General features: G+C 49.8%; 1 protein-coding gene across 1 annotated transcript; it reads right to left on the bottom strand.

Moving 5' to 3' along the window:
* Positions 1–30579: 30579 nt before the first annotated feature.
* On the bottom strand, positions 30580–216648 carry Med27 (mediator complex subunit 27). Its single transcript, XM_004849063.3, has 8 exons — positions 216389–216648; positions 214070–214214; positions 153254–153384; positions 87991–88084; positions 54054–54161; positions 43617–43658; positions 32118–32195; positions 30580–30971 (listed from the first exon to the last, which is right to left on the bottom strand). The coding sequence occupies exons 1-8, from the start codon at positions 216589–216591 to the stop codon at positions 30837–30839; spliced, it is 936 nt and encodes a 311-aa protein (XP_004849120.1). The 5' UTR covers positions 216592–216648; the 3' UTR covers positions 30580–30836.
* Positions 216649–216918: the final 270 nt, after the last annotated feature.

The following is a 216918-nucleotide window of genomic DNA, read 5'->3' as shown; positions in this document are numbered from 1 at the left end:
AGTGCCTGGCTGTCCCAGGAGGCAGCAAGCACAGCCCGGGTAACACTCGGGGGGACAGCACCCCACGCCTGGCGCAACGGAGCCCACCAACCTTCATTTATGCAGCACCTCATGTGTGCAAATGGCAGGGCCTTGGGGCTGAGACTGTTGCATGCCTGGCCTCTTAGCAGGATGTCTCCCTCGGGGCACCACTCAGGACCCAGGGGCACTCCTCCCTCCCGAAGTGTCCCCGTGCCACCTGCCCCAGGCCTTTTGCACCTGCTCAGCTCTCTGCCCTGAATGACTCCTACCACCTTTCCCATGTCAGTCCTCTGATCAAACATCACTTCCTCAAAGGTCTTTGCTGACTCCCAGCCATTTGTTGTCTTCTAAGGATGCTGTTGCAGATGACCACATGCTGGGTGGCTTAAGGCAACAACATTTGGTGGTATCTGAATCTCTGGCATTCTTTGGCTTTCAGCTTCATCCCACTGATCTCTGCCTCTGTCTTTTTAGTCTCTTAAAAGGACACTGAGCTGGGTGAGGTGGTGCATACCTGTAATCCCAGCATTCGGGAGGCTGAGACAGGAGGATTTCCACGAGTTTAATGCCAGCCTAAATTATGGAAAGACTGTCTCCAAAATCAAAACAAACGGGCTGGGGATGTAATAAAAAGGACATTTTCATGAGATGTAGGGCCAATCTAATCCGGGATCACCTCACTATTAGACCTTTCCCTTGATGATCACCTCAAAAAACCCTGAATTTAGGGCCGGGGATTTAGCTCAGTGGATCCACCAACTGCCTCACAAGTGCAGGGTCCCGAGTTTGATCCCCAGTACCAAAACAAAACAGAACAAACAAACCCTGATTTCAAATAAGGTCACATTCTGAGGTTCAGTGTGGACATAGACTGGGGGACACTCGCCAGCTGCTGTAGTTGCCCCCTTCGGTAGTCCGTAGCCCATTTGTGGGGATGCCGGGCACCAGGAGTGTTCAGTCCCGCATGTGACGTGGGACAGCTGTCTCTCTGGGAGTCAAGGCCTGGCCGGGTTGTTCCCTGCAGTGTCCACAGTGGGGCAGGGATGGCAAACTCTGCAGGCTGAGGACAGGGCTGCAGCCAGCGGAGCACCTGGCAGAGGGGCCAGGAAGCCTGCCCAGGGCCTCCCCTGCCCCGCCCTGCAGTTTTGGACCCAGTGAGTGGCTGCCAGCCCTGCACACAGCCAGAACCAGAAGGGCTCCTGGCTGCAGCCTAGCACCATGTGACTGGCAGGGACAACGCAGATCGGAGCCTGAGAGCCTGGCTAGAGGCACCGAGTGTCCGTCTTGCAGCCCCACTCTTCTGTCCCCTCCCAGTGGAGGACAGCATGGGGGACACAGGGCTGGGGCTGGGGTGCTGCCAGGGCAGTGCCTCCCGCCTGCTGGGCCATCACCGCCTCTCCTCCTGGCTTCAAAGGGCTTCAGAGTCCCTTCCAACTCCTCTTTCTGCTAATTACCTTGCAGCTGAACCTGGAGGGCCAGGCTGTGGTGCTGAGGTTGGATGGCAGGGAGGCGCTGCTGAGCACCAAACGTTTTGTTCCTTGGAAAACATCAGGGCAGGGCGGCCTGGCTGGGTTAGGGACCCAGGCCACCTGGACTAACACCGGCTGTCCATCCCAGTCCCTTCTGTGACGTCAGAATGACAGTGCCAACTGCCACAGGGATGTCAGGGTTATTGAGAGCACATCATAGCCCCAGGGAAGACTCAGCCGACGATCCTGACCATGCACCAGAGAGGTCAGGGGACTCAGCAATGGAGAGAGGTTCCAGCCCCCAGGGCCTGGCCTGAAAGGCTGCAGTCCGGTCTGCAGGGGCGGGGAGGCTACTGCAGCGGTCCCAGTGGCCAGCACGGGGTCCGGGCCACTGCTGGACTTCCGGAACACTGAGGATGGAACAGCGGAGGGCATGGGCCAGTGAATGGAGAATGCGGGCAGCAGTCTTGCTCCCCGGAGCTGTGGAGGCAGACGGGGCCTCTCCCACCCAGCTCTCCCGAGTCTCCATGTGCGTTTAGATCGTGGCTTTCCCAGAACTCTCCAGTCCTGACTGCCCAACCCTGCCGTGGCCCTGCCCCACCCTGCGACTCCGTCCTGACTAAGTCCCCTTCCCAAATGTCCTGTTGGGGCCACTCTCACCCTCACGCTGGGCCATCCGGGCCCCATCTACTCTCACGCCATCTGCGCTCTGCGACTCGCTCATTAGCTTCGGAGAGGGTCCAGCGGTCGGGCCGGTTCAGCTGGGCCGCCTCGGAGGGGAAGCTGTTCCTGGAAGCTGTTCCTGGCCCTCCCGAGCCGGAGGTCAAGGCTGGAGCCAGAGGCCAGAATCTGCTGGAGGAGGCAGGTACCTGGCAGGGAGGGGACTCTCCAAGGAGACAGATCAGGCGGAGCCCATGATGCAGGTAACCCTGGTGCACAGCCACCCTCCGACCCATGCAAATGACACTTCCGTCTGGAAGGACCCCCACCCACGCGGGAGGGACCGGAGTCAGAAACTCATGTTGGGCTGAGCATGGTGGCACAGCGTGGGGATTTTCCTGCCTCAGCCTCCCAGAGCGCTGGGATTACAGGTGTCCCTTGCTCTGCGCCCCAGCTGTTTGGGGCCCAGGTCCTGGCAGGGGTCGTGCCCTGGGCGCTGTCCGCAGTCCTGAACGCATGGGTGGTGCGGCCACTGTCCCCTGCCTAGGCCTGGCACCTTCTTCAGGAACCCCGAGCCCCAGGAGGAAGAGGCAGGGGACAGGGGCCGAGAGTGAGCCACAGCCAGCCAGGCCTGGGGGGCCGGGGCAGGGAAGCCTGTCCCTGCCTCCTACAGGAAGCCACTTTCAGCCACTCCCCTCTATCCTGCCTCCCTCCTCCAACCTCTGCGACCTCTGTGCTGGGCACAAACCTGAACCCTGAGCCCGGGCGGGGTCTGGGTCTTGCTGAGGACCCAGTCAGGCCGGGGAGCGGGTCCTGCAGTTGTCACTGATGGTTGAGCGGCCTGTCCAGAGTCACAGGTGAGTGGGAGCCTCAGTCCAGCTGCTGTGCCTCCCTTCCTCTCCTTCCTTCTTGGGTTGTACTGGGGACTGAACCCAGGGCCTTTGCACGGAGCTACAGCCCCAGCCCTTCTCAGATGTTGCTTTAAATTGATTTTGAGACGCAGCTTCGCCAAGTCACTCAGTTGCCCAGGCTGGGCTCAGACTTGCGACCCTCCTGCCCCAGCCTCCCAGACTGTGGGATTACAGGTGTGCAGCACCACACCCAGCTGGGTTCAGCTCTTGGGCACCTGTCCATCTAATTCATGGCAGTGACTTGTAACACATCCATCCTGATGTGTACTTATGGTGAGCTGTGACCTCAAAAAAACAGTGGCAGAAAGACTGGGGACAGCAAGGACTTTTACCGGGATGTAGCAGCGAGGGCTGCCTTCTCCCCTGCCTCTCCCAGCATTCTCGCGCCTGAGAAATCACACTGACGTCCACACACACTCAGTGAGCCCCCACTGGTTGCCTGGCACGGTGCATCTCGGTGGGACTGGATGGCTGCGAGCCTCACGCCGGGTACAGCCAGTCCGAGGTGGGGTTGTGCAGAGAGCCGGAAAAGCACCGGGAGGCCCTGCTCAGCCCGAGGGCCCAGCCAGAAGGGGGCGCCAGCTTCTACGCTTTCAGGGAGACGGATATTCATTTATTGATTGATGCAGCACATGTTTGCTGTCCACGACGATTTCATTCCTCGTGGGGAGTCGGTGCATGCACGGGACACATCTTCAGTCTTTTTACCTCCTCTGGAGTTTTCTGCAAATCGCAGGGAGTCCCCGAGAGACAAGAGGGGCATTTGGGGCTGGGCGCTGGGCCATTCAGGAGAGAGGAAGTCTTACACAGCTGACCCGGCGGCTGCTGAGAACCCCAGACACAGGGGCCAGGCCGGCCCATGAGCACGGGTGTGTGCGTGCGTGTGCAGGAGGGGTGCACACATCCACACTCTCCTGCGTTTCTTTTCAGTTAGAAACATCTCAAAGCTGACAAGGGACAGGAAATAGGAATACGAGGTACAGTAGCACGGGGAGGCTGAGTGAAAATCGATTCTCCCCGGCTCTGTGTGTGAGTGTGTGGGTCTCCGTGTGCATGTGTGTGCAGAACCAGCTGGGAGAAAATGCTGCTTCCGGTGAAAAACTGGGAGGGACCCCTGGTGGAGTGGGGTCCCCGGGCGGCTCTGGGGTCTCACGGCGGGTGAGCGGGGCTGGCGGAAGCTTGATGAGGGGCCCGGCCATGCTTCGCTTGCGCTGCCGGGGATGTCCTGGGTCTGGTCTGGCCCCACCATGGTGGGCATCGAGCTCAGCCTCCCTGGCCTGTGACCCCACTTGGCTCCCCTGCACCCTGCCTCCTTTTCCTGCAGGCTCCGGGGGCTGCCGTCCTGTCAGACAGTGAAAGAAGTGCTCTCTGCTCTCCCTTTGACTCTGCCCTGCTCCCCCAGCTCTGCCGAGAACAAAGGGCATGGATGAGTGGCATCGCACCTGGCTGCCCCGAGTCCAGGATCCGCTGCGGGGAGAATGAGGTGGAGTCAGGGCCCACGCGCTTCTCCCCGCTCACTGTCAGCCAGCAGGGGCCTCACACCCACTCCACCAACACTGGCCTCTACCGCAAGGTGCGATGGAAAAACGTGGGGAATACTTAAAATTATTACAGTCAAAGAGGCATTGCCACGAATCCCCTCAAAATCTGCCCCCTCACTTCAAGCACATGTGTGCCACCATCCCTGACACTTTCTGCAGCAGCTCCGGAGTCCTTCCTGAGTGTCTTTAGTTGCGCTGTCCTGACTGCCTTGACATCATGAATCAATTCAGAACATTTCCCTTTCATGGTCATTTTGACTCTGGGAAAGAGTCAGGAGTCCCACGGGGCCAGATCTGGTGGATTCGGTGGATGAGGACACAGCGTTGTGTTTCTACACCTGCCTTTCTGTTGCATGGGAATGGGCAAGAGCATTCACCTTTTTTCACCTTTTACTGGGGATCGAACTCAGGACCTTGAACTTGCGAGGCAGGCGCCAGAACCACTGAGCTAAATCCCCAGCCCTTTTTGATCACACCTTGTAAAGACACTCAGGTAAGAGGACTCCAGAGCTGCTGCAGAAAGTGGTGAGAACGATGGGATAAAAGTGTTTGAAGCAGGGTGAGTGTGTGGGGAGACTTCGAGGGGGGATTCATGACAGTGTATCTTTCACTGGAATGCATTTTTTAAACAGGTTATCAGTCGAATTGGAATACATTTTTTTTGTTGTTTTGGTACCGGGGATTGAACTCAGGACCTTGCACTTTCAAAGCGGGTGGCAGCACCACTGAACTAAATCCCTGGTCCTGGAATGGATTTTTTAAAAATGTAAACATTCACCACATTGTTCTGATCACCTCTTGTATGTGCTGGGTATTGTTAAGTTGAGAGAGGTGAACAGCTATCAAATTTTTAAACAGAAACTTGACCAGCATGGAGCTTGTGATCCAGTGACATGAAATAGTGAGAGAGATATAGGGGCAAACCTAAGCCCTGCCATTTACCACTGAAAAGCCTTGAACAAAGTACTTAACATCTCCCGGCCTCAGTATTTCCATCTTCAAAATGGAGAGACCCACAGTGTATCAGTTAGCTGTCTTGACATTAGTGCTGCATAACAAATAAACCCAGCCTCTTTTTTTTTTTGAGACAGGGTCTTGCTATGTAGTTCAGGCTGGCCTTGAACTCACTTTGTAACCCAGGCAGGCCTTGAAGTCATGGCAATTTTCTTGCCTCAGTCTCCCAAGTGCTGGGATTACAGGCTTGCACCACTACTCCCAGCCCTAAACCTAGTTTTTTTTTTTTTTTTTTTTTTGGTATCAGGGATAGAACTTGGGACCTTGCACTTTTGAGGCAGGCAGCACCATTGAGCTACATCCCCGGCTAAACCTAGCATTTTAGTGGGCAGTAACAAGAAGCACTTATTTCTCACACAGCTGGAGTCAGCTAGTGGGAGGGGCCGGGGGTCTTTCAGTTCTGCCAGCCTTGGCCAGGCTCACACAGGGGGCCAGCTGGGCATCTGCTGGGGTGGTGGTGCCACCTGACTCTTTCCTTCTCCAGAGGAGACTGGTGTGTTCTCACGGCAATGACAGAGGTGTGGAGGAAGATCTAACCTGTTCCATGGGGCTTTTGGTACTGGGGATTAAACCCAGGGGTACTGTGCCACTGTGTCCTAGTCCTTTTTATTTCTAGTTTGAGACAGTATCTCATTAAGGTGCTCAGGCTGGCCTTGAACTTGCAATCCTCCTGCCTCAGCTGCCCACATAGCTGGGACCACAGGTGCATGCAGCATCATGCCTGGCCCATGAAAGACTTTTGTGCCTCTGTATGCATTAGCTCCTAATGCCTGTCAGCCCAAGGGGGCATGGGTTTTCCTCCCAGGACTGCTGGGAGAGGACAGGAGAAGGTCAGAAGTCCTCGGCTCCTAGTGAGGGCTACAAAAGGCGCTAAAGCAGAAAGGATGGGGCTCTTGGGTGACCAGGACAGGGTCCAGGGAGAGGTTCCGAGGCTGTAAAGGCGGGGTCCGAAAATGAGGGTCCAGAGCCAGCTCTGTTCCACTGCCTGTCTTTGTAGATTATGCTGAGCCCGTTCCTCTCATGGGGCCTAGGCCGGCTGGTCTCCTGCCACAGGGGTGGGCGCGAGTCTTTGTCATAGTGAGGCCACAAAGCCTGTGTGGTTTCCTCTCTGGCTCTGTACACCAGAACCTTGGAGGGCCCTGGCCAGGGGGATGAGGGAGCCGAGCCCTGGAAGGCCGCCTGGCCCAGGGCCCTCCCTCTCCGACAGCCAGACTGTGACAAAGCAAGAGGGAGCTGTTTCTGCCTGGGGTGATGCTTGTCTAGCAGGCAGCCACCCTGGAGCCGCCACCCGCTGTCCCCCGCTGGGTCCTACACCCCCGGAAGTGGGCTTCTCTGCAGGGCAGGTGCAGGCAGCGACTGGCCCGGTATTCCCGGTGCCCAGACCTGGTGACCTCGAACGCCTTCTGGGTGATGTCACTTTCTCAGAGTGCTGGAGGCCCGGCTCTGCTCCTGGGAGGGTCCAGCCAGGACACCGCTTGGCTGAGGTGGCCCAGGTGCTGGTGCCAGCCTGCTGGCCTCGGAGGGGCCTGGGAACCCGAGCTCGAGGCATTGGCCATTATGGGCTGTGAGGTCCCCGGCAGTGTCCCCGCCCTGAGCTTCTGTGCGCCATCTGTGAAATGTGACTGCAGATGCCTGTCCCAGAGAGCTGGGGACAGCAGGCGGCCTCACAAAGAGCCCTTGGTGCCTCACATGTCCCCTCACCTCGGCTGTGGAGGGTCCCGCTCTGCCCCTCGGGCCCCACTGTGACCCTGGCACCGCGCCTGCACCTGGGATGGAGAGGTAAGCTGCAGACCACGGGACTGCAGCCTCAGAGATAAACTGAACAGATTCACATCGGACCCAGCCTAATTTTACCTGGAGGCGGCTACGGGCCGGTGTCTTGGACGGCGCAGTCCGGTGTTTGTTCCCTGGTCCCTGGGGCCTCCCCGCCTCGGATGCCAGGTGCCCTCTGGCCTACACAGCGCCCTCTCCTCCCACTGAGCTGGGGCTGGGGCGTGGGGTCCCCTGCAGCCTGGCACATCCGGGCTAACTCAGCCCTGAGTGGGTGCCTGGCCTGAGGGGACCAGCTTTGCCCGATGGCGAGACCCGGACCCCCGCTGCCCCCCACGTTTGCGCTGTGTGCATGGGACTCCGATAGCAGAGCCAGGTCCAGCGTTCCTTAACCAGCGCCATCTACCCTGCTCCCTCCTGGCCGGCTTGTCACTGCTTCCGGCCTGGCAGCTCCAGAGGTTGTAGGAGGAGCAAGTGGCCAGATGAGACTCGGCTTCCTCAGGCCCGGTTTGTGCACGGTTTGCGGGTGACCCTCGCTGTTGGGATGGGTGAGTGAGGCCCAGCAAAGGTCTTATGAGGAGGGGCTGTGGGGCTGGCGTGTTGCCCGGCACCGGCTGAGCCCAGAGATGGCAAGCAACTTGCTCCTGGTCACTCAGCTGCTTAGATACAAACACAGGGCAGGCGCAGCTGCGGACCCACAGGCCTCGAGCTCTGAAAAGGAAGGAGCCGCCAGCTAAACCAGTTCCGAAGCCGAGCATCCAAGACCGAAGGGGCAGCAGAGCCGGGGCGAGGAGGTGGGCACTGGGGGAAACTGAGGCCCCAGCCAGGACCTCGGGCAGAGCCCCTGGGGGCTGCTGGGAAGAGGATGTGAAGCCAGCAGGCTGTGTGGCCCCTGCCCCTGCTGAAGCGTCAGTGATCCCTCCCCGCCCAGGTCTGTAAAGTAGGCTGAGGACAGCAATGGGGTCCAGGGAGGATGTGGGGCATGCGGGAGCCCGAGCACAGAGCGGTGCTCAAGAAATAGCCCAGTAGGGCCAGAGGGGCCTCAGAGCGGGACCAGGCAGAGGCCCCTCCTGGCTCCGCAGAGCCAGGGCCGGCGGGAGGGAGAGGTCTCCGCCTCCATCCACCCAGACTCGCCCTGGGCTTCCCGGGCACCTTGAATTCATTAGCAGCTGCAGCTCTGAGCGCTGATTAAAAAGATGCCGTCTTTCCCCTTTCTTTCTCTGTCCCTGGTTCTTTCCTGGAGCAGTGATTTCAATTTGCGGGCTGCTCTCCCTGGGGGGCGGGGGGGGGTCTGGCGCAGGCCCCTCCCCCTCTCCCGCCCCCTCCCCAGCCGCTGGGACAGCACGCACCTGCCGTGCGCATTGATTGCCTGATCAGGAGAGATTGATTGGTCTCGGCTCTCATTAGCATATCGTTAGTGGTGACCCCGCTGCCTGGCCTGCGGCCTGCGCCGACCTGATGGCTCCGGAGTGGGGTGCCTTCCCAGGCAGGGCTGCAGGGGGGGCCTCATCCTCCACACCTGTCCTTGTCCCTGAGCTGCGGTCTGCAGCCTGGCCCAATCCTCCTCCACAGGGGAGAGAGAGGCCGGCTTCCTGGGGGCTCTGCCTCCACCCCCACCCCGTACACCCCAACATGGTCTTGTGCCTGCCCTTGTGGACAGAAGCCCCCCACCTGCCATCTGTACCCTGGATGGCACCCAGGGCCTTCCCCTGGGCCATATCCCCAGCTCTTTTCTATTATGAGATGGGTTGCTAAGTAAGTTGCTAAGTGGCTCTGGCTGGACTGGAACTTGGGGTCCTCCTGGCTCAGCCTCCCAGACTACTGGAATCACAGCTGTGCTTTAGGGTTCCTGGCAGATAGAAGCCCCTTGGCCTCTCAGCTTGGACAGGAAAGGACTGCACCTCCACCTTGTGGGGACTTGGGGTGTTTGACCAGTCCCTGAGGGCTGGGAGCCCACTTCACCCTCATCTATGGTCTGGACAAATGGGGACAGGGGTGCAGCAGATAGGGGGTCCCCTCCGTGTCCCCTCCCCAGGCCCCTGAGGAAGGTCACGGGGAAACTAGCTCTGTGCTTCCTGGGTAGCTGTGGAAGATGCAAAGCCAGAGTCCCTGGTGCCCGGGGAGGGGGACAGGGAGGTCCCCAGCTCACACCTGTCCCCCCTGCAGGTTGGGGCCGGCCGGTGGGGGGTTGGGCTTGCTCACAGCTGCAGGGTGAGGTCTGACTCCCCCTGGGTCCCGGAGCTGCGCCCCCTCTTTCCAGCTCAAAGCCTCTAGGCTCCTTCCCCCTCTCTGGATGGGGCGATGGCATGGATGCCCAGGGAGGGGACTGAGCCTTGCGATCTCTCTGGGAGCCATGGGCGCCTCTCGGGAGCCCCATGCAGGGTTGCAAGGACACTGTCGCCATGGGGACACCACTGCTTTGCCTGGCATCGCTGATGGCATTGGGCCCGCAGTCACTGGGGGTCCTTGTGGGGTCCCTCACAGAACGCCCGGCTCAGCCCCGGGCCTGGAGATGAAGGAGGAACGGAGCCACGCCCAGGCCACCCTGGCAGCTCAGAGGGGTGGGGACAGCGGCAGGGACTGGCAGGGGTGGCCATGCTGTCGCTCGGACAGAGACAGGGGTCCCCACCAGCCGCATGCTGGGGCCCTGGGAGGAGGTCAGGCCGCTTTGCACGCAGGAGACGTTGGCCACTGGGCCCCTCCTGCCTGCTCTGAACCCTGGGACCCCAGAAGCTGGGGCTGAGGGCCCCCAGCTGCGACCCCCGGGAAGGGGGACAGGGCGCTCTGGCAGGGTCAGGCAGTCCCAGCTGGCCGGGCCTGAGCAGGCTCCCTGTGAGGCTGAGGGCTGGGAAGTGCGGACCAAGAAGAGTTCTGCTCTCCTGGCGGTGCATGAGTCAGGAGCTCCATCGAGGAGCCCATCTGTCGCGCTGTCCCTGCCAGGCCGTTTCTAGGCCTCTGGCCAACGACAAACCCTAGCTCGCTTGGTGGGAATCTGCTCACCAGCTCGCTCTGGTGAGGGCCGTTTTCCCTCGGGGAGGAGGCCTGTTGGCTGCCCTCGGTCCGGCCGGACACAGTAGGATCCTGCAGGGAGCCCCGATGGGCTGGGAGGAGGACAGACGGAGGCCGGGCTGGAAGGGGCTGGACTGGCTAAGTATGGCTGCTTCTCAGGGTCTCGGGCCTCGAGGACCCAGGGCCCAGCACAGTGGGGAAGCTGAGCAGTACCCGGAGGGCGCTCACAGATGTGTCTCACTCCTCTCTCCTCGTCACCGTCACCGCGGGATCACCGAGGCTGAACCAGCGGCCTGAGGCAGAGGGAGGCCTCGGGCGCCCACATGCTGCTGGGCTTGGCTTCCTGGCTGGGACCTGCCTTCCCCTGGCAGGGGCGACGGTGCCACCGGCAGGCGGACTTCAGCAGGCAACAGCGTCGCAGCTGTTCACAGAGGACAGCAGATGTGGGGCCACGCATGTGGGGCCCAGTGTGGGGGAGACCCTTGCAGAACACATGATTATACTTCATTCCCTCATCCCCAGTGAATACCATGCTTTGCGGGTCAGTCCCCTCCCCTGGCCTGTCACCGCTGCCTGGCACTGCCCTGTCCACCACCTCAGGCCTCTCTGCCTCCCACGTTGCTGGCCTTGTTCCCTGAGCCCTCCATGTCCTCACCCCCATGACCACAGGACCTTTGCACATGAGGTTCCTTCTGCCTCTGTGCTCTCTCCTCCCCTCTCCCAGTTGCTGACCCTCGTCTATGGACACCTGTGTGGTCTATGTGAGCCCACACCTCCCTGGACACTCGGGGCACTTGGGGCTATACCTCACTTTCTGAAAGGCCCCCTGAGATTTCTGCCCTGCCTAGTGGCAGCTTCCAAGGGAATGAGGACGTCACCTCCTTGCTTTGTTATCGGTTCACCCCAAGCCCGGCACAAAGCTTGGCACACTGTGCATCTTTGTAAAACTGTTCTCAAGAGAGGGCAGCTGAGGTCAGGTGAAGACACTCGTCACAGAGACCAGTGCTGCTGACCGGGAGTGGCCAGAGGAGGGGCTTCCTGGGTTCCCGTGTTTCCAGAGCCAGCTTGGAGTTCGAATTTCCACTGTGCCCTTGCCTGGCTGTGGTGGCTCTGTGTGGTGGGAGTCACCTCTCTGACTGGGTGTCCTCACCTCTTCCTGCATGGAGCCCTGGGAGGGTGTCGGGAGGCGGCCCCGGGCCCGGGGCGGGAGGGTGGGGAGGACCTTTCCCTGCTGCCCACCGCCATCCAAGGGCAGAGGGGCCCTGCAGGGACCTGGAAGGAGTTCAGGCTGAGCTCCGGCCGGGTGACCTCTTTGGAGAGAGCTGCCCTTGCTCCGGGCTGGCCGCTCTGTGTGCCCAGCCAGTGGGGTCCGGGTCCCTGCAGGACACCCAGCACTCCCGGGGCCCAGCCCTGTCGGCTGCCTGGGGCCCCATGTCGCCCCTTCTCCCGCCTCAGGCTCTGATGAACTCCTAGCTGGCAGGAACCTGGCAGTGTGGTCTCCAGGAGCTGACTTCCCGCCTGGAGACTCAGCTTCCCCTCTCTACACTGGGTTTGACGCCCCACTGTGCTCTTCGAGAGGTTTATACAATGCCTGGTATGTTTTTGAGACAGGGTCTCACGATGTAGTCCAGGCTGGCCTTGAGCTCACTTTGTAGCCTAGGTTGGGTCTCTGACTTGCAGCGATCCTCCTGCCTCAGCCTCCAGAGTGCTGGAATTACAGCCGTTTGCCACCACGCCTGGTTTAAAACAGGCCTTAATGATGTCATCTCCCTTCTCCTGTCCCTGGGCTGTGCTGCCTCCCCGGATGCTTCTGTCCCCATCACCTCCAAGCCGGAGCAGACAGAGCCTGCTCCCTGCCGTCTACCCTCAGGAGTTACTCGCAGGCAGAGCAGCTCTTTCCACATCTCTCCCACAGACTCGAAGCCAGATGTGCTGCCAAGATTTCCCGTCATGGCGGCTGAAGGCTGGGTTCATCCAGCCCTGCACTGGGCAGGAAATGCTCTGCCCTTGGTGCCTCCCTGGACTAGCCCTGCTCAGCCCCTGGGACCCCTTCAATCAGTGGCATGGGTGCTGCGACCTCTGGTCCTCTGGGTTTTTGTTTTGTTTTGTTTTTCCCGGTACCAGGGATCAAACTCAGGTCCTTGTGCTTGTCAGGCAGGCGCAACGGCACTGAGCTCCATCCCCGGCCCCGAGCCTGCTCTTCTGGAAGAAAGCAGCAGCCGCTAGTTTTGGGTGCCGCGTGCCCAGCAGGGCCCAGGCTCTGTCTCTGCCATCTGCGTGCCCGCTGCCTCCAGCCTGCACCTGGACATGTCCGCTGCCTGCCCCCACTTCATGGTCACAGAGTGGGTGGCTCAGAGGGTTGGAAGAGGTCAGGGTCTCACGGGGAGCAGGGGGCGGCATGTGCCTGGGCTTCCGGGGCACCAGGGCGAGAGACCATTAATCAGTCTCTCCGCCCGGGTGTGGTGGTGCACGCCTGTGATCCCAGGATGGGGAGGCCGAGGCAGGAGGATCGCTGCAGTTCGAGTTCGAGGCCAGCCTGGACTACATAGCAAGACCCTGCCTCAATAAACAAACAAAGGTAATGGTTAGAAGAATCAGTCCTTCGGCCTGGTGCTGTGGCACGCCTGTAATCCCAGCACTGTGGGAGGCTGAGGCAGGAGAAGAATTACAAATTCGAGCTCAGGTTGGGCAATTTAGCAAGACTCTGTCTCAAAGTAACAAGGTAACAAGTAAAGAAAGGGTGGGGGGTGTAGCTCAGTGTGAAGGCTCTGCCTGGGCTCAGTCCTCAGTACCACACACGCGCACACGCAGACACACACGCGAGTCCGGCGCTGGCGTCAGACTCCAGGGCTCCTCCCACCCCGTGGGGGACACCAGGGGGGCGAGAGGAACGATCCGCCTGCACACGGAGGCTCTCCCATCAGCCTCAGCTCCTTTCCGGCAGGGGGCGCCTCCCCGCTCGTCCCTTCTTGTGCGGCAGGCTGGGCGGAGGGGAACAAGATCCAGGGCTCCAATCCTGCGGGGTCCCCAGCGTCACTGGCTGACGGGAAACAGGAAGCACCACTGGCCGAGCTCAGGAGGAGGGGTGGTGACGGTGTGAAACGCCCAGAAAGTCCCCGGTACTGAGGAGGGTGTGGAACCCGCCACCCTGCACTGCTGCTGGGAAACGGTTTGGGGTTCCTCGGATATATCACAGACTTCTCATCCGACCCAGCAATCCCACTTCCGGGCACACACCCCAAAGCAGGGACTTGAGAAGATATTTGCACCTCTGTCTTCCCAGCAGCCTCAGTCCCAGGAGCGCACAGGTGGACGCGGAACAGTTGTCCGGGGGTGAACGAGTGGGGGGTGAGACGTGGCCCATCCACACTGTGGAACATTATGCAGGCATGAAAAGGAAGGGAATGCTGGCATGGGCCACAATGCAGTGAGGTAAGCGTGTCAGGAACGGGCAAAGATGTCTGACTGCCTCCGAGAGGTCCCGAAACAGGCAAATTCACACACACAGATCGACTGAAGGGCGCTGTGGTGTGGACGTGCTTAATGCTGCCGAAACAGTGCACTTCAAATTAAGATGGAGCGGGCGTGGTGGCGCACAGCCTCCATTCCAGCGCTCAGAGGCTCTGGCTCTAGGGGCCCCGTGACACTCATTTGGACCCTGATCTTGAGTCTCCCCAGCTGATTTTGGGGGCCGCTCAGAGGATGTAGGTCTGGCGCCCTGGCCCTGGCAATGCCGCGCGCAGCCACCAGTCACCACGCAGGCGCGGAGCGGAGAGGCCGCGTTCACTTCCGGGCCTGCTGAGTCCGAGCTTCGCGTCCACGCCGCCCGCCCCTCATCCCCCTCCATCGGCTGCCGATGCAGGCGTCTTCCGTGGCCGATCACTCACTGCAGGGGTGGGTGGGTTTTCTTGGGGGGGGGGGTTCTTTTAATTTTCTGTCTCAGGTTTAATTAAACCTAGGTGTGCCTGACCCTGTCAAATCATATCCAAAGGGGCCGCTCTGGCGCAGGAGGAAAAACATCAGCATAAATTATTGATTAATCTTCGTGCAAACTAATCTATCAATGACTTTGTCCGGCTGGTGGGACCTCGGAGGCTCTTAGATGTTTCAATGCAAACAGTGACTGAAAACTCATTTCAAAGCCGTGTGCGACTCATTCGAAGGCCGCCAGCCGTTGCTGGGGTCCATCTGTCCCCCCTTCTGCGAGGCTGACAGCTCAGTGTCAGGAAAGGTGACAGAGACACGCACAGGGCATGCAGACACGTGGCAAGGCAGACATGGGGTCTCACTACGCAGCCCAGGCTGGCCTTGAACTCCTGGCGATCCTCCTGCCTCAGCCTCCGGAGTGCTGGGATCACAGGCATGTGCCTCCACGCCGCAGGGTACAGGTTTTTATAGAGAAGCAGATGCCTCTAATCACCCAGCATCTTCTGGTAAAGGCCTCAGGTTTAAGGGAATGAATGGAAAGAGATAGCAGGAAGTTCTTTATGCTGGGCAATTTGAAAATTAAATTGAATTTGAAAATTAAATGAAAAGGACTACGTATTTTAAAAACACAACCTACCAAAACTGTCACAAGGAAAAAAAAAAGGATGTCTATCAAGGAATTTGAGTCCAAGATTAGCAACTATGTGACAAAGAAAATTTCAGGACCATATGGCTTCCCTGGTGAATTCTGTCAAACATTTGAGGGAGAAATAACCCGAGATTCGCACCAAATCTCCCAGAGCTTGCAGAAAGAAGGGCCCGTCCCCAAGTCACCCTGGAAGGCTAGGGTGACGTCAGTCCCAAATCCTGACAGCAGCATTGCAACCAGGACATCTGAGTTCATTGTTTTCATGAAAATAGATGCAAAAATCCTTAGCAAAATATTAGCAAATAAAATAAAGCAATATGACAGCCAGGTGGGGTTGACTTTAGGAATGCAAGGTTGGTTTAACATCCAAAAACCAACCTACATGATAAGGAGAAAACCCATCTGATTCTTGCCACAGATACAGAAAACATACTTGGAAATTCGACATCATTCATGGGAGAAATACTCTTAGAAAACTAAAAAAGTGCCTGCAGATATAGGTCAATGGTAGAGCATTTGCTTAGCAAGTCTGAGGTTCTTTGTTAGATCCCCAGCATCAGAAAAACAAACGGAAATTTAGACTGAGTGTAGTGGAGGGTGCACACCTGTCATCCCAGCACTCAGGAGGCTGAGGCAGAGGATTGCTCCAAATTTGAGGCCAGCCTGAGATGCACAGTGAGTTAAAGACCAGCCTGAACTACATACCAAGACCCTGTCTCAAAAAACAGAAGAAATAAAGAAAACAGGAAAAGGTCTGAGGGTGTAGCTCATGGGAGACTGCTTGCTTAGCATGTGGGAGGGCTTTGGTTTTATACTTAGCACCACCACAACAAATAAACAACCAGAAATAGAAGGAGACTTCCTTAATTTGATAAGCAACATTGACTGAAAATTTACAGCAAAACCGTATTTAATAGCAAATTAAAGAAAACTCTTCCCAGTCCAAGCCCGGCAGTGAAACGAGGATTACTCTTACCATTGCTTTCAATTTACCAGCATTTTACCTGGCAAATGTACTATGAAAAAGAAAACTGAATTGAGAGGAAAAATAAAACTGCCACTACTCCTAGATGGTACAACTATGGACACTGAAAACCCAGCTGAGTCTGCAGGCTGCGAGAACAAGGAGGTGACAGCTGCTTGCTGGACACAGGCCCTGTCCACGCCAGCTTCCCTCTTCCTAATGCGAGCAAGGAGCGAAACAGAAAATGACATTGGCCACACATCAAAAAGTTGACCCCTAGGAACCCACTAACTGAAAGATGTGCAAAACTTGTACCAACCAGGTTCGGTGGTGGATGCCGGGCACCCCAGCACTCTGGGGCCTGAGCCAGGAGGGTGGCAAGTTTGAGTCCAGCCCAATCAATTTAGTGACTCAGTGAGACCCTGTCTCAAAAAAGTGAATAAATAAATAAATGAAAAAGGGCTGGGGGTGTAGCTCAGGACAAAGGCCTGTGTTCAGTCCCCAGTGCACCTCCACAAAGACTTGAATTAGTCAAGGTCGTTAGAGGAACAGAACCAACAGATACACAACACGTACACAATATACATACATATGCCAACATAAATCTATAAGGATACGAAATTGGTTTTTCTTTGGGTTTTTTTTGGCAGTACTGGGGATCGAACTCAGGACCTTGCACTTGCCAGGCAAGTGTGGTGCCACTGAGCCACATCCCCCGGCCCTTTTCTTTTTTGAGGCAGGGTCTCACTATGTAGCTCAGGATGGCCTCGAACTTTCAGTGATCCTCCTGCCTCAGTCTCCCAAATGCTGGGATGACAGGTGTGGCCACCACACCCAGCTGGGACCAAGCCTTTGACATGGGAGTTTTTCTGGGGACATCCCAGATTCAGGCCATAACAACAGGCATTTACCTAAGCACCACTGCTAGTCACGCCACCTATATACACCCTGACAGGGGTTGGGGAGTAGCTTGGGGTGCATGCATATGATAGAATACAAGGCAGTTACCCTAAAAGATGCAAGCATATGCCTATTACCGAGGAGATGCTTACAATATGCTGTTTATATGGCCAGTTACACGATGGGAGATATATATAGAGGGAGATGCATATATATATATATATATACACACACACACACACACACACACACACACATAGCTATATGGATATATAGCGATATATAGCAATATATATACACACAACTCTAGATATATAGGGAGATATATATCTATGTCCCTATTTTTATGTAAAACAAAATCTGTATCTATGCCTGGAAGGGCTTACATCAAAATAGCAATTGTACTTCTCTCTGGGTGTTGTGATTTTGAGAAATTTTTGTTTCTTCTTGATGTTATCCTTTATTTCTTGCCTTTAAAAATAGTGAGCATGTATTATTTATGCAATAATTTTTCAGAAAACCTTCTGAGAAGAACCTTATAGCGTGTTTTATTGCCCCGGGAATCTGCTGGGGGAAGCCACAAAGAGAAATCCCAAGTGGCTGGCTCTTCTTGGGGAGCTGACTGAAAGGGGATTGGAGCAGATGGAATTGCCCCGGGGGTCCAGGCTCCAGAATCGCAGGAGGTGGAGATGGGGTGGGGGGACCTTGGCTGGGCGGAAGAAGCCAGGCCACAGAGCAGGCTCCGGGGGACAGCACTGCCATTGCTGCTGGGCACCCACTGCCACGGTCACCAGCCCAACGCCAGCTGGGGCGGAGCCACCCTGGTGTGGTCACCACCTTGACCAGGCCAGGCCTGCTCCTGCCGCGGCCCCTGGTGGAGGCCAGAGGGCGCTGTGCCGCGGTTGGTCTGTTGCCCAGGAAAGGCTTGGGTGCTTGGTGACCATGGCCCACCGCACCTTGATGCCCGAGGCTGCTTTCCCACGGGATGGCGGGGTGCAGTGAGGCCTGGATCTTTGTCTCGGGACTCGGTGCAGAAAGTCTGTCATCCTGACAGGCCCAGGGGTGATTCCCTCTGGTCTCCACCAAGACCTGTTCACTGCACCTGGTTCACAGGCCCCTGGAAGCTAGGGCTCAGGACAGGATGGGAGTGGGGCAGAAGGTGTCACCCAAACCATGCCACTCTGATAGGGGATTATTTAGAGCTAAAGGCATGTAAAAAAACAACAGCAGGTGCGAGAACGGCCCTGCGATAGCCTCTTTCTCTTCCTCAAAGCAGATTTCGCCCCCTCCAGAAGGTGTTGAGCTCACACTTGTCCTCAGTGGTGGGGCCCTGAGGCCACCCGTGCACAGGGGACGGTCCCTCTGCAGCGGCGGGGGCTGGCAGGTACCTCCGTGCCCACACGAACTTCCCGGGATGCACCCAGGGTCCCATCCCCAGCGCCCCAGGGTGCCCGGCGGGGCCAGACGGAACACAGCAGAGCATCTTTCAGCTGGGGTCCCTGGGTCCTTCCGCGGCCGACCGTCCTCGTGAGAGCTGGGTTAAAGACGGCTGCAAAGGCTGCAGACACCTCCCCAGGACGGAGGAGTCCGTGTCCCTCTGCTGACATGGAGTGGGGGCTCCGTGGAAGAGACACCGCCCACCCTGGGCCACTTCTTCCTCCTGCGACCTGGAGCCCAGGGCCACCCTGTGGGGGTGACCAGGGCCTGCCTCGCAGTGCCAGCCTCTTGGTGCCCCCTGGGCATAGGGGACACAGGGCGGGTAGAGGTGAAAGGGAGGCAGACCGGTTGGACTGTCCCCGCTGGAAGCCACACGCCCGACTTCTGTCCCCCACCCCTGCTCTGACGCCGGTGCGCCTGGGCCCCTGAGCGGTGGCCGTCATCTGTCCCCTGGCTGCTTCTGCCCCCCTTGTCCTGCGAAGTCTTTGATTGCCTGTCGACATCCACTGCCCCGAGCTGCGGCAGGCCACGGCCGGCTGGGAAGGTGGCGCCCTCCCTCCCCAGAGCAATGATGAGAAAGAAGCCGGAGCAGGTATTTTTAGCTGGAAACTTCAGCAGCGTCAGGGCCCAAGGCTCTGCTGGGTGTCATCACTGCAACTGAGGTTCCCGGAAGGGCGGCTGGAGAAGCTTCCGAGGCCCGTGCCCCACCCACCCTGCACCCTTGGTGCCTGGTGCTGCAGCCGGGCTGGAGCTGGAGGTGGAGCTGTGAGCGAGACATCACCAGCAGGGGATCCACGCCCCGCCTTGGCACCTGGTGGGGTGTGAAGCTGCTCTCCGTCCAGTAGCTGGCGCCTGCCCAAGCCTCTAGGGTTGGGGCCTCCCTCACCCGCAGCCCCGGGGCCTGGCCCCTCCACAGGGCCTCTGACAGCTCGGGATCCTCCATGCCACGGTGCCAGCCGAGAGGCCCAGGCCCCAGGTACAAAGCAGGGCCTGGCGCCCTGCAGGGCTCTCGGCCTCCGGCTCCCCTTCTGGGAGCTGTGTGGGTGGCGAGGGCTGACAGCACCGGGATGCTGGGCACTCTGTGCTGCCCACCAGCTCCCATCAGAGCCCCCTTTCCGTCTGCCCAAGCTCACCTCAAAGGCCGCCACTTCCGGGAAGCCCTCCTTGAGGCCCAGGCGGGGCCCCGCCCCACGGTCAGCCTCGGTCTCCCTGCCAGGAAGAGGCCCGTTCCTGCGAAGGTGATGTGAGGTGACGCCCGGGTCCCCCCGAGTGCTGTGCGGTCAGGACCTGCCTGGCTCTGCGGTGGCCTGGCGGGGCCCGAGCCCTCCTCTCCGGATCCTGGCCCAGGTGCAGGACCCTTGCTGCCTCGTCAGTTCAGCCTGCGCCCGCCCAGGGTGGTGGAGGGGCGGCAGGAGCCCAGGGCTGTGGGGAGGAGGCTGGGGGCGGCCTCAGGGAGAGGACAGAAAACCATGCGCTGAGCTGGGCGTGGTGGCCCACCCCTGTGACCCCAGCCCTCTGGGAGGCTGCGGCAGGACCATCACAATTCCAGCCCAGCCTGGGCAACTAAGGGATTTAATGAGCCTTTGTCTCAAAACAAAAAAATAAAAAGGACAGGATGTAGCTCCCTGCAAAGGCCTGGGGTTCAATCCCCAGAATCGCCAAACAAAACATAAACAGGGCTGGCAGAGGACTGGGCGAGACTGGGAGGCTGCAGGTCTCCGGGCCAGCGGGTCGGGCCCGGGGTCCCCTCCCTTCAGCCCCAGAATCCGTCCTCAGGTCAGGCTGGGGGGGCTCTGCTCCTGCCCATCTGTCCCCAGCCTGCAGTTCTCACCTTGCTGTGAGACTCGGCTCTGCCTCTGGGCCGAGCGGCCTCTGCCTGTCCCGGAGCCTCAGTTTCCTCGTCTGTCAGATGGGCCAGCAGCAGGCCCACCCGAGAGGCTGGCGGGCAGGTGAGGGATGAACAACCAGGCCTTGATGGCCCCCGGGCCACAGGCTGAAGAACCAAACCTCCCTCCCGTGTCCAAAGCCAGCTCTCTGGAGGTCCCAAGGTCGAGGGCACCCCGCTCCCCTCTGACCAATGCTGCGTCTTCCTCCTGGAGCCCACGAGAGGAGCAGGGCTAACAATACGGATCGCAGCAGCGACAACTGAGGCCCAGGCTCTGACCCTACCCATTTGCTGAACCTCACAGGGAGGGAGAGAGGCCTCGCGGTCAGAGGCCCTCCCAGCCGCACTTGTTTGCCTCTTCTGGCAGGGAGCTCACTACTGTGCATGGCTGATCCTGGCATCTTCCAGGCTGCTGGCCAGTGCCTCGAGGCCTCTGCCCCAACACAGCCTGGGTGGAGCTGGCAGCTCACACGGCAAGGGATGCACACCGGGGGCCCCAGAACCGACAGGAGGAGCAGGGTGCCGGCATGGGGGCTGGTGGGGCAGCTGGAACCGCAGCCTTGTCTCCTCAGGAGCAGCGGGGCACCCCGGGCCGGCCCTGCAGCTGCTGGATGTGCACCCCACTGTCTGCTAGCTCTTGGGGCCCAGAGCCTGGCCCTGGCTGCAGGGGCTCGAGGCGAGAGGAGGCCAGAGGTGGGACCAGCTCCCCTTCCAGCGAGCTCAGGTGCCACCAATGCCACCGGGTCCCACACCCCGGGGCGGAGCTCGCTGTGGCCGGGCCACAGGGCCGCGCGTCAGACACCCCAGAAGCGCCGCTGCAGAGCGAGCCGGGAGAAGAGGAAAGCACAATCTTCAGAGCAGCAACAGGGAAACCACTCCCTGAAGAGGGCAGGAGTCTGCTCCCCTGGACGAGGGAGGCCAGAGAGAGGCTGAGCTCCACTGAGGGGTGGCCCAGGGTCCTGAGAACACGTCAGGGCAGAGCTCCTGCTGTGTGACTCCAGCCAGGTGACTCAGCCTCTCTGAGCTGAGCCATCTTGTCTCAGAACAACCTCGGCGGGCTTGTGAGCATCACGCCAGGTCACAAAGGCTGCTGGTGGTCAGGGACTTGCTCTGCCAGCCCGTGTCCCCCTCAGGAAGGACCTGCGCCCAGCTCACGTCCCTGAGCTCCCTGCTGGGCTGGCTGAGGTTCTCGGGGCCGGCCCTGCCTTCCAGCTGCTGATCCCCACAGCACTTCAAATCCTGCTGCAGCCGGATGCGTGCCTCCAAGTTCTGGGGTGCATTCGAGGGGCTGATCCCCAGCCAGGCAAGGTGGGTTGTGGCTGGGAAGGGGCTGAAAGAAGCTGGCACGGAGGGAGTGATGGGCTCTGTCACAGGCTGGCTGTGAACTCACGGAAATCCTCCTGCCTCAGCCTCCTGAGCGCTGGGATGACAGGTGTGCACCACCACGCTCCGCACTCTTTGTTGCTGTTACTACTAACAGCTTGTCCCAACTCAACTGTCAGGCTGGAGGGCCAGGAGGTGAATTTGAAATTGGGAGGAAATGAAAACCTCGGAGCCAGAACAGGCGAGGCCCGAAGTCCGGGTGCAGCAGCTGTCGCCAGGGGCCGGGGAGTTTGTCCCCAGATGGCTCAGCCCCTCGCAGCCCAGGAGCCCCGTGGGTGGCGAGAAACACGCAGCAGTGAGTGGGAGGTGGCCTCGCGGTCAGACTCGGCCTTGGAGCGGGCTAACGTGGGGCGGGGATATGTGCGGTGCCAGCTCCCTCCTGGGCTCAATCGCCAGCTCCTCAGCGGGCTCCCTCCTTGGTGTCACCGCCTGGGGGGGGTCTCGGAGTGGCGGGCGCACGAATGGGGCGGGGAGGGGGCGGAACGCGGGCTCAGCGCGAAGGACGCGGAGGGGCGGCGCTGGGCAGGGGGCCACGTGGTGGGCAGCTTCGCGGGGCTGCGCCTTTGGGTTTGGGGTTTGGGGCCTGGGGAGGGTGGGAGCACGCACAGCGCACGCGTGGCCTCTGTCCCGCGTCGTCTCTTCCTTAGGACAGCACTGGCTGTGGGGCTGGGGCAGAGTCGCCCCCCTTGCCGGCACCGCTGGTGGCAGGGCCTGGTGGCGCCTGGCCCGGTGTCCAGGCAGAGGCCTCGACCACCTCACTGGGCAGCGCGCTGCGGACAGAGCCTGAGTCCCTTCCTGCCCCAGGGCCCCAGGGTGGGGGACTTCCTTCCGGGGGCACTCAGTGAGGCCGGCTTGGGGACCTCTGGGCCCCACCGTGGCCCACCCAGGCCGGACCCTGGGGCCTCAAGACAGCACTGGGCGGCCGAGGACTTGCTGCCGATGACAAAGGGAGGAGGATGCCATGCGGCCAGGCAAGGGCCCCAGAGCCGCTGGCCCGGGGATGGGGCACGGGAAGCCTGCTGCTTAGGCTGCTGCCTTTGGGGTCATTTGCCAGGCAGCGGTAGAGAGCCTGCTGAGACACAGGTTCCCGGAAGAAGGGAGTCTCTGGCCGGGGGTCGAGGCGCACGCCTGTCATCCCAGCACCAGGGAGGCCGAGGCAGGAGGCGCACCGAGAGTTTGAGGCCAGCCTGGGCCACATGGCGAGGACCTGTCTCAAAACACCAAAAATACAAAATCAAAGAAGGGACTCTCTAGGAGTTTGAACAATCAAACCTTGGGAAGTTGAACTTAGACGGGCGGTGAAACGGCGTGGGAAGCAAGGAACCGCTGCAGTGTGGGGAGGGCCAGGGAGAGGGTGGGCAGAGGCCCAGGGTTAAAAATTACAGCTGTGTGCTGGGACTTGATGGCTTCATCAGCCAATCGATCCGCTCCAGACAGCAGGAGCTGCGGAGGGAGAGCGGTGTGTCGCGATGAAAATGCATGAGGGAGAGGAGGCCAGAGAATGAGAGAGCAGCTCCATTTGTCAGCCCCGGCCGAGGAACCAAGCAAGCCGGCAGAGCTGACCGGACGTAGAGTGTGGCGACCACGCAGCCACTTTCTGTCCATGAGGCCGAAGTATGCTCAGAAACTGTTCCTCCTGACTAAAGATGGGTTCCGTAGCCTTTGGCACTGAAACACCAGCGGAAACTGAACTCCTGCGGCTCTCGCAGGCTGGTGGAATTGGGGGTGGAGCCAGGGAGATGGAGTCGGAGGGGAGCCCCCCAGGGGCTGGGTCTTGGATGTGAGTGCCTTTCACGGAGACCCTCGGTTAGTTCTGCGGTGGGCGTGAGAGATGAAAACAACCTCAGACTGTGGTTTGTTTTAAAAGGCTGACTTCCATCGGGTGTCCTTGCGTCAGCTAGGACCCGATCAGCTGGGAGTGACCCCAAACCCAGGACAATGGTGGCTTAGCCAACACAGCTCCGTTCTCTCCCACACAACAGGAGACAAGGGATGGGAGTCAGTGCCCTCAGAGAAGCAGGCTCTCTCTGGCTTGTGGCTGGCTGTGTCATACTCGGAAATGGCTCCTACCTCAAGGTCCAGGATGGCTGCTTGAGCACCAGCCATCATGTGCACACTTTGAAGTGAGGAAGGGCAGAAAAGACCTCCCTCCTCCCACTGCCTACTAAGGGCACCTCCCAGAAGACCTGGCTCATGCCTCACGGCCACCCCTCATCGTAAGGGGGCTGGGATGGGAAGGAGGATGAGAGTGTATGTGCTTCTCCAAAAAGAAAAACAACAACAACAACAACAAAACCAAAGGAAGTGGCAGCATTCAGGAGGCTGAGGCAGGAGGGATGCTGTGAGCTCAAGGCCAGCCCAAACTACAGAGACCCTCTCCAAACAAACAGATCCCCCCAAACACAGAGGGGGCCTAACTTGCTGGGTTGGAAAAGAAAAAAAAACTGTCGCTATTCTCAGCCTCTCTAGGTGGCAAAAGAAATCTCACATTAGGCCAGGGGTTTGGCTCAGTGGTTCTGCCGCCTGCCTTGCAAGCGCAGGGTCCTGAGTTCGATCCTCAGTACCAGAAAAAAAAAGAAATCTCAAATTAAGAAGCGGCCCCTGGGCAGGAATCAAAGGGAGGTCACAGAGCCCGGGCCTCTGGGCCTTCTCTGCCCACTGCCGCGGGGACAGCGGTGTCACTGGGCACTGTGGGAAAGGGGTTTCTCTGCCCTGCCCTGTGGGCCAGCTCCTGCAGAGGGAGGGGCGGGGCCTGAGGCCAGGTGGGGCTTCCTTCCCTGGTGCACAGGGGCAGGGTTGGCTTTCACCAGTCTTGGCCAGGCAGTGGCCCAGAGGCTGGGGCTGGGGCCCTGTTCTTCCCAAGGCCTCTATGCTGCTGCTGCCATTCCCGTCACAGGTGGGCTCCCAGGGACCGTCACTTGCGGCCTGAGCTAGGATGGATTCCTGATGCAAGCTCTGCAGCCTCCAGTGGCCCCACAGCTGAGCAAGTCCTTGGGGGCCTGGTGGCACAGCCCTGGGTCCCCGCACTCCTGGATGCTGAGCCAGGAGAATCTGAAGGAGAGCCCGGCCTGGGCCATTGAGTGACTTAACAAGACCCTGTCTCACAAATAAAAACAGGCTAGGCATGTAGCTCGGTGTGAAGGCCCTGGGTTCGACCCCAGTACTGCAAACAAAACAAAACAAGAACAAAAAACAAAGATGATGCCCAAGTCTTCCCTGGTGGAACTTGTGAATGTGTTTGGTTCCATGGCAAAGCAGGAATATGAGTGCAGATGGAAAGAAGTTGCTCCCCAGCTGACTTTCATTTTTCTTTTGTTCTACTGAGACAGGGTCTTGCTGTGTAGCCCAGGCTGGAATTCATGGTGACTCTCCTGCCTCAGCCTCCTGAGTGTGGTGATTACATGCATGTGTCACTCCTGCTTGGCTATCAGCCCATTTAAACAGGAGATTTTCCTGGGTGGTTCGGCTGGGCCCGACATGACTTCCGGGTCCTTCCGGTGTAAGAAGGGTGCAGATGGGGTTGCAGAGACTGAGGGAGGAGGACTTGCCCTCCTTCCACAGTGCAGGAAGTGGCCATGAGCCAGAGAAGAGGCTGTGGGCTGACCCCGGGCTCCCAGAAGGCTCACAGCCTGCTGTCCCCCACCGTCCCTCCAAGGTAGCCAGCGAGGCCCGGGTCAGAGCCGTGTAGCACACGTGCGCTGCATGTCCCAGCGGTCCTGGGCGAGGGACACCCACACCTGCAGGGTGCGCCACCCCCCCCACTCCTCTTTCTGTCCCTGGGCTGAGAGCAGGCGGCCTCCAGCTGCATTGCCTCAGCCCGTCACGCAAGCCCACAAACCCCTTCTCCCCGGCAGCGAGGTCTCCTGCAGCTGTGCCCGGGGTGCCCCGGGGTGCCCACTCTGGCAGGAAGTGTGTGGGACCCTGGTTCGGGGCTCGGAAGGCCCGCGGTACCCAGCATGGGCGCTCCCAGCCAAGGGCACGCAGGGCAAGTGCATGAGGAGGAGTCAGCTGCCAGGCCCGGGGGACCGGTCAGCCAGGGTCACAAGGTGTCGTTCACAGTCATCAAGGTCACAGAAGGACACAGTGGGCAGGCAGCAGGGTGCATGCCTGGCTCTGGGTGTCTGTGGCCCCAGCCTCTCCCCGCAGTGGTCCTGTCGCTTTCCCTGCCTGCTGCTCATCCCCCTTCTATGCCTGGACGTCCCCTAAACTTTGCTGCTTTGCAAATGGGAAGCAATCGGAAAAGTGCAAATGAACCGTGGCCTTTTGGCGATCATTAACTTGACCCACTGGCCTTTGGAAAGGAAAGGCCAGCTGCTATTAGCTTTAGGGGTGTTGAGAGCAGCATCAAATATCAAAAGGCTATGGCCAAAGGAGGGCTGCGGAGGAGGTGGTGGGTTCACAGAAAAGTGGACGGGGACAAGGGACATGGGACACGGGACATGGGACACGGGACACTCGCCCTTTCTGGCTGTTCTGTTCGGTGCTGGGGATGGGAGCAGGGCCTTAGTGAGTGCTCGCCACCGTGCCATATCCTGGTACCCACACCTGTGCACAGTAGATGTGCAACAAACACTGGGTGTGCAGAGACCTGGTGAGGTCACTTCCAGGATGCTTGGGTGATGGGGCCGGGCCAAGGCCACTGTCAGGGGCAGAGCAGACCCCTGAGCCTGGCTCTACTGAGCCCTTCCTATATGCGAGGGCCCAGAGCAGAGCCCATGACAGCCAGCCCCTCCCTCAGAGCGGACAGTCTATGGGGCACAGATGACAGGCTGGGGAGACAGTGAGGCAGTCAGGAAGGGGATGCGCACTGTGTGGTGGGAGGCCCGGCCCAAGAGGCCCCGCTTCCGGCAGGAACGCAGAGCAAGCGGCTTCCCAGAGGAAGTGTGGTAGGAGGGGATCAGCAGCCAGAGGGCCTGGGAGGGGCCGGGGTGGCTGCTCTGCCCAGTGAGGCCTGGGCCCCTGCTCGCCACCCGCCCACTGGGGAGCAGGCTAGGCATCACCCTGAGAAGAATCAGGGTACACGGGCCTGGGGCTGACCGCAGAGGGCCTGCTTCCAGCCCTCGAGCTTTGCGCGTCTGCCAGTGAGCTGGGTCTGGGCCCTCCGATGCCCTGACTGTCACCTGCACAGCAGAACTGGAAGCTAAGGTGAGGAGGGACAGCAAGAGGGAGGAGGGAGGGACAGAGCCCTGGCAGAGCCCATGGCCCACCTAGAACCTGGCAGGCCACTCTCAGCACCCGCACAAGAGCCAGAAAGAGAAAATCGGGCAGTGGACCTTGGCCACCCTGAGCCCTGTTCGTCCCGTCAGCCACCGGCTACAGGAAAACATCTTCAAGTCACACACCCGACGAAAGGCTTGTTTGCAGAACATGTAAAGAATTCGCAAAGCCCAATGTCTAGAAAGGCAGAAACGGGGCTAAAGACATACAGGCGGGAAACGAGTGTACCAAGAGCTTCAGCAGCATCAGCCGGCAGAGAAAAGCAAATCGGATCCAGCGGTGCCGGCACACACCTGTCAGAGCGGCAGAAATGAGAGGCCAGGACAACGCCGAGTGCTGGTGCAGATGCAGAGAGACGGCCGCTCACAGGTGGCTGGGGACACATGGACATACGCAACAACTTGGAAGGACCTCAAGGCAATTACGAGGAGCGAAAGCAACGTCAGAAACCTGCATTCTGCGATTCTGAAATAATGCTAGGCGTGGGGGGAGGAGAGACAGCTGTGGGGGAAGGGTTTACAGTTACATCCTGATTGCAAAGCTGCATGTGTGACAGAACTGCACAGAGCTGCACTGTCTCTCTGTCTCTCTGTCTCTCACACACACACAAACACACACACACACACACACACACACACACGCTGAATAGCTTCTATGCCCTGCAGCAATGCCAACTTCTGTTTTGCACGATGTAAACAACAGGAGGCTGCAGGCAGGGTACAGGTTCTTGGGGCCGCTCTGTCAATGTCTTTAAAACTGCCTGTGATCCTAGACTTATTTCAAAATAAAAAGTTAAACATCCAGTAGGAGATTGCACAGATGATGGTCACCACCCAGTGGAAAGTCGGTAACATAAAACCCCACGGGGACACCTCACTGCGTCCACTCCCTGCACCACAGGACCCAGGCTGCCCAGGTGGACTGCGTTTCCCAGCAGCTCTTGCAGCTGGGCTGCCGGGGATGAAGCTTCTACAAAGTGCAGGAGGATGGCCGTGTGCCAGGGCTGGCAGGGATGCCAGTGTGTGCAGGCTGGGAAGGTCGTCATTCAGCTTCTGCCATGCGGGGCCCATCCGAAGAGGGCAGGAACAGGGTCCCAAGAGGAGGCACGGCGAGAACGGCCTGGCCCACCGGAGTGCGTAAGCGCAGTGGGTAAGAGTTCATGGCCTTTAAACCACCGCCCCTCTGCGCCCCTGTGTGCAGCAGCTTAGCCTCTGCCGAGTGGGAACAGTGCACAGCACGACTGCGTGTTCTGGTGAATGCGTTCATCACCACAGGAAGACTTGGGAGATGGAATCACCAAGGGCCCCAGCGATTACCTCCAGCTAGTGGGGTCAGGGGTGCGAGGTGCCTTGCTTCTTCACATTTCCCATTTCCTGCAAAAGGAACATATGGATGCCTTTAGTAATTAGGAGAGCCAGCCTAGGGCTGAGAGGAGCCAGGCAGCAGGGAGCCCCTGGGTACCCAGGCCCACCGGCTGGCGGGGAAGCAGCCTCCTCCTCTCCCCCTCAGTCCCCCATGCCGCTCTCCTCCCTACTTCCCGTCCCGTCTTTTCCTTTCCCTGGTCTACATTGAGCCCGGGAGAAGCAGCCACTCGTCCCCAGTGCACCAAGCCCCGGCTCAGGCCGCCCCGAGGAGTTGGTCTCCGGCTGGCATTTCACACTCAGTGGGCAGAGACAGGCTGGGGAGCTCATCTCCCCGCTGCCAGGGTGGCGCTGCACTGCGCTGTGCCGCGCCCAGGAACTTAGTGCTTCAAGCGTGAGTAGTAGGCAGCCACGAGCCTGCAACTTAAAATTCTGCTGGAGAGTGAGCCATGGAGGTCGCTTCTCCCCCAGGGAGCTGGGGTGCGGACGAGGGCCGGAGCCCGCCTAACCTAGAGCAAAGCCTGGTTATTCGCCGAGCAGACAGATGGCTCTGCACGGCCGCCAGGCCTGGCTTCTCCCCTGCACACACTGTGGGCCCGCACGCACCTGTGCATGGCAGGGCTGGGGGAGCGTCTCTGGGGTGCCCACAGGGACGACAGGCCAGGCGTCCTGTCCTGTCCTCCGCTGGACCTGACAGCTGGACGGAGCCTCCTGGCAGGGTCTCAGGGGGCTCATGACCATCCTGACGCCTGACGCTGCCTTTCCTTTCCCAGCTGGGGTGACCTTCAGAGCTGCTCGATTTAGCATCGGGCCCACTCTGACACCTAAATGCAAAGGCGAACTGGCGCATTAACACCGAGAGATCATCGCTTCGCGCCGGCCGTGGTGTGAAGTGTGAAAACATCACTCGATACCAAAAGGCCAATTCCCAATTTAGTTCAGATAAAGAAATCTGGACAAGCTCTCCTAAGCCTGCTCGTTGCATGCTGTCAGCTCCTCCTAATGGGGGCCTGGGTGGTCCTCGGTACCCTGGCCAGCAGAAAGCCCCTCTGCCCGGGAGGGAGCCCTGGCCCCCCAAGTCTGCAGCAACCTCAGTCAACACCTTCCCTCTGCAACAGACAGAGAGGCCCAAAGGAGCCCGGTCCTCCGCTTCCACCCGATTGAAATGCAAGAGCCGCCCTCCGCCCTGCCTGGCCAGTCAGCCATCCCCACCCGCCCAGGGTGTGCGGAGGAAGCTGCTCCACTGGGTTCCTCCTCGAGACACAGGAGGGAGGCTGAGTCAGGCCCTGCTGCTCCATGTGGCGCCTTCCTGTAATGGTCACTCGTCCCCCAAGGAGACCAACAGTGCATGGAAGCCCTTCGCAAACACCTTCACCTGCCACACAGAGGGCTGTCTCCAATGATGGTGAGGCGGAAACAGAAACTACGGCCACCAGCCTAAGCGGGAAGTGTGGCCGCCTCGGGTTCCGGCCCCAGCCACTGGCCCGGCGGGAAGGCTGAGTCTCCGGGCTCACGGGGTCAGGTGCCATTGCAGGGAGAGCCAGACTCCCCATGGCTTCCTCCTGAGAGCTGCCGGTGTTCCTCACATCCCAACGTCTCTGCGACAGTCCAGAGGCCCCCATCATTCTGTGCACGGCCACACGCAGGGTCTGAGGAGACCACCGAGAGGCGGTGCGGCATCAGGACGCGGTGTTATGGGCTCAGCACCAAGACTCGAGGCAGGACAGCGCCAGCCCCCGGAAGAGGCGGAAGACATTTCAGAGCAATGAAGGCCGGGATGAATGATTGCGTCTCACAGGGCCGTCCCTGAGGCCTGGGCCCTCACTGAACTGGCCGTGTGCGCGCTTTTCTCAGGGGCTCATGAGGCAAGGTCAGGGGCACGAGGTGATGAGCTCGGGAGCTTTCTCCCCGGCGCCCCTCTGTGGAACGGGCGTGGCCCCTCCTGCTTCTGCAGACCTAGTAAGGGACCTCAGCCACTTCCAGGGCAGAGGCCTTGAAGGACATGACGGGGTGGCCTGGGTGGACGGAGGATGTGTTTCGAAGCCCCCACGGCAGTCACGTTGCCGGGGCAGGGCCGTGTGCGGAACGGTACTGGCCTTGTCCCTCTTCGCTACCTCCCGCCACCCTCTGCTCCCTTCAGCCTGGGAATCGCGCTGCCCTCCTGGCTGCCTCCTTCATAGGCATGGCCTGGCTCTGTGGGCTGGGGTCAGGCACAGAACGAACCAGGCAGATCTGGCGGGAGTGGATTTGCAGGAACTAAATAACGGTCAGAACGGGAATGGAGGGCTGGACACACAGCGCCTCCCGAGGCTGCTCCCCCTCTGGGGTTCAGCACACAGAGGCCGGGTGCCTTGCCCTCCACCAGAACGACCCATTTCTCAAGGCGCTTGAACTGCCTTAAACAGACTGCTCGGCATTCAGGAGTGGAATGGAAAGGGGCCAAGAGAAGGGAGCCAAGGCCTTGTTCTGGGTACAAAAGGTTTATTGTTTATAAATATGTTACAAAACCAAAACAAAACAGCCCCGTGGCACAATGTACATGAGCGCAGGGGCGCAGGCCGGTGACAGCCATGAAGAGGATCAGGGCCTGCGTCCTGGCTCCTAGGAAGAGCATCGCATGCTGCCGACTGAGAGTCCCCTTGCCTGGGGGGGCAGCGGGACACAGCTGGGGTCGCGGCCGTCGCTGGGGTGCTGTCCTGCAGGCTGGGGGCTGGCAGGTCACTGGCGGCAGGTGTCGTGGAAGGCTTCGAGGGTCCGGAAGTCCCTCCAAGTTGGGGGAAGGCCGTCCTGCAGGAACTTCCCACAGCGCTGGCAGGGCGCCTGGAATAGCTTTATGTAGCTTCTTAACCAGGTCTACAAAGAGAAGCGACGGCAGAATGGGACTGGGTGCTTCCGCACACTCCCACCCAACAGCACCTCAAGCGATGCCCAGGGATCCCGCTGGAGCCGAGGCCACCTCACTGCTGCGCTCAGCCTCGGGCCCCTCCCCTGCGCACCAAGGAGCTCCTCATAGAAGCTGTGGCTCTGCAGGCCAGGGGCCCCTGAGTCTCCTGATATCCCACCCATCCCTTCTCCTTGCTCCCCACCCAGCTGCGGCTGAAGTCTCGGAATAGACGATGACGCTGCCTCCGGCTAATCTGATTTGAGAGGTCATCACTCGCTGTCACTGTGGCCTAACACACCGGGGGGGCGGTGGGAACAGCCCTGGTGCCACCAAGTACATAATAAGCAGCTCACGCGCTCGAGCAGTTCAGAGAGCAGTTGTTCCGGGCACCATCCATAAGGATGAGGGCCACGTAACTCAATTCTCCAGCTCAAGGAGATGCAGCGCGGACAGCCGCCCCAGGAGCCCGCCCCAGTGGCAGCGCTCCCTGCGAAGGGGGGCACGTGCACTGGTGTCGGAGCCTCCTGAAGCATGCTGGAGAAACCCCGTTGTGTGCAGATCCCCAAGTGCCATCCCAAGGCCTTCTGGCGGCAGAGTTCAGGTCTGGATGACAAACACAGCCTTCATGCTGAAGCCTTCTCTCAGCTGAACTGCGCTCTGCACAGATGCGCGCCCTCTGTGGTCCCCACGCCCTCCCCGAGCCACGAGGCCACCGCAGCTGGGCCCGTGTCTATGCTCAGGCTCCCTCGGAAGCTTAGGTTTGGGGCCCATGTGACAGGAGGCGCCAGGTGCGCAGTCTCCTGCCGGCCATCACCCTGCTGGACCTGCCCCTGGGCAGGGTGTGCATGGCGGGACTGTGTGTGGTGCCCAGACATGGGAGCAGGAGGCCATCAGCACAGGGCCCGGCACAGAGCTGGAGCCGATAAGCTCTAGGAAATCAGTGCGGACAGTTAGGGTCACTGCTGAGAATGCCACTTGTGCAGCGGGGCCTGAACCTCAGGAGCTGGCTGGGAGTGGCTTCTGTGCCTCTCTTCCCCGAGGAGGATGGCAGCCCCGAGGCCTGGTCTCCCCCGCAGGCCGGCTGTCCTCACCAAGGGAAGCCAGCTTGGACTCACCATGAAGGACCTGACCACGACGTCTGGCATCTGGGGCAGCTGGTAGTGCAGCAGGGCGGTGGTGGCGTGGTCTGTGACCTGGAAGTGAAGGACAGTGACGAGTCAGCAGCCACGGAAAGCCGGGGCAACAGACGTGTGCTGCTCTCCACACGTCCCTCAGGGGAAGGACATCTAAAATGCAATCCCAAATGGGAAGATGAGCCAGCAGAGTGGGCCGGGAGGAGGCAGGCGGAAGGGACGGGGGGTGCATCCCCCACCCGCCACTGCCTCCTCTCGGTGGGAAGAACCTCGCCACAGATGGTGCAAAGGTCCGTCCTGCTTCCAGGGCCACGGAGGCCCCAGATGGCCATGGAGGGGGCACTGGGGTGCAGCCCGGAGCTGTCCCCGATCCTGACCCAGTGACTCATCCCCGAGTCTCAGGCCTTTCTGCTGCGCCAAGATGCCCTGCAGTCCTGAAATGTGATGACACCACAAAACGCTAATGCCACCATCAATCAGCAAATTAATAGATTCTGCTAATTTGATAGCTGTGCTCAAACTAATGGTTTATTTGATTGTCCTCATTAGGGACTCCTGCCATTATAAATGTGGCTAAAGAACAAAACAAAAACTGCAGATAAAATCACTCTGCAAACAGGAATAAGCCAGGGGTGATTTGTGTGCTGGACAAGGTGATGCGCCCGGGCAGCAGCTAGGCACACAAGCAGGCGGCGACGGAGCTGGCCCGGCCGAGGGGGTGAGCCACCCAGGACCTGGAGTCAGGCCGGCCACCGTTCAGTCCTGCGGCAGGGCTGCACAGCACGCGTGAGGACAGCTTGCCGGCCCTGCAGGAACCCAGCCCGTCTCCCCAGACGAAGTGGGGGGTGCAGGGACATGGCCTCACCCGGCTGGGGACAGGCATAGGAAGCGCTGGGCCCACTGTCCGCTCTTCCTCCTTCCCAGGTGACTGTCCCCACAGCCTGGATATCTCGGGCGCACAGCGAGTGCTCAACATAGACTTGCTGGAGAAGGAAAGAAACCGAGGCTGCACGGCCTCCCTGCCAAGGCGCCGTGTTCGCGTGTCCCACACGGCTGAGGAGTTCTCACCCGGTGACTTTCAAGAGACTGTGCTCACTCCTCCACGTGCCAAGGCTGCATTTATTTTAGGCGCCTTGACAGACAGCTTTCTAAAATGAGCAATGCTTTTTGTTTTTTGAAACAGTAGTAATGAGAACTCTGAAAGTACTGGCGGAGACTGTCGGGGTGAAGCCAACGGATCTGAAGCCCAGTGGAGCAAACAGGGCCGTGGACCCGAGGTCCGGCATGGTCCTCGCCCCTCTGCCCCAGCTGGGAGCCCCCAGGGGCGGCACTATCGGGCTGTTTGAAGCTCCGCATGAAAGCGGCAGGGTCCTGGGGGGGCTCCTGACCTGGCACCACTCCGAACACCCCTGCGGCAGCAATGCGCAGGTGGCTCAGGCGTGTGCTCCCAGTCCTGGTTGTGACTCCTTCCCAGCAGCCCCAGGAGGCCACATCTGAGGCAGGGATGCTTTGCTTTTTATTGTGGGGGTCTCTTTCCCCACTCTTTGGGATACTGGGGTGGCAATGAAAAAACGGACCATGGGAAATTTCACACGGAGCCTGGGGAAGGTGGGGTTCCCTGGTCTAGGCTCACAGGGTGTTTACCAATTTGTAATAACTCCCCAAGACCCGAAGTGGGTGCTGGCCTTATCCCACATGACAGGCGGGAGGGTGGGGCAGCAGGTGAGCATCCCCTGGGGCCCCCCAGGGTGCAGGTGGAGGGGCTCTTCTGCCACCTCTCGGTGTGGCAGGCACACTGTAGGTCAGATCTGCACCTGTCCGCCCAAAAGAGCAGCTGCATGAGCCAGGAAGTGCCCTCCAGACCCGTCCCGAGCCTGACACGCAGGTGGCCTCTCATTAGTCCTTCTGGGACTGGTCAGGGACGTGGTCAAAGGCCTGGTATCAAGTATTCCCTTTCCCTGCAAATGGTGAGGGAGGCCTTGCCCTTCTACCACTAATGTGATCATCCAGCTGCCCACCACCAATCACAGCACTACTGTAACAAGGAAACAGCCAGCGGATTGCTACAGGTTCCTTTCTTCCTCCCTGGCCCTTCCTGAGGCCGCTGGGTCTCAGATTTCTGACGCTGAGCCCCTAGGTACTGGGGAAGACCCAAGTGTGGAACTCAGGGGAGATTCACCTACTATAATCTTGCTCATCAAAGCAGTCCACCTTCAATATGTTTTTGTTTCATACTTTTTAACAACAAAGTTGTTTTTTGTTCAACACTGAAGATGCAGAAAAAGCAGGCCTGGGGCAAAACAGATTTCTATTAACTAATTTAGTTGCAGCCCAGGTTGGGTCCCATTGTGCTGGAAGCTAATGAGAATCCGCTGGGAGACAAAAGCCGCCCTCGCCAGGAGGCCAGGGAGGGCACTAATGCTCCTGAGAGGGAGGATGGGCCACCAGTTCAGTGTGGAGCGTGTGGGATGGAAACAAAGCTTGTGGAAAGATCAAAGTGGATGGGGACCCAAGCGAGGGAGGGAGCAGACTGGAAAGTAACAGTAAGTGGGCAGGCAGGGACAGGCGAGGGGCAGCGAGGCTCGGCAGCGGGGGCTTCTGGCCAGTGTGGGGTTCTCGTCTGCATGGACTCCAGGAGGGTACAGGGCTCACGCTGCTCAGGTAGCTGCCTCTCGCTCCCGAGTGCAGGAGGGAGGGGCTCTTCCAAGAGGCTTTGGATCAGCTGCCAGCCCGCGCTGGCGAAGGGGCTCCCCAGGTCCTCTCCATACCGTGTGTCAGGAGCTCTGGCAGCCTGGCCCTGAGTCCGGGACCCTGCTATTTTAGCTGAACGCCGGCGGGGAGGAGGGTGGGGTCTGCCAATGGCACGAACCCCACAGAGCTGAGCCACCACAGGTCACCTCACTTGATCCCCACGATAGCCTGACGACGAGGGCCTGTCATTAGGCCACCAGGGGGTCGGGTGCCTGTCCACGTCAGGAAGCCCATGCCTGAGTGCCCGCACTAAGCCTCCAGCCGAGGCTCGGGCTCCAGGCCTTCTGCAGTGGACGGGAGCTGGGCATAAGTGGGTTCTCCTCCAGGGGAGGGAACCTCAGCTTCCGACTCACAGCCCAGCCCCTGCACTTAGACCCACCCCGCACTTGGCACCGTGAGCACCAACCCTGCCCGGCTAGGTCTGACCCGGGTGCCCCGACTCCAGGCCCCCCGAGCCTCCCCGTCGGGGCCGCAGAGGGGAAGTGGCCAGATGGCAGGCGGTGGCATCACCCAGGGAAACAACGCACAGTTCAAGGAAAGAGCAGGGACCGGGTGCGGGAGCCCAGACAGCCTGGGACTCGGTGGTGACAGAGGACCAGAGGCAGGAGGGGGACTCGGAAGCAGACATTAGTGCTCGGGAAGAAGGTCGGCTGGCGGCACTGCTGGGTGCCAGCCAGGGACGGGCACACAGCCCTGTCTGCAGCAGGGCCCTGCCTCTGCTTCAGGCTTCACCTTGCGCTTTCTTCCTCTATCAACTCGGGAATTGGATTTGATTTGAATGAAAATGCATTAATCCTCCCAGGGTTTCTTCAACAGAGGGCCTCGAGGCCCTAGGGCTATACCACTGTGCTGGGCACGGCACCCAACTGGGAGGTGGCAGCTGACCGTGGCCTCTGAGCAGCCCCAGGGAATGGCCACTGTGGGGCACTGCTGTTCCCACTGCCAGGGGCTAGGACCGGGCCAAGCTGGGTAACTCCTCCACACTCTTCCAGACTGAGGCATCCAGCTGCAGGGCCCGCTGCGTACAGCCCCAAAGCCTTTCTCCACTAAGCCAGGACAGCTAGGGCCTCTGACAGGTGATAGCATTCCCCGCAGGATTAATAAATAGGAAAGTTAAGTACCCAAGTGTTTAGAAGTTGCTCACTTAAAAAGAGCCCCAGGCTGGGGATTTAGCTCAGTGGTTTTGCCACCTGCTGCACAAGCGCAAGGACCCAAGCTCGATCCCTGGTACCTTCTGGCTTCCCTCCAGCCAACACCTGCTTGCAGGTGAAGAGCAGATTCTCTTGGACTCTGGGGACAGAAGAGCTCAAACCTGGGTCATTCTCACTGCCGGGAGACCTGGACCACACCCCACTGGCCCCAGTGACGGAGTGAGGCTGGGATCAGGGCTGAGTGGTCCTGCAGGCCAATGATGCCCCATCCGCAAGTCAAGTTCCGCATCCTGAAGGTAAACAGGGATGAGCTCAGCCCTCAGCCCCACCTTCTGCTCTTTTTAAAAGGCCAGCAGATCCCAGCGGGTAGCAGTGGTGCCTGCCTGCTGTCCTGTGAGCTGCCTTCATGAGGCACCCAGTCTCTGGGCCGGTGGGAAAGAGCAGGGCGAATAGCTCAGGAGCAGGGGCAGGAGGCCAGTGTTGCCTCGGCATGGTGCGGTGCTCCGGCTGGAAATCCCCCAGCTTAGCCGGTCTCACTGGCTCCGAGCACCATCCTGGGGCAGCGGGGTCGGACACGTGCTACTTGCATGTGACCACTGTCCCCACAAACCGAGAAGCAACGGTGACTGTCACCCACTGGAGATCAGCTCAGGAGTCGGCGTCTCTCTCCTAAGAGCCTGGCTCTCCCTCCAGGCCCGGGCTCTGGGAGCCTCTGGAAGCAGCACATTCCCTGTGGGTGCTGAGTACAGGCGTGAGCCTCCCTAGTGCAGTGTGCGGCCGGTCACATGCTCTGAGGATGTGCCCTGTGACAGGGAGAACAGTTAGGACATATCAGGAGTGCTTCTCCCACAAAGAGGGCTGCAGAGAGGCGTCTCCAGTGGGGATGGAGTGTGGAGGGGAAGCGGGGATCTGGCTGTGATTATGCACCCCAGACCCTAATCTGGGCCTGGACTTGTGCGCCACAGGCTCAGCAGGGTGGAGGCCCGAAGAGGAGGCGCCGAGGCCCACGGGGACAGGATTACCTAGACGGGATCAATACTCCCTCCTCCGCTGACAGAGGGACCATATGCATGGCTGCGCAGGGTTAGGGCTGTCACTGGCCGGGCTGTGCGGCCGCCAGGGCGGCAGAGGCAGGGGAGACCTCTTGCCCAATCCGGCTCCCACCCTGATCCAGCTCTGTCTGAGAAGGTGACACGCGGGATCAGCACTCAACAGTCTCTGGCACAACCAGGGCTTCCATCAACGAGTGTGTATTTGGATTTCGGGGGGCCAAACCCATCTTCTTTAGAGTCCCGGCCAAGAAGATGCCAGGGAAGCCCCTCCACACCCTGGCCCTGGGTGCAGAGGGGCTGCAGATGGCCTGTGCAGCTGGCTACAGGGTCCTGCAAAGGCCCCCGAGGACCTGGAGCCCAGCCGTGGCTGTCACCCCGACACCCTGCAACCCGGCTGCAAGGCTCCCTGGTGTGGGATAACCCGGGGCTGCACTGCGGCTGTCCTCGGGCCAAGTCCTGCTCAGCTCAGGCCTCAGCCAGGGCTTCCTGCCTCCCAGCACAGCCCTCTGAACACCGGCCAGACCTGTGGGCCGAGGCCACGCCCATCACGTTTTGTCCTCCCTGGGCCCCGTCAGAGCCTGGGGAGCAGCGTGGCTCCGCCCTGAGTGAATGGATTAGCGCAGGAGCCCGTTTACAGGGAGGCAGGGGCGGGGCGGGGCAGGGAGCTCTCCGGGGTCCTGATCGCCTTCCACTTCAGCTGGAGGCCTGGAGCAGCGTGAGGAGATACACAGAAGGGTCCTTGACATTTCTTGGGATTAAGGAATTAAGACTCTTCATTTAGAGGGAAAAAAAAGTACAGTGCTTTCCATTTGGTAAAATGCCAGGTTCTGCCACTGGCTTCCAGGAAAGCCCCAGCGCAGAGCACCTGAACTCTGCACCCACACAGTGGGCTGATTTCTGCAGGGACACCATGCAGTCAGAAAAACATCCCGAGATGACACAGACAGCGCTAACCGGAAGTCGGGGCAGTGCCTCCATCTCAGGCACCCTGGGATCCTGCCGGACATCAGGGCTGTGCACAGGGTGCTGCCGCGTCTGGAGTTGAGTCCCTCTTCAGCTGGCTTTCCTTTTGGGGAAGAGACACCAGCCCTGGACAGAGGCACACGGTGGGTCTGTCAATGGCGACTGGGTCTCGGTTTAGTTTACAGAAAGCCTAGCCAAGTGGGCTGCACATTTAGAGCTGCAGATTCTGAGTTCCGCGCCCCAGCCCAGTGACGCTTCCTCAGTGCCACAGTAAGTCCTCAACCCATGGAGCAGGTTCCACCTCCCCTCATGGGGAAGGGCCTGAGCTTCCAGGGGGCCGCGTGCCTGGCTCCAGCGAGTCCACGACCGAGCCAGATGCACATGAAGCAGGGGGCGGAGGGGCAGCCGAGGCCCAAGAAGGGGCACTCGTGGAGGCAAGGGCTCTCGGGGCAAACCTGGCCAAAGGGGAAGGAGGCCAGAGCGGGCACTGCAGAGGCTCTAGGTACTCTCCCATCCCTGCTTCGTGGATGTGCAAACCGAGACAGGTTCGCCACCCAGGGAAGACGTGGCGCTGGGGTCTGGTCACCAGCAGACGGCTCTCGGCCTCTCGGGATGGTCACAGAGGGGGGACAATGGGAGCTCAGCATAGGAGAGGTGACAGGCACAGCCCTGGCAGCCTGTGTCTGCAGTCACACACGCTGGGCTGGGGTGGAGGGGCCAGGTTCAGGTCAAAGGACAGGAGTACATATGCTTAGGTGACATGCCACACAGCCAGGCTCCTGTCCCCAGGACAGCGTCCCCCCAGGGACTTGGAATCAGGCACAGGTGACATCAGGGTACTCAACAGAGCCAACCTAATATCAGAGAATTGAGCCTTCCAGGGCTGACTCAGTCCCTTCTACTAAAACGTACCCAGTGGTCACTCAGGAAGAAGCTCTGATAAGGCTGTACCCAGACAGGGCCCAGAGTGTCACATCAAAGCCTGGCTGATGAATGAACACAGGACTGAGGAGTGTGGCGCCCCACTGCACACCCACCTGGCCAAGGCTGAGCCCCCCAGTGTGGAGCTAACAGCTCCCTCTGCTCCCTGCGACTGGCAGAGCAGTAACCGTGGACCAGGGCTGGGCCTCCGTGGCCCTGGCAGCTCCGCTTCATCCTCTGCTGCCAGTGCCAACACGGCAGAGCATGCTCGTCCCTCTGACCCCACCCTGGTCTCCATCTACCCTCCCAGGAGACCCACTCTGCACCTCTTTCCACAGCTGCCTTGGTGGGATTCAGCATAGAAGCATCTAGGCCTGGCTCTCACGGCTCCCAAGTTACTGCATGAAAATGAACACTGTTTTGAAATGAGGGGGTTAAAGATCAAAACAGTGACTGCCCCTGCAGAGTTTAAATGTCAGAAAAATATGAACACGCTTGAAACCTTTCTTGGCTCTTTGTGCTTCTGCCCTTTCAGAGGATCCCCTATTTCTAAGCCCCATTCTCTGAATCCACTCTGCTGGAGACTTGCTGGCTATGAAAAGCCACTTCGCCCTAGGATGGTGTGCAAGGTGCCTCCGGGGGAGCCTGGTAAATGACAGGCACCTGTTAGTGGCCATGGACCCGCAGCAAGCTGTTCCGGCCTGCCGCCACTTCCCCACGCTTGGGTACGGGGTCTAATGAGTAGGACAGCAAAGGGCTTGCTGACAGAGTCAATGCCTGCACACAAAGGGGAGGCCGAAGTCTGCCTCCCGTGGTGGGATTTGCTGCAAAGCCCTGGGGTCCAGGCTTTAACTCAGGGAGCAAGGCGGGGCCCCAGGAGAATCTGACTGTGTTACACTTCCCTCTCCCTGCTCCTGATGTCATTTTCAGCACCCGTCTCCATCTGCTTCCTGTGTCCACGGAGGGAAGACCCAAGGGCTCCCGCCTCCCAGCAGGCCCTTGTCCGAGCTGGCCACTGCTGCTGTTTGTGGGAAGGAAAATACATGCCAATCGCAGTAATTGCAACCACACAGTGAGTGCTAAAGAAAGGGCATCTGAAGTGCTGTGACCCAGAGCAGGGAGGGGGAGAAGCCCTCTCCAGTGATCCTATGACAGAAGTGGGCACAGTTGGGGCGTTGGCCATCCCCGTAGGATTTTGGGCGATCTGGGAACTGCTTCCTGACTGAGAGATCCCCTCTGTAATGAGCAGGGACCTCTGACGCATCCCATTGGCCCCCAGTGCTCTGACACACACCCGAGCTGGGCTGGCCACCCTGGCCAGTCTGCCTGGCTGGGCTGCGCATGCTTGACGGCCATGGGAACGGTGACCACTGTGCTTCCAAATGGCGTCTGTCAGGGAAGCACCACAAACAACATCCATCAGGACACCCTAATTTAAGTGGGTAGACAGGAAGAAAATAGGATTCTGAGAAACAGCTGACCCTAAAAGCAGCGTTTAGAAATACTGCCACCTAACCTTCCCTCTGGCCTAAAGTGTGACCCATCACCCCAGGGCTCAGCAGGCCTTCAGAGTCTGTGATGGGCACAGTGGCCGCGCTTCTGAAGGGCCCGGCCGGGGCACAGGAAGGACCACCGTGGCCGCTCGCCAGCCCAAGATGGACAGCAAGAGCCACACGGCATCCGTCCACCACCTTCCGCAAGCCAGGAACACAGACTTCCTGAGGAGATGCCACACCCGCCGCTCGAGACAGTGACTAGTCAAGCGCGTGACTGAGAAGGATTACGCTTAATCCTCTGTCCCATGTGACTTTCTAATACACGGCTCAGCCTGGCAGCAGACAGTGGTGTTCTAGTAGAGGGACTCCAGGCTACTAGTGCTCACCTGTCCCTGAAATTAGAAAGAAGATCTCAACACTATCTGTCTTCAGTTCTAATCGGAGCACTGCCACCTGTCCTCGGTCGCGGTTCTTTAATTTAGCACAGGTCAGGAGAAAAGGTCACATCCATTCGGTTAAAAATGGCGGTAGAGACGCCTCATCAGGAATCTCGCTAAGGGTTCTGTGCCAACAGACAACACGCCACTCTCCAGGTAAGATGACACCCCCATCCTTTAGTGCCTCACACGTGATGCATACACTGCAAGCAAGGGGGCACTTTCACGGCTTGCCAGCTAGTCTGATGCCAAGCTTTAAACAGCGCTCTATGTTTGTGGTGCTAAACACAAAGAGCCCTGAGCAGGTGGGACACACCCACAACACTGTCCCTCCGTGTCTCACCAAATCTGTGCTGCACGCACTCCCCAATTTCCCAGCAAACTTGCCTCTTGCATTCAAAAACACTCCATCCTACACAGAACACTAAAAGTTATTCAAAGTCCAGTGTATTCAAGCCGTCCCGCTAAGGGCATTGGGATGGAGACTGGACAATTGTCAGAGCCCAGGGTCTGGGCTGGAAGGCCTCAGCCTCGGCCTCGGCCTTGGGAGCGTCCGGGGCCTTCTGTGGGGCCGGGAGGAGGCAACTCATTGCTATATCACAGAGGATGCAGAGATAAGAGCCTGGCTGAAGGAAAACCAACTGTTTTAACGCTCCTCACTACTCCAGCAAAATAAGATACTGATAATGAGCAATGTTCTTTCTCCTTCGAATGTTTTTAGGCCAACAGCCGGGCAAAAAGTTACAAGAACAGTCAGCGTGAAGGAAGTTGGTGGTTGAGGCAGACACGCTTCCCATGCTGAGCAAGTAGATACTCAGGCATGGCGACCGAGCTAAGACTGCAAATGGCACTCCTGGCAGGAAAGCCCGGCCCGGGGAGGGTGCTCTTTCCCCAGTGTGTCTAGGGAGCTTCCCGGGGACGGGGTGTCAGGAGAGGCAGGACGATGGTTCTCTGTGACATGAACTTTTCATTTTGGCATGGTTTTAGATTTCTGGAACGTGGCATAGGGTGCAGACGGATCCCGTGGCCTTGCTGGCCTGACCACGCCAGGCCCCGGCCCCCAGGATCTCCCACTGCATGGAAGCTCACCCCAGGACGCCCATCCATAGTCAGGCTCCACTGCACTGTGGCTGTGCCTGGTGTTCCCGTTAGCATCCTCTGTTCAGGACCCCACCCTGGCAGCACCCTGCCTTCTGTGAGCAGACCATGAAGTGCTAGTGCTTAGTGTGCAAGGCTCCCCAAGTGTGTGTCTTCAGCCCAGATGGCGCCACGCCTTGGCTCTGCCCTCTGCTGAGGGGACAGAGGCAGCTGCGTCCCAGGAGGTGAGGGCTGTAGACCGTGCTGCCGGTGCTGCACATGCTGCATGTGTGGAGTGCCCAGGAAGCGTTCGCTTTAACGAGTCAATGTCTCCTTACTGGAGTTTCACTTCCTTGAAGGGAAAAAGCCCCACACTCCCTGGCACTTCTCAAAGGGGGAGCGACTGTGGCCCAGAGCCCCACATCCCACCCTCCTCTGTGGGGAGCTTCCCAGTGGCTGTTCACTGAACTGACGACGACAGAATCCGAATTCGGTGCCATGCTTAGCAGCCTCTGCTTGACCTGGGCCCGGGAGCAGCTCCCCTCCTCGGCACAGCGGCTCCATCACATGGTGTCAGAGGTACACGAGGTCCCCGCTCAGGAGGCCCCACCTCCTCTGGTGCCCTCATCTGAAGGCAGACCCTGGCCGGCCTGCACGGCCCCCATAGCAAACTGGCCTCCTCAGAGTCACATCCCTGTACTCCTAGCACCTGGCAAGGTGCCTGGCACACAGAGGGGCTGTCAGGAGCTGCAGCCGAGCTTGTTGAGGGAAGAGCAGAGCCAGCCCGGAGACATCGCTGGGGCCCTTCGGGGCGCTGGCTCACGTAATGGGAATGCGGGGTAGACCCACACAAGCCGCAGGGACTGAGCCGTCCGGAACAGGGACCCCTACCTGTGGAAGCGGGTACTCGAAGTGCTTTCTAACGTTCCCTTACAGTGTTCCCAAGGAAGTCTGGCAGGTGAACGAGCTGTCACCGCTGGGTGTAAAGTGGCGGCCGCATGGTGGGGGGCAGGCTTCCCCCTCAGGCCCCCACGCGGGTTACAAGGCTCTGAGACCCTCACTCACAAGTGAGCCTGCAGCAGCTCTGAAGCCTCTGGCTCTTTAACCCTTAACAGTTTACCCCAAGCATCACTTGGGCAGGTGTCATTTCAACCAGTCGATTCTTGCACTGAATAAATTTGATAAAATTGTCATTTTTATATTTCCTGTTATCTTACAAAAACTAATTTAAAAATGCAACTTTTGGTCACCCTGTGTTTAAATAACTGGACGGTGAATGGTTAAGCTACACAGTCAGACGCCCTTGGAGGGGCAGCTGTGCAAGTTGTGACAGACATGGACGCCGCGTAGCCCCACCATGATGCAGACCCAGAAGACCCTATCTCCCCAGCGGTCCCCATGGGCCTGTGGGGTCAACTCCCTGCCCCCACCCTGGGGAGCCACCAATCTGATTTCTCTCTCTAAGCCTTTGTTTGTTCCACAATGTCACGTAAACGAAACCCAGAAAACAAGCAGCTTTTTAGGTTGGGCTTTTTCTACTTTTAAAAAAGCCTCTAATTTGAGACCAATATTTATTCACCAAATTCTTGTCTTCCTAATGACTTATAAGTAAGAAACAGGAAGTAAGACCTACCTTTTGGAATACTTGATAGTTGGATTTGGACCATATGTCAAGCTGTGGGAAAGAGGTAGGAACCATTAGCAGCAGTTTCAGAATTCTGGACTTCAACATTGACACCGTAACTATTACTTTTTTTGTTTTTGGTTGTTTGAGACAAGGTCTCCCTTTGTAGTTCAGGCAGGCCTTGAACTCACTACATAGCCCAGGCAGGCTTTGAGCTTGTGGTGATCCTCCTGCCTCAGCCTCCTAAGTGCTGGGACTACAGGCATGTGCCACCATGTCCAGCTGTTACTCTTTTTTTTTTATTTTTGGTACCGGGGATTGAACTCAGGACCTTGCACTTTCGAGGCAGGTGGCAGAACTGAGCTAAATCCCTGGGCTCAAGATCCTATTCTGTATCCAGAATGTTTTCTCTTTCTCAAGTGTAATAAGAATAACAGCTGGGTAGGGCCAAGGATTTAGCTTAGTGGTTTCACTGCCTGCTGGGCAAGTGCAAGGACCCAAGTTCGATCCCCGGTACCAAAAGAAAAAAGAAAAAGAAGAAAGGGAAAAAAAGAAAAGCAGTCCAGAATAGGATCTTGAGGTTGAAAAGGATCTTAAATGTTTGGTTAAATTTTTTCTTTATCTATCTGCAGGTGTTCATGGAACAGAAGAAGTCACTTTGAGGCACGCATTCCTTCTAAGCCCTCTGGCCCTTTTCTAACATTGACCCTTACTGCCCCTCTCAATCGGCTTGCTGAGGCCAATGCTGCTGTAGGATCTCTGCATGTGTGGTGTTCTTTGTACTGTTTTTCTCACAGACCCCGGAGTGATTCCTCCTATACCTCCTGCAGGCTCAATGTCACCTTAGCAGAGAGTTATTTCCTATTTACCCATCTAAATATTATTCTCAATACCTGCTGTCTGCTCTTTACCTTTCAAAATTCACAAGGGTCTTCACAGGTAAAACTGCCTTACGTATGACTCGCTATTACCTGACGTGCCTGGAATGTGGGTCAGTGCATGCTGCCCCAAGCCCCAGCATGCACTCGCACACCTAACGGCCACAGCAGTTGTGGCGGCTGTCAGAGCAGCATGCTTTCCAGGTGGAGCCAAGGGCTCTGAGCCACCCCACGGCCCAAGGTCACTCCGAGGCTTCTCATGGTGGTCTCACCTGGTGGCGCTCCCTCCTGCCTGGTGTGAGAAGCACAGAGGGGAGGCTCCTTTTTGTTCTGTTATTTTTAAAATATGGATTCCTTGCTCCCTGCCCTGGCGTGTGAATGAGGTCTGGAGCGGGCCCACAGGCCTGTTCTTTTTGTTTTGTCTTCTGCTATGCTCCCAGGTACCTGTGACATCTGGTCGGTCCGAGATGAAAGGTGGGCAGGGGTTGGAGGAAACTCAGTCTAGTCCCCCTCCAGCCACACTTGGTCACACACAGGGTTTGTTGGCAGTTCATTCTCTTTTTTTCTAAGACAAGGTCTCGCTAGGTGATCCAGGCTGGCCTTGAACTCACTATGATGTACAGGCTGGCCTCAAACTCGAAGCAATCCTCCCGGCTCAGCCTCCCCAGTGGTGGGATTATAGGTGTGCCCCATCGCACCCACCCTTGTTGGCAGCTCATTCCAACCAAAAGCATTTTTGTTTCCTCATTTCCTAGATAACCCAAACCCCTGCCTTCTCACTGCTTCGAGAGCTCAGAGCCAATGATATTTGGCTAGAGCAGCATCACCTCAGGACAGTGCTGGGACACACCTCAGAATGTGACTAAACGAGGAGGCCCTCAGCGTGCCCCAGAGGCACTGAGAGTGGACCTCAATATACGAGGTCACGAGCTGAGCAAATTGAAACACTTGAGAATGGGTCCCCTGGAGCCGGCCTCTGGGGTTGGCCAGTGGTCAAGGCAGAGACCAGAAACGGCTGCTCAGGCCTGGATGCTGCGGTATTGATTTTGGTCGCAGGGAGCACGAGAAGCCAGTGCCAAAAGCCTCTTCTGAGAAGACAGGAAGTGAAGAGTGAAGAGCTGCGTTTGACCTGGGCTCTCTGGAGTTCTGCTTCTATTCTGGGGAAGATGCCAGCATGCGGCTTTCTGCAGAGACCTTGGAAACGAAGGCCAGGCCGTGCCCAGGCGCACACTCAGTTCTCTGGCTTCTTCTTGCTCAGTGGGGGTTTCATGTGAATCTCAGCGTGTGTGTGTGTGTGTGTGTGTGTGTGTGTGTGTGTGCGTGCGCGTGTGTGTGAGAGAGAGACAGAGAGAGAGAGAGAGGGGGCGAGAGAGGAGCCAACGTTCTTCCTACTTCCGCTAAAGTGCTCTCCAGAAAGGAGACATCGGCTCTCAGTCATTGTCCCACCCCTTCAACTAACAGGCAGGAATGAAAACAAAACCTCCAGGCATCAGGGTTTTTTTGGTACTGGGGATCAAACTCAGGACCTTGCACTTGCAAGACAGGCTCGGTGGCCACTGAGCTAAATCCCCAGCTCCATCAGGGTTTTAATTTGACAGGTTAACAATCTGTAGGAGGAGAAGTGACAACGATAACTCTGAAGGAAACCTCAAAAGGAATGTGTGAGATTCATTTCTTGCGCTGTCGATTCTGTTAGAGGAAACTACTGCTGGTGGCTGGTCATCCTGGGGAGAAAAGGCCAGGCCTGTGTCACTTTCCCAGTGCAGCAGTTCAGCCAGGGTTTAACAAATGCACCATTTACAGATTATTCAGGGAGTGCAGGGTGAATGAGAACGACTTGCCACATCTTTGAGTTCTTCCAGAATCACTGCCAAGATGACAGGGGGATGCCAAAGTTTCTAAATCTAAATGTTAGGAAGAGTAACATCAATGTCTCAACTTGGAACTGACATAGTTCTCCTTACATTTTAAGCCCACAGCTGTGTCTTGTGAAGTTCTCCACTGTTACCCTTCCTGTCTGTTCACATCACATGTGAGCAGACCAAGATACAAACACAGCCACAAAATGACAGCAAAGAAGAATCTCCAGACTCAAAAGTTATAGCTTTTACTTAAAAACCTTCAGTGTCTTTAAGATATTTTAATAAAAAAAACCATCCAGAGGGAAATATGCACAGGTTTAATTAAGAGATGGCTTCTCCAGCTGACTGGATTCACAGAATAGACCATGCTTATTCAAAGCCACGGAGCTGCTCTTTTTGGAAGGAGTTTTAGAATATTACTCAGGACCCCAGGGATGGCTCCACCATCTGGGATGAGGGCCGCTGGGCAATGCAGTCTATTTACCTGGTGCACAGGGCTGAAAAGGGTCTGATAACAATGGGCTCCCCTTCTGCTGGGAGCACACAGCAGGTGGTTTGTGCTTGGTTTTCTGCTAGATGTATGCCAAAGAAAGCCGTTTAAAAAGCATTCTGGAGTCAATGCCTGGCTTCTCCTTTGGGCCAGGAAGATCTTCAGATATTCATTTCAGGAAGCCGGGAAGGATCTGAGTGAATATTTATCAGCTCTAGCTCATTTGCTGCAAAAGTGGGCCTGGCTACCAATTTTTTTGCTGGCTGTGATAGTCAAACGAGGAGCATTCCGGGAGCTGCAGACCTCCCTGTGTTGGGAAGAGAAGTATCATTCCCCTCAGTATGCAGGGGACAAAGTCGTCCTGTGGGGACTCAGGAGATGGGAACAGGGATCTTAGGGTGGGAACTGGGTCTCTTCTCAGAGGGAGTGCAACAAACCCACAGACGACCAAGTGCCTTAGAGACTCATCTCTCTCAGGACAAACCCTACAATGTCAAAAGACCTCTCGATGCAACCAGCAAAAATAGTGGCAAGTCAAATTTACGCACTGCAGAGAACATTCAGGGTGGGCTGACATCAGCAGCAAGGTCATTCTCACCTCGCCGACAATCTCTGTCAAACTGGCCAGGGCAGATATCATTCACTGACAGCTGTTTCTGGCTTGCACTCCATCCGAGCATCCTGTTAAATCTCCCAGCATGAGGATGATGGCATCATTTCCACCACACTGATGAGGAAACTGAGGCCCAGAGAAATGAAGTAATGTGTCCAGTGTCACATAGTTAACTGGTGTGGAGAATTCGAAAGCCCAGGAGGAAGAGGCTGCTTTTGGAGGGCACAGGGCTCACAGAGCCCCCTGTGCCCCACTGGCTCGGCTCTTCGGGGGGCCCTGCAGAGTTCAGCACTACTGATCCACTCTGAGGTCTGCTGCTGTGATGATCACTGCTGCTAACATTCATTTAGCAGTATATGAACATGCTGGCAGCTTAGCAATTCTTTATTTCATTTTAAAAAGCCGAATGTATGATGACTTTTAAATGATCTAAAATGGACACTTCTACACAGGATTCATAGGCCACCAGCAGTTCCAACAGTCCCCAGGGGATGCCCGGGCAGTCCAGGTGGAGGCCACACCTGGGCGGCAGTGATAGTTCTCTCCATGGCTACCCGAGTTTGCTAAGCCATCCGACTTCTCAGTGGTCATCTTCTGTCTTCCGCAATCCCCGGAGAGAAAAAGTGTGAACAAGTTTCGCCAAGGAATGCAGTGTTATGGGTCTATTATTCTTCAACTTTTCACTTTCAATCAGGACATGCATTTGTTACTAAAAAACCGCTGAAAGCACAATTTCAGGGCATCCTCTGCATAGGAATTAAACTGGATTCCCTTTCCCTGCTTTCGCCCTTCTCCCCAGAAATAACAAGAAGCCATTTTTCTGAAGGTCGTCTGAACAATTTCAAAGGCTATAACAAATCAAAATGTTCCCTGCATCTAATATCAAACGGGGCTGATGCCAACACTTATTAGAGAAATCAGATTCAAGCTCCCCCAGCCCCCTCGACCCAAACACACACACACACATCCAGCTTTGAAGTGGGAAGAATGCAGGATCAGAAATTACCCTGGAGACAGCGCTGGCTGTCTTTGAAGGTCTCCTTTGATACCACCATTTCTTTTCCTCTCTTACGCTTGGAGGCTAAAAGCTGCCTTTTTTTATTGATATGGGGTAATTAATGAAGCTATAGCATTAACATAGCCTAAATCCCCTAATAAGATAAACTCAACCGAGACACTTGCATTTTTTCAGTTCAGCCTGCCTGGTATAAAACCAGGACAATGGCCAGGTGCTCCTCTAACCCTGCCTTTTAACATGCTGAGTCACAGCTCCGACTCCCCGACCACAATGAATAGCAGCCAGTAAGTCTGAACAGCATCTGTATTTTTCACTAGAGGAATCAGGCTGCTAGTGTTTGGTATCAAAAGTGTCTATCACAGGCAGAGGCATGGCATCCGAGCAGCAGTTTTTTTTTTTTTGGTACCGGGGCTCGAACTCAGAACCTTGCACTTGCGTGGCAGGCGCTGGAACCACTGAGCTAAATGCCTGGCCCCCAAGTAGCAGTTCTTACTGCAAAGCAACAGGCTTGCTGGGGACTCTGACCAGGAAAAGCCCTGCTGGTGTTGGAGAGGGTGGCACTGGGCTACTCCGGGAGCCACAGGGACAACGAACAAGTTGGCTGCCTAGGGTGTGGTGGTCAGACAGCTACACAGGCAGTGGCTGCGCCCCGGGAGAGCCAGTGCAAGGCTGAGTCTCCGCAAGAGCAAAACTGCAAAACTGGCCACATCTATTCTTGTAGGTCATGCCCAAGATCTACCAGGCACTACATCTATGTGGGCTTTGCCAGACACTTCACACACTGAGTGCACTGGTGCCTATGTGGATTTAAACACACAGACGTGCATGCACACAGCAATCTCAGCGTTCAGAGAAGAGGCTGGAGACATACCTGTGTCTTATTTTTATCACTGGTAAGGTACTCTGAACAAGAGGGACAAAGCAATGGGCCAGAGTGAGGGCTGGGAGGAGCACTCAGCTGACAGCCTCTACACCAAGTGTGGCCAACTCACCCTAAGATCACAGAGGGGCGGCCTCACAGCCTTGCCATTTCTAGGTCTGAGGTCCCTGTTTTTGATGTGGGTTTGTGTATGCAGCTGTAAAAGGGGACAAGAGGCTTCCTGTCCCCTCAAATAGCTCGCTTCCCAGTTCCTGGGACCAATATACCCGACACCCACAACTTAAAGGAGGACAGGCTTGATTTGGCTCATGGTTTCAGGAGATTCAGTTCATGGCTGGCTGACCCCAAAGCAGGAACATCATGGCAGAAGGGCATGGCAGAGCAAAGCTGCTTAGTTCATGGTAGCCAGGAAGCAGAGCAGGGGACCAGTGCCAGAGAAGCAAGAGCGGGGACCAGGTTTAGTACTCAAGATCACACTTCCATGAGCTGCCCTGACACACCCCAAGTGTGCTTTACTCATGTCCTAGGTGGCTCCCAAGCTAATCAAGCTGACAATCAAGCTTAAGGGGCACATCCACTGCATTTCTCATGTCATAATTGAATCTATGTTACCAAACATACCCATTTTTTTTCTGATGAGCAGAGAAATCATACTACTCTCTTATGAGGAGAGCATGTGCATGAGCTTGTGTGTGTCTCAAAGCACTTATTTATGACTTCAATGCTGGCTGCTTCTTTTGAATGGCCCTCTCCCCCACTCTATGCTAGAGATTGAACACTGGGGATTCATACCAAGCTACATCTCTAGCCCTGCCCCCTGACCCTTTTTAAAAAAGTCCTGAGACAGGGTCTCACCAAATTGCCCAGGCTGGGCTTGAACTTGCAATCCTCCCACCCCAGCCTTCCAGGGTGCTGGGATCACAGGCGTGAGCTGCCATGTTTGCCTTCCATTTTTCACTTCTGACTCTGTGTTCCAGTCCAGCTCTGTATTTTCACACCCAATTAGGCTATTTCTTCACCCCTTCCCCTATGGGATTGGGCACTAAAGCGTATCAGATCTTATGGACACAGCAGAGGCACAGGGTCTGTGCAGCTGGGGCAGATAGATACCTTACTCTCTAGCACTAAGTTTGCTCACCGTAAAGTGAGTCTAATAGCAGTACGCTGTCGTGATATGACACTGCTAGGACTCAATGACCACTGCAGGCAGAATGGATGGTGCAACGCCTCCCAGGCCCACGTGTTAGTACTTATATTAACCGTGAGATGGAGATGTAAATAACAGTCATGACGTACAAATTCTAGCACTGACCAGACACTTCCAAATCCCATAGCCGTGTCCGTACTGACGATGGCACTCAATGCTATGAGTGGCGGCAAACTGGGTCCGTCACCTCCAGAGCCCACGCACATCAGCACAGGGCTCCTGCTGGGAGGTCCAGGGAAGACTGGGAGGGTGGGAAGAGAGACAGTGGAGGTCGGGGAGAGGGGTGGATAGGCAAGCACCCAGGGGGAAGGGCTGACTGGGTGCGTGTGCAGGAGTGTGCCGCACCCTGGGAGCCCTGGGCGGCACCCGCGGCTGGACAGTGGGGTGAAATGCGTGTGAAGCTGAAGCGGATGAGGTCGGAAAGGAAGTCAGGAGGCATCTCCACGCCTTACAAAGGTGCTGGGGTTTTATTCTCTAAGCCAGAGCCCTCGGAGGTGTGTTCTACAAATTGGCAGTGTCATAGTATGCTCTAAGAATAAAGGAGAAAAGAAATGCAGTGGACTCTTGAGTTACGACCGACCTGACATATGAACAACTGGAATTTCAGTTTTAACTTAGGAACAAAGTCTTGAGTTACAACCCAAATGCCAGCTGCTTGTGCTTCCAGATGGTCTCAGAGACAGATCTAACCCTTAAAGAGTCTGGAAGGAACATGACAACAACCTTTCCCGTGTGGGGCTAAGTGAGAAATCCTGGGCCAGGGTCTCGCCAAGGACACTGGGATCTGCCTGTGTACAGGAGAGAGACTTTGATGGTTGTGAGAAGGAGCCCGAGCCTTCACTGACCAACTTGAGGTACAACCAGCCCTCAGGAACAGACTGAGTTCATGAATCAAGGGTACACTGTAAAAGAACTTAGGGACCAAACGAGTTAGAAAAGTACTGCATACTGTGTTCTTCTCAGACAGTCATAACACTGATAAGCAAACCACAGGTGCCAGGCGCATGGCAGAAGGGTTTGTGGAATGAGAAACGAAGGTGGGAGATTAAGAAAGACAGACAAAGAGACAGAGGAATAGGTGGGCCAGGTGGGGCTCTGACTCCTGATGGGAGGAAAAGACCCCAGGCAAATGCAGCGGGTTATTTATAGAGTAGAGGTAAGGGAAGCACTGGGGCAGGTAAAGGGGCTGGTCTGTAACGGGAGCCAGAAGAGCAGCCAAGGTCTGCAGGACCTCAGGCGTGATGGTTCTCTGGAGAACGGGTGGGGAGGAGGACAGTCCTGTTCTCCCCAGGCCTTGCTCGACCACGCCCTCTGTCAGCTGTTCTCCTCCCCTGGGGCCCTGCCTCATCCGCGGGAGGAGGCGAGTTAGGCCTGGCTGCAGGGATCCGCAGCACAGCGCTCCCAGCACAAAGGCTCTAAGCATTTTTACAGTAAAGAAACTGAACTTCTGGGTTTAATGGTGGAGTGGTTACCTAACACATTCGAGGTCTGATTCCTAGCACAGAAAGAGAGAGAGAGACTGGACTTTCTCTAATCCAGCACTTCTCCATCTTGCTGGGCCATGGACTGCTCAGTGCCAGCCTCTATTGAGGGCAGAAGGAGATGGAGAGCGGCAGGTGCGTGTTTTAGGGAGACTGCTGTGGAGGCTGAGGAGAGGGCACACAAGGGGGGTGGGCAGCAAGAGAGATGTGCCCGAGGAGGCCAGGGCGGTGCTCAGAGTAGAGATCAGGAGATCCTGGAAGTGGAGGATAGGAGGGCCAGTGGAAGAGAGATGAGGGGAGGATGACCCTGCAGATAGCAGATACGGGGTACGGTGGGAAGGAAGACGGGCACTTGGGTGTCAGGAGAGCATAGGGAAACTGAGTCAGGGGGCGAGCAACTGAGGGTGGGTCCAGGCAGGCTGAATGTGAGGAGTGTCCAGGAGTGTCCTGTGCGGGCGGCAGGGACAAGAAAGGTCAAGGGGGAGAGCAGAGGAGAGGAGGCCCCTGGGAACCTGCGGTCAAGGAGAAGATGGGACAGAAGCATCTGAAGGGGCCTGAAGCAGTCATCAGAGAAAGACGTCTGAAGGTGCACACATTTGGCTACTGTCCAATTGCTTTACATGAGGAGTAAACATCTCGCTTCACTCCGGTAGTCCTCATTTGAGTATTTACCAAGTGGCAGAGTGCTAGCACCTTCTATGTGTCATTCTGGACATGCTCAGTGAAGGGCAGTGGGACCAACGGTGTTCGGGGCATCACAGAGCAGGTGAGATCCGTTCCCCTTCATGCCTAAGATCGCGCGTGCTGTGCTGATGCCCTGACTGCATCCTCACTGTCTAAGCGCTTGTTCTTTATCCACCCGATTCTCTTCCACGCCCTTGCTGAGCCGGGCTGTCTCACACCAGGTGTAGCCTTGAAGAGAGCCAGAGGAACAGCGCTTGAGGTGCCTGCTGCCCCAGTGGCTTCCGCGGCCATCGGCAGTCTGAGCCCTCCTGGGCCGCACCGCAGCTGGGAACCACACGCAGGCCACACTCGCCTGACTGCACACTTCACTCTCCACACTTGCTCCACAGACAGCTTGGTTTCTCAGAGAAGAAAAAGGGAATCTCCCTCAGCAAATGACGGTGTCCCCGGAGCGAGTGTGGTCAACACCAAGGCGGGGCAGAGATGAGGCGACTTGTTGGACACGTACACCTCATCACATCACGGCTGCGCCTCTTGGACACACACGCGTGTGTGAAGCCGCATGTGTCACCTGTTCTGGAGAGCTCCATGTCCTCATGTGGCGTGGCCACCGGGGGTAAAGTTTTAAATGCTAAGGAGGCTTAGGCGGGGGCGGCAGGCTGGGCAGTGACGGAGAACAGGGTGGGTCTTGGGCAGGTCCTCATTACCTCAGGGAGCACACACAAATGAGGGCTGTCAGTTCCCATTAGCGTCCTCTGATGCACGCTGTGGTGCCAGGTGGAGCGTGTGAGGCCAGCGGAAATTAGAGAGCCATACTGCTGAACTTTCCACGAAGCAAATCACCCGTGGGAAGGGACCTGTCTGCTTGGAGTGCAGCATTCGGTGTTGCGCTGGCTGAGGGTACGCGACTTCCTGGGGCTGCCCGTCAGCCTCATGGAAAAAAGTGTCATCGGGTTGCTCAGATAAACTCAGTTTTCCTTATGGTTCTGGGAAAAGCGGAACACTGAACCCTGAGCTATGGATGTGCTGGTTGACTTGGAAAAAAATCCATTTCCTCAGAAGACATGTTTAATGAGGCAACTGGGGTCTAAGGTGATAAATTAGAAATTCAACTAAGGGCATCAGGCTGAGAGGAAAACGCAGAAGCTTGATGAAAAATGCAAGCAGAGAGAATGAATATTTTTTCGTAAAGTGTTCATCTTCGTACTGACAAATCTATGTTTGTAGATCATTTCACCTATGATTGCTGGTTTTTAATGTCATTCGTTGGGGACTCTATTTGTTTTGGGATAGAGGAAATAAAGAGGGAAGAGAGAGACTCCAGAAGGCTTACCTTGCCATCTTCTGTGTAGACGTTTTCATTGTAGCCCTTCACTATGGTTCGATCAATGAACAGGCTCCGCATGACGACAATCACTTTCAGTACCTTCCCCAAGGTCACCTGTCAGAACACGAGTGTGCAAACATGAATGCTCACACTTGAACATGCACTCCCCACCCCGCCGGGCAGGCCTGTGTGAAAGGCGGGCACTTTGCCCTCCGTGACCACTGTGGGCTCTGCGGGCCCCAGCTCAGCAAACCGCGGACTGCTTTACATTCCCGGCTCACGAGTTCTGGGCTGTTTCACACACATTTACTACCTGATGTACACGCGGCCGCCCGCTCTCTGCTGGCCTAGGATTAGTGAGCACACCTGTCTTCACACTCTGCCTGGCCCTACTCACACCCATGGACTATGCTGAGCAGGCACCGAATACCGCTGGTTGAACTAGCTATTTACAGGAGCCGGTACGAAGTGGAGAAGCAACACAAAAATAAAGTCTGAAGGTAAAAGGAAAGTAGCTAAATTTTAATTCCAGAAAAGAAACATGATCCCAGAAATACATTTAAGTGCTTTTACTCTTCTAGAACCTAAGTGCATATTATGGATTTAAAAGACAAACACCTAGAAACACGCAGTTTCTCACATGCCAGGGAGACAGGAGTGCTGTGCTACTGGGACAGGCACAGCACCGTCCTTCAGGGGCTCGGCAACTCTCCTGTACTCACTCCGGAAGCTGCTGCTTCTCAGTTCCCAGCTGAGAGCCCTGAGGCCAACCCGGCCCAAGACCAACAGCAAGGCTGTGGGGCCCAGCTGCCCCGACAGGGCTGGACATCATGGCCTGGCAGACAGAAAGCCCTCAGGTCCCTGCAAGACGGAAGCCTCAGCGCCCCATGGCACCCCAATCCTGGATGGCATATACCCATCCCACAGCTTTCCAACTGACTGTCCCACCAACAGCCTTCCCCCTTTCTGGACTAGTCCTGGGCACCAGTGAACGCCCAACATCTGGGGCCTTCAATGGTTTTAAGTGCTGGGTTGATGTCTCTAGTTTTGTATGCCTAAACCAGTACAGAATTTAAAAACCATTTAAAGGAAGGCTAAGCCAGAAGTGGTGGGATGCAACCTATAATTCCAACACTGAGGAGGCAGAGGCAGGAGGACTGCAAGTTCAAGTTCTACCTGGGCATTTTATTGAGACCCTGACTCAAAAGAAAAAAACCAAAAAGGGACAGGGATGTAGCTCAGTGACAGAGCACCCCTGGGTTCAGGCCCCAGGACCGGCACCATCACCACACACAAGAGCGGGGACAGGGGAGAATGTGCTAGTAAGTGTATCTTTATTTGTTTTTGGTACCGGGGATCGAACTTGGGTCCTTGCACTTGAGCATCAGGGGGCGAAACCACTGAGCTAAATCCCCGGCCCTAGTAAGTATATCTTTTGTTTTTTGTTTTTTTTTGGTACCAGGGATTGAACTTGGGACCTTGCGCTTGTGAGGCAGGCGCCAGAACCACTGAGCTAAACCCCCAGCCCCCTAGTAAGTACATCTTATCTTGGTACTGAATAGCGTCATACCAGTACCATTTAGTGGGTCCTTCTTTTGTAATTGAGAACACAGCTTAGGAATGCCAATAAAGCACAACGGCAGGATTGGCAACTCTGCCCCCAGCCAAAAGCAGCTTGTGGAAGGGAAAGCAGGACAGAGGGGGAGCGGCTGAGCCACTGTTCTGTTATTACAAGCATGGGCAGCAATTGCCTCTGCCCGCTGTAACTGTCTTTGCCTCGGAGCGCAGCACTAGCAGCTGTTTTCTGAAGACACCAAAATCTGGCTGACTTTAACTCATTAACTGCCTTACTAGTTCCTTAAAATTTCTTAAGATGGATTTCAGAAACACACTAAAGATAGCAGAAATTGTGTTTAAAATTTTTTGTTGTTGTTTTAGAAGTGGATTTTGGTATTTTAAAACTAACTAATACTTAAAAAGTTAAAAAATACGTGTTTATTATACAAAAATCAAAACTAGAGGAAAAAAGGAGTTAATATATTGAGTCTTTCCATCCATAGATAACCATTCACATTTTAGGCTATCTCCTTTAAATATTTTTATTATCCAATCTTTATCATTTTGGAATTTCTGACATGGTTGTAATTAAAACTATTCATACCTACATAACTTCAAATCAATTTTTTTACTTTAGGTTATGACAACCATTGTTCCATATTGCTACATAGTTGTCAAACAGCGGTAGACGCTGCATGGTATTTATTGTAAAGGGAGTGGGTTTACTGCAATTCCTTTAACCATTCTTCTACTGACAGGCATTTCAGCTGCTTCCACATTTCCCCTAATAAAAATGTGGCTGCAATGCATACTTTTGTGACAAAGCTTTCACTGCATTTGGGATTATTTACTATTTTAGGACAGAACTGCAGAAATATAATTATGGGTACAAACAGTATAGATATGCAAAGGCTTTTGATACAATCTACCAAACTTTTCCACAAGTGTTGTGCCAACCAGCAAGGGATGGACACAGCTACTGCTTGCTACCTCCTACCCCTGCACACACAGTGGAACACCAACTTAGTTTTTAAAAGGTTTCCATTAGGGAAGATTTAAAAGCAGACCAGTGAGGATGCCCTGTGCAGAGGAGGGCCATGTGCCCACCCCACTGCAGCCCTGCCCAGCTCTTCCCCGCTCCATGTTGCCTCCACCTCCTCCCTTCCTGTGCTATTCTGAAATCATTAACAGCCCTGGTGTCATTTCTCTGTACAGACCTCTATTTCAGTACAGGTCTCTAAAAGATCAGGGCTCTGAAAACCAAAGAGCCTACCTGTGACGTCATCCCAGGTCCGAACAATGGTGATCCTCCAACAGCATCCAACAGCCAGGTACAGAGCCTACCTTCCCACGTCCTAGTGCCACTCTTAAGACATGCACAGTATCAGGACGTGAATACAGCCCACATGTGTATTCTCCCAGCTGACATCTCTCCCAAGTCTAAGCTGAGGCATCTCCTCCCCCCTCGTTACTGGATGAAGTAACTGGGTCATTTTCTAACTTTCTAGAAGGTTCCACATCTACCTTTTGCAGATGGTGCCACCGTGGTGCACTTTACCATGTTCTTCCTTACCTGGTACTTCCTCCAAATTGGGAATAGGCGACTCACAGATTTGATTTTTTTGGCAAGATCGCATCTGGGGCTAGAGTGGTCTGTGGACCGTCAGTGCTGAGAGGTCTTGCCCTGGTTTCCTTTTACTGTTTTTCAAATACACGAGGCTCTGGGAAGTCTATCCATTCTCTTTTTACAAAGCCAGAAAGTGTGCTAGAGTTCATCCAAGCAGGAGAGGCACAGAATTATGCCTGAGTATTAACACACCCATGACACTCACTATACCTCCGATTTTGAAGGTGTTGGAATTGGCCCAGTCCCTATTTCTCTGAGTGGGAGTTTCTTCCGTGGATGTGGAGACAGTGCTGCCCATCTCAGAAGGACGGGAAGCCCATGAGGATGCTCAGGTCCTGGCACACACAGAGGAAATGCTGAGAGGAGCAGTTGTTACTTGCCCAAGCCCTTGTCTGCGCTTTGCCAAGGCAGCGCGATTCAACGCCAGTTAACATCAAGGCTGGAACTGGAACTGCCGCCACCTGCAGGCGGGTGAGCTTGTCACTCAGTCTCCTCTCCTGCTGCCCTACCAGGGGCTGCAGGGAGAGGGTGATAGTGTTGCTGAGCCCTGAAGGATGCACAGGCCTGAGGAATGGCTCCTGAGAGCCCGCTGCTTGCAGGCTGGGCTGTTCAGGGGAAGACGGAAGCCTCTGTGGGGCCGACAACAGGCCTTGTTGACCAGCGACGGCCACTCAGTGTGGGGCAAGGCCCGTGATCCTGCACAGGCTTCTGTCCCACAGGTGAGTCCAGGTGGTATGACTGGGCCCCTGTTTACTCAGCTGTGAGACACATACAGGGGGCTGGCGGGGGAAATTAAAAGAGGATTTGCACAGTGCTGTGCCCTACGGTGCGACTCACAAGGCCTCCGAGTGCAGTGTGACACAGTGGCACAACCCCCATGGGACAGAGCTCTGCCTTCAGTCTGCAGCATCCCTTCCAGCCCCAGCGTGCCTCCACAGTGAGTCAGAGCCTCCCTCTCCTGGCACCGAGGTTTCCCAGCCTATCTGTATGCCCCAGGCTGCAGTGGTCTTGAACTTCTGATACTGCTATGATAACACACTGTAGATGGGCCAGTGGACCTCTTCCCACGAAGTAGCTGGTGCTGCCAGGTCAGAAGCAAGACGCCCATGTGCGGGCTATGGGTCACTTTTCGGTGACTGCTATGGGATGCCACAGATAAAAGCTAATGCCATCTGTTAATGAGGCATGCTTGCTGTTGCCAAGGTAACACTTTTCCACACTGAACTTAGAGCTCACTCACCACTCTTCCCTTGGGGCTGGGCCTGGCAAGCGTTCATGAAGCTCGTAGTGAAGTCAGAGCAGCACCTGCTTCCGGAATAAGGCCCATGTGGCACTGGGAGAGGTGGCCAGGAGGCCTCCTCGTGTTGTACCCTTCTGGAAGCAGGTCTGGAAATGCTGCCCCTGCCAGGGTTACTGTGGTCTGGGCTCAGGTGGTCTGCCCTCCTGGTCTGGCAGTGCTTTCCTGTCAAGCTGGCTTTCTAGCTCACTGAGGCAAGGACACCCTAAGGGAGGGAATGAAGTGGTGGGAGAGCTGAAGGCAACAGAAAAGGCTCTGAGCCCAATCTACCACCACCAAGAACTAACATCCAGTGGCTGAAGTGCTGTCCCTACTGGCGGTTAGCAGGAGAGAAGCCAAATACTTAAACCAGTGGTGGCAAACCTGTGGCACACAGGCTCCAGCGGGCTGTTTGTATCACTGAAAGCTCTAAAAGGTTTGCCATCACTGACCTAAAACCCTGACTTCTCCAGGTTTGCACATGGCCAAAGCACTTAGAACCCCAGCAGTGCCTGTGCCTAGGGCACGGGGAGGCACAGGGACCAAATGCTGAGGAGCCCAGGCCTGATGGCATCCTGGGCTGGCACAAAGCAAGTGTGCGGGAGGTGAAGGAGTCAGCACAGGGTCCGTCATTCACACAGCTGGCTGTATGCCTGGGCCCCGTTTGGGCAAGGTTGCGTTATTAAAAAAAGACGCCAACTCGGGCTGGGGATTTAGCTCAGTGGTTTTGTCGCCTGCTGCGCAAATGCAAGGTCCCAAGTTCAATCCCCGGTACCAAAAAGAAAAAAAAAAGAAGCCAACTATTTACAGAAAGCCAGCCATGAATATTATTTCACACGAATAAACAAGGCAAAGGCCTGACATGAAAGAACCTTAAGGGGTCTGCTGTAACTTAATGTGTTTTGAAGAGAAGGAGGAGAGGAAAAGAAAAGAGGGAAGGGTTGGGGGAAGAAAAAAGGAAGAAGGAAATGAAGGGAGGGAGAGAGGAGAGGAAGACATAGAAGGGGGAAAGGGGAAGGGAAAAAGGCAGGCAGACCCACAGGGGTCTAAATGCTGTTCTGCTTCAGCAGTGTTCAGAGCCTTCCTCTCCACACCAGTTCTGAAGAACAGTAGGGAACATTAAATTATCCCAGTAAGAATTTATTGACCGAGGAAATAAGTATTTGTACTATGGTCACACTACCCTCGGACACTGATTCAGAAAATCACGTAACTGGACTGCCACGAAGGATTCAAACTCTTTTCTAACTCTCCTAAGGCCTAGGGAAATTAAGAAGTATCAAATATGGGTCCTAGCTTTAAGGAAATAAAACCTACCTATACCTCCATTCAACCCAGCTATTCCCCTTCCCAAGAGTTACAGGGATCACATTAGTGATACATGCACACCCATGTTTATAGCTGCACGATTTACAATAGCTACATCTTGGAAGCTGCCTCTGTGTCCACCAGCAGATGAATGGAAAAGGAAAATGTGGTGTTTACACACAATGGAGTGCTACTCTGCCATAAAGAAGGATAAACTTGAGTCCTTTGCAGGAAAATGGATGTACTTTGAGACCACAATGTTAAGTGAAATCAATCAGACACACAAGCTTAAATATCACGATTTGGGAGATGGCAGGATTGATTATGTCCAAAGCAGGCTATAAGCAGTGCAGGCTGTGAAGAGCTAACTCCACAACTGGCTTGTTTATAGAAGTGAGTCTGGCCGAAGCCTATGTGCCAAGGTCAGAGTAACTTGCATGCAAATTCTGTTCCCACAACTAAAACCTTCTGACTAGAAGGACAATATTCTAATTACAACCATAAATTTTGTCTATTCTGTTCTTAATTTGAGAATGCTTTGTCTTGTCTTTTATGAGCCTTGCTTACATTAATTTCCACAGAAACTGAATGACTTTGTGCATCCTTGCACATAGTCCTGCCCTGGCATGTAGCTTGCCCTTAGCCTGGTTGATCACTAATAAAAATCAGTGAGGGCTGGGGATTTAGCTCAGTGGTTTCGCTGCCTGCTGTGTAAGTGCAAGGACCCGAGTTCGATCCCCGGTACCAAAAAAAAAAAAAAAAATCAGTGGCTTGGACTGGCCAGCACCTTTGTTGGTTGCATTGGCATTGGTCGTCCTGGCACCTCGCTTTCTGTCTCTCTTAGTTCTGTCTTTTATCCCCAGCCTGCCAGGCCTGCATCGTACACTGGGCAGGAAACTGGAGCCTATTGCAGAAGTTTCTGGTAACATTTCAGGGGTTCCCAGTTCACATGGTTTCTCCTACATGAGAAACCTAAATTATAAATCAATGGAAGATCATGATAAAAGAGACAATAGGAAGGACCAGGGATTTAGCTCAGTGGTTTCACCGCCTGCTGCGCAAGCTCAAGGACCCGAGTTCGATCCCCGGTACCAAAAAAAAAAAGACAATAGTAAACAAGAAGATAGACTGCAAAAAGGAAGGGGACAAGAGATCGAGGAGGGGTAGGAGAAGAGGGGAAGGGGACGCAGCAGAAAGACTGTCACCCAGGAGGGATCCACAGTGTCCCTGGAAGTGCTTATCCCACGCAGGGTTTTAGTCGGCAGTTGCTATGGCTTCTTTTTTTTTTTTTTGTACCAGGGATCGAACTCAGGACCTTGCGCTTGCGAGGCAGGCAGCAGAACCACTGAGCTAAATCCCTGGCCCTAGCTATGCTTCTGATTAGATGTCCCCTCAAAGCCTCATGCTTTTTCATGGAGTGTGTGACTTATTCATGATCTGGCCAGGCCTGAGGGCACTAGGATTAAGGGCATGAGTGCTACTTGCCCCAAGCAGTCTGGATAACATAAAGGGGAAGAAGGACGCTGGAGAGGCCACTTGTTACTTTTTGCTGTCTTCCACCGCCATGAATTGCCTTGGAACCAGCAGATTATGGACTGCAACCTCTACAAACTAAGCCAAACAAATCCCTTCCCCTCTAACTTTGGCTATCAGGTATTTTGTCTCAGCAACAAGACAACCAAGACAGTGGTCCCTTGTGCGGCTTCTGCCCTCAGCCCCTTCACACGACAAAGGCAGCACGGGGTGGGGCCAGTGCCAGGGCCCAAGCTCATTTTCTCGGCTGCCACGTACAGAGTGGTGCCCCGGGAAAGCAACCCTTGGACCCCACTTCCTCATCAAGACGGCTCCTCTGTGAGGTCCGCACGGGGGTGCTACCCTCAGTGTCCAGCACACCACAGCGGCATACGTCAGGCGCTCACTGCCTGGTGGCAATTATTAGTATCACCGTTGTCATTATTTTTAATAATTATGAAACACCCTGTCCCCAAGTGGCTTATTCCACTGGACCCTTTTGCTTATAAGCCTCCGTCACTAGGAATCTGGGCATCCAAACTGCCCTGGTGTGGGGTCCTTCACCACAGGGAACCTGGCCACTTGCTGAATTTCATTAAAGGGTGTCCTAACAAGGAAGGCTTCGGAAATAGTGTTCCATTTTATATTACAGAAATAAAATTCTTCACATGCTTATCGTTCTTTGTCACCCCCACAACAGCACCAAAAATTCACATACAATGTAAACAAACAGCTGCAGGGTTGTGCTTCCTAATCTTGGTTCATGCTACCTCTGGGCTTCCCTCGTCATGCAAGAAAAATCCCTCCAGCTTCTCAAATTAGTTTGAGTCCATTTTAATTTATAAAGTATACACTCAAAATGTAAATGCAGCCCCCACCCCAAGGCAAGGCAGCAGCAGCTGGTCAACGTGGCACAGAAGCAGGCAGCCAAGGACGCGGATGAGGTGGGTCCAGATTGACAGAACACCAGAGGCGCCTGTTGGTTTCCTCACAGACTGAAAAGCCCGAGTCTCTCCTAACAGAGCTGAAGAGGAATCCTCAACAGCACACATCTTGCTCCGCTCCTGCACTGCAACCCAATAGCGATGAAGCCACTCACACAACATTCCTGTCACCCAGAAGGCCACTGCCTGCTGAGGGGGAACAGGCTGGACGAAGCAAGGGGACTGGGGCTACACGGTGGCCTGGTGTAGAAGGCTCTGCCCCCTCTGTGCTGTGGGTCAGGACAGCACATGGCCTCCTTCCAGGATTTGGAGAGCATGGCATGGAGTGGACAGGAAGCAAGAAATAACACCACCCCAAGAGGGGAGCCATTTAGGGGAGAGAGGTGTCTTAGTTACTTTTCTCATTGCTGAGACAAAATACCTAAAGTTAAAAGCTCATAGTTTTTGGAGGTTTCAATCCATAGTTGGCTGGCTCCAAGGCAGGGTGGCCTGACAGGGGCATCGCAGAGGAGAAACAGTCCATGGTGGGCAGAAGGCAGCAAGCAGCAAAGTAGAAACCAGCAAGCAAGAAGCAACTACAGTGGTCCTCTTTTGTCCTTTACATACTCTCCAGGCTGCATGCCTTTGGGATGGGTAGTACTCACACCCAGGGTGGACCTTCCCATTATCCACTCCCAGGACTATGCCCTAGCCAATCAGAAGACTGATTTAGTAATCACACACCCCTGATCCCAGCATCACACACTCTAGATCCAGCCACCTCCCAAAAGCCCCACCTAGGATAGCACGCGGCTTTTGGGGGGACAATTAGGCACATGGCATAACAGAAGAGGAGAAAAAAGGGATGGGGGAAGGTAGGATGGAGGGCCAGACAGACCTGGAATGGAAACCATTGCCCTTCTGGTTCCTTCTTTCTATCTACGTAACAAATACTTGTTGAAGACATATTACGTGCAGGGTAGGCCTTAGGGACCTAGAGAGAGAAATGAAACTGTCATACACAGAGCTCATAGTCTAGTGGAGGGACAGGCAACAGATGAGAATGTACATAAAGAAATATAACCTGTGGGGTTATGAAGGACATGAATGGAAGAGCGACAGTTTAGAGAGATTATTTAGGCAATACCCATGTGCAAAAGCGACATCTGAATCAGATCATTTGCGTGGCCACTTGTTCATTCATTCACTGAAATATGAAGCAGCCACCATGTGCCAAGTGTTGCTCTGAGGGGTGGAGATGGAGTCTTGGACATTCTTGGAGGGGGCAAAAGGTGGTAGCCAAAAAATATTTCCTCTGTATGGGGCTCTGAAGATAAAAAGCTGGACCAGGGGTGCTTCAAGTGTGCCTGAAACCTCCTGGGTAAGACCAAGGAGTTCTGGCCAAGGGTGGGGAAGGGTGGCCAGAGAGAGCAGCCGAGAGAGCAGCAAGGCCTGGGTGAGCGGGATAGAAAGGAGGCTGTAGGGATGTAGCTCAGCAGCGCTGTGTGGGCCTGGCAAGAGCAAGGTCCTGAGTTCAATCACAGTACCACACACACACACACACACACACACACACACACAAAGAAAGCAAGCAAGCCAGCAAAAGAAAGGAGGCTGGGCAGGTAGGAAGTGCCCTAGAGGCTCTGCTGAAGAGTTCAGTCTTCTGTGGGGACCAGGGAAGCCACAGGCAGGCGCAGCAGGGGAATGCACACCCTATGGGCGCTTTCAAAGAACGTCCCTTGCAGCCGTTGGGAGAGATCAAGAGAAGAGGGAGGGAGACAGGAGAGGAGTGTAAGAGGTGAGAAAAGAGGAGCCAAGGAAGCCTGCGGGTTTCTGGTTTGTGCACTAGATAAATGGGTTGCATTTATTGAGATGAGATGAGGAAGGAGAAAGGAAAAGAGGAGAATCACTTCCTTTTCACCACATTAGGAAAATTCCAAAGTAGCTAAGTGAAGAGATGTTAAGTGGGCAGTTCTGAGAGTAGGACCAAGGCCAAGGACCGGGCCCGAGACAGTTTCATCTTAGGAAAGCTGCAGCAACACGCCCTCCTTCTCAGAGTGGCCTGGTGGGGCGTTCGAACTCCCAGGCCAAGCAGCAGCAGGCTGGGCTCGGAGGCCTCAGGGATGCTCTTCTGGACTCAGGAAGGAGCAGTCCCTGTGGCAAGGCAGGTGCCAGTCCAGGCGTGGGCCCCACACAGGCCTGCGCCCGTCAGGACAGCCACACACTGCCCTCTGTGGCAAATGGGGCCCTGTTACAGCCCCGCATCTCCCGTCGATGGCCTGCTAGGCAGCACTTGGCTTTTTAATATTTCGTCTGTAGGGTGTGTGCCAGCTTGGCCTCGATGTAGAAAATTTTAATTCAAATCAATACATGGACAAGGTCACTTTAAAATCCAATTAATATGAATAGAAAAATATGCCCCACAGTTCTGTGAGCTGAAAATGGAATGGTTGCAAGTTAACAACTATAAAGGAGACATCCACACACACGGCCCTGTTGGGCTCTCCTGTGTTTGATAATGTGGCTATCTGTGTCCTTACATGCATGCAATTGTTAGAATACTGAAAAACTTTTTTTTTTTTTGCTTCTATTTAGGGTAGCTTAAAATTAAACTGGGTTTGTCTGAAGAAAAATATAAAATGTACTGAAAACTGTGAATGCCTAAAAGATGATTTTAAATAAATTAAGACCTGGACTTTAACTCACCCAGGAATTCCTAGAGAAACAGGCTTCTACTATGGCTCCGATAGTAGCAATTTGATTTATACAGAATTCATTTAGAACTGTTTGCACTGATAATGATATCAGGGGAAACTGAGGCACTGGCATTTTAGATTCTTGTTTGTTCACATAAGCATTACACAACCAGGACTCTAAGACGTCCCCTTCTCAGATTTTACCACTTCTAGCCATACATTCTACTCCTGGCTGAGAGAATTTTATTTTATCATTATTTCTTATTTTCTTATTATGACTTTTGGTCCTGGGGACTGATCCAGGGCTTTGCATGTGGTGGACATGTGCTCTACCACTGAGCTATACCCCCAGCCCTGGAAAATTTTATTTTATAGCAAGAATCCGAGAATTATGCAATAAATGATAAGAATGTATTATTATGACTGGATTCGGTGCTCTCTTTTCCCTCTGCTTATTGCTACCCCATTTGGAATATTAGCTTTTCTACCCTTAAATCAGGTTACAGTGGAATATAAATAATGAAGCCTCTACCTGAAAAAGACAAAATTGTTTTGTAACTTCAAGGAACTACTGAAAATTATATAAAATTGGAATGCAATATTAGGAGTGTCGGTGACATGCCCTAAACCCGTTGCTCTATTTCACATTTGGGTTTCTTTCCCTTAAGGCTGCTGGAGAGCCAGGAGCTTCGCTGTACGGGAAAGGGCTGACGCGTCCCGTCCTGTGCGGGGCACTGGCAGCACCCTCAGGAATCTCCCTGACAGGAAAAGCAGAGCTCCTGCAGTGCAGGGCTGCATGGAAGCGCCCGCCTAGGCGCCAGCTAAGGTTGCCAGATGACTCTGCCGTGTGTTCACCTCTAGATCACACTGCTGCAACAAATTCAAAGCAGCCCAAGTCCCTGTAGCCAGAGGACAAGCTGCTGCCTTGCATTATGTGGCCTGGGGAAGAGAACCAGCAGCCTCGCCCTCCATCCTGCCCCACTCAGTCCCCGTTATCTCATCTGCTGCTGTATTAATGCTCTTCACACACTCATTACTCTTTAATGATGCCTGTTTGTAAATAGCAAGATGGGATGCAATTAAACCATGCCAGGCTAAATAAACACACATTCTAATTAGGATCTTTACAAGAGATTTTTTTTTTCATGTATAGACTGGAATTTACCTTTCATTAATCTAACTTAATTGCAATAGTGCACCAATACAGAATCAACCCAAATTAAGTGCTCTAAATGATTTCCCCATATTTAGGGTGAGCAAGTGATTCTTCCTTTGGGCAGCAAGCACGGCTTGCAGGAGGAGGGGACGAGATGATCAGCAGCACCACTAGTGCTTGGAGGACTTGGGCAACAGGACAGGTGCGCACAGGCACCAGACTGAGGTCAAGGCCGTGGGTTGGACCCGCAGCCCGGGCCGCTTGAGTCAACCAGCTCTGCTCAGCCACAGCAACAGACGGCATTTGTCAGCTCTCTGTCACAGGCTTCCAGACAGACGGTATGGGTGTGGATCAATCGGTTCAAAGCCTTCCTGCTCTCCCAGAATAACAATGCCCAGGAACCGGTGCCCGTGACGAGGCAGCAGACACTGCTGCAGGACCAGGACATCTGTTACTGGGAGGAGAAGAAAGCCCTCCTGTTCTGGCCTTTGACTCCGGGGGTGTGAAGGATTCTTAACATTTGGCAACCAACCTGAGGAAGAGCACGCGGCGCCTCAACACCAGACAGCACTACAATTTGTTCCCGCCACAAATGCGGCCCCTCCTGGGTGGCAGTGCTGCACCCGCTGCCCTCAGGTCTCCCTCATCTTCCCCTCCTCTTCCTCTGCTATGTGCCGGCAGGCATAGGAGTGCAGAGCCCCGGCCTGAGCCGGGGGAGCACTGGCCCGGAAGTGGCAGTCCTGAGGAAGCCTGGTCCAGAAAGGTCTGGGGGGCCAGGATGGCTGAGCTGGCCTCTGCAGGGACGGAGCTGCTATGCTAAACTATAATCCAGAGAGCAGCCAGAGACTGGAGTTCTCGTCTTAAAGCACTGTAAGTGTCTGGGAAATTCTCCAGGACGCCACTTCTCAAAGTGGTCAAATACTTCTGGGAAACCGTGTGTCATAGCCTCTTCGTGGAGACCCACCGCACAGGCACATGAAAGGCTCTGGAAGGGACTGCAGCTGACTTTCGGGACCGCTGTGGGAAGCACTGTGCTTCAGTTTTAGGGGAGAAATAACTTGCCAGCTCAGCCAGTCTCCAGCAGCCTCAGTTGGATACTGCACCTGACCTCACTCATGGCCGCCTCACTGCTGCCTGCAGGTAGAGACCGAGGGCGGTGCGGCCCCCACACCCTAGGGTCTGCAACCCACTGAGCCTTCACTCCCTGAAACAGACCACTGAGGCTGCAAGACAGGAAATGGTTCCCTGACAGACTGTGGATACAAATCTTTCAACTCTAAGATGCTTAATTGCTCCCAGTTCCAGAACTTTCAAAAATCCACTCTCAAATCCATTTTTATGGCTATATTGGAAGTCTCTGAAAAACCTAGCCTTGTAACAGCACCACCAACAGCTCTCACTTAATCACTCTGTAGATCACATATAAAAACAAAACAGAGCTAAAAAAAATCCTTCCATGTTAGCGAGCAGATGTCGAGCCCATTTTCAATTAATACGACCCACTTCCATACAATCAGACTGCTTAAAATTCCTGGAACAAGATGTAAAAGTTAAGATGCAAATGTTCCGATTTTAATGAGAATGAATGGAAACTATAAAATCCCCTCTCCCTTTGAGGGTAGGTACAATCTACATAGGAAGTCCCAACTGCACACTAAATTTATCAACGAAACAATCATTTGATAAAGCTGTGTGCAAGAGGAAAACAGCACTGGGAAAGTCGGAAGTATTTTCTGAAGGCATTTTCTACCAAACTTAAATTTTATCAAAACCATGATTCTTTTAAAAAGCTTAAAAAATCCTTAAGCCATTCTGACGCATTTCTCCATCACCTGCATGTTCTAGGAGCCTTCTGTGTTTCTTTTAATCTATGTGACCTTTCCGAGGACAGCAACAGAAAGTGACAGAAAAGACTGGGCCTTGTTGCGTGGGTCCCATTCAGGGCCAGCTCTCCCACTTAGCATGCCTGGACCGCTCACGGGACCCTGCTGGCCTCAGTTTTCTCATCTACACAAAAGTGGTAACATTGCCTGTGGAGGCACTGGTGTGAAATCAAGTGAATAAACACACATTGAAGGGTCAGAGTTCCTTACACACCGTCCACATACAAAGTGGGGGCAATTACCAAAGAACCCTCAGGAGGCGGAGGACTTTCTAGGCCAAGCTCAGCATTCACTTTTCCTTCTCCCTGTCTAGAAAGGGCTTCTTTAGGTCTGCGAAGGTCCCCCCGCCCCATGGTGCTGTGTGGAGGTCTCCCTGGGGTCAGTATTTTCCAAGGGGCAGTGGGCCTCTCAAGGTGGGCTCTGGTTCAACTCCACCTGCAGGGGTGCCGCAACCCTCCGCCCCATTTGCTCTGGGGGAAATAGGGTTCTAGCCATACCCGGCCAGGGCTGGGGTGGACCTCAGGGGTTCAGCACCTACCTAGGACTTGTGAGGTCCACGGTTCCATCCCGAGTGCTGCAAAGAAGGAAAACAATCTACCCAGCACCCGGGGCCACCCCGGGGTCTCTGGATCTCCAGCCTGTGCCAGCGTGGGCAACACTCAGTCCCCTCAAATAACAACAGCCAGAGAAGAGCTTCTGTTCTGTGGGGTGGGGCTTGTCTCCTTTCACCCCTTCAGTGGCTCCTATCGGAGCGCCCCCAGTGCCAGCACAGTCCTAAGCCTCAGGGGTACGACAAGGAACAAAGAAGCCACAGATAACTTACACTTTTCTGGGGAGCTCCTGGTGGAGGGGAGCGCTCAAGGGTGAGAGCAGAAGAGCAAGGACCAGGTACAGACTCTCCTTTCATCTCTGTGACTGGCACAGCCCTGAGGAAAGCAGGGACTCAAACAGTATTGGACGACAGCGATGAGCAGCCGCAAGCTCAAGGCTTCAAGGCACAGTAGAACTCGGAGCCCTGGCCGCGCCCACACACCCAGAAGGGAAGGCCACGGAACACACGCACAGTCGGGCAGAGTGACCGGGCTAATGCTCAGCCTCACTCCTGATTTGCTGGTGCTAGGGCAAGCTCTCCGCCTCTGCACGACGGATGCTGAGACTTCTGTCCTGGGCACCCAGCAGTGCCAGGCACAGAGAACAGAACAGCGCGGCTTGCACAGAGCTCGTGTCTCAGTGGTGAGGACTGATGAGGCGGAGAGGGATGGAGCAGGTGGGCTGAAGAGATCATGGCAAAGACCTCCCTCAGTGCCATGGGGCCAGCGGCCTCTCTGGGCAGAAGAGCGACATTCACAAGAGCACTCGGCAGAGGCAGAGAGCCCAGTTGGCAGCAAGGTGCTACCATCATCTTTAGCAACGGCCTAGTGGAAACCATGTGGCCCCATTCCCAGGAACCCGCGCGATTCCTTGGCTCGCCTGAGGCCAACATGCTGCACACACACCTCGCAACTGGTCAGGAAGCCCTCGTGACAGACCACCACGATGGGCTGCGGTTAGCTCCACATCATAGAAGAGGAAATGACGTCAGAAAGTAAGTGAGGGCATAACATCATCTGGTCAGAAATGGCCGAGCAGGAATTCAAACCCAGGCACCTGACTCTCTAAAGCTTGTACACCCATTACCATATGCTTATGAGTGGAGTCGATTATGATGATGAGGAGAAAGATGACACACTATTCCCACAGCTACATATAGCCAAGTAGTTTAATTAATTTTAATCAAAATTCACTACGATACAAGTGGTATCATTAATAACACCACAGACCACCCTGGTGTAAACCTGCACTCATCTTTAAATCTAACTGCAAACAGAAAGGGACCGGGTGGGCCACTTCTATTAAAACCAAGTAACTTTTATCTCAATGCACAGACACAATGAAAAGATTAACTGGAGGAAAAATCAACCATGTAGATTGGCCCTAAGGAAAAAGGTAAAATACCAAGATAAACTGCTTTTAAAATTGGTTGAAGATTTAATATAGCTCTGGAAGGTCTCAATTATTTACATGCTTGGTCTATGCAGTATAAATCTGGGGTAATGAGATTCAATGGTTGTGTGTAAATCTGAATCAGGACAACCTGACTGTTTAAAAACAAAAGCAGCGTAGGCTTCTGTGTTAATAACTTTTCAAAACAAAGATTATGATTCAGGAAGAGTAACGTCACTTTTGCTGCTCATTATTGATTGCAGTGGGTGTGGGGAGAAATGGCCCCACTTGGTCAGATGCAAACCCTGAGACAAGTTGCATGGGATCCAAAGAGTAACGATCAATACCGTTGTTCAAAAACCAAGACCAACAATTTACATGGCCTCTTTGTCCTAGGGCAGTCACAAAGTCCCAAGAGATCCCTTCCTTGTGCAGTTCCCTGTGCTGAGCCGAGGGCTGTGCACTGCTGCATCCCAGGTGGGATGTGATGCAGTGTCAGGTGACTGGAGGGTCTTCACAGAGGCTCTGTGCAAGGCAGGGTACGAGTGCGCAGGTACTGTCAATGGCGCTTTAGACAAAGTGCTCCGTGCTGCACCAGCCACTTCTGTGTATGCTTGTCCACAGCACATCCCTTTGATGATGGCATCGGGGCCCAACGGGATGAGGAAGGGGTAGAGCCCAGTCTCCGGATCATACAGCAGCTTGGCCAGGAGGGGCGCGTGGAGAAGGGTGGCGTAGGCAGAGAGCAGTGGGTGTGCAAAGCACTGGAGCGGGCAGGGGTAGAGGTGGGGAATCTTGTGGCTCCTCAGGACCTCTGTACGTGAGTGCTTTCACTTGTCACAGTCGTGAGAGAGAGCTACTGGCGTTTAGCAGGCTGGAGCCAGAGATGGTAAAGCCCCAGCAACGCACTGGGTAGTTTTGTACAACGAGGAACTCTCCCATCTGAAAGGCCAGTGGTGCTGAGAACACAGAGGACACGGGAGGGGTGAGCCTGGAGTGGTGAGCTGAGGCCAGGTTCTGAAGACCTCATAAATGCCCCAGGAGGTGCCTTCCCTGCACACAACAGGGGACACCAGAGCAGGTGAAGGGTGTCTCTGATTTCGCTTCAGTGGAAGACAGAGAAGGGGCTGTATCTGAGAGCAAGTGTACGAAGAGACCTAGGGGAAGGCTAGGGTAAGAGTTCCGGTGCCGGGAGGCAGCAAGGGGCTGAGCAGCCAGCCCACGGGAGGGCTGACGGCACACAGGGAAGACGGTGTGTGGCCCCAGGACTGGCAACAGGAGGCTACTGCTGCAGGCATGACACTTGGGGCTCCCTCCATGTAGTTCTGACCAACAAGCACCTGTGAGGAGAATGAAGGGCAACACCGGGGCAGGAAGAGGCCAAACTGGGGCTAGAGAGAAAGTCAAGCAGTTTGGCCTGAAAGCAGACCCAACTTTTTTACCACTGAATAAAAACAAACAAGACGATCTAAGCGAATAAACACAAGGTACTTAAGGTAGCAGTGCTGCTGTGTATTCACTCAACTGCCTTTTCTGGATTTTGAACATGGGGCGTTTCATTCTGCCTCAAAAAGGCAAGTGCCGCCTGTTCCTACCAGACATTAATTTCATGTAATGTGTTCAAAATATTTAAAAAGTAAAATCCAATAAACCCCTTTGGAGTTGGAATTGCCTTCTCCCACCCTTAGAGCCCCACTGTCACCGCCAGCCTAACACAGTCGACTTAGGGTCAGCGGGATGAGCTCCCTGACGCTTGGGCCACTTGAACCTAACCGAAGTGTGTGGAAGGAGGCAAGAGATCAGCTCCAAAGGGCAGCGGCAGAAAGGACACAAGGCCGGCGACCACTGGCGTGCGCACATAGCAGGAAGGGGAGCACTCTGGGCCGCCTACCCGGCCTACTGTTCACTTAGATGAAACGTGTTGGGGCATTGTAGGGAAACTCAATTCCCACCGAGTCCTGCCACTGCACCACCACTGACACCAGTGCCTGCTGCGCCCCAGCAGAGGAGCCAAGCAAGCGGCACACACCTGGCGAGCAGCGTCTGGGGAAGCAAGAGAGCAAGCAAGAGCCGAAGGGACAACATACCCCTTGGAACGAGCTGTAAGAATAAATCACACCCCCAAATTTGACTGGAATGCCTCTGTCAGAAACAAACTCCAAGACTCCCAGTGTGGAAGCGGGGAGGAAGGTACTGCCCAGCATTCTCGGAACCTGCTGCACACTGGCACCTCAACACACCGACTCCACCTGCGTCCTGCACACGGCCACTGTCTCTAAGAACAGTGCCCCACACGTCCCAACCTGCAACCCACCTGGAAGTCCCCTGGGAATGAAGCATGAATGTTCAACCAGACCCCGCAACAGCAGAGGGAGAGAACAGGAGTGGTGTCAGCAGGGATGGAGCGCCTGACCAGAAAGGGCTCGGAGCGCTCACAGTTCTAACCCTGGGGATGAGCCTGCCCTGCCCTGCTCTTCTCTCCCCTCTCTGCCCCCTTCCTCCCCCGTCATTCATTCTGTGGTGCTGGGGATGCAACTCAGGGCCTTCACATTGAGCTATATTCCTAGATCTCTTTTCTTTTTTTTTTTTGGTCCTGGGAATTGAACCCAGGCCTTGAGCTTACGAGGCAGGCTGCGGCACCACTGAGCTAAATCCCCAGCCCTTTTATTTTCTATTTTAAGACACAAAAGTTTCTAAATTGCCCAGGCTGGGCTTGAATTTTTGATCCTCCTGCTTTACCCTCCCAGAGTACTGGGATAAGCACGCGCCACCATGCCTGGGTTAATACCTTTTCTAATGAAAGCCACCACCTGACTCCCTCCTGGAAGCAGGCTTGAGGATGCCTGCAAACACAGCTGCAGGTACTCAGGCTCCTGGCCCTGAGCCCTCACCTCCTGCAGCTCACAGACCCTCCGGTAAGAGCCCTGAGTTCAGGACACTAGTGATGGACTTCAGAGCACTAACGAGGACTGGGATAGTGAGTCCTGCATGGTAACTTGTGTAGTTTAACAGAATACAACGTCTGCACAGAACCTGAAGTCACTGTCTTCAAAAGATAAAGCCAAGCATGGCTGTGGTAGACAAATTTCCACAGACGCTCTCTGTATTTTGCACAAGAAACCTCAGAATCGCTTGGGTCCAGGAAACTCCCAAGATCATGGGCCCTCTCTCTGGCCTTCGCACAGCACCCTCAGCTTGGTCTGCTCAGTCGTGAGATCCTCTCTGGCCCGCGGAGGCCGGGTCTTCCCAGGATGGGGGTAGACGAGCAGCTTCCTGAGCCTGCTGAAGCCACATGCTGCACCATGGAAAGGAGAGAACTGATACCTGGCAGCCCCAAGTGATCTGCATGCATTCATTCATCCATCCATCCATCCATACATCCATCCATGAGACGGGGGTCTCACTATGTTGCCCAGGCTGGCCTCGAACTCCTAGGCTCAAGAGATTCTTCTGCCTCAGCCTCCTGAGTAGTTTGGGAATATGGGTAGATACCAATGCACCAGGCTCCAAGTGATTTGTTTTTAGAGGGGCAAAAGAGCTCCGCTGCTATGTGGCCTTGGGACTCTTCAGGCCTCAGCTTTCCTTTTGTGAGGCAGGCGGCAGCACCACTGAGCTAAATCCCCAGCCCCAGCTTTCCTTTTGGAAAGTGGGGATAATGCCACTTAGCTCGGGGGGTTCTGAGCAGGGCAGAGAGAGATGGTGCACGTGAGGGTCAAGCCCCGGAGAACACTCACACTGCACGAACGTCCTGGAGACATCTTCAGGACCAGGCCAGTGTTTCTGCACCTGATGAATTCAAACTTCAAAGGACAGCTTCTCCTTTATATGTTTTAATTCTTTTTTCCTTCCAGTACCAGGAATTAAACTGAGGACCTTGTGCTTGCCAGGCAGGCATGGTGCTGCTAAGCTACATCGCTGGCCCTATACATCTTAATTCTAGCATTAAGTAGAAGAACTAAGCCCTTCCGCACCCTGTGCAGTAACCACTACTCCTGCCCACCGGTGCGGAGCTGCCACTTCTGGATGGTACGTAGCTGCACCCCCAGCCAGCCTCCCTATGCAAGGTGCCATTCACTAAGCTCACCATGGGATTTTAAAGAAAAGATGTTAGTATTAGTTTCTTTATACATCCATGCACAAATATCAATTGCCTGTCTTCAAAACATAAAGGCAATTATTCAATGAATCATGACTGAGCACCTAGTATGCACCAGGCACTGTTCTAGGGTCTGGGGACACGTCAATGAACATGGCAAAGACACCTCCTGTGTGAGTTACAGTCCTTCTGAGAATGCAAAGAGCAACAAGCCAGACAGACAGGGAAATCACGCCGCACTGAGTGCTGGGGACTGATGACACAGGCTGCTGGACAAGGTGAGGGAGAAGTGCATCGGCTGGGCTCCGGAGAAGGAAGGGCCTAGAGGAGGAAGGGCCTGGGGAACGGGAACTGGAGGCCCAGCACCTGAGGACAGCAACAGCCCTGGTTGCAGGTCCTGAGGAGGCTGAGAGCAGAGGGACGGCGAGTGGGCGGGAGGCAGTGCTCACCCAGGGGAGGGCACAGAGGCTTAGGCCCTGTGGTGGCAGCCGAGGAGGTGGGGCCATGGTCAGAAGCTGGACTAAGCACAGACAATTTCACTGAATATGTGTATCTGAATAAGCAGCTGAAGAAGGTTTTTAAAGTGCTACTTTCATATTTTAAATAATTTTGAACAACTTCAGACTTACAGAAAAGTTGCAACAATGTGTCGGCATCAGCTACACGTGCTTGACTTGGGCATCCTGTAACCCACAGGATCACTATTTATTTTGGGGCCCAGGAGCCCGTGTTTAGCTAGTGCAGCCCCCTCACAATGCTTCTGTGTCCTCTGAAACCTCCCCATCCCTTACTTCCTGGGCCAACAAGATGCTCCAGCTCGCTTTGTACTTTCCCTGCCTCAGTTCTGGAAATCAGCCACTTCTCCAAAGTACCAGCGAGAGACAGTGACACTCACAAACTATGATGTGGACTGCAGATGCGCTCTGTGCTCCTGGGGTCCTACTGCTTCAGCACACAGGGCGGGGACTCCCAGGTGTGTGCCTGTGCACCCGTGTGTACAGACACATCTTCTTTACTTCTGTATCTCTGTACTAAAACAATTTGCTCAAATTGATATTCCCAACTACAATTCAACACCAAGGGTTTATTTTAGCATCCTTTCTACATTTGAAATTTCCTCTCCAAAAGCAAGAAACCTGACTCCCCTTATCTGCAATTTATTTCCATACACGCTCAAACCTAGAATACACATAAAGAGATTTTTAGAATTTCTAACTAAAACCACTGTGAAAAACCAGCCCACCAACTGGAGTTTACTATTCGTTCCCAGTCATCGCGGTCCTCCTAAGTCAAATGCCTTAGCCACGGGCGGGGACGCGTGCCTGTAGTCCCAGCACCTGGAAGGCTGAGGCAGGAAGATCGCAGGTTCACATCCTGCCCGGTCAACTTATCGAGACCCTGTCCCAAAATAAAAAAGTAAACAGAGCTAGGAATGCAGCTCAGTGTGAAGCGCCCCCCACAATCCCATTCTGGGGGTAGGTGGGTGGTGGCTTTGTTCAAAGGCTCCTCAGATTTGTTTTCCATCCCTGCCCCAAGGGTGTGGACACATTCTCTATCTGAAATATTGTTGGGTTCCTTTGCGTTTGTATTCTTTTCTGCAAAAACTCCATTTTGTCAATCTCATTGATTTTTAGTAGGTGAAGCACTGACATGTTTCTAAAAGAGCAGCACAGTAAACTGCACTCGGCCGCCTGCCCCGCCCACATGTGGCTTGGCCGCTCGGCGCTCGCCTACCCAGGCCCCATTTCCACTTTCAGCCTCCCCCGTCCTGTGTCCCCTCTCAGAGAGCAGATAATGGACATCTTACATCTCCTTTCTTACAAAAGAGGAAGCATATTAAGAGCACTCTTGCACTTTGCTTTTTTCTTTTAACAATGTATGGTGGAAATCACTTCACAGGAGTCATGAGAGGTCTTTCTCTTATCTTTAAAAAATAAAGCAGGGGGGCCGGGGATGTAGCTCAGCAGTGCTGTACCTGCCTCATGAGTTCAACGTCCTGAGTTCCATCCCTGGTACAAAAAAAAGAGCAGTAAGTGGTGTCACTCCATTGTGTGGCTGCTTCATCATTTATCCAGTCACCCTCCTGCCCAGGCACTGAGGCTCTTCCAGTGTTTTTCATTTACAAATATCTTCAATTAATAATGGTGCATGCACACCCTTGTATGGTCAGGGCGTCCTCCAGGGAAAAGTCCTAGATCAGCGCTGGTGAACCTACAGCACACGTGCGCAGCTGGGGAAAGCGCTAAAAGGTTCCCCCCACTGTCCTAGGAGTACTGCCGGTCAAAGGCAAGTGCAAGTGCGCACACGGTCTCACTAGACACTGTGAGTCCTTCCAGAGCAGGCGGGCCCATCTGCGGACCCATGAGCAAGACAGGGCGGGCCTGCTGCGTCACAGCCTTGCCAACAGAACGTGTTGCTATACTTTTCAATTTCTACCAATCTGGCAGGTGACAAAAGGCACCTCAGTGAAGTTTTAATTTGCATTTCTCTAATTATGGGTAAAGTGGAACATCTTTTCATCTATGTAAGGATCATTTATATGTATTTTACTGAACTGTCTCTCTCTTCATTTTCAATCCCAATTTTGATCCTTTTCCCTTTTAAGATTAAAATATTGATTTGACAGGGCCAGGAATTTAGCTCGGTGGTTTTGCCACCTGGCTCACAAACACAAGGTCCTGCGTTGGATCCCCGGTACCAAAAAAAAAAAAAAAAAAAAAGAAAGAAAAAATAATTGATTTGACAGTGATCAGTCCTGTATCTATAATATATTGTTGCAAATATTTTCTCCCAGCTTGTGAGCTGTCTTTTGATTTTCTCATGATGCCTCTGGTTATCCAAACATTTTCCTTTATATGACTGTGCCCTTACTGACTTGAGCTACTGTTTTTTTTAAGCAAAACATTTATTGGTATATTTTAGATACACATAATGATAACAAGCTACTAGTGTAGCTTCCTCGGGTCTCCTGGTTGACCTCACTCTCCTCCCCTGGCTGCCTGCCTATGGCCCATGCCACACCGTTCAAATCCTGGAGGCTCTGAGGATATTTTAACACCCAACAGGCTTCATTCATCTTTTTGCTGTATTCTTCTCTTTTCATGTATGCTACTTTCTCCACATGAACATTAACACCACACTTTAAAAATCTTTTAATATGAAGTTAATTCACATCTATTGATATGACTGATACATGTGCCCTCAGTTTGATCATAAAATTTCCTAGTTACATGTGTTATATTTTCAGTATTTCTGCAGAGATTACTATTATTATTATTTTTTGGTTACTGGGATCGAACTTGGGACCTTGTGCTTTCGAGGCAGGCGGCAGAACCACTGAGCTAAATCCCCGGCCCTATTTTCAGTATTTCTAAGTGATGGTTTCTTTGCTTGCCTGCTTGCTTGCGTATGTATGTATGTATGTATGTATGTATGTATGTATGTCTACATTTTTGCTCGAATGCTGACCTTCGTATGTATACACTGTAATACTCTCGGACCAGAGTTTTCTCATCTTCCACTTTAGCCTCTCCTTTCTCAATGTCTGATGACTCCCTGAAACTCGTGTGTGTCCCAAGACATATACACTTATTCTACTTGCATTTTTATGCATTTTCTTCTTCCACTTTTTGTTTAGGTTATTTCTCCAGTGTAGAAACAAGTAACATCTACATGCTTAACTTAGTCCTCCCCGCCACATCTCTACTGCTCCTATATCAACAATGAAGTGCAGCCCAAGCTTGGGACCGCCTGCAGGACAAGCTTTCCACCCACCCGCCAGTGAACTCCTCCTGCATTTCCCTAACTCACATTTTTTTGAAAATGTTGCTCCACTGTGGTCTTGCTTTACACACTGCTTTGAGCAGTCTGGCACCAGGTGGATTCTTTTGCCCTTGTAAGTTATTTGATTTTTTTGTTTGGAAGTCTTGAGACTCCTTATGTCTGATGCCTGACAGTATTCATAGAATATCACTTAGACTTGACTGTTCCTGGTTAATTATGTCAATATGCAGTGGGTACAGGGACTCAGACCTTTAATTTCTAGAAAGCTTTATTCACTTTGCATATCAGTTCTATTCCGTTATTTCGTTTTTTCTTTGTAGACTCTGACTATACATAAGTCATTCCTTCTTTGCCTGTGTTTCATTCCAGCCCGATTCCTTCTTTCATCTTATGCCCATTCTCTTAGTTATTTCCCTTTCCCCAATGTTAAGTTTCATTTTAATCTATTTTCCCTTGAGCATCTTAAAGTTTGTTTTAAATTTCTCTGATATTAACATTTCTTCTATTTTTTTAATATAATAAATGTTCATTTCTTCATGGTTCAGACTATTTCTGTTTTTACTTTTGAATATATAATTCAAAGATTTTTTTCACGTCTCTGAGTCCTGGAGAGGATATTAAAGTGAGTTTGGATGCTGTTTTACTCCCTGTTGCTCTGTGGTGTCCACTTCTCTTGAGGAAGAGGATTTCTTTGGTTGAGGTGTCTGGGGTGGTTTAGCTTAATTGTGTCAACTTGATTGGCTTGGGAGCCACCTAGGGGGTTAGTAAAGTACACTTCTGGGTGTGTCTGGGTGGGTCATGGAGGTGTGACCCTGGGGGTCTACATATATCTAAGTATATCTAATCTCTCCTCTATCTCTCTGTCACTGTTCAACTTGGCTGCTGGGACACCATGAATCACGCATCTTTGCTCAGCCAATCTCTTCTGCCATGATGTTCCTGCCTTGGAGCCAGCTGAACATGGACTGAATCCCCCGAAACTGTGAGCCAAATTAAATCTTAAACCTCTCCTCCTTTAAGTTGTGGGTGTTGGGTATTGTATCTTAGCTATGCGAATACGAATACAAAGGTACTCATTTTTCAAAATATTATGAAACATTTAAAACATTTATTATCTAAAAAGTTGAAAGAACTGTAGAGTGAACATTCATATTTTCATGAGCTATATTCTACCATCTCATTATGTTCTATTTGCTTAACCAAGTATATGCCCATCCATTTATCTACTAGACCCATTTTATGTTTTTCATGCATCTGAAAATTGCAGACACTAGTATACTACATCCCTAAAAATGTGGGCAGTGTATTAAGTAGAGTTCAGTGCTTACTTTTAAATTGGGGGGTTAAAATTTGTTTCCAATGAAATGTACAAATCTTGAATGTACCATTCTCTAAATTTTGACAAATGCGTACAGCCATGCTACATCACAACCAAAATACAAAACACTTTTACCACAAAATGCAGTGCCAATGGCTGCCCTTCCCTCCTCCAGGCCAGCACTGCCTCATTTTTACTCCCTGAGCCCTGGCCTACATGAGGCAGTCATAGAGATGAAAGCACCCAGTGTGTTCTCCTTTGTGTGAGGCATTTTTCACTCAGCAAAGGTTAACAGTGAGAGTGCAAGTGATAGCTCAATAAGATTTGATAGTATGCTTTATTTCCTATTTTCTAACTCACAAGTAATTTGGAGCATGGCTATTCTTGGTCTTCCGACTGTATTTATGGTGAGCTTTTTGTAGCTTTATTTGTTCTTGTTTTTCTGTAATGTTTGGGATTATGTGAAGAAACTTGGCTTTGGGGAGCCATCCATAATATTTCTGATTGCCAGCATTTTCAAATATAAAGAAATTGTTTAATAATCATGCAAATAAAAAATGAGCATGATTTTGCTATATCTGCTTTATCTACCCATTTTTCTTCCCTTTTGGGGGTGGTTATGGTAAAGTATTTTAAAGTAAAACTCACACATCAATGTCATCTCAGATCTACGTATTTCAGTATCTGACTATAGAAAATACAGACCTTTAGTTTCATAGCTTTGAGGCCATTATTGTACCTAAAAAACTAACAATTTGTTGGTATCATTTAAAATTTAGACCATGTTCAAATCCTTTGGATTGCTTAACAAGTTCTACAGCGGTTTGTTTGAATTAGAATTCAACAAGGTTTATACTTTACATATCACTCATTGTCAGGACTCTTAAGACTGCCTCTCCATTTTTCTACACATCACTGAGTTTGTTGAAGAAACACAGTCAGTCGTCCAGTAGAGTGTCCTATATTTTTTTGTCTTTTACTTTTTGACTTCTTTTTTCAACCTCAGGTTTTTTAGTCACTAGTACATTTCTAATCATGTTACTGCCACTGCAACAAATATTTTGGAATGACTTTATTGACATTTGGTCTGATATACTGTTTTGATTATTCTTTTCCTTTTTTCTCTTTGAGATGGGTTCTCAATATGCTGTTCAGGCTGGGCTCAGACTCCTGGGTTCAAGCGCTGCCTTCTGCCTCGCTTCCCATGTAGTTGGGACTACAGGTAGGCGCTGCTCAACCCAGCTGTTTTGAATACTTGTAATAGTTGAACATTTTTCTCCTTAAAGTAATTCTTAATTGTTTTAGTCTCTAGACCTCTCTATGCACTTGAACATTATTGAGGACCTAGATCTAAGAGCTCTTGTTTCTGTGGGGTACATCTATTGATATTTGCTGTATTAGAAATTAAAACCAAGAAATGCTTAAAACACAAGACTACACGTGCTCTTAGGGTCAGCATGATGGTGCCATCCATATACTATGCAGTTTCTGGACAATTCCACCATGAACCTGTGCATTAATGAGAATCAAAAGGGAAAGCAAAGCTTTACTACTGTCACAAAGTAGTTCTGGTTTCATGGATCCCTCAAGGGTCTCTGCAAGGCCCTGTCCTAAGACCACAAATTGAGAGCTATGCCTTTAAGAATGGAGTTTTGGAAACAAATGTCTTTGGAATCAGGTTTGGTAAGACCTATTTTGTATATCAAAAGTGGAGGATCATAAAAACCCATTTTTCTTATAAAGTTTGTAAAATGGTAGTTTTGAAAAAAAAAAGTATTGCACCAAGAATTTCAGTAATATTCTATGCAGTGACAAAAATGTTAAAAACCTGGGTGTGAATTCCTAAAGTGACTGCTGTTGTCACATCACAGAATTTTAGTGCTGTGCCTTCAAATTGCCTGAAGGACCACTCAAGTTACTGTCTAAGAATTTGTATGTTTGGGAAAAACTCTGTTTTTCTAAATTGCTGGTGGGTGTAAATTAGTGCAACTGCTTAGGAAAATATGCTGGCATTTCCTGGGAGATTGAACATTTGCATGCTGGAAGCCGGGCATCTCCGCCATGGCACTTCCATCTTGGGCTGGACTGCTCCTGGCAGGCAGAGGCACTCCTGGTCACTATCCTACACATAGTCACTGGCCTCTGCCCACTACATGCCAGCAGCTCTCTCCCTCTCGTGACAATGAACACCATCCCCAGGCATCGCACATGTCCCCCGGGAGACTGCATCAGCCCCGGTTAAGAACCACTGCCCTCGACCAAGCAACCCCCGTTTCTAGGAGCAGATCCCAGAGAACTCCAGCCCATGGGGATCAAGGAACACAAGGTTCTCAGCAGGGCTGGTCATAACACAAAAACCCACAAGCAAACCAACTGACCACTGACAGAACAGATAGCTGAATTAGAATATATTCAGACAATGGAACACTTCCTATTAGAAAAACGAACTATAGGTAAACCAAAACTGAATGAAATTTAGTTTAAAAAATGGAGCAAAAAAATTAGTTCATGAAAATAATGCACATTGCCTTTAAAATACACGGAGTTGTGGTGCTGCTGCCTGCTTCACAAGCGCAGGGTTCTGAGTTCGATCTCCGGTACAAAATAAATAAATAAATACATACATGGAGTTAAAACAGGAAAAATTAAAGATTTTATTTACGAATACATATATATGTGAAACCCCATCCCCCGGAGAGTGGTAAAGGGAGGGCTGACGGCCCCTCCCGGGGGAGTGGCAGGGTGCTCAGCTCACAGTGCTCCAGGGTGCACACAAGGCACTGGCTCTTGTGTAAGTGGCAAGTTCACAGCACTAACCAACTGTGAAAGGGATGTGTCTGGATCAGCAATGGCACTGCCTCAGTAAGGGCTACAGTTATTCCAAATTTGTATAACTAAACTTACAATGACACAACCCTCACCAAAGCCTGGCCCTGAGTGCCTCAGTGAGCCCAGCTCCTCCCTTCTGTCTGGTCCCCTGTGTCCATCCAGCCCAGCCTCTTGGTGGCGCTGAGCTTGCCAGCCACCCTGTGGGCAGCCCTCTTCTCTGCGGCTCCACCTGCTTCCCCAGGTCTCCACGGCCCACACTGCGGCACACCCGCCCTTCCCCAGGCCCCAGCGGCATCACCTCACAGCTGCACACAAGGCGGCTGGCCTCTGGTCTGCTTCCCGTGCCCTTGTCCAGCTCCGAGTGTGCAGGGCCAGTGTCTGGTCCCTGTGAGCGATGCCCACACCCATGCCCCCGGCCCAGTGCTGAGCGAGTGTTCACTGAATCAACATGCACACTTCAGCCCACGGCTCACGGGCCAGTCTGACACTAGAAGGGGGCCCTGCAAAAAGACAAGCTTTCCCCAGAAGGCCAAGGGCATGACGGGGTTCATAGCAGGCTTCCCGACGTGTTCCACAGGCTGCCCGGAAGGTGCAGCTGTTGGGCTCGACCCTAGGGCCACTGAACTGGGACTTCCGTGCAGCCAGCCAGGCCTGTGCCCTTGCCCACACCACACTGGTGGTTCTCAGGCCCTCCGAGTGTGAGAACGAGGGCTCAGTGCAGAAATCCAAGTCACGGACAGGTGAGCAGTTTAGCATTCAACAACCTCCTCCCCTCCCTGTAACAACTTGGGGCAGAGGAACGTGAGGTAATGTGTCCAAAGGCTTTAGGAAAAGATGTGTCATGCAAGCAAGGCATGGATGTGCTAAAAACTAAAGGTTAGTTAGAAAGTGCGTTCAGAAAGACCAAGAAATGAGCTTTACTTTTAGGGTTTTTTGTAAATCAAATAACAGCTAAATAAAGATTATAAAATAACAAGATATATTTTAAATATCATGACAGAACCTTTTCTTCTTTTCTTACACTTTTATACTTAGTGGCTCTGTCAAAATTGGAGATTAATATTTTAAATGCTGAGAGAAGCCAGCAGCTTGTTCCAGTCTCTGACTCAGTTAAGCTCTTACAATATTTTGACTGTTTGAAGAAAATTAATAATGGGATGTTAGGCGGTAGATGAACTGAAACTAAATATCAACATAGCTAGATTTATTTTTGGATGACTGAGCTCATCCCTTCAAAGAACAGAAGCAGGATTCATTAGATGATGAGTTATTAACTTACACAACACCAGAACGGCCCCCAAACGGAGCAGAGAGCCACAGCGCAGTTCAAGATTACATAAGCGGCTTGAAGTTGAGCTGTCACATTAGCCAGGATGTGGAGTGTGCAGGCCACAGCTGATTACCCAAGGCTCACAAAGACAGCACAAGCTAAGCCAATAACTGTCCTGTTGGTTTCAGGATCAAACTAGTTACCGATGTCTCACCCGGGCTCTACCGAGTAGCCTGAGAGCAGAGCCCCATTCCGGCCAACATGACAGGTGCTCTGCTTTCCGCCTAGAGTGTATGCATTCAGGAAACGTGTACAAGTGCCTGTCTTCCCTTCCCGCCTTTCCTCTATCTCATCTCTGATGTGTGCACATTCTGTAGGTCCCCGAGGTGAAGAAGATTTGAACTTGTCCTTCCGGGTCAACCACCACCCCGAGCTGGAAGGTGATGCTCCTGTTTCTGACGGTGCCTCCTGGCCAACAGTGAGAGGCTGGTTAGCCCGCAGATGAGCCAAACTGACCTCAACTTCCTAAAACAGAAGGCTCCCAAGTGTCAGTTCTGCGCTGCTCTCCGACCCCTTCTGCACTGCAGACTGATGGTGACAGCCCTGGGCCCTCGAGCTGCAGCTCACATCCTGTACCGCACAGGCTCTCAGCTGTCTGGCACCGGCAGCACAGCAAGGGAGGACACCGAACTGGCCTTTGTCTATGGTCTGGCTGGAGTTCAACGGCTTCTGCTGTTTTCCCATGCAGACAGATGCACGAGGAATTCGAGAACCCTCTACTCTCATTCACCAAAGTCAAAGAGATTCAGAAGAGCAGCAAAGTCCATGGAACACGCTGCTGGGGGACATGCCTGCTACCAGGAGCCACTTCGGGGGCCCATGAGGATAACTGGGCAGGGGCTAGTGTCACACTTCATAATGCGGTGACTCCTAGGAAGAAGGGTCCCCCACTGCTCTCTCCCGTCCCTGGCTTGGACCAAGGCTTGAGGCAGTGGGACTGCAAACTCAACCCCAGCCTACTGAGACCCTGTCTCACAATAAAACATTTTTAAAAGGGTGCAGGATCTAGCTCAGTACGCAGGTATGAGGTTCAATCCCTAGTACTTCAACAAACAAACAAAAATATCCTGGGTGTGTGTGTGTGTGTGTGTGTGTGTGTGTGTGTGTGTGTGTGTGTGTGTGTGTGTGTGTGTTGGAATGCTTATGACAATATTATTTAAGACCCTACACTGGAAAGATATCTCGACAAGAGAGAGAATAAAGTGGGGTACAGAATGGACTATTAGGCAACAATGAAGATGATCAAACTAACAGATGCCGCCGATCACAGGACCCACCTCAGATACAGTGCACGTAGCAGGTGCTATTTTTATAAAGCTCAGACTCAGGATACTTACAGATGCACACACATGACGCAAACTACACTGTGAGAGGGAGAAAGGGGGCGGCCCTAGGTTGGAGGTGACCTCAGGTGGAGAGGCAGGGGTCGGGGAGAGGCACACACTGGCTCTCTTCTGCTTCTCAAATTCACACCGTGAGCTCATGGGCTTATCTGTGCTTTATAATTGACATATACATTACATACATTTCTTTGTATCACTCAAATGACATAAAAATGTTTAAGGAAAAAAAAAAATCCCAAGCCTGAGGTCTGGCAGTGCAACTCTCACGCCCCCACACGAGCTGCGCTTGTGTCTGAGCTGGGCTGGGTCCCAGCTGCAGGAGCCAGAGCAGCGAGGCCAGCCTTCTCCGTCAGATGAAGACAGTCGGGACTACCAGAGGCTGCTGGGAGGACCCAGCGAGGCGAATGTGATGTTCACCTGTCACCGTGCGCAGACTGCTGCTCTCGCTTCCCCTCCCTCCGCTCGAAGGCCTCGATGACAAGTCATTTGGGCCCTTAGGCCCCCAAAGGACACTCTCTGGTTCCATGTCTGGAGCTACCCTGGTTTCCATCCCCCATGGCACAGCACCTCGCATTATGAAACCACAATGCAACAACAAAAGCCAGCCCTTTCCTTGCCTCCTTGAATTAGGCCAGGTTTCGGCCCTCTGAATGTAAGGAAGCCTGCTTCCGGGGGAAGGGCTACCCTTTTTACAAGGCACAAGCACCGCACTTCTTCAGCCTGAGGGGCAGGGTCCTGGGTAGAGACGGCTCCGTGCGTGCGTGCGTGCGTGTGTGTGTGTGTGTGTGTGTCTGGTCCGGTCCTGCTCTAGCAGCCTCCTAAGGGCCTTTCACACCAGTCTCGCTGGCTGCTCAAGCCACCCAGAATACACGGTGTTCCAGACTCATCTCCAGAAACACTTCCAACTCTTGCCCACACCTTCTGCCTTGCTGCTGTGCTGATGGCCCAGGTGCCCACTGACGTCTGGGCACGGGGACCAGCAGAGATTGTGGGGAGGTGGCAGCTGTCCGACCCGATTTCCCTCCAAGGTGAGGACGCCCTTCCACTCCCCTCACAGGACCTGGAGTGGCAGCTCAAACTGCTCAGAGACTCGAAACCTAAGAAAACACCACTTTCAAAAGCAGAAGCCAAATAAAGTGATTCTGTCCCATGTGTGACTACCCAGCTGGCCATGTGATCTGAGTCTAGTCACCCTTCCCTATAAACAGGCACTGCTGGCTGTGAGTGCCTGTATCCCTGAAGACAGATAAGAATCAGGCAGCCAGATGCACAGATCTGAACGAGCCACTGTGCATGAGCTACAAACGCAGGGGCCTGTTCCCTTGAACGGCGCCCCGGCCCCCATCAACCTACTGGAACCGAACCCCATGGAAAGCATTGTGAATCGGAAGCCTGCTCTCTCAGGCAGGAGTAACTAATGTCCCTGGCCTGTCTGCTGACAATACCCGCACTCCGCCAACCGCTTCACTGCAGATTCCTACCCTTATCGTGAGATGGAAGCCCAGTGACCCAGAAATAATTTGAACAAACCTATTTCACGAAGGACATGTTCGTTTTTATCTTCATTAACTCTCTTGTCCTGGGATCTAGAGGATGTGGTTTTTTTTTTTTGGTACCAAGGATCGAACTCAGGTCCTTGTGCTTGCGCAGCAGGCGGCAAAACCACTGAGCTAAATCCCTGGCCTAGAGGATGTTAACATGTAGGCAATTTATACATTTAACAGAAGCAGAAAATACTGCATGTTTTGTAGACAGATACCTTTATAGAAGGAAAATTCTTTTCTTTTTCTATCCAAAGAACACTGTTATCCCCTTTTCTATATTTTAACTGAAAGAATTTTATAGAAAAGTAGCACATTACCCAAATGAGCTTCACCCACTTTTTTCACAAGCGGAGACTGCACACTTAACAAGCTCACACCCTCCATTAGGAGAAAAGCGAGTGTGCACACACGCCAGCCAGGGCCTCCAGACGGATGGCTCGAGCGAACAGCAGCTGGTCTGGATGACTGCGTATGTGGAAGGATTCACACAAGTGAAATGCTAAAACTGGGGAGTGCCCACCAGCTCTAAGGTGGCAGCACTGATAAGGAGTGTTCAAAATGTACAGCAAATGTTTGAATTTTAAAAAGTATTACAGTAAAAGATACGCCACCATTAATCCCTTCAAAATCCACCCCCTTGCTCCAAACCCACTTATCTCATTGTTCTTGTCACTTTCTGAAGCAGTTCTTAAAGTCTTTTTTGTGTGTTTACCAGGTATGATCAAAAACAGGGTGAACGCTGCTGCTGAGTGTCATCCAATGGAAAGGCAGGCTCATAAAAACATGGTGTGTCCTTATTCTGCAGATGTGGCACTGTGCGTACCGGGGATCAAACTCAGGACCTTGCAGTTGCCAGGCAGGTGTGATGTCACTGAGCAAAATCCCTGGCCCTGAGGGGAAATGTTTTGAAAGAATTCAGGACATTAAGACACTCACGAAAGAGGACTTCCAGAACTACTTCAGAAGGTGGCAAGGATGATGGGATAAGTATGTTCAAAGTGACCAGGAGGATTTTGAGAGAGATTCATGGCAATGTACCTTCTGCTGCAATAATTTAGGGGAGAAAAAAATATTTACACATTCACTGTATTTTTTGATCACACCTTATAGCATGACCTACCATTTCTGGTCTACTGTATTTCCAAAACATACTGTCCTTGGTGAATTCATAAAAATACAAACATCAGTGGAGAGCTTGTGAGGCCAAGCTGCTCAGAACAAAACCAAATCAAAAAGAACAAAACCAGAGGTCATTGGTGACTCAGAAACTTTCTTCATTTATGTGATGTTCTTTTTTATTGTTTTGGTACCCAGGATGGAACTTAGGACCTTGCGCTTGCCAGGCAGGCGCAGCGCCATTGAGCTATATCCCGACCCTTACGTGATGTTCTTATAATTGACTTCCATGAAAGCTGCTTCTGTTTTAGAAGAGTGGTTTTTTTTAGCAGGATCTAGTAGCTGAGCATTACTTGTGTCTAATGCACCCCTTTGAAAACTATAAAACAGATTCACTGCGATGTTATCGGGTGGTGTGTTTGCTCATGAAGTGACTTAAAGTGACAGTGCAGTGTCTTTCCTCTCTGGTTAACTCTCACATGAGTCTGCAATTTTCTTCAAAAGTAAGGATTCAAAGTACAGAATTTTTAACCCACAGAACTCCAGTAAAGAAAATACACTATTCGCCATCACATGGGGACTTCATCTCCTGTCGATAGACCCTACCGAGCAGGGCCGGAGTTACTTGGAAGGCAAGTTTCCTTCCAAGCAGGGAGGTCTTACCAGAAGCATCGCTGATGTCCCATTGGGTCTGGACAGGTGGATGGACATTTCAGGGAACATCCTGTCGATGCGGCTGATCACATCGTCAACGTATCTAGTAGGGAAAAGAAACAAATGTGTGAACAGGAGCCCTACTCAAGGCTGCACTTCCAAGTACAATTTTTATCAATGTGATGCATTTTAATGAAAGCAAACAGTACTGTAAGGCTTCTTGTGAAAAAACATCACTCCTTTCTTCCTCACCTTGCCTTCTTGGACCTGACCATTTTTAGTGATTTCTTATGATACTTACTTCTGTATTCTAAATGAAGTGTTTTGAATTAAGCCGCGGCCCACTCTCTCCTACAGGAGACCAGAGTGCCGCTGAGTCCCCTTCCCTCCCTGCCCTCTGTCCGGGGCGCTTGGGGCTGGGCGTCCGGGCTGGGGCTCCCCTGCTGCTCCCCTCTCGGGGCCACCAGTCACTGAGTAACCAATTCCTTGGGATAAATTCCTCTGTCTTAAATGCCCAGAGTCATTCCTATTTTACCAGTCGATTCTAATTCAAATTATAGTATAGCACAACTTTTGCTGAAATCACTACTGTGCTTAGATTCCACGATCTCTGCTTTAAGTTTTAAAAACAGAACCACATAGGTGCTTATGACTAATTTATTTACTTATATAGCTTCCTATTTTCCTGAAGGTCTATTTTATGTTTTTATTTTATTAGTTTTTTACATAACTATTATTTTATTCCTAAATTTTGACTCTAAAATCTCTCTTACTACAGTGAAACCTATCAGGCAAGCTACCAAAATGGAGCCCTTCTGGCCCAAATGGTACCTGTATCCCATAAATCACTGAGACCACAGACATCAAGCACTTGGCGTGGTGTCCGGCACATATTAGGGACTCAGATTCTAAGCGCTCCTTTTTCTAGTTCTACCACACCAGGGACTATTCTGCAAAAGTGCTCCCTCTCAGCAAGACGAGTCCCCCCTGTGGTGGATGGCTCACTGTGAGCTGCCAGCCCCTCAGCACAAACACGTGTGTGTCTGCTCAGGCCCCTGGAGAATAAGATCACACTAGTGTGTGTGATCACCTAATCACACCGGGCACACGGGGGATGGAGAAGAATTGAGACGCAGAACTATCTATGAAGGGTTTTGCATTAGATTTTTATATCCATTGGATATGACAAATTAAATTACACATCCATTAAGTCAGGGGAGGGTAATTGCTCTCTCCGGGGGAAGGAAGAGATAAGCTCTTCGTGTGCAACATGAAGAGATTTCACTCCGAAACCCGTGGCTCATGAGAGACAGCAGACAACATAATGCCGTTTATCAGACAGTGAACACTAACACATCCACTCGGAGAGAGTCAGAAACTAAGCCTGCAGACCAGCTCACCAGGGTTTCCTCAGTGAGCGTTATGTGCAGCTTTAAGCTCACACTGAAGGGCACCTGGCATAAGGACAGCAGGCCGGTGGCGACTGAGGAGGGCAGAGCGCAGGGGGAGAGAGGCCCGAGGGCACTGCTTGCTCCTGGGCGGAGTGGGAGGCTCTGGTACCCACCCAGGCCACAGCAGGCCACAGCTTCTACAGACAGTACAGTGCCAACACCTGTCATCTTCCCTCTCTTGAAAGGACCACAACATGAAGGGGAGGCATCCAAAGGAGAACCTGCTTAGAAAGAGCAAGGGTGTTTCTTAAAGGAAGGCCTTGTTCTGTTGCTTCGGTAATGGTCTAGAGAACAATGTTCCCAGGCAGCTATGAGACAAGACCACACACACCCTCGTGCCTGGCCTCCTCCTAGTCACAGCTGCACTGTGTACAGCCTTGCATCTAAGCTTCAACGCTACCAAAAGTGAACGGTGAAGAAAGGAGGAAATCAGCTCACTTTTCACACCATCAATGGCTACTGAAACAGAGGGAGACACTTCACAAAACTTCATGCCACAAGTTTACACCAGGCCCCTGAAACACTTCTGCATTTATAAACTTCTGTCCTAACTCTGTGTGTCTTAAACCTAGTTTCTTCCAACTCAGCAGGAAGCAAAAATCCACTGTCCTGTGTGAATGGAGGTCACCGCTAAGTACATGCTAATGAGAGGGGCAGGCGATGTATTCTGAGCTGATCCTCAATCAATAGCCATCATAGCCCCGGACAGGAGAAAGCAAATGAATATGCAGCACTTCAGTGCAAAGGTAACATCATGGTTTGCTCTCCCTTGTACCTTTCACCTTGAAGCCTTGCAAATCCACTCTGGAAAACTAGTCTCTTCAGCAGGCTAGGAAAACAGGTCACACAAGAGCCAGAAACCAAGCACAGTGTGTGGGCTCCCAGAATTCCATAGCAACTACCTGACTGGAGGGCCAGCATCCTGTGTGGGCACATAACAGATTCCAGCCATTTCTAAGTCCTTATCTACCGGGCCTTTATTCAAAAGGGGAGGCAGCTGCAGAAGAAAAACAGAACCCAGGAAAAATATCTGCAGTTGGCAGGGGGAAGCAGAAAGGTCTGGGCTGGATCTTTTGTTTTTGTTGCTTCCCCAAGCAGTGATTTCAGATAAAGCTCAGCAGACTCAATTCAAAGATTTTATTAGGCAAAAGCACATTTTAAGAAGACTTTTTCATTCACATGCCTACACAAAGGCAATGCAAATTTCTTTGTTACAGGTGACATTAGGTATTTGCCAGAAAGAGAAGGAGAGAAAGTCAGCTGTAGCTTTAGCAGAAGAAAACAATGTCTAGATTCAAGAAGTAAAAATCAAAACACTTCCTTTTTAAAATAGACTCAGCCTTCGAGACAGAAACCAGCACAAGTGGCAAATGGAAAGTCTGGAGACAGAAGAGGCTTTCTTCCTGCTGAGGGTGGGGCCAGCAGGGGAGGAGGTCCTTGGCCGCACCCCAGGCCGTGATGCTCCAGCACAAAGCTCAGCTGCCCCAAGCAGGGCTGAGGACAGGTAGGAACAGCGTGCTCTCCTCCCACACTGCCACCATATGCCACATTCCATTCTGTGCAGAATCAAATCACTTTAATTTTTACCTTTGGAATATAGGCAAACAAGCAGTCACACAGCAGTGGTGACTAGTTTACACTTGAGCAGACGTGGCGCGGAAAGACATTAATTTGGTGCCAAATTGAGCAGTGAGTCACAATTTGCACATATCTGTCAACCTGTTAACAGGGTAATAACTTGGAAAGATTGCTGTTCCTATTTACATTACAGGAGCCTTTCGAGAATAGAGAGCTGCTTGTTTCTCCTTCTCCAAGCACTCAGCCTATGAGCTGGCTTGACGGCTCAAGGGCCAGGTGGGAACAAACTTCCAGAAATCACAGGTTCAGACCAAAGTGTGATTTGGACTTCAGGGTTTGCAGGCAGAATATGAACTTTTAAGCAACCAGAGAGTCCTGCTTTCCTTGCCCTGCTCCCTCATCATAGTCAGATGCTCCATGTTTCTGATTCCATCTTCTCCAAGGCAAACCAACCAGCTCTCTGGAAGTTCTTCATGGCTTCCTGGGACCCAGTTTCCATCTCCACAACCACAGCATCTCTGCTTCGTCAAGAAACAGGTACACCACTCTCAGATTCTAACACTAATTTCTGGAGCCTATCAGTCTGGTTTTCTTAATTTTCCTCAAGAAGCTCAGCTTGCTCCTTTACAGGTTCTTCACGGGAGAATCTGGGACTGGACAGTGTTCCAAGAGGCGAGCTGCGTGGCCTCCCCTCACATCACCCTACGGAGTCCTGGTCCTGCTGGACAGCCCGGTGGTCTCAGAGCTGCTGGACAGTGTCTCCTCCACCACTGTACCCCTGCACTCAGCCTGGTGCAAAGACACACAAATGTTCCCTCCCAAATCCAAGGCTTTCCACAAGTGTGTGGAAGACAACTGAGTTTTCCAGCTCATTTCAACAGTGGTTCTGACTGTTGTGTCACAGACCCCTTGGAGAAGGTACTGAAAACTGAAATACATGCCTGCACAGTATTTATGTAGTTCTGTCAGCTCACAGGCCCCCAAAGTTAAGCACCCTGTCTGGACCCTTTCCAGACTTGGAAGTCTCCAGTGTTCTTCGCTGCTTTCTGAGGGCTAAGTCTTTTCCAGGGCAGCTATTTCCGTGTGGCAGTGAGGCCCCAGCCCAGTGCAGATGGGAACACGAGGAAGGGGTACAGAGGCCCAACGGCTCCCTCCAATGGCTCAGGCAGCCCAGAATGGCTCTGTGATGGAGCCCTTAGGTTAGTGTTTACTTGTTTTTAATAAATGAGATTTGCATATATTTATTATGTGCATGTGTTTTGAAACAGTATTCATACATTGTGGAATAGCTAAATCAGGTGAACTGACACATGCAGCACCTCATGCACATTTTTTTGTCTGTGGTGAAAACAATTAAAATCTACCTCTCCACAATCTTCACAACACATTGTTATCAGCTGTAGTCATTTCTTGAGCTTATTCTTCCCAGCTGAAAATTTGTATCTTTCAGCCAGCATCCTCCATCTCCCATTCCGAGTTCTTAGTAACTACCATTTTACTGTTTCTATGAATTAACTTTTCTAGACCCACATAAAGTGAGACCATATGACATTTGTGTCTCTGTGACATGGTGACCTCCTGCTTCTCCCATGTTGCAAATGACAGGATTTCCTTGTTTTTAAAAAAGCTAAATAACATATGTACGTATTTTCTTTATTCACTGATTGGTTAATGAACACTGAGGTTGATTCTATATCGCAACTATTACAAACAATGCTACAACAAACGTGGGGGTGTGAAGTCTCTCCAAGACACTTCACTTCCTGTAAATTTACACCCAGCAGTGGGGCTGCTAATCATATGGTACTTCTAGTTTTAATTTCTGAGGAACCTCCATACTGTTTTCCATAACAGCCACACTAACTTATATTCCCACTATCAGTGAGCAAATGATCCCTTTCTCCACTTCTCAGTCAACACTTGTCATTCATTTGTGTGGATATTGAAACAGCGGTCTCTCGCTGTTAACGAATCCCTCCAACAAGATGAGGGACATGTGATCATGACCTCAGGGGTCATGTGACTATAGGTTAGCAGCCTGGCCCTCCCAGGCCCCATTCCCCGTGCCTTGCAGAGTGCCTCACTTGGCCACAGAAGGTGAGGCACAGTCAGAATCAATCTCTGGTGGCCAGGGGCCAAGAAGACCCTTCAGCTGAGCTGCTTCATGCCTGGGGGGCTCCCTGGGGGATTCTCAGTGTAACTACTCCTGCTCCCCAGTCCTGGTCATCATTCTTATGCTGCAAGACTCTGTGTTTCAGCTTAAACAATAGCACTCCCCTATCAATGTTCCCACTTCATATGGCTCTTGTAATTGCTCCAGTGCATTTGTCATTACACAATTTCTGAGTGATTGTTTCTTAGTCTAGCTTCCCTACAGGACTCTGGGATCAGGGGACTGCCTCGTCCATGGGGAGCCCCAGCACTGGGCCACAGTGCCTGGTACCCAGCAAGCGATGCTTAGAGGTCTGCTGAACAAGTGGATGGAACCTTAGGAGATAGCCACAGAGCCCCAGATTAGGCCATTAAGAAACCCACACAAGGCAAATTTCTCCTTAGCAGGTGAGGATCTGAGGTGTGGGAGAGTTCATTCTATAAGCTGCCAAGTCACCACCAACAGGAGCCAGAGAGCTCCACAAAACCAGCCTCAAAGAAAGCAGACACCCTTTCAAGTCCCTGGGCTTAATGTGCACCCACAGAATCCCTGCATCTGTTCTAGTAGGAGCTCGATGCCTCTTAGAAGCAAGAACCTTCTAAGGAAGGCTGCATTAACATGCCAGTTGAAAATGGTGCTTTTAATGAACTAATTAATTCTGCAAAACAGGAGTACAAAGATGTGTGCTACCAAGCTGGGATTACAATACCAAAATGATAACAACACAGAATGTGGAAGACATTTCTAAAGATATCAATTTTGTAAAACATGAATTTTCTATTCTATACTTTAAGCTGCATGGCAAACTATTGGTTATTAAAGCTTAAAATAATTTACTGGACAGATGGCTTAGTTCTCTAAAGTCTGACCCTTGTCAAAAGAAAAAAACAAAAAAACAAAAATCCCCACAAGTCTGGCCCCCAGCCAGCGATCTCGTTAGTGATGCTTGCAGCTCCAGCCGGATCTAAACAGCATCTACCCCACAGTGTATAAGACACATGCTGTCCACTTTCCCCACCCATACACAATCCAAGAGTCAGGGGTGCACCGATTCAAAAGCCACCTTTTCAGGAAAAGGGTGAGGCCCAGCAGCCACCACGAAGGGAGCTGGTTGCGAGATCTGAGAGTGACTGAAGCTCTTCCTTCCCACCTGTCCACAGCACCCAGGCTGAGAAGCCCTGACAGTGGGTGGGAACAGATGGGGGCTTGTTTAATTACTCATGAAGGAGCCTGACTGAAACTACAACCACCCATCTCATGCTGCTGGAGAGAGAAGCTGGAAACGCAGGTCAAACTCGCTCGCACCCAGGATTTGTAAAATGTTTGCATCATGGCTGTGAAAGATTCTGTTATTCTGCCAAGAGAATGAAAAGTGCTTTCTAAAGTATGTGTCCAAAAGCAAACCCAGAGACAGAACCATGAGCACTTGCTCAGGTGTTGATGCGTCTCTTGCCACACTCCCTTCCCAACCCTACACATCTGGCTACACACTCACTGCCCGCTGCCCGCTGCCCGCTGCCTGGGCCCTTTGAGAGGAAAGCCTCTCAGGAACTTCAGCCTCTCCATGGCAGCTCGAGCCCTAGGCAGACCGGGCTGGGAGGTGGAAAAGGGGCCTCCTGGAAGGGGAGCAGTGGGCAGGTGTGTGTGGGGGGCTTGGCTCTCTCCCCCCTCCCTGTGGGTCTAGAATGTGAGGATGTGCTGCCTGAACACATCAGGACCACCCAGCAGCAAACCAAGCACCCCTCCAGCTCCCTAAGTTGCTAAATGCACAGAGACCCACCATGTACGGAGATGCAAGAACAAGCAGCCCACCTGCCTCCCGCTGTCCAGCAGGCTGAGTTCACAGCCATGTCGTGAACCAGAGCAGGAGGTGAAGACAGCATAGAACAGACTTCTTCTAACACACGCTTCCTTTTGGATCCATTAATAAACACTTACTGGGGGCCTGACACCCTCAACCAACAATGAGCATGTTCCAGAAGCGACACGAAGGACCCAGGACAGAAAGTGGCCCGGGCAGAAGTGGATGGCAGGTGGCTGAGGCGCAAGTCCGGGCTCCTGTGGAAAGGGCTGAGCGAGAGAACAGCCAGGCTTCATTTTCGAAGACAAAATCTTTTACTTCCTTTGCTCTCACCAGCTCTGGGAAATTAGCAAGGTGTGTCTAACAGTCCCATTTTGTACATGACAAGCAAAGGGAGACTCCGGGACCTGCCCAAGCTGCTGCCACTTGCCAAGCTGCACCCAGTGCCGCCCTCAGATCCCGGCTCCAGGCTATTTCTTCGCACCACAGTGCTTTCATTAGGTCAGTGAGGATCCCATGGAAACGGGAGATTTCATTTTTGTCCTCCAGACTTCCTGTAAGAATCTGGAGACATTTTTAGTCCCCAGACAGTAACAAAACAAAGACAACTGGTGATTTCCTCTTTTTCCAGTCATTCCCGGGGTGCCCATTCGGTGCCTCAGTGAGCCGCCGACTGGATGTTGACAGAGCTGTTTTCCCCGGGCAGCGTCAGCACACATGCTCCAATGCCACTTTTCTCCAGCAGAAGAGCAGGACGCTAGGCCAGGGTCCTGACACTCTCCCGCTGGGCTTCTGACTCTGTGACTCTCAACTTATGTGCACAGCTGGTAGGCAGAAGGAAGGGGTAAAACAGTGAATGTTTGCTTTGCATTTATTATAACTAAGAGGCACACATTTTTGTAAAGTTCTGTTCTTACATTACAAATTTATGCAGGTATCTTGTGGGTCCCAGTTTTCCCCAAAACATTTAAGCCATTAAGTATGAAGACAGGGAAGGAATTATAATTCCATTCTCTTCAAGCTCTCACATGCTTTAGACAGAGGAAGAAACTTCAAACAACAAGAATTAGCCACATTGGACTTTCCCACAACACCAACCAACAACGGCTATGAAATCAGACATCCGTGGGCTCCAAGGGCGGGGCGCTGGAGCAGGGCAGCTCACCCAGGAGGGGCCGCCCTGGCTCCTGGCACAAGGACGCAAGCTGGGCCCGACATGCACTCCCTCCCTGGGCCACCGAGGATGGTCGCGTGTGCAGGCTGGCCTCTCCGTGCAGTCTTCTGGGCACTCTCCCTTCCCTGCAGGGCAGTGTGCTGCTGCACACATACACAATGAGGCTTCGTTTTTAATGTCCCCAGGGATGCACATGGCAAGTTCCAAAGAGAGAAATGATCACGGTCCCCAACATAACCTGTGCTGGTCATAGCGATACATTTTTTTTTATTACTTAAATCTTTTATTGGTAATTTTAGGTATACAACACATTTACATTTCTCATTGGGATCTTGTACCTTTACATGATGCATCTTGGTTCTTATTTTTTCCCCATTCCTAGCCCTCCCTTCACCCCCTCCACCCTTCCCTATTTACAAAGACTTTGTTTCCATTTTTTCCATTTCTCATCATTTTTCCTTTCCCTTCTTTCCTTTCCCCTGCCCCTCCCACTACCCCTACCCCTAATGACATTCATCATTGGAAATTTGCATCTTTACATAGTCTCTTTTGGTTCTTACTTTTTACCCTTACCCAGCCCTCCCTTCAACCCCTCCATCCTTTCCTATTTACAAAGATTTTGTTTCCATTTTTTCATTTTCTCATATTAATTCCATTCCCTTCTTTCCTTACCCCTACCCCTCCCACTTCCCCCTTCCCTTTGCCCCTTTTCTTCCTATTTCACATTATTTATTATACCTTTTAGTCCTTATTTACACTTTCAGTTTCTCACATTAGAGAAACTTCGGTATTTATACATGTGTGTCCTATTTATTTCACTTAAGAGTGTAGCCTCAATGTGCATCTATGTAGCTACAAATGTCTCTAATTTCTCATTTTTTATAAAAGGCTGAGTAGTACTCCATCTTAGTAAAAACCCCCACATTTTCTTTATCCAGTCTCCAGTTGATGGGCATTTGGGCTGTTTCCAAGTTTCAGCTATTACAAATTGTGCTTCTATGAACATGGGTATACAAATATCACTGTGGTATGATTCTTTTAATCCTTTGGGGAAGATCCCCAGCAGGGGAATAGCTGGGTTAAATGGGACTTCCAGTCCTAGTTCTTTGAGCTATCTCCATACTGATTTCTACAGTGGTTGCACCAGTCTATACTCCCACCAGCAGTGGAGCAGGGTTCCTCTTTCCCCACAGCCACGCCAGCATTGGTTATTGGTTGATTTCATGATAGCAGCCATTCTTTCTGGAGTGAGGTGGAATCTTGGCATTGTTTTCATTTGCATCTCTCGAATGACCAGTGATGTTGAACATTTTTTCATGTATTTATTTGCTATTTCTACTTCTTTGTCTGAGAAATGTCTGTTCATTTCAAATGCCCATTTTTGGACTGGGTCTTTAAATTTGGGAGGTCTGATCTTTTTAAGTTCTTTATAGATTCGAGATAGTAGACCTTTGTCTGAGGAACAGCAGGTGAAGAGTTTTCCCCACATTGTGGGTTGTATCTTCACACTGCTGGTGGTTTCTCTTGCTTCGCAGAAGCTTTTTAATATGAAGAGATCCCACTTGTCGACTGTTTGTGCTAGTTCCCAGGCAACTGAGGTTTTGCTCATAAAATCTTTTCCTACACCAGTGTCTTCAAGAGTTCTAATGACCTCTGTTCCAGCCGGTTCAGCATTTCTATTTTAATATTTAGATCTTTAATCCATTTCAATTTTAGTTTAGTGCATGGTGAGAGATAATAGGTCTAGTTTTAATTTTTGGCAAGTTGAAACCCAATTTTTCCAGCACCATTTATTAAAGAGGCTATCTTTCCTCCAGTAAGGGTGCTCCTTTATCGAAGATGAGATGGCTGAGTGTGTCTGGCATTATTTCTGCATCTTCTAATCTGTTCCACTGGTCCTCAGGTCTATTTCTTTGCCAGTACCATGCTGTTTTTATCACATTAGCTTTGTAGTATAGTTGCAAGTTGGGGATTGTGATACCCCCTGCCATGTCTCTGTTACCTAGAATTGCTTTTGCTATTCTGGGTCTCTTCTTGTTCCAAATAAATTTTTGGATTGTTTTCTCAAGGTCTGTGAAGTATGCTGCTGGGATCTCAATTGGAATTGCACTGAATCTATACAGCAGTTTTAGAAGTATGGTCATTTTCACTATATTGATCCTTCCTACCTAGGAGCAGGGGCTGTCTGTCCATTTTCTGATATCATCTTCAATCTCTCTTTTGAGAGTGCTATAGTTTTCAGAGAAGAGGTCTTTGATTTCTTTTGTTAGGTTGATTCCTAGGTCTTTCAGTTTTTTGGATGCTATTGTGAAAGGAATTATTTGCCCTATTTCTCTCTCACTGAGTCTGTTATTCATGTAGAGGAAAGCTATTGATTTTTGTGTGTTGACCTGTATCCAGCTACTTTACTCAATTTGGTTATTAAGTCTAGAAGACTTTTGGTGGACTTCTTGGGATCTTCTATATACAGTATCATGCCATCTGCAAATAATGACAATTTGACTTCATTTCCTATCTTTATCCCTTTTATTTCTTTCTCTTGTCTAATTGCAATGGCTAATGTTTCCAAAACTGTATTGAACAGGAGTGGTGATAGTGGACATCCTTGTCTTGTTCCTGATTTTAGTGTGAAGGATTTCAGTTTTTGACCATTTAGTATGATATTGGCTGTTGGTTTTTCATAGATGGCTTCTATCAGTTTGAGGTAGAGACCATCTATTTCAATTTTTTGTAGGGTTTTTATCATAACTGCATGTTGGATTTTGTCAAACGCTTTTCTGTGTCTATGGAGATAATCATATGGTTTCTGTCCTTGGCTCTACTGATACAGTGTATTATACTGATTGATTTGCGTATGTTGAACCATCCCTGCATCCCTGGGATGAATCCCACTTGATCAGGGTGTATGATCTTCTTGAAGATCCTCTGCATTCTATTTGCCAGTATCTTATTAAGGATTTTTCAATGTATGTTCATTAGTGAGACTGGCGTATAGTTCTCCTTTTCGGTTGGGTCTTTCTCTGCTTTGGGGATCAAGGTGATGCTTGCTTCCAGGAATGAATTTGGGAGTATTGCTTCCCTTTCAATTTCACTTAAGAGTTTAAACAGTAGTGGCAGTAGTTCCTCTCTAAATGCCTTGTAGAATTCAGCAGTGAAGCCATCAGGGCCTGGGCTTTTCTTAGTTGATAAGTTTTTAATTACATTTTCAATTTCATTGGTTGATATTGGGTTGTTTAGAATTTTTAGGTTTTCTTCGTTCAACCTTGGTAATTCATATATATCTAGGAATCTGTCCATTTCTTCTGTGTTTTCCATCTTGGTGGCGTATAGGTTCTGGAGGTAGGTATTGATGATCCTCTGGATTTCTGCTGGATCTGTTGTAATTTCACCCTTTTCATTCCTTATTGCATGGATTTGGGCCTTCTCTTTCCTTTTTCTGATAAGGTTCGCAAAGGGTTTGTCAATTTTGTTGATTCTTTCGAAGAACCAACTCTTGGCTTCACTGATTTTTTTGTATCGTTCTCTTAGTCTCCATTGCATTGATTTCTCCTCTGATCTTTATAATTTCCTCCCTTGTATGAGCCTTGCGTTTGTCCTGCTCTTCTTTTTCTAGAAGCTTGAGGTTCGGCATCAGGTTGTTTAATTGGGTTTGTTCTGTTTTCCTAATATGAGTATTCACTGGTATGAATTTCCCTCGTAAGACTGCTTTCATTGTGTCCCATAGATTTCGATATGTTGTACTGTCATTGTCATTTAATTGAAGGAACTGTCTGATTTCTTCTTTAATTTTCTCTGTGACTCATTGGTTATTCAGAAGTGTGTTGTTCAATTTCCACATGTTTATGAAATTTTTCCAGTTTCTTTTGCTATGGATCTCCAATTTCTTCGCACTATGGTCTGATAATATATAGGGGATAACTTCAATTCCTTTGCACTTAAACATGTTCTATGTGTGAGTATGTGGTCTATTTTGGAGAATGACCCATGTGCAGCTGAGAAGAATGTGTATTCTGATTTTGTGGGGTGGAATACTCTGTAAACATCTGTTAAATTCATTTGTTCAAGAGTTCGATTGAGTTCTAGTATTTCATTACTTATTTTTTGGCTAGTTGATCTATCTGTGAGACAGTGGGGTATTGAGGTCCCCACTACAATTGTATTAGTGCATATATGACTTTTCATGTCTGTTAGTATTTGTTTTATATAGTTGGGTGCACTAGTGTTTGGTGCATAAATATTTATGATTGTCATCTCTTCCTGTTGGATTGTTCCCTTTACAAGGATATAGTGTCCCTCTTTGTCTCCCTTAATCAGTGTTGGTTTGAAATCTACTTGATCTGCAAAGAGGATAGCTACTCCTGTTTTTTTTCGGGTTCCTGTTGCATGGAATATTGTTTTCCACCCTTTAACTTTCAGTCTGAGTTTCATTTTGAATTGTTTCTTGTATGCAGCATACTGTTGGATTTTGCTTCTTGACCCATTCTGCCAGTCTATTTCTTTTGATTGGTGAATTGGGACCATTAACACTGATGGTTATAACTGAAACGTATTGACTTATCATTGTCATGACTTTTTCTTTTTGTTGGGTTCTCCCCCTTTACATTTAATTTCTTGTCGTGCCAGATGGGTTCATTCTGCTTTGCTTCCTGGGGTTGTGACTCTCATTGTCTGTTCCTAGGATATTGTCTAGAACTTTTTGGCATGCTGGTTTGGTACTCATGAAGTTCTTCAGGTGCTCTCTGTCATGAAAGTATCTCATTTCTCCATCAACTTTGAAAGATAATTTTGCAGGGTACATCAATCTGGGTTGGAGGCTATTTTCTTTTAGGGCTTGGAATACGTCACTCCAAGCTCTTCTTGCCTTGATGGTTTGTGTTGAGAAGTATGCTGTGATTCTGATGGGCTTTCCTTTGTATGTGATTTGTTTCTTTTCTCTCACTGCTTGTAGAACTTTGTTCTTCTGTTAAGTTTCTGGAATCTTAACAATTATATGCCTATGTGTAGATTTTTTTTTTGATCAAGGGTATTTGGAGTCCTATATGCCTCACTTATCTGTATGTCAAGTTTTTTTCCCCTGCTTGGGATGTTTTCTGCCATTACTTCTGTGAAGAGTTTTTTTTATGTCGTCTGCATTCTCTCCTTTTTCTTCTTTGACTCCAATCAGTCTTATGTTTTTCTTCTTTGCATCATCTAGAAGCTGCTGGATTGATTTCTCGTGTTCCCTTACAATTTTGAAGCAATTTTTCTTTTCCTGGTCACTAGTTGCAATCTTATCTTCCATAGCTGAAATACTGTCCTCACATTGGCTCATTCTGCTGTGTAGACTTTCAATGGAGTTTCTGATCTCCTGGAAATCTATTTGCATCTGTTTTATGGATTTCATTTGTTTCCTATGTTGGGATTCCATCATATTCCTCAGTTCCTCTCTAGATTTATTAATCATGTCTTGCACTATGAGCACAGTCTCTGCTGTTATCTGAGAAATTATTTCTGATTTCATTTTTTCCAGATCCTCTTTCATTGCCAGTTCAGGGGGTCCAGGTGGTTGAGTATCAGAGTGTTCCATCTCATTTCCCTTTGGGGTTGCTGTAGGTGATCTGGAAGTCTGATTTTGAGACTTATTTACGTGTCTTCTCATTTCAACCTGGGGGGAGGGTGCTGTTGGCGCCCACGTGGCTCACCTCCTCTGAGCTGGGAGAGGTCGGACAGTGGCTCAGAAACCCCTTCCTCTGGGCCGGGAATGGTGGGATGGACAGTGGCCTGGAAGCCCCTTCCTCTAGGCCTGGAATGATGGGGTGGACGGTTATTCAGAAGCCCCTTCCTCTGGGGTGGGATTGGTGGGATGGACAGTGGTCTGGAAGCCCCTTCCCCTAGGCCGGGAGCGTTGGGACAGTGGCTCAGAAGCCCCTACCTCTGGGCCAGGAGTGGCGGGACAGCCATAGCAATACATTAATGCATACTCGTAGTCAGGAATGGTCAATACACTTCAGGATACTGCAAAATCTCTCCTGGGACAAGCACATGGTCTATGTGACAGTAATTTCATTTTCTTTCTGCTCAAGAGACAAGCAACTCCTCAAAGGGAGTGTGTGGGGCCTCCAGCCCACAACGATGCTGCACATAATACACACTCAACAAGCATCTGGTGAGCTAGTGATTGAAGCAGATTGAATTAAGGCAAAATAAAGAACAGAGTAAAAAGAGCCTGTTTTGTAACTTTTTTCTGTAACAAATACAAAATTCTAAAGTAGAAAATGTCATCGCACAGAGCCCATGGACACAGCAAGGTGGCTCCCGCTTCTCCCCTTGTGATGGCATGAGAGCAGGGTGGCCAGGCCAGGTTATGAGGCAGATGGAGGTGCTGATGACAGGCAGCCATGCAAACAGACAGAGATGTTCCTGAGTGAGGTCCCTGGCTCGCTCAGACTGGCTCCCGGGCTGTCCCCTCAGGTCTGGCGCCATCACTTGTACTTCATAGCTCACGCCATGACCATCGCACACTCTGGTGGCCGAACACTCAGTGCATAGGAGGAGGAGAACCTGAGAGGAGGCTCTGCCCACCTCAGACCCAAGCCAGCCCCCAGCACACGGCAGGCTCTCTACAGAGCAGCGATCCATGAACACTCCGTGTGGAACCCTTAAAATGATACCCAGCATAGCAGAATCTGAGGCTCGACTTGAGGACTCACAGGGACCTGGACACCCAATTCTCCTTCCGCCTCATCTTGGACAATGAATTTATCCTCTCTAGTTTTGGCTTCCTTGTCTATAAAGAAGGCCCTTGGCACTGTCGCCTTTTGTCTTCATTATAAGACCTAGAAGAGCACAGCACACAAGACATTTAGCTCAGAATATGCCCTGAGCACCATCAGCGGTTCCTTCTGCACATACAGATACTGCTACTTTTCTGCAGGACGAGGTTAGGAACTTCTCCAGCAGAGAGGAATGTGAAGCGTCAGCATCCATCACAGAACCAAAAAACTGCTTGAAGATTACGTGTGGAAAGCAGGATTCCTGTTCATTTTAACACATTACAGTGGACCCTTGAGTTATGACTGGCCTGACATATGAACAACTTGAATTCCAACTGGAATTTTAGTTTTAACTTAGGAACAAAGTCTTGAGTTATGACCTGAATGCCGGCCACTTGCGCTTCCAGATGGTCTCAGAGACAGATCTAACCCTTAAAGAGTCTGGAAGGAACATGACAACATTTCCCGTGTGGGGGTAAGTGAGAAATCCTGGGCCAGTGTCTCACCAAGGACACTGGGATCTGCCTGTGTACAGGAGAGAGACTTTGATGGTTGTGAGAAGGAGCCCGAGCCTTCACTGACCAACTTGAGGTACAACCAGCGCTTGGGAACGAATTGAGTTCACAAGGCAAGGGTCCCCTGTATCACATTTCCGTTAATAAGGAGGAGGAGGGAAGATCACTCGGAATGGAGACAGACTGCAGCAGGGAGCTCCAGCCTCCGGACAGGACTGCGCTGAGGGCCTTCCACCCTGCCCTGTGTTCAGGAGCTGGCTACACAGAGGAAGGGGCTGGGAGGGCAGAAGCCCGAGGCCTGGGGCACCGAGGGCTGGCTGTGGGCACTCACTGTGGATGGCATTGGAAGGGGGGTGGGCCTGCGGCATTGCAGGGCTGCTCTATCCCTCCACCACCAGAGCCAACAGCACGGGCAAAGGGGGTCAAGGACCAAGGACACAGGTGCTGTGGCCAGCTTTCTCCAACACAACCTTCCCCGACCATGCGCCCGGCTTCCGGTGCTGGCTGGAGGGCACTCAGCCCCTGGTGGGAGGAAGGGGAGCGAGGTCACCAGAGTGGGCAAGGCTCCCCCCAGGCCCCGCCTAGGCACTGCCCTGGCCACAGTCCCTTCAGGGAAGCTCCACCAGCCTCCTCCCAGGATAACGCAAGGTCCTCGGCAAGCACAACACGTGACACAGAAACCAACATGGATGCCTCGTAACACAGTGAGAAATTCAGTGACCAGGAAAATACTTAAGGAAGGAACATAATCATACCATGAGTATTCTTTATATCCAGTCTGCTTACTTAACTGAACAGCGTTCAGGTCACAAACTTCTTCTGGAAGTGTTTTACCAGTGGGTGTGGCTTGTTCTGAAATTCCTGTCATTCAACACAGACTCATAATGAGAGCACTCGCCTCACTGAGAAATAAACAGGACCCCAGTCTGGTTTTCCTTTATTTCCTCCTCCTCCTCCTTTTTGTCAGTGCTGGCACTGAACCAGGGCCTTTCTGCTATGCACCTGCTGTCCCACTGAGCTACACACCCAGTCCTCCTCCCCTTCCTTTCTTCCTGTGTTGGGACTGAGTGCAGGGCCTTGACCGTGGTAGGCACATGCTCTACCCGAGCTACACTCCCAGTCCTTAAAACTTCTGCTTCATCCCTTTTTTGTCTGATTTGGAGAGAGGCAGGGTCTCACTATGCTGTTCATGTTGGGCCTGAACTCGTGGGCACTAACAATCCTCCTGCCTCAGCCTCCCCTCCTCTGCTCCTTAGCATCTTTGCACCTCCAAGCTGTAAATACAAAGAATTCCCTCTCAGGCCACTGTCAAGTGATAGTCTGTTCTCCCCGCTAACTTAATTATCAAATTCCTATCTGCCCCAGAGTAACAATTTTCAAAACATGACACACACATTCACAAAGTAGTACAAGAAGGGGTTTTAGGTGATATGTGGATGGACATTTTTTCATTTCAAATCATGTGTATACAGAAAAATATATAACTGCCAAATAAAACCCACAACTTCATAAATATCATTGCTCAATTATGCCACTAGAGAGGTTCAGTTTTAACATTCTTTTTCTTTTTTTTTGTACTGGGGATCGAACTTGGGACCTTGCACTTGCGAGGCAGGCACCGGAACCACTGAGGTAAATCCCCAGCCCCGAGGTTTAGTTTTAAAATTAAATTTATTTGAAGAAAAATATGCAAATAACAGAACAGCCAACCAAAGGCTATGACAAAAATCCTACAGGTTGGGCCATGGATTTAGCTCAGTGGTTCCAGTGCCTGCCTTGCCAGCACAAGGATCCGATACCTGATCCCCAAAACCAAAAAAAACACATAAAACTATCAAAAATCGTACAGGTAGCTTGTGGATGAGTTTAGGAACACTTTTTTTTTTTTTAAAGTAAAGGAGGTAATTGTTAATTAATTTTTTGTTTCAAAAGTGTTTGCCTGTTTTTGTAAATGGTATTTTTGTTCCTCCTAAACAAACCTTCACTTTTATAACTTTAAAAAGTGTCCACTGGTGGCCAGGGATGTAGCTCCGCGGCTCCGAGGCAACTCGCAAGTGCAAGGTCCTGAGTTCAATCTTCGGTACTGGTCCACTGATCCACTTGGTGGGACCCGAGGAGGAGATCTGGATAAGCACAGGGTGGGGAGGTTAGGTCAGCAGCGTGGGCAGTGCTGATCAATAACTGGCCATCGATGGGGCCGCTGACTGTGCAGGAGCCGGTCTGGAAAGCGTACCATGCGCACGCACGGAGCGGAGCTCGTTTAATGGAGAATCCAGTGGCCCCGGCACTGCCTGAGGGGTGTGTGGCTATGGCTCAAAATTCCTCTTGCTATTTTCAGAGGAAGTAAAAGTGGTGCCAGACGTGTTTGTCTTACTAGAGCCAAACCTGGGGTTCTACCTGAGGTCAGGAGGACCAGGCTGGCAGTGCCCTGAACAAACCGAAATGGCGCCCACTACAGGTCGAAGGTGGACATCTTTTACCTTGGCTCCCGAGCCCAGGAGTAAATATATTGTGGACCAAAGAAGAGGGAGCAAATAGTTTGAGCCTCTGCTGACACCTGGCACCGCTGCCCTCGGAGCCCCACCTGCCTGCTCCCCCGGAGCCCCACCCCAGTGAGACTCCTGCCCAGGGAAAGAGAAGACAGACTTCAGGATCAAAGCAAGGAAGGTCACAAGAATGACCAAAAGAAAAAAGCCTGCAAGGGCAGATTTATCCATGATTTAAAACAGCCCTAAATGTGTATGCTAAAACGCTGACATGCCTCTCGGTCACTCACGGCCAAGCAGACAATTAGTAAGGGCACAGAAGGCGCTAGCGGAGGAGCGCCTGAGTCTCACACCCCATAGAGAGCACAGCACAGGGCACGTGGGAGGTGCCGGGACAGACAGAGCTGGCCTTGAAACCCACCTCAGCACCATGCACAGCACTCCTCTGACCACAGCTGAGCGTATTGGGAGCCCCCTCCCCAGACATCTGGGGACAAGAACAACATACCTGCTCTGTGTAATGCATGAGTCAAAAAAGAAACCACAAGGGAAATTAGAAAATATCTTGAGCTAATAATGAGAATGAAATTTGTGAGATGCAGGTAAAGCTATGGTTAAGAAGGGAATTTATAGTTTTAAAAAGTTTATGAAAGGAAAAAAGCCCAAAAGAACAAATATCTAAGTTTCTATTTTAAGAGAACGAGCAAACTGAAGCAAAAGAAAATAATAACAATGTACGTAAATCAATGAAACAGAAAATGGATAAAAATAGAGAAAATTATTGAAACCAAGAGCATGTTATTGAAATAAAATCAATAAAACTGAGGAATCACTTAGACTGAACAAGGGAGAAAAAACCAATTTATTAAATATCAAGGATGAATGAGGGGAGATCATTGAGGTTCTAGAGACATAAGAGGATAATGTGAAAAACTGTATGCCAATAAATTTGACAACTTAGATGAACTGGCCATCTTTTGAAAGATATAAATTATATAACATATAAACAAAAATCCAAATAATTTTGTGTCTTTTTTAAAAAAAGTGAGTTTGTTATCAAATATCCCCCATAAATACGACTCCAAGCCCACATGGACTCATCAGTTTACTCTACCGAACACTGAGGGAAGAAATAACACCAATCTTGGGGCAGGGATTTAGCTCAGTGGTTTTGCCACCTGCTGCACAAGCGCAAGGACCTGAGTTCAATCCCCAGTACCAAAAAAACAAAAACAAAAACAAAATAACAACAATCTTATGGAAATTCAGAAAACAGAGGAAGACAATGGGGCAAACATTACCCTGACACTGAAACTATACAGAGGCATTATAAATAAAGATTATAAATGAAATTCCTCTTGAACAACACAAAATTCCTTAATGAAATATTAGCAAGCAGCACCCAGTAATATAATAAAAATATAATATACCATGTGGTGGGGGATGTAGCTCCATAGTAGGATGCTTATTTAGCACACACAAGGCCCTGTGTCTGATCCCCAGCACTACAAAAAACAAAACCAGAAAACAACGAAGAACCATGCTGTGTGGTACACCACTAACAGAACATCAACGGCCTTTAAAAGGAAGGCAGTTCTGACACCAGCTACACCGAGGATGAACTCCAAGGACATGAAGCCAAGTGAAAGAAGCCAGATACTAAAAGGCAAGTGTTATACTGACTTCACTTGTATGAGGCACTTGCAGTAGTCAGATTCATAGAGACAGGGAGTAGGAGAGGGGGAGGAATGGGAAATTATAGCTTCAGGGTGCGTGTAGTTTCCATCCTGCAGGATGAACAGTGCTGAAGACGGAGGGCACCATGGGGATTGGGTGCACAACAATGTGAATGTGCCAGACGCCACTGAACTCTATGCTTAAAATCCCTCGAGCGAGGGATTAAAAAGACTTCTGACAGGGCCAGGGATTTAGCTCAGTGATTTCGTTGCCTGCTGCGCAAGCACAAGGACCCGAGTTCAATCCCCGGTACCAAAAAAAAAAAAAAAAAAAAGACTTCTGACAAACTCTGAAGCTTGGAGCATGTGTTGAATCCTGAATTCTTTGCAGTCATCTGGACCTGTAACCGTTTCTGTGAGAGCTGCCAAGACAAGACAGAGCCAGGTCAGAGCCCTCTGAGGCTTCAGGGGACGAGAGCCCCAAGAACCCTGCCTGCTTGTGCTCTCCAGGCTGCTCAGCGACGGGATGGATGCTGAGCTCCACCGTGGCTTGGGAGCAGCCGGCAGCAGTACACTCATTGCAGTCCCACAAGGCTCAGGCACAGAGCTCAGGGTCCTCACCACTGCCCTCTGCCAGCCCGGGCTGCTGAGGGCTCCCGAGGAGGCGTAGGCCTGCAGCAGAACTTCAGGAGGACCTCACTCTGCGACTCGCCTATGTGCACTATGCAGACCTCCGCGTGCATCCACACCCAGGCAACACCTGTTGGTGTACTTGGACCTGTATGTTTCTACTCATGCGAGACCTTTTCCTCAAAGCAGATCAGAATGAAAATTTTTTTCATATTGAAAGGGAGCAATGAATAAACCAGGAAGCCAATACTGTAGATCATGCGGTCATGATCATGGGTCATGGGTCCAAGCCCTAGCTCTACCACATGAAGCAAGGGACTGGGCTCTACCTGCAAGGTGGAATAAGAACAGCAGCAGGGGGCTGGGGATTTAGCTCAGTGGTTCCACTGCCTGCCCTGCAAGCACAAGGACCGGAGTTGGATCCCCGATACCAAAAAAATTTTTAAAAAAGAACAGCAGCACGGTCTTTCAGAGGCTGGTTTTGAAGACTGAATAAAATACTGTGAGGAACTCGCATTTCCTAGTATCACACACTCACACACACACACAGAGAGAGAGAGAGAGAGAGAGAGAGAGAGATGGGGCAGCAGCGTGGGAGGGAGGGAGGATGTAATAGGTTGTGTGGTGTGTTAGGGCATTAAGTCGCCCAGCACCCAGGGATGGGGCCCCTCTGCGGCCATTTCCTCTCCCCCCTCACCCCAATCCACAGCACGCAGGCCAGCGTGTTTCTGCTGAGGAAATCCTGACGTTGCTGTGGAGAGACCCAGGTTCCGTCCTGGCTCTCCATGCACACTGGCAAGTCACCCGGCCCTCCAGGCTCTCGCCTCCTCTCCTCTGGACTGCGTGATCGCTAAGAGTCCTTCTAGGGCTGCTAAGTAAGTGAAACACACATTTCCTAAGAGCTTATGCACAGTTCTAAAGTCTGTCCATCTTTGCAGTCCATGTGGTAATTATTCTAGAAAATTCAATTAATCATGACGCACCATTCCTTCACCTTTGGGAAGTGGAATCTATTAAACTCGATGGAGTTTAGTAAAATCCATCAGTATTGGTAACAGCAGAATTATGCCAAGTACAGCTCTGGCGTAAGACACACCACCTCTGCCACTATGGGGGGCGGGGGGGTCCACCCCTGGGAGCTTCTGAAGAAGCTCGTAACTGGAAAGAACCAGGCCAACCAAGTCTGAGGACCCGAGACAAGCATCTTGAGAACTCCAGGAGACACACATTTTGCAGTCAAGGAAACTGACAGGCAGAACTCTGCCCACCAGAGCTCACAAATAAAGACTGTGGGTGAGTGGGCTGCCCTAATGCATCTGTGTGGGCTGTTCTGAGGGCCGTCGTAATTAAAGAGTACACACCTAATTCGCCTTTCACTGGGGGCCTCAGAACAGAACCAATAAATACAATTATTTACTTCAGTGTCAACGGCTTGAGAGATGGAAGCCAGGCTTGAAGCATCCAGGCCCTGAATGTCTTACATTTCAGACACCCACTCTTATAAATAGAAGATCTGCTAAGTTAACAGATGCAGCTGAGCGCAGGCTCAGTTGTGTCGCATCAATCACCCCATCAATCACTCCAAGCATCACCATATGCACCTGCTCTGTCAGGGCTGTGGCGGCGCTCTGACCTGAGAAGTGCAGCGCATGCACAAGTGTGTGCACGCAAGACACTCCAGTGGGCACAGCGGACTGTTCGAGAGGACGCAACACAGCGCCTGTGCAGGAGCAGAGTCACTCTCCTCTCAGATCCCACAGTTGTCCTGACAAGGACTGCAGTGACTCATGCTGTGAATGAGTCAACAAGGCGACAGCGTTCTGGGCAACTGCTTGGAACTGTGTTAACATGGATGGTCCCGGGTAAAACGAGGGATAATCACTCCATGGTGGAAAAACAGCAGCAGTGGCGAGTGACTAATTAATAAAGAGACGACAAATGGGGGTGGGTACAGAAGAGGAGCTCAAGCAGCTATCTGCTGGGAAACCAGGGGTACAAAGCCTTCACAAGCAGGGCAGAGAGGCTGCCTACCACAAAGGAGATGGGGGGTATGGGGAGAGAGGGAGAGAGAGAGAGGGAGAGGGAGAGGGAGAGGGAGAGGGAGAGGGAGAGGGAGGGAGAGGGAGAGGGAGAGGGAGAGAGAGAGAGAGAGAGAGAGAGAGACAGAGAGACAGAGAGACAGAGAGACAGACAGAGAGAGAGAGAAGCTACTCCGAAAACATGCAAATGCGAGGCACTGAGCGGAGATCAATTCGTCTCTGTCGATGAGAATAATAAGAGACAGTGACAGTAGGGAACGAGGAGGTTAAATATTAGTCAAAACTTTACAATTGGAAGTTACAATTGGAAGGACACTAGCGGGTAGAGGCTGCCAGGAGCAGTGAAGGAATGACCGCCTGTAGAGGCATTGAGGGTTAAGACTCAACACACCTGCCTAATTAGGGACAGAATTATTCCCGCACAGTTCAGGGGAATGGGGGAAATGTGCCATTAGAGAGGTCTCTTTCCATCTAAATGGATACAAAAGCAAGGAGGTTAGACTCCTGCTTATCAACATTTTTAACCCCCTAGAATAAACGAGGTTTTGCCCACTGGGCAAATGCTTGCTTGACATTTAGACCATCACATGCCTGTTAAAATGGCCCGCACTGGTGGTAGCAGGCAGAAGTGAACACAATGGCGACCTGTTTCAGAGAAAAGAAACGGAAGCTGTCTGGGCGATGGCTCCGAGGGATGCACATCACAACCATAACTGTATTTCTTCCTGGCCTGAAATGCTCCCTGATAGTTCTCAGCCTCAATTCAGCCTTAATTCAAAGATTCCTTTCTTTGTTGAGTTCAAAACAGACAGCATATTACTTGTCATTAAACAATGCAAAGCATTTACGCTTGATTAGCATGACTCAAACTTTTCATCATTTTCTCCAAGGTTCTAAGGGCCGGCTGACAGCTCTGGGAAATAGAGCTTCTTCCAGATTTCCACTATAAATAATGATCGACCATTGGCCTCTGTGTTTCAAGGCCTAATGAAGGCAGCAGGGCACACGACAGAACTTTTGCTTTCATTAGGCAGCCATGGACTCTTGCACCGAGAAGCACTGCACTCTGCAGTCCCTTCCTGCCCAAGACAGCAGGGCCCCTGCGCATCCCCTGGACCTGGAGGTCAGGCCAATGGGCCTTCCGCTCTCTTCTCTGAAAGATGACAACATGTGCTGTGCCACTTCTAGCACCGTTTTCTCCATGAAATGTGAAGCATGTTTGGAAATGCACTCCAAGAGCTGACAGATGCAAGAATTATAATAATAGTCTCCAAAGGAATTGTATAATTCTAGAGCTGGAAGGCAACTGAGAGAATACCCGGCCCAAACTTTCCTCCACGGAGAGGCGGAGTGACTGTGGGGAGCCGTCTAGCTGGCTGGAGGCAAGGCGGGGATCAGAACCCAAACCTTCTGAAAAAATTTCCTCATACACAACCCGAGATATAAACCTTTACAATATGGCTACCAAAGGCATCACACATGAATAAAGATAGATTTAAGAGCCTGGTCCAGCCACATCTAAACAAGTTTCCATTATAATTTTTCCACTTTGCTTTCCCAACACTAAATTCTCGTCATAGTTTAGGTGTCACTGCAATTATACCACAAGGTTTTGAGAAATCTTGATCTATTTTCAAGCATATCTTCTGGAGAAATACTGAGTTTGTACTTAAAGTCTATGCCTGGACATGCTCAAATCAATCCAGGTGGGGAGCTAGTCGATGCTCAGTAATACCTGCTTTGGTATTTTCCGGAAAACTTCTGGAATAAAACAGTAATGGGGTTAATGCCTTTTTCTAAAGACTCTCAGCATTTCTTTCCTTCAATGAAGAGGAAAAGCTGGATGAAGTTCAGAGGAAGAGGGTTTCACTCTATCAGGATTTCAAGTAACCGGCTAATGATTTTCATTCTGCAGATGTGGATGACATTTCAGCATTGATTTGAATGTACTTGATTCATCTATTTTGGTTTGCAAGAAAGTCTCCAATCCAAAAATAAAACTTCAAAAAGCCGAACATGTATTTCTAAAACCTGTGCCGCAATGACCAGTAAAATATTGAAGCATAATGTTCCACTAGACCATTTTCAAGCCGTACATCATTTTCTGTTTGGGTCCTACCCAACTGTTTCAAAGTTCATTTTTACAGTGTTCGGGGATAACAGCAACCGTATCATTCATAGGAACCATGGCCAGTCGATTTTTACAGAGTAAATGGAATTCTTCCAAATAGATTAAGTTTTAGTGTAGAGAACAAAGACCCCCTGAGGTTAGTATTTCTGAAACAAAATGGCCAGAAATTAAGTTCGGATAATTTCAAGGGATCTTTTTCATGTGTGACTGGCTCAGAATGGGAGGCCTACTATCTTAAACATGAAATTGTTTAAAGCCCCCAGGACCTGCGAGCAGTAAAAGATTCCTGCATGGTGGCAGAAGTATTTATGATACCAGTGGCTGTCAGAAGCAAGACTCAATCCCCACCGTCTCGCTTCCTCTGTTCTCTGCGGCTGGAGAATGTGCATTTTCTCATTAGCAGAGTGTTCAGACTCCTCCCGCCCAGCTCTCTGGGTGCCGATGTTTAATTTTATCTATCCTAATGAGTGTCTTTTTAAAATGAAGACAGAATCGCATTTATTTCTAACAAGAAAACACTTTAATTTTTTGCTAATGTTGTGAGCACCAACTCGAGCCCTTGTGCTTTATATTTATAGGCTTCCCCTGTCTCCTCTCTTGTTATATAAGCACTGGCTCCTGGCTGTTGTTAGTATGTGTACTGCATGTTTCCAAATGCGTTACCCTGACAACCCAGGCAAAACGGGCTTTGTGAGAGGGTCTTTGACAGTCTGGGAAACTGACAACAGCAATTCCAGTTAGGCATGCTATCATATTTCTTGGTTCTTGACTGTGTTCCAGTTTGTTATGGGGGTCAAAAAAAAAATGGACAGAATAAGTGAGCGTGCACCTCTATGATGTGGGGGATGTGGGGTGCTCTGCTGCATACTTCTGAGCTGATGTGAGGACAAGGGAGGCGGCAGTGGCTGCTGGAAGGGTTACAACCTGGGCTCTGGTGACCTTGAGCAGAGTGACTCGCTCAGCCTCGGTTTTCTCATCTATAAACTGACAACTAGAGCCGCGCTTAACTACCACCCCGTGCAGCAGCCCACCTGACTGTGAAGCAGGACCCAGGTGCAACTGTGCTTCTGCAGATCACACCTCAAGGCCAAGGTGGCCAATGACAATTTCATCCACGAGGGCAAATCACTGTGGCATGTGTCAAACAGGACCACAAATTCAAAAACCTTCATGTCTCCCAATGACCTGAGAACAAGAGGAGGAGGTGGGGATACATGGCATTGATACCTAACCCCACCCAACTCTTATTTAAACCTTGAATCAAGGACGTGCAATTCTTATAAGATGGTGGTCTGTTTAGACAGTAGAAGGCATACTGTTTAAGCACAAGGGATCAAACTGGTCTGCTTTGATGGAGTCCTTTCCGATACAAGGACATATTACCCACATTTCAAGCTCTCCCATGGCACTATGCTAATGCATGTTCAATGTTACATCTAAAAATCCCACAACCCTCTGAGCAATTCCACACCCCATTCTTATTTAAAACTCTTATTTACATGCCTACATCTTTTCCAACAAAGGTTTCTAAAGAGTGAAAGTGTATCAACTTATCCATATCATGTGTGCATTCGAATTCTGTTTATTTGGATCTGTAGCATTTGCAGGCATTTTCACATAAGTCAGAAAGGTTTGGGAAGGTGAAAAAGTTCAGATCCCTTAATCTTTTCTTCTGAAAATAAATTATTCATGAAGCTCTCTCCCTCATTCCCAAATGGTTGGGTTTAAACAATTGCTTAAAGTGCTGTTTTTAACTGAAGAACACATTATTCATAAAGCCTCCAGCCCAGGAAACACTTAGTTGCTAACTGGTCATTTTCATCTGATCAATGGCTGCACAGGGTTGCAACACACCACAGCGGAATGGGGGCCAGTGGCGTTATGCGCCTGCTTCTCATAAACAAAGTGAGTTGGTTAATGGTCATTTTATGGTCCACATATTACCCTGAAATCTATTAGAGTGTGGCTTAGCCACCCTGATCTGAGATGATTTGGGGGTACTAAGCACAGTGGGAACCTTCCTGTAACAGGTAAATGGATCAATTTATTTATTACAAATTTGTTCTTTTCAAGTTGAAAAACCACTAAAGACTTTCCAAGCCATCAGCTCAATAACCACGAGGTGAGGCAGAGCTGCTACCTGCTGATGGTGGCCCTTGCCTGTCAACAGAGACTCCTGGGGCAGTGCTGGTGGCACAGTGGCAGAGCCAAGAGAACACAGGGCCTGGCTCCATCTAGGTGTCTACAAAACCTTGGGCCACCACCCTATGTTCAGAGGCGTCACCTCACTTTTTCCTAAACACAAGTCCAAAGTTAAAAAATAGTACAAATAACAAAAAATTAGTATTCCCTAGGCCATTCCCTTTTGTTGGCAAGTATTATTTTAACATTCCTCATGTCCCTAAAAGACTCCCACCACTACAACCAGCTGCCGGGGCCTCCCTTTTTAGATCAATACCTTTCTAGTTCTGCTAGAAACTCACCTCAGTGCCCAGCAGCCAAGGGCCAGTAGGATGCAGGTGCCCAGAAGAGTCGGGGGCGCGAGTGCTCCCTGGGGACCACAGGCACCCAGGAAGACATCCACGTTGCAATGCAGTTCTGTCCCGAGATTGACAGTGCATTCCTACAAATGGTCCCTGAACTCAAGGTTTCGGGGACCCGGCAAGAGGGAGTTTTGTTTTGCCGAATTTCAGGTGATATTCAAAATGGCTGAAAGGTAATGTTTCCCCAAATGTAAAGAAGGAGGAGTTTAAAATTTATTTAGGATCCTTTTTGCTCCTCAAGTCTCACTTCTAATGCAATGGCTGGAAATGAGAAGTCTGGATACTTTCCACCAGTCCTTATTCTGATGCTGGGCAAGATGGCAAAGTAGATAACAACACTGACTCCCTTCATTCAAATCCCTGCTCTGACAGATCTAACAGTATGCAACTGTGGCCAAGCCACACAACCCCTCTGAGCCTCAGGCTCCTCGTCTGCAAGGACACCCAACAGTACCAGCCTCACAGGGACTCTGTAAAGATGGAAGGCTTCATAAGTGCAGAGTGCTCAGAACAGACCCCAGCACGGGAGAGACGAATCCGGACGCCATTGTGACCAGCTCCACTCTGCGTGAGCGGGCACTGCTCTCTCTCATCTCACTTTCTTCATCTGTAAAACAGGAATAATACTATTTTCTCCTCAGCAAAGTGCTTTAGCACATAGTATGTGCTTGATATGCAGTAGCTATCATTGTTGTATTAGTACCTGAATACTTTCTCGCAGAGTTCTTTTCTCTGTGCAAGAATCTGTGGTTGAATAAAGAATATGCCATGAGCTTATTCCAAACACAAACCTCAGGCCATTCCAATTTGTGGGTGTTAATTCAAAATTTTCAGAAATGCATGGTACTATTTTCAGAATTGTATTTTCCCAAGAAATCTCTCTTAAATGTATACCCCATGACACTACCACTGTGAAAAAAAAAGAAAAAAAAAAAGCTCAATGGCTACTTGCAAATAGATAATTGTAAAATTAAATTGAAGTGTATGTTTTTTAAGGTTTTACTTTTGGTTTCATTATCGGGTTGCCTTTATAGCAGAGATTCCAATTCAGAAAATATTTCTGTCTTGTGATCCTTACACTTGGGGGCTAGAATTCATCTTAAATGGATATTTATATTTACAAGAATCCTAGTACTTAAGAATCCAACTGCTAAGCAGGACTCAACCTCTTTATTTTACTGATGGGAAGAAACCTAGTGGCAGTGAGTGCGGGCCTAAGGTTGTACGATCACTGAGAGCAGAGATGGGCCAAGACTCTGGCTTTGTTTCTAGCTCCAGGTCCATCCCTAGCCTGCTATGTCACAGGCTCCCTAAGGAAAGCACTGTTTGTGAGTGTAGAGATGACAGCAACTGAGATACCATCACATTCTGTCTTTAACCACACACGTGTTTGGACACACATACTCATGTACATGCACAAAACGAAGGAGTCTGTAACAGAAAGGACCAAGACATGTCTTCTCTGTTGGGACAGAGCACGTCTGGATCTTTAATTTCTGGTGAGAGTAACTGAGTATATACTTCATGATATTTAGTATCTTCAACGGAGTTCTCTTTTCGCATTTTGTGGTTTACGCACTCTCCTAACACTGTGGAGAAAGACTTCCCTGTTAACCTATGCTCAGGGCAACACAGTCACAGTTAAAGGGCTTAGAGCTTTTGGGGAAGAGTTCACAATTCCTGGGCAGCAAGTGAGGAACAGCCCCGGTGGCCCAGGACAGGGTCAGGAAGACCATGGTGGCAGCACTGAACTGAGAGAACCAGTGTAATTCTGCAATCTCTGTAGTTCTGCAATCTCACTAAATTTCTTTCTGGAAACTAGACAAAGAAACTACAACAGCAAACATGGACAAAACCTTCAGTAAAATTAGATTTGAACAATTCCTCTGCACACAGCAGGGCGCGACCACCCAAGGTCTGCAGCTGGGAGGCTGAGTGCAGGAGGTGAAGAGATAAATGGCTCCCCTGCACCCACAAGATCCTGAAGCCACCAGGAAACACCTCCAAAAGGAAGTCCTGTCCAGTGGAAGCCTTGACAAGGTCTGGGAGCAACTGGCAAAAACAGGCGCGGTCCTCTTAGGGTCCGACTGCAGACAGTGCCTGAGGGGCGCAGAGCCCATTGAGAGGCTGGGCCTCTTGAAGGCTCGGGGCTGGGCCTAGAAGGCCTGCCTGGTCACAAAGCTCCCCATCCAGAGCAGAGGCCAGAGGGTGTCGGTTCCACGCTCTCCACAGGACAGGGACAACGTCCAGCTCACACACAGGGACAGTGCGGAACGCAGGAGCATGGTCCCACCACCCAGTACTACGGGGAAAGCGAGGTGCAGTGAACAGGACAACCTGGCCAGGAAGCAGCCTGCGAGCAGATAAATGCTGTAACCATTATTTCAAACCGAGTGCAAAGAAATTAAGCAAATAACTACACGATGTTTTAAAAAAGCAGTACAGGGCAGAAAGAAATTCTCAGAAGTGAGGTAGCTGGACAAGAACATCTGAAATGAGGGCTCACAAAACAGCAAAATGTGAAGGAAAACGTTAGAAATAAAGACCAAACTGAAAGAATGACGAGAGCAGAGACATCACAGAAGGCACAGTAAGAGAAATGGAGGCTACACAGAGAGAAGTGGAGATTATAAAACCTACATCTATCACGCAGAGTTTGTTTGTATCCTAATAAAAACAAACTGTAAAAAGGCATTTTCAAGACAACCAGGGAAATATGAATTGGACTGAATATTAGATGATCTGAGGGAATGACTGTTGTTTTTGTTAAGTGTGATAATGCCATTGTGATTATAAAAGTGAATGCTGTTTTGTAGAAACAAGTACTCAGAAATAAAACGACATGACATCAGGGATTTGCTTTAAAACATTACAGTAGCAACAACAAAAAGCACAAGCAAAAAGAAACAAGGACATAAAGAAAAGTGCCCAATGTTGATATGGGATGGGGGGCAGCCCCGGGGAGCCAGCATGCTGCTTATCTGTATGTGGGAGCTGTGGAGACACCAAATGTGGGGGCTGGGGGGCATGGCAGGCAGCAGAAGGGCACCAGTGTTCTGCACCAGGAGGGCACAGATGGGGGGTGTCTGGCAACAGTGAGAAGGCCGTGGCTGGTGCAGGTGGGCCAGGGCCAGGATGAAGCAGCACACCGCAGAGGGGGCAGATGGCGGGGGGGCGGGGGGGTGCTTTCCTGAAGGTGACAGACGTGATGAAATCATGCAGGAGATGCCCTGTGTGTGCAGGCAGAGGCAGAGGCAGGGCGCTGTGCAGAGCTTCAGGTGGGCAGCAGGTGCCTCGCCCTGACCTCTCGGGAGCAGGGAGACTAGACTAGACGGGTGGGGAGAAGCAGACAGACATTTATGCGATTGTGTGTAACTCGCCTGACTTTAGCCCTCTTCCCAGGAGTGAGAGGAATGCTTGACAGTTCTCTAGGCTTAGTCTCTAAAGGTGCTGAATGTGAAGGGGTTGCATCTCTAAAAGGAAATCTCAGAAGCACCGAGCAGTTAACATCACTAGCGGTAGCCCGACTCACTGGGCTGCGGCCACACCCACACGCGGATAATGAAGCCCTAAGTGTGCAGAATGCAACTGCCACAGGAGATTTGACTGCAGGCTAACTACTCTCACTTAAAAAGAAATGAAGCTAGGTGTGATGGCACACGCCAGTAAGCCCAGCACTCTGGGAGGCTGAGGCAGGATTGCAAGTTCAAGAACAGCCAGCCTGGGCAATGCAGCAATTTAGGGAGACCCTGTCTCAAAAAAGAAAATTCTATGTTGGCAATTTCCATCTTCCTCCCAGCCCTCTTAATTCTAGTATAGGTATCTTCTAATTGGATTTGTTCCATCTGTATACAAGTTTCAAATATGAAAGGTTTGAGCTAATAAATATTTACTTCAGATAGTTCTGGAGACATGAGGACTAAAATCAGCTGTCCCTTTTCCCTATATATGGAAAATAAGATCAGCTTTCATATTCCAGTTCACAAAAGGATCAAGTCCCCAGTGCAAAAGTGTCTTTTGGATCTTCCTTCCAGAAAACACTTGAGCAGCAGACAGACTTTGCCCAGTTCGTCCTATATCAAACGCTGGTTCTCAGAGACACCACACTGTAGATAGTCTAGAAGGATCCTCTCGCTTTGATAGGCAAAGCAAAGAAATACCGGAGCAGCAAAGAGCAAGTGTCACCTCAGTCCCTCCTCTAGAGCCACCCTGAAGTCAGGGGTCCCAGGCACCCAGCACCAGGGACCACAGCCTACGTACATCAGGGCACAGTGCATGTCCACCCCAAAGGGAAGGTGGTGCAGGTTCCTGGTCTCCCCGAACTCTCCACAACCCTCTGCTGAATGCAGCCTCTCCAGTACGGGTCCTGCTCTGAGGGGAACAAGGCCAAGAAGAGCCCTGGTGGCATCCACACCAGGAGGTGCAGCTCACAAATGCTACAATCTGCACACAGAAGCCTATAGAGGTCGGCCCCCAGTCCTTTCAGAAAACCAAGACCACTTCAGGCACCTGCCTTCAGGGGGGAGAACAGGAAATGCAGAGGTGGAGGAAGGAGTGGCCCTCGAGAGTGCAGGGTAAGGCTGGGAGGGGAATTGGGCTAGGGGACCACGAGGTCCAAATACTCCTCCATCCTGACCAGGAAAGGCTCATTCTAAAGACAAAGCAGGAACACTGAGAACACCTACTTCCTCTCTGGTGAAGCACTTACAAATTAAGCCTAAATGTAAGATACAGAATGTTGAAACCACTAATCTAGAATCTACTTTAAAAGGAATTTTAAGATAATCATGTAATATATAATCAATCAGCAAGCATTTAGAAATAAAATACTAGATAACAAAATGGAGATTTCCCTTCCCCAAACTGAATATAGACTTTTCTACACTGAAATGTGTAGAACGTGGTTACTATGACAGAATTTATAAACAAGGGAAACATTTTATTTTCTTTATTTTTTGTTTATGGTGAAAATGTGTATTTGGAATTAGCCAGGTGACCCTAGTTTTGTTGGCAGCACCATCGTCAGGAGCCAGTGGAACACAGGGCTTCTTCTCTCGGTCAGGCCTGATCAGGGTTCTGCCCTTGGCCACACCCGTGCCACGGAGCTTCTTCACAGCTTGCTTGCTCTGGTGCTCATTGGCCGTGATGTCCCCAATGAACGCCAGTGTGCTGTTGTCCTCCATCTTCTTCATGGCTGACTGTGGTCAGGGGACTTGATGATGGCATACTGATCAAGCTGGCTTCTCCTGGGGGCGCTTTTCCAAGGGTATTTCAGCTGCTGCCAGAGCCGCAGTGTCTTGGGACGGTGGAAGGTGGGTGACGTGCAGATTTTCTTCTTTTTGTGGCTGTGGATGCCTTTCAGCACTGCTTTCTTGGCTGTCAAAGCTTTTGCTTTGCCTTCAGCTTTGGGAGGGGCAGGAGCTTCCTTCTTCGCCTTCGGCGCCATCTTGGTAAAAAGGCAGAAACATTTTAATATAGCAGTAAAATTTCAAATGCTTGGAGCAGGACGATAACTGACATTAATCATAATCCATCTTCCTGGCACGAACACCTACCTGGGAAAATTCTAGACTCCATCGGTATAATTTCTTGCTTTAGTAGTTACCCATCCATTCCCTCCTCTTCCTTGTGCTGGTGACAGGGACTGTTTGGGAAGCAGTCCTGCCTCCTGCTGCAGGCTGAAGCCTAAGGAACCTCACTCTCGCCTGTCAGGTTACTGCAGGACCCTTGGCCATGCCTGGGATGCCCCGGCACTGCCTGGGATATGGGACCACTCTGGGGAGACACGGGAGGGTCAGCTGCAGGCTTCTGGGAAAGGTTCTGTCATCACAGGGGCACCAGAGGAGGCAGGCCTCGGTTTTACCTCAGATGAATGGATGGACTGCGGCCGTCCTGAAGCATACAAGGAGCTGGCAGGCCGTTGGAAGGACAGTTTGGAAAGAGCACATCCTCAAGCAACTGAACGACTGTTCTGTTGGACTCTAACACACACCTCTCCTTCAGTTATTTATCTCTGAAATCAGACGTGTTTTATAATCAAACATCACTGTTTAATTGACATAGATTTTTCTTTGTGGAGCATAAAATGAAGGTGCATTTTACAGTGGTGATTAAATCCTGCATAGTCCCAGGGCTGCCCCACCCTGGAACTTACTAAGATACACTGTCACATGACTCGTACATCTGATCTTGTGGAAGAAGGTGCCCTGCTCAACCAAAACACAGCTCATGCAGGAACAACCCAAGGCTACAACCTGGTCACCATTCCAACCATGCTGTCTTTTTACTAGGCTGAGTTTTCAGTGACGTGTGACTCTACCTAACCGGGTGGGTGTAGTGCAAAGCGCCTTGCAGACCGCTGAGAGGCGACCCCTCAAAGATGAAGCCTGAGGGTCGGAGCTGGAACCAGAATCAAGACCGCTGACTCCAGTCTGGGCTGCCCGTGGCACCCACAGGCCCCCTCTGCCCATCTGCCGGAGAAGCACAGAGGGGCAGAAGGAAAGCAAGCAGAGGTGTGCGCATGACTGTGAAGCCTCCTCCCAGAGCAGCCCAGGCATTGCTTTCGCACCCGACCTGGTCACTTGGGCTTCGTTCCAGTGAACACGGCCCACTTGCACCCTCACAGGTGAGCACATTTGCAATCATTTCCGCAGTGTTTCCAGAGCTGCCCTCGCTGCCCGCAGTCCTCAAGGGCACACGCCTTTTAGGAGGCTGGCACACCCACAGGTGTTGGGGAAAACACTTTCAGGTGTAAAGACGTGGGTGGCAGTGAGTGTTCAACGGCACTTCAGCGCTTTCCTATCTGACGTACTGAATTCTATGTTTGACTCTCACCTATTTCACACTGACTTTTAAATCAATGTTGAAAGCCTTTAAAAAAACTTAATTACTCTTCAGTGATCAGTGAAACTTGTTTTATTACTGTTATTTTTCTTCTTTAAATATGTGATTCAGAGGAAGGATGTTGAATACTCAAGTTTTAGGGTGTTTTTCCAATTCCATCACCACATAAATGGCAGCCTAGCACTGCCTATCAGGAGAAGTGCGTCTCACTTTTACCTACCTAGGCTGTCACCTTTGTGCTCCCGCATTCGTGGGCCCCAGACCATGGCACTGTTCCTCTGATCCTGCCGACCCAGGCCCTCGCTCACTGACACCTCCAAAGAGTGGGCAGAAGCAGACAGTGGCCTCCTACACCCTGGCCCATGCAAGGACACAGCTGATGGGGATTGGGGCCAGCCAACTGCCAAAGGGAAGCAGCTTAATGAAGTCCTGTGTTCCGATTCTGTTTCTAAATCAGTAAGTACATAAAGTTGGAGCAAATATCTCTCTGGGTGTCAATTTTCTTATTTTACATTGGGGGGCAGCTGGCCATTCACTCTTTTAACCACCAAAGCCCCATCCTGCAACAGGTGCTGGGCAAGCAAAGTTGATCAAGACCCAGTCCCTGCCTTCAAGGGGCTCATAGCTGAGATAGGAAAAGAGGAGACTATGAACGTGCAGTAATGGCAAGATCAGGGATGACAGAGATGGAAGCAGGCACTGTGCAACACAGAAGGTGTCTTCAGGGTCACCTGGCTACAAGACTACACTGGAAAGGGGGGGAGCTCACTAGCAGGACACCCAGATGCCTCTCACTGATCCAAGTGACAGGAAAGCTGCCAGTGCCCTAAGGGACTGTGACTGGGAACTGAGGGCTCCTTGCTCCTGAGCCAATTCAATTCTCTGGGGGTCTGGTGGCCAACAGCCCTCTGCCCTCCATGCCCCAGGACCTGGGAGCACCTGAGGACTGTGGGGTCTGGGGTTTGGGGTGGGCAGGTTTCCCAGGAAGGAGGCCCGCAGGACAGAGAAGATGCCTGACGGAGGTGATAACTGTCATCTCCAAGGGTCAGAGGCCCTGTATGGACAGTGCCAGCACAAAGAGGGGTTAAAGAGATCCTGGAACTCTGTCAGCCCAACTCATTATTTAAAAGGAGGTCACAGAAGTGCACTAAAGTCAAGTAAATTCACAGTGAACCCTGTCTCCCGTCCCCCCTTCAACCCAGGAATCTAAGCACACTATACCTCGGAAGGCCATGACACTAGGGATCCCCCCCCCCCCGCCCCATCCCCCTGCCCCATTATCCTAATCAGCTGACAAGAAAGTGATCTCTTCAGATCAAAGGCCAGGAAAAGAAAAAAAATGAAAACAGACCCTGGGCAGTCAGTAAGTGTATGCAGTCACCTTTTTACTGAGAAGAGTGATGAGACTATTCAGGTTCCTAAGTGCTGGTCCCAGAACCAAAAGGGGATGGCAACTGTCACCACTAACTCAATCTTCGTGACAAGCAGGCCTTGCCGGTGAATCAGAACTGATCTTCCGGGGAAGACAGTGATTCAGGGAAGTTAGCAAAGAAACATCTCCAGAATCTCCCTCTTCCTTGACAAGCTAAACTTTTGGACAATATGCATCATCACTTGCTTTAAAAAAAGCCCTGTAAATATAAACTGTTTGCAATGATTATGGAAATAGCTACCAAAGGCACCCAACTAAATAACAAGCGAACATAGCAATAAACCAAGCTAGTTCTGTCTCTAATCTACAGTGCTATTATCTAATCAGAAAAGACTGAAAACAGATCATTATGTTTTAAGAACACTATAATTATAAAATGAAGCCTTCCCCGTTTTGCTCTCTCAAACCCTGATCACAGCAGTTATTTCAAGATCCGGCTTGCAGGAGCGCCACTTAAACAGGAAAGCACTAATTGGGACTCCAGCAGCAGCTGCACTTTGATGTCAGTTACAAGGAGGACTTGAGCAGAATTCCTTATGGCCTGCCGGGCCCTAGTCTGCGATGTTAACCCCTGGCCACTTGGTATGCCAGCCAAGCTCTCCGGAACCTTACTCACAAGCTGCTCCATCAGGGACAGTTCACATGTGACACATGCTGGGCTACCAGAGAGCAGTGAAGTGGCAGCTCTGGAACCAAAGACAGCTGAGCCAAATGCTGGTGTACCAGAAAGAGTGCTACCAAGTTAGAAACCCGAGGTCCCAGTTATCACCTGCCCCTACTATACGGCTCCAGGCCATCTTTCTCAGCCTCACCTTTCTCTACCGTAGGAGCCAGCTGGTCTGCATGACCGATAAGGATGGTTCCAACTCCTTGAAAACCAAGGTGAAGGCAGTGGATGTATGCAGCCTGGCCCCAGTGCCCCAGCAGCCCTTGGGGGTGCTGCCACCTTCCTCCTCCCTGAGAGCTGCACTCTGGGCTCTTAAGGGGTCTGCAATGCACCATGCCCTTTTGCTCCCCGAGAGCCCAGGCTGCTCTCAATCCTCATGAAGGGCCTAAGTTACTGCAAAAATGAATGCTCCTGACCAAATTAATAACAGCCATTTTATTTTCAGAGTACTTAGAAAATAGGTGAACTGGTCATTATTGACAGATGCTGGAAGACCAACTCTATTTTTCTTTTCAGACCAACTCTATTTTGAAAATTGGTACATGAAAGGAAAGAAGTATTTTCTCTGTCTATCCCATGTAAGTTATATCACAGGACAACCACATAATTGATATGGGGAAGTTTTTCTTTACAGAAGCATTCTGGCTATTAGGTGAACAGGCAAGATGGCATTACTCTATCATCTCTCTGTTCCCAGAGGAATCCAAACACAGCTGCTGCCACCATCAAAAAGAGAGACATGTAGGGGCTGGGGATTTAGCTCAGTGGTTTCACTGCCTGCTGCACAAGCGCAAGGACCTGAGTTCGATCCCTGGTACCAAAAAAAAAAAGAGAGAGAGACATGTCTTAGAAGCTCAGCACTCTGGGAAGCTGAGGCAGGAGTGTTGGAAGTTTGAGCACAGCCTGAACAATTCAGTGAGGTCTTGTCTTAAAAAATGCAAAAAGGCTGAAGAGGTATTTCAGTGTAAAGGGGTCTGGGTTCAATTCCGAGTACAAGCATGCGCACGCGCACACACACACACACACACACACACACGGGACAGGGAGGGGAAAGGGAGGGAGGGGAGGAGAGGAGAGAAGAGGAAGGGTGAGGGAGAGAGGGAGGGGAGGAAGGGAGATGGGAGCAGGGAACGAAGAAGGAAGGAAGGAAAGACATAAAATCACAGAAAGAGGACTATATAAGGACACAAAAGACATCAATCAATCACAAGATGTAGATTTTATGTGGATCTCAATTCAGACTTTAAAAAAATTATGACACATATAGACAACTGGGAATTTAAAAAACGACAGGACAGGTGATATTATGGAACTATTATTAATTTTAGTATAGGTGGGATAATTGTATTATGCCTGTGCTTTCTTGATGGTCTTTACTTTCTGTATGCCTTATACTTCAGAGTCTAGCAGAATACTTATAGATTAAATGACATTTCATGTTAGATTTGCTTCAAAATAACATGAAGTCAATAGTTGCTGGGTACACTGAGTTCATTACAATATTCTGTCTACTTTTAAGTACAAAGTTCTCCACTAAAATGTTAAAAAATTAAAACATTTAAAAAGTGACTGTCCTGTGCACGTGTCCACTCCCTCCAGTCAAACTTCCCCTGTCCTGCCCAGGGTTTAGATGGGTGGGGACGTGCTACTCCTCAGGACACTACATGAGCCATCTGAAGGGGACCTCTGCTCGGCTGTATTTTCATATGTAAAGAGACTCGGCAGTAAAAATTTTCTTACGGTTTATAATACATCTAGATCAAACCCACCCCTCTTCCACAAAAATCTCTGCCCTTCCTTTTTACTACTAAGTCCTAAAAACACTCTCATGGAAGGGCGCTTTACACAGAGGTGAAATATCATCCTACCACCACCTGGTCACCTGGTCACCTGTCACCACCTGGTGACAATGCAGCACATAAGGTTGCACTGAGAGACTGCAGGCTCTCCCGGGGCAGGCATCACCTGCCTATTTCCTTTTCCCTCCCACCCATGCCTGGGGCCTCAGACTTCCCTGGGCATCAGGTGGCTCTCCTGAGCCCTGGGGCTGGAGGCACTAGACATCCAAGCTAGGACAGCACTTCCTCTCTGCCTCACCATTTAAAAAAACATGAGGCTGGGCCAGGAATTTAGCTCAATGCCACTGCACCTGCCTCAATCGCAAGGTCCTGAGTTTGATCCCCAGTACAAAAAAAAAAACAAAACCAACCATGGGGCTAACCAAAGAATGAAGGCAGGTAAGACCCAGGGTATCTTTGCCATTTCATCTTAAGCAGATCCAGGAATTTGATCAACACTTGTATTTCTTGCTTTCTGCAGTAGAAACATATGAAAACTGAGCACGTTCTATTTTTCCAACTAAGCTGTATTACTTGCCACTAAATATAAAAAGCTTGTTCTTTGGAAAATGGGAGATTTTAGTATTAAAGCCAGATCAGTCTGTCGCTCTCTGCTTCCCCTCTACAGGGTGCCTAGAAGGTGGGTGCTCAGGGAGATATCTGCCGAGTGAAGGAATGAGGGAGGGTCTTCCCTGAACCCGGTCTGAAACGGAGAGCTCAGGTCAACCCAGGGGACATCTGCTGCCCGGCAAAGCCACCGACCCTGGAATGTTTTGGACCTTGGAACAAGTTCTTTCCACTAGAGCAGTGGTGGCGGGCCTATGGCACATGTGCCATTTGCTTTTAAGAGAAAAGACGCCAATGTATGAGCTTTTTCTAAACTAAAACCTCAGCATTCAGGTTTAACTGCAGTGCTGGCACTTTCTGATAAATAAGTGGGTTTGGGTTGCAGTTTGGGCGCTCGTCTCTGAAAGGTTCGCCATCACTGCCTTAGACCATGCTGACTCCTTGTAGAGGAGCACCTGGACCCAGAGATGGGGGGAGGATAGACAGATGGACAGATGGATGGAATCCACCCTCAGAATTCTACAGGACTTCTTGTCTCCTTAAAACTTTAGGCTACTTGGTCTGCCTAGGTTTCCACTTTAACTTTTTATTTAAAACATAACTATAGGTGGACGCCTATAATCCCAGCACTCAGGAGGCTGAGGCAGGAGGATTGCCATGAGTTCGTGGCCAGCCTGGGCTACATACTGAGTTCAGGGCCAGCCTAAAAAGGGAGACTCTGCCTCAAAAAAACATAAAACCCCCCAAAACAAACAAGCAAATAAACAAAATATAACTATATGAATTTCCAATTCAAAACTACAGCCTCAAACCTTGACTACTTCTTTAAAAGGTCTTTGGTCTGTGATTTAAAGTATAAATCTACTATTAACAAGAAATTTTCTGTTTCTTGGGGGTGGTCGCACACACACGTGTGCACAGGTACACACATACAAAAGCTCACAATGTAAAAACTGCCCTTAAAAAGGAAGGCAGGAAAGTGGACAGGAGAAAAAAGCGGCCATTAAGAGCAGCAGCTCTAATCACAAAGCTGCGTTAGAAATAAACCAGCCACGCCATTCATTAGCTACCAACGCAAGGCCAGGCAAATGCTCCTCTCATGAGAGTGCACCCGATTCCAACCCCAAACATGGACTACTGCGATCAGCTGAAGGTCTCGATGATTAAGAGTCTCGTATCGAGGAAAACCAAAGACAGACTGGCAGAGCCTGGCTCAGAGACACGGCAAGCTGCTTCGTGTGCCCGCATTGTCTTTCCACAGAACAGAGGGGACCTCAGGGCAAACGGGAAGGGGCACCTATCAGAGAACACACCACTCTTCAGTTATCAGGAAGAGCTGACAGTCTGCAGGTCTGCTTCCCAATTACGTCATATAAGTGAGTGCACAATATTCAGTCATTTTGTGAATGGTGCTCTTCTTGGACCTGCTCCCTTAAAATGTGCTTTGGCTGTTTGCTGGAGAAGCTGCATAGAAACATCAGCCTTCCGAGTCGTAAGAAGGCACAGAATCGTAGAGCCCTAACCACTTCACCACTGCCAAGAGGGCTCTGCCGCTCAGCGAGCCCTGACTCTCCTGGCAGCAGTCAGCCTACACACGGTTTAATTCCCTGTGAGTGGAAGAAACAGTTCAATGGAGCCGATTAAGAAATAAAACCCTAGAGGAAGAGTTTCAGTCACTCAAATTTTTTGACACAATTTGCACCTTTAAAAAGCAAGGATTAAACTCCAGGTTTTTACGAGAAACCAGCATAGCTTTCTTTATTAAGAGCTAAATCTGGATGAGGGTATCATGTCTCGAAGCAGCAGGACTTCTAATTGCAACAAAAAACGCCACTGAAATTGTTACCCGAAATATACCTATGATTTCAGAGCTGTTGGCTGGGACTCACATTTTGTGACTATATGAAACTTAATTTCACACCTTGTATAAACATTTGCTCATTCACAGCAATTGTTGCAAGTTTTAAAGAACACCACTATTTGTCTTGGCTAAATTACAATAATCACATCCTTCTGATTTTTCCCTTCAAAACTGGCGTAAGACGTGTGGAAAGCTCCCTGGTATCTGGGCCTATGTGCAGAAAGGAAACTAAAACACAACCTGATAATGAAGAAGTCGAGCACATACGAAAACGTGCAGATGATCCCCAACCCCTCTTTCGGTTTATTCTGAACTGTGGCCCTTTGGAAGAACCAATCCTGGCTGATGCGGGCGGTACAGCTCTTCCGTCAGCTCCTCCTGGAGGATGATCAGCAGGGCTCAGGATTTACAGTAACCGGGGGCTGACCCCGTGTGCATCCACAATAGCAGGAGGCCAAGTTGCCACGCTAAGAGTCGCAGAGCCAGCGGAGACATGAGGAGGAGGGCTCCTAGCTGCGCAAGCCCCAGGTTGTCACGTCACTGCCCCACGGCAGCAGATGGAAGGAGACCGGCACACTGCCAGGAAAGGGAGCAAAACATGTTCTACCCAAAAAGTGGGCCTTGGATTCCCAACCAAATTTTATTTGACCCTATTTTCTTCCCACTTGATTGGGAAGTGGTAGAATGAGTGAGCTTCTAACCAGGAGGGAAGCACCTGACTCCACCCGGAACCCCGCACCGACAAGGGCCAGCATGTGTGGACATGTGGCAGCAACAGTGGCGCAGCACAGTCCGGTGGCCCCAGCGGAACTCCTCCCAGCACACACTCCTGGTGTGGCCTCCTCCCCGCAGTCTGGGACGGTCTCGGGACTTCCTTTCACCAATAAAATGTGGTGCATCGGCAGGTGCCAGGCCCAGACATACACATTAAGAAAGCTTGCAGCCGCCTTTGCTGTCTTCTTGGGAGCCCTGAACTGCCCACAAGATCAGGCCCAGAGGCCACAATGGGTAGAAGAGGGGAGGCAGAAAGCAGGGTGATGAGGAAAAGTGATCTCAGCCCCGACAGCCACTTGGCAGAGCACATGCTGTAACGAGCAGTGGCAAGGCCCACAGAAGAAATGATGAGCAGATCCGAGACCGGACTGCAAATCCCAAGTCAATAGACTATGCTGTCATTCTGGTTTGTTACGAAGGGAAATGTAAGTGATCCAACACGCACTGTCTCATCAATTATCACAACACCCAGCAACACACACTGCCATCACGGTTTCGCAGACTGAGGAAAGGGGATACATGTAACTTGGCTCACAGCTGCTGGAGCAGCGGTGGATCTGAACTTGGGAGATCTGACACTAGAGCCGATCCTCTAAGTCAGCACCGACAGACTTGCTGAGGGTCGGCAGAGGTATCTTCCTTGGCCACATGACCTCTGACGTGACGCATGACCTCTGCAGTCACAGCTGCAGTGCCAGGCAGCCCGGGCGATCTGTGAACGAGTGGGCAAGGTCGTGAAGCTTCATTTGCAGACAGGGCCAGTGGGCTCTGTCCACCCGCCACCACTGCTCCGAGTCATGCATTTAATCTTTACCTGAGGACTCTGTCACGTGCAGATTCACAAGCTGGGGACCCTAAAGCCCGGTCTCCGGTCAGCTCCCTGGTGGTGTGCTGCTAGCCTAAGCCCACACTGCCTCAGGACCTGGGAGGCCCGGGAGTGAGTCCTGAGGTTGCTCGGCGTGGTGCTCTCGCTCACAGCGCTTACAGCCCTCTAAGTTTCACGCTCCTCATGGAACGCAGCTGCAGAGAAGGATGAAAGAAGCTCCGCGGACCACACCGCTTTGTGAAGAAAAGCAGGCACAGCCGCTCCTCGTGGCACGGGGCTCGCTGTCCGAGACACAGCTCCATCAGCATGCCCTTCACGCTCCTAGACCAGCGGTCTTTGGAAGGGAAATCCTAGGCCAACAGCTGGCCTTCCAAGCAGACTGCGTAACAGCTCAGTCTGCAAACCTTTCTCTGGAGACAGGTACTGTGAACTGCTGGGGAGAATCGCCTTTCATTCCAGCATAGCTCTCATTTCAAAAGCTGCCTATACTACTTTACAAAATTGGCTTTGACTCTGGTGTGAGACAAATATGTGGAAGTTTATTAGTACATTAAACCTAGCCTTCCCTTCCAGTCATTAACCATGAATATTTTTAGCATCTAAAAATGTGCATCTCAGACAGATATGTAAATATTTAGCACCGTCCTTGTGAGACTGTTAGGCTTTCATTTGCAATCATGCAGAGGTACATGAGTGTTTTCATTAATAGTCTAATTATATAATATATCTCTATGCCACACAATATTTTGCTTTTATTTTTGAAATAATTGAATTCATTTGTGCTAATAAATGTTCTAAATGGACTTTTAATAACCAAAATTAGCACATATTGTGCCCCTCAAAACAACCTGTAAAACAAGAACTATTGTTTCTATCACACCGAGGCAAAGTGCTCATGATCGCAGTGTGGCTGTAGTCAAGGTCACCCATCAGGTGAAGTTCCTCCTGCTGGGGCCACTTTCCAACCTCCAGTCTCAAAGAATGAGTTTGGTTGGTGTGGCGGCTCCATCTCGTCACCCTTCTAGTTCCTGTCCCGAGCACATTCCCAGAGGCCTGCGAGGCCACGCCCCGTCTGTACCAGGTCACCACCTCCTGCAGCCTCCTGGCCAGCCTTCTCCCCAGCCAGCCCAGCCTGCCTCTGCCTGTCAGGCTCCACCTGCCCCACCCACCTCCTGGTGCTCTGCCTGCCACCTGTGGGTTCCGCTTCTCTTCTGCTTTCTCTGCTTGAAAATGCGCACCCAGGGCCAGGTATGAGTCTGGCTTACTGACAGATCTGGAGTCCCCAGAACTGTGCCTGACACTCAGCAGTTTTGTAAGCCAAGAACCGCTTGTTTGCCACGTAGCTTCCACACTGGGGCTGCGGCAGTGCAGAAAATGGGGCCTCTGTTTCAGGGAGGACCAAACAACAGAACAAAACACAAGACAATGAACAAATAAGAGAACACCAGCCCGGAGGCACAGATGAGTGTAATGAGAGGGAGTGCCTGCGGAAGCTTCTTTAGACTGCTCAGCTGGGGACAGCCTCTCTGAGGAGGTGACATTTCAGCTCAAAAACGAACAAGAGGGAGACATACTAATGTCCTCAAATGCTTATCTGACTTCCGGTCACCCTGGTCTGCTGAGGGCTAGAGCGAGTCACACTCCGTGTTTCTCCTGGCACTTCCCGGTTCTCTGGTCACTATTTTGCCTGCAGTTTGGCTGTTAAAGCCTCATTGCAGTCTCCCATTCTACTGTCATGAAGCTCCCTTTGCCGTTAGATTCCAGAGGCCTTGAACTCGACAATGTCTTGCATGCCCATTACAGGCCAAGTTTTCTTAAAAACACAGGACCTCTCCTTACCCAGTAACCCTTATATGCTGTACACAGTAGGGTCTTATTCTAGGATTGAGCTAAGTCTTTTTTCTTTAATAGGTGTTTATTCTCTGGTTATTCATTGATACCACAGGTCTGTGGCCTAAACTTGGTCATCTTATTTCTCATTTCAACTCAGGGCTTCCTCTGCTTTTTAGCTTTGGCTGTGTGCATTGTCTTTATTGTTGTCCTGGGTGATTAGCTTCCATCTTTTGGTTTTCTTCCCAATTCTTTTAGGAATTTTCTTTCTAGGTTTATATAATACACTAAAATCTTGGTTTCCTGATGTTTAGACAAAAATCTCTTCCTCTTAAGTGAGAAAATTCACTAACCTAAAGTCCTGATTCGATATACTCTGTGAGTATTTTTATACCCTGTTTTTATACATTTACCTTCTGAAATATTATTCCTGATAATTATTTGGCCTTGGCTACATACTGAAACAGACTAATAACTTCACCATTTCTCACCAGAATGTGAGCCAACCGACTGTTCCATTTCCGGTGCCCCATGCAAGGCTGACACATCACGGACAGTCAGTAAATACTTGGAGGGAGAATGAATGAGCTCAGCTGACCCATCAGTCACTGCATTTGGTCAGTAAGCAACTTTTTTGGGGAAAGATTGATGGGCCTTTCCTGGAGTTCATGCATCCATCTTTCCCTTTCTTTCTTTCTTTCCTTCCTTTCTTCCTTCCTTCCTTCCCTCTCTCTCTCACTCGCTCCCTCCCTTCCTTTCTCTCTCTCTCTCTCTCTCAAAAAGAATGCTGAATGCAGCTGTCTTTCTACTCGACAAAACCTGGCTGAGGATAAAATTCTTGGGTCGAGCGTTCCCCCCACATATTGCACTGCCCGCTGTCTGCCGGCATCGAAGGGGCACCATGGGAAAGAAGCCCCTGTGGTGGTTGAGTCCTGCAGCCTGTGGCACCTGCTTTCAGAGGTCACCGCTGGTGACTAATGTGGGTGCAGCTTCCACTGGTCCTCACATCTTACTTTCCTCTCACTAAGTACACGAGCAGGGAGATCCTGAGGTCTGGGATGAAGCCTACAGAGTATATTTTTGAAAAGCTTCACGGGGGAAAACTGCTGCATGATCAGCAATGAGAACCAGAGGCCTGAGCAGAAATCAAACTTTCAACACATTTCTGAAATGGAAAAGCAAAGGCCCAGAGGAGACGAAGAGTGGAAGAGGAAATGAGCAGAGTCAGAAGTCTCCTGGGGTGCTCACGTCCCTAAAGCCGCAGTCCCTTATTCAGGTGGGCAACAGGATCCTAAGCTCTTCCCCAGGCCGTGCAAAACTCAGAGGAACTTCATTCTGAACAGGTTCTGTCTCACAGAAATCACTGCCTCCCCCTAAATATCTCACCTGACAGTGCAAGAGATCAAAATGTTTTTCTGATGATATTAGCTCACTTTTCTAGGTATTTCAAAGGCATTCTTATTTTCTTGCAAATTTACTCAATTTTCTGCTTCCTCTTGCTTTCTGTTTATATTATTCCAACTGTCAGGAGGACAATAGTTTGACACAACAGTAAGTGATTAAAGTGTTAGGGGCAGTCATGACTCATTACGCATGGACCTGGGCCTCTCCTTAGGGAACCCGTACAGGGAAATCTCATTCATCCAGGTCCCACGGAGACAGGGAAGCAGTCGCCGCTACTGCATACACTGTCCCTGCCAGGCCTCCGAGCTCTCCCATAAGAGCGTGCTCCTGGGCTCAGGCAGCACAACTCGTCTCTGGGGCAGAGGCTGTGTCAGTCAGGACACAGGTTGAGGTCCTAACCTTCAGTGTGGCCATTTTAAAAGATACAAGCCAGGAAAATTTCTGTAAATACAATAGCCAAAAAGTAAAATAAAACCACAAGGTTAAAAAGGTCAAATTGCAAACGCTTTTGCCTTTTAATAATTTTCTAACATTGTGTTTCAGTTTTAAAAAAAATACATATTGAGAAACAGTCTGCTAACTACTTTGATCTTCTTCTCCACACAGGAAGAGTCATTAATTGTATGAATATTATCTGCACATTAAAGAAGACATCTGCTTTGCTAATCTAGTTCTGAATGAAGATATTCCGAAGTGTGGAGACAGTGCAACAGCGCTAGATATTTTAATATTCTCTTGTTTAAAGTTCATAACAACTCTAAGGTATGAATATTATTATCTCTATTGTGCGGATCAAGAAACTAAGTACTGGAGCGTTATGTAACTGCCTGGTGACTCCTGAACAAGAACATTTTTGCCACTTCGAACTAGCCCACTATTCACTAGTGGAGCCTGAGTTTCCTCTCGGAACTCTTTCCTTTAAGCCAGGGCCTTGCAGGCCACCACTGAGCCCCAGGCCCTCGGCCTCGGGAAAGCCTGAAGTGAGCAGAGGGCTCTGGTGCCACCCTCTCGGACAGCAGCAGGAGCCTGGGCTGCTCCTGGCCGACCTTGCAGCCATGAAAATGTCTTCACAGGACTCTGCAGCAGGCTTGTACTGCTTAGTCAGGCCCATATTACATGACATAAAACTTACCGTTTTAACTATTTTTTTAAACAATGGTTAACACACAAAACACACAAAACAATTTCCATTTAAACCCTTTATAAAAACATACAGTTCAGTGGCATTGCATCCATTCACACTGCTGTTTGTGCAACCAGCTGTATTGTGTTTAACTGAACTCTTTCTTCTGCCATTACTAACTGAACCAGCAAGGCCTTGCTACTTCAGCCTGCTCCCAGGGTTCTGGTCTATACGCCAGCCACCATCCTCGGTCCTCCTGCTCACACACACACACTGGGTCATTCGCTGCATCTCCATCCCGAGTCGACCTCCCTCGGGCTGCCCCTCCTGCCTGCCTCCCACTTCCGCCCCTCATCTTCTCTGTTCACAGGAGTCTCTGCCTCCTTCCAGGCCAGCTCCACTCTTGCCTTTGGAGGCTCTGACCCTCAGCAGCGCTCCTTCTTCCCATGCTGAGCCCACCAGTGTCTTGTCAGAAACACCCAGGGCTCATCTCCAACTCAGTGATGGTTCAAGGTTGCCCTCCTGCATTTTCTGTTCTGTGCCCGAACCTCAGCCTGCTTCCCCTCTCTCTGATCAACTGTGAGGATTCTGACCAGGGATCTGAAAGCGCGCAGCCACTGCTATGTCCACAAGTCTGTCACCTCATGGGAACAGGGATCTCGTCTTGTTACTCAACACAGGTACCTCCCAAATGTTAGTCGTGCACATTTCCCAAAGGGAAAGGTGCCTGTGCTTCACACTGCTGGCTGGAACTCTCAGACCCTGCCCTGCCACACAGCCCACCTGGCTGCCGAGTTCAGTGTCACCTGAGAAGGGTGCAGTACCTTAGTTCACCCTCACTCCACACTGCAGCCTGGTAGCCAGGCCTGCTTAGGGAATGAGGCTCTGATCAGATCTAGGATTTCGAGAGGGGCAAGAGACCCTGCCAACATACCTCTTGGGGAACCTCAGCTCCTAATGGTCTAACAAACATAGTCTACACAAATCCCCGGGAATTATTATTCTCTCACTGCCTCTGAACACATTTCATCCTTCAGATATAGTTCCTCAAAGTCAAGGGCAAATAACTCCATGCACTCATCAGACATGGCTTGGGCAATCCATAAACATCTGCAGTCAACCCATTCATCACCGTAACTGGCATTACAGCAGCAGGGTGCGCTGAGGAACACTGGGGTGTGCTAAAGAGCAGTGAGGTGCCTTGTCTTTTAAACCATAACCCAGAGCATGACAAGAGCCTATCTTCCCTTCCAGGACCACTTCTGACAGATTCTCTTAACTGCTTCTTGTACCCAAATATCTTTGAGGCAGCCATACCAAACAAAAGATGCTTGCTACCTTCAAGTACAGCTACATTTCAAAAAACACAGGTGCCATGAGAGACCTGAGTCTGCACCTGTGGAGGGAGAATTACCCTGTTACAACCACTCAGAACTGACACTTGAAAACAGGGTTGTTCTTTCCACGTTCTGTAGCCCAGCCAGGAATCCCTTAGAAGATGGACAGAGATGTGCTCATTTCATTATGTGCTACAGAACCCAAAGAGGACTATTTTTGAACAGGTATTAGAAACCAGAAATACACCTTTTTAACGATCCCTACCTACCCACACCTTGCAAAGACCGGAATGAAACTCAGCAAGGGCAGTAGGCAGCTCCACCGTAGGCTCTGTAAATGGTCTACCCTCTCTTAAAACTTCATTGAATTTCCCTGTTTAAGGTATAGCTAAAATATATGACCTAATAATTTTCAAAACTAAAATAACAATAAAACATAGGTAACAGAAATATATGTGAAACAGGGTTTAATTTTGATGGTGCTTTTTGATGGTTCAGGAGGAACTCAGGTTTTTCAGTGTCTCAAAGTCATGAACAAGAGGCTGGGACGGGGCTCAGCGGTGACACACTTCCCTGGCAATTGCACGGTCCTGAGTTCTTTCCCAGGAACCCCCAAAAATCAAAGTCATGAACTATTAGTAACCAAGATATTCATCAAAAATGCCTATTAGCAGAGCTCTTCCTAAGTATGTCTGGTGACCCAAGTTAGGACATTTTCTTATTCTTCAGGCAGAGAAGGGGAGGGGAGAGGAGGGAAGATCGAGAGGGAGAATCGAGCAGAAAATACACATGCCAGGAAGAGCCATCTGGATCTGAACTGAGGAGACAAGAACGGAGAGCCTTGTTACTGTTTCTATCCCATTAAGAGGTGTCTTTCCTATGGGACGTGGACAGGGAGAATGCCCGCATGCCATCCAGAATAAAAATCTACAAAATCCAATCTATACCAATACTGCATGTCTTCTGGTGCCTGCTTGTAACGGGGAAGGCACACTCATCCCACGATGAACCCCCGAGCCTACCTCTTCCACAGAGCCCTCCTCGCTGCCCTGACATTCACCCGGGACACTGTGCCACTGTGAGTAACAGCATCACCGTGTGTGAGGGGCGGGTGCTGACTGAGCACTGCCACATGGTAGATGCAAACTACTGTTCCGTTACTGCTTCCCCACTGGACAAATGAGAAGACCAAGGGTGAGAGAGGTTGGGTAATGGTGCAGATGGCGAACAGGAGAGCAGGGTTCGAGCCCATACAGGCTCTCTTCAGACAGAGCCTGTGTATTTGGTGTAAACTTCTTTAGTCTTTTGTACAGTATACCCTGAACCCTTGGCTTGATGGTAAAGTCCTAAGAACAAGGGCTCTCTCTCCTTAGAGCCTTACCTAAGACTGCTGATAACATCAGCTGTATTCATGTTTAAATAATTTCTTTAAAAGCCAAGTTGGTTTTTTCCACTGTAAGCCTTTGGTCACCTTGTTGAAAGGTTATGAAACAAACTAATCCTGGGAGGAGCGGGGAGGGAGGAGGGATTAGCAGCACCACACCAGATCTTAGTCAGACAACACAGCATCGGAGCTGAGGAGGAAGAGTGCGGCAGATAGGAGCTGCACCACCCCGGGCCTCAGGAAGGCCTGGCCACAGGAGCAGGGAGGACTGGCACATGCGGCCCCTGCTGTCAGTTATTCAGGGTCAGTGACAGCTGCGGGGCCACCTCTGGGTTGACACCTATTCCTAGAGGCCTGGAGCTTCCCGAGCCCCCACACACATCTGCTAAGAGTGGGGCCCATGTAAGAAGCAGAGTCCTCGTCAAGACCTGGTGAACAGTGGGTCCTCCCATTGGGTGCCCAGCCCTGCTGGCAGTGTGCAGCTGAGAGCACAATGACCACATGAGCCCTGGCTCGAGGGTAAGAGCTACCAGGATGGGAAAGGCCCAACAGAAGCCTCTCAGACTGCCCAACGCCTGCCCCACCCCTACCTCTCACTGTATGAAAAATAACCCCGCATCCCAGGATGATGGTGAAGGATAGTGGCAGCTCGAAGGGTCTCAAGGATTCTGAGGCAGTGGTCCCCGTTTAGTCTCTATTTAATTTACCAGTCCTACCTCTGCAGAACCCAGAGGGATCCTGAAGGAAGACTGCAGGCTACTGCAAACTCAATTAAGTGGGATGCTCTGATCGCATCCAGTGTCAGATGTGGCATCTTTGCCACAGTCAGACAGAGCCACTGACTTAGTGAGTCATGCTTTTCTATCCCAATTAAAAACAAAGAGTTGAAAAAGCAGTTCGTATTCCCTGGAATGGACAATAGGCACCCAGAGTTCTGCTTCAGTGCAGATTCTCCTGTCCTCTGTCACAAAGTAACCCCTACCATGGCTGTGCCAGCATCCTTCCAATAACTCATCCCTTCGGCTGTAGGGGGATCCCACAGGAGGAAGGGGAAAAGCCCAAGCCTGGCTTACAAGTGGGTCACCTTGTACACATGGCAGCTGCGTTACACAATCACCGGGGTGCTGTGAAACAGCAGTAGGGGAAGCCTCCCAGTGGGCGGGCCCCAGGCAGGGCAGCAAGTCCCAATCTCACCAAGGCTAGACGACACACGGACTCGTGGACAGCGGTGACCGCCTGGTCAGACTGGATCCGAGCTAGACCCGTACACATGGAAATGTGGGGAGTGGACATGAGGGTGGGGGAGCGCCGCACCCCTTGTCATCACCCACCAGCAAACAAAAGGGCCTGACCAGCTGCCACCAGCCATTCCACTGCCAGCATGATGGGCACATGGAGGGTCCACAGCAACAGGAATAGACAGGACAGCAATTAAAGCAGATCTAGATACTGATGCCAAGTATCCAGTCTGCCAGCAACAGAGACCACTGCTGAGCCCCCAACACGGCACGGTCCTGAGGAGACCAGCTGCATACGTGGTACAGGTGACTGCTCTATCTGGGAAGGTAGCAATTTGTTCTCTCTCATGGGAATGAACAGCGAGGCTAGGGCTTGTTACCCCTGAGCCTCCTGCACTGGAGCCCACGTACATTACCTCCAACCAGGGAGCCCACTTCACACAGCAGACCCACGATCCTGGGACCCACGGTGTATATCACATTTCACACCCTGTGTCTGTGGTATAACCTGCTGATGGCCCAGCAGAAACCTCAGCTTGGAAGTAATTCTCTGAAAAGATGGGACACTGTCCCCGAGAATGCAGCAGATATATGAACCAGAGGCCTGGGACGGTGTTGACAATGTCCCTAGAGAAGAACACAGCGGCGTGGGAGCTGGGGGGAGGAAGAAGTATCCTCTACACTCCACCTCCTGACGTGCCACCGAGGAATCCTGCACTCTGCAGTTAGAGGCCTTGGCCCCACAGGGCCACAATCTTGCCAGGGGCCACAGCAAAAATCCCACTTCATTATAAGCTACAGCTTCCACCCGGTACTTTGCAATTCTGGTCCAGGAACCAGTAGGCCAAAAGAAGAGTCACCATCTTGCTGCAGCCTTGGCTCTCCTCCTGAGAAGAAAGGGCCGCTGGTGAAAATGTAGAGGAACACCTGCGGGGGACAGTGATCCACAGGGCACAACTGGGTGCAACCCTGCTCACTGTGACTGTCAGGTGTGGACATGGAAGCCCTGGCCGAGAGGAGCCCGGTGGTTAGGACGCAGACTTCAGGGAAGCAACTCTGGCCTCTCACTGGGGGAGCCCTGGCTCAGCACTGGTGGCTAAGGATGGGCAGAATGCAGAACGCGGTAAAAGGAGGGGACGATGACTATTGATAGTGCCCAAGAGCAACCGTAGTAGTGGGGGCTACAGTGGATCCACCAGGCCTCTGAGTTCTCCCTAGGACAGAAGCAGCTGCCTGCAACTGTGGATCCCTCCAGGTGCGAGGGGAGGAGCTGGGCCACTCGCACAGATGGGGTCATGGAGAGGCGCCCGTACAGCAGGGCATCAACAGCGACAAGCAGCAGCTTAATGTTGCCGGTATGCACTGTACATGTTAAAGGGTTGTACAAGACGCTGCTTCTGGGGAAAAATCAATTACTAGAATTCTGGAAGGTAGCCATCCAGTAACAGTATCGCAGCTGACGAGGATGGGCTAGAGGAGACGTGTCCACAGACCTGGCTCCCAGGAAGAACCGGCTTCGGGGCTGGGGCATCAGCACACAGGCTCCAGCTGCCAGCTCTCAAGGGCTTGCTCAATGGAGTGCTGCCTCACTGGTGGCATGGCCTTCCCGGAGCCACCGCACCAGGGAACAGAATGAGGCAGTGTACGAAGGCCAAGCCCTGGTTAACAAAGAGTAACTTCTGCTTCGATGCTGGCTCTAGAGATGACCTGGGTGCAGGCTCGCTGGGCCTGCACAGGAGTCAGCGCCCTCCCCTACCAGTCTGATCTCTAATCACCATGCTGCACTGCAACTCCACCTCAGCACCGCTTCCTGGGAACCTAATCTGGGACTGGCGTAAGCACGAGACCTCGGCTTTGGGTGGCTGAGACATGGAGCTTGCAGTGGTCCCTATGCTCAGGTCTGAATCCCTTCCCATTACTTCTGGGCCGGGAGACTCTGACCAGGGGTGAGTCCCAGCATCGACACATGTAAAGCATGACAGTGCTGAACTCAGAATGACACAGGGGGCTTGGGCGGGGCTTCATGACTAAGCTGCCCGCAGGGTTTCCCCTCACTGCAGACTCACTTTGGTTGGTGGTCTCTCATCGAGTGTCTTTGAGCTCTGAGCCTATAAATCTGGCCTCATTTACAGAACAGAAATATCTTTCCTACTGGCTGATAAGGTACTGCCTTGCTGCCAAAAGCAGCATTCACAGGGCAGCGCTCCAGGCCACTAGGAGCACTGAGGCAGAAAGCTCAGTTCCTGGCGCCCTTCTGCCTGCAGAGAACCTGAGGTGATGGGCTCATGGCTCTTCCTCGGTGTGGAGCCAAGTCTTGGGAAGGAAGTGGGGCCCTTACTCTTGAGTAAGCCTGGGAACAAAGCAATGGCGATGCAGTAAGACCGTGCAAAGACATCATCTGAAAAAGGACGGGTACAAAATTTCCTCTATGCTGTTTTTTTTTTCTTTTTTTAACTCTTCTTCCCACTTCCTCCCACATCTTGCCCAAGAGAGGGAGACAGTGGTAGAGAATTAGGGGAGCATCAGAGGAGCAGAACAACTTAGAGCTTCCAGTCCTGCCTCTGTTAAGCTGAAGCCTTAGCAACTTAACCATGAGATGAGGGAGAAAGGAGATGATGCCTCCTGGCTCTTGCAGGCCTGGTTTTCTTGATGTTCTGAATATTGTCCCTCAACAACATCAGAAGTTCCTTTGGGGTGAAGACACTGCCACATGCTGTCTAAATATCTCCTGAATGAACTGCATTGAATTAATTGGTCATAGGGGACCTTTAAATTCTAATTACTCCTTTGTTAAAAATAAAAATGTTAAAAAGAAAGAGGAGGTTAATTTGTGCGAACATCTCCTAGCCCCTCATACGGTGTGTAAAGTCAGCTCTGTGCTCATCCCACTGCAGGGAGAGGCCCATTTCAACAGCCAGGAAGAGGCTCAGAAGTGGAGGAAAAGGGAACTGGTAGCTTAAATTTACTTAATATATTACTTCATTTCAACTGTTTCAGTTTTTCCAAACTGCCCATGTCATCCCCCACCCCCATGTATTTTCTTATATGTCAAACAGGAAAATGTCACCTTTCTAGAGCTACTGTGCTTGGGATGCATCCTAGCTTAACAGTATAAAAATGAAATGAAATCTTAAGACTGAGAGAGACTTATAAGGACATTTTCTTTGGAGCATGTGACACCCTTAGGTTTCTCATCTGGGGACTGTATGTCCCCCAAATCTAACTCTCTAGGTGGAGACGTGGGTGAGCTACACAGAGAGTCAGTCCCTAGAGTCAAGAGTTACACTCCTTTGAAACATACGCCTGGGAATCATGGGAGCCCCAAAAAGCAGTCAAGAGAGCAGAGGAAAGTTCAGCAAAACATCCTTTAGGGAGTCACCCCAAGGGCTGGGACAGGGCTGCCCTGTCCTGTTATGATGTGCTCCAGGGTCTGGTTACAGAAGGGTTAAAATGCGGTTTCTAGAAGCAGCAGGAAGGGTCCTCTGGGGAGTTGGGAAGTTGACTTCCTCCGGATTCTAGCATCTTCTTTCCCCACTCCTCCCCCACTGGGCAGTCCCTAAAAAGGCTTTTTCATCACTCAGTACCTAGTGCCTAGCACTGTGGACATCAGCTTTTTACTTACTGAATCACAAAAAAGGAATAAAAAGCAGAGTAGAATGCAAATAAATACAAATAGCATAGTTCCAACTCCAGTGGTTCAGAGATAGTATTCCTACAAAAAGCAAAAAATCAGAATACAGTAATTAGAAGTCATCACATCAACAGCTATCTCCAAACTCAGAGCTATCACACCAGCGCGGGAAGGAAGACGACAACGTTGAGAAGCACCATAAAGCAGCCAGGAAAAACTCGGACCCTTTGAGACTGCAACCGTCACTTCCTCTGAATTCCCCACAGCCACTGGTAGACTGGTGAGCACACAGCAGGCACTCAATGGATAATCAATAAATAATCATCGGTTCATGATGAGCCCTATATGAAGACATTTTCAAAGCCTTCCAAATAAATTCTAAGAACCTAAATTTCATAAATGTGATTTCCCATGCAGTAGGCCTCAACCTTTTTTTCCTGCTCTTCACTAAAGAAGATGCACAGATGGCAAGAAAGTATCTAAGAAGATGCTCAACAGCATTGGTTATCAAGGAAGCGCATGCTGAAACCACAAGGAGATGTCACTCACCATACAGCTATTAGAATGTTAAACATAAAAAAGAATGAGCACATCAAAAGTAAGGATGTGTCGCAAGTGGAACTCATACCCTGCTGGTGGGAATGTGACACAACCTCTTTGGAAACCGGTTTGGCAATTTTTTAAAAAGCAAAACCTATGTCTGCCAAATGACCTAGATATTGTACACATAAGTGTTTATCCAAGAGAAATGAAAGTGCACGTCCATACAAAGACCTGTACATGAACATTCACACTGCCTTTACTTGCAACAGCCAAAGCAACCCAAATGTCCATCAACAGATGAATGGAAAAACAAGCTGTGGAAAATCCATTCAGTGGACTAATTACACAGCAATAAAAAGAAATTGCCTACTGATATATATGAAAATATAGATAAATCCCAAAATGATTATGCTGGGTAAAACTCCAGATTATTTTTTAAAAACAGTATATGCTATATAATTCCATTTGTATAAACTTCTAGATAACACAAAGTAATCTACAGTGACAAAAATTAAATCAGTGGTTGCTTGCAGAATGGTGAGGGGGTAATAAAGGGGCATGAAGAAACATTCAGGCAAGAAATATGTTCGTTATTTTGATTATGCTGAGTAAAGTGATGGTTCTGAGGCACATGTTACTTTAGATATATGCAATTCACATACTGCACTTTTTGTAACCCGCAATAAAGCTCCTAAAAACATACAGCTATAAAGAAAAAAATACATATCAGATCTGTAATAACCTGTGTACTTCTGCTGCCTGCTCACTGGTAGCCCCACCTAGTAACCCTACCTAGACTTTCTGGGCTGAAATCTGAGTTACTGACAGCCTACATGGGGAGGAGAGAGAAAAGGAAACACCAGGAGCCCAGCAAAATGACTCTGCATGCAAAGAATACAAAATTAAAAAAAAAAAACAAGTTTCACTTACAGCTAGCATTAGTTGGGAATCGCATGGTGTGAAATATTAACAATCTTGAAGCTGTTTTTGTTATGCAAAAAGAAATTTTAAAAAAGGATCCAGCCTCTATCTGATGAGTTGCACTAGCGACCACCCATTCCTGTTCTTCCTTTGCCCAGTAATGGCCAGAGTGATGTAATAACCACAGCAGACAGCTGTCTTCCTGGATGAAATCACCTTGTAAGGAGAAATGCAATTAGAGGGTGCAATGAAATCTCATTTTTAAACTGATTCTGCAGGCTGCCACATTCGACCTAGTGCTTAAAGGCTAGTTTTCTATTTCATGCGATTTCTCTTTGATTCAGTATCTCTGGAAGACAGCGCATTTTAAATTTTGGTCTGTGTCACAACGGATCTGAGACAAAGACAAGACAGGGTCAGCTGAGAGTGAGGTGAGGACCAGCGCCAGAAGGCAAGGGTCACAAGAGCCTTCGAGGTCGGGCAGGATAGGGCAGGACAGGGCAAGGCAGGGCAGCGGGGCTCAGTCACCAACTCCTCCCGTCTCGCTCCACGACCCTGCAGAATCTGTCCACTCCCCACTTTACCTATCAAAGCTCTACTGCCTCAGCTACAAGCAAGTCCCAACTTGAACTTTTAAAGACTTTATCATGAAAAGTCTCAGATATAGCAGTCCACCCTCACCCATGATTTGCTTTCTGCTATTCTGGCTGCTTGCAGTCAATCTCAGTCTAAAAGCATTTTCAAATCTAAAATTCATGTAATAATATTCATGTAATAATGGCCCCAAAGGGCTGGGGATTTAGCTCAGTGGTTTCGCCGCCTGCTGTGCAAGCACAAGGACCGGAGTTTGATCCCCAGAACCAAAATAATAATAATAATAATAATAATAATAACAATAATAATAATAATAATGGCCCCAAAGTGCATGTTCATGTAATAATGGCCCCAAAGTGCAAATGAGTAGTTATGCTGGCAATGTGGATATGCCAAAGAGAAGCTTCCTTTTAAGGGCAAAGGTGAAAGTTCTCAATTTAGTAAGGAAAGAAAGAAATGTATATTGAGGTTACGAACATCTATGTATAAGAATGAGTCTGTTATTTGTGAAACGGTGAAAGAAAAAGAAATTTATGCTAATTTTGCTGTTAATTTGTTGTTAGCCTCTGACTGTGGGTAATTCATGAATTAAACTTTATCATAGATATGTACATATTTTTAAAACATATATAGGGCCCATTTATAGGGCTCAGGACTAGCTCTGATTTCAGTCATCCCGTGAGGGTCTTAGAACACATCTTCTGAAGACAAGGGGGGATTAAAGCACACACAGTAGACAAAATGGTGTACTCCATCCACTACAGTATAACAGTGTAGTATAATGACAGCCCTATCCTGCAGCAGCACAGTGTTCTCTTTATCCAGTTCAACAATTTTAATCATACTCTCCTTACCCAATACTTTTGGGAAGAGGAGCATGGAGTACTTTAAAGCAAACCTGGTCTGTCACAGCATCACCCCAAAGGTTTATGAGCACCTCACACTGCAGGTGCTGCTGGTGGAACTTATTATAGCCTCTGCTTGTATGTAGCACTTTGTGCACTTTTACATTCCTGGCCTGGGAAGAATACATAAAAAGCATGATCAGTGTGAAAAGTAAACACACACACAAACACACACACACACACACACACACACACACACACACAAAACAGACAGGGGGTCAGGCAGCAGGAATCAAAGGTCCAGGCAGAGGGCCAGGATGGAAAGACAGGATTCAACAGGGCTAGGACTTCTGGCTTCCGGCCACAGGCCAGCAGCTCTGAGCATGCGAGAAACCAAGGAGACCCCAGGCTAGAGCAGGGGAGCAAAGGTCTCCTGTCTGTCTAAAGTGTTCTGACCCCAGCAAGCTACAGATTACAGTCTCTGGCTATTAGCTGAACTAAATACGGCTCTCTCAAGGGGAAGAAAGTAGCTTTTACAACACATATGCTAATGAAGCACAACGATATAGAGCATTTAAAACAAAATGTCCCTATATTTATTCTCCATAGACAGATTTTTGCATTAATATTTATGAGGGATTCCTTGTTTTTTTCTCCCAGAGACTTTTCTCCTGCCCAAAGAGAGAGGATAAAAGATAAGTAACACGAACCAATGATCTTTTAAACAGCTACAAAGGACTGTTATTTATCTGTAACCTGCCACTTGATTAATCTTCCTGATATACCACTTTCCACACATCTGCCCCTGCTCACAGTGCCACACTGCAAGGCCTCCCCCTAGCTTTTGGGCCCTGCATGCCACTAATGCCTCAGAACCAAGTCTTCATCTCCCCTTGGCAGGAAGGCTCCTGTTGGAGACAGCCTGCACTTCTCCCGTCTCAATGGCTCCTGGCTCCCAGCTGCTTCAATACCTAACACTTGCGCTTCCAATCCACCACTGGCCCCAAGCACCGTGAATGCACATCCAAAACATCTTGTAAAAAGCTGCTCTCAGCCTCAAAGACAGGGGAGCCACAGAGAAAGGAGCAGCCTCCAGGACTCAGTTGTTCAACCACAGTGCACGAGGCAGGGCCAGGCAGAAAAGTACTGCAGGCCCTGAGCCCTCAGGACTTTTGGTCCAAGGGTGACAGGAGCAGAGAGGGGAGAAAAGAGGGCAGAGGCACAGAACTGAAGCCCACCAAGAGTGAGGAAGAGGAGGAAGGGTTCTTGCTCTCACCTTCTCCCCTCCCTCTCAGTGACGGACTCAGGGATACACTCTCCTCCTCGACCTGGCCGTAACAGGAACATAAACACACAAAGAAGGACATCTCAACAGCTATTACTGGGCCCGTCTTTCCCGGGCCTTCAAATGAGAAGCCCTGATGAGCATGAGGACAAGGCAACAATGGAGCGCCAACACGAAGGAAGTCTATTCCTTACCCTCAGCCTCGAAATGCCTTCCGAGTCTATTTCAAGGCCAGTGGAAAACAGGCAGGTGTGAACAGCAGCGAAAAGCCGAGGGAGAACAGAATTGTGTCTGGACGGTTAAACTTTTACAATCTAATCGGACAAGGCCCGGGGCTCTTCTCCCGCTGAGGCTGAGCGCACAGGTTGGTGTCAAGGAGCTCTGCAAACCAGAGCCAACCACATGGGGCTTTTTCTGGTCCCTGTGTCAAGACAGCCTTTTGCCAACTGCAATTATAAATATTCATATAGCTAGATATGATACAATTCATGGCAATCCTTTTAACTTTTACACACACACCGGCTGAAACTTATTACAGACTGAAAATTATTCTGTGGTCAAAATGGAGATTTCAGATTCCTATGGAGGTGAGTCTTGGCATGGGAACTCAGCACACTGAATGCTGGACACAACTCCAGCCTTGCAGGAGAAAGGCAATAGCAGCACTGAGTCAATGCTTGCTCATGACTGATGTTAATAAATGAGCTCTGGTAGTGCCGGTTATTGGAAACTGATCTCTTCCTTATTAATATGGTCCCGCAATGGAGAGAAAAGATTTCTCCATGTTCTAGAATGCAAACAATGTTTTAATCTTTAATTATATTCTCAATTTTGGCTCTTCTGGAGAGCTACAGCCACCTAGGCCGAGGATTATTTCTTTATTACATAGCCTCTCTGTGGTATTTAATGAATATTGTTACTTAATACTTGCCAGTAGGGGAAAGAAGGACTTAGTGAATTTCCACCCAAGTTTTGACGACTTTTTCCCAAACTTGGGAAACTTTCAGTGCACAGTTCTAGCTCCTTTATAGGATGGAGCACAGCTCTGGCTGAGCCCGCTGGGGAACAAGCCGTCCTCTCCGTAAAGCACCCAGAGGGGTCATTTAGCGGGTGAAACTCTGCAGTTCTAAGGCTCATGCCATCAAACCAACCAGGATGCTCCTCATTCACAGTTTATTCACTGAGACTCTGCTCAGGGGCAAGCTGAACTCAACTTCAAAAAATGGAGCTGCCAGGTACCCTTATGCAAGGTTCCTGTCACCTCCTGTTGGTGAGTTTATTATAAGCTAATTAGCCATATAACCAAATTTTGCCCGCCACAACAGATCAAGAGTCTCAGGATAAAAGCCCAAGTAATCACGAAGAAAATCAAGTCCCTGCAAGGACACGTGTTCACAGTCACCATACCAGTGGTGTCCACGTGAGAGTTCTTGTAAAGGAACTACAAAGTCTCACAACCGCATGGCTGAGGAAAAACTCCTTACAAAGGTCTCAAAAATCAGCATGAGAAGAAATACTGATGCGACGGCCAGAAAGCTGCAGAAGGAAATGCTGCGTTAGTGTGCGCCACTCTGGCAAGAACCTGCCTTGCTCGCCTGAGCCTGACAGGCTCCCTCCTCATTCATCACTCGAACTGAGGACGGACGGATATCACTGCTCTGCTCTCATGACTCCTGGCAGTTTTACAGTAAGCAAAAGACAACAGGAGCCTCTGCCTATCAAGAACAGAGCAGCCTTCCCCACATCTTGGAAAGAATCCAATCATCTGTACAAGCTGCACCTGGGACTGCAAGCCGATGATTTTCCCAGGAATTAGTGTGCAAAGCAGAGGCAGGAGATGTGCCTCTTTCAGTCCAACTCCTAGAGCCGAAGCAGGACCATGCTGGAGGCAATCTGTTGTTCCAACTTGGGGACCGGAGGTGTGAGCGTTGTGTCATTATCCGTGTTACTCCCGAGGAGGAGACACGTCTTTCCAGCAGCACTTTGCCAGGCTCTTGCTGCTGCTCAAACATGAGGTAGGTCATCCAGCAACCTGAGCGTAAAGAGAGGACTCTGTTCTCTTGAAGCATCAGATGACATTGAAACAGCTTCTAGATGTGCAGGAAATGCCACCGATAGGCTCCACAGAACCTGGAAGAACACTACTTGGCAACAAAATGGAATGAACCACTGGTGCATGCAACATAAATGAATCACAAAAGCAGCATGTTGAGGGAGAGAAACCAGAAGTGAGCAGGAAACTCTGCATGAACCCGCTTCTGTGAAGTTCTAGAGACAGAAAGCAAAGGTATGGGGTAGAGACTGCGACAGTGACTGCCGGGGTGGAAGAGAACCTGTGGGTAAGGGGCCAGCTCTTGGCAAGAGGAGACATGCATGCTTTGGGCAAGGATGCTTTGTCTCCTAGCGGGAATGATTCAGGAGAAGGGGAACACCCACGGTAAGGACAGAGAAAGACTGATGGAGAAATGGCTCAGAGAAGTCGAGGATTTGGGACCTGGATGGCAAATGCAGCAAACAGTTCCTCCCCAAGGACTACAGGGACAGAAGCCCATCAAAGGAAGTATGTCCTTAATTTGGCAGGCAGGACCTTTTCATGGGAGATAACATGATACAAAAGAAACTGCCTAGCCCCACTTTCGGGGGCCGGGTAGCATTTTATTTTATTTTATTTTATTTTATTTTATTTTATTTTATTTTTGGCACTGGGGATCAAACTTGGGACCTTGCGCTTGCGAGGCAGGTGGCGACACCACTGAACTAAATCTCCAGCCCTGGGTAGCATTTTAAAAGGATTTTTTCCCCCTCAAACCCAAATGAGACCTAGGCATGCAGCAACTTTTTTAACCTCTGCTGCCATAGAAACCAGCACCTCCTCAGCTGCTGAGACCAGGAGTCATAAACCCCTCAGCCTGGGCACACTGATCAAAACCAACAGCCCACGTTCACTCAGAAGCACACCAAAACTGCACGGGAAGTCGAGCCTGCTATCTGAGAGAGAGCACGAGTAGGCATAGGTCTGTCTGACCAACATTAAACACACAGGTAGCTCAAATGAGATGGCCAATGTCCAGGCTCACCTCACCCTACAAGGGGCAAGCCTGCCAATCTCTAGCCAGCAACAGGACACAGCCTCTTGGTGGAAAGATGGTGCCTGTGCTGCCAGACTTCGAAGAACACTGGGGAGTCATGGAAGGGAGGCCGAGTCCTATCACATGGCGAAAGATCTTTCAGCATGAACATCTTGATCTCCTCAGGAGCTTCTTTGGAAGGGGAGAAGATATGAATCATTAATCCAACGAATTGCTCATCCTATGGAACTCAGGGGGAATCGGAGTCTTCAAAGACTACTACTGTTAACGCCAACTGCATTTGAAAAATAAACACAGCGTACAAATCTGTGCTCTTGCCACGCCTTTGGTCTCAGTACAGCTGAGCAGAGCCAGGCAGAGGAGGTACGTGGGGAACCAGCCCCAGCCCCATGCTGGCTTCCTCTGCTGTCTAGAAACAAGTCTATCCTTGGAATCCTGGAGGCCCACGAGAGAAAGCATCACGCTCCTGACCAAGCCTGTACTTTTCACAGCTGGCAGAGGAGGAACCCTCAACCCTGCTTCCTGGCACTGCAGGACCATGACCGTCACTGTGACTTGGCACTCGCCGCTGCCACATCCTGCTACTTCTTGTTCCCCCATCTCTATGGAGAGCTTCTGAAAGCCTTGGTGATGTCGTATTCACCCGAGTCCCCAGCGCAGTGCACCAAGCCAAGTCCTCGTAGGCCTGCATGAGTATTTACTGAGCAAGTCAGCGAACTGGGCCAGCCTTCTCCTGTGCAATCTCTCTTCCTGCTGGTAACTGAGTGGTCTCAAAACATGTCCACAGTCTCTGACACTGCTGCCTTCAGAAACGAGAGCCTGTCCGCTCTCCTTGTTGAAGTGACTCATTCCTAATGAAGACAGCGGGGTACAAGTGACACTGTGCTGTCCGAGACCAGGTCATGGGAAGGACGGCCCCTGGCTCTCATTCCCTGAGACTGGGGACAGTAGCCAACTTCCATCTCATGAGGATACTCAAGCAGCCAGGAGAGGCCTCCTGCCACGGCCAGCACCAGCCCGCCTGCTGTGTCACTCACTGCGCAGCTGGAAGCCAAGCTCAGAGCCCAGCGGAGCCTTCAGCTGACCTTGGCCTTGCAACTGATGAGAGTGATCGCGAGCCACCCAGACAGGCCGCTCCAGATTCCCACCCACAGACCCTTCGAGACAACACCACTGGGAACATTTCGTCGGGGTCAGGGGCAACTTATCCTGCAGCAATAGTTAATCAACAGCAACTGCGGAGAACCTGGCTGTTTCAGAAGGGGCTCAAGGAATTTCCTGAATGACAAACTTAATTTATGCTCATGTCAGGCTTACAATAAAAAAATTTGATAATTAGGAGTCTTGTGTAGAACACAACAGTAACATAACTATTAATACGCAAATTCAAATATTCCATGGATCAAATTATGCTGCCTTACATTAACAACTACTTTCAATAATATGTCAGGATATAATACAAAATGCTATTACACAATAATCCTTTTCAGAGCTTTATTTGTAAGAATTATATACTACATGTCTATAGGAAAAAAAGTCTAAGGTCCGGGGATTTACCTCAGTGGTTCCGTCACCTGCCTTGCAAGTGCAAGGTCCCGAGTTCGATCCCTAGTACCAAAAAGCAAACAAACAAACAAAAAGTCTAGAATGATACTCATCAAAATCTTAACAGTACCTTTCGCAGGATGATATAATTTTTTATTATCTTTGTTGTTTTGTTGCTAGTGTTCTATTTTTTAACTTAAAAAAAACTTCCATTAAAAAAAAAACTTTCATAAAGCTTTTATAAAATTAGGTCAGAAGCTATGTCAAATTTCTGGTCGACCTCAAACAATGAGTGACACATAGTAGGTGCTCAATAAAAGTGCAAGAGGAATCTGTGCTGCAGATCTTGCCGCCTGGACAACAGCTCTGGAAGGAGATTCCAGGATAATGTGAGCCCTAAAAGCTCAATGATGTGAAAAAGCAGCAGTCAATTTTTGCAGGAAATAGGCTGCTAAATATAGGAAATCATTTTGTTGTTGTATTCTTGGGACTCACTAACCACTTTCCCCTTTGAAACTAAGTATTTTGAGTGATTTATTATAAATTTATAATGACAGTTGTGAACACCTCTTTCTTCCTTTGGCATCAGAACAAAGTCTGTCGATTGCTTTGGTGCTTAGAATAGCCTCTCAGAGTCCTCATAATAGCCTGTCACCTGTAAACAGGTTTCCAGCCAATGCAAATTAACAAACGGGGAACAGATGGACTAAGAACTGACTTTCGTCAGGAGAGTTAGCAACAAATACCTCTCAGCTCCAGTCTTATGGGACTATCAGAAAGTCTCTCACTTCTCAGCGAACATCTTGCCTCGCAGACAGTACATGCAGGGAAGGCGACAGGCCACAGGCCACCAGACTGGAGAGGGCCACAAGCTGAGCTCTGCAGTCACCACAAGAGCATGTGACAACACAGTGGTGCTTCTTAAGAAGCTTTGTTTCCTTTCCTTTTCTTCTTGAGGCAGGGTCTCACCGTGTAGTGCAGGCTGGCCTTAAACTCACTGTGTAGCCCGGGCTGACCTCAAACTCGCAGTGATCCTCCTGCCTCAGCCTCCCAGGTGCCAGGATTACAGGCATGATGTTTCCTAAATCAGCTGCTTTTCAAAAAACATGACACCTGTGCGCGCACGCAGCACACAACTTCGCAGAGGTGGGCTGGCTGTTTCTCCTGGGTGCGAAGGAGTGTGAGCAGTGAAGGAAATCTGAGGATCACAGAACGGTGGCAGAAGAGCACCCGCAGGCGGGGGCAGGAGAAAGGGCCACAGGGACCAACATTGGGGGCTCCCACTTCCTGTCCCCTCCTCGCCCCTCAGCCTCAGCCTCAGCCTCAAGCCACCTCCTCACGGAGGCCTCCTCAGCTGCTGCTCCACCTAAGCAGGTTCCTGCTCTCCCACGCCTTACTGCCATTTTTCTTACTTCCAAGCATTCATCACAACTGAAAATTATGCTACTGGTGTATTTAGGGTTTTTTCCCCTGCCTTTAACCTCCACTAAAAATGTGTCAGGATACAGGACCATGTCCATCTTGCTCATGATTATATTCTCAGGGCCTGGAGCTGCCCGACATATACAGCAGTAGGCACAATACCTATTTGCTAACCAAACAGAAAATAAATGAGATCTTCAGCAAAGAGAAATGATCAGATCTTATATGCAAATGCTCTTTTGGGCAGGAAATATAAAAATGCAGTTTGCAATAGGGATGTAAATAAAAGTGAGTTCAAGGGAACAGGATAGGCTAGGAAATGTTCAGCCCTTGGGAGGACAGCCCAAGGAGTTGCACACCAGCAGAAAAGCTGTCAGTGGGGACTGGAACGCTCACATTTCTTACTCCACATCACTGGACAAGTCTTGACACACACCTACTAGATCTTCTACTACAAACAACTCAACAGGGTAACAGATGGACCAATCGTGGCACAGTTAAAGGAATATTAGACAGCAACAAAAAGAACCGATAGCCTGGATGAACCTAGTCGATATTATCTTGAGTGAAAAAAAGATGATATACTTTCCTGGAGGTGCAGCTCAGGGGCAGAACATGTGCTTAGCATGCACAAGGCCCTAAATTTAATCCCCAACCCGAAACAAACCAAGAAACAGACAGACAACAACAAAAAACTGATACAAAAGACGATCTATGGCACAGTTTGTATGAAGTTCAAGGACAGACAATTGTTTCGGGAAGTCATAATAGTGTTCAGTGTAGAGAAGGCGGCAGCACAAGCACAGACTGGGAATGTGAGGGGCCTCTTGGGATTCTGGAAGCGGTGGCTACATGGATGCCCTCGTGTGGAAAAGGCATCAAGCTGTGTGTTCTAGGACCCTCACTGTGTCCAGGACCACTCCTCGTGGGATAAAGAAGAGCACACACATCACCAGTCAAACGCAACAAGCCAGCTGTGCCCTGGGTCTAGCTCTAGTGGACTCCCTAGGTCAACCGCAGCTTATCAAATGTGCTCCTCAGCTGCCTCCTTTGTAGAATACAGACAACGGTCCTCACATCCTGCCAACTTTGGGACTGCATTAAGGAAACAAATATTAAACTATGCAATATCTAAAAATCCTACCAGGTAGGAAAGTCACACACAAAATATATTAACTGCATTATAGCTGCTTTGTAAACATCCATGTAAGTCATGTCACCATCACACCTGGTTTCTGTCCCTACTAGATTCCTTTTTAAAAGAAACATGACTTTCCATGAGCCCCAGACAAGCACACAGGGCGTCCGGCCAGGATGAAAGTGCTTCTCCAAGCCGGTCACTCACTGAGGAGGCAGGACCAGGGTGGTGGGCTGAGCCTTCGGTCTCCGCTTGGCTGACACACCCATCTGATTCGCAGAGCGCTTCAGCGACTGCTGATTCAAAAGGCCCGATGCGAGGCCTGCGTGGTACTGCAACTGCAGGGAAGAAAAGGGGGAAGATGTCATTTGTAAAAGCAGGACAAAAGCACTTCAGCTATTAAGACTCAACCATCTTACCCTGTTACGATATTTTAAGTAACTTCAAATACAGCTACTAACACGCTTCAAAACTTGATTCCTAAAGAGGTAACCAGATAAACAGAGAAAAAGAGTCAGGATGCTCACCACTGTGTTACAGAACAAGATCAAAATGTCCAGCAACGAACTGGGAAAGTGGTTAAAGCAGCAAAACAACTTTACATCACTTTGTTGAATTAAAAACAGCTGTGCTATAAACAGAGGGACACTCCAAAAGAGGTTCTAAAGACCAGCAGAATTGGGGTACTTTCTACCTTTTTTCCTTTTGTAGTACTGGGAATTGAACACAGGGCCTTTGCACTAAGCTATATTCCCAGCCCTTTTTCAGTTTCTATTTTTTGTACTTTGAGACACTCCCTATGTCACTCAATTGCCTGGGCTGGGCTTGAACTTGGCAATCTAGGCGTGCACCACTACAGCTAGCTTACTTTTTCTTCATTTTTCACTGTTATTCAAATAAGTTTTGCAGCAGTGGCTTTAATATCAGTGTCCTTTTCTTTCTATTTTTTTTTTTTTCTAAGTGAGATACAGAGATTTTCCATAGAGACAGCGCTCTGAGAACTCTTGTGACTGTCATGTATTGCTTATAATCAAACCCACAGAACTCAGTCTACAGTAGCAAACAAGGACCACCACACAGCTGGTCATACAAACTCAAGTGCACCATGAGTCAGCGCTCAGAAGCGCTAGGCTACCTTTTTCAAGGGCGAAGGTTTATCAACACTCAGAACAAGCTCAAGAAAGCATCTGACAAGGCATACAAATGGATACAACTCGCAGAAGAGGACTGGTGGAAAAATCTATTTCGTGTCTACTTCCATGCAACTGGAGCAATGCAATGGGCAGGGGGGTGCTGCCCACTTATAAAGGGCTCCCTGCCAGCACTTTTGGCTTTATTCCTGGACAAACTGCTGCGCTTTGAAGTTACTTACAACAGATCATTTTACTCTCTATGGTATTTCAACTGCTGTTGGAAAAGAGAAATGACGCTGCCTAGTTCTAAACCACACAAGACTTTTAAAATACCCACTTTGAGTTATAGTTTGGGTTAAATGTAGCGCACACCTTCTCAGCGTATAGTTGGTGAGTCTGGAGAAAAGCTACCCGGCTCTCCAGTGGAGACACCGCAATTTCCATGCCTGTACAAAGTTCCCTTGTGCCCCAGTGCAGTCAGCTCCCCATCTTGACTTAAAAACGACTAATCGGGCTGGGGATTTAGCTCAGTGGTTACACCGCCTGTCTTGAAAGCGTAAGGACCCGAGTTCGATCCCCGGTACCCAAAAAAACAAAAACAAAAACGACTAATCATTCTCACTCACTGCCAAATAAAGTATACTGTGTACCCAACCCAACATGTGACAGTGACTTACCTCCCTTTTTTAATCCTATGCTTTTGTATTCTGAAATATGAAAGCTGTCATTAATACTAAGAGCTGTCATTAATCTCTCCATCATAAAATTAGCCTTGAAAGGTATCTCAATTTTGAACAGATGTAAAAAAAACACTCAAATGTACAAATGCCAAGCTAAGAATCTGGATTGAGGCCATTTATAACATCCATTGTTTCCTCTTCTTTCAAATATACATTTAGGCCAGGGATGGTGGTGCATGCCTGTAATTCCAGCACTTTGGAGGCTGAGGCAGGAGGAACGCCGCAGGTTCCAGGCCAGCCTGGGCTACATAATGCGTTCAAAGCCAGCCTTGAACTACACAGTGAGACCCTGTCTCAAAAAACAAAAACACCAACAAACAAACAAAACAAAACAAAACCCCCCAGACATTTAGAATTAACTAAACAAAGAAATCAATTTCTTTTTCAAAATGTTCTTCCAAGGCATAGATCTCCTTTGCCAAATCAGCTACATTATACAGCTGCTGGAAATGAAACTGGTGACCACCACATATAAAGGGTTGGGGCCTGGATGCAAAGGGTAATAACATTCTGAAAAATAAATGGCCTCACCTAAAGCCACAGGGCTGCGCACAAATAGAGAGTGAAGAAAAGAAACCCAATTGAAATGAACTGCTCCTTGAAAGTGGCTATAAAAACGAAGATGTCCAGTGGCCCAGGAAGACTGGACGTCTATGTCTGCAGCACCCACCCCACTTCCTAACTGGCTCTTGATTCACTTGGTCGATTTGCTGTGGGAGCCTGCAGCTGCCTAGTCCAAGACAAAGATGCATCGCCATCATAATAAAAACAGAGCTCTTTGCAGAGTGGAAAAGGGGGCATAATTTGGCTCTAATAACTCATCTTAGACCAATGAATTTTGCTCAAATTTGGTTTTCTCCTACAGATTTGTTAAATGGGAAATCAATGGAAGCAAGGGACAGTACAAGTTTGAAAGACAATGTTTCAAAATGTCAGCTGCTTGGGTTTCGATCTTCCCCACCAGAATCTGCAATGAATGCAATATGCAAGGGGCTTTATGGAATTAAAAGGAAAGACAGCTTGGCAGGGGCCCCTCCTGGCTCAAGGAATCGGCTTTCCTTTTGGCTCTCTGTCCTTGTCCATGCAAGCTCAGCCATTCCGGCCCTGCTGACTCTTTGAGAGGCAGAGTCCTGCTAACGATGCAGAGTGGCAGGGGGGATTCTGCCCACCTGGCATCATTCAGATAATTTGCTCAAACAACAGAAATCCAAACAGCACAAGTGCAGGCTAACTGCTGCCTCCTCTCCAGGGTTTCTGTGAAACCTGCACCATCTTGGACGCTCTCAACTTACAGTGCAGCTCTGAGAGCACATGTAGGTGGAAGGATTCCTCTTCTTCCAAAACAAAATCTGCCCTCGCAAGCTGACTCATAATGATTAAGTAACATTTGTTAATCATATATATGGATCCCAGTTTCCAGGAACACAGCTCCAACTGTCAAGATCTATAAGGGGTCCATTAAATATTAAGTGAACCACCTTTATAATAGGAGAAAAGGTCAAAGTTAATAAAACTGACAGACAGCTCCTATCCCACTGGATTTATACATTATTTAAGCACCAAACACTCCATTCTATGAAACACAGTTTAGATCTGAAAAGACTCTTGAAAAATGTTCACCCAGCCAATGGTTCTAAAACAGCAGAAGGGAGTTCAGAGCGAATCCACAAATTAACATTAAGAACATATCACTCCACAAAATACTGCCATAAGTTTTCAATTACAGATTCTGTAATATTTTCTATAAAAATGTATTTCAATAAACATACTCCTCTCCAAATGTCTGTGGCATGGAAACAACTCCATTTCAAAAAAGCAACTTATCAAAATTCTAATGTGGTTTTCCTATCCAACATCATTTCTCCACTAACCAGCAAGAATAAAATGAAAGAGGAAGAGAAGTAAAACAATCTATTCTTTTAACTTCCACCTTACACCTGAAGGCATGGGAGTCTTATGTGGTGTGTGGGGAAGCTGGGTCTTCCTTGGCCCCAGAGCTGCCATTCCATGGGGACAGCCACTCCAGGTCTGTTCTCTGGAGTAATCAAGAGTATTTCCTTCAGTTATATTGTTGCTATCTATTCATTTCGGTTTTCTCTTTTCCATGAACAACCTAGGATTTCTCTGAGTTCTCAACTTAAGGCCTTTTCTTATCAATTAAATCTACTAATTATCTCTACACCCAGGAAAATTTCAACAACCCATAAAGATATGAGGAAAGAACCAATTTAAAATTAGGAAAACCTTGATTTGCTGAATATTTTTGAAAGCAACGCGTAGTGATGCTGAACATGTGCGAAGCCCTAAATGCAGTGGGGATCAGGGTCCTGGTAACCAGTGCACAGATAAGGGCCTCTGCCTGCCTCCTCTGAGGAAATGTGCTCTGGGTGTGGCTAGCAGAAGAGCTGTATGCTCCCACCCGTCTCTCTTCCCTCTCTAGAAGGCATGCATTTACTTGTTCCAAGAACCCACCGACTCTAACACTGGATTCCTCCAGGGCTCTAAAGGAGTTAGGAGGGTTTGTGGCTTCATCCTAAAGTGGGAATGGAATGTCCCTGTGAAAGTCATAGACTTAACAAGACTTCCTCCCTTAGATAAGAATCTTCCTCAAACAGTCTGAACTACTGGGGTCAAGGGCTGATTAACTTTTAATATAACTAGAATTACAAATAATATATTGAGAATAAACGATATGAAAGAAAATGAGAACAGGATCAAATGTGAAGTTTCTAACTTAAATCTTGGGCTCAAATGAGCAATGATCTGGTTAGTTCTTCCATCAAGCCTCTACCTGCTCCAAAAGAGATAAGAAAGCAAATGCCTTGCAATGGACTCAAGTGTGAGAAGAAGACAGCAAGAAATGCATCCTATCATGTTCGATTGATCACCAACGGGAACAGTGGTGTGGGCTCAAGCCTTGTCCTCCCACACCGGGGTGTGTGCTGCGCCCCCGGGTCCATGCCCTGCACCTCGCCCTGTGCGTCACCTCTCCAGCTATGCCACGGGCTGGGGCCCACTTTTAAGAGAATCTGACATTCAAACATCTCCAGACTTAAAAGCCAGATCAATCAAGATTTGATTCTGGCCTCCATAAAAATCATTATTTCTTTCTCAAGGATTCACCAAAGTCTTCTTTAAGGAGGAGAAGGAGTGCTCGTCTGACCTCAAAGGATGACTCACTTTATTTTTAAAATTCACTTATGAGTACATTTCTAAGAACACTGGCAAGACACAATGGTATTGCCAATAACCAAACCCTAGGGACAAGGAACAGGACAGAACCAAGCTGTAATAAACTGTGGCCAGCTTAGACCAGAGGGCCCACAGGGCAGGCAGGAGAGCAGGGAAACCCACCATTCCCTGCCAGTCACTCTTGGGCAATTTCCCTTCTCCACGCACACAGCTCCTGCCATCCTGGGACGCGGCACCCAAAAGAGGCAGCCGTGTGCTAATTCTGGGTCCAAGAGTGAAGCTGGGCACCCAGGGACACTTCAGGAGCATGCACACCTTGCCACCGATTCCTATGTTCCCTAGTGTGCACTGCACACAGCAGCTGCTAGTGAGTCTGCCAACCGACAGGCGGATGGCACATTAGTGAGACTACTGTGGCCCAGCCTGGCATCATCACTGATCGAGAGACCAGGTCAGCTCCATCCAACAGTCTTTGAGGTTGGCCTCTTTGGAAAGCAAACACACTGCTTCACAGATGCTCATCGTCATGACAGAGTTGTGAAGTAAACTTCTTATTCCAGCTCCCCAAAGGCCAGTGTGTCTGAACCCTTGTGCCTCAGTGCAGGAAAGGGCATCCTCTAACTGCCCTCGGTTACTTGGAATCACAGAAATCTATCATCAGGGGAGGGCATCAGAGACACCAACCCCCACCCCCACCCACCCCCATTCATGGGAGAGGAGACTCCAGGTGCCAGGTCATACACACGTGAAAGGGGACAGGCCAGCCAGGGCTCACCTTCAGGAGGAGGAAGTCGTGTGAATCACTCCCACTTCCGCAAGGAAGCCCGTCCCTGTCCCGCCTTCACAGGGTGCCGCATGGCACGGAGGAGTGCGGTTAGCAGCGCCAGCACGCAGCTCTCCAGCGCCCTGCATTTGCCCTCTCTCAAGCCTTGAGACACTGCATGCTCTTCCCTCCCACTGATTCTAGGCATGTGTGAGGCGTTGAGTTTGAGGAAGTCCGAAACCTCATTGTTTTAAGCTGTAATATTCATCATTAAATACCTCAGAGAAAAGAAATTACAAAACCACAGAAACTTCAATATTGTCAGAAAATCTCAATTCTACACTCAGCAGTAACACATTTAACCTTTTAGCAGCTTTGATGCTGTTGCCCTAGCTACTGTTCCATGAAGGGACAATCGTGGTACTCCCTAATGGAGAATCTGTTTTTACTACAGAACTCTTCTCTGGGGCTCTTCGTTAGACACAATGTCAACAACAGACAAGGACATCAGGGCCACTATCCCCGGCAGATCACCGACCAAAACGGCACTCAGCTGGCTCAAGAGCACAGTAAATCCTTCTGAGAGGAACACAACACCCGAACCTACAGCCACAGTCTGAGAACAGATGACACCTGGACTGGCCACAAGGCACACATCCCTACGGCCAGGGGCACACGGAGAGGTGCTAATCAGAGACCCTCACAGTCCCATGTCTCCAAACCATTACATTTCAACTGGAACCGAGATCTGTGCAAAACCAGAATCACACTGAGTTGCAAAGACCTTTGCCCCTCATTACTGAAATACATTTTATTTCCAGCTAATGAGAAAAGCAGTGTATCTGATAAACCTCTGGTTCTTCTTCTGAGCGTAACTCTGAGCAAAAGAACAGGCAAGCTTCTCTGGTATGATCTGTGCCAAGGAAAACAGCTACAGAAAAAACCACAAATCTACGTGTTTTGCTTGGGTTTTAATCTAAATATCAGATGATATTTGCTTTTTTCCTTCTCTTATCTCCTAACTTCTTACGAATAGCCAGCTAATAGTTAAAAAACAAACAAAAAACCTTACAGTTGAGCTTTTATGGGTAAATAATCTTTCTACTTGATAAAAATGGTATCAATAACCATAAGGGGGAGGCCTCCAATTTATTTGCCTATTTGCTGTCTCCTGGGAAGCTAGGATTCAGGCCTTCAATTACTATGAAAGCAGAATACCAAATCAGGGCTGCGCTTCCTGCTCAACTGTGGCATTGTTTATGTGCTAAATGTCATGTGGGTTTGTTTTCTTCCTACATATTAATCCTCAGATGTTCAAACTTCAAAAGCTATCACAGAAGTAGACAGAATGGACAGCAGCCTTTTTCTTCCTAAATAGCTGCAATATAGAATTGTTCCACTGGAACTTCCTGGAGCTCACACCTTTATTAATAGGCCTTTCTTTCTCCACAACTGCTCCAGTTTACACAACAGCTGTGTGCACGCTATCATACTTACAAACTGCCAATCAGCTAGGAGACATATCACTCATGTACCACAAGATTCACTAACAAAGCAACTGTCAATGTGGCTAAACACAGAGGAGCACTCATTGTAGGAACATCTGCAAAGGGAGAGAGAGAAAAGATTCAAGAACACAACAAAGAAAGATGAATGGCAAACACTAAATAAAGACAAAAAAGGGTGCCCAAGAACCGGTATTTCCTTGCCTCCCTTTAACCACCTCTTGTGTCACCCCAGGTGCCTCACTAAGTTTCAGAGAACAATGCACAGGGTCACAAAGAAAAATCATGTTGGACAGCTTCCTGGTACTATGGGCTGAATTTTCTGCCCCTCTTAAATTCTTGTTGAAAGCCTAACCCCCAATGCCGTGGTATTTGGGGCTTGGGAAGGAATTAGGGTTAGACGAGGTCATGAGGGGAAAGCCCCTATGAAAGGATTCCTGCCTGTATCAGGAAAGGAAGAAACCAGAGCTCTCCCTCTCCACAGGGTGAGGATATAGCAAAAGGTAGCCAGCTGCAACAATGCAATACAGTCCTCTACTGACATCTTGATCTTAGGCATCCCAGCCTCCAAAACTGAGAGAAATAAAGGTTGTCTGAGCCGTTCAGTCTATCAGATTTTGTTGTAGCAGCAAGACACGTAGCCATTTAAGATGTGGACAGGAAATCTAAGTCCAGTCAAGGCAGACTGACAGCGAGGTAGTGAGGGCACTGTAACATGGCACTGAAGGGTGGGGCAGTGAGTGACAATACCAGGTGGGCTGTCTTGTGTTGCTGCTAGAGGAAGGGGTCCATGTCAGATGGGCCATCATGGTCTCACTGCCAGCCAAGCTTGAGCTGCACCAGATGATTATCCATCCACATCCTCAGTTCTGCACCCAAGAAAACAATAAGCATTTGACCAAAGACAGAAGTAGCAAAGAAGAATAGTGCCTCCAGAATCACTTCCAGACTGCCAGAAATGCAGAATTCTAGTTTCTAAATGTTTTTTGTTTTTTTCTGGTACTGGGGATCGAACTCAGGACCTTGAGCTTGCAAGGCAGGCAAGGCGCCACTGAGCTAAATCCCCGGCCCTATAGTTTCTAAATGAACACTTAAAAGGCCTGGATCAACAGTCTACAAAGCAAGGCTAGAATTATGGGCAAGGTCCCTTCTAACACTGAAATGCTATGATATTATAAAGATTTCTCCATGAAAACACAGCCTGAGCTTGATGTTGCACTATAAAACTCAACACTGGTGGAATTACACTTAGGAAATGCACACATTTTACCAATTATGGCAGTTAGTGAGGGGATCGGGAAGGGTCCTTACAATAGCTTGTGCCTGGTGTCAGTTGAAATCTAATGCTGTGCTAGAGCTCTGGCAGGTACTCAAATGCTAATCGACATACAGTACTTTATTTGTCATTCTCCCCAAACATTCATAGTTGAGGCACAGGGAAAGAACTAATATTCCAATATATTTTTATCCATATTTCCCCCCAAAGAAAACAGAGGTTTTTCAACTAAGAAATGAGTAAAATGAGAACCAATGGACACTTCTATATGTCAACTCTAGACACCCAATTCTAAGCACTGGCCATTTGCAAGGTATATAAACAAGGTAAACACGATTTTTTTTTAAATTACCAACCTGATAAAAAAATGATTAGATTATAATAAGCTTCTTCATTTACAGGTAGTGTGAAGCAGGGCTGGCTCCTTGGCGTGAAAAGTGAGTCTATCTGCCTCTGGTGCACGCAGGGCTCCTTGGGGAGTTATGAACTCACCCTTCTTCCATCCACGAAGCACCAGAAGATGCAGCCCCACTAGCTTCCCAGTCTTCCCTGAACACCCCGGTGTGCTGGGGAGGTGACCGCTGCGAGCTGGGGACTGGAATAACTCAGGAAGAAGGAAAGGCAGTGCAGCAAAAACTGAAGACAGACACGTAACTACCATGGTAGGAAAGCCGAGGACAACAGGAGTGGCGCTGAGGAGACAGCTGCTTAGTCGGAGGCACGCAGGAGCAGGGGCCCAGGAAGGAGAGAAGCACTTGGGAAGCAGCTTCTGTGCGGCCATTTCTAAGAGCTTTCTCCTGGGAACAGGGAAAGTGAGGTCTAGGAGGACCCCAGGAGCTGAGGCTCTGCCCGCCCCACTCTGCCATGACACAGCAAAGGCCGAACGCCCGGGAATGATGCGGCCTCGCTGCAGTCAGGTGGCAGCTCCACAGGCTCAGTCTGGGTTCCTTCTCCCTCCTGAGCCTGCTTCCTCCGATCACACTGATGAGAAGTTCCAGGCGCGTCCGGTAAAGACAGAGGTCTTTTCACATTTACTGAGCACACTCCTCAAGGCAGTCAGTAAGGGGTCTTTTCATCCACCAACTCCGAAGAGGGAGGTGTTGAGGAAAGCAACGTGGCTACTGTTGGCATTAAGTGACATACTGAGTACGAAAGCCTCCAGGCCAGAAACCTGCACTCCAGGCAGCAAAGACAAGAGCTGTTCTTGGACTTTCTGCAGTGGCTATGCCCAGAAAACCCCTCCTCCAGTAAAAGTGGTGAGTGATCGCATTTAATCAAATGCCGTTGCCCTAAAGACTTCAGGTAACACGTTAGTCAGTGTGACAGAGAAGAGGGAGTGAGGCACCCAGGCTGTTCTACATGAGGGCTGCAGTGAGGAGGAAGCGTGGCGCAGACCTCATCTCCCTTGACTGAGGGGACAGCCTAGCACTCGGAGCTGAGTAAAACTCTCGCCCAGACGGAGCACACTTCAATGCACTTTGAGACCATAATGCTAAGTGAAATAAATCAGACACAAGCTTAAACACTGCGTCGTTTCTCTTACATGCGAATCCCAAATAAAGAGCAAAACAGGAAGTAGGGAGATAGAGCTCTCTCAAATGGGAAGGGGACCAAGAGACGAACGGAGGGAGGGGAGGGGAGGGAAGGGGAAGAAAGAAGGAACTAAGTAAGATGTGTTTCCTACATGCGCCAACCCCAAGAGGGAATGCAAACATTATGTACTGCAAACACGCACTAATAAATGTTTTTAAAAATCGGTAAACAAATAAACAAAAAAATGAAGGACAAACGCAGGAGCCTTGAGCCTCGAAGGAATCTTATCAGCACATTAAGTGAACGGCAACTCACAGGATCAGCTGGGAGGCTCCTAATGCACTGCGGCAATTGTTCCTTGCAATCTACACCAACCCAAGTGCCCAGGATGTTGGCTCAACCTCAACGCATCACACCAGCAAGTTAAGGGGCCTTCTGTATGCACTTAACAAAGTCCTCAACTGGCCTCTCTCTCTCTGCAGGACTGTGGAAGGCTCTCTGTTGGTCTGAGTACTATCTATGATTGTCTACACAGGAAGCATGAGAAAAAGCAGGTAGGTGTCAGCCTATGCGGTAAGATTTTCCCATAGGAAACACAGGGTTATGAGATCCCCACCTTGGAAGAAAAAACGCTGAAGTCAAACATACTAACCATGGGAATAGTTTTGGTTTAAAACAAACAACAGATCAGAGTGAATCTCCTACAGATCAATTAACTGGCCAGGCAGAGAGATCCCTACTGTGCTTAACTAAAACTGCAGGTGTGTAGTCAACCATCTGAACTAAACCAACTGTGAAGTCGAGTGAGGCACTCAACTCCCAAAGCTCCTCCTCTTAGCAGGGATGACACTGCTTTGCATTACTCCTTGATCGCTGTGGAAGCAAGCTGGGGCTCACACTCAGGCGCTTGGAATGAGGTTAAGTTCATGGAGAATTCCAGGCAGTGGCTGGCATGACGCACAGCCCCAGAGCACATCAGCCGGGGTGATGTGAGAGGCCCCATGCACTGAGTCATCAGTGCAGGACACAGGGCCTCGCTTCCTACAAAGGCCTTAGAAGGGGAGAACATGGGAGGTTTGGGGCAGGAACATACACAGGGAGGGCTGCACTGCAAAGGAGGCGAGCCCTGGACACAGTTACTTCCTCGGATGATGCTTGCAGCCCAACTCACTTTGTAAACACTGCTGTGAACAACAAGCCAACAACCAAAATGCGCAGCAGCAGTAGGCAGGAGGGAATGTCCCAGAGGAACTTTAACAGCACGTCTGGGGGACGAGCTCAGACACGTAAAAGAGCCTTCGCTGTGTCCTGGAGTGAGGAGACAAGAGCGGTACCATTCATGTTTCCTTCCCTACACAACATCCAAATAAACGGCCACCTCTCCCCCTCGGTGCCAGGCACACGGGAACAGAGAAGAACCGAAGCTTGCCCAAGCCAGTCTGGCCACCTTCAGAGGCATGGCTAACCAGGCTGAGCACCTGGAGCGACAGCACAGGGCTCCGCATCTACCTTACTCTCCTAGACTGCATGCCACGTGAGCCCTGAGGCCCCACAGGCTCACATGGGCTCACACGGGGCCCTGGTGGGGATTCAGCAGCTGCCCACCAGGAACAGGGTGGCTTGATAGGTGCAGAGTAGAGATGCGGGCAACTCTGAAGAAATGTCATGCTTTAGAAGGCCGAGATCAGCCTAGAATGTGCACTCCCGAGAGCAGACATCCCTCTTGTCTCCACTGCTATATCCTCAGAGTCTGGAGCAGTCTCCGTCCTAACGACAGAAGAACTGTAATAACAGCATCGGCTGGGGTGTACGCAGGGTGCCTCTCTACTCCATTCAGGACTTACCCTGCTCAGCTACCTTATGAGGCCGGCACTCCTAGTGCCACCCCTGTTTCACTGATGAGGACACCGCACCACAAAAGTTAAATGGCAGGGCCAAGCCTGGGGTATGGACAGCCTGGCTCGGGGTTCAGAGGAGGATCCAGAACTTGGCATGCACCCAACAAAAGCTAGTGGGAGACAGCCAGAGGAGGCGTGAAGCAAGCTTCAAAGTATGATAGGAATCCGAGTTCTGGGTTACCTTTGGGTGTAGGTAAGGTCCCCAAAACAAGGTGGGGACGGCAAGGGCCCACTGCCCCCTTGTTCCCCTGTTTGGTGTCTTCAATGAGCAGCCACGCGTGGGTTACCCAGTTAGGAAGGAACTGTTGTGAGGCTCTGGGGGTGTCACAGACAGGGGCCACTCGGAAAATGGGAACACAGCTCCCTGCAGTCCAGCAAACAGCTCCAGGGTCCCGGCCATGGTCCTGACTCAGCTTCCTGGCCCGGGTCCCCCTCTCCACCGACTGCATCTTTCAGGTCCACCAACCAGCCGCCTTGCTCTCTCCGGGGCACTCTGCCTGGTGCTGGAGGGGTGAGCGTGTACCTTTTCACCCACTCATCACCGTCTGCTGTCTCACACCCAGAACAGAGGACTAGGCGAGAATCTGCCAGCACAGGGCCAAAACTTCCTTTTCACAATATAAGAACGCACACAAGTTCCTAAAGTCAAAAGCGTTCTCATCAATGCAGGCATCAGAACTCATGTGGCAGCAAAACCTGACGTGAACTGATGTGAGTCTATTTAAATCTTAATTTATCTCACTTAGTGTGAAGAGTCAGCCATTTCTGTTACACAGTATTTGATTACAGGGTACTGCCCCAGCCCCCGCTAGAGAGAAATTCATGTAATGTGTGATGTATGAACCATGCTACTTTTCCACAATGTAAAATATTCTAAAGCCAAACACATTCTGACTCCCAACCTTGGCATTAGGAGCCATGAGCCTGTGCCACGCAGTGCAATCTGGGTGAGCTGCCCACTGGCTGGGCCTCCTCTGCATCAAACTCATCCAGAGGCTGCCAGGTCCCACCTCTGTCCACCAGGTCAGACAAGGAACCCAGGAATTCAGACAGTAACAAGCAGCCCATGTGGCTCTTAAAACTGAGTGCCAGCAGAGTAAAATCTCAAAAAATATTTGCTGACTCACTGATTGGTTCAGGAAGTCAGTATCTACCTGGAAGCCACCAATATACACACCAGAGGGAAACCCTGGACAAGACACAATTAGCCATTATCCAGGTTCTTCCTGGCCCACCACGTGGACTCTTGTCTTGAACATGGAGCAGTATGCTTCAGGCATGGAGTGGCTTCCGTCTTCCCAACTGCTATCAGAACTCTGAACTTGTCACGAATACGGATGTCCCTGAAGAGTGGTGGGAGCCGGACAGGGACAAAGAGACCGACATGAGCTTTTGGAATTCTGCTACCCTACCCCAGCATTCAGCTACACTTCATTAGCAAAGACAGAACATGCATTGCAAGAGTCCTTAAACAGTTAAATTTTCCATCTTTATAAAAAAGAAAATCCATCAGATGTGATTGATAAGTGTACTTTTTTAAACTAAGGGTAAAAAAGTGAAGATTGGCAACATTTTTCGCCATATAATTTGCTTTCTTTGCCTTTTTCCACAGCACTGCACATAAATCAAAGAAATGTTAAAGAGGCCCATATATCACCAACTGGCATTTCAAAACTATTTACAAAGTCTTTAACAGACACAGGACAGAGTCTGAAAAACCAGGACCAGGGAGGCTGAAATTAGAGGGAGAAAATGAACTCACACACTGACACAGACTTAATTAAGTTTACAAATAATTCTCCAATGAGCAAATTATGATATTTAATAAGTACTGCCTCAATCAAGCAGGGTTGGAAAATATGGAAGTACTGGGGAGGGAGACAAGCCAACTGAGTTTTCCAAACAAGAATAATGTCTATTTGAACTAGCTGCCTTTCTATGATTAAGCACAGGAATCTGGGAACAAGGCAGGGGGATGATGTTTTAATAAGGTCTGAAATAGGCTTGTGAGCTGCATTTTATATTACCTTTGCAAAAACAGGGAAAGCAAGTGGAAAACAGTCCAAAGCTGCAATCAAAGTGTACAGACCAGTACTGTTTGTGGGAGCTGCTGCTGCTAAAGTGGCAGAGGCAGAGAAAGGTGAACTGAAGTAGGCTGCATCTCCCACACAGAAAACGCAAGGGTTTCCCAAAGGAAGACAACTTAACGCAGCGATAGCTTATGTCCTGCTTTTCAGAGACAGAGAGAGATGCAGAAGGCTTTACCTGTCCATCGGCTGGACATGACAGCACCGGCTGCCATGTGGTGGGGCCGGGGACCCAACACCCCTCCACTGCATCCAGAGGCAGGGCCAGCTGTGCAGGAACCCAGCAGCAGAGCTACTCTCCCTGGCGCCCAAGGAGAGTGGATCTAATACCAAGGGCATCTCTGCCGCTCTGGAATGTTCTGCTGTTCACACTGCCATCGCCTACCAGGCCTTCTTGCTATGGGCTGCTACACTCCAGATGAGGCAGCAAGGAAGCGCCACTGCAAGAGGGGTTAAAGCAGCGTGGGTGAAAGGGAACAGGCCAGGCCACTTCTCGGGGAGCCCAGTGCTTGATCATCTCTCCCCGCTGCCACAAAATGAAACTTGGGCATCAGACAGCTCTCCTTAGAAAGCATACTAGGGACCAGAGCTATTACCACTCCATTACGAATCCACAGTGTGTAAATGTCTGTGGAGGTTCTTAGAATGGCGTAATGAAGAGGAGATGCTTGGTAGAAAATGCAGGTCTATTTGGTCAGAGTGTACTTTGTGAAGTACAAAGCCAAGATTCCCTACACTTCTGTGCCAACAAAGCAAAAGCAGCACAAACCAGGAGCTAGGGGCCTGGGGGCTGAACACAGTCAAATGCACAGTCATCACTCCCCAAGCCGCTACGACAAGGGCGAAGGGATGAACACAAAGGTACAGGCCTGCAAGGGAGAGAAGCAGGAGCGGAGGCACAGCAAGAAGAGAAGTGGTCACCCAAATTTTAGAAGATAGGAAGCAGATGGAACAGCGCCATCCTAGCAGAGGAGCTGGCTGAAAGCTCACCCTGCACAGAGGGGAAAACTGGCTTGGGGGGAAGAAGAAGTCTATAAAAAGCAAGCTGAACTGCACTGCAGAATTCCCAGACACCAGGAGGGGACACCCAGTGCCATGGAAGGTGAGGTACAAGGCAGAAAAAGCACAGGTGGGTTGCTTAAGTCTTTTTTTAAAAATACACAGACCCCTGCTCCCATCAGATGCCAGGCAATGTCCTCTCTGGACAGGCTGACCAAGAGACACTGAAAGTAGGCGTACCTGCTCCCTGGACGGTGAGACACCCCTCTACTCTCGGCCTTCACAAAAAGGAAAAGCAGTCATAGCACACCGAGTAGCTGGCTGGCTATAACCAAGTCCCACAGTTCTACTTATTAAACACTCGGTACCAATCAAAGCAAAGTCACGGGAAGCGGGTGGTGATGAGAGTTAAAGCTCTGTCTTCCATCCCGGAGTCCACAGATAATAGCTGCAATAGTCTAGGCAAGTTATTAGTAATGGGTCAGCAAGAATTCATGGAAACCACTAAAAGAATTAAAGGAGTTGCCTCTTGAGAAGTGCGCTGGAGACATTCAGGCAAGGGACCCACACGTCTGTGACAAATCTTGTAGTGTTATTTATCTGCTTTTTTAATGATGTGACTGCATTCCTTTAATGAAAGTAAAATTTATAGTGGGAGAAAAACAGAGCCTCTGAGCTAAGCGGGTCCTGAAAATGAGAGTCCTGCTGCGTAAGACAAAGCACGCGCCATCACCTGGGGACTATTAGTTTACTACAGCAACAGTAACGCTTCATTTTATTTCAAGCTTTACTGCCACCCTTAAAGGTTTTTACAATAGCAGATGCCTTCCCTCCTACACATCAATTAATTTGCAAATTCACTCAGGTTGTAGAGATAATGAGGTGTGGAGCGCTTCTGACAGGGGATCTAGTGGGCGAGGAGAGAAACTTGGCTGTACCCTTGGGAATGAGCACAGGGAGAGCTCCGCCTTGAGCCCGAGCCCGAGCCCACCCCTGTCTGCAAAGACACATGAAGATCTCGACAGCAGCCACCAAGAATACTGAAAAAAAATGGGAAAATCCTGGAGACACCCAATGCATGCTGTCCCATGGATTAAAGTCACAGTTTTCAGGTTCCTCTTTCACACGTTGTTATTCAGTGTTTACCAAGAAAGTAAACTTTTTGAAAAGAAATGATGTGGAACTCTGAATTCAACTTTGGTCTGTAATTTGGCAAAACCACCTATCAAACCCACACATTTGATTTTTTTTTCTATTTTCTGAAAGAGCTGAAACGAAGTAACCAATGTTGTTTCAAAACACAGGCGTTGAAAATAGTTATGCCACGTCTGCCCTGCCAAAGAACTGTCTCTCTCTTCCTTTGCACTTAGATCGTTTTATTTAAGTGACCTAAATGATAAGATGAACAAGAGAACGCTTTTTCACATTCACCTCTGCAGACACGATTTGGTGACAACTACAGACTTAACCACCTGAACAGCTGATGGCTCTCAGGAGGGGATAGCCCAGCACCAGTCCCAGGGCCCATTCTCCCATCCCACAGGCTCTGGCAAGGAGGGCTCCTCTTCACCTGGCCTCCCTTGGGGCCACTCCTGTCCCCCTGCCACATCCCTGAAGTCAAGCCACCCTCTCCTGAAGGGCAGCGCCCGTCCAGGTCTGTAATAAATTGACTGTGAGTAAGCATTTCGAAAGGCCTCCTGCTTTGAGAATTCGCCTTCCCAACATATTAAACAGGCATCTACAACAGCCTGACAGGTAGCAACAACATATTTTCTTCCTCACAACTCCTACAGACCTGAAGTAAGATCTTACTGAAATATTTTTCATTCTCCACCAACCAAAACAGCAGACTCATCCATGGGGCTACTGTCTCTCAACACACACATTGCTCTATTAAGCATGTCTGTCCCAGTCTCTGGATTTTGAGGACAACAATTTTCTTTACACAATTATGAAAGCAATCCAAAGTCCCTGTGACATTTTCCGACCCAGCATTGTCTGTAAAGGGCACAGGTTAACAATGTTTAAGAAAAGATCACATACAATATATAAATCATGAAGATTCCCGGGACACTGTTTGTTTGGTCTAGGGCTTTGGACTCAGTACCTCTTCACCAAAAAAAGAAACTGCTTTTCTTTTCACTTTCACTCCATACTGGGCCCACAAAACTCCATTAAAATGCCAACAAAGGCATTTTTGGATCTACAATCATTTGACATTTTTTCTAAGAAAATTTAAATCTGAAAAACTTTGGTAAATTTAGAGCCTTGCAAAGTACCATCCACCTCCCCTTCTAGTCCCTTAAAAAGGGCAAGAAAATTCATCATCAAAGGTTGCCCCCCATCGAATGTCATCAGAGCGTGGCATTTCAGCACACATATTTGTGTGTACAAATCTCCAACTGTTCTGAGATCTCCACCATCGCTGGCAGAGTCGGATGAGTTGGTGGAACGGCTTCCTTCCTGAACGCCATCTTTTTGTTGTTGTTTTTCTTCACTTTTGTCAGTGTAACTTAGATCCCTGGTGTTCTGGACACATCTCCAACTCTACTTGCCATACAGGTAAAAGGAAGACATTTTCTCTCCTTCCTCTACCCACCCCTCCCGAGGATCCAAGGACATTCGTAACTCAGTGATTAAAAATACACTATTTTTATTTCAGAAGTTCAACCATAACACATTCCCTTCTTTAAAAATTTTATAACATCTACACTTTCAATTTGAGATTTTTCATTCATGCTAGGTGAGCCTCTTATGTTCTATATTAAATGCAAGGCATGTGTGATCAGTACTATTAATAATGTAACAGTGCCAATCTTAGAAGCAGCAACACGGCACCAGTGCACAGCCCCACACGAATAGATGAGGAACCATGAGCACCACAGCAATCTCTATTAAATATATGGGAACAGAGGATGCGGCTTACTGCCTCGCCCCATCCTGAGCTCAAGAAACAGGCAAAATTTTCTCCCTCTTTCCCAAAGGCACAATGTATCATTAGCGCTCATAAATATAAACAGATCTGAAGCAGAAAACAAGTGATTACCTTTATTAGATTCAAGGGAAAGAAGAATTTTAAAATGTCCGCAGACACATCAAGAGTGTAAATTCATCAAAGCATACCAGACTCAAGGATTTAAGGTCAGGAAGGTCGCCCATTAGAACAAGAACAGACTCTGGCTCTAACTTCTCCAAAAACCAGTTCCTAACAAAGCCTACCCTTTGCTTTGATGCCATCACAGTCTTTGCCCAAGGACAAAGGGCAACTTGGGAAATGTGCTCTAAAGATGCCTGCAGAAGAATCACAAGGTACACCTCACTTATTGGCTCAAAAGGTGGCTAAGAATGAGCATTTGATGGGGAACTGAATCTCAGAATGACAGCTGGGGGTTCTGTCACATTACATAAAGCCACTTAACTGCAGCCTCCCGTGTCCTCAGCAATCCCAGGAACCAGTTAAGTTTGGGATGGTTTCTCCTTCCGCATGCAGCAGATTCAGGTGGAAGAGCTGACCATGCACTGACTGCGGCCTTCACCCTTCTCCTGTCTGGCCACAGGCACAGGTCAAAGAAAAAGGCTAATGGTGGAAGGATGTGACATACAGGTCTTTGTTACAGAACATAAAACTGTCACGAGTAAGAAATAGAGACTGTTTGTGCTGAGACTTCAGCTCTCTGACAGTGGGCTAGTTCATCCACAGCATGATGAGCTCTCCAGGGCACACATGCATGTGCACACAAACTTACACACTGGCCTCACACAAGTAAAATGCAAGCCAGAAGGGTGACTCAAGACTCCTCCTGGTCACTGTAACTTACAGAACAGTAACAATGTAGCCCTGTCTCCTGTGTGGCAGGCATTAGATCCTCACAACACAACACAAGGGGAAGGATCCTTAGAGCCCCACTTCATCACTAAGGATGGGGGCTTAGGGAAGTTGTCACTGCCCTAACTCAAGCAGCTGACCTCACAACCAACACCTGTAAGTCTCATTATAGATCTGCATTGCCTGCCAAGTAGAATTTTATTCATTCCATGATGAATGATAATTATACAAATTGATAATTGTACATTAATTGATAAATTCTATTAATAACAAATACATACAAATTTAACATGCCTGGGCCAGCTCTAAGGAAAGGACTGAAAATAAGAAACAAACAAAACCAAGATGCCTGTCCTGTGGAGAGTACAGTGTCCCACAGGGGGATGAGACACACAGTGAACCGAAGGACAACGTAAAACACGCCAGGTATCGTGAACACGGAGGGAGATAGATGGGAAGAAAGCAGGGAAGCCAATGGGGTGGTGGCAAGGAGAGCGCTGCCACACGAAGAGGGCAGGGAAGGCATCCCTGCAACGCTGCCACTCAAGTCAAAAGCTGAAGGGTGCAAATGTGCCCTAGAGCCGACCGAGGAGACGACGGAGAGAGGAGATGCAGGGGAGGAAGGCGGCCACATCTGGCCAACACATCTCAACAGCAGATCTCTGAGGGAGCCCGCCCTTAGGGCAGCGGCACGTCATCCCTGCCTCTCTTCCTCGGCCCCGCCGCGTGGGTAGCCAGGTCTCTTAACTCTCCACACACCGCACGGACTCCTTCCACCAATTCAGTTTACAGGAACTATTCACCGAGTGGAGTGCTCTTTTTCATGCTTCTCAATCCACACATACCCTCCTTCACTTGCTTACACATGGGACAAACTGTGATATAGTTTTGTTCACCCTGACATTAACAAAGATCTAAAAACTAGATAATAAAGAACATAAGGTAAGTAAAGAAAAACAGGCACTCAGTCTATCCTGGTAAAATGACACAACTACTCTGAGGCAAATGGACCCCTCAAAGTTGTAAACACATTCGCCTTCAAGCCAGCAACTCAAGGGCACAGACTTATCCGCCAGGATCCCCACTGGTGCATGTTTGTAATCACAAAAGACACTGCCTCTACGGAGAACCAGGAAGGTTCAACCAACAGTGGACCCTAAGCAGCTGCTTTAAAGAACTGAATTAGGCTGGGGATAGCTCAAGGACAAAGTGGTTGCTTAGCATGGACAAGGTCTTGGGTTCCATCCCCATCCAGCACAACAAAACAAAACAAAACAAAGAATGAGTGAAGAGGAGTAAGGGTGAAATGCCGGCCCTTCCAGGAGCCTGCTTCATAACTGTTTTGTGGCGGGGGATGAGAATCCCTTCATTCTTCAGGAGCAAAGGCCGAGGCCGAGGGCTATTTCCTCTCCAATGCCTTGATGGAAAGTCTCCTAATGGCCTTGACAAAGATGAAGTGAATGTGGTGAACCGGGTGTAGAGCACACAGAGCCCCAAGTACTACTCTGGTAACATTTCCAAAAGCTGGCAACAGTTTCGAAAGAAGCATAAGGAAATCGTGAAGCCCACGGCAAACTCTGACCAGGGGATAGCTCCACCACATCTGGACAGCGGGAGCCCCTTCTATTTCACAATGCTGGCACTAAACCAGTCTGAGCAGGGGAGGAAGCCCCAGACCTGTGCTCCTCTGCAGGCGACACCTAGGCCAAAGCTGCAATCAGCCAGAACTCAACTGCCACTGTCACCTGAGCAGCCAGGAGGCACCAAAGCCAGTTCTGCCATGGTCCTAAGCAGGGTCCGCCTACCCTCCTCCACCCATCACCTGCCCCGTTCAGCCCTGCTAGAGCTAACATTCTGAGTGATGACCACAACTCTTCAAAAGAAAAAGAAAGACTGAACTGCACTCATGTACTAGGTTGCTTAAAGTACAAAAGCAGACATTTTGGAAACATCTGAAAGAGAGAGCAAACAAAAAAAATTCTCTGGCTAACATTTAATAAATAAAAACAGCTCCAGGGCCGGGGGTTTAGCTCAGTGGTTTTGCCACCTGCTGTGCAAGCACAAGGACCGGAGTTCGATCCCCGGTACCAAAAAAATTAAACTAAAATAAAAATAAAAACAGCTCCTTTTCCTAGGCATGCTGGTGCACTCTGAACACGAGTCTGTTGGTTTAACTGTCTTGGTAGTGAGAATGTCACTCATGCCCTTAAAGAGCATGAAGAACAGCTCTGCTCTCCCACCTACCACCTGGACGGTGTTGGGCGAGCAATTAAAGCTCTCTCGTTATCCCAGTTTCCCCGTGTGTACAGAAATTATGCCATGCACATGTTTCTGGGGATTGTCTGGGAAGACACACCGCCCTCTAAGGAAATACTACTGACTCCCTTTGCAGACACGGTGCTGAGGTGCTAGCAACACAGCTCTGAACCTCTGGGAGCTTGCAAACCCACAACAGACGGGTAACTCCTGAGCTACCACCAGTGCCACCAGTGCTGAAAGCCCATGCCAGGACAGCCCAGGCAGAAGGAAGGACAGGTGGAGAAGCAGAAAGGGAAGGTAAACCATGGCAACACAACATCAGGAAGAAGGTCAGAGCTTAGTAACAGAAGGATGCGGTAGGTGGCCAGGGGACAAGAAGCATCCCTCTGAATCCTGCTGGAACACCGCTCCACCATGGCCAAGCAAAGGAGTGGAATCTGAATCTATGAGATGCTGCCTTGCGGTTCCTGCATGAAATGTCTAATTTGGTGACCCACAGGTGAAAGCATGAACAGCAGCAGCAGTGAGGCTCTTGAGCCTGCAGTTGCATCAGATACCTGGATGCTACCTATACAGCCACAGCCACTGCCCAAGGCACCCCCACGATGCAAGAGCAAGCTTGGCTTCTCATGGGCTCTAACAGTTGAAAGACTAGTTACTAGCACACAAAAAACACAGTAAGCCATTGAAATCCTAGGCACTGTTGGCAATTCATATTTCAAACTCTAAAGCTTGGATGGTAAGGGGAACAGATGGCTGTGCAATATGCAAACAAATCCACAGCAACAATGGGCTTGGGCTGGCTTCAGTGGCACTGAGAAAACCAGAGCCGCTATGCTGGTGACGGGAAAACAGTCCTAGCACCAGAGTCTCCAGGAAACATCACCAAATGGAAATGGACAAAACAGGCAGGACTCTGCTGAGCAGCTATCGCCCGATGAGTAGTGCTGTGAGCCCTTGGCTGCCAGAGCAGGCTCCCGGCCTAGACCTGGGTGACAATGTAGAGCTCTAGATCCAGCAACGACATGTCCCCTGTCACCAGCCCCAGGAAGCCTGCATCCCGGACAGGGTGATGAGTGATGCATTAACACAACTGAGATGCAAAGAGGTCACCATTGGGAGGATTTGACATTTCATCTAGTGCAAGCTGCTGTTTCATTTAAACTGGGGGGGGGGGGGGTTGCCAGGCATGGTGACAGTACATGCCGGTAATCTCAGCTACCTGAGAGGCTGAGGCAGGAGGATGACAAGTTCAAGGTCAGCCTGGGCAACTTAGTGAACTCTGCCTCAGAATTTAAAAAGGAAGTCCACAAAGAAAGTGGCTTCACCATGGTGATGCTCCCACCCATTCTTCCAACAAATACTTATAGACTATTCCCTAAAATGGGCCTTTCCAAGCACTTGGAAAACATCTGTGAAACAAAAACACCTCCTAGCAGAGGAAGACAGACAGGCAGAAAAAAAGACTCTGTGCAATATACAGTGTATCAGGAAGAGTGTGTTATGGTTTTAAATGGACTGGGGTGTTGCAGTGCTAACACAGAGCTCCGCCAGAAGGTGTGGAGCAAAGGCCTGAGAATGAGGATACAGACGCTCCAGCCAAATGGGGGAAGAAGAGTTGGTGCGGCAGCCACGGGTGGAGGAGGGAGACGGGAGCATGGCTGGAAAGCTGTGGACCAGCAGACAGAGGCCAGGCACTGGGGGCTGGGGTGGCCACTGCTGGCTTCACTCTGGGCAGGCGCAAGGCGGCATGGCATGAGGCAGCAGAGTGGCAGGACTCAACTGTCCCTACTGAAAGACACCCTACCCGCTGGCTAAAAACGGGCAAGAGCAGGGAGAGCCCCAACTCCGCGCCAGGACAGCGAGAACATGCAGGCCAACCCGCTTAGGAAAGACTTCAGATGTAGCTCAACAGCATGGCTCTGCTCTGCCTCTAACCCAGACACCTAAATTGCCAGGCTCCCAAGTGACTCCTGATGGAACAGACAGCTAATGGTTTCCAGGTGGACAGGAACTTTCCAAGCTTCAAAGCCAAGAAGCCACAACGAGCCTGTTAGTACAGTGAATGAACAAATGTCTTAACTTCCCTACATCATCCAGCCCATCATGAGTCAGAGCTTCAACGGGAGGGCAAGTTCCGTGCACCTTGGAGATGAGTGGGGCAGGAGTAACATGTCCAGTGCCTCCAGGCTGCTGCAGAGCTGCACATGGCAAGTCACGCGGAGACCGTGCTCAGCAGACGTGGCCCCAGCAGTGCAACCCTGTGTGGAAGGGAGGCCAGCAGGCCTCGCAGTTCGGGGTCCACCTGTCGGAGGCCTCCCGGATCCAGGCACATGGGCAGGAGGGCAGCCTTACTCCACTGAGTCCACACTTGGCCCAGTGGACACACATGTCCCAGGACGCATGGATGGGACAGCAGCCAGGTATCACCCTGCTCAATGAGCCCAGCTTCGAGGTGCCATGCCATCCTGGCACTGGCCCTAGGAAGAAAAGGCCCCGAGACCAGATGCTGCCTCTAGGGCCCTCGCTGGAGACTGCCACAGACGGCACCTCTGTGACCAAGCTCCTCCCTCACAAAGATGACACCTCCACGCCTCTCTGACGGCTCTGAAATTTCATGGCTCCATTTCTTGCTCGTTTTGTTTTATAAGATCATAGAAGGGTGAAAAGTGTCAATAAAAAAAATAGAACATATTGATAAAGAGAAAATGTGTAATATTCCCCTTCACACAGATGTTATGGTACGATAAATTTCCCTTCTGCCACAACAGCATCAACTACTTAGACATCACTTTTCAAAATGTTGTCAGATACAAATTGACCGCTCGAGAGTTTCATCTGGTCTGCTTGGCACACAGGGGCCAACCAGCAACAAACAAAGCCTGGGCCTTTCAAGCTGCTGGCGGCCTCAGTCTCTTCCCTGCGATTGGGGAAATGAATTATTAAAAGATTAAAAAGCAAATGCCATCAACTTTTTGCTTTATTTCCCTGTGGGAGAATAGTTTAAACCCAACTAGGTAGAAACCGCATGGTGGGTTACTTAAGAAGAGCCGTTTATAATACACACAAATCCAACAGCCAGGCCAGAGGTGGGGCCGTGGAGAGGGACTGGCTGGGCCCATGGCACCCCATATGGAGAACGAGTCACCTGACACCAGCCGGCCCATACAAATGCCACAAGAAAGCTATAAATAGGGCCCAAATCTATATGTTGGGCAGAAGTGTGATGCAGGAACAAATACTAAGACAGCATGTTTACTTTTAGCTGGGAGCAGACGGCGCGCTTAATGACACCCAGACCTTTTGGCCCGTCAGGCTGGAATCTGGAGCAAGGACAAGCAGGTCCCAACAAGGAGCATGAAACAGTGCTCAGCCAGCACATCTCCGGTGCCTCTGCCACCAGAGCCCATGACCCACGGCCCGTTCTCACCCACCACCTAGGAGTTATGCTGCCATGCCAGCCAGAAGAATAAAAGGGGGAAGGAAAGAAGGAAGAAAAGGTGGCTGGAGGGGAAAACCAGAGAGAACAAAGGCAGGAGAAGAGGGCCACTCCAGTGGAAGGCAGTGGATCAGTGAGCCCCACACACAGACAGCTCCGTCACCTGGGCTCTGTGCCTGCACGCAAAAGGGGACCCGGCTGAGTGGGTCAGCACTGACTACAGTCTCACTGTAGGACCCTGGCCTCAGCGTGCCCTGGCCACGGTCTGGACAGTCTGCATGTGCCCCTCAAGGCTTCATGCCTGGCCCTCAGCGTGGGAGATGGACAGCGGTGGGACCCACAGAACGCCTTGAGGGAGAGGTCCTAGGCCTGAAGGAGGGGGCTGAAGGTCATTCCTGGGGGACTCAGCTCGGCTCTCAAGACCAGGTTGCTCTCTGGCCTCCCAATCTCCCCCTCCCACACGGGTCCTGCCACTGCGGGGTGCCACCAGTGGGTCCAGGAGGGGATGTAGCTGAGGGACCCCATGCCAGAGCTGGCACCAGGCCATTTTGATTTTCATCCTCTAAAACTTGAGCTAAATAAACCTCTTTTCTTGACAAGTACCCAGCCTTGGCTATTTTGTAACAGTAACCAAACAAGGCACTACTAAGCCTTCCTGCCCAGTGCGGCAGGCACAAGCCCACGTGGGGCGGGGCCTGGCACCTGGACAGAGCCCTACCAGGAGACGGCCAGACACAGGGTCTGTGGACAGTGGGGGAGAACGAGAGACATTACTTTTAAATTTTAAAATATTCAGCATGGCTTCAAGTTTTGTTCCTCAGAACCCAAGTCCAAATTAGTACTGTGGGCAGAGAGAAAGGGGGGGGACATTCGGTCTGAGGCAATTATGAGCAAGCACATGGTGGGCCTGGCCCTTGGCGGCAGCTGCCACTAACTTTCTTCTTCTCAAGAATGCAAATGATTAAGATAGATTAAATACCTACTTTGCTTAAATACTCTTGATAATGAGTTTCTTTCTTTCTTTTAAGGGTGTTTGATGTTGGCAGTTGATGGATCTTGAGTTAAATTGTTTTAATTCAAAACAGCACCATCTGTTGTCAGGCTCTGCTGGTTCCGACCAGAGAACTGGGGAGGTGACAGGCAAGCGGTCAGGAACACGGAGACAGGCAGGTGGAGGGGTAGAAGAAGTGTCGTGTGGGAAGCCCGGCACCAGAGTCCCTGTCCCCGCTCAGCTGCTCACTGGTCTCAGTGGCCATGAGACCTAGACTCGGTTTCTCCCTCCAGCAAATGACGAGACCGGTTTAAGGACGATGGTGGTGGCAGCAATGGTGACCACGATCAGCAGCTATGACTGCGTGCACACTGTGCACCAGGCGCCACAACCAGGGCTTCACAGAAATGATCTCAGTTAGACCCTGTTTACACCTTGTTTAAACTCGTTGTGCACAACAGCGTGTGGGCTCACGCTGCGCTCATTGAGGAAGCTGGGCTCAGAGAGGTCCAGTCACTTGGCCCAGGTCACACAGCTTGGAGTGGGACAGCCAAGACATGTGACTGCAGAGTATGCACTGGTTGTCCAGTGGCCTCTGGGACTGAAGGTCCCTGTGATTTCCACCCCTCCAGGACCCAGAGTCCAGGGGCTGAGATCTGCATTCTTTGTGAGTCAACACTGGAGCAAAAGCCAAGCAGAGCACTCAGTGCCTCTGGAGCTGGGGTCTTAGACCCGTGAGTGGGCTCTGCTGTGCACGGCATCACTTCAAGTCAGATCTGTGGGCCCCACGTCCAGGCCACGTCTGCCATCAGAATGTTGATGTGAGCTGTAAAGCAGCAAAAGCTGAACTGGACCCAGTGGAAAGTCCCCAGCATCTGATCCTCCCAAAGGCTACCTATCTGCCAAGGTATTTTGTCTCAGCTGGAACTTTGGTATTGATTAATAAAAGAAACAATTACACTCCCATTCATCACATGTACACTGCCTTTACCAACTCCAGCGATGGCAAGGAGTCAGGCCGGCCACAGAGGCTCGAGGACACCAGCTACCTTCCGAGGGCCAGGAAAGCTGTCCACTGACATCTGGACTCAGAAAGCACTGCTTCCTGGTGACTTAACTTCGCTTTTCAGAAACAGTCCTAGTGTGAGGGTGAAGGGAAACATCTACCACCAAAGGAGGAGGAGGAAGCACCCTGCCCTGGGGGCCAGGGTCACAGTCATTTTCCTACCAGACAATGGACAACTCCCTCACCCTTCCAAGGCATCAGTTTTCCCATCAAAAAAAAAAAAGGAATAAATATGTCTGCCTCCAGAAAATGAAATGAAAGTCCAGAACCTGCCTGGCGGGCCAGACTGGAGGAACAGGAGAGGACTCTTACGGTAAGGGTGCTTTCAGGCACCTGGCCGGAGCTGCTGCTTGCTTTGTTTCTGAGCTGGGACCAGGTTCAGTGGTTCACTTTACTTAATACTTTTCATGTATGTGCTATTTAGGGTTCTATATATAAAAACCTTCCGTAATTAACAAAAAAACCTTCAGATTGCCCTACTTTGGAGACTAAATGAAAAATATATGCCTTAAGGGCTGGGGATTTAGCTCAGTGGTTCTGCCACCTGCCACGCAAGCGCAAGGACCCAAGTTTGATTCCCGGTACCAAAAAAAAAAGAAAAAAAAATATGCCTTAACAGTAAACTCAAAGCAAGGTTTCCTTATTAAAATCTGCCAGATTTAAAAGGAATTCTAATGGTCAATAGCATAATTTATGACTCAGAGGAAAGACCTCCAAAGTTCTCCAGCATAATGGAAATGGAAGGTATCGATAAGAACAATGATAAGCATCCAACTGAAAAAAGGGCAAAACATGAACCAGTGATGTGAAAAAGAAGACATGCCAAAGCCACTTCCCCCACCCAACTGCCAGGATGTCTTCTTACACTGATAGCCAATGCAAAACACGAGGGAAAGTGCAACTCACACATGTGGTGGTCAAGAGTGTCAACGGGTAGTGTTACTTCTTCTCCAGACTTGCTGTAGCCTCCAAAAGGTCTACAATAAACATGTCACTTTGTTCATTTAAAATGTTAATTTAAAAGCGGTTCATGATGTAACTAAAAAAAGTCAGAAGGACAAAAGGAGGGTGGGAGAGAGGGAAGGAGGGAGGATGGCCCGCCACAGGGTCTGGAACTGGACAAAACCCGGGTCCACTGCAAGGAGGGAAGCTGCGGGACCCGGCAAGTGTCACTGGACTGTAGGTGCAGTTTCTCCGGGGTGGAAGGGACAGCACTGTATCCCCTGGGAGTTGCTTCTAGATGTAGAAACAATGCAAAGCACCTCACGCAGCTTGCTGTTTCTAAATGTACAACACAAAGTCTTTGTATTACTGTTCTTCCTCCTCACTCCCACCGCATCTTCGTTGTCATCCATCAGAAACTCCTGGGCAGGGGACCCATGAGATGGCGTTTTCCGAGGGGCGCCAAGAGCAGAAGGCATAGGGCCAGGGCAACTCCCCATCCCTGGGCCTGTGCTCTTCTGACAGCCGTTCTGCCCACTGCACCACCTTTTCCTCTGTGTACCAACTTTGCTTCTAATTATCTGCTTTGCAGCTGCATCTGCTGACCTTACATCTGAAGGACAGTTCTGCATCTAAGAGATCAAAAGCAGTGCTTGTTTTCCCCACAACTTCCATGTCTGGAAAATTACCTATAGGAGCCAATCAAATGAAGACAGCCATTTAATTTTTTTGAATTTCTGGTCAGTTTTATTTAATGAGAAGCTTACCATTAATGAGGTAAAAGCAAAACTTACTTCATTCACTGGTAATGCATTTAAAGACAGGGGAAAGTTTTCATTTGGAGTGCTCCCTCATGCTGCATACTGAAAGTAATTTATTTTATTTTATTTTTTATTTTGGTACCGGGGATCAAACTCGGTACCTTGCACTTGTGAGGCAGGCGGCGGAACCACTGAGCTAGATCCCTGGCCCCCTGAAAGTAATTTCAGATTGTTGACTTAAAAGGATACAATCAAATCAGAGACAAACAGGAAGCTCATGTGAATGTTTCATAACTACTTTCTAAATTTAAAAGAGATAAACAGAGAAAAAAGACCAACAGATTTACGAAATAAAACTTAAAATTTTTGTTTTCTAAAAAAGAAAGTATCTTCAAATCTAAGGCAAACAGCAAATTAGAAAGATACATGTAAACAACAAAAAAGTCTAATAGTAATAGTTTTATAGAACAGTGACAAATATTTACACTAAGCATGCCAAGGTGCATGTTCAAGAATGTTCCCTGGAGCATATTTTTAAACACAAAATAGCAAGGCAGCCTATCAACAGAATAAAAGTACAGCACAGTACAGCCATGTAATTGAATATCGTAGGTATGATGTCCATACATGTGATCTGTATGTGTTTTGAATGAGAGAAAGTTCTAAGATAGTATGTCTAATAAGATGCCATTTTTAAAAAATTATACACACACACAAGTGAGTAAAATCACCTCTGAGGTCTTTCTTCTAGCCTTTCTCTCAAGTCCCAGCCACAACCAATCAGTGCAGGGATAGTGACAACAGCATTAGCAGTTGCCATGGGAGCTTAAAAGCCCCTTAGGTCCTCCCCTGACCCTCATCAACCTTTGCATGTATTCCCTTTCTGCCCTGCCACTCTTTTGTCCCAAACGTATTTGTGACGGTCCATAGGAGTGTGGGACAAACACCAGTTTTCTGGCCAGAGAACCAAAACGGTCAGCCCCATGGAAAGCATAACGAGATCACAGAAAAGACACACTTGGGAAAGTGAACTCATCACGTTTTGTATGAACTCCTGGCTTCATCTCCAGGCTATGCATGCATGGACCTGACCCTGGAGAACAGAAAATACTTTAAAAACTGAACTGTGGGCTAGAGGACCACCAAGTTGCAGACTGGACACTGGGTGACATTCACACGAGCTAGATCGGGAGAGTCATACAAAGCCTTTGAAAACAAAACTGACACCGAAACCACAGCCCACAGAAGACTAATCTGAATTTGCAGATAGTACTGTAGATAGGTAAGTTAATTAGATATCTTGTAGGCAGTTAGACAGGGCCGGCATTCAAGGAACCAACATGGAGGACAGTCAAGACACATTCACCAAAAGCCAACATTATAAAAGAAGAGAAACTACTACACCCTCGAGCTTCCTATGGGGATAAGTAGCAGTGATGGACATTCTAAATAGGTATCAATCATCAGCCTTTCGAGGAAAGATGCCTGACCCACCCTTCCTGAAAATCCTTGCACACTTGCTTGCTATGTGGCTTGCTTCCCCATTTGACCCCTATTTAATCAATATTACCTGGGTGACTATACTTATCCTTATCATAATCTTATTGGCTGATCATAGTTTCATCCCACCTTGAACCCGCCTCACCTCGTGGCTTTATCTCATAAAACACCTTTGAGAAGCAGGCTAAGCAGGTAACCTATTTTCCCGTCCCTCTTCCATCTTTCTCTAAATAAATTTTTCCTACTCTTAACCTCCATTGTTCCTAGAATTCATTTTTCGATTTTAGAGAACAAAAACTCGCCTTTCAGATATCTAGCAGGTTTGGGAGTTGCATCTCTTCCCCCCCATATCAATAGGGCTGACTGCTTGCTAAAACAGAAATGTCTACATTCTCTGTACAATTAAATCAGGTCCAGACTCTCTAGCATAATCTCAAAATGTCCAAGACATAATCCAGAATTACTTGGTTTGTGTAGGACCAGGAAAATTCCAATTCACTTGGGTAAAGTGTCACCACAAGATGAGAGAAATCTTGGAATTTTTTGAAAGACATTAAAGGCTATCATAAAAAAATCCACCAACAAAGGCACTCTTGAAATGCACAGGAAAATGAAATATCTCACCAAAGAAACAGAAGATATAAAGAGGAACCAAGTGGAATTTTTAGAATTGAAGAATACAACAACCAAAAAGAACTTTTAAAAAAATCTCACTTGATGGGCTCAACAACAGAACGGAAATGACAGAGAAACAATAAACTTTTAGGTAATGATGAGAATTACCAAGACAAAAGAAAAATGATTGGGGGAAAAAGTCAACAGCACTTTCATAAACATATGAGACAAGCAAAAGGACTAATACCAAATCACTAAATTCCTGAAAGAGGACAATGAGTAAAATCTAGAAAAAAATATTTGATGAAATAACGAATAGAATTTCTCAAATTTGACAAAGATGACTCTAAAAGTTACATAGAAATGCAAAGAACCCAGATTAGCTAAAACAATTCTTATAAAGAAGAACAATTTGGGAGAACTTAACCATTTCAAAACATTCTATAAAGCTACAATAACCAAGATGGTATAATACAGCCATAAGGTAGCCATATAGGTCAATGGAAGAGATCTATATAGAATGAAATTGAGAAATAAACCTTTACATTTATGGTCAATTGATTTTGACAAAGGTTATCAGATAAATTTAATGGGGGAAAAGACAGACTTTTCAACAAATGATGCAGGTACAACTGGATAGTCTTGTGTAAAAAGATGAATTTAAACCCTTATCTCATACCATACATAAAAATTACCACAAAGTGGATCACAGATAATGTGAAATGTCTAAATGTCTAAAAGCTATAAAGCTTTTAGAAGAAAACAGAAAATGTTTGGGATCTAGGAATAGGCAAAGTTTTCTTAGACACAACCCCAAAAGCAGATTCACACAAAACCATACAAACGTTTACAGCATCTCTACTTAAAGCTGCCAAAACCTGGAAACAACTCAAATGTCCTTCAAATGGGTAATAAGCAACCTGCGGTATAAACGTATGGTGAAATACTATTAAACAACAAAAAGGACTGAACCAGTGGCAAACACCACAACCTGGATGAATCTCAAGGCACTATGCTGAGGGAAAGAAGCCAGACTCGAAGGACAAACGCCTGTGGTTCCACTCACATGACGGTCCAGACAAGACAGCACTGCACGAGGAAGACCAAACCATGGCTTCAGGAGTTAGGAATCAGAGGAAAGATGACTACAGAAGGACAGCGGAGGAAGTGTTTGAGGAGACAGATGTGTTCTGGATCCTGCTGGTGGTGGCAGTTACATGAATCTGTATGTGTTCAAACTCAGAACTATATGCGAAAACAAAAGCCTAATAAGCTATTTATCAGCTTTTTAAACAGAACTGGATTGTAAAGCAGCCTCGGGGGACCATTAACGGTATGCGGCGCTGGTATCTGTGGATGACAGGAAGTCAGGTGGCCACTCTTGAGTTTCTGAATGCCTGCCTGAAACATCAGTCTTCCCTGAAAGTCCCCACGCTAGTGCTCACATAACTCCTTCCCACCTGCCCTTCCAGACCAGGCACAGCTTATATGGAACTGGGTCACAGAGATCAAACTCCACCCCAGGCAGACTTTCAGGGCACTCCCTTTTTTTCTTGCAGTACACTATGGATGGAATCCAAGACCTCATGCATGTAAGCAAGCACTCTACCACTGAGCCGCACCTCCAGCCCTAGACATTCCTTTATAACATATCAGGATTAAATTTTACCAAAAATAAGCTTGTGTGCATGTGCACATGTGCGCACCTGTGTGTGTGTGCGTGTGTGTGCATGTGTGTGTGTGTGTGTCCTGAAGACAGACCCGCTTCAGGTAGCTCTGTGCCTTTACAGCTTTGTACCTCCCTTCAGTAATTCCCAGGGCAAATGAAAGAAACTAGCATGACACATGCAAAAATACTGAGCTACAATGACAGAGGCAAAGCATGGGATGTGGAGAGTGGCAACAAGAATACAGGACGTAAGAGATGGTTATCAGGAGGAAGGGGAACAAACATAAGTGTCACATGCAAAATGGCAGAAGGCAGTGCCATATCTAGGTAACGGAACAGTCTAATGCCAAATTGCTTGAAATCCGAGTATGCCTGATTCTATACATGTTTTGGAAATGCACACACACACACACACACACACACACACACACAGGTCCGCCTGGCATCTTTACAGTGTTTAAAGTGGCAATCTAAGATGACTCTTATTTCTAGTCTTCCAGTCAACCACTAGCAAGCAAAAACATCTCTACAGCTAATAGTTAATAAATAATGTGAAATTATTCAGAACTACTCAAATCACACTATTTCTCCTTGTTAGAGAAATAATTGAAAAATAAAATCCTCTGCAACTCAATAATTACTCTGGGATTCCACTCTTCAGGAAACTCACCTAAACCAATGGGATGACCATCAACACTTCTAAGAGTGTGGCAAGTGAAGTTTCCAACTGCAGGGAAGTGGCATGGAAAATTATGGTACATGTCCCAGGCTGGGGATTTCGCTCAGTGGTTCCACCACCTGACTCACAAGTGCAAGGACCCAAGTTCGGTCCCCGGTAGCCCCCCAAAAAAAGACATGTCCTGAAAAGAATATTATACAGTTTCTAAATTGATAATATCCAAATACTATAATACCACCATAAAATAACTTTAAAATTCTTAGGATATAGTAGGCAAAAGGGTGAGGGTAGTTTTCATTGTATATGAAAAATTGATAAAAACAAAGCTAAACACAAATCCATTTACCTAGAAGACCAGAACAACAGTATAAAAATGTTAACACAGTGTCTATCTAAGTGGTAAGATTATAGATGACTTTTCTTTTTTCTGCTTTTCGGGTTGGGATAATGAGCACATATTACTTTGAAAACAATAATTAGCTACCCACACACACATACAAATTTTTTTCTATTTTTGCAACACATTCAACATTATCTCAGGATATTAAGTAATGTTATAGATTTTTCCAACCAAGATTTTTCTCTCAGGAATGGGGGGAAAAAATGCTTCTTGAAGGCAAGAATCATAATTACTCTTGTTTCTAGTCTTCCAGTCAACCACTGTGGCAAAGAAAAACATTCCTACAGCTGACGGTTCATAAATAATGTGAAATGATTCAGAACTATTCCGATCACACCATTCCTCCTTATTAGGGAAAAAATTAACGTGACACATTTGTAAGAGCACCATTCCAAAGTAGCTTGGTCTCTGTGGACAATTACAGAATGTCAAACTGTCACACAGAACACCACTAATAACTAAACTGTTCTTTTGATTCCCCATAACTTAGAAGTCCCCGCCCTCCCTAACTGCCAAGGAGACCCCTCCCCTCCATCTGTTCCACAGCACCATGCTCAACACGAAAGGCCAACAACAGAGCCCTCTGGACCTGTCAGCTCCATCCATCAAGTGCTCGAGGAGGAGCCAGCCCACTCTGGCTGCCGTCGCCCTTCCTCCGACACCCATATCACAGCGGGGAGAGCAGGCGTTGGCAGCATGCTGGGGTGCCATCACATTTGCCTTAGGATTTCCATGAGCAGACTGGCCCATTTCTAAACCACAGCCAACTGGCCGTGACTAATTTTCAGGATAAAAAATGCACGCTGGGTTTTTGCCCTTTAAGCACAGGTGTAGCTGCTTAGTGAATTAGAGATGTGCTTTTAAAAGCAAATAGCACCAAAGGAGAGCACAAAGTCAACTACGGAACCTGGGCAATTTGGTATCTTCTTCAATCTTCCTGAAATGTGATTAAGTGTGACCTTTAAGAGCAGTGGATCAACCAATCAATTTTGGTGCAATAGCCTTGCACATGATGGGGGGTGCGCCGTGCAGACAGAGGCACCTACCGTACCATGCCAGCAGGGCCTAACCATCTCACTGTGCAGGAAAAGTTACTGAGATTTACCTCCATTGATTTTACTTGCAAGAAAAACACATCAGAAAACTGCAATCTCAGCAGGACACTAAAGGTCGGTCTTGGCTTCTTGAGGGATGAACTTGATATCAATAGTTCCTAGGACACATTCATACAAGATACACAAGAGAGACAGAGAGAAGATGCTGGTAATCTTACTTAATCCTGGTGCGGCCCTAAATCAGGCTCTGCAGACTGTGGGAAAAATCAAGGAAAAGCTTCAATATTCCTGAGGTAAGACTCTGTATGCATGTGCCTGTTTTCGGAAGCAGATGGAGGGCAATGGCAGCATGTGACCCTAGAGCCCTGAGTGGGGGCAGACAGCATGCAGGAGTGGAAGGGCAGCCAGAGTTGAAGCCCACCTGCACCTTGTGGGGCTCAGGGACAAGCTGGGAAGGTGGGGACAAACAGCTAGCAGAGTCCTGGGTCGGGGCGGCAGGAAAGCATAGCACAGAGGGTTCCAGGATGTCTGGACCGGGCCGGGACCTTCCAAGCAGAAAGGGCTGGGAAAGCCCAATGCCTCTGAGCCCCTGCAGCTGCATGCCTCCTCTCCAGAGCACCCCGCTGACAAGACTGGCTCCAGTACCCCACTTCACCTGAACCACACCTTTCCCTCTCAGTCAAGAAAAAGACTGAAAACAAAAAACTGCAAAGAGAAACGGAGGAAACCCAGAGAGAACAAAATAGCCAAATATTCTTCTAAAGAACTCAGAATTGGTGTGAGTATAAAGTTATTCTTTTCCTTAATCCTAACATCACAAAGAGTCCTTCAGTTCAAGCCCAAAACACTGGAGCAATAAAACACTTCTTACACTGCGGAAGGGGTCTGATCATACTTATTACTAACTCAGTAAGTACCAGCGCATTCTGGGGAATGTGAGACAAGTGTGCCGGGGCACCTCAGTTTACAAGCTCAATTCTCTCCACTATTCTGGTCGCAAAATAAACTGGACAAGAACCAAATGAAATGTTCCCATAAGGTCGACACTGAACCTAACCACTGAATTTGATGCGGTTCTCATCCAACTCAGTTTTCGACCAGGATTGTGGAAAGAATCAAGTTCGTGAACTGAGGCACAGTATTTAAGAATCAGGAAATATGGGTGCCAGCCACAATTAGGAGACAAGGGCAAGCATCCCAGAACAGAAGGCCCACAAGCCTCTAAGAGGAAGGGTACAGAAAGGAGTGAGGGGAAGAGGGTGTTCTGGAAAAGGCAGAAATCTGGGAAGTATGAACTATGCTCCCAGGACAGAAAACAGTCTGCCTCAAGAAGGCTCCATGCAGGCCACCAGCTAGGAGACAATAGGCAGTGAGGTGCCAGGCTAAGGAGGATGCTGCCAGCAGGGTCACCATGGGAGAGTGGGTGGCTGGCATGAAGAGGGCCAGCTGCAGTGGTAAGTGACCACCTGATTCCAGCCGAAGATCCCCCTGGAGCTAAGTCACTCTGCAGCAGACAGGGTCCAGGTATATTCACAAGAGAAGGACAGAGGACGTCAGCGTAAGTTACAAGCGCAAAGAACGCCTCTTCTGACAGCGAAAGATACTAATGGCTACCACACCAGCAGGAAGGCCACAGAAGAGGCGGGCTTCCTGTGCTTCCTCAGCCCACAGCTGCTGGCCACCCCACTGCCCCAGACCTCTGCTCCTCCTCCAGGCCTGCTCGGCCTCAGCCAGGCCCTCCTGCTCCAGCCCATTTTTGTCTTCGAAGCGCTCAGCACATCCTGATGCTCCCTCTCCATCTTCCTCTGCCCTGCTAACAGTCAGCTCCAGGAGGGAGGGCAACGGCTCCCGGGCTCTGTCTTCTCCTCACCCTACTGCTAACATCTGAGCGTCTCATTGGCACCTGGCAAATGCGGGTCGAATGAAAAGACCTGCAATGACCAGTGCTTCTCCAACACTGCTTGCCCAGGAAACCTGAGGCTCAACACACACACAACTACCCCTACGGCCCCACAACCACCCCCCCCCACACACAACTACCCATACTTCCCCACTACACACACATATGCACATACACACACACACTCTGCTTACAGTGAATGCTCTAATTGATCTTTGCAGCAGAAGTGTCAAGATACAATGGCATTGTAATCAATTGTGAGGTGCGTCCCAAATAGCATGTTCCCAGTAACAGTTAAGGTACACGAGACTGTCAATTATCTACTAATAAATTAGATCAGATTCAAGGTTAGCCCTAATAACATTCCCACCACTTATTTGCATTTCAGTAAGTTTTCCTGAGTGGGAAAGAAAGGAGAAGAGTTAGACTTCGCTAGTACGTGGATTTCTAGAAGGATTAACTCAAATGCCAAAGGTACTTTGTTCTAAAAATCTAACTATGCTGGGAGAAAAGAGGACTTGTCTAGGCCATAGGAGCACATCACAGACATCATTACCGACAATGCTTCTCAAAGCCATATTCCATCTTCTGCTCCACGAGCGCTCTATGTAAAGACTGAAAACACGCACAGACGCCAAGAGCGAGAGGGGCTTAGTGTGTGCTCTATGGTCCAGCCTCCAGACCTGGTTGTCTGACACGGCAGCCACGAGATATATGTGGCTATTTAAACTTAATTAACAGTAAATAAAATTAAAAATTCCATTCCTCAGTAACAGTGGCTGCGTTTCAATCACTCAAAGAATACATGTGCCTAATGGCTACCACGTTGGATAGTGTGGCGACAGAGCATTTCCACCCTCACAGAAGAGTCTACTGATAAGCACTGCTCTAAATTCCAGAAAATGAATGCATACGCCTCACTAAGGCCCGAGGAACCTCTGAGAGTATAAGCAATAAAACCAAACTTTTCCTTTAACACAGGAAAGAGGACACTAGGAGGAAATGGCACAGCTAACGTTGAGTGCTCGACTGAGTCACCGTTCCAGTGGTTCCTGAAGCCCAAGTGTTAGCTTCTGTGTAACACATGGAGGCTGCAGGTAACTTGCAGCCACACAGAAAAGGGAACACAGCATCAGCAGGACTCTGTGTCTCTTGGCTCTGAGGGAGTGGCCTTAAGATAATTTTAGTCTTTATGTTTTCTTCAGAAGGGGCCAACTGTTTGTCTACAAACTTCTGCTTCTGCAAAGCAAAAACAAAACATCTTGGAGAAGAATTGTCATCTAATCTGCAAGTCCCTATTTTGAGGGCTAATAATAAAAGATGTTAATTCTACTCAGTGGCTACCTGGTAGTTATGCAAGATGCATGTTTTGGAGGATAATACAGCGTTCAGGATAAAGCTCATCCCTGTGCAGTAGTCACATTTCCAAGGTAAGACAAATACGCAGAAAAAAGTCTCTCCACAGTAAAGCCCAGGCACACACGGGGCAGCGAGGCTCTCAGCCACATTCCTGGCTGACCCAACCCTCTTCACACGTGTGCAGCTCGCGGGCTCCACAGCAGCGCCACTCAGAAACCTGTGAGCCGGCTGGGCTGCTGAGAAAACGGCCTAGGTACAAAGGAAGCAACCACGTGGGAAGGCGCTAATTTCTTTAGGACAGGCACCAAAGACATGAACACAGCACAACGGCAAGACGGAGAGGTTAGGTATCCAGGGAAAATGCTCACCTCTTGGAAGGAGAAATCTCATGAGGGCTGTATGTGTCTAATCCTACAGTGAGTGCTGTACAGGTATCACACACTTCAACCCTCACAGGAACCCCAGCAGGGAGAGACCATCACTAACCCACCTCGTGAGAAGCCTGTGACAGAGACACTCAGTAACACACCTGGTACGGGCAAAGCAGGTTAGACTCAGACCCGTCCGGGTGTGTGACACCTGGGTCACAGCCCTACCTGACTGCTCTCCCATTTCCTTCAGGTACCTTTCACTTGAGGCAAAAGAGCAGAGTCTCATTAGCTAAAAACAGAGTTCACTGAAGCGGGAGGGAGACGCACCACCGGCGTCGACCAGGCAATTTCATTTTCTTGGCCATGTATTTATTATAATCTCCACTACAAATACCTGTGCCCTTCCCGCGTCCTTACTGCTTCTGCCCTGCACCACACTGGGAGCAACACCCTGGCCGTCCTCTCAGTGTCCCGAAAGGGCTGCTAGCACCAGGTCTGATCTCATTCACAGGAGAGCCAGATGCGGTTCCCAAAGGACATGCTGGGGCCTCCCAGGGCCTCTCACGAGAGAAGACAGGTGTTCCTCACCTCTGCCAACAGAGGGGGAAAGGTGCACAGCAGTTCTGCTCCAAGGCCAGGCAGGAACTCATCAGCCACATTTACAAGGAACTGGAAATCCTTTTCTTCTCTTTTTGTAATACTTCACACTGAGCTACATTCCCAGTCCTTTTTTAAAATTTTGAGGCAGGGTCTTGCTAAGTAGCTAAGGCTGGGCTTGAACTTGTGATCCTCCTGCCTCAGTCTCCCTGAGTGATGGGATTATCGGGGTGCGCCACCGTGATGCCCAGCTTGGAAATTCTTTTCTCATGAATGCTCATCAAGTTTTACTACCAGTCTACATGATTAAATGAGAATAGGGCTTTTGTAAGCCCTCTCCAATGAGCACTTTATAAACAAAATACAATAATTAACCTTGGGACCATTGAAAACCACACGTACAAACAGACTAAATTAATATTTACAAGATCAAACAGGATAGCAAAGACGATTAGATCAAGAAGAATTTAGATGTGGGTCAACTCATACTCCAAACCACAAATGAAATCTGCCATTAAGATGCCTTAAACCCACTCACAGCACCGGTAAACTGCTTCCACGGCAGAACATTAGGAAAGGCAAAGCATCTGGACCAATACCAGTGTGGAGAGGACTCCCCACTACCTGTTCATTCATAAGAACCAGCAGGGCAGCCAAGACCATTAATTCTGCAGCCAATGCAAAAACCTACCTCTAGACAAACCTCCACCACAGCCCACTGTAATGATTAATAATGCTGAGGAAAGCCGCTGTTCGTTGAGCCCTTATTATGTGCCAGGCCCCACTGTACGTGGCTTATGTCCCTTACAATGACCTAGTGACTATGTTATTTAGTCCAGAACACCCAGGGAGGAAGCAGAACCGGGCCTCAGACAGAGACCAAGGGCTTTCCCATCCTGCTGTAATGCTGTACCACCTAAATGTGCAACTCTACATCAAATACACTTGATCTTAGCCAAAAGGCCGAGAAGCGATCTACATCAAATATAACTGACTCAACATCCACTCACATTTCCACCACAATAACTGTGGCACCTTGTCGATTCCGTGCCTTCATGTCATAACCTCATCAACCAGGGCCAACGCTGGCATTTTTCACACCTCATTATTAGGTCCATAGCAAACGGTACTCTCGTAGGAATACGAAGATGAATCTTCCCTCCCTATCCGGACAGATTCCGAGTTGGCACAGTCATGACAGGGAAAGGGTAAGTAATTACACAGTCACTGATCTCCCGTACCAACAACACAGAGTAGCCAGGTGAAAACACCACTGACTTCAAAGCAGGTACGAGCCACTGCAGAAAAGCAGCGTTCTAGCTTTCCCAGACCAAGCGTGGCACAAGGCCCAGGGGAGGACTCTGCGCCTTGCAGAGACTGCCATGGACAGCTCAGCGTGGCCTATCTAAGCACTGCCACCCAACTCCACAGATGCACAGGGACCAGAAGGGGTGCCGGATCGGATGCTATCTTGAAAAGCTGGAAGATCTTAGAGGGGCCCACAATGCTCCCAAGCACACCTGTGTGTACACATAGAAGAAAAGAGAGATGCATGATGAGGCAGGAGCAAGGGACTATGGGGCCCTGCAGTACCAGAACTCGTGGGGAGCAGCCCTTGGAAGGCCTGGCTGCACTGCCTGCCCTTTGGGTCCAAGTAACACCCCAAAAATGCCTCTTTTTGCTACTAGAACCTCAGGTGAATGTTTCTCTTAAACAGCAGAACCTAGCCAAAGGCAAGAGTGAACCTTCACCTGCTCCACCTCACTTGATCCTGAGCCAAATCTACCCAACAGGGCTCCTCAGCTCAGGCAGAGGCCAAGGTCGTGGTGACAGCTGGGGTCTGCCACCGAGTGCTATCTGGTTGTGAGCAAGGCACTTTCCATCCCTGAGCCTTCACACTCTCCTCGGGCTCCAGCTACTGGACTCCATATCCCTGGGGGAGCAAAGAAGGTAACAGGTGAGGAGTTTGGGCTGTGGCCACAATGAGCAGATGGGACAGCACTGGGAAAGGAGTGAAAGTGCTCGTATGCCTTCAAGAGGGACCATAGCCAGGCTGTATGGGCCACAGGCGCACCCAGTGCATCCAAGTGCTCTCACATCTGCAGCCAGCTCCTCCTGCCTGAAGTAGCCAGAAACAACTGAGGTGGGAGCATGTAAAGCTTCACTTATTCTAAAGCAGTACATGGCAGGCTGTTTGTTATCATCAAAAGCTCTAAAAGGTTCGCCATCCCTGCAGATAAGCCGGGGGGGGGGGGGTTCAATTTCTGAGACACTAACTTAGCTACTGACTGGGAAATTCTACCTGTGCCTGGAATTTTCTAGCAGGTAGTCCCAAGCATTACTCCTGGAAGTGAAAAGACTTTCCGAGTTTATCTTTCTTTGAGATTCTCAAAATGTTCATCCCCCCTCTACTTCCTCAACTCCTCCCTTTTATTTTTTTTTTAAAGAGTAGGAAAACTTTATTGGGAGAAAGAAACCTTCTGCCTAAGAGAGACAGAAGGGGGACCGGAAAGTAGGTTGCCCCTTGTTTTTTTTTAAATCTCTCTCTTTTTTTTGTACCAGGGATCGAACTCAGGACCTTACACTTGTGAGCCAAGCAGCAGAACCACTGAGCTAAATCCCCAGCCCTCAACTCCTCCCTTTTAAAAAAAATTTTGAAGCTGGGATTTTAGGCAGGCCACACCATAGCTTCTCTTTGATGGTGATGATGGAGACATCACAACTACGGTGCAAAGTAAATGTAATAAATACAACCATGGTCTGCTTCAAGGAAAAACATGTGTCAAGTGCTAATCCTATCTTTTTTAACATCAAGAATTATAAGATGAGGCCAAGCGTGGTGGCCCACCACTGTAATCCATTCTCAGGAGGACTGTAAGTTCAAGGCAACCTGAGCAACTTAGCTAGAGTGTGTCTCAAAATAAATATGAAAAGAAAAGAAACCAGAAGGGGGGCGGGGGTTTAGCTCAGTGGCACCGCGACTGCCTTGCAAGCGCCAAGGTCCTGAGTTCAATTCCTGGTACCAAAAAATATTTAAAAAGAGAAAGAAACCAGAAGCACTGGGAACATAGCTCAGTTGTAGAGCACTTGCCTAGCACGTGTGAGGAGGCCCTGGGTTCACTCCCCGGAACTGCCCACCCACACACAAACACAAAAGAATGAATGAGACTTGGCCACCAATTCTAAAAGGAAAAACTTTATATTAAGCTGAGTGAAAACATGTTGAATGTGATCATTTGAAAGTCCGACATAAAAAACACGATGGAGCAGTTACTGCCGGTCTTCTCCAGTGCTTCCATGTATAACACATGGACACTGGTCCCCTCTTCCTACCTCAGAGAGGAGGCATTCAGCATTTCATTTGCAGCAACCTGCAAGGTCATGTGAAAGTCAGTGTATGTCAGAAATGCCTGGGCCCTCCAAATCCACATCTCTACAGCTTTAGTGAAACTGTTGGAAAAGCTAAGGACTTTATAGCAGGTCCCATTACCAATATATCATATTTCCCTTATTCTAAAACCTGAAATCACAATGCATCTTACGACCATGCTGTCTGAAAATCCCCTCTAATGGCATGCTCATTTTGCAGTAGCATAAAAAAGCACGTCAAGCCTTACAATCAGTGGCATCTTACATTCAACAAAACAGAAGTGGTTTGGTGAGCGTCCCTTACCATTTGCACCCCTTCTCAAGCCTGCAAAGAACCTGGCAACCTGCTTTAGCCCCATTCTGAAAATCCTGCCAGACTCAAAAGGATGAAGAGCAGCAGCAGCCGGTTACAAAACCTCGCTGCCTGGGGAAAGTGAAATTTAACTCTCACACAAAGATAAAAGGGCCGAGTTCTCCACCCGTGAGACATGACAGACGGGATCTGAATCCAAACCAGGGCCTCTCCTTTTTAAAAGCTTTTAACTCAAACTCGAGTATTCACTTTGGAGAGTCTGGGATCTCAAGGAGGGCCAGACAAAAAGAATCACTCTCAGAAAGACTTCGGTGAGAAGCCGTAGACCAGCATGGGGCTTCCTGCATAGAAGGCAAGCTTCAAGTTTAAACAGTAATTTGTGCATAATTATCCTCACAGGTTGATACAAGATCGTTAGATTAAATAAATTAATCAAAGTACAAATTGTGCTGGCAAGCCCCAGTGCCTGGCTTCTCCAAAGGCCAACCTGCCCACAGTGCTGAGGCTGCAGCCCAGTCACTCTGCAGCCTGAGTGATCTGAGAGGCAGCCCGAGGGAAGGCTCCCCAGCGATGCAAGCCTTAAACACAAGATCCATTAGACCTCCACATCCACAGCCCTTTGTACATCTGGCTGGAAATACAACCTGGGGAAAACAGCCCAGCACACAGCTCCAGGCCCTGTTTGCTGGGAGGTGCTGCTGGACACGTGACCTCCCTCAGCCACAACCTCACAGATCCGGAGGAAGAACAGCAGCCAGGGTCTCGGACACCACTGTCAGGAGCAATCCTCACTACTGCGCTTCAGTGTCACGGTCCCCGGAGCGTGCATTCAGACACTCAGCTGAAGTCCTCACCAGCATTAGCTCACAATCTGCACCAGAACCCAGAAGGGAAGAGCAACTACTGTCCCCAGTTAAAGATGAGGAAACTGAGACTCCCCAGAGGCCAAGCAACCTGCTCGGTGTCACACAGGATTTGACAGTCGCCTACGCTGCCTGGGAAGAGAGGAAGGGTGTGCTGTTTCAAGGAGAAAAGAAATTAACAAACTAACAAAATACAATTTCCATTTCTTTTGAAAAAAACTGATAAGCAAAATACTGTAGCCCTCAGGTGTAGATATTAGTGGTAGCTTGAGTCAGGGGGTCCCTGCCGTAAGGCCGAGTAGCAGTGACATGATCTTGTCACAATGCAAATACACCACCATTCCTGGACAGACACAGCTGGAAGCAGCTCAGTCAAAGAAAAAGTGATGACAGTTAACCAAAAATAAGTTGTAGGACACACCCTTGCTGGACACCCATGATACAATACAGATATGACCCTCATGTTTGCACCGGGCCAGCTCCTGACGGTCTTTCTGTCCAACCAGCCAGGAGAATGAGCACCAGGGACAATGAATGTCACTGCCCACTGGCCACTGACCGGGACCGCGGCACAGCCCCACTCAGGGACTGCGCTGCTCTGGAACCTTCAGTACATTGCCACCCTCCCCAGTGTCACACTCTCCACCGTCACACTAGGTTGCTCCACTGCAAATCAACAGTCAACACATTTCCAAACCTTTCCCTTTTTCCTTCCACAAGTTTCACCTCTCCCTAAAGCTCTAGCTAATCCAGTCACCTTCCAGCTAAAGAGCTGAAAAGCAAGAGCTTCTCGGCATAGATAACCATTCCTGCAACACTATGGGACATTTTACAAAAGAAAAGGGGGAGGGGCTGAGGGGTGCAGCTCAACTTCGGAAGAAGTTCTCAGGCTACAAAGGCCACTCACTTAGTAGCACACTCCCGCCGGCCTTGTCCCTTGGGCTATGGAGGGTCTGTCCAGTCCAGTACAGTTACAATCGGACATAACACTGTGGTACAGAAATAGCTATGTTTCTAGATCTACTGAATTTGGCTATGAGGTTTTTCTTTTTATACTTAGGCCAGTAGTAGTTTGCAAATGAAGTCGATTTGGCATATTTTTAAACTATACTGTTCTGGCTTGAATATCCTACAATACACTTTTACAGAGCATATCATGTTAAACACTGTAGAATGTTATATTTTAAGAAAGGTGTAAACATTTTATTAGTAAAATGCTTTGTTTATATATATATATATATATATATTTTTTTTTTTTTTTTTTTTTTTTTTTTAATTTTTGGTACCGGGGATTGAAGTTGGGACCTTGCGCTTGCAAGGCAGGCGCCAGAACCACTGAGCTAAATCCCAGGCCCTGTTTATATATTTTTTTAAAACGGTGATTAATAACACCCTTTCCTCACGTCACTGGCTCTTACTTGTTGCAGCCACAGATCCCCAAAAGAGTTTTGCTGACAGCTAGGGACTGTTTTCCTGGAAAAGAGCACTCATGTTTATTCATGGACCCCGAATTCAGAACTCCAAGGCAGTACCTGAATTACTCTATGATACCTCTGCCCAGGGCTGGCAGAAGCCGCAGGAACAGATAAGCACAGTGCTGGTGTGGTGGCAGAGATCGAGATCCCTTCTGCGGCCCTGAAGGTTTGGGAGCTAAGTCAACATTTTTATAGCTCAAACTTAGGAAAAAGAAGCATCTGAAAACATGACATAAAGATGTAAGTATATTAGAGAGAATAACAATTTACTACAGATTTCCTTTGCCAGAGCCTCATGTAATCAGACCACTTACATGTTTACAACAAGACTACTGACAGTGACCAAGGTTCAGGGATCACATGCTTCGCGTAGAGTCACAGAAACGCTGAGAGTCCACCTAAAAGGGGAGCCATTTTTGAGCCTTAGCCTCATTTTAAAACTATAGACACCAGCACCACATTCTCCAGAACGTGGAACAGGGGACGGGAGCAAGGCCAGCCACTCTGAATCTTCTGGCCATTTATAGCCTGGGGACCTGGGCGGGTCACTTCAGTTTGAGAATCCAGTCCCCTCCCCAACAGATGAAGGCTAAGCCCACCCGACTCTCACAGCAAAAAGAACGGAGGGTGACGCTGACCCTGACACGGAGCAGCCCCTCTCCTGAGACGCTTACAACACAACCCTGACATTCTCTGGGCTTACAGCAATCTGGGGTGCACACTGTCCCACTTCATTCACATATCAGGAGGCCAAGACCACAAGTGACTAAGGGAGGAGGCCATGCCACCGGGCACCAGACCCCGTGATTGAACTCCACACCATGCAGCCACTCAGGCTTAAAGACACGACAGCTGAGTCTGCGCATGGTCATGTACTGCACTACACACAGTAAGTCTGAGGCGCTGCCGTAACTTTCTCTGTCCTTTTTCTGCCCTTTTCCTATCTGCCTCAAAATAATCAAGATAATTTGCCTTCTGTTTGTATCCCCAAACTAGTTTAAAAAAAAAACACAACACCTTAATATGCATTACCCTTCAGCAAGCCAGGCTGTGAGCAGAATGCAAAAAGCAAAGACGGGCCTCCCGCCACAGTCATGCTCAGGGCGCAGTGGTTAAGAACCATCTCCCCCAAACCTGCACCAAGCGGAACCTGGAATCCCAGCTCTGCTTCCACTGCCTCTTCTCAAAAACACACCGAGTTTAAGTTTCAATACCGACTGTGAGGACAATGAAGCTTCTTATTTAACTCCAAGTGCCAGGTTGCCTAATGCTGAGCAGGCTGGCATGGGCTCTGTCCCGAGGGCAGCATGTGCTTCTGGCTCAGCATGCCCTGTGCCACAATGCAGGCAGTTCAGACTGAAGAAGCACATGTGAGCAGAAGGGCGGATCACCCAGTTTGAGGAGTGTGAGGAGACTGTAACTGAGTATGCACAGATAGGGCCATAACTACCAAGCAAGGGGGCCGGGTGACACGCATTTAAGCAGGGCAACAGCTTTGGCAGGGACACATGGCACCTCAAGGTGATGAGGGCCAAGCTGAGGACTATGAGGCCAGCCCAGACTTCTACAAGTGGATTATGGAGTCTGTCCCAGTTTAAGCACGGGGGCGGGGGGGGGGGTGTCATCAATATACTTTAGCACGTGAGGTATATGACCAAACTTGCATTTCTGAAGGTCACACTGATGCTCTCCAGGGAGAAGACTAGCAAGGGTAAGACGGGGCTTGGCTAGGGGGCTGACACTAACATCCCAGCCAGAGGTGATGCTCACTCACTCACAGCAAACGCTTGCTGTTATTACTGGGCAGCAGGCATCCACGAAGGGAAGTGCCCTGCAGACCACACCAAGCTGCAGGGAGCACCTATGTTCCTCTAGGATCCAAGCAAAGGGGAAGCCTGCAAGAGCCCCTTCCCACTTGGCAACTTCCCCTGGCCACCTCTGCCAACCAGCTCTGAAAACCTTCCTCGAAAGCAATCTATGCCTGTCACGTAGTGACGGAGAAGAACAACACTTCACTATTCAGAGGAAGTCTCAACAGGAAAAGCAACATTCCCCATAAGATGTCTTGCTAGGAAATTACTATGTTCCGGCTTTGTAAGCTGAGGTCCCCAAGTACAGTGTTTTGGCCGAGGATCCCAACGAACTGCCAGTAGGATAATGTGGTTATGCTGTCTGAGCTACTGTGAAAATGCATTACAATCTCAATGTCTGAGCGCATCCAAGCAATTAAAATTAACAGGGATTGCTCTGTGTGAAACTGGAAAAACAAGGGATAGAAGAGCGGTGGCCTCCATACCTGCCACAGGGTTCTTTTCTACATTTTAAAGGCAGGAAGAGCTAGCACTTTTGCTATCCAAATCCAGCTTGGAGGTAATCTAGGTAGGCAGGAATGTTTCCAGTAGCTGGGGGGGTGGGGGGGACCTTGGGTGAGGAAAGGGAAGATGAGGCCTACTGAGTGCCCCCACGTGCCAGCTCTGTGCTAGGCACACTGACCCACAACTGAGGTGTCCTCGAGCCCACTGCCAGTGAGCAGGGGAACCTGGAAACCTCCACAGCTCTCTGGTGGTTGCCGCACCATTTTCAGTGCTCGCTGAAAAGGAAGCCAAGAATCAGTCGTCTTGGAACTCGGGTGACCCTAATTCTCACCGCAAACACCAGAGACGATGCACTATTTCTAATCACTTCGGTGAGTCCAAGAAGACGTGCTAAATTACGGCATGTGCGTTCAGATGCTAAGTAAGATAGTCCTCACGGTGATGGGGTAACAGATGAAGTGCCAGGTGGGCAGCCTGGCAAACACAAAACAGTGCCATCGGGATGCACTCAACCTCAGGTGAGGAAATGAAGCGAGTGCACAGGGCCGAGCCACAACGTGCAGAACCACCCTCCAGGGCTCAGGGTCTCCAGGAAACTTAAACAGCTCAGCAAAAGACACACTCAACGCCCTGTCTGTGGTTTAGTTTTCCAGGCTAAGTTACTTGCTGTCAACAGCAGTCTGGCGATAGTAAACAGAAAGTTCCAAAAGCAAACAGCTCTTCAGTTTTAAATTGCACCCTATTCTGAGTAGTGTGATAAAATCGTAGAGATCCCACTCCATTCCACCCACAATGGAAATCGCTTCTCTCTTCAAGGATCCACACTGCACCCTCTACCTACCCGCGCACCACCTAGCATCTGTCCTGGTGATCATATCAACTGCTGCATTTCACATGTGAGAACTTGTGTTCACGGAACCTTACTTTACTTCATAATGGACCAAGGCACAAGAATAGTGATGCTGGCAATTCAGACATGCCAAAGAGATAACAAAAAGTACTTCCTTTAAATAAGAAGGTAAAAGGTGTCAGCTTAGTAAGGAAAGAAAAAAAATCATATGCTGAACTTGCTAAGATCTACCGTAAGAACAAGCCTTCTGTTCATAAAAGTATGCAGAAGGGGCCAGGGATTTAGTTCAGTGGTTCCGCCGCCTGCCCCCTATGCACAAGGACCTGAGTTCGATCCCCGGTACCAAAAAAAAGTATGCAGAAGGAAAAAGAAATTTATGCTAGTTTTGCTGTTGTACCTCAAAATGCAAGACAGAGCCACACAGGGCAGTGAATGCTGATAAGGAATTAACTCCCAGGGTGCAGTACCACCCAGGGTCTCAGGTACCGCTGGGGGTCCTGAATCACGCCCCAAGCAGGACTATTGTACAGGAAATAACAAACGTGGGACAGCCTCTCCTGCAGTCATCAATCCATACGGCAAAGAAAACAGCAAGTCCTCTTATGACAGAACAGACCAACTGGGTCAGGTCTGAGGTTGACAGCAGCAAAGAAGTGAGTACCCTAAAGCTGATCAAGTGATTATTTTCCCCTGGACACAATTATAAGCCCTGAAATCAATGAGGACCCCTTACTTAAAACAAGCACAGGCTTAGGTTGAAAGAGATAAGGGCAAACTAGTGACATGCCAAGGCCAATTAACCAGAACACTTTCTATCACTAGCAAGGAATTTGCATTTGCATTAAGCATGCGGCAGAATTAAAATGCAGCAAGCTATAAAAATGGGATGATATTTAAGATGGCCAGACAGCAAGAAACAATTGCCTTTCTGTTCAGACACTGTTCTAGACAAGGTACATGTGCCAGTTATGTCTCCCAGCACCCCTGTGAGTTATATGTTCCTTACTGATAATTAGGAAAGGTAAGCTGAAGCATTTATGGCCACTGGTTAAGGGGGCGGGCGGTAGGGGGGACCAGCACCAAGACTAGGAATTACTATTAAAACCAGGAGCATGAGCACTGTACTCCTCTGGTTGAGTTAGAGATCTGAGAGAAGTCCCAGGAAGGGCTAAAACACTGCATACACACAGTAGGCGTCTGTTCACAGTAGGTGTTATCCAATAAAACATACTACATGGATGGGCTGGAAATGTCCTAGCAAAAGGCATAACTTGAGAGTAGGGCTGGGAAATGATTATAACTGAGCTTACAAGTGCAATGGTTTTCTCTGTGGGAATGCACGCACACTCAAGCCTGCACACTCTCGCCCTCCCAACTCTCACATGTGCAGAGGCCATCAAGGAGCAAGCTCAGCTCGAAGTGCTCAGGGTTGACAATTATTGACAGGTGATCAATAATCAGAAGCCTACTAACTGAAAATAGCCAATGGCAGAATGCTGCTCTCTAATCCTAAAACACAGAAGCATGCGCAAATGGGGAAAAGAAGGGAGACTGGTAGTTCATGAATCCAATGGAGAACTAAGTACAATTCCTGTTTAAAAGGACAAAGGAGGGAGAGCACCTATCTCCACACAGCCATTCTTTGGTGCCTCCCTCTCAGGCCAGTCCTTTCCTCTTTTGTGAGACACCAGGAAGACACCAGTCACTTACCATATCCAGAGCTTAAATCCAGGGCACTTGCCTCTACAAAAGCTGAAAGGCCTGAGGCTGTTTTGCTCAGGAGGCTCAAGGTGACTCCCCTGGGCCACATCCCAGCCGAGGCTGGCCCCGAGGCTGGCTGTCAGCAGATCACACCCATTCCCTGATGGCCCCCTTTGCTATGTCCTGTGGGTGGACAGGGGTCATCCCTGAGGAAAGGCAGCATCTTAATGGAACAGAACACCCAGAGACATGCTTTTCCGGACATCTGGCTGGTGTTCTCTTCTCAAGCTGCCAAGACACTGCTGGCTGCAGCACAACTGTGGACAAGTCACCCTGTACAAAAGGAGGTACAATGACCATCTGCCCCTGAGGTCCCCTGAGAGTTGATACTTAGGCAAAGGAGGTACAGCCCCTGGAGCTTATCTGGAAATACCGCAGGGTGGTGCTCAACTACTAGTTCCAAAGGTGACGCCACAGCCCCAACCCAGGAGAAATCCGTCAGTGCAGCCACCCAGAGGCTGTGGGACAAAAACAGTGGCGGTCAGCTCTGCCTGGTCCTCTCCGAAATACAAGGCATCCAGGCGGGAGGTGGCGGGCAGCAGGGCACAGTCAGCCACTCCAGGCTCCTTAGCAGGGCCACAAATGAGGCTGCAGGAGACTTCAGGCAGGGTTGGTATAAGCCTGGCAATAAGACAAAGCGGAGGGGCCTGCGGGGAACAAGTCACTGAGCTGCCAGAAGCTACCAGATGATCAGACTATCCCGGGGCCAAGCGGGGTCTTGGGGAGTTGCACCCACTTGTCGAGTCAGCAAGGAAAAGCAGAAGCTGAGGCACAACCCTGGTTCGGCAGGGACTGGCCCCGGCAATGAGCCTCCAAGCCCCAGGAGTGCAGCGAGCTGTGCCTCAGAACAAGTAAGTGACGCGGTATAGGAATGCCCACACCAGGGGAAGGCAGGGCGCATGTTCCAGAAGCCAAAGGACAGCAAGGGAACTCAAGCAAAACGGCTGGCCCAGGCTCTCCTGCTTGATACTGGCCAGGAGTCCCAGCACAGCACTGCAGGAGCCCTGTGAGCAGGGAACCAGGGAACAGCCACCACGGCCCTGAGGACAAAGCCTCTTGGCACTCACACCACGCCTCCTCCCTGCACTCTCCACACCTAACAAGCACCACACAACATGTGGAAAAGGTCAAGGTGAAGCAAGCTAAACCAGATGCAGAAGAAAGAAAACACAGACAACATAAAGGGAAAGAGGAAGAGATTCAGGAGCGCCAGTGTAGCTCAGTCCACAGTTTCACTGCACACACGAAACAGCTAACAGCAGTAATTACCGCTTACTAAACCACACTGCACGCCCTGCCCTGAACTACACACTCTCTGTATTTCTGTTAGGCATCCAGAGTCACCCTGGGAAACAGGGCCCTGTCCACTTGATGGTTCAGCTGTCTGAGGCCTTGGGATGTAGGGGAACTTCCCAGAGTCTCAGTCCTACCACGAGACAAGGCTTGACCGTGTTGAGAAAATGGCCCAGTGGGATAAAAGCAACAGGAGCAAACACAGGGGCCCCAGAATGTGGGTTCACCTCAGGCTTGTGGAGGAGGCAGCAACGAAGCTGAGCCCTAAATGACTAAGGGTTTTTCACACAAAGGAGATGGAAGAACGTGTGAAGACCCTGCGATGAAAAGGATCACAACCCCTTGGGGGAAAACCATTCATCTGCAGAACAGAATTGGCAGAAGGCTGGGGATTTAGCTCAGTGTCACCATGTCTGCCTCCCAAGCACAAGGTCCTGAGTTCGATCACAGGTACCGAAAATAATAATAATAATAGAGAATTGGCAGAAGAAGAGCAAGGAAAGGGGAGGAGAGTAATTGCAGGCAAAGTCACACCAGGTCCAGGATTTGCTTTAAAATACTCCAATCCTCAGCAGCCATCCAGGAAGAAAGCATGCAGGGAGAGGGACAGGGAAACAAATGACCTAAGACTGGCAAACTGTTCTGAAATGTCGAAGATGGGTATGCAGAGGTTCATTATATAATTCTTTCTGGGTATACTTGAAATTTCCATAATAAGGTTTTGCTTTGTCTCCTCAGGAAGGAAGGAGGGAAGGGAAGAGTAGAAAAGCAAGCCAGGGCCAGTCTATGACAGGATAGCGAGGACTGCAGGTGGGAAACAGGCAGCACCAGTGCAGTGTGCTCACCACCCTAAGAGCTGCCGATAGATGAGGACACTGAGTGGAATCTGGTCTGGCTGCCTGCAGACTCATGTTCCGAGAGGGAGCTGCAACAGCTCCTAAGAGAGATTCAGGGAATCACCAAAGAGCAACGAAACCAGAAGTCAGCTTTATGAAGCACCCTGCCAAGCTGCAAGAGTGGAAACTAGATGAGAGAGGGTAGAGAGAGCCACGGGAGCCCGGGCATCACCCCGAGCAGTCAAGGGGTCCTGGGCTCAGGCACCGGCAGGCTAGATGGGGGAAAAGGCTGAGAGGCTGTGAAGAAGTGGAATGACAGCTATCAGGTGGTAGCAAGGGTCGGGCAGTGGCCATGGAGACTCAGGGTCTGGGCACGTGGCTGGATGGAGTACCCCAAGAGGAGCAGGTCTGGTATGGGGCAGGACATTCACTCTGGACTGCTTCCCTCCGAGAGGACTGGGAATGTCCTTGGGCAGGTGTTGGGGTAGGGAGGTACCAGGCTGGATCTCAAGGGAGATCTAGCCTGCTAAGAATTAGGTATAGAGATGCATGGGGGACAAGTGAAGCTGCAGAACAGATCTGCTGGCCTGGAGAAGGTGGAGCAGAGAGAAACACTAACAACAACAACCTAGCAGCTCCTCTCCTGCTCAAACCATCATGGAGAAGAGAACACAAGGCAATTGGAGGCAGAGCAATGGACTCTGTACAGTGAAATGGCAGGCTTCCTTCCACCACCTGTGTGTAACGGCACTAAGAAAAATGACACAGGATGACTTCCTTTCTAGTACATTTCAGAAGGAGAAGAGCAAATGCCCTTGTGAGGCTCTGGTTACAATCTATAGAAGGTTCGGGACAAGCCACACAGACCTCACCAGGCCAGAGAAGGCTACCAGGAGAGTTCCCAGAAGGGAATGGAGATGAACGGCGACAACAGAGGGACTTGCGCAGGCCAGGCCCAAGGGTGCAGTAGGAGAGTGTCCCTGTTCTCTCTTGTAGAAAAGAAATGCAGGGGTCACAGCCTGATTCCAGTAACAACAACGACAGGATGCTTCTCACAAATCACAACAAACAAGTAAATGGCAAGATGTGGAACTGGCCCAGAGCCTCGGGAGAGAAATCATTTAAATTACAGGGGCAGCACTTGATTTCCATTCACATTTACACTTGGTGCATTAAAGAAGCCAGCCGCTGCTGCCTGGAGACCTTTGCGAGGGAATTTTCCACTATGGTCCTAAGGGTTGCCACCCTGCTCAGGAGCACTAGCCAGCTCTGGGTACTTTGGAAACTGCTGAGCTAGAGGAGCGAGGGACAGACTCCCGTCCAGTCCCCAGACGGCGCTCATTTGCATACCTGTGGGGACACATCACTAACGTCACCAGACCTACCCAAGTCAGAGCTGACAGGGTCCCTAGAGGTCATCTGAGCCTGCCCAGAGGACGCCAGAACCCAGGGGAGAGGCCCTGGCACGAGGTGGCACAGCCAGACACTAGGCAGCCAGGGCTAAACACAGCTGTCGGGCACCCTCCATGCAGCTCCCGTGTTCGCCCTCCCTGCATGAGGACCCTAATACCTCTGCCACTCCCCGCACCCCACCTGGTCCAGGTGACAAAGATGTGTCAGACTCTGTGGTCCCCGGACGGCTACACACAACACGCCACCACTACCCACCCGCAGCTGCCAGGCACAGAGGCGCAGGCAGCACGGCACCTCTCTCCGATCATAACGCTGGTACAGGGTGGGGACCGAACCCCGCTTTGACTCCACAGCCCTGCCGGTAACAGGGACCGAGTGACAGCTGGACACAGCCCAGTGTTTATTTTTAAACTGGCTTTTTTTGTGCTCAAACCTTTTCCTAAGAAACAATGCTAAAAGTCCCAAGCAGGCTCCCATTTTCCCACCAGGAAATAGGACCACAGAACTGATCGGGACTCCAAGCTCTGGGCAGAAGGTCGATCAGAACCCCGAAGCAGGAAGAACCCTCCAGTTTGGACACATGTCGGCCCCTCTTACCTCCTCCCTCCAGGGTCTCTCCTGCCTCCTGTGGTTTCTTCTCGATTCCCAATCCCTCACCTTCCCCTCCAGGCTGTATGAGGAAAGATCCCATGTGTGCACCAGTTCATACTCATGTGTGAAATGTTGGCATCCACGCCCAGCCTTCCTTGGGGAGAAAAGGTGCGGAAATCTTGAACTTCAGAGTGCACCGAAGTCACAGGTGGGAGGCCTGGAGATGGAGCGGAAGTGCCTGGAGGAGAGCCTCGCAAATGCTAAGCAGGTGCTCAACCATCAAGATATGATCCCAGTCCCTCACAATCCAACTCTGTCTTCGCCACAACCCAACAATACGAACACTAGTATTATCCTCACTTTACTGATTCTCAAAAAGAATTTTCTGACTTGCTCAAGGCACAGCATAAATGTAGAGCTGGCCCAAAGCTTGGGTAGTCTGACACCAGAATGTACATGTGAGCCTTTATGTTTCTGATGCTACAGTGTCTAGAAGCCCAGTAGGCAGGTTTTATTTTGCTGTTTGGTTGTAGTACTTTGTTCTTTTTGTAAGGGTCTCACGGAATCCAGCTTTGGGGGTGGATGGAAAAGGGAGGGTGCTGGGTTCATGGTTAACCAGAGCAGCCTATGCTACAGTCAAACCTGAGTGAGTGGGCACTAAGAAAATTAGATTCAGGAGAAAGAGCCCCTGTGAGAACAGTGCCTGGCACCTTTGTAATGAGCACAATCCAGAGCAGTGCCCCATCCTGACAGTCAAGCTAATTAAGTTTTGGGAAGCCATAAAGCCACTTTCTCTCTTGTCATATTCAGCATGAATGTGTGTCCCCTGACCTGTATCGGCTACGCAGAGAGAAGAGTGAGTCGGAGGTGGGTCTGGTGGCGAAGAAAACAGAAACGAGTTAATGAGAACCCACAAAGAAGGACAACCACCAGGAAGCTGGTAGATTGACTCTGCTCTTCCCATACAGTTCCCATGCTGACAACGTGACAGCTGCCCCAGAACACCTGGCATCAGGTGCGGCAGCTCAAATTAGCCTGACTCAGTCAACTCCAAGAGACATCTACCAGGTCCCATTCCCTCCTAAGTGTGGCTGTGGACACGGCACAGCAGGCGACAGGCAACAGAGCTGACACTGCCAACCTCAGACTTCCAAGAGCTGGAACCCACCTCGGCCTTCCTGGAACCCTGCCCTGGCCCCAACACAAGATCCCAGAAGTTTCTCTTGTCTATGAACAGCACAACTAGATTTCTCAGTAATGGCTGAAAATGGAAAGGCCCTTATCATACTTCATCAAAGATACAAAAAAGCAAACCACAGAAGGGGTTGTAAATTAAAAATTCAACACAAGAAGCTTTCATTTATTCTTCACTCATTCGGTGAATTTTAATTGCATGCTTCAGTGTACCCTGGCCTCACTGGGACTCCCAGCAAGGACCAAGCAGTCACGGCAGCTCTCCTCTGAGATTTAAGCTTTACCCTTACGTGAGGACAAGCTCCATGCAGGAGAGGCTCAGCACTGCGCAGGAAAACAACTCCAATCCTGGCAGCTCCGGAATGCAAGCAGGGTGCCTTGAAGGTGGATGTGGGAGATGAACGTCTCGGTAACTTAAGCTATGGAGTAGGGAGATTCAGGGAATAGCTCAGGAGGGACGAGTGGAGGAAACGTCTTCAGACTCTCAAATGAATACTCTCAAATCAAAAGCTGCTCTTTCCCCAAGGGGTAAAAAAAGGAGCAAAAAAGGCACTTTGCTCGGGGCCCATTTTCCAACCCCAGCAGAAAACGACACTTCCGGGGTCCTTGCTGCTTCAGCTATTGCCAGGGAAAAGTACAGTACTGGTCTGCTCTTCCAGGCAAACACAGTCACAAACCCTCAGATCCAACCAACCCCTGACCTATTGAAAATACTGCGTCTACACTAAAAAGGTGCAAGCTGTTTTCCTTGCCATGATTCCCTAAATGATCCTGGGCAGTGACCATGCCCACAGCACATACATTTCATTAGAGGTTAGAAGTCAAGGAGAGGTGACGTAAAGTATATAGGAGATGCTGGGCATGTGGCACACACCTGTGGTCCCAGCTACTCAGGAGGCTGAGGCAGGAGGATCACTTGATCTCATGAGTTCAAGACCCCATCTCAAAAAGAAAAGAGAGAGAAAAGAAAAGTATACAGGAGGAGGTGTGTAGGTTATATGTCAGGACTGCACCATTTTATATCAGGGACTTGAGTATCTACGTATTCTGGCATCCTGGGGAGGAGGAGACTCCTGGGACCAACCCTCCACAAGCAGTCTTCTGCCACAGACAAACGAGCAAAGTCAGAGCTGAAAATAAAAGCTTGGTGACAGGATGCTGGAAACCTTGGAGAGCGACCTTCGAGATAATTTAAGTCTGGCTTGCAGCATCTGAACACAGTAAGTAACATAAAGTGCAGTACACTGACTATTTTACAGCAAGGACGGCATTGATGCCAATTACTTCTTGCCCTAGTCAAAAGAGCTTGTCATCCTTCCGCAGAACAATTATCTATAGGTCCCTAATAGTTAAAAGCTAAACTCCTTCCCCGGTTCAGCACAGGAAAAGTGCTGTGCACAGCAATTTGACACCATTTCACTAAATTAGATTAATTTTTAAATGTGTTATTCTAACAATTATGCCAACTACCATGTAATTAATATGCCAACTGGCTTTACAAAAATTACGAAACTCCCCTGAAGAAAATAGCTAGTCATTAGGCATGCATGAGACTCTTCTATGGCCAACAGCTGATCGAACAGAAAGTTCACCATATAATGGGAGGTATCAAAGCCCTTCCCACATGTCCTTCAATTCCTAGCCAATAGCATGGAAAGCTGACATTGGCAAGTTACCCCCAACTTCACTTAACATATTAAACCACTAACTGGTTTAAATTCTTTGAGGGTAAAATGATGAATGGTGAAAGGTCTGGCAATTAAAAAGCTCTTTTCATTTATAGCAGAAGCAAGATAAACACATATAATTAATTGTTTTGCTTCTTCCATGTCACCAGCTGGAAATTAGAAAACTGGCTTATTTCTGGAGGCTACTTCTTGAGTTTATTACAGAAATGTACATAAGGCATCCTTACCCTGTTTCTCCTCTTTTCTTTCTAGGTTTTAGGGATTCTTACTACCTGCCTTAAATCCTTCCCAGAGTCAGGTAAAGTACAAATAAGTAATGGCCACATAGGTCATTATTACCATAACAGACGATAAACACATTCTCCCTGCAGCTCTCCTCTGAGCAACTGCCAATGGCTGCCTCGCTCCTGAATGGAGTTGCAAGGCCTGTGAGCTGGTAACACACAGTCTCAGCAGAAAAGAATCCAACACTTGATTAGTGATGTCTGCCTTGGAAAGAGCAAGAGTTTGAGGACCCGTGTACCATGTATTTGTCAACTTCATCCTTTATGCATTACAAATGCTTAAAAAGTGCATACAGATGGAATGAATGAAATGTATAAATGAAACATACGATGAATTATTTCTAGGATGCAAGCAAAAGGGGGAAGAATGTTCTCTGTAGTTGAAAACCTTAAGCAAAACTGAACTAAGCATCAAGTTTTAGAGGAAAAAACAAGGCGCTAAGTCAGGAAACCCAAGCTGTAGTCCAGCAGGGGTGCTGTAGAGAGGTCAGTTCACTGGGCCTTGGCCTGCTTCGCTCTAACCCGTGAGGGTGAATCTCGACTATCCTCCTCTGCTGGGGCACACAGTCACTTTGGAGATGCTTCCCCTTACCTGGCCGGGGGTAGGTCGACAAGCTCATCATGTGGGATACACACATACATATTCTTACACAGGCTGTTTACCTGTGCCCTTTCCAAGCCAAGAAGTCCCATGTACATAATATTTCTTTCCCTTAATACAATTTGTTTTCCACCTTGGGATAAGAGTGAAGTTCAAGGACTTCTATTTAATAGCTAGACAAGTGAATTCAGTGAATAAGTAAACTACATTCATTCAAAATCACTTCAATGTAAGATCAGTCACTTATAGACCTCTACATTGAAAACTACAGCACTCTAAAAAAAAGAGATCAAAGAGGATACAAGAAAATGGAAAGACATCCCCTGTTCCTGGGTAGGAAGAAACAATATAGCAAAAATGGCCATACTTCCAAAACTGCTACACAGATTCAATGCAATCTCAATTGAAATCCCAACAGTATATTTCACAGAACTATAGAAAACAATCCAAAAATTCATTTGGAACCAGAAGAGACCCAGAATAACAAAAGTAATTCTAGGCAACAGAGACATGACAGGGGGTATCACAATCCCCAACTTGAAACTATACTACAAAGCCACTGGGATAGAAACATCATGGTACTGGCAAAGAAACAGATTCAAGGATCAGTGGAATAGATTAGAAGATGCAGAAACAACTCCAGACATACTCAGCTACCTCATCTTTGACAAAGGAGCCAACCATCCTCACTGGAGGAAAGATAGCCTCTTTAATAAATGGTGTTGGAAAAACTGGATTTCAACCTGCCAAAGATTAAAACTAGACCCCTACCTTTCACCATGCACTACACTAAAATCAAAGTGGATTAAAGATCTAAATATTAAAACAGAAACACTAAACTTGCTGGAAGATAAGTTATGTAGAACTCTCGAAGACACTGGCATAGGAAAAGACTTTATGAACAAATCCTCAGTAGAACGGGAGCTAGCACAAAGAATCAACAACTGGGATCTCATCTTATTAAAAAGGTTCTGCACTGCAAGAGAAACCACCAACAGAACTAAGAGACAACCTACAATGTGGGAAAAAATTTTTACCAGCTGTTCCTCAGACAAAGGTCTACTATCTAAAATACATAAAGAACTAAAAAAAATCAGACTCCCCAAATATAAAGACCCAATCCAAAAATGGGCATCTGAAATGAACAGACATTTCTCAGACAAAGAAGTAAAAGCAGCAAATAAACATATGAAAAAATGTTCAACATCACTGGTCATTCGAGAGATGCAGATGGAAACAACACTGAGATTCCACCTCACCCCGGAAAGAACGGCAGCTATCAAGAAATCAACCAAAAAAAACCAAAACAGAAACAAAAACAAACAAAAAAAAGAAATCAACCAATAACAAATGCTGGCGGAGTTTGTGGGGAGAAAGGAACCCTTCTCCATTGTTGGTAGGAGTGCAGACTGGTGCAATCACTGTGGAAATCAGTATGGAGATACCTCAAAAAACTAAGATCAGTCACTTACAGTTTTGAGATCAGCCTACATAGTCCCACCACTGAAGTTCTTGTCACTCTAGCCTTTTCAAGAACAACTTTACCTACATGACATATCAATATGGTTTTCTTATCCCAACACCAAAAAGGAAGACTTTCTACAAGGAGTCCAACCAAAAATAAGTCACACCATTTACCTACTGACTAGATTCTATCTACACACCAGGTAACCTTCTTTCTTTCCCTTTCCTTCTCTCCCTCTCCCTCTCTCTCTCTCTCTCTCTCTCTCTCTCTCTCTCTCTCTCTCTCTCTCTCTCTCTCTCTCTCTCGGCACATGTGTGTAGACTGGCCCTAGAATCTCCAAAACTGCACGTTAAATAACCTTCTTTTCTTTATGCAGTTAGCCTATGCAGGTAGCTTGTTATAATAACAAAAAGCTGAATCATCCAGCCTCCTTTTGGAAACTGCCCCTCCAACTCCAAGGAGCAACACTGCTTATACCTCAGGTGAGCTGAACTAAGAATTTCACCGAAGGACGGCATGACCTGTCTCTGGGGACACCTGCTGAGCAAGGCCACAGTCATTTCTCAGAGTCGGACACAGACATTAGGAGACCTCCAGGCAGATGCCAACAACTGCCGAGGCATCTTTTCCAGCACTTGGAAAATATCAGAACTTTTAGTAAAGCAGCCCTCAAGAGAGAAAGAGGATTTCTGATACATCACCTGTGCACCCTGATCCTCTTAAGCTTAGCCTCACACCAGCAACTCCCTGACCGGTTTAGTTCTTTGACCCAGTGAAGTCTCTTCCAATCTCCTAGACTTACTGTACTAGACCAAATTGAGTTTCTATCATGGGCAGCCGGAAGTTTGGCAGAAAGGCTTCCAGGCTAATGGTACACATTTAAGGTTAAAATTCTTTCTTTAGTATCTCATGACAAATCACCCTCTTTCTGAATCAGATAGACTTTCAGGGTTCTACTTCAAACCAAAGAATACCAAAAATATCCCAAAGAGAAATTCAAGTAAAAAACTCTGCACACCAGAAAAACTATAAAAGCTCATCTGTCATCTAAGACCTAAGGAGAAAAAGAACAGAGACAAGTGGAAAAAGTTGATGGATAATTAAGGGGGCAGAGCAGTTCATAGCCAATAACAAGAAGAACAATTATCTCAAGGGAGCTAAGAGAATAATGAGAAATGCTTTCAAAATTGTTCCTAAAGTATTTCCTAGTGCCCTATAAACAGGAAAACATGCATACAACCACCACAGACAGCTAATAAAAAAAAGGAACTCATCAGAAAACAAACTGTTTCTAGGCTTAATGAGCCTAATTGTTCTTGTTATTTTTAGATGAGTTCAGCTTTGCTTCTATAGCTGCCCTAAGGTCTAAGCTACAGGCTGCCAGCTGAAGGAAACTGTGAGCATCCAATTCTAGGGAGCACATTAGGAGCACTCTCCCTCAGATGGACCCAAGGTAACCGGAGAGTACCTAACAGGCTGCCTTCCGGGGATGTTCTGCCCTTACCGGAGAGATGATAAAAGAGCAAACAGTGTGAATGACTGAACATTCAGACCGCCAGCCCTTAACCTTCCAGGAGTCACGAACACCTCCGAAAATCTGATGAAGGCTAGGACATTTTGCTCAGACACAAATGTATTAGACACAACATAGTGCAGATAATATCAAGAAGTTCATAAAAGCTGCTCCTGACCCCCAGACTCCAGATTAAATACACCTGACTTACAATTCTTTTTAAAATGTAATTCCCTGAGTATCATTATTAATCCCGAAAACCTTTGAAGGACCACAAAATAGCTTACGTGGGTATTCTAAAAATTCCAACCCTATAACTCCACACTGAATCAAAAGTAAAAAAGAAAGGGACTGGGCCGGGGATTTAGCTCAGTGGTTTCGCCACCTGCTGTGCAAGCGCAAGGACCCAAGTTCGATCCCTGGTACCAAAAAAAGAAAAAAGAAAGGAGCTGAGGATGTAGCTCAATGGCACAGTGCTGTGCTGGCAATGCACAGGCTCTGGGTTTGATCCCCAGTATGGCAAAAAATAAAATAAAATAAAGAATTAAAAAAGAAATAAAAACTGACCCTCACTTTCTACATCCATAGGAGAGAAGCAAATGCGGCTCTTGCTCTATTCGCTCCATTTATGATGTCTCCCTTACCTTGTTGGACCATTTATATGCCTGCAGGAGTTGACTGTAGAGAGGAGTTTTGTCCTGTACAGGGTCCAGGCTTAACAGCCCGCTGTTGTGGAGAGGATGGTTCTCAGATGGCTTTCCTACCAAGTTACTCAGGCGCTCCAGCTCACTGAAAAACAGCAAATAGGGCCAGGGATTTAGTTCAGTGCTTCTGCCACCTGTCCCACAAGTGCAAGACACTGAGTTTAATCCCTGGTACCAAAAAAAAAAAAAAACAAAACAAAACAGAGCAAATAAACCTGAGTTTGTTTGAACTCCACTGAAACAACCACACCAGTCAAAAGCTGCTCATCAAGGTACCCACCAGAAGTGCCTTAAGAAGAAATATTTTGTGAATGGAAAAAAAAAGATCAGGAACAACCAAGAAAAATCTTCACATGGAGTTTAATCTTAATTTAAAACAGAACTCCCTGGTGCTGTTCCAAAGGAGGAAAAAAAAATTAAGGGTACAAGAATCAGTAAGACTCCTAAAATCAGGATTTAACAACTCGAATTAGTATCTGCAAGGGAGGAGACTTTCTGGGATCTCTCAATGTGGCCCAACACTGCCTCTCACGAAGGGTTTTCAGATCCACGTGCAGATCACTACATTTGGCAGAACAGCAAGTACCTGAATAAATGATGATTATTTATCATCCACATAGGGATGGATTTTGTACATGATGCTTCACAGATGGTGAAACTTAGCAAAACAAAAAAAGAGATAAAATAAACAAATGGAATGGGAAGACACCGCGGAGCGGGTTGTGTCAAACCAACACACTTCAGTCTAGCAGGAAAACTCTGGAGAAGCTCAGGAAAGTGTGCCAACAGCAAAAGCACATTCCTGAGGCACATTCTGAGGGGCCAGTCCCCAACTGCCAACAAAAGGCTCTCTCTTTCTGAACAGCATCTCATGCTGTATATTTCTGGAATCTCCAGCCATCTTGCCATGACTGTACAAAGATTGAAGAAGGCAAAGGGGTAGTGTCACTATTTTTAAAGTTTCTCAAACAGTGAAAGGTTTTGACATCCTGAACATCAAAAAGAGAGACAAATCAGAAAGAAAATGGAAACGCACATGAGGAAACAACCACTACGGCCCCTCAAGCAGGGAAAGTATTAACTGGTGCTGGGCACTGCACCCGCAGAAGACAAGTGGATGTGGGAGTTGGAGAGGGATGTGTGACTTATGGCAAATATTTAAGGGGAGAAAAAGGTTCCCACCATTTGGCCACCACCACCTCCACCATCCTACCTCCTCTTTTCACCTGCTTACTAAGGAGACCAAGTTGAAAAAAGAATTGGGCCGAGCTCAGTGGTAGAGCGCTGGCCTGGCAGGCCCAAGGCCCTGCATTCCAGCCTCAGCACTAAAACCATAAGATGAATAGCTCACCAAATACCTTCCCTACTAAGGTCAGTTCTAAGAAATAAAAGCAAAACTTCTGAAATTCTAACAGTCCTAAGTAGGACCAACTCTCCTAAGGGAAGGCAAATTAAATTAAAGATCTAGGCAATCAAGAAGTGCTTATCATGTGCCAGGCTTTTACAAACATACTCTTACTTAATTCCTACAACAATACTTATGAAGTAGAAGTAAAGAAGGTGACCTGGAAGAAAGAAGGAAATGTACAGGCCCCTCACAGACCACAAATTAAGAACTGGGAAAGGGGGTTTAAGCATAAGTGATTACACTGGTTAACAGATTCGAGATTAGGTCTCTATTGAGAAGAACTGAAGGAAAGCATTGAAAGTGAAGTAGTGACAGTATTGAGCAGGTTGCTTTTGGGGGGAAAGAAGGGGGAAAGCCAGATCAAGGCCTGTTTTGTCGTGTTTGGGAGCGAGATGAGGTGGAACTGTTGAATTCCAGGTTGAGGAGCGCGGACCTGGGTCAACCAGGTCCAGGGCCCCGGTCGGGAGCACTGCTGACCGGGTGCTGTCTGGACTATCAGTAGTCTGACCGCACACGACGCGGCTCAAAGAGCACACAGGTGAGAGACCTGCTGGGCTTCACGAAGTGGAAGTTCCAGGCAAGAGCACGCCTCCTCGGGGGCAGTAGGACGACCCCAGAGGGGACTGAGGACAGGGGAAGGCAGCCGAGAGCAGGAGGCCGAGAGAACGGAGACGAGAAAGAGGGGCTCGGGGATGAGATGTCCCCGAGGGCTGGCAGACACTAGGAGAGGACAGCAAGAGAACGGAGAGCAAGGAACGGGGGGAACACCCTGACTGGGAACCCTCGCGCGGGGCTGGCGCACAGTGGGGGTAGGGCGGGTCCTGGACCCCGGTCCCTCAGTCGGTACCTACTTGAGGTCCCGGTTAACCGAATGCAAGTTGTCCTGGAAGTGCGCAATGAAGGCCTTCTCTCGGCCCTCTAGCGTCTCCTTGTTCCGCATGCCATCCTTCAGGCAGTCGAACACTCTGCTCACGCTGGAGCGCAGTGCCTGGATGGCACTGATAGCCTGGGCAAAGGCCTCCAGGTTTACCCCGACGCTCAGCACATCAGCCATGTTGCCGCCGCCACCGCGAGCTCCCCCGAGTCGGCACCTCTAGCAAAACGCCGCGCGAGCTGATGACGTCAGTCCGGGGACCTTTGGGAAATGTAGTGCGCGCGCAGCTTCTCGTGGGAAACAGGGTTTCCACTTTGACAAAAGGAATGCGTGGGCAAGGAAAAGGATCTCAATTTGGGGAAAATCAGGCTGTACACCCAATTTGCATAATGATTTGCATACTGATTTGCCTCTCCCCGAAGTAAAGTCTTGTAACCCATTGAATAAAATGAGTTTATGTTCATATATAAGCTGGGGAGAGGGGGAATCTCTTCCTTACCATAGAAT

Source organism: Heterocephalus glaber, unplaced genomic scaffold (genome assembly GCF_053883595.1).
Source record: "Heterocephalus glaber isolate CG9 unplaced genomic scaffold, H.glaber_assembly_v1.0 deba00001479, whole genome shotgun sequence".
Classification (NCBI taxonomy): domain Eukaryota; kingdom Metazoa; phylum Chordata; class Mammalia; order Rodentia; family Bathyergidae; genus Heterocephalus; species Heterocephalus glaber.
This window is presented reverse-complemented; position numbering and strand designations above follow the sequence as displayed.

What these genes read in the sequence shown, in the direction of transcription:
- Med27 (XM_004849063.3), bottom strand. Translation starts at nt 216,591, where the DNA reads ATGGCTGATGTGCTGAGCGTCGGGGTAAACCTGGAGGCCTTTGCCCAG. An exon ending in GGACATCAGCGATGCTTCTG is followed by an intron (nt 54,162 to 87,990) that starts GTAAGACCTCCC and finishes GTGTTCTGACAG; the next exon opens with GTGACCTTGGGGAAGGTACT. An exon ending in ACTATCAAGTATTCCAAAAG is followed by an intron (nt 32,196 to 43,616) that starts GTAGGTCTTACT and finishes CTTCACTTCCAG; the next exon opens with GTCACAGACCACGCCACCAC.